This window comes from Gorilla gorilla, chromosome 5 (genome assembly GCF_029281585.2).
Source record: "Gorilla gorilla gorilla isolate KB3781 chromosome 5, NHGRI_mGorGor1-v2.1_pri, whole genome shotgun sequence".
In the NCBI taxonomy this organism is placed as follows: domain Eukaryota; kingdom Metazoa; phylum Chordata; class Mammalia; order Primates; family Hominidae; genus Gorilla; species Gorilla gorilla.
The window spans coordinates 177,105,128-177,393,485 of NC_073229.2; the positions used below are offsets into that span (position 1 = coordinate 177,105,128).

Consider the following 288,358-nt stretch of genomic DNA (forward strand, 5'->3'; position numbering starts at 1 on the left):
TTACAAGCATGAGCCACCTCACCCAGCCATTTTCTTTCTTTCTTTCTTTCTCTTTCTTTCTTTTCTGTCTTTCTTTCTTCCTTTCTTTCTTTCTTTTTCTGTCTTTCTTTCTTTCTTTCTTTCTTGTCTTTCTTTCTTCCTTTCTTTCTTTCTTTCTTTTTCTGTCTTTCTGTCTTTCTGTCTTTCTGTCTTTCTTTCTTTCTTTCTTTCTTTGTCTCTCTCTCTCTCTCTCTTTCTTTCTTTCTTTTTTTTTTTTTTTTTTGGACAGAGTCTCACTTTGTTGCCAGGCTGGAGTGCAGCGGCAGGATCTCAGCTCACTGCAACTGCCACCTCCCAGTTTCAAGTGGTTCCACTGCTTCAACCTCCCAAGTGACTACAGGTGCGCGCCACCATGCCCAGCTAATTTTCATATTTTTAGTAGAGACGGGGTTTCACCATGTTGGCCAGGATGGTCTGGATCTCCTGACCTCATGATCCACCCGCTTCTGCCTCCCGAAGTGCTGAGATTACAGGCGTGAGCCACCATGCCCAGCCGAAATCTATTCACATTTTCTACCTTGCTCTAAATTTTAGAAACATGGAAATGTAGCCATTATATGAATAATGTTCTGACCAGTGTTGAAGGCATATGCATCGTCATTTAATTCACGAAGGGGTAGACTGAGAACTAATTTGTTTACTTTATCTTTTCCTAATGAAAATTAAAATTTCATTACTGTGGTACTCGTGCATGTAGACATATTTTAAAGTTATATTATTTATAGTCATAATTTCCTATTTTCATCATTTTTGAAAAGTAATAAAAATGTTTTACTGTTTCCAGACTTTTAAAATGTATCTGAATAACCTTTAAAAATGTGAGTAACCATAAACAAATGTTTTCTTCAAATCCTAATTGATAATTAGTCCCTTTTTGTCCTTCCTTTTTTGTCATGAGTTTCAATAATATTACGTTCAATTTGCTGAGTGGTCTCTGACATCTGGGCTGTACAAATCCAATCAATGACATTTGACATTATGGAGCTGCTCATGGCATGCCAGACACCATGTCACCTTTGAAGCAGTCTCTTAAAGTATCCAAAAGTGATCAGGTCCCGTTTCATGAATATAGTTAGAATGCTATTTGCTTTGCAAGTAAAAAGAATATCATCATGTAGGAATAAGCCTTCTGATATTAGCTATATTCTTTCTGATATTAAATAGATGTACAGAAAAGATTAAAGAATTTTCTAATTTTCTGAGGATGATAGCTCAGTCATCCCACTATTTTGCTAAAAGTGAAAACTCTGTCCTCTCTCTCTTTTTTTTTTTTTTTTTGAGATGGAATCTTGCTGTGTCATCCAGGCTGGAGTGCAGTGGCACAATCTTGGCTCACTGCAACCTCTGCCTCCTGGGTTCAAGTGATTCTTCTGCCTCAGCCTCCCGAGTAGCTGGGACTACAGGCACACGCCACTATGCCTAGCTAATTTTTTATATTTGGCCAGACTGGTCTCAAACTCCTGACCTTGTGATCTGCCCACCTTGGCCTCCCAAAGTGCTGGGATTACAGGTGTGAGCCACCATGCTCAGCCCAAATCTGCCCTTCTTTTATCCTTACCAAAATTTTTATTGTGTAATAGCTCTTTACCAACCCAAATCTGAAGTTTTATGGATATAAAATGTATAAGGCAGCTAGTCCCTTTGCTAAGAGGAAAAAAATCTTTCCAGTGTGCAAAAAATGAGAGTCACTAAGGTATTTTAATATCTGAATATTGTTTAATTACATTTTGCTGCTTTCTTTGCCTTTTTCTTCTTTCATTCTTATGAAAGCTGTGTGTACACAGGATTTATGAGTAGATTCCACTGAAAAGAGAGAATGACCTCCAAGTCCCTCCTTCCCTTGACTCCATGTATGTGGACTATCATCACCTGATTCACCTTCCTGCACTCTGATATCAATGTCAGTCTGTATCACACATTCTCTGTGGCTACCTAAACCATTTTCTTGGTGGTGTCCAGATTCTCATAATTTGGCCTTGTACTACCCAACTTAATTTTCCAATAAACTGCCAAATATATTCTCCACTAATGTGCTATGTCCTCCCGCCTAGAGAATCTTCTCTTTCCTCATCCATTGTGATGGCCATCCTTCAAAGTCCAAATCAAATTACATCCCTTCCCATGAAATCTTCCCAAATTTTCATCTTTCTCTCTCCTGATAACCCAATACTCTCTATCCGAATCAAGTCTCCATTGACTTTCCTCTTCTGGGAATCTCTGTATTCCAAGCACCTCTCAAATCTATTAGCATTATACATAGAGTTGATGGATATGGTAAATAAATGCATCTGTTGACTGATTGATTTGTTATAGGTAAATTTTTATGTCCTAATTATTGAAAAGAAGTGACAAAAGTGGTATGGACATAAAGGAAGCAGTATTATGGACAAGACATGACAAAATAGAGAAGCCCAAAGCAGCAACTTTTGGAGAGTAAAAATTTTAAGTATTTACAAGGCTAATACACTCTATTGCCTATTCAGAAACATCTATTGATTGGTATAAATCGGTTCCACAAGTCATCTATAAACCTGCAAACAAATGGTGCCTAATTTGCACAGCTGGTTGTCATACATGATACGCCAGAGATCTGTTCTCACTAAACTAACAAGGACTTTGTTTTTTCCACTTTGTATGCCCTGAACACAGCACAGTGCTTGGCACATAGTAGTTGTCCAGTGAGTATTTGTTGACTGAAATAATCAACTAATAAATTTTTAAAACTTTGAATTGTGAGCATTGATACTGAATCAGCCTAGCTACTTAAGCTGAATTTAATTTTGTTACTAAAATTTAGTTAACATTGTCAAACCTGAGCAACCGTGAAATTACAGAAATAAGTGTTTTAAGTTCCACTAAATAAAATGTTTTAAATGTTTACATTTTTTAAAGTGCCTGAAGCTAAGCCAAAACAAAGAATTCCAACCAGGAGAAAAAAGTTAAAGCTATTTTTTAACATCCAGTTAATAACTTGGGTCTCTGGTGCTTTTACTCCAGAGTAGCCATGCCAACCCATAAGCCAAAAAGGTAGATCCAAAATTAACAGTTGTGTTCAAAGACAAAAGCCCAGTGAAATTATAAGTGATGTGATCCAAGGACTGAGCAAAGATAATTGCATTTACTCAATGTTAGTTTGCATTATAATTGCTATTGTAGCCATCATCATCATCAACACCATCATCATTCATAGTACCTATCTATGTGGTGTGGGATAGACTACTGACAATGAGCCAAGGAATTAGGGAGGATGATGGTTAGGTCAGGTTCAGGGTCCAGACACTCAGGCATTAGTAAAAGTCAGGTAACCCATCAACAATACTCATGGTACCAAAGACGGAGAAAGAGCCCCAGCAAGACCTAACTGAGCCAGAGAGTTACTGACACTGAGATCCTTATACATACCGAGATTCTTATACACACTAAGATCACTCTCATAACAAACATTTGGCAAAATTGCCCTGAGGGGATGAGGAAAATTCAGATACGGAGTTAGGGTTTAAATGAGCTCAATGACTGAAGGTTTACGGACTGTGAGGGATGAAAAGTTGGACAGGCCATTGCAATTAACGGAGCTTGCCCAGCGGAGTTCAGACTTCAAAAAGTTATCAACATCTTTTTTTTTTTTTTGAGACAGAGTCTCACTCTGTCGCCCGGGCTGGAGTGCAGTGGCGCGATCTCGGCTCACTGCAAGCTCCACCTCCCGAGTTTGTGCCATTCTCCTGCCTCAGCCTCCCGAGTAGCTGGGACTACAGGCGCCCGCCACCATGCCCAGCTAATTTTTTTTTGTATTTTTAGTAGAGACGGGGTTTCACCGTGTTAGCCAGGATGGTCTCGATCTCCTGACCTCGTGATCCGCCCACCTCGGCCTCCCAAAGTGCTGGGATTACAGGCGTGAGCCACTGTGCCCAACCAAAGTTATCAACATCTTGATTCAGAATGTATAGACTACCAATTCCATGAGTGAAGACATATGTATTTTGTTCACTGTTTCCAGTGTCTACCACAATGCTAGGTACAAAGATAAATATTTGTTAAAGGAATAAATAAATTAGCAACTGTTGCCAGGCACGGTGGCTCACGCCTGTAATGCTAGCACTATGGGAAGCTGAGGCAGGCGGATCACGAGGTCAGGGGTTTGAGACCAGCCTGGCCAACATGGTCAAACCCCACCTCTACTAAAAATACAAAAAATAGGCAGCATGGTGGCACACACCTGTAATCCCAGCTACTCGGGAGGCTGAGGCAGGAGAATCGCTTGAACCTGGGAAGCGGAGGTTGCAATGAGCTGAGATCGTGCCCCTGCACTCCAGCCTGAGCAACAAGAGCAAGACTCCCTCTAAAAAAAATAATAAAATAAAATAAAAATAAATAAATTAGCAACTGTTAATAATTGCTGATTAATTCAACTATAATTATTTTTGTTATCACCATACAATAGGTGCCAGAAAAGCTTTACATTTAACATACAGTTACTGATTGTTCACAACTTGTCATTTTTCTGAAGTCTATGCTAACTTTAAAAGCCAAAAAAAAAAAAAAAAGCTGTATCTAATTTTTCATAACCCTAGAGATATAAGCCATCGCATCTTCTTCTCTGGAAAAAGAAAATTGTTTTCATCTATTCTTCTACCTTCTTTTAACTCTCATTTTCACAAGAAAAAAATATATATATATAATCCACTCTACATAAAGCAGCCAGTGCAATCTACCAAAACAGCAAATCTGACCACGTCCTTTCCCTGTGTACAGCCTTCTGTGAAAGGTTGCCATTGGCATTTGAGGGACTTCATACCTGGCTTACCAGAGCTGCCAGGAACTGGAGAGCAGGCATCCAGCCTGACCTCCCTCCACGCAGACTTCCTTTCACCAGCCATGCCCCCTCCTATCTCTGGGCCTTGAAACATATTCTGCCTGCCTGAAATGCTTTTTCTCACTCTCTCTCAAAGCTCTACAGAGGTATAATTTATACACAAAGAACCATATATATTTAACATGTACTACGTGATGAGTTTAGACATATCTGAACACCTGTAATATCATCACAATTACCACAATCAAGACAATATGATTTAAAGAGGAACCAGAGTACTCCATCAAGACAATAGACATATCCAACACCTCCTGAAGTTTCCTCATGTTCCCTTTTTTGTTTGTTAGTGGTAAGAACACCAGTATTCTCTAATGCTTATCAATAAAAGAATGTCTCTGAAGCCCTACATCTTTTAAAAACATTTTAAGAAGAAATTTTTGAACAGCAACATATAGTAGCATCTAATAATCAGAAATGCATACTTTAAAGATAAACATATACTCAAAATTCGGAAAGAGCAAAAGAACATATTTTGGCAGATGAGTAGATGTTCCTGTCTGTCTTGCATAATGCCTCTGGATAACATTTGGTCAATCTATCCCTTTATTATTTTCCAATTATGTTTTTTATTATTATATAATGTTAATGAGCATATTCGAATAATAAATGAAATTACTTAATGTATTTTGGCATTACATTTTAATTGTAAGAGAAAAATAAGGCTATTAAGGGTGTTCTAGAGCTTTAAAATCATTTTTTTCTCTTTCAATTCTGGTAACTAAGGACTGAATTACTCAAAGCTATATCTCAAAATAATATACACAGATCTCACTCATGCTCGTGCTATTCAATCTGCCTGAATAAATCTGTCACTTTTAATAATGTGCTCAGTATTTTAACATTAACAATTATTTCCAGAGAGTAATGCTTTGCTGTATAAAAGCTATAAAACCTATAGTGTCACACAGCAAAAGATTATACTATACTATACACACAGTTCAAATAAATTTAAAGAACAATTGGTAAAGCACTTAAGATAAACTTGGTATAAAATGAAAACTACAGGAAAAAAATGAGAAATAGCTGTTATTTCCCCTAAATTGACACACAGTGCTCATGTATAAATAAGCAAAAAGAATTACCAATATGAAAGTCAATCATATGATGGCAGCTCAAATTTAAAATATCATTTTATCCCTCTGATATGTCATTTCTCTTATAATCATGTTTAAAAGGTATCATAAAAAATGAAGTTTTGAAATATGTTGAAGAATGTGATTTTTAAAAAGCAATAAAAACAATAATTCTGTCCACACCCTGTATTTGATGAAAGGTAGATTATCCTAAAATATAACTGCCATCTGGGAATAGATACATTATCATTTTCTTCCTATGACTCACTTATACATCATCTGTAGCCTCCATTTTTTTTCCTTCATCTGAGATGGTTGTTATAGCTCCAGGAGTGGAGAGCTAAAAAGCCAATAGTGTCCATAAAGGTCAGTCTTAGTCATAAAGGAGTAGAGATCTGTGAGTTATGATTTCAGAGGCCTCAAGGAAGGTTCCTGTTCCCAAAATACCTTCTTAAGGATCCCAAAGTTTATTCCACAAGATGTATTATTTTACCTCAGTTAGGAATAAGACTGAAATTATGAGTCCTCCAAAGGCATGGCATTTTGACTTAAATTTATGGCAGTGTTTAGTATCAAAGCTATTCTAAATAGAAAGAGTAGGTAGAAAGGCAGAGAGAGGAAGCAAAGTGCAAAGAAGCTAGGTCCCCATGGTGGGAGGAGTTGACAGGAGGTTGCCGCACGTTCAAGCCCAAGGGCACACAGTCTTGCCAGTCAGATAAACCTGGGCTTAAGTTACTTCACCTTTGAGAGTCCCCAGGTAAACATTTGTAACATGAGAGGCAAAAAAAGCACCTGGCTGAAAGAGTTTAGGAGTTTTTTGTCGGGGATGGAGGAGGGAGTTAGATGAGTAAAATGAGTTTATACCATGTAAAGTGCTTAGCTTAATGCCTAACACAGAGAAGGCACTCAGTGATGTTAGTTGCCATAATTATCCCTGTTTCTGAAAGTAGAACAGAAAAATTCTCATCGCAGATAAATCAGGTATACCTGGCTGCATGCCTGGAGAACTCATAAAGGAAACTTTATTAGACTAGAGGCTATTTAAAATTGCATCCTGCCATGAGATATTCTGGTCCTATGATGGTTTGTTCAACTAGTTATGCACTTAATGATACCAGTAGTTCAGAAAGCCATTCTTCAACTATGCTGGAGAGAAAGAGAACATCGTTTTGCTTTGACTCCTCATGCAAACCTGCACAAGGTTTTATTCTCAGGGGAAACTTAAGTCAATAAACGTTATATGTTTGACACTTGTTATAGAATATTCCAAATTTGGATACAGTGATGCTTCCATCAGTAATTCCACAGGAATGAAGTTTTTTTATTAAATAAGCCATAAATTGTGGTTAGGATATAGGAGAATAAACCCTCAAACAACATATGAACATACAATATGCAATAATCATCTACTCTTAGAAATGCCCATGTGTAACTAATGTTACTCTACAAAAAATAAGAGCAAAATTAGAGAGGCATGGTAGTGTGTGCCTGTAGTCCCAGCTACTTGGGAGGTTGAGGTGGAAGGATTGCTTGAGCCTAGGACGTTGAGGCTGCAGTGAGCCATGATCGTGCCACTGCACTCCAGGCTGGGCAACTATCTATCTAAGTTCCTATCTAAAAGAGTAAGATCCTATCGAAAAGAGAAAAGAAAAGTCAAAACGCTAAAAAAAAGTTTATAAAGTAAAAAGCTTACAGTAAGTTAAGGTTAATTTATTATTAAAAAATAAAAAATCTTTTAAAATAAATGTAGTGTAGCCTTACTGTACAGACTTTATAAAGTCTACAGCAATTTAAACTAATGTCCTAGGCCTTCACCTTTACTCACCACTCACCCATTGACTCACCCAGAGCAATTTCCAGTCCAGCAAGCCCTGTGCATGGTAAGTATCTTAAACAGGTATACCATTTTTTATCTTTTATATCATGTTTTTACTGTACCTTTTGTATGTTTAGACACACAAATAATTACCATTGTGTTACAATTGCCTACAGTATTCAGTGAAGTAACAAGATGTACAAGTTTGAAGCCTAGGAGCAATAGGCTGTACCATACAGCTAGGTGTGCAGTAGGCTATAGGTTTGTGTAAGTATACTCTATGATGTTTGTGCAATGATGAAATTGCCTAAGGACACATTACTCAGAAACTATCCCTGTTGTTATAGTAGCAATAATGCAAGAGGAAATAGATACATCCCTAACCATAGCAAGAAATTTTAGTATACCTCTATGAAAATTGATAGATAAAGCAGTCAAAAAATAGTAAGAATTTAGAAAGCTTAAATAATACAATTAACAAGCACAAATAGCAGTCTAAATTCAACAAGTAGAGAATACATATTTGTTGAAAGTAAACATGGAACACTTATAGAATTGGACTACACAATAGTCTCCAAAACAAATATCAAAAAATCAATATCATATATACCACCTTCTCACTGTATGTTCTATAGTAAAATAAAATTCAAAATCAAAATCCAAAAGACACACCTGAAATTCTATTTATTTAGAAATTTAAAAGTATTTATTTATAAGTAATGTTTGAGTCTAAAAGTTAGTAATGGGACTAATAAAACATTTATAATGAAATGCCAGTGGAAAAAAATACATATTAAAACTTTTGGCCTACAGTTGATGTAATATTGGGGAAAGAAATTCATAGCCCTAATTGCATATGCTTAAAAAGAAAGATTGAAAATTGATCATTTAGTTATTTAACTCAAGAGAAAGAACTAGAACAGTGGCAGGAGTACAAAGACATAAAAAGAAGGAAATTGCAAGAACAAGAACAGAAACTCATAATGTAGAAATCAATAAAATAAGGAGATGCACAAAAAAGCCGAAAGCTGGTATTTTTTAAAGACTAATAAAAATATTTTTAAGAGGCTGGATAAAGACAAAAGGAATTATCAAATAAAATATATTAGCACTGAAAAAGGTAAAGTAACTGTAGAGAAAAATTAAAAGAATTAAAAGAGCATACTATGACTCTATGACAATACATTGTAAAACAAACAAAAATAAAAATTCATAAACCTGGTTCAAACAAAATAAACTAAAGATACATATATCTTTTGTGTTTGTTTTTGCTTTTATTACTTTTTTCTTTTCTTTTTTTTCTTTTTTTTGGAATACATATATCTTTATATGTATATGTGTGTATAGATACATATGTGTGTGTGTATATATATCTGTGCGTAATTGAAATGAAATTTGAGCTCACATCTATTCATCAAAGAAGCTGACCCTTTGTGCAGCATTACTCCCAGGGCTATCACTGAATTGAAACCTCCTTAAGGATGGGACTATTTTGTCCTGAGATTTTCTTCCTCCAGAGTATCTAGCACACAATCTGATTTACTTTTAAAAAACACCACTCTTCTACTGGGTGATTTGATGAGACTAGAGCAACATTTTCAGTTAACGAGTTCTTGACATGGTCTTGCTGTGGGTAAAAATGTTCACATTACTCTATCGATTTGAGCATCATGCTTTGCTTATTAGTCTTCAGAGATCAAATTTCCATGGAATTTATTTAACTGACAAAAAAACAAGGTATTTATTTCCTTATATCTGTTGTTCTCTTTTCTTACAGATATTAAATCATAAGACTTGGACCTTGACTATGAACTCCATAGTACACTAAAACTAGTTTCAAATGAAACAAAACAGGAGTATACTAAAATTAAAAAGTGTATAAAAATATTTTTCCCATTGATAATGATCTAAACTATTGATATCGAGGGAATTCTACAATTTGACTATATTTCCAAAGATCACTACAGCACTGCCAATGCATAGAAGTGCAGTTTCTATGGACTCATCATTGAAAAACAAGAGGGAGAGAAAAAAGCAGTTAGCACAACTGTCTTCAAAAACAAATACAAAACTATTTTCAGCAGAATAGAGCAACTGCTTTATTGAAGTAAATATAAAATAGAAAGGTAAAGCACAGTATTTTCCAGGTGAACTCACTGCAGCCACCAATGATGTCAGTTTGTTTCCTTCCCTTTTCCTTTGGCAGAAGGGAAAGAATCCTCAAATGTTCAATGAGCCAACCAATGCTGCCAGTTTATTCAATAACATTTGAAGTAAGGACAAAACATTAGAAATATAAAATCTATGGCCTTGTGCAAATTCATAGCAATTTAATGGGAAAAACAACACTATCATTTTGGTTTTGAACCAAACCAAAAGTTATTTCAGAGATGATCTAACCAAAATATTCTATATATTACAGATGAGTCAGTTTCAAGTCACAGAGGCACAAGTGACGGCTAAAATGCAGTAACCAGGTCATATTTTAAAAAGAAAAATTCAGTTTTTCAAATGAAAAATCATGTGTAGATGAAGGAAAATTTGTAAATCATTGGAGGAAATCACTTCATTACTATTATTATTGCTAGTTTATTAATAATTTTTAGTTGTACTGGACTATACAGATATGAGTGAACACTAAAAAAAACTCTACCAAGATATGCCGGCACTAATACTCTGGTATAATTTTTAAAAGTAGGCCAGGAGCTGTGGCTTATGCCTGTAATCCTAGCACTTTGGGAGGGTAAGGCAGGAGAATCACTTGAGCCCAGGAGTTCAACACCAGCCTCGGCAACATAGGGAGACTTTGTCTCTACAAAAAAAAATAAAATTTGAAAACAAAATTTTAACTATTTACAAAGACAAATATCTATTTTTATTATTAAAAATTATACTTTGGTGACTATAAACTTGTGAAAAGACATGAAAAGGCATAACACGTTTTATAAAAATGATTTGTATTTAATGATATTACATATAAACCACTAAAATGATAGCTATAGATGTCTACATATACAAAATATGCATATATGCATGCATGTATAATATATGTATACATGTATTATATATAGTATAGTATATTAAGCAGAAATGTTTTTCAATATATTTCCATGTAACTAAAGCTTGTATATATCACTGCAGATTTGTCTTTTCGTAGACAGAAATGTTTTATAACTTGACATGAGACATCTGTCACAGAGAACGACAGTCTCATACATTTTAGCCTGGCTCCCCACCTCCGCCTTGGATTTAAGGAAAACATTTTGATGATTCACACACAGTGGAAGGATAATATGACAATAAAATGACTTCAGGCTATGTAAGCCCATAAATAAAGGGAAATCAAACCTTTCATACAAGTAAATCCACGCAAGAAATCAATTTGTAAAATTGAAAAAACTTCTTCTAAATGGGCATGATGGGAGTAAGTCTCTAAAAAGAATAAACACATCCATTTGCAGTTTCATTTTTTAACACATTCTCTCAGAGTTTCACTCACCCCCTCCCCCAAAAATATTTTGGAGTTTTATGGTGCCCAGCATAAATTTCCTTCTAATTTCTTGCTTTTGAAACATTCTCAATGTGATGTGCTTTACTAGTTGATAGGAATCAATCATTTGTTTTCCACAGTTAACCATATTGGCTAGAGCAGAGTTTCCCCAACCTTAATATGCATATAAATTACCTGGGGACCTTATTAAAATGCCAATTCTGATGCAATAGCCATGGGATGGGACTCCATTTCTGATAAGTTTCCAGGTGACACCGAAGCTGCTGGTCAGCAGCCTGCTCATCATATACTGAAGGACTAGAAAACTTCGGCTATAGTTATTTGTTTTCTTTCCCTCTCGTACACAGGCATTCAACAAACATATGCTGAGCATGAACTGTGAATCAGCCATTGAGCTCTCAGAAAATGTGAATTTAAATGTAAGCAGCTTTATGAAGTTTTTTTTTCCTTTATATTTTGCTTATTCCATTCGGTTATGGAAAATAGACTTCAAAATGCCTAAGGGAAAATATGATTTACGAATATTTGTTAGACTTGATTGAAAGTAACTAATCTGTTATTTTTTTTTCAAACTACCATTGAAATCTTGGTGAAACAATCTTCATAAAGCCTTACTAAAAAGAATACCTTACAGTCTCCCTCCTAACAGAAAAACTCAGCCAGGCAGTTCATTTGTGAGAGTCAACCAAAAGTTCATTTTCTTCAACCCTGTCAGAAGAAAGTTGGTTTGCAATTAGATAGATTTGGGTGAAAGTACAACATATTTCACTTACTTGTATGATCTGGGCAACTTTTATCAACTTCCTGAGTCTCCATTTTTCTGACCTGTATACATGAGTTAATAAAGTTCTCTTCCATTCATTTAAAACATATTTATTGAGCACCTAACATGTGTTAGGCACTGTTCTAGCACTTGGGATGAATCAGTGAGCAAATGAACATAGACTTCTCCCTCATATATCTCTTGGATAGAAATGATGCACATTAAGTAGCCCTTGCCACACGCCTAACACTCTCTATTTAGTAGCTTTCAACTCTTTGATGCTTTCCAAGTAACTCCCAGGTAAGTAAAACTGTCATTTTCTTAAAATTTGAGATAATTTATCCTTAGTGCTTTATTATATGCCAGACATATTCCAAGTACTTTGGATATGTGTCTAAACTCATGTAATCCTCACAGCAGCCCAAAAGGAAGATTGGTATGCTCATTTTACAAGAAGAACACTTACTCAGAAAGGAAATTAAGGAATTCTCCAAGATCACAGAGCTAGCAAATAGCAGAGCTGGGATCCAAACTCAGTTTGGCCTCAGACACCCCACTCTTAACCGCAACACCTTGGAGTAATGAAATTAGAACCACCGTAAACAAGTCCAGAAAGTTACACTTCGTGTACTGAATAGCTCTAAACTGTGCATTAGCTAGGCTTATTGTGCCCTCTGGTGGAAATCCAAGGAAGTAAGTGAAAAGGAATATTAAGTGCAATAGAAACAGAAAACGGCGAGTTTACTGACATCCTGAGCTTTTGAAAAGTTTTCAAGCTCATGAACATGACAGGAAAATCTTCCAGGAACAAGACATAAGAATACCAGCAAGAGTCTAAGGAATCAACAGGCCGTAGATGCCTCACACGCTGACTCCACACAGCAGAGCCTTCAGAGTGACAACTGTGCAAAGGAAACTGAAGATAAAATCTCAAGGGATAATATCAGAGTTAGCAATCTTAGTAGAAATAATTTTAAGTAAAAATATATTTATCAGCGTGCCAAAAAGCATTATCACGAATCTACTGTACACCACCTTCTCAGGAATGAATTGCTAACGGGAAATGTGACGTTCCTTTCTTTGTACTGCTAGAATTGTCAAGATTCACGGGTTTCTGAGACGATGCCCTCCTAAGGCCTTAGGAACCACTTCCGCACTCCTCACCCACCCCTTAGTTCCAGGTAAAGCCTATGTGGAATAATATATTATTTCTTTGTTCATCAGAGTTTGCAGTCAAGCAATTAAAGTCAATGGGCATTAAATGCAAGTTAACTGGTCCAACTCAACGACTGCGCAGCATTTTATATGAAGTTACTAGTGCTGTTCCTGTGTACGGGCATCTGAGGAAGGGCGGGAACTGTTACTGTCCTCTTCCCTTTTCCCTTTGGTCTTGAAAGTGACAAGCTCCTTGTTGCCAAGAGATTCTCAGAATGACTCTGTCACTACCCCCTGTATTCCCTGTAGTAGTGAGAAACTGTTACCCTCAATTACCCTCTTTGGCTAGGGATTCTCCTTTCTTTATTGCGGTCTCTCAGGAAGATGGTGTTGACACTGGACATTGCTTGTGCATCCATCTTCTGAGACTGTGTGACTTTTATGTAAATGTTAGTTTATCTAGAAAGAAAGAATATGATCTTATATGCCTTGTCCTAGAAAATTAATTTTTCAGTAGAGAAATCCACTAGCATTATACCATATCTACTTGCTTACCCTCCTCCAATTCACCATCTACTTATTTATTTATTTTTTAAAATGTTCATTTATTTATTTATTTATTTTGAGACGGAGCCTTGCTCTGTCACCAGACTGGAGTGCGGTGGTGCGATCTCAGCTCACTGCAACCTCCGCCTCCCGGGTTGAAGCGATTCTCCTGCCTCAGCCTCCCAAGTAGCTGGGACTACAGGCACATGCCACCACGCCCAGCTAATTTTTTTGTAGAGACAGGGTTTCACCATGTTGTCCAGGATGATCGTGATCTCTGACCTCGTGATCCGCGCGCCTCAGCCTCCCAAAGTGCTGGGATTACAGGCGTCAGCCACCGCGCCCGGCCCACCGCCTACTTATTTAAAATGCTTCTAATTTATGGGAGAATCATTTGAGCCCAGGAGTTTCAGGCTGCAGTGAGCTATGGTCATGCCACTACACTCCAGGCTAGGCAACAGAACAAGACCTTGTCTCAAAGAAAAAGAAAAAACAAAAAAGTTTAGTTAAAAAGATTAGCACTAGTCCTTAAAAATAAATAACTACTTAGGTGTGTTTAGAACTTGGGTCACTAATGCATGTCTTTCTCTGGGGTGTCACAATCTCTAATGTCACCCCTGAGTTTTCCCTTCTGCTATCCTATTCTTAGGGCTTTAAAAAAGCTTTCTATGGAATTTTCCTAACTCTTAGAGTGAAATAGATATTGGTTTTCATAGTATGAGGAGAAAATAAATTATGACATTTACTTTTTTTCACAGTAGCAAAGGAATTTCTGAAGGCATCAGCCTTCCCACTCTGAATTCACACAGTAATTTGCTAGTGTACCCCTCAATAGCCCTTACCACTTCTCCAGAAACCACATAAGCTTCTTGACCATTTCATCCCTGAAACAATCCCAGGACATAATACAATAGGTTGCACATTTTAAAGAGGAGAAAGAACAAAAAAAAAAGGACAATGATTTTCATCATTCAAGATTCCCTTCAGTAATTTATTTGTTCTGATCATCTTGTTAGGAGTAATTTTCCTTCCGTTCCATTTTATATTTTGCTTATTTTGCATTTATTTCGTTTTATCTTCTATTTTAATTAGTATATATTTTTGGTTTTTCTCCCTGCCTCCTAGACTTTCTCAGGTTGACTTCCTACCTGGCCATACAACCCAGAAACTTATTTACGTGATAATTTTCCTAATTTCCTCAAGGAAGGTACATAACTTGTACCATTCTAGATGCCTAGGAAAAATGTTAACTCATTGCATATAATAGACGCACTAGGTTATGAAAGCTCAGTTCTCTCCTGGACACCTGGTTGAGAAAGGCTCTGCATTAGACGTCACCCAGCATAGTTCATTATGCATAGAAGGCACTCAATAAGCGTTTTTGTAAACAAACAGATAAATGAATGGCTCTAAACTTCTAAGTGTGAGCTTTGAATTCATTTTAAGATCCATTCAGTCCACACTTTAACAGAATTATTTTCTAGTAGTAAGTTTACTTTCTCTGCTTATCTACTGAGGACAAAAAAGCTTTTCAATTCTCAGAAGTAAATAAAATATGAGATAGAAAATTTAGCATCAGATTATTCCAGTCTTATCAAAATTCTAGAATTATATATTAAGGGACTTCATTATTTTGACTATCATACACGTACAGATACTTGTAAGCATTAACACTTTGGCCTTAATAAAAGATCTACAACAGCTACACTCATTTATTTTGTGTCAGAAATTGCATTAGTATTTTATCTGTATTTTCAAATTTAATCATTTTGTTAATAATATCAGATAGGCAATATTGCCTTCTCTTTATAAGTATGAAAACTGAAGCTCTTAGATGTTAAAAATTTGCCCAAGGTTAAATAGTATGTGGAAAGGTTAGAATTGCAAACCAGAGATATCTAATGGTAAAATATCATTCTTTACATTTTGGGACACTATTATCCCACAGGTACTTTGTGTAAATAAAAGTTCGGATATATCTAATATATGACTATGTACCCTCTTCTACTCATGGATAGAGTTATCTTTTGCATATTGTCAACATAAAAAGAATTATATTGGCCAGGCGTGGTGGCTCACGCCTGTAATCCCAGCACTTTGGGAGGTGAGGTGGGCAGATCACGAGGTCGAGAGATCGAGACCATCCTGGCCAACATGGTGAAACTCCATCTCTACTAAAAATACAAAAATTAGCTGGGCATGGTGGCGCGTGCCTGTAGTCTCAGCTACTCAGGAGGCTGAGGCAGGAGAGGTGCTTGAACCCAGGAGGTGGAGGTTGCAGTGAGCCAAGATCACACCACTGCATGCCAGCTTGGGTGACAGAGCAAGACTCTGTTGCAAAAAAAAAAAAAAAATTATATTAACAAAATGTAGTGGATATTTAACTATCAGTGCTTAAAAGAAAGGAGTGAATAGTTTCTTCCATTTTCACTTTCATTCTAATGACCAGGCACTTCTTTTTATTACTTTGTCTATTCTCTAATCCTCACATGAATATAAAGTCCAAGCCTTTGGAAACCAAATGATAAAGTGTAGCTGGACTCTTTGACTATTATCTTCATTCCTATCTGTCTCCAATAGGTAAATGGATTTGGGACCAAAATATAAGCCTTAGAAACCAAAACAAATGAGGCATTAGCAAAGTAAAATTTTGCAAACCTAGACTTACAGATTCTTGAGAGATTTCAAAGCTCAGGATGAAGGGAAAAGTTTACTTCTGAGGAAAGTGAGTAGAGAAGGCGTTTGAAAAGGTCACAGCAGGTTCTAATGCAGAGGCAAAGCCAAGTTTAATGGCACTCCATTCACACTCAGAGAAGATGTCTACCTGAATCTATCTAGTCATCCTTTCATTCATTGATTCATTCCAGAAATATTTACTGACCACTTTCTAGGTGACCTTTGTTGATAACAGTAGTTTCCTGTCAGTTTAAGGGCAGAAGCCAAATGAGGAGTCAGTCACTGCAAAACCACAAGGGGTAGAAGTTTGGAAGGATAGTATTACAGTCAATTCAAATGAAATCTATTCCTTCTTTTATTTAGGAAATGCCCTCCAATCTCCATATCTAGAACTTGACTTGTCTTTTAAAATTATGAGAGATCTGGGTATTAGGTTACTATTAGGTTACCATACCATGATATATTTAGGTTTTGGTGCCAGAAAAGACTCCTCTGGTACTTATTTATTGTGTGGTCTTAGACCAACCCCGTCCAATAGAAACAAAGTGGGTCATACGTAATTCAAAATTTTCCTGTAGTCCCAGCACTTTGGGAGGCAGAGTTGGGCGGATCACCTGAGGTCAGGAGTTTGAGACCAGCCAGGTCAACATGGTGAAACCCCAGGAGAATTGCTTGAACCCAGGAGGTGGAGGCTGCAATGAGCCGAGATCACGCCATCGCACTCCAGCCTGGGCGGCAGAGTGAAACTCTGTCTCAAAAAAAAAATTCTAATTGCCACACACACAAAAAAAGTAAAAATAAACAAGTACAATTAATGCTCATAGTATTTTTTTTTTACTCCACTATATCCAACATATCATTATTTCAACATGTAGTCGATTTAAAATTACTGAGATTTTGCTTTTCTTCATTCCCTGTGTGCAGTATGTAGTGTTTATTTTACACTTACAGCACATCTCAGTTTGGCTTTGAAAGAGCCACATTTCAAGTGTGTGGTAGCCACATGTTGCTACTGCATTGCATAGTGCGGATCTAGACTTTAAATATAAGCAGTGGATAAAAATGTCGAAGAGAAACAAGATTTGTGTCTTTCGTACTCAAGACCAAAAAATAAATTGTTTATATCTTCCTATCCTAGCTTAACACTTCATGCAGACTTCATTTTATATTCTGACAATGTACATTGAATAGAATAGCGGTAATATTGTTTCATCCCTTTTTACAGTCAACTTCACATGAATAGACAAATTCAAAAGTGTGATGTTATAACAGCACCATCTTGTGGCGTTGCATTTACATTGCTGAAGCAGAATTGGGGGAAAAGGGAATAATGCCAAACAGTCAAGATAGAATTAGGAGTTTAAGAAATTAGTAGAGGTACTATCATTTTTCTTTCTCTTATATGCAGTCTTTTTTTTTTTTTTTTTTTTGAGGCAGAGCTTCACTCTTGTTGCCCAAGCTGGAGTGCAGTGGCACGATCTCGGCTCACCACAACCTCCACCTCCCGGGTTCAAGAGAATCTCCTGCCTCAGCCTCCCGAGTAGCTGGGATTACAGGCATGTGCCACCATGCCCGGCTAATTTTCTGTTTTTAGTAGAGACGGGGTTTCACGATGTTGGTCAGGCTGGTCTCGAACTCCTGACCTCAGGTGATCCACCCACCTCAGCCTCCCAAAGTGCTGGGATTACAGGCGTGAGCCACCGCACCAGACCTTATATGCAGTCTTTATGGCAGGTCTTCAAGTTGTATATACTGGGTATGACACACTTTCTGGACATAGGACATGAAAATGCTAATTTCTGAATTCCAGATAACACTCCAACATGAGTGTTGGAGAATGGCAAGCAGGCTTCAGTGCTAATATGTTAATATGGTATTTGTTTCACTGAATTGTGTGAGACGAAAGCTGAGAACACCCACAAAACACCAGTGCATATGAACACACTGAGATTTTAACACTAAAATATAATCCCCGCCATTTATAAATACCAACTGAGCTACTACAGGGCTGCCAACCCTAAACTTTCCTCATTAGAATAAAGGCTTCAATGAAGCTGCATCTGCCATTAAATAATCACTCAACCAATCTGAAATTCCAGTTGGTCCCATACTATGTTAGGATGGCCAGATATAACCATGTGAGAACATAGCCTGGTAAGTGGTTTGACCAGAAGTCACTCCAGAGCTGGCCTTCAAGTTCAGCCCATATTTGGCCAGGGTAAGCTTAAGGACCTTTCTGAGTCTTGTCATGTATTCTTGCCACAACGTAAGCCATCTAATGAATCTTTCAAAATAGACTTTATTTAATTCAATCTAGAAAACACATAGGTCTTCTTTGGATGCTGGGATACAAAGAAAGAAGTTTGAGTAAGCTTGAAGCTAGTAGAAGGACTTTCTGTAAAGAATGAATAATTTTTAAAAGTAGCATATATATCACAGGAACCATGAAAATACATCTAGACGTTATCCATTCTCCCTTATGTAACAAGCTCAAAATGGTCCATTTTTATGATTAGACCAGTCTTAAACCTATTTTGGCCTGGGGAGAGTGAGCTCTTTTTTGAACACTCTATACAGCCACAAGGTGGCTGTCATCCTGTACCTAAGCCAGTATCAATTCCACGTCAAACAATTACATGTCTCAGAGTCCTGGGGAAGACCTAGTCTTTTCAATATTAGTTACTATAGCAAATCAATAGATGTGAGACAGCTGCTCATCTTTCTCTTGCCCAATTCTCCTAGAAGGGTGGGCCCGCTCCTATTACTTATTTATTCCTGCATAACAAGTTATTCCAAAACTTAGAAGCTTAAAACAACAAATGTTGGTTGGACACAGCGGCTCACACCTATAATCCCAGCACTTTGGGAGGCTGAGGTGAGTGAATCACTTGAGGCTAAGAGCTTGAGACCATCTTGGCCAACACAGTGAAAACTCATCTTTACTAAAAATATAAAAATTACCTGGCGTGGTGGTGCATGCCTGTAATCCCAGCTACTTGGGAGGCTGAGGTTGCAGGGAGCCGAGATTGCCCCACTGCACTGCAGCCTGGGCAACAGAGCGAGATTCTATCTCAAAAGTCAGGAATTTGGGAGCAGTTCGGCTTTGTAGTTCAGGTTGCACTCAGGATGTCAGCAGGGACTAAAGTTGCCAAAAGGCTTGCCTGGAGCTAGAGAATCTGCTTCTAAGAAGACTCACAGACCTAGTAATTGGCAGGAAGCATCAGTTTTTCTCCATTCAGGACTTCCAAAGACCTCCGTTTCTCATAGTGTAGGCCTCTCCATAGGCTGCTCATAATTGACAGCTACCTTCCTGCAGAGTGAGTGATCCAAAAGAGAAAAAGAAAGGCAGAAAGCACAAGGTCTGTTATAATCTAGTCTCAAAAGTGACATGCCATCCCATAGACCAAAGATGATACAGCATGGGAGAGGATTACACAAAGATGTGAATACCAAAAGGTTGGGATCTTTGGAGACAATTTCAGAAGCTGACTGCCACAGTCTCCTCTGGTCCTCAGTGACTCACATCCTTCTCACAGGAAAAATACACTTACCCTTTCCCCAGACTCTCAAAAGTTTGGAAAAAACTTATATTATCCCGTTATAGCTTCAGTTCAAAAGACAGAATCATATTTAAATTAGGTCCTGGTATAGATGAGGCTCTTCAGGTATGTTCCTCACATACAATTCCTCAAGTATGGTTCCTCTCAATTTAAAAATCTATAGACTAAAGGGATAATTTATTTGTCCTTCAAATACCCAACATACAATGGTGGCACAGCCAGAGGAGTGCCCTATGATCAGGAACAAGTCAAAGATGTCCACTGTTATCACTTTTATTCAACATTGTATTTGAAGTTCCAGCTAAAGCAATTAGACAAGAAAAATAAATAAAACCCACCCAAACTGCAAAGGAAGAACTGGAATCCTTATACATTGCTGGTGAGAATGTAAAATAATGTGCTGCTGTGAAAAACAGTTCAGCAGTTCCTCAAAAACCTAGACATAGAGTTACCATATGACCCAGAAATTCCACTCCTAGGTAAACCCAAGAGAAGTGAAAACATGTTTACATAAAAAACTTGTATATGAATTTTCTTATAAGCAGTATTCATAATAGCCAAAAAGTGGAAACAAGTCAAACATCTATTACTGCTGAATATATAAACAAACCATAGCATATCTTTACAGTGGACTATTGTTTAGTTAGAAAAATAAACGATGTACTTACATATGCTACAACACGGATGACCTTGAAGACATTATGTTAAGTGAAAGAAGCCAGGCCGGGTGTGGTGGCTCACACCTGTAATCCCAGCACTTTGGGAGGTCAAGGCAGATGGATCACCTGAGGTCAGGAGTTCTAGACCAGCCTGAATAACATAATGAAACCCTGTCTCTATTAAAAAAAGAAATACAAAAATTAGCTGGGCGTGGTGGCACGTGCCTGTAGTCCCAGCTACTCGGGAGACTGAGGCCGGAGAATCGCTTGAAACAGGGAGGTGGAGATTGTGGTGAACCAAGATTGCGCCACTGCACTCCAGCCTGGTGACAGAGCAAGACTCCGTCTCAAAACGAAACAAAACAGGAATTTGAAGAATTCTCAGCCTGGCCGTGTGGTAGAGAATGAAAGAATATTTTCAGGAAAGGGAACCAAGAGTGTGGCCAAGTAACTGATTGATAAGGAGATTAGTATGGATAGAACGAAGCCAGAGCTACTAATTAGGACAATGGGAGAATAACCTCAAAGGTACTTTGGAGATTACTGGCGTAGCCCCTCCCATCATAGGCCCAGAGTGTCATGATCTGAGGGAAGGAAATCCTGCAAAAGAGAGCCTAGGGTGCCCTGAAGATCTTGGGGTTTACTTCCCAGGGCTGCCTCAAGTCTCTGCTTCCCACATTCTGATGCAGCACTCCTTGACCACCCCAGGTATGGTTTAAAGGGGTTCAGGTGTGGCTTTGGCTCCAGCTTCAGAAGGTGTAAGTGGCAGTACCCACATGATGTTATGTCTGCAGGTGTGCAGAATGCAAAAGCTGTGGGGGAATGGTTTCCTCCACCTGGATTTCAGTGAACATCAGGGACAACCTGGGAACACAGGCAGTATACTGTTGCAGGGCTGGAGCCACCGTCGAGAGCCCCCACTAGGGCAATGGCTAGTAGAGCTATAAAGGTGGGTCCACCCCCAAGACACTAGAATTACAATGTGCAACACCAGCCTGGGATAGCTGCAGTCACCTGACTCCAACCCATATACCCAGCAAAGCCATAGGAGTGGGACTAGCTGAGGCCTTAGGGGCTCAACTCCCACCCCAGTGTACCCAGAAGGTGGGCATAAAGTCAAGGAGGATTATTCTTGGAGCTTTAAAATTTAATGTTGTTGGCCTGGCTCAGTGACACTCATTCCTATAATCCCAGCACTTTGGGAAGCAGAGGTGGGTGCATTGCTTGAGCCCAGGAGTTTGAGACTAGCCTGGGCCACATAGCACAAACTCCTAACCCTATTAAAAAAAAAAAATTGTTAGGCATAGTAGGGTGCATCTGCAGTTCTAGCTGCTGTGGAGGCCAAGGTGAGAGGATCACTTGTGCCTGGAAGGTTGAGGCTACAGTGAGCTGTGATCTAGCTACTGCACTCAGCCTGGGCAATAGAGTGAGAGCCTGTCTAAAAAAATTAAATCGATAACATTGTTTACCACATTGGCTTTTGGACTTACTTGGGACCAGTTATCTCTTTCTCCTTGCTTATTTTTCCCTTTTGGAATGGGAATGTTGATGGTGATTGTGAATCCTAGGTTTTTGTCTTCTAGGTTAAAAGAATTTAAACAAGAGACACACAGCAATAAACAGCATGAAGCAATATATTGCAAAAGAATAAGTATATTCTGAAAGGTAGGTGCAAAAGCAATAATAGTACACTCTGATAGCTGAGTCAGAGTAGGCTGCTCGAGAGTGAGACAGCATTGACTATTACAAGGGAAACTCTCTTTATGGAAGCCTTACATGATCATTCATAAGGGGGTGGGAAAAGGCATTGCTATTGGGTTGGTGCAAAAGTAATTGCAGTTTTTGCTGTATTTTTAATGGCAGAACCACAATTACTTTTACATCAGCCTGATAGTAAGTATATTACAGGTGTTCTCTGGGTGCACATGCTCAGTAGCTGTATATGCTTGCTTTGTTTTTGTTTTTGTTTTTGAGATGGAGTCTCACTCTGTCGCCCAGGCTGGAGTGCAGTGGGGCAATCTCAGCTCACTGCAACCTTCACCTCCCAAGTTCAAGCAGTTCTCTTGCCTCAGCTTCCCACGTAGCCAGGATTACAAGTACGTGCCACCACACCTGGCTAATTTTTGTACTTTTGGTAGAGATGGGGTTTCACCATGTTGGCCAGGCTGGTCTCGAACTCCTGACCTCAAGTGATCCACCCATCTTGGCCTCCCAAAGTGCTGGGATTATAAGTGTGAGCCACTATGCCCTGCCATGTACATGTTTGTTTATATACTGTGGGTCCCATTCACATCTTAAATCTCCTCCCAGTGGTGTGTTTTTTACTGTTATAATGAGCAATGAGTCAGTCTGCGGACAAGTAAAATTAAAATGTGCATACTGTCTACAGGATAAATTTCCTGGCCAGGCGCAGTGGCTCATGCCTGTAATCTCAGCACTTTGGGAGGCTGAGGCAGGTGGATCACTGGGTCAGGAGTTCGAGACCAACATGGTGAAACTCCGTCTCTACTAAAGATACAAAAATTAGCTAGGCATGGTGGCGCATGCCTATAGTCCCAGCTACTCCGGAGGCTGAGGCAGGAGAATAGCTTGAACCTGGGAGCCAGAGGTTGCAGTGAGCCGGGATCATGCCATTGTACTCCCGCCTAAGCGACAGAGCGGGACTCCATCTCTAAAAAAAAGAAAAATTCCTACTGAGGATAGTTCTGTGCTTGATTATGAAGCCAGTAGTGAGTGCTCTTTGTTTGTTTGTTTGTTTTCCAGAGTGCCAGGGTTTTATCACAAATGGAGTTGACTGCTAGAGAGGCCCTTCTCCAATCTTTCTTCTGTACCCTCTTCTCTCCCAAAGACATCCCTCCAGGGGAAGTCAGTAGGCCATTAGAAAGGAGGAAATATGGAGAGTGAAAAGGGGCACTGCTTTTGTCAACATCCTCTGAAACAACCACTGAGTCCTTTGGGCTCCAGTTGAGAATCTTCTAGTGGAAGAGGTTTAGCTCTCATCTTCAAGGTCCTTCATTTCTATGTCCTGGGGGACTTTTGTCTTCTTTTGCATTTTGAGCTGTGGTTCGATAATCCTGGCTGGCTTTGAGGGGCTTCCACCTCCTTGGCTGCCTTCTCTATCTGGGCAAGCCGGATCTGCTGGAGGAGTTTTCTAGGCTTCTTCCCCTACAGAGTAATGTTGGCACGTGCACTGGATGCCTGCTTCTTGAGGTGGTGCCGCGTGATCAGCGCTTGATCTATCACAGCCTTGACCACCCAGTGCCTCAGACTCTGCTTGCGGTTCAACACCCGCCTGCGCTGATCAGCTTTTTCTTCAGCTCGGTTCGGCGCCAGTTGATTTTTCCCCCCGGGATCCCCCACAGTTGCTCGGCGACGCCAATACGCGGTCCGTACTTCCGCCTGGGGTTTGTTGTATTGGTGTGGTTTTCACGTCCCGAGGACATGGTTGTGGGGCTTGTTGTGTTGATGGTGCAGTCGCTGAGTCCCAAAGACATGGTTACTTCCCTGACTACCTATCTTGCCTCAGGAACGTCTATGCTATGCCTGTCCCACCACTGTATTTTGGAAGCACATAACGCTTGGAAGCACATAACTTGCTTGATTCCACAGGCTCATGCCTGAAGGAAATTGCCTCCTTGCCATCCTGCCTTGACTTTCGCCTATATCTTATTTAGATGAGACTCTGGGCTTTGGACTTTTGAGTTGATGCTGGAATGATTTAAGCCTTTTGGGGGCTATTAGATGAAATGCATGTATTTTGTGAGAAAAACATGAATTTTGGGGCCCAAGGGAACAAAAAGGCTATGGTTTGAATGTGTCCTCAAAAAAGCATGTGTGGGCTGAGCACCGTTGCTTACACCTGTAATCTCAACATTTTGGGAGGCCAAGGTGGGAGGATTGCTTTAGCCCAGGGGTTCAAGACCAGCCTGAGTAACATGGTGAGACTCTGTCTCTACCAAAAAAAAAATCATAACAAAAACTTAGCTGGGCATGGTGGTGTACACCTGTAGTCCCAGCTACTGGGGAGGCTGAGGTGAGAGGATCCGTTGAGTCTGGGAGATTGAGGTTGCAGTGAACCATGATAGTACCGCTGTACTGCAGCCTGGGTAACAGACTGAGACCCTCTCTCAAAAATAAATTAATTAATTAAAAGCATTTTTTAGAAACTTAATTTCCAATCTAATAGTGTTGAAAGGTAGAACCTAATAGAAGATGTTTAGGCTATAAGGGCTCCACCACTTATAAGTGGATTAAGGTTGATTACAAAGGGGCTTCAGGCTGCAAGTTCAATCTCTTGCCCCCCTTTTTTTTTTTTTTAAAGAAAGATGGAGTCTAGCTCTGTCACCCCCAGGCTGGAGTGCAATGGCACGATCTTGGCTCACTGAAACTTCCACCTCCCAGGCTCAAGCAATTCTCCTGCCTCAGCCTCTGGAGTAGCTGGGATTACAGGTGCATACCACCACACCCGGCTAATTTTTGTATTTTAGTAGAGACGGGGTTTCACCAGGTTGCCCAGGCTGGTCTTGAACTCCTGACCTCAGGTGATCCGCCTGCCTCGGCTTCCCAAAGTGCTGGGATTACAGACGTGAGCCACTGCACCCGGCCTTCTTGCCTTTTCTTTGCCCTTTTGTCATAAAATGGTGTAGCAAAAAAGGTCCCTGTCAAATGTCAGCCCCTTGATCTTGGACTTCTCAGCCTTCTGAACTGTGAGCCAATAAATTTCTGTTCATTATAAATTACCCCATTTCAGATAATCTGTTATAGCAGCACAAAATCAAGTGAAAAACTTAGTGAATAACCCTATTAATGTCTTATTGAATTCAGTTTACTAGTATTTTGTTGAGGATTTTTGCATGTATGTTCACCAGAGATTTTGGCCTAGAATTGTCTTTTTTTGTAATGTCCTTGACTGGCTTTGATTTCAGTAAAGTTGCAGGATACAAAATTAACATATTAAAATTAGTATCATTGCTATACACTAACAACAAACTATTCACAAAAGAAATCAAGAAAACAATCCTATTTGTGATACCATTAATGAAAAACTTAGAAATATATTTAAGCAAGAATACAGTTAACCAAATACATTCAGTGTATGAGAGATCCATACACTGAATACTATAAAACATTGATGAAATAAATTTAAGAGAAAAACAAATGAAAATATACACAGTATTCATGGATTGGAGGAATTAACATTGTTAAAATGTCCATATTACCCAGTGATCTACAGATTCAATGCAATCCCTGTCAAAAGTGAAATGACCTTTTCCCAGAAATAGAAAAGAACAACCCTAAACTTTGTATAGGAAAACAAAAGACCTCAAATAGTCAAAGCAATTTTTAGGAAAACAAAGCTGGAGGCATCACAATACCTGACTTGAAAATGTACCAAAAAGCTATGATAATCAAAACAGCCCATACTCTCATAAAAGCAGACATATAGACCAAAGAAATAGAAAACAGAGCCCACACATTTACAGTCAACTGATTTTCAGCAAAGCTGTCAAGGACATACAATAAGGAAAGGACATATGTTCAATATGTTGGGAAAATTAGATATCAACACACAGAAGAATGAAATTAGACCCTTAATCTTGTCCCAAGTACACAAGTCAAATCATAATGGGTTAATGTCTTAAATATAAGATCTGAAACTATAAAACCACTAGGGGAAAACAGAGGGAAAGAGCTTCTTAACATGGGATTTGGCAAAAATTTTTTGGATACAACCCCAAAAACACATGCAACAAAAGCAATATTAGACTAATTGGATTGCACCAAACTAATGAGCTTCTGCACACCAAAGGCAACAATCAACAGAGTGAAGAGACTATCTATGGGATGGGGAGAAAATATTTGCAAACCATACATCTGATAAGGGGCCAATATCCAAAATATTTAAGAAACTCAAACAACTCAATAGCAAGAAAACAACCAGTTAAAAAAATGGGTAGGAACCTGAATAGATATTTCTCAAAAGAAGACATGTGAATGGCCAACAGGTATATGAAAAGATGTTCAACATCACTAATAATCAATCAGGGAAATGCAAATGAAAGCCACAATGAGATATCATCTCACTAGAATAGTCTTTATCAAAAAAATAAAAGATAACAAGTGTTAACAAAAATGTGGAGAAAAGGGAACCCTAGTACATTGTTGGTGGGAATGTAAATTAGCATAATTATTTTGGAAAACAGTATGGAGGTTCCCCCCAAAATTAAAAATAAAACTATCATATGATTCAACAATTATCTTTCTCAGTATGTAACCAAAGGAAATGAAGAGATATTCCCTCCTCCATTTTCATTTCAGTATTATTCATAATAGTAAAGATATGGAGTCAACCTAAGTGTTTATCAACTGATAAATGGATAAAGAAAATGTGATATATATACATAGCATGATACTATTCAGCCTTATGAAAAGAAAGATATCTTGCCTTCCACATGGCAGTCTTGCAACAACATGGATGAATGTGGAAGACATCATCCTAAGTGAAATAAACCAGGCACAGAAAGACAAAAGACAAACTGAATGATCTCACTTTTATGTGAAATCAAGAGTAGAATGGAGGTTACCAGGGACTAGGGTGGGTGATAGTGAGGTGGAAAATGGAGAAATATTGGTTAAAGGATAAAAAGCTTAGTTAGATAGGAGGAATAAGTTCTGGAGATCCACTGTGAAGCATGGAGGCAATAGTGAATAATAATGTATTGTATGTATATTTGAAGACTGCTAAGAACATAGATTTTTAAATGTTCTCACCACAAAAAAAAGATAAGTATGTGAGGTGATGGATATGTTAAATCATTCTACAGTGTGTATGTGTGTGTACATATATCAAAGCATCATGTACCCCATAAATATATAGAATCATTTGTTAATTAAAAATAACTTTAAAATGACAAAAATAAAGATGTTTTCACATGTACAAAGGCTGAAAAAAATCAAAGACCAGCGTATCTGTATTATAAGAAAAATTAAAGGAAGTCCTTCAGGCACAAGGAAAGTTTTATCAGATAGAAATGTATTTATTTCTACCCAAAGGAATGAAGATACCAGAAATGACAACTGTGTGCGCAAATACAAGTATAAGAAAACTTTCTCATTACATAAATATCTTAGATGATAAACAAAGAAACAAAAATAACGTAGTGTATGTATATATTTGTGTATATGTATATATACACATATATATTGCACTAACATGTATGATAACAGCACAAAGCTTAGAGGGAAGAAATAGTATGGCAGTTTTATACTATATATAAAAGGGTACAATAATATTTGAAGCTAGACTCAAATAAGTTAAAAAGAAATACTATAAATCCAGAGGTAATAGCTAAAATCACAAAATAGAATTATAGCTAATTAGCTAATAAACTAGATATAAAGGAACCATAAAAATAATCAAAAGATGGCAAAAAAGAGAAAAAAATGGAACAAAGAACAATTACCAAATAGAAAACAAATATCAAGAAAGTAGGTTTAAATCCAACCATATCAATAATCCCATCAAGTGAAAATTGTCTACTTATCTCAAAAGACAAACATTTTTGAAGTAGATTAAAAAAATAAATGAATACTTGACTATATGCTGTCTGTAAGAAACACACTACCATAGAAAACTACAAAAAAAGTTAAAAACGGATGAAAAAATATACTATGCCAATATTAATTTCAAAAAAAAACAAAACTGAAGTGCTTATTTTAATATAAAACAATGTAGATTCCATAGAAGAGCCACATCCAGGGATAAAAAGGTCATTTAAAAATGATAAAGTGTTCATTTTACTAAGAGAACATAATAATCTTAAATATTTATGCAACTAATGACAGAGCTTCAAAATACAGACAGCCTCTGACTTACAAATTTTCAACTTTACAATGTGCAAAAGGGATACACATTCAGTATGCTTTTTGACTTATGAAGTTGTGCACAGATAAACACACTGTAAGTTCAAACAGTGGGTGTATCCAGACATAACCACATTGTTGAGGAGTGTCTGTACTTAAAAGCAAAAACTGATAGAATTACAAGAAGAAATAGACAAATCCACAATTACAGCTAGGGATCTGAATACTTCTCACTCAATAATAGCACAAATAGATAGACATCAGTAAGGATATAGAAGATATGGAGAGCACTATCAACCAAGTTGAACCAATTGATATTTATAGGTCATTTTACCAAAGAACAGCAAAACACACCATATTCCCTTCATAGAGCATATTATAGGCCATAAACAAATACTCAATAAATTTGTAAGAATTGAGTCACACAACTGTTTTCTCTGACCACCATGAAATTAGAAGTTAATAAAAAGATATATGAACAATTCCAAAATATTGGAAAAGTAAATAACAGACTTATACATAACCTACACATCAAAGAAGAAATCAAAAGGAAAATTATAGAACACTTACAAATGAATAAAAAGAAAAGGACAAAATATCAGATTTAGTGGTATGCCGCTAGCATAGAATTTGGAGGAAACTTTTAGGACTAAATATTTATACTAGGAAAGAATAAGGGTCTGAAATCAATGAACTCAACATTTACCTTAAGAATCCAGAAAAAGAATGTAGAAAAAGGACAAATTAAAGTCCTTCAGGCACAAGGAAACAGAAGAAATAAAACGAAAGATCAATTATAAGGAAAAACAGGGAAAAATCTGAAACCAAAAATGAGTTATCTGAGATCCATCTAAGTGATAAACCTGTAGTCAGACTGATCAGTATAAGGGGAGAAAAGACAGAATTTATCAATATTGGAATGCAAGAGATGACATTAGTACACATTCTATAAATATTAAAGATACTAGAATATTGTGATGACTTTATTCCAATAAATACAATAAATTAAATTAAAAATGCATTGAAATATACAAACTACTAAAGCTCACTCAAGAAGAAATAGATAACCTGAATAGCCCTTTATCTATTAAAAAACTGTATTTCAAACATCTTTTCACAAAGAAAATGACAGACTCACATGGTTCCCTTGTACAACTGCAGCAATAGTAAGGGAAGAAATAATACCAATTCTACACAAACATCCAGAAAATTGAAAAGAAAAGAACATGTCCCAAAGACATTGTATAAAAACTACAGACCAATATTCATCATAAATATAAATACAAATTCTTAACAAATATATATTTATACATATTTAAATATATAATAATGTTAAAAAAGGATAATACATTGTGATGAAGTGGCATTAACCCCAGGAATGCGAGATTGCTTTAACATTTGAAAATCAATCAATGTAATTCATATTAACGAATCCAGAGAGAATAACCATATGGCCATATGAATTGATGGAGAAGAAAAGTTGACAAAATCCAACAGCCATTTCTGATAAAAATTCTCAACAAACTAGGAATAAAATGGAACATCATCTTGATAAGAGGATATGTGAAAAACCTACAGCTAACATCATTCTGAATGTTTTCCCCTAACATCTGGAACAAGGCAAGGGTATCTTCATCAACATTTTTTATTTCTATTTTATTGGAGGTTTTAGCCAGTACAAATTGGCAAGGAAGATAAATACAAACCATATAGATTGAAATGGAAGAAATAAAACTGTATTTATTTGTAGAGGACAAAAATCACCTACAGGGAACAAGTGATAGACTTTCAATTATAGCTGAGGTTTGCAAGGTTGCAGAATACAAGATCAATATGAGAATAAATTGTATTTCAATACCTTAGCAATAAATCATTGAAAATTGAAATTAAAATGCCATTTACAATAGCACAAAAAACAGGGATAAATCTGATGTAAAGTGCACAAGACATACAATGAAAAGATAAAACTTTGCTAAGAGAGATTTTGAAATATGGAAATCAGTGGAAGAACTCTATGTTAATGGATTGAAAAACTCAAGGTTGCTAAATGTCAGTTCTGTATAAATTGGTCTATAGATTCATTGTAATCCCACCGAGCCCACACCCACCCGGAACTGGCCCTGGCCCACAAGCACCGCGCGCAGCCCCGGTCCCCACCCACGCCTCTCCCTCCACACCTCCCCGCAAGCTGAGGGAGCTGGCTCCGGCCTTGGCCAGCCCAGAAAGGGGCTCCCAAGGTGCAGTGGCGGGCTGAAGGGCTCCTCAAGTGCCCCCAAAGTGGGAGCCCAGGCAGAGGAGGTGCCAAAAGCGAGTGAGGGCTGTGAGGACTGCCAGCATACTTTCACCTCTCAATGCTATCCCTCCCCCAGTCCCCCAGCCCCAACAGGCCCCGGTATGTGACGCCACCCCCTTCCCCTCATGTCCGTGTGTTCTCATTGTTCAACTCCCACTTATGAGTGAGAACACGTGGTGTTTTGTTTTCTGTTCTTGTGTTAGTTTGCTGAGATTGATGGTTTCCAGCTTCATCCATGTCCCTACAAAGAACATGAATTCATCCTTTTTTATGGCTGTGTAGTGTTCCATGGTGTATATGTGCCACATTTTCTTTATCCAGTCTATCATTGATGGGCATTTGGGTTGGTTCCAAGTCTTTGCTATTGTGAATAGTGCCACAGTAAACACACGTGTGCATGTGTCTTTATAGTAGAATGATTTATAACTCTCTGGGTATATACCCAGTAATGGGATTGTTGGGTCAGATGGTATTTCTGGTTCTAGTTCCTTGAGGTATCGCCACACTGTCTTCCACAATGGTTGAACTAATTTACACTCCCACCAAGAGTGTAAAAGCTTTCCTATTTCTCCACATCCTCTCCAGTACCTGTTGTTTCCTGACTTTTTAATGATCGTCATTCTAACTGGCGTGAGATGGTATTTCCTCGTGGCTTTGATTTGCATTTCTCTAATGACCGGTGATGATGAGCTTTTTTTCATATGTTTGTTGGCTGCATAAATGTCTTCTTTTGAGAAATGTCTGCTCATATCCTTCACCTACTTTTTGATGGGGTTTTTTCTTGTAAATTTGTTTAAGTTCTTTGTAGATTCTGGATATTAGCGCTTTGTCAGATGGATAGATTGCAAAAATTTTCCCCCATTCTGTAGGTTGCATCTTCACTCTGATGATAGTTTCTTTTGCTGTGCAGAAGCTCTTTAGTTTAATTAGATCCCATTTGTCAATTTTGGCTTTTGTTGCCATTGCTTTTGGTGTTTTGTTCATGAAGTAATTGCCCATGCCTATGTCCTGAATGGTATTGCATAGGTTTTCTTCTAGAGTTTTTATGGTTTTAGGTCTTATGTTTAAGTCGTTAATCCATCTTGAGTTAATTTTTGTATAAGGTATAAGGAAGGGATCCAGTTTCAGCTTTCTACATGTGGCTACCCAGTTTTCCCAACATCATTTATTACATAGGAAATCCTTTCCTCATTGCTTGTTTTTGTCAGGTTTGTCAAAGATCAGATGGTTATAGTTGTGTGGTGTTATTTCTGAGGCCTCTGTTCTGTTCCATTGGTCTATATATCTGTTTTGGTACCAGTACCATGCTTGTTGTTACTGTAGCCTTGTAGTATAGTTTGAAGTCAGGTAGCATGATGCTTTCAGTTTTGTTCTTTTTGCTTAGGATTGTCTTGGCTATGCGGGGTCTTTTTTGGTTCCATATGAAATTTAAAGCAGTTTTTTCCAATTCTGTAAGAAAGTCAATGGTAGCATGATGGGGATAGCATTGAATCTATAAATTACTTTGGGCAGTATGGCCATTTTCACCATATTGATTCTTCCTATCCATGAGCATGGAATGTTTTTCCATTTGTTTGTGTCCTCTCTTATTTCCTTGAGCAGTGGTTTGTAGTTCTCCTTGAAAAGGTCCTTCACATCCCTTGTAAGTTGTATTCCTCGGTATTTTATTCTCTTTGTGGTAATTGTGAATGGGAGTTCACTTGTGATTTGGCTGTCTGTTATTGGTGTATAGGAATGCTTGTGATTTTTGCACATTGATTTTGTATCCTGAGACTTTGCTGAAGTTGCTTATCAGCTTAAGGAGATTTTGGGCTGAGATGACAGGGTTTTCTAAATATACAATCATGTCATCTGCAAACAGAGACAATTTGACTTCCTCTTTTCCTAATTGAATATCCTTTATTTATTTTCTTGCCTGATTGCCCTGGCCAGAACTTCCAACACTATGTTGAATAGGAGTGGTGAGAGAGGGCATCCTTGTCTTGTGCCGGTTTTCAAAGGGAATGCTTCCAGTTTTTGCCCATTTGGTATGATATTGGCTGTGGGATAGTCATAAATAGCTCTTATTATTTTGAGATATGTTCCATCAATACCTAATTTTATTGAGAGTTTTTAGTATGAAGGGCTGTTGAATTTAGTTGAAGGCCTTTTCTGTATCTATTGAGATAATCATGTGGTTTTTGTCATTGGCTCTGTTTGTGATGGATTACGTTTATTGATTTGCATATGTTGAACCAGCCTTGCATCCCAGGGATGAAGTCAACTTGATCGGATAGGCTTTTTGAGGTGCTGCTGGATTCAGTTTGCCAGTATCTTATTGAGGATTTTTGCATTGATGTTCATCAGGGATATTGGCCTGAAATTCTTTTTGTTGTCTCTCTGCCAGGTTTTGGTACCAGGATGATGCTGGCCTCGTAAAATGAGTTAGGGAGAATTCCCTTTTTCTATTGTTCGGAATAGTTTCAGAAGGAATGGTACCAGCTCCTCTTTGTACCTCTGGTAGAATTTCAGCTGTGAATGTGTCCCTTCCTGGACTTTTTTTGGTTGGTAGGCTATCAATTACTGCCTCAATTTCAGAACTTGCTATTGGTCTATTCAGGGATTCGACTTCTTCTTGGTTTAGTCTTGGGAGGGAGTGTATGTCCAGGAATTTATCCATTTCTTCTAGATTTTCTAGTTTATTTGCGTAGAGGTGTTTATTCTCTGATGGTAGTTTGCATTTCTGTGGGATCGGTGGTGATATCTTTATCATTTTTTATTGCATCTATTTGATTCTTCTCTTTTCTTCATTAGTCTGGCTAGTGGTCTATTTTGTTGATCTTCTGAAAACAACAGCTCCTGGATTCACTGATTTTTTGAAGGGTTTTTCATGTCTCTATCTCCTTCAGTTTTGCTTAGTTCTTTCTTGTCTTCTGCTAGCTTTTGAATTTGTTTGTTCTTGCTCTAGTTATTTTAGGTGTGATATTAGGTATCAATTTTAGATCTTTCTGCTTTCTCCTGTGTGCATTTAGTGCTATAAATTTCCCTCTATACACTGCTTTAAATGTGTCTGGAGAATGATACCAGAGAATCTGGTATGTTGTGTCTTTGTTCTCATTGGTTTCAAGGAGCATCTTTATTTCTGCCTCAATTTCGTTATTCACCCAGCAGTCATTCTGGAGCAGGTTTTTCAGTTTCCATGTGGTTGTGCAGTTCTGAGTGAGCTTCTTAATCCTGAGTTCTAATTTGATTGCACTGACAGCACCTTACTTGTTAACAGCAGAAAATGGAGTAAAGAGCCAAACATCCATCAACTGGTGAACTGGTATATCTAACAGCATACTTACTGCCTTGTAAGAAAAGAGCATTAACTACTGATGCACACGCACAGATGAGTGTCAAAATAGCCTTCACTGAGAGCAAACTTTGACTCCATTTATAGAAAATCCTTGAAAAGTCTGCAGTGACAAAGATCAGTGATTGCCTGGGAGTTGACCGGAGGGACCCTCTACCTTAGTTTTCTGTTGAGATGAAAGGCAAAGCCCTTAAACATCTTTGGGGCCCAACTGATAGCATCCGAGGCCCACCCTTGAATCTTTGGAGGGCCTAGTCTGAATTCAACCTCTTAGGATTTCCCCATATTCGTAACTGAAACTGAAACATAACTTTGGAATTAAGGAATAAAGACATCCTTGTTCTGGGCTCTTATTAGCACAAATGTTTGACTGCAGCCAAGATGGCATCTAATTCTATACAATTTAAATCCTTCTAGCTTTTTGAGGGGGATGGGGTGCTATTTAATCCATAGTTCAGCTGGTTTAGTGATAGACAAATTAGCACATCAGTATTTATCAGTGTCTTTTATGGTCTTCCTGTATTGAATCATCTGGAGATGTTTATCTCAAGACCCAACCCCACAACTACTGAATTAAGCTATTGAGTGGGAAAAACCGGGATCAGGGTACTGCCCAAAAATCTCACAAGCTCCCCAGAAAAACCATCACAAAAATCCATTCAATGCCTTCACACAAACAAATGCAGTCTACTGCAGCTTCCTAATTCAGTTGTTTCCAGGATTACAATGTTTATAAAAGGTATACATTAAGCTTACAACAATTTTATTGAGCAAAATTTATTTTTATATGTACATACAAAAGAGACATATTCTTTGACATATAAAAAATACAGAAATATTTACATGTATACAAAAATATTAAAACAGATTTCAGAAATAAGGAAAACAAGCAAGTTTTTACAAAGGATACTTTCTTGGGAAATACACACAATGAAAAAAAGCTTTAGAAAGGTGACAAAACATTTAATAGACTCCAGAAGTTGATATTTCTGTTGGTATCAATTGAGTAAGAGGAATATAAAATGTCTGAAATGCTAACAGATGGAAAACCAGACTTATATTTAAGACTGTCTAGGTAAAATTGCATGGGTTTCCTTTACCATAAAATTGAATCAATTTTTTCTTTTACCCTCAGTATCACTACCTACTTTTCCTTTTTTCTTAAAATATTTAAATTGTTTGATTTGTATTGAGAATTTTAAACTTTTTCTCATTAAATTGTAAAAATGTTTTAAGAGGTTGTCTATCCTCTTTATCTTCTGGGGGAAAAAACCTCAGGATACTATACCGATTTCAACATAAAATTGAAAATCACAATACAATTTTTTTTTAAGTTAAAACCTAACATTTTCTAACTAACATTCATGATCAGTAACAATTGATTTAATAAGAGATCACAATCTTCGTAAATTCTTTTTGCTCTTCTTTGTACCAGGCAGGGGACCTATTTTACAACTGGCTTTGAGGAGCTTGCCATCTGAACAGTCTTTAGTAGTATGATAATTACAGAGACACTTCGTACAATAATCAAATCCACAGCCTTCTCGTTTGCAGGTTGCCCGTTGTAAATAGCAATCATATTTTGCAGGTGAATTACAGCGAATACAGGCTTTGAGGCTTTCGTTCTTTTTCAATGTCTTGGCAACCTAAAAAGAAAAAAAAAAACCCATTAACAAATTTCAGCAAGAATTACATGTACTTTAGTTAATAAAACCAAGGACACCCTTGCACCTTCCCCAATTCATGTATGAAATATCACTGTCACACATACGATAACTACTGCCCTAACTATTGCCCTTTATCTATGCAGTATCTGATAGCTCAATAAATGCTTTTTGAATAAATCTGTATGTTGCATTAGTCATTATGGCACAAAATTTAAGACTAGTTTTATTATGTAGGATTTATATTTATTGATCAACATGAATCAGAAAATATTCTATAATTTTGGTAAGTTATCTAAATTAAGCTTGCAAAGTTATCTACATGTGAGTAGAACTTTTAGCACACATCATTCACTGATCTGAAGGTATAATAGAAGGCCTTCAAGTTCAGAAAGCTTGCCTTTTTCCACTTAACTCTCTTCCTCGGTTCTTAAAGGCGGAAAATGCAAAATGTATTATTGAGTAATTTTATAAGAAATTTAGGTTTTTCATTATTTCCTCAGTGTTTCTAAATTAGAACTCAAAATCACTGAATTTTCACAAACAATGCCAAGCAGTACCTAATATTCATAGAAATACATTTCTACGTACTTTCCTAATTTCATGTTTCTTTTGTTTTCCACATTGAGAGTGAAATGAAGAGGACACTAACGAAATCCTTAATAGTTCTAATTATACTATAATTAAATTTAAATGATCATCAATATCAGGTTTCTTAATGTCAGAGAATAAATTAGTTATTATCTAGAGCCAAGTTACATTTTGACCCTGAAAGTTCTTTTACATTTCTTACTCTAAATCTCTTATGCTTTAAGATTTATGATTAGACAAAAAATTACCTCAGAGAATTCATTGTGTCGACTATAAGTAGAACCTTTCTGATCACCTTGATTGGATAACTTGGTTTGAGCATCTTTTTTGAGAGAAGTCTGGGCTGCTGATTTCTGAACAGAAGCCAGTGGGGTTCTGAACATAACATATTCTCTGGTTGAAGCATGAGGTGAAAATTTATTGTTGTTTTCCTAATTAAAAAAAAAGTTTTAATAGAATTTAGAAATTATTTCCTGTATCCTCAATGAGACATTTTTATGTTTGTACATATAAGAAATGACAAACAAGATTAGGTAAGAGACTTATCCCTACATGCAATTTACCTGCACGTACTTAAACAAAGCAAAACCTAAATACTCACACATATCAAGCCTAACTTATAGACAGAAACTGTGAACGAAATACTATGGGAAATCACTTTAGATGCAGTCTATATGGTACTTAATACCTAAAAAGTAAAACAGCTTTTCCAAATTTTCCAGATGTTATAAAATACACATACACACAACTGGCAACTAAGATTGACTAAATGGTCGACTCTATCTGAGAACTGAGTAATTTTCCCTTTGTTACTTTAGACATTCTATTTCTAGGAAGAATCCAAGAAATAAATGATTGAGTTGAGATTTCTTTGTTTTTGAATGTGGTTTCTAAGTTCCAGTATAAGGCTGAAATACTTTATGACTGTAAAGAAGGGTTTCCAGATTACCTCTTTTCTTTTCTATTTCTAGAAGAGCACTAACAGTGCATTTTTAACTAAAAACATCATCTGCAAACACTTACGGTAACTCTTTGTATTGCTTTACTGTACAACTGGAATGCCCCCTTATCATCTTCTAGGATCTTCTTCCAAGTTGTGCTCACTTTAGACACACTGGAAAAGTAAATCACCATAAATGAAATAATTAAAGCATCACAAAGAGCTAAGATGAATACAGTAGAAAAACATCAGCAGTGCAAAAAGATATTTTATATTATTAGTGTTTCTCAAACCGGACCACATTACAATTGCCTGGCGGTTTTAACTGGTCTAAAATGAAGCTCAGGGCTCTGTATTTTTAAAAAGCTCCCTCCTCATTAAGTAATTCTAAGTGCATTGAGGCTTAAGAACCACTGCTTTGTACAGTATTTTTTCACAATATCTGCAAACATCAAATAGTAGCCCCCACTGTATATATGATACCATGTTAGCTATCTGGTAAAAGTAATAGACAAATTTCAAAGTACTCTAGGCACACTGCTATTGGAAATCAACTTTAGAAACTCACTATGTTAACAGAAAAAGTAGAATCTGTGGTACTGATTTGACTGTCCCTCAAGAAGCTGTTTAGGCTCATGCCTGTAATCCCAGCACTTTGGGAGGCCGAAGCGGGCAGATCATGAGGTCAAGATATCGAGATACCATCCTGGCCAACATGGTGAAACCCCGTGTCTACTAAAAATACAAAAATTAGCTGGGCGTGGTGGCACACACCTGTAGTCCCAGCTACTCAGGAGGCAGAAGAATCACTTGAGCCCGGGAGGCAGAGGTTGCAGTGAGCCGAGATCATGCCACTGCACTCCAACCTGGTGACAGGGCGAGACTCCGTCCCCAAAAAAAATTAAAAAAAAAGAAACTGTTTATATCTGTTTTGCTTTAGCTCTGTTTCATAAAGACCAGTGTAAACTCACACTTGCAAAGAGTACCTCTAGATAATTTTTCAAAAAGCCAAAAAAAAACAACCCCAGTTAAGTCCTATCTAATTCTAGCCTGCATAATCACCTTAATTCTCAAAGTTATCTGACTAAGTGATTTTCCTTGGTAGATTGAGAAAGAAATGGTGGTTAGCACCAGGTTTCTAAGAAATTGTCATAAACAGAGCCTGGGAGGCGGAGGTTGCAGTAAGACAAGATTGCACCACTGCACTCCAGCCTGGGTGACTGGAGTGAAACCCTATCTCAAAAAAAAAAAAAAGTCACAAATCTCTATTTGTGGATCTTTATATTTTCATCACTGTCAAATCTAGGAGAGCCCTAGCACCAAAAGTAGCTTAGAAAGAACAAAAATTACTTCATACTTTCTGGTGTGACAAGTCATAATGCCTATTAGACATGTAGACTGGAGCTAGGCTGTTTTACAGTTAAGCCCCAAAGATGTAACTTACATATTAGAAATTTCAAAACTAAAAGGAACAAAGATCCTAATCCAACAGAAGTAGTTTTGCAATAGCATGAATATAAAATTTGAAATGACTAGGTTAAATGCATAATTCAAGTTTTCTTTCATCTTAGTGGCACATAGGTAGCAAAACACCAGCAAGTCATTACCGCAATTAAACAACATTGTAAGGTTATCTACAACAGGTTGAGCATCTCTAATCCAAAAATCTGAAAACTTTTGAATGCTGACATGATGCTCAAAGGAAATGCACATTGGAGCACTTGCGGATTTTGGATTAGGGATGTTCAACTGTTTAACCTGTAGGGTATAATACAAATATTCCAAAATTTGAAAAACATCTGAAATCCTTCTGGTACTAAGCATTTCAGATGAGGGACACTCAACTTGTACAACAGCCTTTGCATGAGCTGGTGGTACTGAGCCACTAACAGCAATGTTCAGTGTATTATGCTAAAATGTATATTCAAAACAGTACTTACTTGATTAAGTCCATGTCACTGAGTTGTGCTAAAATAGTTGCTAAGACATGTCTGAGTCCCCTTCGAAAGAGTTCGCTGAGAATATCTACACATTCTAGGCCCATTTTTCTGCCAATTATATTCTGCAGTCTAAAATTTCCTCTGGCTATAATTTCCTTCAGCATCTCCCGATCTACTTTAGGATTTCGTTTTGCATTCTTTTTTAATGTTGAACAAACCACTTTTTCAAAATGAAGAACTGGCAGCAAGTTTTTGTTGGGATATTGGTCTGGGCTTTGTATTTGTAGCAGGCAGGATTGTAGACTGTCACCGAAATTCTCCTCCAGGAGGCTACCTTCTTCATGTTCACTGAGGCCACTTTGTTGAGAAAATGAGGAATAGCCACTGTCTTCATAAAGTCTACTGGTCTCTAGTGCTTCTATATCATTTGTACTATTAAGTGTCTGTTGCACATGTTGATTTTCCTTGTTATGCAAGGGCTTGCTTTCAGTTTCAAGTTCTACAATCCTAGGGCTCACAATCGGTGACCCAATACATGACAGCCTTTCATAGTCTTTAATGCAGTCTTTACAGGAACCTTCCAAATATGCAGGGGTGTAGGAAACTAGTCTTCCAATGTCATCAGGTTTTACCAGTTTAAGTCCGGAATGAACATGGTTACAATTAAAATCACACTTCATTTTGACAGAAAGGGTAGAACTTTCTTCTTTACAACCTATAAAAAGAACATAACATTTACATCTTAATGGCAAAATTTTCACACATCCCTACTTCTTAAATTGGGATATACAAAGATTACTTTGCAATCTCTCAGCATTAGGTATTGTCTACATGTACTTGCTTACATAGCTGTGATGTTATTCAAGTTTAATTATTGATATGACAATAATGTGAAAATATTACTTAAATCTTATAAGTATATACATATTATATTATTCTTGAGAAGGCACTTCAGAACAGACTGCTTTTGGATCTGCCTGGCTGTAACATCTGACTGTTGTCTATAACTGATTGAGTAAAAAATAGTGGAAAAAGGGGCTATATAATAAACATCTGTGTTTATGGAACAAACGAGGAAATGTGATGTATCAAAAGAGTAGGCGCTATGGTCAAAGTTATCCTTAAAGTAACCACAAATACTTTTAGATTCAGTGTTTATTCCTTGGACTTGAAATGACATTATGGTTCTCTTTGACGTAAGCACAACCCAAGCCACTGACAGCAAAAATGGTTAAGATTAGTACAGGAGGACAATGTATAAGGGTGGGAATAATCTTGATAAAAACAATAAAAATTTTGTGTATTATTTCACTATTAGCAATGATTGCAAGCCTTAAAATAACTAATCAAGAAATCTATAGGTAGCTTGGAGAAAAGAACTAATAACACATTTAAACATCTATAAATTAAAGTCTACCTGAATTCCCACAGCTCTTATCTCCAAGTTTTATTCTGATGGGTGCTCCTGGTGACCTTCTAATATATTCAAAGTGTTTGTCTACCTTACTGGATAGTAAACTCGAGTACAGGGACATCTCCCTGTACCTTGTCTAATATGTGCTGGAAACTGCTCTTTAATCACTGAACAAAGACATTCCACGACTAATTTACCAAAGAACCGTAAGTATGAATAGTTCTGCTATCAATCAAAAGTAAGTGTTGGTAAATAAGAATGACACTCTAATCAATTAACCTGATTTAAGAATATGAGTGATAGGGCAGCAGGTGTAAATTACTGTTCAATTGCTTTAAATAACTTAAGATAAACTTGCTATTATTGATAAATAGAAAAAAGGGAAAGACTTATTCAGGGTTTTATTACCACCCTGCTCCAACCCCCAGGATCTAAGAAATCAGTTAAGACACAATGGAGCAGGCAGCATCTTAAGATAGCTTTAAAGCAAGATTTCACCATCCCTATGCTACAGACATTTTGCAGTGAATACCTCTTTGTTCTCAGGGGCTGTCCTGTGCATTGTAGGATGTTAAGCAGCCTTTACCCATTAGACACCAGTGGCAGTCCCCACTCCCAAGATGCAATGTCTCCAGTTACCAGTTATTGCCAAATACTGGGCAGGGAAAAAGGCCAGATGCAAAATTTCCTCTATTCTTCAGTTGAGAACCACAACTCTAAAAAATGATTAGGATTTTGTCAGGCAACAGTGGCCTGGGAAGGGCATTCACAATTTGAGCAACGGCACAATGCTGGGAAGGAATATGGTAGATGGGTTCAGAAAACTGTTTAGCATTGTTGAAGGCAGAGAGTAAGAGTAGGCAAACAATGGGGACATGAGCTAAGAAAGCCTGAATCTTAAATGCCAGGTTAAAATGTGCCCCATCTACCATCCCCACACAAACCAATCATATATAGCTAACAATTTATCCTGTAAGTAAATGTATATAGCATCAGTATGTTTAGTCTGCACTAAATATTGGTAATGCATTCATATTAAACTTAACCATTTTTTACATAGAGCAAAACTTTTTAACTCAAAGTAGAAATGGATACCTTCATAGAAAGTAACTTGTAGAGAGAAACTGCTTGTAAATTCCCAATGTTAATACAGTGAAAGACACATAGTATGTGCTCCAGGATCCTACTAAACCTAAAATTAAGGGTTCAGCTGCATAAAAAGCAAAGAATATACAAATTCTAGCTCCCTAATTAACCCTAAACCTAGAACAAATGATTCTGAGTGGTTTAGTTTTATTCAGAGGAAAAGTAAAAAATGCCAAGAGATTGCTTCTATTTTTGCCTCAAATCAACTAAAGAATTAGGTTTGATTTATATATGACCACAATTTACATAACAGGATAAAAAAGCAGAAGCCACTTATGAAGGGCACACTCTGCTTTGTTTAGCTGCCTAAACCAAAAAGGCCTGAAAATACTTCAGGAATTCAAAGTCATTCTCTTTCTGCTGTCTTTAGAACAGTTACTGGGAGGTTGTCCTATAGAACCTCTTTCATTCAACACTGTTCTTTGAATATGGACAGTTCCTTAAAATTAGAGCTAATAATGATGCAAATCCTTTATACTTGTTTAGAAGTTTGCAATTTCCAATGCTTACAAACCTTTTGAGGTAGGATGGGGAATTGTTATTTTTACAATTGAGCACACTGAAGTGTAGCTTACTTTGCCCAATACAGGCAGTTAATTAAATGAGCCAGATTTCTCTTCCTCATTATAATGAGGTGCTCTGGAAAAACAGATCTTACAAATAACATTCATACTGTTTATAAAAATGATAGAAAAGTCAGAATTTATGGTGCAAGCGCACTTAAGGTACTAAAGAAGAAAACGTGTACATTTCTTTTCTCCTGTGAGCTGGCCCTTTTCCAGTCCTTAGTAACAATGACCTTTCCATCCCAGGGACTTTGTACATCATGCCTTTCCCTGCTTAGAATATCTTTTCCGCTTCCTTTGCTTATTTAGCTTCTAATCCATTACTCATGGAGAGCTTCATTTTTTTTTGGTGGGGGGGGGGGGGGGGGGGGGCGGGGGACTTCTCAGACCTCATCAAACTCTACTCTAAAGCACTACCAAATTGAAATTTTAAAAAGTACTTTAATTTCCTTAAAGGCCAGACATAACTGTTACTGCTTATGACAAAATCCAAGCAAATGGCAGTGCCTTACACAATGAAGACATATGATATAAAAATGTGTTTCCCATTTTTTTTTTGTTAGCTAATACCAACATTAGAATCTGTACCCTTCCTCATGAAATTAGCACTTAAGGAGTTAAAATGACTACCACATTCCTCTTGCAACAACAGTATTTTCACATGAATAATTAGATTTAGTATTTAGGTAAGGTGCAGTGGCTCATGCCTATAATCCCAATACTTTGGGAGGCTGAGGTTGGGGGACTGCTTGAGCTCAGGAGTTCAGACCAGTCTGGGCAACATAAAGAGACTCCATCTCTACAACAATTAAAAAAAGAAACTAGCTGGGCATGGTGGCATGCGCCTTTGGTCCCAACTACTAGGGAGGCTGAGGCGGGAGAATTGCTTGAGCCCGGGAAGTTGAGGCTGCAGGGAGTTGTGATCATACCACTGCATTCCAGCCTGGAAGACAGAGGGAAACCCTGTCTTAAAAAAAAAAGAAAAAAGAAAAAAAAAGGTTTAGTATTTTAAAAGAATTTTAATAAACTTATTTGAATTCACAGAAAAGCTGCAAGGATAGTGCAGAATTCCTGTACACCCATTGCTTAACTTATATTACTAACAGTAATGCATGTCACAACAAATTAACCAATATTGTTGCATTATTAACTAAAATCCCTATTTTATGTGGACTGCTGTAGTTTCTATCTAAAATCTTTTTTCTGTTCCAGGGTCTTATCCAGGATACATTACATTTAGTCATCATATCTCCTTAGGCTCCTCTTGACTATGACAATTTCCTTGTTTATAATTACCTTGACAACTCTGAGAAATACTGGTTATTTTGTAGCCTGTTCCACAATTAGGATTTGTCAAGTCTTCCTCAGCCTTAGTCTGGGGCTGTGGGTTTTTAGACCAGAGGTAAGGTGCTATGATTTGAACTGATGTTAGCCTTGATTACTTGGCTGAGGTAGTATTTCTGAGCTTGCTCCAAATGTAAAGTTACTCCTTTTTGATCTTTTTCCATTTGAAACTTTTTGGAAGGAAGTCACTATGTACACCTCACACTTAAAGGAGTGGGGAGTAAATTTATAAATCATTTGGAATTCTTCTGTACAGCAGATTTGCCCATTAATCTCCTATTTATTCATACTACCAATCATTTATATCAGTATAAACTCATAGACTTTGGGTTATAATCCAATACTATTTATTGTATTGCTCAAATTGTTCCAGCTTTTGCTATTGTGAGCTCTTTCAGTTGACATTGGTGTCCATTTCACATACTTAAATCATTTTGTGTTTTGAACATCCCTTACTTTCTGGGACTACAAGATGCTCTAAGCGCATCTTATACTTTCTGTTTCAGCCCTAGAATCAGTCATTTCTCCAAGCACTGTGGTTTCCTTTTTTTTTGGAAAAAGGTATTAAATGAGAGTGAAATCTGGATGTTGGTTGTAGATTTAATTTTAAAATATGAAATTAATGTATTTTTCATTTCCATAACAATACTGCAGAAGAAATAGAATAGCATCATATTTTATAAAAATGGAAGCTGAAGCAACTGTTTGCAAAAGGTTAAATCCATTCCTTTTAACTAGCTAAGTGTTTTCCAATGACCAGGCCAAATTTGGGAAATATGTGAAGTATTCATATAATTGATTTATTATCCAGAAAGACAGAAAATATTATATGGCTTCATAACCTCTTGAATGAAACAGATGAGGGCTAAGAGTTCAGTTGAACCATTTCACTTATTTATCCAACATCCATTCAGTGACAGGGTAGGGAGAGAGAAAGATATTAATTAGGGATGATCTTTCAGCAAAGCTGACATTCTGAGATCTGAACACCTTATGGAAATCTGGTGGAGGAGTTCCAGACAGTGGGAGACACAGGAAGCAAGGAAAAATGTGAGTGTTCAAGGAAGAGAAATATCTGTAGGGCTGAGTTGGAGGAGGTTATTGAAAATTATACTTGAAGAGGTAGAATGATCTGCAGATTTGTGGGGTAGGCTGGGTCAAAAGTGGAGAAATTTGGTTTACATTTTTAAAAGATCATTGGCAATTGTGGAGAATGAATTGCAGGAAGGTAAAGTAGAAGCAGAGAGAATAGTTAGAAGTGTTTATCCAGAAGTAGAGTGTGGGAAACCCAGACCAGAAGGATTGTAGCGGAAATGAAAATAACTGCATAGATTCAAGGTCTGTTATTTAGAAGGGTAAAGTCAACTTGCTGCTAATCTACTAGATCTGGATATGAAGAAAAGGAGAGTAAAAAAACACCCTGGGGTTTAAGTCTTGAGTATCGAAGGTATACAGTGCTATTTACTGAGTATGGAAAACTGAAGAAGTTAACTCTTAAAACCTCAGTTTCCTCATCCATAAAATGGGAGTAAGACAATGAAACAGGACTAAATGCAAGGCAAAGTCCCTATCACAAGGGTCTAGTCAATACAATCTATTTTTAATCACATAAGCCAAATCCCTTCATATTCCTTACATTGCCAATCATTAACATTTAAAAGTAGTAAAACACATTTCACAAAGAAGTATATATTTCAGAGTAACACATACTTTTCCATTAGAATGTATAGATTTAAGAATCAGATCCAAGTATGAATGAAAATCCTTGCTTAGCCTTTTGACTAGCTTTGTGAACTTGGAATGTCCTATTCCTATTTTTCCCCCAAGTGCAGACACTAATAAGACTCATACATGGCATTGTTTAAACTTCTCATTTACCAACTGCCAGCCCAGTCATATAGAGAAAAGTAAATTTTACAATGTTTGATCTTACATTTAACTTTTCAATATAGACCTGATCCTCCATATTAAATATCATAAATAAGGCTGCAGTCCTTAAAAATCTTTGTAACTCTTCTGTTAAATAATTAAGTTCCAGTCTCTAATACCTATAGATAACGACCATGTGGTTGGTCAACGTTAGGCATGGCTATTCCTTAAGAATTTAAGAGGCCCAATGCTTGTGACCATAAAGTAATCTTTAAGAGAAAATTTTACAAAAGCCTCCTTTGAAAACTACTTGGAAGTAACATATATGTATTTTTAATTTCATCTCCTCAAACCTGTAAACTGGGGAAAAAATTCCAACAGGCAGTCATTTCTTTCTGAGGAGCAAGGTAGTAAAGACAATTGGAGTTATCAAAAAAGAAAAAAAAAACCCTCATAAAGCCATCAAGCTTCAGAATTTCGATGGTAGACTGACGATCCAGGATCTTCTAGAAATATATTTAATCTATTAAAGTTAAAATTAAGCATTTTTTTAGAGCTCTTTTTTAATAATAGAGTCATTACAAAATAGTACAATGCCGAATTGCTAAATTTTTTCATTTTGGGTTATTTCTCAGGTAAAAATAAGTGCATATAGATTTTATTTAGAGGTAGCAACAAAGAGGATAAAAATAAGCATTTGAGAGCCTTCCATTCTCTGCAAGCTTTGAAATAAAGGACTATCTAATTCTTCATGAGTTATCGGGAAAAAGTCACCAATTCTTCGATTCTTACAAAATCATCTTAATACTATGGACAAATTCAAGGTTCGTAGTAAAAATTGCTTTTTTTAAAGTCTTCCCTTTACACTCCAGGCCCTGAGACTGGGTTAACGGGCAAAGGGAGAAAAAAATGGGAAAAAGTAACGTTTTTGTTTGGATGTCCCAGTTGAGTTTGGTCCAATGAGTTGGGGGGGGGGGTCTCTCCATTTGGCGGGAGTGGGGAGGGAGACCCTGGAACTCCTGAGGGATCGGTGGGGCTGCCCCTCAGGGCGCGGGACACGCGGAGGAGGCGGGAGATAACCGCGAGCGCGATCTCCCGCGCCCGCCAGCAAGGCTGGGACCGCGAAAAATCGGGGAAACTGCCTTTGGCTGTGAGGGTGCGGGGCAGATGTAGAAAAGGGGCGCAGGGGGAGAAGGTGAGGCACCTGGCCAGGCCCTGGGGGCTGCTCGCTCGCAGCCCTGTCACCGCCGGGGGCCCCGGGGTGGGGGAGGGGAGGGGCATTTGGCGCCTATTCAAGCAGGGTGGGGTAGGTGGGTCTTCCGAGGAGGAAAAAGGGCGCCCTGGGATGCCACGACCCGCACCTCCCGGGGCTGGAGTCCACGGTCGGCGTGGGTGGCGGGACCCCGCGGCCCGCCATCCCGCCCCTGCACATCTGGCTCATCTGGCTTCCCCCCGACACCCAGCCGCCCTCCTCCCGGACCCAGGAACCCCTGCCGCCGCCCGAGGTCGGGCGTGTAGCGTGGCCGCGCGTCCAGGCTCCGAGGGACGTCGGGTCAGGGTCTCAGGCTGCGCCCCTCCCCGTGCACCCCTCCTGGCGTGCGCGCCCCCCTCGCGACCGCTCCCCTCACTCACTATCCGAGGGTCGAGGGCGCCCGGCGGCTGTCACTGCGCTGGGGCTGGCGCTGCAGGAGCAGCGGGGTGGCCGTAGGGCGCAGCTGCAGGGGCGCCGGCTCATGCCAGCCGACGTGGAGTCCGCCTCAGGTGGAGGAACCGCTCCGGGGGCAGCTGAGTAACCTGCCTGCTTCACAGACCTGTATCTCTTAAAAGGCGCCAGCTGGTACTTTTAAAATCTTTGAATTTGGTGCCTAAATCCGCGCGGTCCAATGAGACGCGTCGCTTGCATGCGCGCACCAATAGGAGGGCAGTGGGTGGGGGCGCCCTCATCCGCGCCCAATTGGAGGCTGCCGAGGCGGGGCCGAGCCGCGAAGCCCAGCCCCCTTCCAGCTTACCGGCTCCCCACGTCCGGAAAGATGCTACGGCCGGGGGCGGGGCCTCCGAGCACGGGGAGGCCGCGGCCCGGCCACACGTGTGGAGGGTCTATCACGCATGCGTGCGCCCGCCAAGATTCCTTCCGCCGTCTTCTGGACCGGCCTCCTGCAAGTCCTAATCTCAGCCCAAATTCAGCGCTGGCTTCCATCTGGAGATCTTTGATGGGTACAAATGGTAGCCGACTTTCTTCGATCATCTCTCGAACGGGAGTTCGGTGAGCGGCAACTCGGCTCGTCCGGGAATCCAGACTTTCCGGAAGACGGACCCTCCCCCCAGTCCAGCTTAGCCCGCCTCTCTAGGATTTACGCGCGCGCTCCGCTCTCCCTCCTAACTCGACCCTCCCCTTGACCCACGCCTCTGCGCAGGCGCCTTGGCGGGCTGTGGCTGCGGAGTTGGCGGGTCGGCGCCTGCGCACTGGAGTCCCCCGCGATTTTTCCCTCGGGGGTGGGCGAGGGGGCTGTGCGGCCTTTCCTGCGCCGGGCTGACAGCGGTTGTAGCAGGCGACCTGCGGCTGCATCTCCCAGGGCCTTCCGGCGGGGCCGAGGGTAGGACCGAGGCACTTCTTCCTTGCAAGCGCGTTTATTTGTATTTTCAACCACACTTCAGACGCTGTTGGTTCATAGGAACGTTAAGTTTACTGAGTGTGCAGCTACGCTCTCCTGGGTTTTTGTTCCTTTCCTTAAAGGGCCAGGCGTAGGAGACAGTAGTCCTGCTCCCAAAAAAAGAATAAATATAAGTGCCCGCCCTCTTGGGCTGGACCCCCGTGGCCAAGGGAGTTTTTAGTGATGGCTGGCATGGACGTCAGTATGAAAGTGTACCGGAGTATTAGTGATGCTTAACTTTTCACAATTTGAATATGCACTTAAGTAGGGCAGTGCATTCCCTGAACTCAGCTTTATGGCTACAGCCCAGTGAAGCAACGGGATGTGAACTCCAAAACGGCGAATCCTCCTTTGCTGTTTCCCTCTGGTGCCTTTCTGCAGCCTCGGAGTGAGTTCTTGGCTGTAGTCAGTGTTCAGTACCGTTAGTGACGAGTCCGGTGGGGCGCGGCCAGGATTAGGATGAATCATACAAGTGCTGGGTGGATCCTGTCTTTACCTAAAATTTTGATAATTAGTTCATCATGGGTTTTTTTGCCTTTTTCATTTTTAAAAATGTTAAAATAGTGTCACTCTTGATGACTTAAATTTTTTTCATCCCCGTAAACGCACCTGAGGCCTGTGCTTCCTTGCCTCACCCTAACCTGGCCCTGGGGCTAGATCCTGGAGATTCAGGGTTGAAAAAGCAAAGTCCTGTCCTTTAGGGAGTTTACAGAGACCAATGGGAAAGAAGTTGACAGTGAACAATTTCAGGACACGAAAGAGGATATGAAAGAATGTAATCGGGGGTAGAGAATGCAGATTAGTATAGGTTAAGGATTTTGGATGGTCAGGACGCTTTCTGAGGCTTTGAACCCAGATGCGTTGAACTGGCAATGCAGGGCTGCATAATAAGCAGAGGGAATAATAAGCAGAGGGAATGCCTGACTACAACTTGGTGAACAAGAAAGAGAGGAGTTGAGGTTAGAGAGGTAGGCAGAAGCCAGATCCTGTGGGACCTTGTAGTTTTTCCATGCAGAGTTTAGACTTTCTTCTGATTGCAGTGGTTAGCTGTTGGAAGGATTTTGGCAAGGTAGTTATTTGTTGATAGAATATTGAAATTACAATAGCTTTTTTATGCAAAAAAAGAATGTAAATGTTAGCCTTTCATTCTCACAATAGGTTAGCATTATTTTCAGTGTACAATGGTCGTGCTTCTCAGTGTGAGTTAATTCTCACTGTGGCTACCAAAACCACACAGCTAGCAAGCGGAGATTCTAGTGCCCGTCTGCAGGATTCAAAAAGTCCATGTCCTTTCCTCTTATGCTATGCTAGCCTATAACACTACCTGCTGGAGTCCTGGTTGGTTTTAGTACATTTCACATTACTTCACAATTTGACCTTAGAGATAACTGTATTCACCTCTTCTATTTTCAGATGCTGGCAGAAATACAAAATTCGAAGCAGGCAAGGGTTCTCATTACATTAGTTTTTATTTTTATTTTTTTGAGACTGAGTCTCGCTCTGTAGCCCAGGCTGGAGTGCAGTGGCGCGATCTTGGCCCGCTGCAGTCCCTGCCTCCTGGTTCAAGCGATTCTCCTGCCTCAGCCTCCCAAGTAGCTGGGATTATAGGCATGCGCCACCACGCCTGGCTAATTTTTATATTTTTAGTAGAGACGGGGTTTCACCTTTTTGGCCAGGCTGGTCTTGAACTCCTGATCTCAACTGATCCATCCACCTCGGCCTCCCAAAGTGCTGGGTGGCATGAGCCACCGAGCCTGGCTCATTAAATTAGCTGAGCATCTGGAATATAACCTTTGGATCTTATTACTCAGCTTAGATTTGTTCTTCAGCAGTTTTTTTATTCTCTAGAAAAAGGCTGATATATTATTGGAGAAATCAAAATTTCTGTCATAATGTAATATAAAGAACCAAGCATGTTTTGTTGCATGCTAGAATAATTTGTTAGGTTTTTTTTTTCAGCTTATTGGGTTACTGCATCATTGACATTAAATAATGTTTGAGCTTTAATTATTATTCATAACTGTCAATAGGTTCAGTTCACTGGCACCTGTTAAAATTCTCATCTAAGTGAGAAACTTAGGGCCACTCTGGCGGGGTGTGGTGGCTCATGCCTGTAACCCCAGCACTTTGGGAGTCAGAGGCAGGAGGATTGCTTGAGCCCAGGAGTCAACATGGTGAAACCCCATCTCTACCAAAAACAAAAAAAGCAAAAATTAGCCAGGCATGGTGGTGCATACCTGTAGTCCCAGCTACTTGGGAGGCCGAGGTGGGAGGATGGCTTGAGCCCAGAGGCAGAGGTTGCAGTGAGCTGAGATCGCATCACTGCACTCCAGCCTGGCGACCAAAAAATAAAGGGCAGGGGGACATTCTGAATTTTACTAGAAGCCAGTAGATGTATACACCTCATTTTTCAAATCAGCATCAATCAGTTGTTGGGTGTTTAGGTGGAACATGAAGTGCAGAGAGAACTGCCCTCATTCTTTCGTAAAATTCTTATCGCAGACCTACCACATGCAAAACAATGGGATATATGGAAATAAATGGGACATGATACCTGCCCTTGTGCTTATTATCTGTGGGCTTGCCACATAATAGCCATAATAGGTGTTCAGTAAATAATTTTGAATACGAATCATGAGGCATATCTGTGGGGTAAGGTGTATAAAATAAAGCTATGTGGAACACTGGATGAGTCAAATACGTTTAAATTTGTGGAAATTTTGGCCGGGACTGGTGGCTCACACCTGTAATCCCAGCACTTGGAAGGCCTAGGTGGGCAGATCACCTGAGGTCAGAAGTTCAAGACCAGCCTGGCCAACATTGTGAAACCCCATCTCTACTAAAAATACAAAAAATTGGCCAGGCGTCGGGGCGGGTGCCTGTAATCCCAGCTACTTGGGAGGCTGAGGCAGGAGAATCATTTGAACCCAGGAGGCGGAGGTTGCAGTGAGCCGAGATCGCGCCATTGCACTCCAGCCTGGCCAGCAAGAGTGAAACTCCATGTCAGAAAGAAAAAAAAAAATTGTGGAAATTTTCATAGAAAAAAAGGAGTTACTTCTATGTACCAGGATAAGGGAATAATCTGTAGGACAGGGTTTCTTAACCTCAGCACATTTTGGGCCAGATAATTGTTGTAGGATGTTTAGCAGCATCTTTTATTCCATCTTCCAGTTGTGGTTAACTGTCTCTAAACGTTGTCAGATGTCTCCTGCGGGGGCAAAAGACCCTCTGGATAAGAACCATGGCTGTAGGGGATGTCGTCTGAAGAAATGGGCACAAAGGAGGCCTTCTACAACATAAAGAACAAAATAAGGGAAAGGGTAAATGCCGTTGCATTTATCAGGATAATTTAATTTGATGTGGCATGGGGGGTGGTGTGTAAAGTGAGCTAATACAAAATGATGCTGGATACAGATCATGGATGTATTGTATACACAGTAGAAAGCTGGTTTTATTTGGGAGACAATGGGAGCTTTTACATTTTTGAGCAAAGGAGTGACGAGATCAGTCTTGCTTTTTAGAAAGATTAGTTTGGCAGTTACTTATTTGTAACCAGAATTAGACAGCAAATAGGATGCAGGGGAGAAGTCAGGTGACTATTAGTCTGCGAAGTAATTCTGGACAAGAGCAGTGGTAATGGAATTGAAAAGGATTAAAAGTGTTTACCAGGTTTTAGCAATAAATCCAATGCGAGGAAGAGGAACGTAAGATGACATTTTAAATTTGAGAGTGGTAGTACCATTAAAAACTAATGAATTTTGATTAACTAGTGCTTTAGGCCCTTTGAAATTATGTTGAATTTTCGTTCTTTCTGAACAATGCACCAGATTTCTAGACAAATAGTTAAGGTGTTTTTAGACATCTATTTAGTGCCTATTATAGCATGGTGTTAGCTTCCGAAGAGACAAGAATGATGAAAATACAATCTTATCCATTAGTGGCATCGTGAGAGGTCTAGCAGTAACTTGTTCATCCTATGCCCTGATCCACCCTTTTTCATTTCCTTATTAAGCACACAATACTGAGACCAGAATAAAGCAGTGCATTTACTACCTTGTGAAGAATGTTCAGGTGTTCAGGTATGGTATCTTCATTTTGTGCTGCTATAACAGAATACAGGAGACTGGGTAATTTGTAAGGAACAGAAATGTATTTCTCACAGTTCTGGAGGATGGGAAGTCTAAGATCAAGGAGCTGGCACTTGTTGACTAGGGCTTTCTTGCTGTGTTCTCACATACAGAAGGCAAGCTAGCAGTATGCTCCCTGAAACCTCTTTTATTATGGGCCTTCATCCCAGTCCTAAGAGAATCCCTCATGGCCTAGTGATCTCTTAAAGGCCCCACCTCTTGATGCTGTCACATTGGCAACACTTGCATTTGAGGGGACACATACAAGCCATAACAAACTGAACATTTCTCCCATGCCAGATAGCACCATGTTCTTTGTCAGTAGGTGGTGGTAGAGGGGCACTGCAGGATAAAGGGGCTTCTTTCACTTCTAACATGATACTGTGACAGTTAATTTTATGTGTCAACTTGGCGGGGCCACAGGTGCCTAGCTACTGGGTCATAATTTTTTTTTTTTTTTTAGAGATTTAACTTTTGCTCTGATTTTCCAATTATAAGGTCAAACATTATTCTAGGTGTTTCTGTGAGGGTGTTTTTACATGAGATTGACATTTAAATCAATCAGTGAACTCTGAGTAATGCAGACTGTCCTCCTCGATGTTAGTGGGCTTGATCCAGTTAGGTGAAGGTCTGAAGAGAAAAAAAGACTGTCCTCTTCCCAGAACAAGAGAATCCTCCAACAGATACCTTTGGACTGGACCTTGCACCATCAGCTTTCCTGGGTTTCCAGCCTCCTGCCTCACACTCCAGCTTTCGGACTTGTTAGACTTAATAATAGTAACACAAGCCAATCCTTTTAAGGAGGTTTGTCTGGAGAATCTTGACAAACACAAACATCTACTGAGAGTTCCTGTCCAAGTTTTGCTCACACCCTAGCAAGAGGCTTCTGGCTTACCAGTCGAGAGTGTGAGGTTCTTTGCTTGTAAGACCTGATCCACAAGCGGTACACCAGCTCTGGCCCAGGGCAAGACAGGGAATTTCCCAATCACTGAGTAGGCTGTAGCCACTCTCTCCATTAGGCCTGACTTCACCATGGGGAAGGGGAGACCCTTTCAAGGGTATTCTTTCCTGGGGTACTCTCAGTCCTAGGACATCATAGCTCTCTTTCATCCCTCTTAAAAGTTAATACCATTATCAGTTAACAGTTTTTTATATTATAATTATCCCTGTTCAAGTTAATGGTATGGTTTCTGTATCCTGACTGGATATTAGGATACAGTATTTACTGTCTTATTTCTACTACTTTATGTTTAAAGTTTTTCATAATATTTAAACTGAAGTTTTGATCATTCATTAAATATTTACACAGAACAGGACAAAGGATGATTTTCCTTTGTCTAGTTATTGTAAGGTAGCGTCCAAGATTTACCACCACGTCATGATTACAGATGGTCACCAACTTACGTTTTAGGATTTTTTGACTTTATGATGGGTTTATAGGGATGCAGCCCCATTTCAAGCTGAGGAGCTCCTTAGGACTTAGGAATCATACCTCTTTCACACCATGGTAAAGTTGGAAAATTGTTAAGTCAAGCTGTCATTAATTAGGAGACTGCTGTGTTGCTAACGTTATATGCATTTTTAACTTATGATGGGTTTATTGGGAATTAACCACAATGTAAATCGAGGACCATCTGTATATTGTATGATTTTTGCTAATGCATTGAGAGAGATCTGTGTAAATTATCTATGACTTCAGAATATGCATATTACCTCCAACTGTGTTAACTCATGTTTTTTAAGAGAATAAGGGTATTTTCACCCTATGTGGATGTACTGTGGAATTTTTCTAAGCTACGAAAGTCTATAAATAACAAATCAACTTAAAGTTTTTGGGAAATAATTTCTACTAAAGATTCATAATCGGCGTATTCCTTCAATGACTGTACAAGTTCATCCAGTAGATAATCTCCTTGCATAAAAGTTTCAAGATCATGCAGCGTCTTGTTTATTCTGTGATCTGTGACCCGGTTCTGTGGAAAATTATATGTTCTTATTTTCTCTGATCTTCCTTTACTTCCAATCTGTATATAGAGAAAAAGATGAGATGCAGTTAGATTCAGGGCAATTTAAACCTACAAATTTAACTTATTTGGAGACTTAAGTTCTTGATTTATAACATGAATCAAAATGTGAGAACCAGGTTTTAAACACTTAGAATTTCAAATGACATGGGAACATGATATAGAAAAAAGAACACGTGCTCTAAAATCAGATTAATATCTGAATCCTGCCTCAGCCACTTCAATGTTCTATGACCTCGGGCAACTTAGTTTCCCGATCTGCAAAATACAGTGTCTACTACACAGTGATGATGACTATAGAGCCTGGCACATAGTTGCTATTCCTATAGTCGCTGAATACATATAATCTCTGTGAATTAATGCAGTCATCTTCCGTGGTAACAAGGTGGTGAGTTTCCCATATTGAGAAATTCTTAAAAGGCTCTGTAGTTATAAAATTAAATACCGGCCAGGTGCAGTGGCTCACACCTGTAATCCCAGCACTTTGGGAGGCTGAGGTGGGCGGAGCACCTGAGGTCAGGAGTTCGAGACCAGCCTGCCCAACATGGCAAAACCCCGTCTCTACTAAAAATACAAAAAATTAGCCGGGTGTGGTGGCAGGCACCTATAATCCCAGCTACTCAGGAGGCTGTGGCAGGAGAATTGCTTGAACCCGGGGGACGGAGGTCGCAGTGAGCCGAGATCACGCCACTGCACTCCAGCCTGGGTGACAAGAGCGAAACTCCATCTCAATAACAAACAACAACAAAAATTAAATACAGGAAGAAAAAAACAGGAAGAAAGCCAAGTTGAGTTTGCTTTCCAACTTTCTTGCATAATTAAAATTTCAAAGGATTAAAAATGAATGAGGACTCAGTATATATCTTTATTTTTAGTAACGGATTAAAAGTCTGAGAAAAATACCTTTGAATATAGAAAACAGGGCAGAGATGTAAGATTACTATCAAAGAAGGATAGCCCTTAGACTACTTGAATTGTTTTCAACACAGGTTAAAACAAATATGATATATAAAAACCGAGTTATTAAAAAAAAGCTGAGTTATATAAAAATATTTCTATCCTTTAAAAGCATTTTTAAAATTCATTTTTTACCTGAATTTTTCTAGCATTCTGTCTTTTATTTGTTTCTTCTTCTAGATGCATGCTGTACAGTTTTGCACGTAACTTTGTCATAGCCAGCTCTTTATTTTTCAACTGAGATCTCTCTTGTTGACATTCAGAAACAACACCTGAATAGTGTTACGAGAATTAAAAAGTTTTAATAAAAAATCTTCTTTACTTATTATCAAGGAATACTCCTTTTCCTCCTCATCCTTTTTCTTCTTCCTTTATGAGGGGAAAAAACAGAGGACTCTAATAAAAAAGGGAGAGACTATAAGCTTAACTTTTGCAGAGTTTATCAGAAAACTGAAAATTTAAGTTTTGAGCAATAGCACAAATAGCACAAAGTATTTCTTTCTTTCTTTTTTTGTTTGAGATGGTGTCTCGCTCTGTCGCCCAGGCTGGAGTGCAGTGGCGCGATCTCGGCTCACTGCAAGCTCTGCCTCCCGGCTTCAAGCGATTCTCCTGCCTCAGCCTCCCGAGTAGCTGGGCCTACAGGCACCTGCCACCATGCCTGGCTAATTTTTTTTTGTATTTTTAGTAGAGACGGGGTTTCACCTTGTTAGCCAGGATGGTCTCAATCTCCTGACCTCGTGATCCGCCTGCCTTGGCCTCCCAAAGTGCTGGGATTACAGGCGTGAGCCACCGCACCCGGCCTAGCACAAATTATTTCTATACTGAAGGCATACATACTAAACAATAAGCATCAATCATTTAATACAGATTGTTTCCCCTCAGCTAGCCACCATGTTTTAAAAGTAACAACTACTTATAGAAACTACGATATATGAAAAATCCTTTACTAGAGAAAATCACGTAATTTTTTTAGGCTATCCATTTTTTCCCCCAATTTTTGTTTCATATTCTATATTACCTAAGACATCATCCAGTTTAACATAAAGATATTCTCATAATTAAAAGAACAAAATCGTAACAATCCAGTACTGGCCTCAACCACTATTAGTTAATAGGGACTATGCCCATTTGAGATCAGTCAATAGTAAGACATTCTTGTTTCCTCTCTAGATAACTGAGATTTGCTATCCCTATGCTCTTTATCACATGTGAATCACTGTGGTGATACCTGTGAAAGACGTTTAGTTCGAGCTACAGTATACTGGAGATTTCGATATAGTCCCTTTGCCTAACTATCTAGAATCAGATCCCCTCGAAGGATGTGAATGAACTTAATGGAAAGAAGCCCCTGCAATTATATGCAAAACTGTACATGTGTTTCTGAGTAGGAGGTCCAATGCTTTCATATCTTTTTTTTTTAAAGGAAGCCATGTTCCCCTCCCCTGCAAAAAGGCTCAGAACCAACGATTTAGAGCATTTTCTGATAAAGAACCCATGATATACTTCATTGTGAGAATTTTCTTTTTAAGTGTAAAACTCAGAACTCCACCTGAAAGGACCATCCACACCTTCTATAAATAGTAATTAATACAGACATTCCCTGAGTTTGGATCCCTCCCTCTTCCTCGCCTTGCAGTTATCCCACAGAGTATCAGGTAAGGATTCTAAGTAAATCAAATATTTAATAACAATCCTTAGAAGTATATACTTCTCTGGTAACCGAGGATCTATTTCAGTGGAAAATTAGTCAAATTATTCCAAAATTGATTTCTTTGGTGTCATATATTGAAGGAATAAGTACACACCTGTTGGAAGATGAACTATCCGGACAGCACTGTCCGTGGTATTTACATGCTGCCCCCCAGCTCCACTGGCTCGCTTAGTGTCAATTCTCAAATCTTTTGGATTAATCACCAGATTAATCTATACAGAAGAAAAGTTGGGATTTTAAAAGATTACATGTATCAACTTTATAAAGGCAAGAGCGACCCATTTATGAATATACAACATGTACAGAATTCATATATTTGGGAGGTTTAATTTTAAGACTAGAGAGTAGCTAGAAGGATACCATTTTAAAACTTTTTTGCTTTTTGGAAGAGTAGGGAATCGAAATAGTACAGGACTGTACAGTTTTGAAAAACAAATCCTTTCTAGTCCTCAAAAACCTGGCTTCCCTTTACCCATTTCTTACCACAGAAACAGCAGAACTTGATACTATTCTGCCTACTTTTAGAACTGAATGTTTAAGGTTTTTTCAAATTTTTCTGAGTTTAAAGAGCCTAGCAGCAGGAAAAAAAAATTGTAGCTTGAGAACTGTGAGAAGGGTCTGTTTCGTTTTATTTCAAACATATTTGGAGGCAAAGATGAGCCAAATGGAAATGGGAGTGGCCAAGAAGTCATGAGTCTCAATTCCTCAACACACTGGGATCTGAGGTCAAGGTAATGCTTTGTCCTAGGAGCCACCATCAAAAGCACTGTTTCATGAACAACTAAGAACCATTCTGTGACATCTCTGCAATGCTGACAGTAAGAATCCTACCATTCTCTGGGCCTTCTACCTCTATGTCTCCCTGTGTTGACTCCCTCTTATGGTTGCTAGAGGAATTAGATGATACATGGACCTCAGTCTCTCATCTTTTCCTGAAAACTTCCACCCCAAGATGGTTAAACATAAGTGACTAGGTTTCTAGGTGTGGCTCCTGCCATTTATTCTACTTTACTCTCTCCCTTAACTGCTTAGTTTCTCACCTATGCTTCACACAAAAATTAGATCTAAAGAAACTAATAAGACCTAAAGAAAGGAACTCCATTAAACCTATTACAGAGCCAAATAGCACTTTTTCCCAAAATTAGCATAGGAACCACTAAGAGTTCCTTCTCAAAGCATTCACACTTCATTCTGAAAAACAAGTCAGATATCTGCTATCACTTTTCAGTAGAAGGGAAATGAGGCAAAACAGAACTCCTACACTAAGTTATCTTAAAAATACAGACTGAGAATTTGCTTTGTGAGAATAAAGTATACTCATTATGAACAGTATAACAATATACTTTCATTTTAATGTAACTGGGTTATGAAGCAGCAATTCTGTTAAGTAATTACCTTTGTTAAATAGGATTGTTGCTGTTAATACCCCACAAACCAGTCACACAAGGCAGAAGTCATTATAAAGGCAACCAGTCCATATTTAAATAGGTTATTATTTCACCCACAGAGATGATCTCACAATAACTACTTATTAGGAAAATACTAATAGACAATGCAACACTGTATCATTTACAAACGCTTAATTTTTTAGCATTATAAAATTATATTTTTTAGACTGAGATAATATGCAACTCAAAATACACAAGGAAGACCAAATAGATACTCAATTCAGTAAACTCTGAATGTTACTCTGGGGACAAGGCACTGTGCTAGGCCCAGGATTCCAAGGAGAGGGGCTTATGCCTTACCTCAGTAGGCTGGGGTAATATTGCTACAGTCATGGTGCTAGTATGGACGCGGCCTTGCTTTTCTGTCTTTGGCACTCTTTGTACTCTGTGAACACCTCCTTCAAATTTCATGTGCCTATAGGCTTCTGAACCCCCAATGCTGGCAGATGCATGTCTAAGGCCACCTTGAAAATACAGGGAAATAGAATTATTTTTATTATTCCTGCCATTTATAAATAATTGACCATCACATCTATCTTGAGGTATATTTTTAAAGTCATAAAAGGAGATAAACATGGAGACTGTAAAACATATTAAAATATTCAATGTTTTAATATTTATCTTTACTGCTTACAAGTACTAAACAAAGCATTTATGGGGCTAATCAATTGACATCAGTAACACATCTAAGACTACTTTTAAAGACTTAGCAATTTGATGGTTAGTATTATTGAAAGACTCTCCATTAGATTTTATAGGTCATCTCAAAATTACTGTATGTGCATTCAAATTTATTAGGTAAATGATGAGCATAAAACTACATAAGCATCCTCACAGATAAGTTCTAAAGCCTAGTCATGGTCTTTCCAACTCTTTTCCTAAACACTTTACCTGAAACAAAATGAATAGTTTACTGACCTAGTTCACTTGGAAAATATTCCAGGGTTTCAAAATGCCATCTTTTAAATGCAGCATATTGCTGATACATATCAAATATCTCTGATGTAAACAACATTGCCTCCTGACCTCCAACTCCTGCAGTTACTTCCAGGATCAAATCATTTTCATCTGTTTCTTCTGAGGGTACCAAAAGTAAGATAATCTGTAAATATAAAAATATCGCCCCTCCTATAATTAAGATTTAAAATTTATCAAAAAATAAAAAGCTAAATGATTAGATTCAGGAATTTTAAATATTTAAGTTTCGCCAAGCAAATAACGTAATATTGCTGAGTACTGTTCAACCACCTTGCCAATTAGAACTGTATAATGTGTAACTTCCATAAAGTATTAATGTTACAACCATATTATAAATGCTGTTAAGATTCAGCTGAAATTTCAGGCTTGTTTTATTGTCTGTTGGAGTTCTTGTATGCTTTGTATCAGTTCTCTCTTCGGTTAATAAGAACTAAGTACTTGCTCTGATTAGGAGATTATACTGTTGTGGAAAGCAAAAGAAGATTCTAGATCCATCCTCTTGAAAATTAAGGCCTAGTATGGCAGAAAACCAAAAGCACTCAAAACTGCATTTGTATTATTTTAAGATTTCTTATTATGGAAGAGAAACTTGTAATTTTGAAACTAAAAAGGCCCTTAGAGATTATCTGGTCCAATTCTTTAATTATACATGTAAAGGACACAGAGCTTAACAGAGATTAAATGACTTGTTTAAGGGCAAAGTGTTAGTTACTGACCAAGCAGGCACAAGAACACAAACCTTTGTGCCTAGATCAGTCTTCCCTCCATTACAGTAGTGTGTTTCTAATCAAGGGGATCTAGAACAAAGACTTCTTAGATTAGGTCAATTAATAAGAAAAGCTACCAACATTTTATTGGTTCTTTAATATATGGCAGGCATTCTAAGCACTGTACATACTGTAATTCTTAAAACAATCTTGGGTAAGTATTATTAACAGTTCTACCTTAAGATGTGAAACTAATTTTACAGGGGTTGAATAATCTAGTGGCTCAACATTACCCAACTCAAAAGTTAAGTGGAAGAGCTAGAATTGAACCTGAATATACCTGAGTACACTGCTATCACACTTGACATTGGTCAGAAGCTATGCTAGTTACTACTTTTCCATCTCTCTAGCCTATGCCAATACAACATTATCATTCAAATTTTGAACAAATAATGGATTTTACTTCTGTTTGTTGATTACTAGACACTGAACAGAAACATTTAATACACATATCCTTCTTATTCACACAAAATTTAATTTAGAAAATGGGTAAAACGCGAGCTACACTACACTTTTCACCTTATAGTGGAATTCTCCCCCTCTAACATAGGTTATAGGAACATTAATTTTTAGTAATTTTCACATTAGCCTAAAGGGGAAGCAGATTCTCAAAAATAAGTACCCCCTTTCCTGGCTCCTTCCTTACCTAACATATTCTTTCACTTATCCCCAACGGTAATTGCTGTCAACCTTTAGTCTCTGCTTTACAGAATTAGCAAAGAGTGGCTCTAATTTCATATAATTATTCTTCATTAACTCTATGTTCTGTAATTCACAAAGATGTACAACCAAAGCAATGTAATCCAATTCTTAAAATCGTGAGGGCTTACTCTCGGTCTGGCATTCCAAATAGTGTCAGAGATGCAAAATAAGTATTCCTGGCCCTGAGGAGCTCACAGTCTACTATCACTCTACCAGGGGACTTCAAGAAGTTGTATTTCAAAGTTATTTTGTAATAAAATAAACTCGTGCTAACTTGTTATAACAAGTCACAGGCTCTAGTTTGAGGTACTAAAAAGGGTATCAGTTTGCAAAGAGCCCCATCAGAGCAATATGAACTCTGTTAAATTGAAGCAAGAACAAACATTAAATTGCTGGTGAAGCTTGGGTGGAAGAATGGTGAAATCACTGATGCTTTATGAAAAGTTTATGGGGACGATGCCCTGAAGAAATCAGCAGTTTACAAATGGATAACTCATTTTAAGTAGAGACAAGATGATGCTGAAGAAGAAGTCCACAGTGGCAGACCATCCGCATCAATTTGTGAGGAAAAAAATTATCTTATTCGTGCCCTAATTGAAGAAGACTGATGATTAACAGCAGAAACAATAGTCAAAGCACAGACATCTCAACTGGTTCAGCTTATAAAATTCTGACAAAAAAATTAAAGGTGAGCAAACTTTCCACTGGATGGGTGCCAGAACCTTTGCATGCAGATCAGCTGGAGGCAAGAGCAGAGCTTTCAATAGAAATTTTAAACAAATTGGATCAAGATCCTAAAGCATTTCTTTGAATTATAACCAGAAGTGAAACATGGCTTTACCAGTATGATCCTGGAGACAAAGTACAATCAAAACAATGGCCACCAAGAGGTGGAAGGGGTCGAGTCAAAGCAAAAGCAGACTGGCTAGGGGCAAAAGTCATGGCAATAGTCTTTTTGGGGATTCTCAAGGCACCTCGCTTATTGACATTCTAGAGGGCCAAAGAACAGTATCTGCTTACTATGAGGGTTTTGAGAAAGTTAGCCAGAGTTTTAGCAAAATACCAGGGACAGCTTCACCAGAGTCCTCTCCTACACCAGTGCTCCTGCTCATTCCTCATCAAACAGGCAATTTTGAGAGCTTCAATGGGAAATCCATAGGCACTCATGTTACAGTCCTTATTTGGCTCCTCCTTTTTTTTGTTTCCTGATCTTAAAAAACTTGTAAAGGGTACCCATTGTTCTTTAGTTAATAATATAAAAAAGACTACATTGACATGGTTAAATTCCCAGGACTTTTAGTTCTCTAGGGATGCATTAAATGCTGGTATATCACCTTTTTGCTTACCAAAGTGTCTTGAACTTGATAGCTGGTGGCACTTATGTCAATAAATTAAAGTTTATATATATACTTTTATCTTTTAATTCCAGTTTTCCACAAACTTTTGAAGTCCTTTCATATAACCTCTTCTGCCCCATGTCTACCTCCGGTCTTCTTAAAAAAAAAAAAAAAAAAAAGAGGGAAGATATGCCACTATTTCGCTGCCTTTCCAGAAAATACTATCACTGTGACATTTATCTTTCTGTGAGAGCTCTACAGTACTTTTAGTATGATGAAAACAGGACCATGTGAAGTTTGTTCTTTAAAAACCAGTTTATTGATAGTCATAATCATTTCAAAATGTATGCATATATCAAAACATCACATCATATACCTTAAATATATGCAATTTTGGGGGTCAATTTATACCTCAATAAATCTAGAAAATAAATTTAAAAAACCCAGTTTATTCTAAACAGTAACAAGCCAGTCACTTGTTTTTATAAACCTTTAATAAACTTTAATGCCTAAGAATAGCACAAATGCTTTATTCTTTGCAGAAATACCATACCTGATGCTTCAGCTGAGTTATTTCTTTTTGACACAAAGTGATTTCATTCTCTGCAAGTTTCCTTAAATCTTCATTCTCATCTAGGAAAAAAAGGGCAGAAGTTAAGGTTTTCCTTAATTAGTGTTAAATTGCCAGCAGACTTCTAGGAAATAGTTTTATGGTTATTATAGCTGAAGGGAAAAAAAAAATGTCTATCTTGTCCTTTCGATAAATACCATTCAATAAATGCCTTTCAATAAATGTCCTTTCAATCAATTTCACCATTTTATACATTAGTTTTCATAAGCATGTAAGTATGAATTTTTTTTTCTGATAAAGTACAAGTACAAATTTCTATAAAAATATAAAGAAGCTAAACTCTTCCATAATTTCATCTCCATGAAATGTTCACCTTAATAAATATGCTTTTAGACTTCCAACTTAGACTGTATAATAACGAATGCATTTAGCTAATAAGACAGAAGGGATACAGAAGGTTACACCAGTAAAACTAAAATTCAATTAAAAAGTAGAAATTTATTCTCTTATAAGCAAATGTTTCATTAGTATTTTAGTATCCACCCAAAAACATTTATTAGATTCTGCCTAATGTATACAGAATGTTTATACGAAGTACTCCTCTGTCTCTCTCTCTGGCTTTACCTTTATTGTTGTTTCATCTTTGAATTTTCATTTTTACCTTATAAAACATACTTTCTCATTCCTCTACCCTATAGATGATATGCAACCTATATAAAGGAGGAGGAAAGGGTAAATTTCTGGCTATTAACAAATTGTTCTATTGAAAGTTCAAACCCTTACAAAGCATCAGTTTGTATGCTTATCTATTAAGAACCAACCATGCTGGGAAGTGGGATAATACATATATAAGACCTGCCCTCAAGAGAGCATTATAGATAATTTTAGTTTCCTTATATTTTTCTAGAAGAGAAAAACAAAAAATAACCTAAACCCTTATGTGACATGGTTTGGCTGTGTCCCCACCCAAATCTCATTTTGATTTGTAGCTCCCACAATTCCCACCTGTTGGGGGAGGGACCCAGTGAGAGGTAACTGAATCATGGGGGCAGGTATTTCCCGTGCTGTTCTCATGATAGTGAATAAGTCTTACAAGATCTGATGGTTTTATAAAGAAGAGTTCCCCTGCACAAGTTATCTCTCTTGTCTGCTGCCATGTAAGACGTGCCTTTTGCCTTCCACCATGATTGGGAGGCCTCCCCAGCCACGTGGAACTGTTAGTCTATTAAACCTCTTTTTCTTAAAAATTACCCCGTCTTGGGTATGTCTTTATCAGCAGTGTGAAAACAGACTAATACACTATGTGATTAAATATTAAAACAGTTGTGCCTTGAAGGAATCTGTTGGTTTTGGAATGGGCAGAAAAAGGAAAGAAAGATTAACTCAAGGAGAGAGAATAACAACAGCAAAACTGAGATAAGCAAGTACAGGAAGCACTGCTGAAGATTATTTTGGCAAGCATATGGTATGGAAGAAATTTGGTAGAATGGAAAATGTGTTGAGTTAGAAAAAGCAAAAATGAATTCTAGCCCTAGCTTAATCGCTAAGGTACTGTTAGGGCAATAGGCTCAACTTCTCTCAGTTGTGACAAGAATGAAATGAAAGTTCTGAGCTGGATAATCTCTAAGGTGCCTTTCAGTTCTGCAAAGCTAAGGAGATTGGAACTAGAGTCTAGAAGTAATTTAATTTTAATACTATATTTTATTTAACCCGATATGCTCCAAATATTATTTCAACATGTAATTAACATAAAAATATTACTTTTTATACCAAGTGTTTGAAATCTATATGTATTTTACACTTACACACCTCAATTCAGACTAGCCACAAATTGTTCAACAGCTGTGTGGCTACTGGCTACTATATTGGACAGTGCAGCTCTAAAGGGTTTAGAATTAGGAGTTACTCACAGGCAATGGTAATATACTACTTCTTTAATTTCTCTTGAATATTATAAATCAACATATGTTTACTGGACACCTACCATGTGCCTGCCTTCCCCTTTGCCTACAAAGATGTTTATGGTTTCCCATTCTAAATGGGTCCTTTTCTTTTCAACCCTTTAAGTAGCTGCTTATTGTCACCCCTCTTTTCCCACCCAGATTTCTGGAGATAAAATGCCAGTTTTATAACTTTTCTCCTGTTAACTCTAATTTACTTCTCAAGCTGTTACACTGGATTCTATAATCATATCAAGACCATTTTTATTCAAGTTACCAATGACAAAATTGCCAAATCTAAAGATTTATTTCAGTGTGAGCTGAAAAGGTTGTTTTACCTTTCTATGTCAGGTACTACGGATTCTTTTTTTTTTTTTTTTTGAGGCAGGGTCTTGCGCTGTCACCCAGGCTGGAATGCAGTGGCACCATCTTGGCTCACTGCAACCTCCACCTCCCGGGTTCAAGCGATTCTCCCACCTCAGCCTCTCAAGTAGCTGGGACCACAGGCACGCACCACCATGCCCAGCTAATTTTGCATTGTTTGTAGAGACAGGGTTTTGCCATGTTGCCCAGGCTGGTCTCGAACTCCTGGGCTCAAGTGATCGGCCCACCTGAGCCTCTCAAAGTGCTGGAATTAGAGGCGTGAGCCACCACGCCTGGCCAAGGATCTCTTCTTGAAATTTTCTATTGGCTTCTACAGCTTCATTTATTTATCTACTTCAGGGTCACAAAGCTCTGGCTGTTTTTTATAGCCTTCTTCTCTGCCTGCTCCTCAAATACTGTGTATTTCTGGCCTTGTTAGACTTGTTTCTATCTTAACACATTTTCCCTGAGTGTTCTCATCTACTTCTAAGGTTTAATTTACCATGTACTGTATATCTCGAGAGCTCTCATATGATTATTTGGGCTCAATTTTTCTCCTATGTCAGTAATTTTTTCTCCTAGACTAGTACAGATATCTTTATTGGAATTCCTTTTCACAGGTATTTTTAACTTAATATGGCATTCAATGCAAAACTCATCTTTTTAAAAAATTCGGTCCAACTTTTATACTTTCATCTTAATTAACAGTACCACTCGTGCTGAAGCCAGAAACCTAAGACTTTTCTTAGAACTAACTCTCTCCCTCATCCTTCTCAGGGCATAAGCCACTAAATCCTAACTTGTTTCTCAAAATGTTTTGTGAGTCAGAACTATGCCTATCACCATTTCTTCTTTGGATTGTTTCAACTGCCTCCTCCCTGGCCTGTCAGCCACCAGCGTTTCTGGAGAATACTCCAATTTATCCTCAGCGCATGCCACCATTAACTTTTCTTTACAAAGACGTGAATTCTCTGCTTAAAAACATTTGCTAACTTTCCATGGTCTATAAAAAATAAATCCAAATTCTTTGTCTTGCAAGGTTCTTAACTATTTTTCTGGCTTCATGTTTCTATGACATCATCTCCCACCTATTCTATACTTAGGCCATACTGAATTTCCCAATTTAGTACCTTTACCCACGTATAGGTCTGAGATTCTGAGTCCTAAGTCTGCTGTTAACAAGCACTGCCCTGATACTACTGCAAATGGGTCTCCACACCACACTTTGAGGAACACCGCTGTGGAGCCCATCACAGGGACAGTGCCTTATTTATCCTTGCTGAGCTAATGAGCTCTTGCCCGAGTCCACAACTAATAAGCATGTAAAAGGCGGCAGAGCACCGTGGCAAAGGAGCACAAGAGAGCCCACAGGAGAGGATGGGATCACAGCACGTAATGATGTCCTGACCTCTGATCCAAAATAAAAACGGCTGCAAGTGAGTAAAGAGTTTCAAACTCGGGTAGTGTGGGCAGTGGAAAAGTCAAACGAAGACTCAAGAATGTGCTCTGACGCCTCTCCCCCGGGCCCGACCCTTACCGTGCAGCAAGTGCTCAGTCTCCCGCAGCTCCTGCTCCTTCTCGTTCAGCAGTTTGATCACCGCCAGCAACTCCGGCCTCCTGACCTTCAAATGGGCTTCAGACCCCGCCTGGCGCTCGAGGAAGGTCCGCAAGGGCCCGCCCCGGGCGAACAGCTCCTCCAGCGGCGGGCTACCGGAGCTCAGGGGCCGGCGGGCCGGGCCAACGACCCGGCGGGGCCAGAGCCACCGGGCAGCGCCCCACAGAACCCGGGACCGCATCGTTAGGCCGAGACCGCGGACCCTGACCGGAACCGGAAGTTCCGGACAGAGCAGCCCTCGCGACAACACCCAGAACTTGGAGATAAGGGTGAGAGCGCACCAAGCCCCGCCCAGCGCAAGCGCTGTTTTTTAAAGGATTTTCCGGAAGCCTTGGCGGGAACTTCCTGCCAAGCGTGAGAACGCTGCGAACTTCCCGGAGGCCAAAAGTTGAGGGGGCTGAGCGGAGCGTGATTGGGGAGGGGCGGGCCTGGGAGACCTTGGGCGCCTCCTCTGAAAGCCTCTTCGTAGGTACCCGGTTGATGGGTGACGTGTCGGGCCGGAAAGGGAGAGCAGCAAATTGCGCCTCTGTTTTCTGATAGTGAGGATTTCTTTCCCATGCACTGAGTCGGGGCCTCCAGAGCCGCAGTGCAGGGCAGTCGAGGGTCCGCTGCAGGGCGGAGGTCACAGCCGCGCAAGTCGTCAGTCTCCGGTGCAGGGCTGCCGCTGAGTCTTCAAGAGCGAGTTTTATTATGGACAGGCGTGTGTTTATTCCTCCTCCTTTTTTCCTGCTTATGTTTCTCTTGTCCACGGTCGGTGAGGTTCGTGTTAATAAGGACGTGATAAGTGTATTATGAGATAACCACTGAATGAATTTGCACAACAGACATGCGTGCCCTTCATCTGCCGCGTCATTTACTTGCTTTCAAAGGACTTTATTATTCACCTGCCCATTCATTTTCACTTAGTCCCACTTGTCAGCTTTTTAAAGAGGTGGAGTGATGCCGTGTTACAGCAACCTACAGCCCAACAAAGCCTTCAGATATCTGCCTCCAGGAGTCCAACCCTCATCCCTTTCCAAAGAACTGGTAGCGGATAGGTGCCAGCAATACCGACATTTATTGGCACAATGCTTTGCACTTTTCAAAAGACCTGTTCACAGCTCAACGGAGAAATAAATATGAGGGAATAAACACAACCAAGACAGTCCTGGGAATGCAAGGGCTAAACGCTCAATCTGAGAACTGCCACTACCTAACTGGTTTGGGCAGCGTCTACTAAGTGGTATTTCACTGTTCAGAGAGGTGATATATTAGAAGTACGAAACTTCTAATTTATTCATAAAAAATAAAATGGTAAAAAATGGGAACCCTTATCAAGGTTAAAATATCCTTAGGTCATCTAATCGAAACTGTTAAGTATAAACATTCTTAGAAAACGTTTGCATTGCCTCTCTCTTTTCATCTCTTAGCACGATAACAAATGCAGAGTGAGTGGAAGAATGAAATGACTCTTCAAACATCAGGAAGCAAAAATAGTTTTTTGCTACTTAAAGGCTCCACCTAATTATCTCAGTTCTTTTCACTTTGTGTATTCAAGCTACACAACTTTATACAATCGTTCTGCTGTTGAAACCCATTTTATTTTAATCCTGATCTGAGGATAGAACAGGACTGATCAGGATGTTTTTATCTCTATTAGAACAATTGTTTCCCAAGTCTGAACTTAACTTTGAATTTATTTTAACCATGGAAATGGTGAGAATCACTTGAACTCAACATGGTATATCTCTCAGTTGAGTTCTCAGAACATGTCATTTCAACAATATATTTTATTATTTATAAAAGGTCAAACATTTTAATAATTAAAACCTTATAGAACAATGTAAAGAATCTAGCCAGAATTTATTTTCCCCCAAGTGCATAAGCAATTTAAGTAACACATAGAAGTGTACCTTTTATTCCTATAGTGTTATATACCAACGAGGAAACAGTAACTTTCTAAGGATACATTGTTGAATTCTTTATTAATTCAAAACATTTTAAGAAAGTCAGTGTAATGCATATGCATTTTACAATAACATCCATAGGTTTCCACAATCTACTAAAATGAAAACAGCTGTATTTTGATTTACTTCGAAAACTCAAACCTATAGTTCGAGACTTCTGAATATTTTTACATTACTGTCATGCTCAAATTCTGTTACATGGTGAAAATTCTAGCATTTTCCAGAAGTATATTATTGTACATAGGTAAAATAAAATTGATTCTAGGAAGGGGGAAAAAAAACCCAGAAAAACTTAAATTGGAGGAAACATAATCTGGATTATCTATTCAATTTGTGAATACCCACCGTTATTCTGGCATTGCAAAATAACCAAGTGTGGTGCCTCTTAAGTTGCATTCATGCATTCAAAACTTCTTTATTGTCCACTGATAAATATTGGTGGAGTACAATATATGGATATAGATTAAGTGTGATGCACATGGTAGTAAAAAATTATACACATTGGATATGTAATTTTACAAAACCAAACACATTGAAATTCTTTTTAATATTTAGCAAACATTTAAAAATCATATACAAGAAAGGTGTTTATGACAAATCGGTTAAAGCTAGCGGGAAATAGGTCTTTTACATTATTTCAATATTCAGTGTTCATTGATTAGCGGAGGGCAATATAAAAATGCAATAAGCAAAATGGTTAGTTTAAATTTAAATTACCTCTTATGACAATTAGTAAGACTAAGATCTTTAATATCCAAAGTATGTGGAGGATTATTGTAATTGCGCAGACAGTTCAAGGGAAAAATTCACTTTCACCTCTCTTAGGTGAATGTTCAGGCTAAGACTTTTGGAGTTTTATTTTTCCACTTCACTGTATTTTCTTTATAGCATTTATTAGTAATCACTTAGTGGAACCTAATATTAGTGTTTAGAATTTGTTTAGCTCAGTGTAAATGTCCAGAAAACTTACCTTCAATATAATCTCTTTAAAAACGCATTACTTTACAGTGGAGAAATTTAATAGATGCTACCTCAGCTAAGTGATCAAGGTTAACATCAACAGCTAAGAGTAGCCTAAAGTTTGAGAAACTGTCACAGCTAAGACGAGTCCCGGTGATGGCATGTACCTTTGATACCATGTGATGAGCATGGCACTTTACCGTTGTGTTCTTTCAAAAACCAAAAACCTGTGTCTAGTCACGAGAAAAACATCAGACAAAACCCCATAGAAGGACATTCTACAAAATATCAGTTTATTTCTCAAAACTGTCATCAAAAACAAGGAAAGTTGCAGAAACTGTCACAGCCAAGGGAAGCCTAAGGAAACATGACAACTAAATGTAATGTGGTATCCTGAACGGGATCCTGGGACAGAAAAAGGACATTAGGTTATAAACTAAGGAAATCTGAATGAAGTATGAACGTAATGATCAATATTGGCTCATTAATGCCCATAGATGTATATGGGACCTATTTGCAGTTTTTCTGTAAATCTAAAACTACTCTAAAATAAAAGGTTTAATGGACACATTACTATTTTAAATTTTATACATTTTTTTTTTTCTTAGAGTCAGGGTCTCACTTTGTTGCATAGACATGTCTGGAACTCCTGGGCTCAAGTGATCCTCACGCCTTAGTCTCCCAAAGTGCTGGGATTGTATGCGTGAGCCACCGTGCCTGGCCCATTACCACCTTTTATTAAGTTTTTATTTTCATTGTAAAATTGTTAAAGAAAATCATACCACCTTAATATTAAAGAGTGTTTTCTAATTGTCAATCTCTTATAACTTAGTCTTAGCCCTATAACTCATTTATATATTTAGCAAGTAATTTGATATTATTTCTGTCCTTGGGAATGTTGTTTTATTTCCTTTGGAAATAAAACTTTCAAATGATTGATCTTATTTAAACTTTAATTTTAACCTATAATTGTATATCCATTTATCATCTATCTATCATCTATCTATCTATCTATCTATCTATCTATCATCTATCTATCTATGTCATTGAAAGAAACATTTCTATAGATTTGAGGTGATGGTGAACTGAAAGTACTGATTTGGGATCACATTATTGAGAAAAGCAGTAACACTGATATAGTGTTCCATCTTAAAACATGATTGTATGTTTTGATGAGTAGCTAAATCAGATGTTTAACGTATGTTTTGGAAAAAAATAGGGGAAAGTGCATTAAAATGACATTTAATACAAGTATACAATAACAATTATTGACGTGAAGCACTTTGATAAAATAATACTGTATGCCACACTTTATTCTTTCCATGTTTGTTTTATTTAATGCTCATAGTTATCCTGATAATTACGTATTTTATTTGTCATTTGCAGATGAGGAAATGAACTCAGAGAAGATAAATGATTTGCCCAAAGTCACATGAGACAGAAATATAACTTGAAATCAAATTTGTAATTTTAAGTTCCTGATGTTTTTACACACTATGCTCCCTAAGTGAATCTGTGGACATACATTTCCATTAGTAAGCTTACTCATCTTATAGCTTTTGTCATAGGAAGAAAATCAGTTCCCAAACTGGGACCTTCTATCACTTAGGGCAACATTTTGCCTTTTGTAGTGTTTTCAGTAGAGTCAAAGTCTTGAACAGCCCCTTGAATTCATCTGAAAAGATGTTACTTGGGGCTGGAGAGGACTACACCTGTAAGAGTAATAATTTCAAAAATACTTATAAATAAATCAAATCTGGGTATTTAGAAATAATACTTGTCATTGTGCACTGTCTTGTGTTGCAAGGATATTTTAAGCACTGCAGAGAAAATCTGAAGCAAGTTTTGGGTTATCAGTTTTATTGATAAATATTTGCAGTTGTAGCAAGTGAAGAATTAAAAATTTTTGCAGATTGGATATTGTTTTTGCAGGAGAACAAACCCATTGGTCAGAAATTTGAAGATGGAAAACACAAAAATACATGTTTGAAAAATATACTTAGAAAATTATGGTTGTAAACTGTCAATGTAAACAGATAGGCAAAAATATTTTTTGGAAATATCTTTACCATCTTTCAAAATAATTAGGCAATGTGTCAAGATCAAAGTATTCAAAATACATGTTTGATAGGCTTCTATCTATAGGCATTTTCTGTCTAAGACTTAAAAATATTATTATTATAATTATTCTTATTTTGAGATGGAGTCACTCTGTTGCCAAGGCTGGAGTGCAGTGGCATGATATCAGCTCACTGCGACCTCTGCCTCCTGGGTTCAAGCGATTCTCCTGCCTCAGCCTCTCAAGTAGCCGGGATTAAAGGCACCCACCACCATGCCCGGCTAATTTTGTATTTTTACTAGAGTCGGGGCCAACCATGTTGGCCAGTCTGGTCTCAAACTCCTGAGCTCAAGTGATCCGCCCTCTTTGGCTTCCCAAAGTGCTGGGATTACAGGCTTGAGCCACTGTGCCTGGCCAAGAAATTTTAGGTGGTTTTCAAATACGTTTTATTTTTGACTTTTTTATTGTATTTTAAATTCCTTCTCTTTTACATTTCAACACAAAGCATCTAATAATTGGTATTTTTTGAGATATAATTTGTCACAATTACAATATGATTTTTTAAAGTATAAATAAGTTAAAGGTATAGAAAAATGGATAAACTCAAAAGTAAAAATCAGGCATTATTTTAAATCAGCTTAATGGGATGAAAATGTATTTTTGCTCCTAATAAGTAAACATTATTCACTTATCCCTATAGTCCTTTGGCAAAACTGAACGATCAGGTAGATAAACAACACGTATTTCATTCTGTAAGTCAGAACCTAGGCAGCATTAAAGGATACTAATAAACATCCATGCACTATGACGGCATATCAGAACTGGTCATTCTATGTACATATTTTAAGATTTCAAAAAAAAAACAGATCACATTATGGTCTTGACTTCTGCATTTCATAACTTTAGTATCAAAGTTGTGTTTTGCTCTTGTTGTTCATGTGCACACTCCAACACTGTCAGAGCATCTCTACTACCTTTGGATAACATAATAACAGCCCGAGTAAAGAAGTGCCATCCATCCATTACTGGTGTGATTAATGTACAAGATCAATCTCTGAAGAAATCTGGCTCTCCAATTTATTTATACATACATAATCTATATCCTCTACTTTCTTTTATAGATACATCTAAAGTTAGGCACTATAGAAAGTGCATTAATCTCTTTCTGTGTGCATCAGCAAATTCTAATAGTATACAAAGATACCTTGGCAATTGAAAACACAAAGTGTCCATTTTAAAGTGCTAATTTTTCCCCAGGGAGGAATTTACTCACTAGGAAAACTCAAATTCTACGAAAACAAATATTGTGCTCTTGGAATGGTAGCACAGACACCAGTTGAAGGCTCTTTTGTTTATTTATAATAGCTCTGTAACTTAAACAGAAGGAATTATATCATACTTAGAAAATTAGTAGAGTTGCAAATACAGACATACTCTTAAATGAGAAACCCTCCCCTCACCCAAAAATATGAGTTTAGCACAGAAATGCTCACATAGCATGGTTATCAACATCTGATGTGTAAATCTGCTCTAGAATCTTTTTTAACACAACTTCCTAATCAGGTTTCAAAAGGATATACCAACTTTAAAATCTGTGTTCTACAAATGCCCAGGTTAGAGATTAGGACTCTTTATAAGGGCCCTTATCTTTTACATTTGGTAAAATATTAAAGATATTGTCAAACAGACAATTCATCTAATAGTCCAAAGTATCTTATAAAGATAACTTATGACTAGCAGGTCACCATCATATATAGTAACAACGAGAATATAAAGTCTACATTTAAAAAGATGGATGCATGCAATGTATCACAGTATATTACATATTTTCTAGTCATGTGCACCAATTTGTTGTGCCTCACACACAGAAACAAATATGATACTACACCATACATGTGTATATATCATAGTAGCATAATAAACTCAATTCTAAGCAAGAAAAAAATTAAATAATTTAGGAACAATAGAACTTCACAATAGAAGTGATGATTCTTTTAGGTTTTTCTTTACTCTTTAGGAAAAAATATGACTTTTTGTAAACATCTTCATAGCTATCTTTTTTTCAACATATTACTGAAAACTTATTCAAATAGTATTTAAATGACATGAATAAAATATGTCTTAACACACTAACACTTTCAGAAAACACAGGCATTTGTTAAAAGAAATGATTATTATAAATATTTTCTATCTTGCATTTTAACTGCATTTTCATAAATAACGTATTTAAAAGTGCTGAATATGGTAGGATAGTCAGCAACGCCAGTGTAAACAGAATATTTTGTTTTCTACTCTGCAATTTTTTAAAAATCCCATTTTGTCAAACACTGCAACAGTTAAAATATTTGCATAGGGAATAGATAATAGCCCTTTTATTCATGTCTCCTGAATTCTATATAAATTAGAAAATCATACTTGCTTAAAAAAACCATTTTTGAAATGTTTTAAGTTTATGGAAAAAGAAACTTATGATGCCAACCTTTCAAGTAAAATAAATTTAAAAAGAAACCCCCAAACTTGTTTTTTTAAAAAATATGTTTAATAAATTAAAAAATGAGAGGTAGTTAAAAAAATGACAAAGAAAACCTGTAACTGTAATATCATCCTTAATATAAGGCCAGTGTTCTCAGTGGATATAAATCTTTTTAAAACTTTCATTTTAGGTTACTCAGTATTATATTCATTCAGTTTAATATTAAAAAAATAGTCTTCAGGGGATATTAATATTCAAATGTAACACTTTGATATAAATATGACACTGATTAATTATCACTTTTATGCATGACAGAATATTGTTTCCTTGAAGGTCAGAAGTACATGACAATGTCAGGCAAGTGTTTTGTCATAAAGATTTAGTGTACTTATAAAAAATAATATGGCAGCTGGAAGATTTGAGCACTGTACTGCCTTTTAATGATGGATGAAAACTAATAGTTTGGTTTAAACATCTTTAAAATGTCATCGTTAAGATATTATGTGAAAACAGTTAAGGTCTGAAGTAGAGGATTATTTTCTTCATAACCCTTATAAAACTTTTCCTGGTAAAAACTTAGCTTTTCATTGGATTTCACTTTCAAGGAAAATATGCCACGGGACAGATGCTATTCATCAAAATGTTTTACAGTGCTACATGTAGGCATTCCTTTATTAAGTCCTTTTCTTTATATTCCAAAACTAAGTTATCAAGCTTATTATTATTTTTTTCTTGCTGAAGTACATAACTTTACACAACCATTTTAAAACTGGAGAGCCAGTCTTTAATAAATTAATTACAGTATTGGACATCTGATATATACATAAATTCATTTTCTTCTATTACAATTAAAAGCAATATCACTCTTTGATTTGTCATTGAGATAGGATATCTTCAAATTGTTTTGTGCTTTTTTTCTTCTTCCTTTTTTTTTTTTTTTTTTGCTTTTTGCTTTTAGCATAGTAAACTCTCCTGTAATGAAAATGCCACAGTTTTGGCAGTGAACAACCAGAGGAATCCCCATTAGGATTTTCCAACAAACAGAGATAAATAGCTCTTTTTCATGTACAGAAATATTGGCTTCAAAATTAGTGTACTAAACACAGTATATAGAATGTTGAATACCATTGTTACATAGTAAAAATTGCTTTTTTTCTGTCTTAGATTATGTTAAAAAATGCAAACCATGGCCGATTTTTTTGGCAATTATTTCTTAAGACCATATTGCACAGAAGTCCTTAAATACAGATATAAGTTATGCTATTGGATTAAATATTACAACAACTATGTGGCAAATGAAGCATTTTACTTTGCACATGCAGTCTCTGGAGATACACGAGGAGACTGTTCATAGGACTACAAATACACTTTGCTTGCAAGTAGAATGAGTCTTGAATAAAACAAACAATTTGGCAATTCATTGTTTTGTGTGGTATTTTCTCCAAACTTAACCATGGAAAACCTTGATAAAAATGGAGACAAAGACCATAACGGTTGTGTTTTCACAGTAGCCTGAGGAATGCTAAACTGTAGTTCTCCAGGAACTCAGTTTCTGATGTTATTTAACTACTTTTATTTCCCATCTCAGCCCTCCAAAATGATTGTTTTTAAATGAACATTAAGATTCAGAAGAAGAGCCAGCAGTACTTTCAACAAATGACTTATAAATTTGAGAGTTCAAAAACCTTGGAAAAGAATCTCTGTGCATTAAAGTATATATCTGAAGTTGGGCATCTTCATACATGTGAGGATTGGGATCCAACAGATTTCTATTGATCACCTCTCTAACTCGAGAATCAAGACTGACCTAAAAAGAAACAAGAGCAAAGACATTAAATAATATTTTTTTCAAAAGACCTCAATTAAGTAACTGTAGGTTTGTGACATTTTAGAGAAACTTTAAAGAGCAAATCCAACTACCAAAAGTCTTGAGTTCATCTTTTGAGACTACACAACCTTATGTACTTTTCTCCTTCAAAATTTGCACTAAATAAACAAAAAAATCCAATTAAGTCTTTTAAACCAGAAATTTAGTTTACAGATGTCTTTGCTTACTTGGTTTTATGGTTTCTATGCATTCATTCAGGAGTTTTTGACAATTTCTAATCATGGTTGAGATACCAGAAATTTCCTAGCCAGAATGTGAATTCACCTCCTCCTATTCTGTGACTGGGGGAGGTTGGCAATATTGATAAGAAGATAAAAATCTACTGGCAGAAAAGAGTTCCCTGGCAAAAATTAACATGCATATAAAATGCCAACTCCCCACAGTTTTGTATCCTAACAAGTCCTACTGTGTCAAAAGTAGGAAACCAAGAGTGTGGCAGGGCATGCAATGAGCAGGTATGCTTCATGTCTCACATCTACCTGGCAAGGACTAGCAAACATCCTTATATATCCAAAGACCTCTTACTAACGATGAAGCAGATCAGTTGCTTGGAGTGAGATCTTTGAGAGGAGAAATAGGAATAGGAATGCAGAATAACCATTAAGATAATCAATACAGTGTTATTTGAAAAGTGTACAGAAATTAAATTCTGCAATGATTTAGGATCTTCCCCCTTCCTCACTAAATGCAAATCCTCTTGGAACTGGTAAAACATGTTGGAAAGGGAAATGGGGAAAAATACTTGGCAATAAGGGCATGGTTGGAGGAACAGAACTAAAGACCTGCGCTGAAACACCATGTTAGAACAACCCTACAAGTGGTAAACAACTACTCAAAGTCCAGATTGTTTTCCTCGATCCTCACTATTTAGCAAGGAATAGGACCTGTGAACCATAGTTATTTCATGATATATTCACATAAAACCTTCCATATTTATATTTAAACATGTTGTCATAAGCATTCTGCAAATGCAGTTCTGGCTTCTTTTCCCACCACTGTTCAGACTAAGTCTGGGAACTAATACATTCTCTTATTGAAGCCTCTCCTATTCCATCCAGTGTCCCCAGGTTCCTGACCTCAACAGACCACGTGGATTTGGGTTGATTGCTACACCCCAGGGATGGCTACTAGATTTGTTGGGAGATGGCAATCCAGACTACATTTCTGTGGCTTAGCCAGACCAACTCATACAGGGACACCTCATTTTACTGCGCTTCCCTTTATTTAGTTTTTCGCAGATACTGCGTTTGTTACAAATTGAAGGCTTGTGGCGATCCTGTGTCAAGAAAGTCGACTGGCACCATTTTTCCAATAGCGTGTGCTCACTCTGTGTCTCCGTGTCACATTTTGGTAGTTCCCATAATATTTCACAATTTTCATCATTATTATATATTTTAAGGTGATCTGTGATCAGTGACCTTCGATGTTACTCTTGCAATTGTTTTAGGAGGCCATGAACCATGCCCATATAAGACTTAATTAATTCTTAATTGATGACTATAGTGTGTATACTGACTGTTCCACTGACCTGCTATTCCCATATCTTTGTCCCTCTCCTCAGGCCTCCCTATTTCCCACAGAGAAAACAATATTGAAATTAGGCCAGTTAATAACCCGCCAGTGGCCTCTAAGTGTTTAAGTGAAAGGAAGATTCACACATCTGTCACATTAAATAAAAAGCTAAGAAATGGTTAGTTAAACTTAATGAGGAAGGCATGTCGAAAGCTGAGACTGGCCAAAAGCTGGGCCTCTTTTGAAAGTTAGCCAAGTTGTGCAGGCAAAGGAAATGTTCTCAAAGGAAATTAAAAGTGCTAGCTACTCCAGTGAACATGTGAGTAAGAAAGCAAAACAACCTGTTGCTGAAATGTAAAAAGTCTGAGTGGTCTGGATAGAAGATCAGACAAGCCACAACATTCCCTTAAGCCAAACCCTAATCCAGAGAAAGGTCCTAACTCTCTTCAATTCTGTGAAGACTGAGAGAGGTAAGGAAGCTGTGTAAGAAAAGTTTGAAGCTCACAGATGTTGGTTCATGAGGTTTAGGGAAGGAAGTTATCTCCATAACATAAAAGTTCAAGGTGAAGCAGCAAATGGCTGATGTAGAAACTGCAGTAATTTATTCAGAAGATCTAGCTAAGATAATTGATGGAGGTGGCAACACTAAACAGCACGTTTTCAATATAGACAAAACAGCCTTATATTGGAAGAAGATGCTATCTAGGACTTTCAGAGCCAGAGAGAAGTCAATGCCTGATTTCAAAGATTCAAGGACAGGCTGACTCTGTTGTTAAGCGCTAATACTAATTGGTAACTTTAAACAGATACGAATGCTTATTTACCATTCTGTAAATCCTAGATCCCTTAAGAATTATGCTAAATCTACTCTGCCTGTGAACTATAAATGGAACAACAAAGCCTAGATGACAGCACATCTGTTTATAGCATGTCTTACTGGATGTTTTAAGCCCACTGTCGAGCCCTACTGCTCAAAGAAAAAAAGATTCCTTTTGAAGTTCTACTGCTCATTGACAATGCTCCTGGTCATCCGAGAGCTTTGATGAAGATGCACGAGGAAATTAGTATTGTTTTCATGCCTGCTAACACAGCATCCATTCTGCAGCCCATGGATCAAGAAGTAATTTCAACTCACAAGTATTATTTAAGAAATACATTTCAGAGGCCAGGCGCGGTGGCTCACGCCTGTAATCCCAGCACTTTGGGAGGCTGAAGTGGGTGGATCACGAGGTTAGGAGATCGAGACCATCCTGGCTAACACGGTGAAACCCCGTCTCTACTAAAAATACGAAAAATTAGCCAGGTGTGGTGGTGGGTGCCTGTAGTCCCAGCTACTCGGGAGGCTGAGGCAGGAGAATGGCGTGAACCTGGGAGGCAGGGCTTGCAGTGAGTCTTGATCGCGCTGCTGCACTCCAGCCTGGGCCACAGAGTAAGACTCCGTCTCAAAAAAAAAAAAAAAGAAAAAAAGAAATATATTTCATAAAGCTATTGCCACCATAGTGATTCCTCTGATAGATCTAGGCAAAGCAAATGAAAAACCTTCTGGAAAGAATTCACCATTCTAGTCATTAAGAACATTTGTGATTCATCGAAGGAGGTCAAAATATCAACATTAACAGGAATTTAGAAAAAGTTGATTCCAACCCTCCTGGATGATTTTGAGGAGTTCAAGACTTCAGTGGAGGAACTAACTGCAGATGTGGTGGACATGGTAATAGAACTAGAATTAGAAGTGGAGCCTGAGGATAGGACTGATTGCTCCAATTTCATAATAAAACTTTAAAGAATGGGGTCTTGCTTCTTATAGATGAGCAAAGAAAGTGGTTTCTTGAGATGGAATCTATTCCTGGTGAAGATGCTGTGAACATTGTTGAAATGACAACAAAGGATTTAGATTACATAAACTTAGTTGATAAAGCAGCAGCAGGGTTTGAGAGGATTGACTCCTATTTTGAAAGAAGCTCTACTGTGGGTAAAATGCTACCAAACAGCATTACATGCTATAGAGAAATCTTTTATGAAAGGAAGTCAATCGATGTGGCAAACTTCATTGTTTTCTTATTTGACTAAATTGCCACAGCCACCCCAAGCTTCAGCAATACCAGCCTGATGAGTCAGCAGCCATCAATGTCGAAGCAAGACCCTCTCTCCACCAGCAAAAAGATTATGACTTTCTAAAAGCTCAGATGACTGTTAGCGGTTTTTATCAATAAGGTATTTTAAAATTAAGGTATGCACATTTTTAAGACATAATGCTGTTGCTATGCTATTGCCAAGTATTGTTTATACTATGACTACAGTATAGTATATCTTTTTTTTGTTTTTTTTTTTTAGTCTTGCTCTGTCGCCCAGGCTGGAGTGCAGTGGCGCGATCTCGGCTCACACTGCAAGCTCCGCCTCCCGGGTTCACGCCATTCTCCTGCCTCAGCCTCCCGAGCAGCTGGGACTACGCCCGGCTAATTTCTTGTATTTTTAGTAGAGACGGGGTTTCTCCGTGTTAGCCAGGATGGCCTCAATCTCCTGACCTCGAGATCCGCCCGCCTCGGCCTCCCAAAATGCTGGGATTACAGGCGTGAGCCACCGCGCCCAGCCAAGCATATCTTTTATATGCATTGGGAAGCCAAAATATTTGTGCGACTTGTTTTGTGGTATTTGCTTTATTGTGGTTGTCTGTAACTGAACCTGCAGTACTGCTGAAGCAAGCCTAAAAAACATTACTTGGCTGAACTACACATTTGTCTTTATTGGGAATTCTTTAAAAATAAAAATGTTCTGGAAATGAATTGTTCAGTTTTTATTTTCTGTTATTACCACATGAGGTCACTATCAAGTACAAAGTAATTTTAAAAAGCACAGAATATTTTTCCGCAACGTTTTTATTTTATCTGAAAATATATTTTTGCATTTATATGCCAGAGGGAAATGCTGACACTGGAGTTTAAACTGAGATAAACTGATTTATCTTATTCTGAAACATCATGTTATGGTAAGGTAAATTCTTACCAAACACACTCCTCTGTTTTCTTTCAAACTTGAGAAAACTTTTTGTTTCAATAGAGCAGGAAACCTTACATTAGTGATTAAAAAAGGGGGGGTCATTTACTTCTTAAATAGTAGTATCATTAAATATAGTGTGAAAGTTTCTTCTCAGTAGAAGGAATCATATTATTATCTTAAGACAAATAAAATAAACTATTAAATGGCTTATGTCCTCATTGTTTAATTTTTAATTTTTTTGCAAGCTAAAAACAGTAGCGAAATATTGTAAAGTCATACAGTTCAATATTTAGTAATCTATAACAAAAATGCATTTGTTATTTCTATTTAAAGAATAAAATATTTACCTTAATATCAGGTTGTTTGTCTGAAAAGGCTGTCGATCAGTCAAAAGAAGTGTAGCGAGGTCAAATAATAAGGATAAACCCCATGGGGATAACAATCTATTGTTTCATCTTGTGGCATCTTTGTGCTTCAGAATGTGGATCATCTATAATACAAGGTATTGGTGGTGGATCCCAGTTGGGCCTGGGCCACAGTCACCCTAGGATTCAGGTGTGTCTGGATGGCTTCTAAAGCCATCTTATCTGGGCTCCACTGCATGAGGGACTGAGGAATTTCCTGTAAAGAACTCATCCTAAGGGAAGAGAAAGTTGAGTAGCACAAGATAAGAGCTATCCTCGGGCAATGCATGTCTCCTCTTATCTCAGGCCACATAGACCCATACCAAGGTGGTGTGGAGGAAAGAGTGCATTCCAGCAATAACAGAATTTATAGCACAAAAGCACTACCCTTGTGAGACAGGGCACAAGACAGCATGATAGGTTTGACTGCATTTAACTGGCAGTTTTAGCAGTGCTGAAAAGTCCGGCAATGTTGAGACATAGCAACTGAAATTTTAAAAAGACACAAGTGACTTTGCAATAGGTCTCGGTGAGCTTGGAAGCATTCATTCCCACAGGGAGCAGGAGACAGGGAGGCAGAAAAGCAAGGGACTTGCAAGCAAAAAGTCATGAGAGCGAAGTGGTCAACAAAAGTATGGAGGTAAAGCGAGGAGAATGAAGACAGAGAAATCTTGTTAGTGTGGCTTGGGAAAATCTGGGCTAAACTGAGTCATATACCCTGGTTAATCTTACTAGATTTCCTATTCATTGAAGGAGGACATGAAGGTGGGTTAGCATTGCTGAAAGGGGGTACACCAACTTTTGACCCTGCCTTTTTATTCCAGTCATCAAGATGCAAGGGAAAATTTGATCCTATTGACATTTTTGGCATAATTATACAAGAATAATGAATTTTCACTGAAAGTCTTTTTCTCTGTAGAGAACCTTTCTTTATGTTATTTAATTCCCTGAACAATGTTTTTCATGTATCACATCCAAGTGTTTTCTCCATTTTTCTCTCTTATTTTTACTGTTACTGAAGTTGCTTTATTTAGAATTCCTTTCCAAGTAAAATTCTGATTAATTTTTTCCCTTTATAAGTCCATATCAAATTTTACCAATGGTAACATCTGCCACTGGAAATTTTCTTTTCTGCTTTTAATTTGAACTAAATTTGGTATTCCTATGTTAAATTTTATAAATCTAAAGAATACGTGATCCTCCTATCAATTTTAATTTTTACTTCGTGTACATTTAGTCACATTTTATTTTGTGCTCGTTATTTCTCCTGAAAATAATGACACATTGCAAATAAGACCAGTTGTTTGAATTTCTCTCTTAGAACAAAGATTATTGGTAGGGTAAACTGTAATGTAATACTCTTGGTGGTGTCTGGATGATAGGAAAGCATATCCTGCTGGTCTAGGGGAGGGTTCAGGCCTGTGGTTAAGGTTGCTATTTCTCATCATGTGTGAAGTTCTACGGTTGGGTTTATAGAAATCTAAGGTAACATCAGGAAGAAAATATTAGGCAATGGAAGAATTAATCAGCATGGTATATTTGGAAAAGCACCACATTTGGAATCAGAAGATCTTGGGCTTGCATTCTATCTCTACCAGATATATTTATAATTTCCTCAAACATTCATTTCACCTCTTTGAGTATCAGTTTCTTTTGCTGTAAAGTGGTACCATCTGTCCTCGTGGCTGAAAGATTGTTGTGAGACTCAGACTGTAATAATATAGGCAAGATCACTGTGCCAATAATGAAGCCAATGTAAAGTAATTAATAATAATTGATCATAATTATGACATCATCTTGATCAAACCCAATGTGTTTGGCTTCTGCATCAATTTGAATTTTACCTTCTCAGAATGACCTTACCTGACTACTTCTATTCCATCTAATTCAATCTCCAGCCCATCACAATTTTTAGTTACTTATTTCAACAAGATTTGTCTGTCTTCCTAAAATGTAAGCTCCATTAAAGGATCGGCCAGTGTCTCTTGTTTATCATCATATCCCCAACATCTAGTCCAGTGCTTGGCTCATAGGAAATAGTCAATAAATATTTTTTGAATGATAATATGCGTGCATAAAAATACATTTAGGAAAATACAGTCAAGTGAGTTCTGTTTAGAAAAACTGACTTAAATCATTGAATGTGCTAAATTCACATAATTTCACCTAAAGACATATCTACATGGACACACAGAATCTGCATGTCTATCACATAAGCATTATTTTGTAGATAATTCTGGTGTTCAAATAGGTCTATTACTTTTTTCTCTCAGATGGTAACTGGGAAGTTAGAAAAATCAGAAAAAGCAAACTCCTACTACGATTACAATTACCATTCCCCAGAGCTTGAACATCACAGATATCACGGGTTTTTGGGCTTTCCCCATGCCTTCATTCATAACATTAGGACATGGAGGTTCCAGCGCACTAAAGCGAGCTGCTAAGTGGCTCACAGATGGTAAGTGACAGATCCAGTTTATAGTCCTGGTAACGACAACGCCATCACTAGGCAGATTTCTACATAACTGGACCACGGTTTTCTTCAATTCAGATACATATCTTATATTTGTTGAAGGATTTATAGTTATTTCTTTGTTCAGTAGCTTAATGCTGTTTACAGTTGATAAGAGCCTCTAAGTAGATTTTTAATTCAAGTTATTTATTTTGCTAGGTTTGTCTTTTGATATCGTTTGGATGTTTGTTCCCACCCTAATCACAGGTTGAAATGTAATCCCCAGTGTTGGAGATGGGGTCTGGTGGGAGATGACTGGTTCATGGGGGCATATTTCTCATGAATGCTTTAGCACCATCTTCTTGGTTCTGTCCTTGTGATAGTGAGTGAATTCTTGCGAGATCTGGTTATTTAAAAGCGAGTGGCACCTCCCCACCCCTTGCTCCTGCTTTGCCCATGTGATGTACTTGATCTCTCTTCATCTTATGCCATGATTATAAGCTTCCTGAGGCCTCCCTAGAAGCTGAGCTGATGCCAGCATCTTGCTTCCTGTGAAGCCTGAAGAACTGTGAGCCAATTAAACCACTTTTCTTTATAAATTACCCAGTTTCAGGTATTTCTTTATAGCAATGCAAGATTGGCCTAACACATCTTTTCAATAATAAATATAAGCTGCCACCAAAATCTGCAATGTGGAGCAAGTCTACTATTAGGCTTAAAGGCCTCTTTATTATCTTCATTTGTTTTGCCCTTGAAGACATCACTTTTAAAAAATTTACTTTTTAAAACAAATGTGTAAATTTCTATTTTTTTTTTTAGTTTGGCCTTTTCCTTCACAAAATGTACACTATACCAAGAACAGAAGTTATGTCACCTCCTAATTGCAAATATCTTTTAAAAATATGTATATATATATATATATATATTTTGAGACAGAGTCTCGCACTTTTGCCCAGGCTGGAGTGCAGTGGCACGATCTTGGCTCACCGCAACCTCCGCCTCCCAGGTTCAAGCGATTCTCTTGCCTCAGCCTCCCAAGTAGCTGGGATTACAGGTGCCCACCACCACGCCCGGCTAATTTTTTGTATTTTTAGTAGAGATGGGGTTTCACTATGTTGGCCAGGCTGGTCTCGAATGCCTGACCTTGTAATCCACCCGTCTTAGCCTCCCCAAGTGCTGGGATTACAGGTGTGAGCCACCGCGCCTGGTGATATCTCTTATTTTATAACATAATGCTCAAATTATTACAAATGCATAAAACATATTCTTAAAATAAGGTAATGTAATTTTTAGCACATTGACTTCAATAGTTTCATTAGGGGAAAAAGTTATCTATATATAAATAATTTTTAAAATGTAGTTGTTTTTCTATATTTAACAAAGAGGAACACAAATACGCAATCAAATTAAGGTAAAATGAAAGTCTAGTGAAGAAAAATGGCCTTCTGTTTAATAGTAAAATCATGACAACTTTTAGTCATTACCATTTTATAATGATTCAAATGTTCATGTTCTTTAAAAATATTCTGAATAAGTAGAAACATGCATAGAATTTCAGAGGTAGAAAGCCAAGATTGTCTAGCCCCAAAATGAGAAACAGATAGGAACTCAGATTGGTATTAACTGCCTTGAGTACCATGTTTAAGTAGATTCTGTGTTTAAGTAGGTTCAGTGTGGGGACAGCAGTAAGGAGGACCATGATGGATAAGCTATGCCATTAGGTAGAGAGGATGAAGTAGTAGCACAAATACTCTGAATAAATAGAAACATGTATAGAATTTCAGAGGTAGAAAGCCCAGAACGGCCTAACAGACCTTTTCAATAGCTTCATAGCCTTACAGTTGCCATTATGCATTTGGTTTATTAGTTTCTGTGCTTATTTTTATTGTTATTTTTGTAAACAAATGAACTGAATGTTGAGACTCAGAGAGGTAAAGTGATTTATCCCAGGCCACACAACTGGGATGTAGCAAAGGCAGGATTAAAATCCTGTGCACCTGAATATTAGTCCAGTGCTCTAATTCCGGTATAATCAGGGCTCTCTCAATCTGACATGTGCTCTCTCCAATGTTAGAAAACAAAATCTGAAGAGTGGTAACTTGATGTAAGTTAGTAATGTATTGTGGCTGATTAGAAATGGATGACTTTTTGCACAGGAAGTTCAGTGAGGTACATAATAGATTGAACAGGCTTCAGAATAGCCGGAAAGTGCATGCCATGCGCTGAGTATATCAATGAGTCGAGTCAATGAACAGGATACCTTGGTTTAAAACATAGCTTTTTAACAATTATCTTTTATAACTGAAAATATCTACTTTTGCTTGTTTGTTTTTGCCATTAAACAATGATCAAATTTAATTACTCTGTTGACAGGATAGAAATCAGCTGCCTAAACAATGGCACTTCAATGGTCTATTAATTTCTATATCCAGAGTTAATTACAAGTCGGCAAAATTAGAACAAGTTGAATTTCACCTCTGTCTGTGTTTCTTTGTGATATTTTGAGGATATTAAAGAACGGGTAATGGCCAAAATATGGGTATTAGGAAACATAAAGGAGAGAGTAAATATGGTTACGACACTAAACATTAGTGTATGTCATTCTGGAAAGGTCATGTTCTTGATTAGGAAATGAGATTTTAGTGCCTTTCTGGTGAAACTTGTGTTCAAAAGAAAGAAATTAGGTGAAAACGGCCAGGCGCAGTGGCTCACACCCGTAATCCCAGCACTTTGGGAGGCTGAGGCAGGCAGGTCAATTGAGGTCAGGACTTCGAGAGCAGCCTGGCCAACATGGTGAAACCCTGTCACCACTAAAAATACAGTAATTAGCCCGGCGTGTTGGTGGGTGCCTGTAATCCCAGCTACTTGGGCGGCTAAGGCAGGAGATTTGCTTGAACCCAGGAGGTGGAGGTTGCAGTGAGCTGAGATCGTGCCACTGCACTACAGCCTGGGTGGCACAGTGAGACTCCGTCTCAAAAAAAATTAGATGAAAACAAACCTCTATTACTTTAGCAAAAAGAATGGAAACTCACTAGTTTATATTTAAATAATCACTATTGTAACTCTAAACATGCCTCAAAAAGAAAAAATTAAGTATTTTACAAAGCTCCATCAATCAGTGACATCAGAAAATCAGGGGCTGTGTGGATAATAAGAAAATGTTTTACATAAAAAACTAAACATTAAAGAACAGAAACTGTAAAAATAAGGGACATAGTATGGAGAATATTTTTTCTCCTAACACTGAAAAAGAATGGAACAGTCATCATTTTAAGATGCTACAAATATAGCACAAAGGAATGGACTAAGTAATCTAGACAACTATCACTTTAAGATGTCACATCTTACATACTTTGGGGGCAGAAATGGTCTAGATAATCTTCCCAAGGACTCTCATTTTGTATAATTACAGGCAAAAGAAGCACATATTTGGGCACATTTGGATCATCTGGTTTATTTGCTATGTGCAATAACTTTAAAATAATAAAAATTAGCATAAAATTATTATACTGATAAAATACAAGTAGAGTTGTTTAGATACTAAAATTCGAGGCAGGCTAAAAGCCTGAAGAATGCAGTTTTAGGATGCAGAATTATACCGGTGTTAGAAATACAGTGTGATATCAGTAACAAATGTGTTGAGGCTACATATTTATTACTGATGTCACACTGTATTACATTTATTAAATTCTCCCCACCTTGCTTTTATGAATACATTTTTCATGTTCATGTAGGAAATAAAAAAACAAATCAATCCTTTGTGCGTCTAATTCTAGAAGGTTTCTCATTTTGTAGAGACAATAGTCCTGGAGCACTCTGGAATACCAATGGCATTTTAACCTAACTAATTAAAAAAAACTATATAACTTAGGTACTGTATATCTTATTAGAAGTGAAATAGTTTATGTAGCATTCCAAACTTAGAGGTTAATAAAATAGACACTAATTCCTTTTATAGATCTCAAAGCAAGGAGTGTAAGGCAGCCTGGGACCATGCCAAGTATTGGAGGAGGAACAGATGACTGTAGCCCATAAATGTTCAGGTGCACAAGAGAGGGGCATGCCATTTAAATGCAAAGGTAAAAATCACAGTTGTTTAGGAGAAACAAAAAAGACAAAAAGAGGCTGGGATGGAAAAGAGAAGACATTCTAGGAACCTCTATGTTCTCTAAGTGCTTTGAAGCCCTCTGGAGCTCCATCACACAGGGCTCCAACGGCCTGGCCACATTATTAACCACTCTTTCACCAAATGCTTTTAACTCTGTTAGCTGGAACATTTCTCAAGAACAAATTAAGTTTTAAACAGTCAATGGAAAAGTGCTATTTGGTTGCTAGAAGTATTGCTTATTGATTAGGTACATTTTGGCAACGGGAAAGACGCTTCCACTTTCAATAACAGAAAACCTAGAATAAGTAAAATAATTTCCATTTCCCCACCTAAGAATATTAGTGGTCAAGGATCATTTTTCATTTCTGTAAAGAGTCAATCATAAACATCAACAAACATGTCAGATTTCTTTTTTTTGAGTACCTATACCAGAGGTTTTCCAACTAGTATGTATGTGGAAAACTTGTTAAAAGTGCAGATTTCTGGGTCCTATTTCCAAAAATTCAGATTCAGAAGTCCTGGTTAGGCCTTAAGAATTTGTTTTTTAAACAAATGCTCCAGGTGATTCTCATTCACATGATCTAGGGGTCATGCTTTGCGAAATACCACTCTAAAATACATTCTCTCTTTCCATTTTCGTTTGTCACAGCGAATTGTGTTTAAGCAGGCTCCTTAGTGTTAGTTCTGAAAAGCAAGTGAACTACCACACGAGTCAGCTAGAGATAAACAGTTAAAGCATAGTAGGGAAACCTAGCCTTCAAACATGTGTTCAAGGAAATTCTCCCAACAGAAGCTGAATTATCTACCCATGGAAATCTTCTACCCTCTCCACATCCCATGCCCTACCCAATGTGGACAGCCATCCCTTGACGGTTATCCTTGGTCTTAGGAAGCCCACCTCAATGTTTTCCAGATTTTTACCTCTTTTGGTGATAGTATAGAAATGTAATCTTCATATATCATCCTAGCCTTTTCTTCGATTACTTTTTTGTTCTGCTCCTTCTTTAAGTCTTCACAGGCAAGCCAGAAAAGTAGGTTCTCTTCACTGTATTCTGTTCGGAGGAACTCTCTGAAAAGGTTTCTTCCTGCTGGGGCCTTCATCATCTTGTCAAAATTTTGAGACCAGGACAAGACTTCCTCTGCAGTGGGGTTTTGGCTGCAGAGACAGAACGGGGCCGTGATCAAAGGGAACTTTGTGACCAGTGAATGCTAGACCAGGTAAGGAGAGGAGCAGATAGAAATTCTATCAATTTGCTGCCATCTAGTGGTCAGTATTTTGCCACTCAGTCCAGCCTGATCTGGCAAATAAGTATCTGTCAGGACTACGTCAGTTATTTCAGGGTTTTCACAAAAATTCACACAGGCATAAGAGACATGTAGGCAGACAAGCATTCAAACAGCAAGGGGCCTAAACATAATATACATGCAGTCATCGTACATTCCTAATGAAGCTTGGAAATGTTCAAACTTTAACAATGTGTTGCAAGTTGATAGAAACTGTCTCTAAGTGACTAAGGACAACATGAATTTTTTCTTTGCCTCTAATCAGGATTTCAATTTTCCAGCCATAAGATACAGTTTTTTTTCTCATCTCTGGTGGCCATTTTTTTCATTTGTCACTTGATTTAAAATAAGAATACACTGTGTGCACTTGTCACATATTTTCCTAAACTTTAATAATTTTTCTGTTGGGCATGGTGGTTCATGCCTATAATCCCAGTGCTTTGGGAGGCTGAGGTGGGAGGATCTCTCGAGTCCAGGAGTTTGAGGTCAGCCTGGGAAACATAGCAAGATCCTGTCTCTGCAAAAAAAAAAATTTAAAAATTAGCTGGGTGTGGTGGCATGTGCCTGCAGTCCCAGCTATTTGGGAGTTGAGGCAGGAGAATCACTTGAGACAGGAGCTTCAGGTTACAGTGAGCTATTACCATCCCATTGCACTCCTGGCTAGGCAACAAAATGACATCCTGCCTCTAAAAAAAAAGGTTTTTTTCCTATGAAAAGTTATGTACGAATTGTTAGTCATGAATGGAGTTATCATAATTGGAAGCAGAGTGCTTCTATAATGACACTGACATTGGGGAATTTAAAACTATATACAGATCTTTTAGTGACTAGGTGACTGCAGAAACCACTAGTAATTAATCCACTTGCTTATACATTAAAGAAGTAGAAGACAGAAACTTGGAAAGTCTGATGGTTAAAATGAGTCTGATCTTCCTTTCCTATTCAATGATTTACTTAATAATTTTCCAATCTAAAAGACATTTGGCCAAAGAAGTATGTTTATATATATATAAACATATATATGGTAAATACATATACACATAAAAAGGTAAATACATATATAAAGGTAAATATATATGTATTTACCTTTTTAACCAGGTATTTCAAATAGATTGTTACTGTTCCATAATCTCTGCACCTCCTCATTCACTTAAAACAATTTTTAATTTTAAAAAGGTTAAAAATGACCATGAAGCATCATGATTAAAACCTTCTCACAAAAAGCAGAAAAAGAAGGCACTTACAATTATATGACTGGACTATTTGTATTTTGATTTTAGTCCATAGGTACCTCTCATTTGGGAGGAAGCACGTGGGGAGAGTCTGCTCTGGTAGAAAAGGAACCAGGAGTCGCTGGGTGCCCTTCCTCACTCACTTGGACATTCCATATCATTTGTGTGTGTGTTTAGACACTTCTCTTATAAAGAGAAAAACTTGAATTCTCAGAAATGAGAAGTAATGAATTAGGGCAATTTTGGGTACTAATTTATATGACAATCTTTATTTTTTTAAAGAGAAAAGTAAATTTAGATCATGTTTTAGCCAATAACTTAACATAGCTAATAGAAAAATTGCTGAAAAGCAACGGCAATGACAAAATAAGATCTTCCAGATTGAATTTGCATTCACTTCCCAAAATCATTTTGAAGAGTACCATGAAGCAAGGGGTAATACTGAGGCACGCAGTTGATGTAAATGGCATATAAATGCAAGAAACAATAGCTATGTGGTTCTCACACTCACCATTCCTCTAGGACCTGGATACTCTCCATTTTTGTAGTGTGTGTGGGTCTTCCCGCATTTTCCCCTCTTTCTTCATTCCTCACAGTGAGGCTGTAATGTAGCAGAACATTTAATTTTGTCAAGGGAAATTCAATCAGTTGAAGAAAAGAATAAATTTTTCTGGAGAAACATTTCACAGGAGATCTTATATTCAACTATGTGAGAATATTTAAAGTATAAAAGAGCAATACCATTTTTAAATGATGGGCAAGCCCATGTCAAAGGGAAGAGAATAATTTTTAAATAAAATTATAAAGTAAATCAGACTCTCAAAAGTGGATATTGTTAAATATTCCGACTTCATCCTTACATAATCTGAATTACTTAATATTTCTGAGATGTATGATTAAATGTTTTAATATTATATATATATATGTATACACACACACACATATGATTACCTTACTCTTTAAACAAAATGTCATTTTGATTTTTGGTTAATTCTATTCATAGTCTGTTTTCCATTAATTTTCCCTGATTGAGAGCTAAGAAGATACAATGTGTCAGAATCTAATACAGATTTTGCTAAATTTACATTGTTACCAATAATATCATTCCTTCAATTGCTAAAATCAAGCTACCGGATTTATATGTGACTTTGTTTTTGCCCTTTCACACCAGTAAATCAATGTCCAAGGTCTTGAAAGGGACAGACCAGTAACTGAGCATTTGGAACAGGTGAGCATTGGGTGGGAGGAGTGTGTGTCTGTGTGGCATAGGTTTGGGAATTCTACAGCATCATAGAGGACAGAGGATAATGCCGAAGGTTTTAGTAGCCCAGAACAAGAATAAGAATAAGAATTGTCCGATGACAGTTGCTCCCTAAAGCGGAGCAGTGCTTTAGGGCAGAACCCCAAAAACTCCAGGTGTAGACTAGAAACAACAGGTGAGGTCATGGGAGATACTAAGAAGCAGGGTAGGGAGAATAACTCAGTGGCTCGGGAAAATTTGAGCTCCCAAATTAGCCAACTGATCCCTCTGTCTAGAAGCCGAGGAGCTTAAGAGCCTGGCAGAGAGCACAAGAAGTTCAGATAACATCTCTCATTTGTTCCTTCTTTCACTTACTTACTCAAAATAAGAGGCAATGGAAATGATGATTTTCTAGTGCCTGTTACGTGCTGGGCACCATTCTTTTACCATTAATATTATTATCCCCATTTTACAGATGAGCAAAGTGAGGTGCAGACCCATCTGGGAGGCTGGCCCAAAACTGAACACTAAATAGGTGCTATAGTTGGAATTGGAAGCCTACCCTGTTCAACAACCCTGTATTTCTGAGTGCCTGCTATGAACCATGGCTGCTGATAGACACTGAGGTCATAGACCACTTACTATGTGAATGCAAAGAAGGGTCACTAAACATCGTTGGTATGGAAAGAGTTTAGAAAGAGGTGCCCAACAAGCAGTTATTCTCAATCTGGAAAGTCTGATAAGAGAAACAAAGACAATGTCTCCTTAATTCATTCTTTCATTCTCAAGTGCAAGCGTGAGGATGGAGAGAATGGAGCAAAGGGAAATATTAATTTCTGACAAGCGGGCCCATCTACAATGGAAAGTGAGGCTAGATAGGAAAACTGACCTGAGAGAGCAGACTCACTGGAAAAAGGAGAACCCAATAGGAATTGAAAAGGATTCTGTAGTCAGGAAAAGGACATAGAAAACATAGGATTTCATAGTGAAATACATTGAGTTTGCCTCTACCCATTTCTAGGGACACGGGCAGGTTTATTGGTGTAGAACCATGGAGGGAAAGGTAATGTAGCCCAGAAGGATTCTGGGGAGCAGAAACTAGAGCGGATGGTCCCTTGGACCTGCTGCACATTGACTAGACCCCTGCTGGAGGCAGCAGTCCCAGGGTTAGAGACAGCAAAGCCTTCAGCGTAGTGTAATTTTGGGGAGGAATTCAGAGAGAGCACATAATTTTGGAGGTATTTGCGTGTGAGTGCTGTGAATGTGTTTGAGGTTTGAGATAGCCTAGGAAACCTCAGTCCTCTATGTCACTATACAAATAGTCCAGATAAGTATTTTAGAGGAGATTCATGAATGAGTAAGAAAGTTCTTCTCTGGAATTTGTGTATTTCCAGTAATGATGGAAAAGTGGATGACGGGGGATACACTGCTGACAATATTCTGTAAAACTTCCTGTATATATAAAATGTACAATTTTTTGGTAAATTCTATTCAGCTCTTTTTAAAATAGGAAATTGATACTCATTCTGCCAACCTTTATTGAGCTTCTATGTGTGTGTGCAAACACATATTAAGGCACTATAACACAACTAGCAAAAGAGCTCTCATTCCCTGCTTAAATAATAAAATCCTTGAGTTTATTTTTATTACGTTTCCACACAGTGTCCTACAGAAGGCAGTACACATGATGCAGGTATACTTCATTTCATTAAACATCTTTGAGAAATTTTTTTCTCCGTTGTGCCTTTGCTGTAGAGTGACAAATCTGGAGTCTACAGGCATGAATCACGAGTTTCTGAACATGAATTCTGGCTCTTCTATCTGTTTCTGTGATATTTACAAACATCCCAAATGCTACCATATTAGAGCGATCATTACGAAATATTAGGTTGAGTTTACATCTTTCTTTTCTACAGATGGTAAAATTTGGACTAAAACTACTTACAACAGACATTCAGTAAATGTTTAACTGTTCACTGTGCAGCTCTTGATCTAATATTGGCCACAGTCTTGCCCTGTAGAAATTGAACTTTGGCAACAGACAAGTTGTCCTTTTTATTAACTGTCCTTTACTACCAGTCTTAAAAAATGGGTTTCAAGGTTTCAGTTATCAAGAACTGCTGAAAATACCATTTTAAGTTGAAGAGAAATGGAGAAAATAGACAAGGGATTAATACTTAACAGTTTGTCTGTCTTGATATTGACTAATGTCTGTCCTACCTGGTCCTGCTCCAAGTAGTGCATTGTTGTTGTTGTTTTTAATTCACTGGAAATATTTGCTCTAGACCAATTTATATATGTTATATGTGTTTGAGGAAAGCCCTAAAAGGAAAATACCAGATCAACAGTTTTGAGGGTCCCATAGAGACACTTTTTTTTTCTTTTTATCTTTTTTTTTTTTTTAAGACGGAGTGTTGCTCTGTTGCCCAGGCTGGAGTGCAATGGCATGATCTCAGCTCACTGCAAGCTCCGCCTCCGGGGTTCAAGTGATTCTCCTGCCTCAGCTTCCTGAGTAGCTGGGATTACAGGCACCCGCCACCACGCCCAGCTAATTTTTGTATTTTTAGTAGAGACAGGGTTTCACCATGTTGGTTAGGCTGTCTTGAACTCCTGACCTTGTGATCCACCCACTTTGGCTTCCCAAAGTGCTGGGATTACATGTCTTTTTTTTTTTCTTTTTAGCCCATATCTCTCCAAGAAGAGACACTTCCCCACTGACTTTTATGTATGTAACATTTAAAACTAACATTTCTACTTTTTAAGCAATAAAAGCCACAAAGAGAACTAAACACATACACAGTGCTCACTGTGGGGGTCTTGATCAAACCTTAAATACTTTATGGAAGAAAAGTGCCAACATCCTTGGCCAAATATACTAAAATAAGCATTTAAAATCCCATTAGAGATTTTCTAAATAGTGACTTTGAAAAGGGAGGAAAAATACTTGTGACATTTCAGAACTTAAGAAAATGTGCCCCCTCTCTATGGGGGTGGATTGTTTGTTTACAGGGGAGTGTGGACAGTGGAGTGAGAAAAAACATTACCTGCTGCCAATTATACAGTTTATCTACTGATCTGTCATCACGGATATGCGCAGGGTCTATTTTGGAAGACACTCTTCTATTGTAAGGAAAACAATTGGTTCTTAAGAAAAACTGTTAAAATGGTTGCAAAGAAGATAAAACTTACCAGTAGCCATGGTAACTCTGGGATAGAGGCTGGTCAGGAAACCACATATATTTACAGAAAAATTAAACTGCAGAATCAATAAGATGCCTAAATTTAATACAGTGTGACATCAAGGCTCCAAGAGAGAACTACTGTCACTGGTAAAAGCAGTCTATTCAATATTGAAATAGTCTCACATTGTGATATCAATCTTTTCTTTTTATTTAACAGCTTCTACCTCAAAGTTCCTGGTGCAAAAATGAAATCAACATCCTTCAGGCTCTGAAAATGAATTGGTAGATTATTCTTTAAATACTTCATTTTCAGCATTCAAGATATCACAGTAAATACTAGAGGAGTTAGCAATACTTTAGTAATGTGTATGAAACACTGGTTCATGCAGCGTTCCCTGGTTGGACATAAAAGGTGAATAAGACAAAGGCTCTGCTACTGAGGAGCTCAGACGGGTAAATAAACATCACATGGCATTGTGATAAGAACTCGGACAGAACTGTGCATATGGGGTTTCTTAGACACCCTTGATGGTACCTGTGCTTTTGCATAAGAGAATTGAGAAAGGCTTCACAGAAGAGGTAATGATTAAATTGGGTTGAAAATGGGCAGTTGTTTGCCAGATGGAGACCTGGACAAAGGGGATCTCATTCAGAGTGGGGATAAAATCATGCAGGGGCACAATACAAATGTAGAACAGAATGGACATATCAGATGTTGCAGGGCTGGAGCAGGAGAATAAAACAGGCAGCAAAGTATGTGTTATCCAAGAAAATGATGAGGTGGACTCCAAATGTAGAATATACCTCCTTTAGGATGGTTTAAGCTTTCCATGCTTTATTTTCACCATTCATAATGGGGATAATGGTAATGAACTACTTCACAAGGATGTAAAACAAAAAATAAAAGCTTGTGACAAAAAGGCCCATTATTACAGATGCTTAGTTGAATGGAAGGGCAAGTTGGTTGCATATTAAAATTCCAATTCCAAGTTTACCAAAGAGCTTTTTATTTCCACCTGAATAAATAGAGACTTCTCCTTTGTCATTATTACACAACACTTCCTCATCCATTACCTTGTCACTTCCTCCTCACAATAGTCCTTGAAGGTAAGCAGGGGAGTTGTTATTAGTCATTCTTGTTTTATTTAGAAGGAAACAGTTATTGGGGTTGACTTACACAATACCCACAACTCAAACTTATTAGAACTAGGATTGGAATTCCCATCTTCTGACTTCCTGTCTCAGGCTCATTTTCACTCTGCAATGCCATTTCTCTTTACATAGAAGAGTTAATTGTGGTATTGCAAGTGTTTCCACAAGTGATTTTTCTTAAGGTTTGGAAAAATAAACCTCCTAGTACAATCCAGTGCATTGAGTATAAATGCCCTCTCTAAGTATCATCCCACAGCTATCACTCCATAGGAGCTGTTGCCCAGAGGCCTGAGTTTGCAGTAGAATTTGATGAAGAGTAACTTCTCAATTCCCTGGAATTTGAGATGAACAAAAAGGAGTTGTTATAGAAGGTTTTGACAGCAAAGTGTGAAAGAGGAAGGACAAAAGTAACACCGTTAATGACTGCAGACGGTGTTGCTATGGCTGAGGAGGGCCATCCTGGGAAGTATGACTTTCTTCCATTAGCAAAGATAACTTCGGGACAGGGCAACAAGGAAAGAATAGAACTGATGTTTCACTTAGAAAAGACTACCCACCCCCCAAAAGAACTAAAACCCCAAACCAAAAAGACATCAGAAGATGGGCTGGTAACCACATAACATACAACATTTCAGACACATAGAAACTCAATGTTAAACCTATGATTTGAACTTCACCTCTTTCATTTCTACATTTTTATAATAGAGTATGGTTTTGAGTGGGGTGTGTGGGGATGGGAACAGTGGTTAGAAATTTGTGTCTGGAAATGTTATAAAACACCTGCCTAAAAATACCCCATGTTGCCCCTCTAAAGGCTCACTCCACATTTTGTAATCGTGTGCCGTGTGTCATGAAACAAGTATTTCATTTGGCTTAAGCTTTTGTTTCATGAACTTAAACTCAAGTAAAATAATCAGCTATCAAATATCTGTCCACTAGATGGCTGTGTTACCTTTATAAATACAATATTTTAACCAAGTCAGAATAAAGGAAAAACTGAAAAAAAGTTTCTGCGGGTAAATATCCTTATTTGAAAAAAAAAAAGTCTATTCATTCTCTTAAGGAGTTTTGATAATTATATCTTTCTAAGGAATCTAAAAGGAGTCATTCAGTTTTTCGGTGAGTGTAATAATCAAACTTGAAGAGGATAAACTTAATCTTGGGAGGTTTGCATAACTGCAACCATTTTTCCTTTCTGGTATTTACAAAATATTCTGAATAGACCCCGGCCCAAAGTCATTCGATTTGGGAATACTTTAGTCTTAAAAACAGGCAGGCATACTGTTATTAACATTGTCATTATCCTTTCCGATAAGAAGTCGTTTTGCATTCCACCGTCTCATGCTGGGATAATACAGAACTTAGGTCATACATTCTTAGAACAAATAAATTAGAAAAGGGTTTTAACTACCAATAGGTAGGAAATATTTTTTATTTACAATATTTTAAAAGAGCCATCCTGAGAATGGATTCTCCACACTATTTCAATTTCTGTTTGGGTGGTACGTGAACATTCATTTCTTCTTTTGACCCATGGAAACTGAAGACAAATTTCTTCATTCTCTGATTCTCTCTCTCAGTTGCCAATTTCTTTCTATATATGCATCTGTTCGAAAAGATGGGTATCAAAAATTCCATCTTTTTATCTATATTAAATTTTCATTTGAAACCCCAAGCCCTGGATTTCCTTCATGGATATATTGATTTGATTTGGAATGCCAACTTCATTTACCAAGTAATTACATGGTGAAAATAGAAATCTACACTGTACGTTTATGTTCAGTTAGATGACCAAAGCTTCTTATTTAGCATAAACAGAGTTTCTTTATTTTTCCTTAAAATTAAGAGAATTACAGGTCTGAATACAAAGATATACTTTACATAATACACGCCAGGCCAAGCGTGGTGGCTCATGCTTGTAATCCCAGCACTTTGAGAGGCCAAGGTGGGCAGATCGCCTGAGCTCAGGAGTTCGAGACCACCCTGGGTAACATGGTGAAACCCTGTCTCTACTAAAATACAAAAAATTAGCCAGGCATAGTGGCGCGTGCCTGTAGCCCCAGCTACTCAGGAGGCTGAGGCACAGAAATCGCTTGACCCCCAGAGGTGGAGGCTGCAGTGAGCTGAGATGGCACCACTGCACTCCAGCTTGGGCTACAGAATGAGACTTCATCTCAAAATAAATAAATAAATAAAAATAAAAAATACATGCCAATCATCAGAATCTTCTATACCTCAGTTCTCACGTTGATTAAAATCCTATTTTAAGCTATTCCTTCAACCCACTGTAATTTTACCTATAATTTATAACTAAGTGAATGCCTTAGTGGGAAAGCAAATATCTTAGATGTGAAAAGGCCAAATGGACTTCTATTTAGTTAGGAGCAATAACAGTGTGACTTATTAAAATGGCATGCGATCATTTGTGTCAAGTGCATTAATTCAATTGGAGCTCAGGCTTCTGACTTTAGAAGGCTGGGTCCCTATCATAAAAAGGAGAGTGAAAAAGTTAAAACCCTGTTAGTGAATATTCAGAAATATATCTGATAGCTGGCAGGACTGCTCATTCATCTACCCATTCATCCTTTCCCTCGCATTTTCCAGTTAGTGTGTGTGTGTGAATACGTATGGGATGAATGTGCGGGGCTTCCTTGATAACAGACACCATGGAAGACAACAATCTTGATCTGTAGAGAAACAAAACCCTGCTATATAAAAGTTACAACACTCTGGGAGTCCTGCGGCTGTGCAGTGCATGCTCCAGGGCTGCTCTGACGTATACCTGTGCCGATTAATGTGAGAGCTGGGAAGCGCGAAGTGATACAGACTGAAGAAAGAGCATCCGCTACCTTAACTGACAACATGCAAACAGAACATTGCCAAGCCTGCAATAGCCAGATCCTACACAGTCTGGTAAATTCCTCTGGGCCTGAGACTTGTAAAGGGACAGAAATAATACCTATCAATAAAGGATTACGCAGGGATTTGTGTACATTACTAATCGCATTTTACTGAGGAAGAAACCGAGGCTCAGAGATAGTAAGTAACTTGCCAAAGGTTTCATAGTTACATGTGATAAAACTGGAATGTACTCAGGTCTGTAAAATTCCAGTGCCATTGGTCTTTCCTTATCCCATACAGCCTCTTGAAAGGCAGCTTTCCGAGGAAGACATGCCATTAGAATTTGCGTGTAATTGTCAAATATGGCAAGACTACCTCCAGAACGAAACACATGAAGTTACTGTTCCACTATTACTATGGAATTGGCAGTTAAATGGCTCTGTACTTTTAAATAATCTATGTTGCTTTGGCTGCGAGCGGCGGCTGATGCCTATAATCCCAGCAATTTGGGAGGCTTAGGCAGGCAGATCACTTGAGGTCAGGAGTTTGAGGCTAGCCTGGCCAACATGGTGAAACCCTGTCTCCACTAAAAATACAAAAAAAAATTAGCCAGGTGTGGTGGTGCATGCCTGTAGTCCCAGCTATTCGGGAGGCTGAGGCAAGAGAATTGCTTGAATCTGGCAGGCCAAGGTTGCAGTGGGCCAAGATCGCACCACTGCACTGCAGCCTGGGTGACAGAGCAAGACTCTCTCAAAAAAAAAAAAAAGTATATTGCTTTATACACAGTGTCAGTGATGGAAATTTGTGTTTCATTTAGGAACAGATATTCCCATGCAAAAATATGTACATTAATACATAATATATTAATGTCTGAAACAAAGATATGGACTTTATAGCATTTATACATGCTATAATTTATAGCACCCAGTCCAGCATGAGTATTATAAAATCAATTTCATTTTCACAAAAAGTGAATTTGATTGTCTTATCTGACAAAAACAGAACAAGTAATTCTTGAATCATGTCCTAAAATAGCAGGCAGATTGTAATAGGTCTACCACACCTAGACCATGAAAGACAGTAGGTTAGGCCCATAAGAAATACTGAAGAATTTTAATGAGAGAAGCAAAAGTAGGGTTAATACTTAATTTAATCAGGTGTAACACAACTATGAAATTTTATAAATAAGGGTAGCAAAGAAGTCAACCTCATTTTTGCCTTATTGATTGGAATTTTCTGGAGGAAGTTGTTAAATATTGTCCAGGTAGCTAATAAAGTTGGCCTGGATTTGGAATGGTTGAATTTCATATTGCCTTGGAAAATGAATAATTTGCTTTGAATGAGTCAGGAAGGAAACTCCAACTTCTCTCAAAGCAAACCTTCACCCTGAAGGAGGAGCATATGGGGTCTTAGAGTCTTCAAAGAGGGGCTCACTCATTTTCTCTGTCAGTAGCTTTTCCTTCTCCAAGTTCTTCCTCGTTGTACCACACTTGGCTAATTTTTAAAATTTTTTGTAGAGATGGGGACTCACTATGTTGCCTAGGCTGGTCTCGAACTCCCGGATTCAAGCTTTCCTCCTGCCATGTCCTCCCAAAGTGCTAGGATTACAGTTGTGGGCCACTGTGCCCGGCCCCCTTGCTGCGTTTTGCATGCCATTTCTCACATCACTTCTTCTCCACTGTGTTTGCAACTATCTCACTCCTCCATTGTTCTTTAAATGTGGTGTGTCCTGAGGTTTCTGTCTGTAGCTCCCTGCTTTTCACCCTGGAATACTCACCAGGGCCAGTCATTCTCATCTCTTGCAACTGATGAGTCCCAGATTGTCATATTTCATCCACGCTTGTCTTGCAAGCTTCAAATTCATTTATACAACTAACTCTTGGATACCTCAATTAGAGCAAGTTGAACTCATCTTTGTATCCTTGGCCTAAATAACTTCCTATTGCAGTGTCCTCTCATTTGATGGGATCACCAGCAACCCAGCTACTCACAGAAGCAATATGGAGTCATCCTTCTCTTTCTTGTCTATCACTAATTCTTGGCAGTATATCCTCATTTTTTCTTGAATATGCACTTCTCTCCATCCCTTTTATTGTCTCTTTCTGTTGGGCCCCACCATCTCTCACCAAGGCTATTATAAAAGTCTCTTAACATCCCCCTTACTTTTTGTATGTTCTTCCATACATTTTCCATTCCCTCAGGAGAATACTTAAAATATAAAATGGACTTTGTCCCCTCCTTACTTAAAACTCTTCAATTGCTTCCCATCTCTAAAAAGGTGTAAACTCCTTAATAAGGTGGAAAAGATATTTGATTATTTGTCATTGCCTATCTCCTTAGTCTTCTATTTTGTTCTTCTTGACTTTATATCCCAGAAATGCTAAACAGATTTAGTGCTCCCTCCCCAAATTCATGCCCTCTGTACTACTAATTAGTAGTACTACTACCTTTAAAACACACACACACACACACACACACACACAGACACACACACACACACACAGGAGCATGAAGAAAAATGGTGCATAAAAAAAAATCTGGTGGCCTGGGAGAATGTGCCTGTAATTTTTGAAAAGAATTTCTGTGACACAAGTTTTTATATTTCATAAAGTAGGCTCAATTGGCAAATCCAAATCCGTCACCCATTCAACAAATGTTAAACACCTACTAATACTGGCCAAATAATGTAAGCCAAAATATGCATTTTTTACTTTTTTTTTTTTTTTGAGACAGTCTCTCTGTTGCCCAGGCTGGAGTGCAGTGGCGCAATCTTGGCTCACTGCAACCTCAGCCCCCCGGGTTCAAGCGATTCTCCTGCCTCCGCCTCCTGAGTAGCTGGGATTACAGGCGCATGCCACCACACCCGGCTAATTTTTGTATTTTTAGTAGAGACGGGGTTTCACCATGTTGGTCAGGCTGGTCTCAAACTCCTGACCTCAGGTGATCCACCCACCTCGGCCTCCCAAAGGGCTGGGATTACAGGCATAAGCCACCACACCCGGCCTATTTTTTGCTATTTTAATGCATGAAACTTCAGTTATCTGTTTACAAAAATGCCTGGCAGCAATGACCAATATGGAGTTTTGTGAATTCAAATACAAGATCTATGTAATATAATTTTTACCGAAGGTATTAACCTAAAAAACAACAACATGGGGCAGACAGGAGTATCACTCGTATAAAAAATGGTTCAGTGGGTTGGTGAGTCAAACTCTGACCTTTCATGTGTTCAGCCTTCTCTAGGGCAGAGGGAGCCATGGCCATGGGTATGAACAGCACCAGTCTATTACCAAGGTCATCCCCGAAGCTCTGGTACATCCTGGCCCATCCAGACATAGATAGTCCTCACTGCATTGCCATGTAGAGTGAGTCAGCTTTGGCTGAAATTTGAGCTTTTTGTCCGGGTCTGAACCTTGAAGCTGACTGGGGTATCTGGGGTCAGCAGACCTCACCGTGCAGAGCCCTGTCACCAAATGCACCTGCCACCTCTTTATCTACAATTTCTTCCTCCTGGCTTCTTGGGACTCTGGACTTCTTCACCAGAGTGAGGCTCCTTCTACCATTAACTCTCATTCAGTCCATAGTCCTATTGTCCACTCTGGTTTTGTGTATATGGCCTGAGAAACTTGGGTTCATTTTGATAGATGTCTTTTGATTGTGTAAAGTTGATATAACTGATAAAAACATTGAGGAAATTTACCCATGCCATGGCAAGATGGAGTTTCCAAACTGGAGGCTTCTGTATTGCTACTTTGTAAGTGATATGTATGATGGTCTGTTTACAAGTACTCTGGAAATCTTGTGCAGTGTGAGTTATTCTGCAGGAATAACGTATTCTGCCATGTGAGATGAATCAGCTCTCCGAGGGTGACAGGCACAGAGGAAACCATGTATTCCCTGGTGCCTCAGATGAAATGATTCACCTTGCCTGTGTGAGGAGTTTTATTTCCAGGGAGTGGTTTCTTTACCATGGTGCAGGCATGGATTTTTGTTTTTCCTTTCAAAAAATATCCTTTGACTTTTAAAGCATGCATCTTAGTATTTCCTTTGGCAGAGAGCTAAAGTGTGACAGCATCAGAGGATAAAATAGGACATTATTTTTGCACTGTTTTGAATTATAGAGGCCATGGTACTTGTTAGAAACGGAGGGAGGGGCAGCCCAAAGCATATTTATGAAGCACTTAACATTTACTCAGTGAGATCCATCCCATGGTCTGGAAACTCTGGGAACTAATGTATCCAAAAAAGAGACAATTTTAGCTTTCAAAAGGCTAGTTAATTTACTAAATTCAGTCTGTGACCAATTTCTCTTGAGAAGAGTCCAGTGCAGTGGGCCAAATCTCATGGGCAATACCGGGAGAGCATGAGATTGTGAATTCAACTGAGAAAGCTGTGTTTGGAAATGGCTCATATCAAACCTGGAAATGAAAAGCTTGGAAGTGTCACATTAAAGTGGACCAAACAACGGGAGTAGACATTCAGAGGCTTGCATCTCAGTTCCACCTCGATCCCTAATGGGTCTACTGACATCAGCAAGCCATCAGTATCCTTACCTGTAAAAATAGATACAACATTTTCCAAACGTTGTTGTTGTTGTTGTTTTTTCAAATGAAAGCTTATACCTAAGTCTAATTTATAAAGTAGCTAAAGACAGAACCATTCTCTTGGAAACTGCAAGCTGGAGCCAGGGCTGTGGCCAGTGATACTTCATTCTTCTCCTCTCCACAGCCGTCATCTCACCACCATGATGTGCCAAGCAGAGGGCAACGTAAACATTTTGGAGAGATGGTAGCTGAGGTCTCTGAGGTTCTAATTTTTACACACAGGGAACCCTGTTTTGCTTGATAGGACACCCACAGAAGTGTCAGTATTAAAAGAGGAATTAGTACCTGAAGATTTTATGTGAAAAAGTAGCATGGGTTATTTTAATGCAACCTCTGAATGATGTTGCAAGAGAGTTCGTAGGACAATTTGAAAATGAGCTTTAAGCTCATAATAAACTTTGAAAGCTCTGCCTTTCCTATGGCCATTTTCATGCCCCTCCTTTTTGTAAGCACACAGCAGTTTCTAGTCTGCCCTGCACTTTTATATGTGCTATCTCACATGTGAGCATCTGAACAACCTCACTGCTTCACGCTGTCCTGACTGAAGGCAGTTTGAGAGGAGCCTTCAGTATCTTTCAAAGTTTTCTTTCTTATAAAGAAAAGGGAAGAAGGTTACTATCTGAAGAAACGAGACATTCCACTTGCCAGTGTCAACCCTGAACCTGTAGACAAATGGTCTTGACAAAATGGTTGCTTCACCCTAGCTTGGTCCCATGAATAGAAGGTCTTGCATGTTTATAGAGTGTCCATTTTATGCCCTGGATTTGGGCATCCATTGCTTGTGTATTTAAGGATGTTAATGATTCTAAACCGCATCCTCCTGTTTTCTCTTCTTTAATTGCAAGGGCTATGAGGAGAAAAGGGAGATAAGGAGAGAGACTGACGTGGGGGGAGAAAGTGCCTCTATGACAGAGATAGAGAATGGACCAGCTTAAATCACTATGAAGCCTGTCTAAACAGTTTAGAATTTTGAAAGAAACTGTGGAAACATTCAGCAGTTATGTACTCACTCTCTGTATCCTCCCCGCAAAAAATGTGGTGGTAATGTTATAAAGACAGGAATCTATTTAAAAATGAGAGAAGAGCTGACAATGAAATATGAATGGGAAGTGCAAATTTGAGGGAAATATTACACTGTTAAAAAACCCATAACATGAAGCTTAGGGTGAGGTATTTATATTTATTACTAGATACAGAAATTTATTTTCCTACCACTCTATTTCCTTAAAAGGAAGTAAATTCAGCCACATGACAACTGGTCCCATTCACGAATGACAGTTACTTCATATTTTGATTTCTAACTTTTTTTTTTTTAGTCCCTAAATTACATTTTTAGTGTTTCTTTTTGTTCTGCTCCTTTGACCTAGCCTGGAAAATCTGAAGAACATTTATTTCTTTTTCTTTTTACTCCAGAAAGCCTGTACAATTTTCTTTTATAAACTTGAAGTATAAAAATAATGATATTTTAAAAACATATGGGTAAAGGACATTTTCATTTGCAATAAGACAATATAGTCATAATTAAAATCCATAGTTCAAGGAACTTTAACTTTTGTCCTTTTAAAAAAATTAAGTGGCCAGGCCCAGTGGCTCATGGCTGTAAATCTCAGCACTTTTGAGAGGCTGAGGCATTTTAGGATTGCTTGAGCCCAGGAGTTCAAGACCAGCTCAAGCAACATAGCAAGATGCTAACTCCACTAAAAAAAAAAAAAAAAAAAAAAATTAGCCAGGTGTGGTGGCATGCACCTGTAGTCCCAGCTACTGGGGAGGCTGAGGAGGGAGGATCACTTGAGCCCAGGAGTTGGAGCTTACAGTGAGCTGTGACTGTGCCACTGCAATCAAGCCTGCATGACAGAGCAGATTTTGTCTCAAATACAAATAAATAAATAAATAATAATCAAGTGGTTTATAACAATTAGAAATTTTCTATCATTTATCATATATAGAAGGACTTGTAAATTTATAGACTGTATATTTTATGGCCTAGACTCAGGCATCCAATGTTCATTGACAACAAATGCAGCTCCTGACAAGGACATTGCTAGTCTAGAGCTAACAGAGCATGCAGCCAACGTACCCAATGTTTGGGGATCTACTCTAGAGGTGTAGAGAGTTGATGCAGCTTCCGAAAGCTGTTTTGTTCTCCATCTATTGTCTGTGTACTGCAATAATCTCTTGCTCATGTGCTAATGTTAAATGTTTTGTTATTTAATGTGTCCTTTAAAAATTGATAAAAGCAAATCTCACTAAATATTTATATGGCAGCTAATACATATAGCACAAAGAAACTTCAGTATTCTATCTGTTCTGGGGTTTTAATTCCAAAGCAATTCAGAAATAAGTTTTGGCAGCTAAGGAAAATCATATACCGATTACAGGAACCTGGTATAGTGCAAATGAGCACTAGAAGTCTATTCCTCAACCTTGTGTAACAATATATTGGTGATGTTTTATACAGAATTTAAAATAAAATAGCTTTCTTTTCCAAGACAATTTTCGTGTTATAGCTACAAACTGATCTTTTTTTAAAACAGTATTTCAAGCCAGTTCCTCTTTAAAGTGATCTTTATTTTCCAATATGAAGTGTTCCATAGCCCAGAGAGCTAACTCTTATTAAATGCTTAACTGTGTGTCAGACACTGCTCTTGGCTTGTTATGTATTTTATCTCATTTAATTTTACAATGACCTTACGAGGCAGGGATTTTTATTACTGGCATTTAACTAACTTGCTGAAGGTCACGCAGATAGAGATGGGTGAGGATAAGATTTGAACCCCAGCAGTCTGACTTCAGAACCACTATAGTAAGTCACTACATGGTACTTCACAGATTAAGACCAGAGCTAGATAATCTCTTTAGGCATGCCACAGAAAAAGATTACACAACTATGATTGAAATATTTACTTCATCTCAAACTCTGTTTCCTCCATCTTAAATTATTAAGGCTTAATAATGAAAGAAAACAAATTATGTATATGATATGGTTTGGCCGTGTCCCCACCCAAATCTCATTTGAATTTTAGCTCTCATAATCCCCATGTGTCATGGGAAGGATGTGGTGGGAGGTAATTGAATCATGGGGATGGTTTTTTCCCATGCTGTCCTCATGACAGTGAATAAATCTCACGAGATCTGATGGTTTTATAAAGGGCAGTTCCCCTGCACATGCACTCTTGCCTGCCACCATGTAAGACATGCCTTTGCTCCTCCTTCACCTTCTGCCATGACTGTGAAGCCTCCTCAGCCCTGTGGAACTGTGAGTCCATTAAACCTCTTTTTCTTTATAAATTACCCAGTCTCAGGTACTTCTTTATAGCAGCATAAAAATGGACTAATACAGTATGACTTTCTGTAACAAAGAATCATCATCTGGGAAGCAATATTGATATCTATAAAAACTACTTAAGCTTTCCAGATTACTACAATGACTGATGTTTTTCTGAAACTGGAGTTTTCTAGAGTGGATGGAACTTGTTCATCACCAAGGGTACCACTCTAGTACAGCCCTCTTTACCTTCTTTTGGCCACAATGATACAACGTTTTGCCATATCAAAAAAGAAACTTCAATATATGTTGGGAAACTGTAGAGATAATACACAGAGAGATGACTCCAACATATGGGCCTTTCTCTAGGTTCTGAATTAGTCTGGGGATACCCAGAAGACCACTGCTGGGCTAGAAGATCCACTTGTAAACTGTATGTTAAAAGACCCCAAAATGTATGGTTCAAAGGAAAGTTCCATGAAGTCTAGCATCCCCTTGAGGAATCTCATCTGCATAAATGTTAGGCACTTTACGAATCCAGAACTCGAGCAGGTTCTCTGAGCTCCCTGGATCATGGATGTTTAGCACTAGATGGCACCTTGGGAATTAGCTTGTCTAACTCTTCATCATTTTGCCAATGAGGAAATCAAAGGACAAAGAGATTATGAGTTTGCATGATGTCCCAGAGCCTGCCAGTGATAACACTACAATGGGAAGCAGGTTCTCTGGCTCTAATTTCAGGATTTTTCAATGAACTGAGTTGGACTTCATTCCAAGCACAGCCACTGACCTTTTAGATAGGTAGTTGTGAGTCAATGACTCTTCTCTCTGTCCTTATTGGCAGGAATTCTGGGCAGAGGTTGTTACCCTGACTTACAGTTATCTGGTCATACAGCTGAATGCTCAACACCCTATCAAGTAGCAGCAGAGAATTAAAAAGAAAAAAACACATTCAATACTACATGCAATATTACTAGATGTTATTTTAATGTTCTTGACTGTAACATTGGAGAATATTGCTTATTGATAAATACAAATGTAACTAAAATCTTATTTTTACCCATATCTTTAAGAAGCATGGATGGAGAAAAACATGATATAAAACACCTCTTCATTTTTTTTTTACCTTATTATCAATTTAAATGTAGATTTTGGGGAAATATTATATATTTTGTTTGTGAAAGTATTTGCATTAAACCAATGATAGTCTTCAATAAGTCGTACTTGCAAAGAAAGAACAAAAAAAGACATGTTGAGCAGTTTCTACAGTTCTGAGATTTGGCATGCATGTTCACACTAATGCCTGCCAAGCCTGGGTGTGGCATCCTACAGGTAACATGACATACCAGGAGCAGCTGCAACAACAGCACCAACAAAAGCAACAGGTGTTGTTGGGCCTCTGGTTTCCAGGCGCTTGAGACACGGCAGGTGTTCCTTCATTTTGGGACTGCTGCCTTTTTCGCATTTCAGCTACTTCAGGACCCAGTTGGCTGAAAGAGATAAAAAAAAAAAATTGGGTATGAAAAAAGCAATAAGGATAAGTTGCCTATGCTGAAGGAAGGCTCATTTCACTATGGAAGGAGGGAGGTAATTTAAGAAAAGGTAAAATAAGGAAGCTTGAGAGGCCAAACTAAAAATTCTCAGGAAAACTTTTTAGAAGAATATACTAAAAACTTTGGGGAGGAACGTCTACCTTGATCTGCTGCATAAAATTATAGCAACAAAGTTGCCACGTAATCAAGATTGTTGGTAAAGTAAATATGATAAGGTTTGAAAATTTATTTTTAACTTCCTTCTTTACTCAAGAATGATTAAATCTGCCTTTTTTATGGACACCATTCGGTGATTATAGAGGGTGTATGTAACTCGTTTTTCCACTAATGTTTACAGTAAGGTAAATTGAGCTTTATAAATGATTGTTGCATGGTTTCTAACTATATAAGAGTATGAGGAAGATCAAGTTTATTCTTGGCGCCCTCTCACTTCCTTTGAAACACAATATCCTTTTTGGCACTTTTGACTCATCCTCCAGAGGCCTAACCTTAATAACATTACCAAAAGGCCTTATTTTCTGTTAGGTGTCAGTGTTGCAAAGGCATTAGCTTCTCTTCTTCCATCCCCCAAATTTATTTTTATTTAACGGAGACTTGGGGGAAAATAAAAGTCATCAAATTCAGGGGAATTACTCTGATGGAATTTATATATCATGGCAGATAAAATAAATATTGGGATACAGAATGTCCTATCTGTGATCTTACAAATAAGGCCAAATGAGTTGCTACCTATTTATAGGACCAATCCTGATCTAAGATTGTATTGAGGATTAAAATAAAAAGTTTTGTCTTTGAGTAATATCAAATTTAGCATGAACTCTTAGAAAAAGTAATGCAATCTACTGAATGATGTTTTTCATAAATAGGCAATGTATATAAATCATACACATATATTGTCAAATGTGTGGCTGAGAGCAGTACTTATTAAAACTATAAAGTGCTTCAGGTTATTTTGGCATTATGAGCTATTATTTTAAAATGATATTTTCAGTTCTGAATACAATGATAAACACTTCAAAAAATACTGTATTCTTGAAAACCAGATAAACATATTTTTCGACCAGAAACAGAGCAGAAAACCACAGTCGTAGGTGAATGGGGTCTAAAGCCACAGTAATTCTGCAATTCAGATATTGAAACAGAAGCGGACAAAGGTCCCACACTCCAGTGAGGTGTCAGATGCTCCCCTAGGAGGAGTGGGAGTCTGATTCCAGGTTGCCTGCAAAAAATCAGGGGCTGTGATTGTGCCATTCATAAAAAGGTACTGAAAAAATAATTTCTACTATTCAGTAATGCCTAGCTGCAGAAAGGGTAGGATGCAGAGAAAGCCATCCAGATCAGACTTCAGCCAATCAGCTTATTTGTTCAGTGACTGGGTCAGGGAATTTTCCAAAATCACTGGCAGATGGCAGGGAATCCTGAGATACTGATAAAACAGCTGCTTCAAGACTAAGGGTCTTAAGGGATTAGTGGAAACAAATGAAAAGCATTACATTATGAAGAGTAAGTGACAGTAAGAAATACATCTCTCACTCAATGTGTTACCTGAAAGCAAAAATCCATATTAACACCAGAAAACAGACAACCAACTCAACAATTAGGAGATTAATATATTCCTGATCAAATGCTAATAACAGAATCACCTAAAATTAGTTTAACAAACATATATTTAAGATAAACAATGTGATAAATGAAAGAATACAATTTAAATGGGAGAACAATAAATTATAAAACATATCTGACTTCCCCTTTTCCAATTTGGATGCCTTTTGGATACATGCACCTCCATGTTGACTGCAGCACTATTCACAATAGCCAAGCTATGGAATCAACCAAGGTGTCCAAAACCAGATTAATGAATAAAGAAAATGCGGTATATATACATCATGGAATACTAATTTAGCCATTAAAAATAATGAAACCCTGTCATTCACAGCAACATGGATGGAACTGGAAGATATTATATTAAGTGAAATAAGCAAGGAACAGAAGTTAAATACCACATATTCTCACTCATATGTAGAAGTTTAAAAAACATTGATTTCATAGAAGTAAAAAGAAGGACATAGCATACCAGAGGCTGGGAAGGGCAGGAGTAAGGGAGGGATATGGATACACTTTTTAAGGGATATAAAATGGCAGCTAGATAGGAGGAATAAGTTATAGTGTTCCACATCGCTGTAGGATGACTAAAGTTAACAATAATATATAGTTTTAAATAGCTGGAAGGAGGATATTGAAAATTCCCAACACAGAGTAATGATAAATGTTTAAGATGATGAATATGGTTAATGATCCTGACCTTATCACTCTACATTTTATGTACTGGAACATCATTATGTGCCCCATGAATATGTACAATTATTATCTGTCAATTAAAAATAAATAATAAAATAAAATAAATTATAAAACAAAAATTGGCAAATATGAAATAAGAAAAGACATAACGGGAATGTAAAAACAAACACAAATAGCTATTAAAAGATTTACACATAATCATTTCTTTCCCAAACAATCCCGAAGATGGTGCCAAGGAATATACTCAGAATTCAGCAAAGAGTGATGAAAAGCTACAACATGAAAAGAGAATTGAGATAAGCAGACCAGTAACATTGAAAGGCCCCAATATATACCCAACAAGATTTTCTTCATAAGGGGAAAAATAATGGATTGTCAGGAAACTCATAATATTTTAAGGAAAATCGGCCAAGAACTCCCCAGAACTGGAAGAAAACAAAACAGAACAAAGCCTCACATAAAGGAGTATACCACGTGCTGAGTAGGATGAATAAAAATAAAAATAAATCTACACTTATAAACAAAATAGTAAAAACACATCTAGATGATAAAGACAAAAGCTGAATTACCCACACACAAGTAATGCTTTGATTGCCAGTGGACTTTCCATGAGCAATATTAGATGCTGAAGATGGTGGGCAATGGAGTTACGTGTTCCAAGTGCTGAGGGATAATAATCATCCTACAATTTTATATGCATCTAAGTAAAAATTCAAGAGTGAAGATTATTTCTGATAAACTCACTGAGTTGATTACTCAAATATTTGCTGGAACCTACTTCAGTCAGAAGAAAACAAAATTAGAGGGAAGGGGTAGAATATAAGAAACAGAACTGAAATTGGTAAAATAGGATGCTGAACTTAATGACCTGGCTAAAATAAAAGTCTATGTTTCTCTGTTTAGATACACTCAAGAATTAAATTTAAGACTACATCAATTATGAAAATGGGTGGGCTGCCCTAACCCTCTAATGAAACAGATTTTGTAGACATCTCAATGTCCCCATATTATTAAGTCCAAGAGTTATTTTGCCATCTCCTTCTGGGCCAACAGCCTTTTACACTACGATGGACAGAATTTGCCCTTCCAAAATACATTCGTTGAAGTCCAAACCCCAGTTGTGATGGTAATAAAAGCTGGGGCCTTTGGGAGGTAATTAGCTCATGATAGCTGAGCTCTCATGAATGGGATTAGTGCCCTTATAAGAAGAGGCCAGGGAACTGGATTGCTTTTCCCCACCATGTGAGGATACAGAAAGACAATCTTCTACAACCAGGAAGCAGGCCCTCACCAGACACCAAATAGGCCACCATCTTGATCTTATACTTCCCAGCCGACAAAACTGTGAAAAACAAATTTACGTTGTTTTTAAGCTACCCAACTATGATACTTTGTCTACAGTAGTCCAATCTGACTATTTTAACTCCACCCTCTTTGAAATACTTTCTTCTCTTGCCTCCTGGGCACCATACTCACCTGTCTGCTTTCTCATCACTTCTTTGCAGTCTACTTTCTTGTTTCCTTTTCATCTTCCTCGCTTCCAAATTTTGAATGGCCACAGTGTTCTGTCTTTCTTCTCTATCACTTCTTTGATGAACTCATTGAGACTTTTTTGGGTCTACCAGCTTTCTGCACAAAATCCTCAAATTTACATACCCAGTGAAGATAATTTTCCTGAATTCAGGATGCATATATCCAACTACCTACTCAATATCTTCACTTGGCTTTCTCAAACTTAACATCCTCTAATCTGCCCTCATTATCTTTTCCCAAAAACGTGTTCTTCCCACAGTTTCTCCAATTTTACTGAATGAAAATCCTCATCCTTCTCATTTTTCACACCAAAAAATCCTGGACTCATCCTTGATTCGTCTATTTCATCTGGATGTCACATCAGCAGATCAGCAAATGTGAGACTTCTTAACTGGTATCTGCTACCCATCTTCTGTTTCTACCACCTCCTATCTCCTTCTATTACAATTCCATTTTATTCTATTCTCAAGACAGCAGCCAGGATGAGCCTTTCAAACCTAAGTCAGATAATTTCAGCAAAGACTCTTCCATTCAAATCCAATCCAAAACTTCCAGTGGCTTACCATCTTATTCAGAGTGAAGTTCTTACACTTACAGTCTGCTTTTTTGTTACTCCCCTGAATGTATCTCCTTGTCTCTGCCTCTTGTTGTCTGTTTCAATCACAATGGCCTCCTTGCTGCTCCTCAGCCATGCTTGGTACAATTATGTGTCAAGACCTTTGCACTTGTTTCACACTTAGGGTTTCACTCCTTCAAGTATTTACTGAAATGTTACATTCTCCTTGAAGCCTTCATGACCATCTTATTTAAAAATGAACTCCCTCACCCCATCCCCAGTATGACCTGTTACCCTTTCCTGTTTAACTTGTCTCCATATAATGTATCATCACTAGTCATACTACAAGTTTTACCTGTTTGTTTGTCTAACCAAGTAGCCAATAAATTTGATGAAGGTAGACACTTTTGTCTGTTTTGTTCATTGTTGTAACAATGCTTGGCACATACTAGGTACACAAATATTTGTAGAATGGTGAATTTTATAGCATTCCTATTAACGATAAGAAGAAAACAATAAAGTCTATATACCCAACATTCAAAATTATTAATTTTGCAGCCAATGCAACAAAATTAGAAAAAATAAATAAAAATTGGAAAAGAAAATACAAACTTTACTATTTACAAATGATATGGTTATCAACATAAAACTTCCAAGAGATTCGGCAGATAAGTATTAGAGGCAGTTCAAGAGGGATGCCAGTTTAAGCTTTAAAATATCATATACTTCTAATACACTAGCAATAATGAATTTGAATATATAAGAGAAATAAAGGCATAGTTCAATAGCAAAACCAAAACAGTAACTGGTAATATTTATAACAAAAATTGTATAAGAACTCTAGAAATATTACAAAACTTTATCAAAAAACATAAAATAAGACCTGAATACAGAGTTGGGTTATCTTCTCAAGTGGGAAGACCAAAATCTTAATTGTCCTCAATTATTTTATAAATTCAAGGCCGAGCATGGTGGCTCACACCTGTAATCCCAGCACTTTGGAAGGCCGAGGCGGGTGGATCACGAGGTCAGGAGATCGAGACCATCCTGGCTAACATGGTGAAACCCCATCTCTACTAAAAATACAAAAAATTAGCCAGGTGTGGTGGTGGGCGACTATAGTCCCAGCTACTTGGGAGGCTGAGGCAGGAGAATGGCATAAACCTGGGAGGAGGAGCTTGCAGTGAGCCGAGATCGCACCACTGCACTCCAGCCTGGGCAACAGAGTGAGACTCCTTCTCAAAATACATAAATAAATAAATAAATAAATTCAATGTGATCGCAGTAAAAATTCTAATTCAATCATTCATGGAACTTAACAAATGAATTCTAAAACTTACATGGAAGACTGAAGACATGTCTGAAAATAAAAATAAGTGGGGGTGTTTGTTCTATCAATAATATAGAAGTCATAATAATTAGGCAATGGCATGGGAACAGATATGTAGATCAAAATAATAAAACTCTCAGAGAGCTGAGTAACCTTCAGGCATTTATGCAATCCTGGCTTAAATTAGAGTATGCATCTTTATCATTCAGGAATGACAGACTACTCAAAAACGGTGTTGAGATATTTGCACTTACATATAAAAAATTACACCTCCAAGTGATAATACATGCAAAAATAAACTCAAAACATGAATACAAAAATAGATGTTACAAATTCTAAAACTGTCATAAAAATGTAGACTATAGCTTCAGAGCAGAAAAGGATTTCTTACTATAAGATCAAGCTCAAAAGGAAAAGCTTTTTTTTATATAGTTTAATTTATTAACAAGTTTTGAGCAAATAAGGAAACAATAAAATAGAAACAAGAAAAATAAGAGAATCATACTGGAAGATACAAAGGAATATTATCCGTAATAATAAGTAACACATTGCAATTTAACAACATAAAAACCTAATAGAAAAATTGGCAAACAAATTTGCAGGCGGGTCATAAAAGAGGAAAATATAAATACTCCAAATTAAATGAATAGATGCTCAGAACTATTAATCAGAGAAATGTGGATAAAAAAGTATTCCACATCCAAATTTTCCACTGTTAAAAAGTCATACAATATCAATTTTGGAAGAGTACTTGGGTAAATTAAAAACTCCTCACACTAATGGTAGGAATATACATTGAGAAATCACTTTGAAGAACAATATTGACTACATGTAGTTCACAATACACATAACCTATGACAAATTCCATTTTTATGTTTATACACTGGAGAGACTCAAACCTTTATATGAAGACACTAATTACAGTATATTTAACACCTTAAATTGGAAACAACCTGTTATGGACTGAATGTTTATGTCCCCCTCAAATTCATATGTTGAAATGTAACCCCAAATGTAATGACATTTGGAGATGGGGCCAAATATAATGATATTTGGAGGTGGGGCCTTTCAGAGGTAATTAGGTCACAAGAGCAGAGCCTTCATGAATGGGATTAGTGCTCTTATAGGAAGAGGCCAGAGAGTTGGTTCTTCTTCTCTCCATGTGAGGACATGGAAAGAAGATAGTCATCTACAACCAGGCAGCAGGCCCTCACCAGACACCAAATAGGCCATCACCTTGATCTTGAACTTTCCAGCCCCCAGAACTGTGAGAAATAAATGTCTGTTATTGATAAGCCACCCTACATATGGTATTTTATTACAGCAGCCCAAACTAAGAGAGAAATGGGTACTGAGAAGTGGAGTGCTGCTATAACAAATACCTAAAAATGTGAAAGCAGCTTTGGAACTCACCAAGAGTTGTGAAGTACATCTAGAAGAAGCCAAGATTGTCATGAAGGGACTTTTAAAGGTGATTTGGTTAGGGCTCAGAAAGGGAAGAGAAGAGCTGTAGAGAAAGCTTCCATCTTCTTAAAGAATACATATGTAATCAAGGACTGAATGTTAGTAGAAATATGGATAGTAAAGGCCATTTTGATGAATTCTCAGACTGAAGTAAAAACATGTTATTATCCTCATTAACACCGTAAATTTCACTGTCCTTTTCTCCATCTTGTGCAATGGAGAACAGGCAATCCTTGTTATTAAGCAGCAAACAACTTGGCTGAATTGTGTTCATATTATTAGTGTTTTGTGGAAGTTGGGACTTGTGAGCAATGAAGTTGGCTATTTAGCTGAGGATATTTCTCAGCAAAGTACTGAAGGCACGGCTTTGTTCCTCCTGACTGTTTAGTAAAATGTGAGAAGAGAGAAATGATGTGAAGAGGGACTTACCAAACAACAACAAACTAGAACTTATGAGCTTGGAAAATTCTCAGCCAATCCATATTGCACAAAATGAGAAAGCATGTTTAAAAGAGAACACTAAGAGTATTACCAAGCCACCATTTGATAAGGAGATTAGTATGGTGTGAAGCATAGACTGAATTAGCTACCTCAGCAGGAAAACTGCCAGTTTGAACTGAATGGGAAGGAATGAAGAAATGTTGTCAGATTTTTTGGATTTTACAGGGAAGACCATAAAACTTTTCAGCTGCAAACATGATCTATTCTTGAAGACAAGGGAAGAATGACCACAAAAAAATGATCCAGAGATCATCAGGGCTTCATCCTATGTTGCAAAGGGTGGAGGAAGAATTGCCTGATTTTCAACAAGTTAGATTACCTCCAATCAAAGGCATGGGGGTAGGACTGGGAAGAGCTGTGGAGGTTTGGTGCCTGCCCAGCAGAACCCTAGGATTGAGATCCCAATTTGGCAGGGGTGCAGAGCAATATCTCAACTCTACTGGGTCTGGAAAATGGGACCTCTGCCCCAGTGGGCCTGGAGTGCACAGCATCAAGCACAAGAGGATTATTCTCCAGCCCTGAGATATGGAGTTTGACTTGCTAGGTTCTGGACTTACTTAAAAGCTATCACTCTTTTCTTCTTTCCTATTCCTTTGCTTCTGAAATGGGGATATCTATTCTACATCTGTCCCACTACTGTAGTTTGGAAGCACATAACTTATTAGGTTGGTGCAAAAGTAATTGTGGTTTTTTGCCATTAAAAGTAGCAAAAATCGCAATTACTTTTGCACCAACCTAATATTTGGTTTTACATGTTCACAGCTGGAGAGGAGTTCTGTCTCTGAATGAATGATACCTTAAGAATCACTCATATCTGATTTAGATGATAGTTAGATAAGACTTTGCACTTCAGACTTGAGAACCAATGCTAGAACAAGTTAAGACTTTTGAGGCTACTGGGATGGAAATAATGCATTCTGCATGTGAAGACATGAATTGTGGAGGGCCAGGAGCAGAATGTTAAATACTGAATGTGTGTGTCCTCCTCAAACACATATGTTGAAATCTAATCTCAGGGTGATATTAAGAGGTGGGGCCTATGGACGGGGTCATTAGACAATGACGGTGCAGGCCTCATGAATGAGATTAGTGCCCTTAAAAAAGGGACCCCCAGATTACTCTCCTGCTCTCTTTCCATCCTGTGGGGATAAAATGAGATATCAGTAGTCTGCAACCTAAAAGAGGGCCCTCACCAGAACCCAACCATACTGGCACCTTGATCTCAGACTTTCAACTTTCAGAGAAATACTGTGAGAAATAAATTTCTGTTGTTAAGTTATCCAGCTTATGGCATTTTGTTATAGCAGCCTGAGCTAAGACACAACCAATATTCTCATTTTTCCAGGAATGAATTTTAAAATGATGATACTGTTATATGTTAATATATAAAACAGCTCTTAAAATGAGTAACTTAGATCTATATGAATCAACTTGAGGCAATCACAAAACAATGTTGAATAAAAAAGCTGCAAAATATTAAATACAGTATCAACATAATTTTCATAAGCATACAAAACAAACAATAATACATATCTTTTCTGGAGAATATGTGTAACATACGCAGTTACAGAGCATGGACTGGATCCATTACTGGGTGTTTGGGAAGATAACGATCAGGGTGTGATTGCAAAAGAAAGAATTTCAACTTTAATCATTTCTTTAAAAAAGATCTGAAGAAAAAGCAAAATATTTACAGTTACATAAATTTGGTATTGAGGCAGAGCACAGTGGCTCATATCTGTAATTCCAGCCCTTTGGGAGGACCACTTGAGGCCAAGAGTTTGAGACCAGCCTGGTAACACAGTGAGCCCCATCTTTACAGAAAATAAAAAATTTAACCAGGCATGGTGGCATACATATGTAGTCCTAGGTACTTACTACTTGGGAAGCTGAGGTAGGAGGATTGCTTGAACCCAAGTGTCCGAGGCTGCAGTGACCTAGGATCGCACAATGTACTCTAGCCTGGGTGACAAAGCAAGAGCCTGTCTCAAAAAAGAAAAGAAAAAAGAAAAAGAAAGAAAGAAAAATAGAGTTTTGGGTGTGGGAGTATTTATTTTATTATGTTTTATACTTATCTATATTTTCTTTTCTTTTTCACATACATACATACACACATTACATATATATATACACATATATATGTATATATGTATATTATACACATTATATATATACACACACAATATTTTATATATATATATATATATATACACACACACACAGCTTTATACCAGGCAGGAATTTCTTGTTTATATCCTGAAAATTTGCAGAAAGACTCAAAAACTTTCTTGAGAATTGAATACCTTAATTTTCTCACTGTTAAATACTCAATATTGAAACATTCAGAGGTAAATGTCATCTTGGATATCCATTTATTCATGAAATCTCTGAGATTGTTGTGGTTTGAAATCACTGTAGAGGGGTTCAAATATTATTTGTTAGATTTGCAAGACCGAGGCAGGGCATGGTGGCTCATGCCTGAAATCCCACACTTTGGGAGGCTGAGATGAGCAGATCACTTCAGGTCAGGAGTTCAAGACCAGCCTGACCATACATGGTGAAATCCCATCTCTACTAAAAATACAAAAATTAGCCAGGCATGGTGGCGGGAGCCTGTGACCCCAGCTACTTGGGAGGCTGAGGCAGGAAAACTGCTTGAACCCAGATGGTGGAGGTTGCAGTGAGTCGAGATCGTGCCACTGCACTCCAGCCTGGGCAACAGTGCATGACTTCATCTCAAATAAATAAATAAATAAATAAATAAATAAATAAATAAATAAATAAAAAGATTTGCAAGACTTTCACTCTCTTCTATGTCTTTCAACCGGCTTAAAAAAAACATCACAGGCAAACGCTTTATTTGTGCTCTTCTGAAGTAATTGTGTATGTTGTCCCATAATCATCTTCCTTCTGGAAACACATTCCTACTCACTGATTTCCTTTGTGTAGTTCCCATACCATTTGGAACAGATCACTCCTATTTTTCTGACTGATAGAGAATTCTCTAAGCCCCTGAATACCAGCAGTTCAGCATCTTATCTGTGTTTCCAATCTAAACTTCTGGACCGCCCAGCAAGCAATGAGGTATAATATTTTGCTACATAGCTGGGGCATCTGAATAATTAGACACACAGAGCAGGTGGAAGATGCACTATCTCAAAGAGCTGCTTAGTGACAGTGCCTAGGAAGGTCCTTCCCAAATCCCTGAACATGGTAAGTAAGCATGGAAAATTGCTGCATGCCCTCAGGTGATCACATCCTGGAACCCCTATTTGCTTCTACTTCCTGTGCACCACTGCAAACTGGTGCTGAGGGGATTGGTGTGGGTTTATCAGTAAATACAGAAGGGAAAAATCTGTCTGCTATTTTTTTTTTCTTGAGTTCACCAATTCTAATTTTTTAAGCCAAACACATTTTCTTAATGTTGTAAGTTAAAAAATGAAAAGTTATGTAAAATGAAGCATAACTATGGACTGAAACTCTCAAATATTTTTGAATATGTGGAGGTCAATTCTTTTTTGTCATCCCTACCTCCCTATAGAGGAAGAGTGTCAAAAACCCATTTGACTTCACATGGTGGAGAAGAACAAGGCGGGAGAAACTGGTCTCTCCTTTGCAAAGAAGGACATACCTGTGCACAAAACTGGGACTTCAGATTTTTTTTTGAGCTGAGCAAGGATGGAAAGTGTTTTACAGCTGGCATCCTACCTGTAAAAACACTTCATCTAGTCCTTATGGTGAGGCGCAGGGCAAGTTGGTATGGAATAAATACTAACGGACCCAAGCATAATGGTTTTCCCCTCAAAGCTTAGGCAAATTTATTAATAAGGAACACACATAAATCAGGTGTACTAATCAGAGAAGGTTTTTCATTGTCGTGCATTAGTTATATCTTCCAAGAAATGAGGGGAAATTCTGCTCTAACTTCTAGCTGTCCACAGTTTTACTCTGTTACTTCTTTCCCTTCCCCAGGGTCAGGTGCAATGATCAAAACCATCTCACAGGTTGAACAATGGGCCCAATAAAACAAAATACAATGTAAAAAGGATAAATGTAAGGATATGAACTTGGGTCTAAAAACACTGTTAAGGCTAGGATGGGAGAAACATGGTTTAACAGGAGCATATGAAAAATTCGGGACAGTAAATTCAGCATTAACCAACAGTGTGATGTTAAAATAGTCCATGGCAATTTAGAATGCATTAACAGAAATATGTTTTCTAAAACAAGATGTAATAGATATTCTCTGGGCTGGTTAAACAGTTATGTTCAATTCTGCTCACTACAATTTAAGAAATAAATTGAAATATGTTCAGAAGACTAAAAGGAGGAGAGTTAACAAAAACTCATGAGCATCTCATAAGAACACTACTTTTAGAACAAAGGTGTTTCCTCTAAAGAAGAGAAAGATAATCAGAATCATAATTTTCTAATCACTGACATCAGTGATGCCATGTAGAAGAGGGTAAGAGGATATGCATTCACTTGTAAGATCCCAAAGGTTAGAACATGGATTGACGAATAGAAGCAATAGAAAGACTCTTTATTCCATATATAGAAAGTCTGACTGATACTCAGATAAGATCTTAATTCACCTGTAAGAAGAGCCTCAAGCCAAGCATTCTTGAGTATCTAAGTTACTGGTGAACAAGTCCTTGAAAGAGGTTGATTTAAAGGGGCCTCAAGTTTACATAGATGATTAGACAGAAAATCTCTCTTGGTTCTGAGGTTACTATTCCTGAAATGGGCTGCCTAACCTAACTGCTCTCTTCAAAATACAGCTGGGAGTGAGATGATGAATCCCTATTTCTATCAATTTGTACATTCTTATAGATTATATTGTCAATCTTTGCACATTGACTAATATTATTCTTCATCCTTTTGTTTAGATATTGTTTTCCAATAGGATTGAAAAACTCTTAAGAGTAAGGGCTGTGTGTGTGTGTGTGTGTTCCTGGAATCCTAGTGTTCTCTATTATAGATGCAAAATAAATATCAATTATTGAGGATGATGAATATGACAGATTTCTCTGATTATTAAAAATATCTATTTTCCCAAGGCAGAGATTCGGAAGTTTCACATACAATTCTTACAGCCCTAAAGCACAGTCTCAAGTTTGAATGGTGCTCCTCATGCTTTCCCGAAGTATCCCTCACAGAGGAAGGGAAAAATTAAGTCTGAATGACCTGCTGCAATGTAAACTCTTATATTTTATTTTAAAATCCACATAACATCTGGGTATTTTGATATATATTATATATAAATATAAAAATAAAAGCTTCATATTCTTAACTTGGGAAGAAAAATAATGCTCCTCCATCTTTCTTAATGGTCAAGATGCCGTTGCAGTAAGATCAATTTTGGAAAATTAGGCTGAATTGGAAAAGAAATGAGTCTACACATCAGAATTAGCTCTCATCTCACTCTTGAAGTCACCAAATTTTTAGGACTTAAACTTACAAATATAAATAGGGCAGTCTCTTGTATTACCACTCCCAAGCTGTATTACAATATGGTGAGTAAACAAGCTCTAGAGTCAGGCTGCCTCTGTACAAATCTTGCCTCTGTTATCAACTGGATGACCTTTGGTTAGTTACTCCAGCGGTCCCCAACTTTTCTGGCACCAGGGACCAGTTTCATGGAAGACAATTTTTCCATGGATGGGTGTGGGGGATGGTTTTGGGATGATTCAAGCACATTACATTTATTGTGCACTTTATTTCTATTATTATTACATTGTAATATATAATGAAATAATTATGCAACTCACCATAATGTAGAGTCAGTGGGAGCTTTCAGCTTGTTTTCCTGCAACTGGACACTCCCATCTGGGGGTGTTGCGACACGATAACAGATCATCAGGCATTACATTCTCATAAAGAGTGTGCAACCTAGATCCCTCACATGTGCAGTTCACAACAGGATTCATGCTCCTATGGGAATTTAAAGCCACTGCTGATTTGACGGGAGGCAGAGCTCAGGTAGTAAAGCTCGCTGGCCTGCTGCTCACTTCCTACTATGTATCCCAGTTCCTAACAGGCCACAGACCAATACCTGTCCATGGCCCAGGGGTTGGGGACCCCTGACTTTACCTATTCTTATCCTTGTTTCCTCATTGGCAGATAATAATTGATAATAATAGAACACATAAGTACATCCATTCTGCTATAAGGGCTGAATGAATTTGACACATAAATACTTGGAACAAATCTTTGCAATTACAGTAAATGCGCAGTATGTGGTAGCTCTTTCAAGGTAACACTGAGGAGAGTTGTTCATAATGTTGCCAAAAAGTTAGTGTGGTTCAATGTTTTAGTGCTACAGATGTTGAAGGTTTTCATCATTATCTTCCTGCTGAGAGATCATTTCACTTATATGGTGGGATGTAAAGTTTTTGTATCCATTGGCTTGGATCTTCCTATCTCAGGGTTCTACACAAAGGCTTAGTCAGTGTGGAAGAAAGACTAATGGTTTGGTTTATTATCTCACCATTGACACTGTACTGTTTATCACATGTAAATGAACTGAGTCTAAAGTGACTCATAGTACCCACAATCAACTCGTTATCCAACAATCAAACTTCATTATAACCGTTGCTGTCTTGTCATGGTTGTTGAAAGCATCCGGTTTTACCATGTAGTTGTTGATTCAGTGTGGGGCCCCACAAAGTTATCTGCTAAATAAGCCAAATTTGTGAAGCCCACTTTAGCACTGGGGTGGACAAGGAAGCAATTCACCAAGTACAGATAGTTATTCTTAGTTGTGACGAATTTTTCCTGTGAGGAAAAGCAACTCACTTCTCAATTTAAAATTTCTGGTAACTACCCTGCTTCAGCTAAGCCAGCATATATCTATGCAACTAAGCAAGCTTTCAATGTCACTTCTTAGTTCATGACCCATTTACCTAAAGAGAGTTGTCCTGGAGTAATACTACTACTCCTGGAAGGGTATACTCGTTAGTGCATTTTTTTTTTTCAAAATCGCCATTTTTATGATTATATTAAAATGATCAGAAATTCAAGAAATAAATTCTTTGTGCATTCAGAGTGAATAATTGCTAAGAATACCGTTCTGGTCCTTACTCTGGGTGGTCACAGTCCGGTTCCATCAGTGAATATACCCATGTCATTTCTTTTCCTACTTGATATACAATCTTTGCTGAAATGTCACTTGATGGTGAGTCAGCAATTCTCTCTTCATGTTCATAACATTTATATATATATACTTAGTTACATATAAATATATAAAAAGACTATAAAATAGTTGCTCCGGTGCTTTCCCCTATTAAAGTACTGAATCAGATTAGCACCAGCTGCCTCCTTGTTTTGGCTCACATGTATCTATTGGTCGCATTTAAAAGCATTATTCGACAGAGCTGTTTGACAGGGGCACCTTGTGTAGCTCAGCTGCTAGTTTTCATCCCCAGAAGGTTAAGCCATTTCTACGCTATACAGGTCATCACATTTTTTACTCTTATTATTCTGCACTTCTATCAACTTTCTATTTGCTTCTTTTGACTATGCCCTTTAGGGGGTATTGGCTCTGGAGTAAGAGAGATCTGGAATTGAATCACAAAGTTCTGCCTTGTACTGGCTGTGTGGCATTGAATTAGTCACTTAACCTCTGCCTTTGTTCGCAAAATAGGAAAATATTTACTTCACTCAGTAATTGTAAGGAATAAAAGAAACCCTATTTATTGCTAGTTTTTACTAACAACTGTAACAAGGAGCCAAGTGAAAAGCACTTGATAATTTGTAATCCCAACTGTAACAACTGTTCCTAATGTTATTATTACTCCTGGACCAACTTCTGTTTCCATATTTACAATAAAAAGCTGATGATATTTCTTCAGAATTTCATAATGGGTTTTTAAATATCAATGCAAGGGTGATAGATGTATTTGGTAATTACCAAATAACAATTTTAACATAAGTCAAAATGTGGGTCTTTGCTATTCAAAATGTAGTTCCTGGACCAGCAGGTGGCATTCCACCATCTGGGAGGTTGTTAGAAATGAGGATCTCAAGCCCCACTGGAGGCTTCCTGTGTCTCAGTCTGCATGTTAACAGCATCAACCAATACAGAGTTACAGGTCAGGTCTCAGGTCACTGAGACCTAGGAAGCACTGGCTCAGGCCACACTGAGTTGTGACCCTGAAGGTCTCACCTACTAGGCATTGTGATTGGTGTGTAGGGGAAGTCTGTTTCCCAGAGTCAGAAGGACACGGAGTGTCCTAGTGAAGCCCCAAGTGAGAGAAAAGATTAAGGGCTTGTTGAACTTCTATTCTGTGTTTCACCCTCTCCTTCTGCTCTTTGGGCAGAAATAGGCCCTCTCAGTGTTCACACATAGTACTGTGCACCTGCCACTTTGAGTTGTATTTATGTACAAGCTGGCTTCTCTCACTGGACTCGGACATCCTAAACAGTCTCACCCTTTTTGGTCTCACCAGCACCTGGCAGAGGCACTTCCCCCAGAAAATCTTTGCAGACCCTCCTGGCCTCTGGGAAGGTGCCCAGCACTGCTCCATCTTCTTTGGCCTGTAATTCTCTACTGACTTAGAGTTTTGCCATTTGTAGGTTTTTCCTACAAGGCTCTGAGCTCTTTGAGGGCAGAGGCTGGGTCATTCATCTTAGTACTCTTGGTACACAAGAAAAAATAATTATAAGTTTCAATTAAGTTCCAACCAAGCACTGATATTTTGTGAGCTGGAGCCATTGTTCTATTTTGCTCAGAGAGGAAAAAAATAATCTAATCAGGAGAAATGTCTCTACTAAGGTTTATCGCACTTTTTTTTTCTTAAAATGTCGGTGCCTACTAATGTTTGTGTATTTTGGAATTCCAAATACACAATAAATCTATCACCCTTGCAGTGATATTTAAAAACCCATTATGAAATTCTGAACCCAGTATTTCATCTAGAACAACCATTTAAAAATTATTTTGATGCTAGTATTTTGAGAATGCCGTGTGATAAGAAACATCATGAATAACCTTGAGAACCAGTGAGTTCAGTAAATGTATGTTAAATGAGTGAAAAAAGGAGAATGAGAAGGCATCTTTCTAGTGTAGGTGAGCACTTAGGTTCTCTAACAGAGGCCAGATATGTACAGTTAAAATGAAGTGGAAAGTCATTCAATTGCTTAGAAATTTTAGAAAGACTGGAAGACAAATATGGACAAAGTAATGCTTTTAAAAATCCAATTTTTACCTGACTTATTCAGGCTTTGTTTTATTTTAGAACAGCAGCATTAGCTTGGGGTGAACATCTTAATGGGGACAAAAATGCATTACAGTTAGAGCAGCTTTTGTCAGAAATACTGCATGGTGACAACAAGAACCTTTAGAATGGCCCTATTACGTTCACTGTGCCATTCTAAAATAAAAACTCTCTGTTTAATATAGAGTCATAATGTGTTTACTTAGGAAAATACTGACAGCACTTTCATCTATGTGACATGTTCATTTTGAGATTCATAAAACTGTTTTTCAGAGAGCAGACATGCTCAATATTTCAATACACGTAAAGAAGATAAGGTTAAAATAACGAAAGAAGAGAAACCACTTAAAATGTGAAAAAATATGCAAAACAAAAACAATAACATTTGAAACAGGGTATTCCAGAGACTGCTTCCCCTAATAGTTATTATTCATATAATGATTTAAGATACTTATACAAACAGGGATAACAACTGTGGAAATTCAATACAAGACAATGTTTAAATATCTTAAATGGGAATGAAGAGATTAATACTATGTGGAAATATCCCCAGAAGGAGTTAAAACACATGAAATGTATCCCATTTATGTTTGTGTTTAATGTAACATACCTATATGTTATTTTGTTTTACAACTAAAACAATGTAGGTTACCTGTGATTCTCTTTTGTACTTCATAATACCTGTATATTGAAGAACAGCTTTACTTGGCCATCTCTCCAGATATTAAGCATATGAGAGCAAACATTACGCTTTCCAAAGCTACATTCTATATATTCTGTCTTAAACCTAGCTGATATCTATATGAAAGATAGAATCAAATAATCAGTTAACCTTTTCAAAAAATCTGTGTTCTACTCAAGGTAAAAATTTGTTGGAGAGTGAATAAAGATGGCATTGAGAAGGTGGAGCAAGATGGCAGATCCCCGTGCCTCCCGCCCACCCCACCCTTCACAAGGACACCAATTAACAACTATCTACACAAGAAGAGCATGTCATAAGAACTAAAAATCAGGTGCATACTCACAATACCTGGTTTTAATATCATGTCACCGAAAGAGGTACTGAAGAGGTAGAGAGAAACAGACTTGAACCACCATGTAAACTGCCACCTCTCCTCCCTACCCCCAGCAGTGGCCAGGTGCGAAGAGCATCTCTAGGCACTAAGGGAGGGACAACACAACAATTGTAAGGCTTTGAACTCAGTGCTGTACTGTTAGAGAAGAAGGGAAAACTGGACCAAATTCAGCTGATGCCCTCCCACAGAGGGTGTGTTTATATTAGCCCTAGCTGGAGGGGAATCACTACTCCCAGAGGCTGGAACTTGAGTTCCCTCAAACCTTGCCACCTTGCCACTGTGGGCTAAAGTACCCTAGGGCCCTAATGAACTTGAAAGGCAGTCTAAGCTACAAGGACTACAACTTTTACAGGAGTCCTAGTGCTGAACTGGGTGCAGAGATAGTAGACTCGGGGGCACGTGACCTATCAAGACACCAGCCAGGGTGGCTACCAGCTACTGGAATGCTGTTATTCCCCTCTTCTAACCACAGGCTGCACAGCTTGTGGTTCCAAAATAGATATCTTCTTTCCACTTGAGGAGAGGAGAGGGAAGAGTGGGGAAGACTTTGTCTTGCATCTTGGATACCAGCTCAGCCAAACAGGATACGGCACTAATGGGAGTCATGAGGTGCTCTTTTAAGGCCCTAGCTTCTGTATGACATTGCTAGACACACCCTGGGCCAGAAGGGAACATGCTGCCTTGAAGGGAAGCACCCAGTCCTGGCAGGATTCATCACCTGCTAACTAAAGAGCCCAGGACCATCAAGGCAGTACCTGTACAAGTCTGCAAGAACCACAGCATTACTGGGCTTGGGGTGCCCTCTAAAGCAGACACAGCTAACATCACAACACCCAAGTCCTATCTGCAAAGTTATCCTGAGAAGGATGGGTACAAAGGAGCCCAGGCAGTGACGACTACAATAAATACTTAACTCTTTAATGCCCAGACACAGACAAACATCTACAACTATCAAGACACTGTTGATAGTTGTAGGAAAAAAGGACCTCACCAAATGAACTAAATAAGCCACCAAGGACCAATCCTGAAGAAACAGAGATATATGACCTTTCGGACAGAGAATTCAAAATATCTGTTTTGAGGAAACCCAAAGAAATTCAAGAGAACACAGAGAAGGAATTCAGAATTCTATCAGATAAATTTAACAAAGAGAATGAAATAATTAAAAAGAATCAAGCAGACATTCTGGAGCTGAAAAATGCAATTGGCATAATGAAGAATGCATCTGAGTCTCAAAAGCAGAACTGATCAAGCAGAAGAAAGAATTAGTGAACTTGAAGACAGGCTGTTTGGAAATATGCAGTCAGAGGAGACAAAAGAAAAAAGAATAAAAAACAATGAAGCATGCCTACAGGATCTAGAAAATAGACTCAACAGGGCAAATCTAAGAGTTGTTGGCCTTAGAGAGAAGGTAGAGAAAGAGAAGGGTATAAAGTTTATTCAAAGGGATAACAGAGAACTTCCCAAACCTAGAGAAAGATATCAATATCCAATTACAAGAAGGTTATAGAAGGTTACAGAATACCAAGTAGATTTAACCCAAAGAAGATTATCACAAGGCATTTAATAAATAAATTCCCAAAGGTCAAGGATGAAGAAAGGATCCTAAAAGCAGCAAGAGAAAAGAAACAACATACAATGGACTTCCAATATATCTGGTAGCAGACTTTTCAGTGGAAATGTTACAGGCCAGGAGAGAGTGGCATAACATATGCAAAGTGCTGAAGGAAAAAAAACTTTTACCCTAGAATAATAAATATGACAAAAATATCCTTCAAACATGAAGGAGAAATACTTTCCCAAACAAACAAAAGCTGAAGGATTTCATCAACACTAGACCTATCTTACAAGAAATGCTAACAGAGTACTTCAATCAGAAAGAAAAGGAAGTTAATAAGTAGTAAGTAATCACCTGAAGGTACAAAACTCACTGAAAGTACACAGAAAAACACAGAGTACTATAACATTGTAACTGTGGTATGTAAACTACTCTTATTCTAAGCAGAAAGACTAAACTATGAACCAGTCAAAAATAATAACTTCAACAACTTTTCAAGATATAAATAGAAACAAAAAGTTAAAAAGTGGGGGGATGGGCAAGGCACAGTGGCTCACGCCCATAATCCCAGCACTTTGGGAGTCTGAGGCAGGTGGATCATGAGGTGAGGAGATTGAGACCATCCTGGCTAACATGGTGAAACCCCGTCTCTACTAAAAATACAAAAAATTAGCCGGGTGTGGTGGCGGACGCCTGTAGTCCCAGCTACTCGGCAGGCTGAGGCAGGAGAATGGTGTGAACTCAGGAGGCAGAGCTTGCAGTGAGCTGAGATCCTGCCACTACAGTCCAGCCTGGTCAACAGAGCAAGACTACATCTCAAAAAAAAAAAAAAAAAAAGTGGGAGGATGAAGTTAAGGCCTAGAGTGTTCATTAATTTTCATTTTGCTTCTTTATTTGTTTATGCAAACAGTGTTAAGTTGTTATCAGTTTAAAATTAAGGATAATAATATAGTATTTGCAAGCCTCATGGTAACCTCAAACCAAAATACATCCAATGAATGCACAAAAAATACAAAAAACAAGAAACTAAATCATGTCACCAGAGAAAATCACCTTCACTAAAAGAAGACAAGAAGGAAAGAAAGACGAAAGAGAAGACCACAATACAACCAGAAAACAACAAAATGGCAGGAGTAAATCCTTACTTATCAATAATAACATCGAATGTAAAGGGACTAAACTCTCCAATCAAAACATACAGAGTGCCTGAATGGATAAAAACATAAGACCCCTTGATCTGTTGCCTATAAGAAACAGACTTCTATAAAGACACACATAGACTTAAAATAAAGGGATGGAATAAGGTATTCCATGCCAACAGAAATCAAAAAAGAGCAGGAGTAGCTACACTTATATCAGTCAAAATGAATCTCAATACAAAAACTGTAAGAAGAGACAAGGTCACTATATAATGATAAAGAGGGTAATTCAACAAGAGGATATAACAATTTTAAATATATGTGCATCCAACATAAAACAACCAGATATATACAGCAAATATGATTAGAGCTAAAGAAACAGGCCCCAGTACAGTAATGGCTAGAGACTTCAACACTCCACTTTCAGCATTGGATAAGTCTTCCAGACAGAAAGTCAATAATCATCAGACTTAATCTGCACTATAGACCAAACAGACTTAACAGATATTTACAGAACATTTCACACATACTCTTTTCCTCAGCACATGGATCATTCTCAAGGATAGATCACATGTTAGGTCATAAAACAAGTCTTAAAACATTAAAAAACTGAAATAATGTCAACCATCTTTTCTGATCTCAATGAAATAAAACTAGAAATCAATAACAAGAGGAATTTTGGAAACTATGAAAATATATGGAAATCAAACAACATGCTCCTGAATGACCAGTGGGTCAATGAAGAAATTAAGAAGGAAATTGTGAAATTTCTCGAAACAAGTGGTTATGATAACACAAAACGCCAAAACCTATAGGATACAGTAAAAGCAGTACTAAGAGTGAAGTTTATAGATATAAGTGCCTACATCAACAAACAAGAAAAACTTCAAATGAATAACCTAATGATGCATCTTAAAGAACTAGAAAAGCAAGATAATACCAAACCTCAAATTAGTAGAAGAAAAGAAATAATAAAGATCAGAGAGAAATAAATGAATTTGAAATGAGGAAAACAATTAAAAAAGATCACTGAAACAAAAATTTGGTTTCTTGAAAAGTTAAACAAAATAGGAAAACCTTTAGCTAGACTAAGAAAAAAAGAGAGAAGATCCAAATAAACAAAGTCAAAAATGAAAAAGGAGACATTGCAGCTGAAGCCGCAAACATTCAAAGGATCATTAGAGGCTACTATGAGTAACCATGTACTGATAAATCGGAAAATCTAGAAGAAATGGACAAATTCTTAGACACATACAACCTACCACGATTGAACCAGAAAGAAATCCAAAATCTGAACAGATGTGGAGAAAAGGGGAACCATTGTACACTGTTGGTGGGAACGTAAAATTATAAGAATGAAGTTGGTGGGAACAATAACAAGTAACAAGATCAAAGTCATAATAAAAAGTCTCCCTGTAAAAAAAAGCCTGGGACCTGATGGCTTCACTACTGAATTCCATCAAACATTTAAAGAAGAACCAATAACAATCCTACTCAAACTATTCTGAAAAATAGAGGAGGAGGGAATACTTCCATTCCATGAGGCCAGTATTATCTTGATACCAAAACCAGACAAAGACACATCAAAAAAAGAAAACTACAGGTCAATATATCTGATGACTATTGATGCAAAAGTCCTCAACAAAATACTAGCAAACCAAATTCAACAATACATTAAAAAGATCATTCATCATGACCCAGTAGGATTTATCCCTAGAATGCAAAAATGAATTCAATATATGCAAATCGATCAATGTGATATATCACATCAACAGAATGAGGGACAAAAAACATATGAACATGTCAGCTGGGCGCGGTGGCTCACACCTGTAATCCCAGCATTTTGGGAGGCCAAGGAGGGTGGATTAAGAGGTCAGGAGATCGAGACCATCCTGGCTAACACGGTGAAACCCTGTCTCTACTAAAAATACAAAAATTAGCCAGGCGTGGTGGTGGGCACCTGTAGTCCCAGCTACTCGGGAGGCTGAGGCAGGAGAATGCCGTGAACCTGGGAGGCGGAGCTTGCAATGAGCTGAGATCGCACCACTGCACTCCAGCCTGGGTGACAGAGTGAGACTCCGTCTCAAAAACAAAACAAACAAAGAACATGTCAATTGATGCTGAGAAATCATCTGATATTATAAAATTCAACATTCCTTCATGATTAAAAACCCTCAAAAAACCGGGTATAGAAGAAACATACTTCAACATAATAAAAGCCATATATGACAGAAACACAGCTAGTATACTGAATGGGAAAAAAATGGAAAGCCTTTCCTCTAAAATCTGGAACATGACAAGGATGCACATTTTAACCACCGTAATTAAACATAGTACTGGAAGTCCTGAGTAGAGCAATCAGATTAGAGAAAGAAATAAAGGGCATTCGAATTGGAAAGGAAGAAGTCAAATTTTCCTTGTTTGCAGACGATATGATCTTATATTTGGAAAATCCTAAAGATTCCACTTAAAAAAAAATTAGAACTGATAAATTCAGTAAAGTTGCAGTGTATAAAATCAACATAGAAAAATCAGTAGCATTTCTACATGCCAACAGCAAATAATCTGAAAAAGAAACCAAAGAAAGTAATCCCATTACAACCACCACAAATAAAATTAAATACCTAGGAATTAAGTTAACCAAAGCAGTGAAAGATCTTTATAAGGAAAATCATAAAACACTGATGAAATAAATTGAAGAGGACACCAAAAAATGGAAAGATATTTCTTGTCCATGGATTGGAAGAATCAATATTGTTAAAATGTCCATACTACCCCAAACAATCTAAAGATTCTATGCAATCTCTATCAAAGTACCAAAGACATTTCTCAGAGAAATAGTAAAAGCTATCTTAAAATTTATATGGAACCACAAAAGACCCAGAAGAGCCACAGCTACCCTGAGCAAAAAGAAAAACTGGAGGAATCACATTACCTGATTTCAAATTATTCTACAGAGCTATAGTAACCAAAACAGCATGGTACTGGCATAAAAACAGACACACAGATCAATAGAACAGAATAGAGAATCCAGAAATAAATCAACACACCTACAATGAACTCATTTTTGACAGAGGTACCAAGAACATACACAGAGGAAAAGACAGTCTCTTCAATAAATGGTGCTGGATAAACTGGATATCCAAACGCAGAAGAATGAAACTAGATCCCTATCTTTCACCATATACAAAAAATCAAATCAAAATGAATTAAAGGTGGCTCATGCCTGCAATCCCAGCACTTTGGGAGGCCAAGGCGGGTAGATCACCTGAGGTCAGGAATTTGAGACCAGCCTGACAAACATGGTGAACCCCCCATCGCTACTAAAAATACAAAAAATTAGCTGGGCATGGTGGTGCATGCCTGCAGTCCCAGCTACTTGGGAGGCTGGGGCAGGAGAATCACTTGAACCCAGGAGGCAGAGGTTGGAGTGAACCGAGATTGCGCCACTGCACTCCAGCCTGAGTGACAGAGTGAGACTCCATCTCAAACAAACAAACAAACAAAATGAATTAAAGACTTCATCTAAGACATCAGACTATGAAACTTTTACAAGAAAACACTAGGGAACATCTCTAGTACACTGGGCTGGACAAAAATTCCTGAATAGTATCCCACAAGCATAGGCAACCAACGCAAAAATAGACAAGAGGGATCACATCAAGTTAAAAAGCTTCTCCACAACAAAGGAAACAATCAACATAGTGAAACGACAAGTCACATAATGGGGGACAATATTTGCAAACTGCCTATCTGACAAGGGATTGATAACCAGAATATATAAAAAGATCAAACAAATTCATAGTACAAAATATAATAATCTGATCAAAAAATAGGCAAAACATCTGAATAGATATTTCTCAAAAGAAGACAGACAGATGGCAAACAGGCATGTGAAAATTTGCTCAACATCAAAGATCATCATAGAAATGCAAATCACAGCTACAATGAGATATCATCTCACCCCAGTTAGAAGGGCTTATATCCAAAAGACAGGCCATAACAAATGCTGGTAAAGATGTGGAGAAAAGGGAACCACTGTACACTGTTGGTGAGAACGTAAATTACTACAACCACTATGGAGAAGAGTTTGGAGGTTCCTCCAAAAACTAAAAGTAGAGCTACCATATGATCCAGCAACCCCACTGCAGGGTATATACCCAAAAGAAAGGAAATCAGCATATTGAAGAGATATCTGCACTCCCGTGTTTGTTGTGGCACTGTTTACAATAGCCAAGATTTGGAAGCAACCTAAGTGTCCAGCTACAGAATGAATAAAGAAAATATGGTACATATACACAATGGAGTAATATTCAGCCATAAAAAGAATGAGATCCTGTAATTTGCAACAACATGAATGAAACTGGAGTTCATTATGTTAAGTAAAATAAGCCAGGTACAGAAAGAAAAACATTGCATGTTCTCACTTATTTGTGGGATCTGAAAATCAAAACAATTGAATTCATGGACACAGAGAGTAGAGGGATGGTTACCAGAGGCTAGGAAGGGTATTGGGGTGTGGGGTGGGAGATAGGTGGGAATGGATAATGGGTGGAAAAAAAATAGTTAGAAGGAATGAATAAGACCTACCATTTGATAGCACAACAGTGTGACTGTAGTTAATAACTTAATTGTACATTTTAAAATCACTAAAAGAGTATAATTGGATAGTTTGTAACACAACGGATAAATGCTTGAGAGGATATGCCGTTCTCCATGATACAATTATTATGGATTGCATGCCTGTATCATAACATTTCATGTACCCCATACATATATACACCTCGTGTGTGTGTGTGTGTGTGTGTGTGTGTGTGTGTGTGTGTGTATCTACTGTGTAGCCACAAAAATTAAAAACTAAAAAAAATTGTTGGAGAGGATTTATGGTCTTCTTTCACTTCAGTACGTTATTTATTATGTCTGTTGAATCAAAATCATGTCTTCCCATTATTCTACCTTTAATATAATGTATTCTCAGCAAACTGGTCCTGTTACAAAGCTCATGCTGGTTCCATCTTTGTCCTTTTTGTTTTTTTAAAAAACACATCAACTTCCAGGAAGTATACAAGTGATAGCATCAATTCAATCAGCACTCCTCACATAGCAAAACATTTTTGCTCATTCCAGGAAGAGTGGGCAGCAGCTACTAGAAAGGCTTCACATGATGATGAAGGAATAAAGGCTCTACTCAGCAGCCCTGACACAGCTATTCCCAACCTCCCACTAAAGTACTCTCTGATATACAGAAGAAATAATGAGTAAAATGACAAGTTGTTTTCTTTTTTGGTGGGGGTGTGGGGAAGTATGATGATTCTCTATTCTCACATATCCATGGAAGAGCACTGGTAATGAAAGCAGCCCAGTTGGTTCAGCTTTTAGCAAAGAATAACTCTTGGGAGAGAAGTGGATATTGGCAGCAAAATATAGAACATAATCAGATAAAGGAGGCACAACAAATATCTACTTTATAAATTTCTAGGATGTTAGTTATGTCTATGTATACAAGTTGGCTCTCCATAACTGTGGGTTCCACATCTGTGATTAAATTAACAGTGGATTTGATCTGATCCCTCAAAACCTGAGCATACAGGACCTGTGGATATGGAGGACCAACTGTAAGGGACTTGAACATCAAGAGTTTTGATATTCTTGGGGGTTCTAGAATCAATCTTCCATGGATACAGCCATCCCTCAGTACCACATGGAAGATTGTGTGTGTGTGTGTGTGTGTATGTATGTATATACATATATATACACATACATAGACGTATATGTGTGCATGTATATACATATACACATACATATACATATATGCACATACATATACACATATATATACATATATACACATACATATACATATACACAATACATATACATATATACACATACATATACACATATACGCATATGTACATATGTATATATGCACATTCGTGTATATGTACATATGTATATATGCACATTCGTGTATATGTACATATGTATATATGCACATTCGTGTATATGTACATATGTATATATGCACATTCGTGTATATGTACATATGTATATATGCACATTCGTGTATATGTACATATGTATATATGCACATTCGTGTATATGTACATATGTATATATGCACATTCGTGTATATGTACATGTGTATATATGCACATTCGTGTATATGTACATGTGTATACGTGTACATGCACATACGTGTATATCTACATGTGTACACACACGTGTATATGTACATATGTGTGCGTGTGTATACGTACATGTGTATATGCAATGTGTATATGTACATATGTGTATACGTGTACATGCACATACGTGTATATCTACATATGTGCACATACACGTGTATATGTACATATGTGTACGTGTGTATATGCGCATATGTGTGTATGTACATATACGCATACACATATGTACATATATGTATATGTACATATGTATATATACACACTCATATATATCTTAATATATAAGTACATATTGTGTATGTACATACGTGTATATGTACATATGTGTATATGTACATACACACACACTCATATCATATATATCAATATATATACACACAGTCTATAGACAGATATAAACACACATACACATAAACTATAAGGTGCTAAGCATATATATATATATATGGTACTATAAACACACATACACATAAACTATAAGGTACTAAGCATAACAATGGGCACAGAGTAGGTACTTGGCTCTCATCAGCTATTCATATTGTCATCATAATTCCTACTTCATCCATGACACTTTCCCACCTCACTAATCCTCCTGGTTACAAGAGTGACTCTATCAATGGTGTAGGACCAAGGTGGTTTTTATGTTGTTTTGTTTTTAAATTTCCAATCAGCCATGGAGCACTACTTTTGTCAAATACAATAAAAATGAATAATAAAGTGAAAAAAACTTGCAAAACACAAGCCCCAATTAGTTTTCACTATTAGATTTAATAGACATAAAACTGCTGTGTCAAATTGCTATAAAGGTTTCTAAATGCTTGTTCTCAATTTCTGTCTTTGTTATTGGTTTAGAGAAATAACAACCAATAACAAGTGTTTTGCAAATGAGCACAGGCCCACAGATTACATATTGAGTAGCCATGTTCTAACACTTCTTGTCTGTACCAAATATCAGAACTAGCATTGTTAGGGATAATCTATTTTATAGTAGTAGCTGACAGTTAAAACTGTACCTCTACCTCTCACTCTTTGGGCAAGTTATCTAAACTATTTCGAGCACTAAGTCATGCAATTATAAAATTGAGATATTAATTAATTTACCAGGTTGTTGTTTGGATTGTGAGTATTAAATAATAAGATCTTTGTAATTAGCACAGCACTGGGCACATAGTGAGCTGTCAATTGATGTTAAGTCTCCTTATTTTTATACTTTTGTACTTTCTCTACAAGTCTTTTGAGGCTAAGAATCCTATCACATTATTACTTGTATTCCCAGCATCTAAGGGAGTGTCCAACTGTCCAGGCTGCTCAGTTAATGATGATTATTTGTCATGAAGAAGCAGAAATATTAAGAAATATGAAAAAATATAAGCAATTCACCACACTGTTGGAAAACATATAATAGCATTGCTCTATTCCAAATAATTCATAAGCAATCAAAGCATTAACAAATAACACACATAGGTTATCATAGGTCTCAGCAAAAGTCAGCCTCATGAAGTAAAGGTCTTCAGCAATGTGTTACCCAGTTGGGTAGAAATAGGTAATATAATTAAATAGAAATGGGATGCACGTAGCTCTTCTTTTATTGAGGAGTTTTTACATAGATTGTCATACAACTCTCGTAACAAACCTGTAGGGTAGACATTGCCATTTTATAAATAAGGAAACTGAAATCAGAGAGATCACTTCGTTACTGGATGTCCAGTTAATATCCCTGCACATTTAAATTTAAGACTGGTATCTCCAGAGTCTCTGATCCTTCTTTCCCTGTCAAGAATTCCTAGGCAACATGATCTAGCACAAACTTCCAGGGCTAAGCCCTTATAGGGCTCAAGAAGTTATCACAGCTAGCAGAAGTAGAGGCCTCATGCCCTGAAAGGTTGGTTGGCTGAGTCCGTCCATGATGCATGAATTGTCAATCTCCCTCCATGGTCTAGGCTTCTATACCTTTCTGTAATAACTTGGAATCACTAGAGTTAAATTATTTTATTCAGCAAGGGAGCCTATAAATTCAGCACTTAAATACCTGTTCATGGTTTATCACACACATAAACTTACAGTATTTGATTTCCATTTCATATGAGTTGTGAAATATTCGATCCAAAGTTAAAAAATATATGTCTTATGGCTTATAACTAAAGCTTTACAAACTCAGAAAATCAGCAAACATGCATGTATTAAGTTCCTACTACACACACATCAGGCCAAAGGCAGTGTCTTGCTTTCCATCTCGATGACATAACAATTCCATTGAGTTAGTTTGTAATGAAAGTTTGTAGGATGTAGGTGTCCCCTTTACTGCAAATACATCTACCAATGGGCTTCTAATATATTTCAGAAAACAGTGTAAATGTTATTTCACTAGAATTACCATAAGGAAATGCATCTCTCATCTTTTGTGCAATCATCCTGCTCTGCTCCATTGTCTCTTTCAATCCCTCCTCCACCCCAGCCCAGGAGATGCAGTAACTGTCTTTTCCTCCAAATGGGCTTGCTCCACTTTAGAGAGTCTTATTAGCATCTACGACTTTTTGATTGAGCTTGAGGTGCCACAGACATGCCTTTGAAAATCTGAGGATACTCTATCAAAGAAGGTTTAGCAGAAAGTTACTTTCTGCTTGGTTACTTTCCCAGAAAGTAACCAAGGGCGCAGTCAAACTTAGAGTGTTTAGAAATGGGTTGTTTAAAAACGGTGTTGGCAAATGTTGAGAAACCCCAGGGACAGTGCAGCACCCTGGGATTAGGTGATAAGCAGTAGGTGATACTACCCTTCTGAGGCATGCAGGCACAAGGAGAGAAAGTAGTTAACAGAATCTAGTGACAGAGAGGGATGGGTGGAGAGTGGTCTTCCCACCAAAGCTGTGAATATAGGTAGGTCAAGAGAAGCCATCAGCTTAGGTGACTGTGCAGGAAACAAATATTCCCAGCCACTCCATCCTCCCTTTCATCTCCTGTCAGTGCTTGCTATGGGTCCAACCAATTGATGTAACCATTATAGATCAGTCTCCTGGGACAGAGGAGGAAAGGGAGAGAAGGTAATATTCTGCAGGGGCAAATGGTGGATATCCAGCCAGGAGGACTGTCGTGTTGGACCATTTTCCCTTAGGTTCTGTGTACTGATTGCTTGATGACAAAATATAATGAGAGAGATTTCAAGCTTACTGTATGTTGCTAAGTGTAATATCCAGACCTAAAATAAGAAGGAAATGAAACTCAGATCTACCTCAAGTTGTGTAACAATTCCGTTGCATTTTAGCACTATTAAGACAAGTATTTCATGTCACTCGATATATAAAAACAAGATTGTTTTCAGCGTTTAAAACATTCTTGATGAGGAAATGAACCCCAACATCCTCCAGAAAAGAGCTACCCCTACTTATGAGACAAACTTACACAATTTTTTTACATTTCCAAAACTGATCGTGTTTCCTGTGGCTTGTTTGTATAACACTGAATTTACTTCTGTCCGTTCATTTATACACAATCAGCACAGCCAGCAGTGCTCTGTTGATTGCAAGTTAGTGTTTCAGGGTTTTAACAGGTGGGCAAAATCAATTCAACATGAGTAATCTTTCTCATAATGCATCCTCTTCATTTAGTTTGGGTCTGCATCCTTAACTTTAACCAGTCACATAAAAAGTTACTAAGAACACTCTTCATTTCCAACAGCTTCCTCACTACAAAACTCCCTGTTAAAGCAGAATGGATGTTGGAAATCGCTGGAACTCTTTAATTACCATTTAGATACAACTTTGGAGTAGATGGAATAAAAAATGTTTCTTTAATTCCGTAATTGATGGAGGAAAAGGCTGCCTTCATAGTTGCCAGGTATATAGACGTTATAAACAGGATACGGCTTATTAGAAATTCCTTCTTAGTTTTTGTAAATTGGATGTTGTCAGCAATCTTCGCTCTCATCATTAATTGGGCTAATATTTTAAAAAGGATTTTTTTGGTATATACAACAGTCCATGGTTGGTATCAGAGACAGATTATTTACTGACTGACTGGTAGTCTGCTTTCTATATGGATATCTCAGTTTGGGAAGAAAACTAAAATCCACTCTTTAAGCTCTTCTTTGGAAGCACACTTTTACGAAAGACTTGGTGAGGCAGGGACCATCATCTGCTCCCGGTTTAGTGCAGTTCAGCATGAAACCCTGCACTGCTCTCCCCTGGATGCTGATTAGTACTAAGAGCAAGATTGGGCTGATTATTTCACTTGGATGAATTTAGGAAATGATGAGTAAGAAACAATATAGATAAATGAGTTCATACATTTTATTCTGTTATATTTTAAAAGTATTTGCAAAGATAAATTAGGTAATCTAGGTTTAAGTACACTGAAACTTTTGTTTAAACTTTTGTTTAACTGTCCAACATTAATCCTAGCAACTTGATAAAGGTAGAACACCAACTACATCCCAGCAATTTTGCTTCTGATAAAAATGAGACCCTGACTTGTAAGTTGCATCTGAACTAGGGAGAACTGTAAATAAATTATAAGTACCTTCACTTTTGTAACTGGGCATACGTCTCATGGAGACCCTGAAAACTGTGTCTATTCAACTGTTCCAAGAGATACTGGCTTCTGTGGGAGGCTGGGTGCCTCCCCACCAGCCTCCTCCCCCATCCCTACCTCTACCCTGTCTGATGTGGATCTCACGTTCTTGCACCCGAGATGTGTCACCTAGAGAAAAGAGCTCTTGAACTGCCTTGTGGGCTGTCACTGGCACGGACTGCTGCATGGAACAATAGAGAGAAACAACTGATGTTGCCCCCAGGGTTCTCATCCTTTATCCTTCTAAGCAGACTGAGAGTCTTCTGAGTCTGAATGGTTAGTAGAGCCTAAGAAAACTCCCTGGAGGGCACTGCACATCTATAAAATGGAGAACTGTGCATCTGTCAAAAAAATGAGAAAGATCTCTATAAACTGCTATCGAGTAATTTTCAGCATATGTGTTAGATGAGAAATGAAAAAGAAAACAGTGTATTCATTTGCGTATGTGTATCAAAAAGTTTTTGTGTGTGTATACACATACATACACATTCATACATACCTGCATACATATTTGCTTACTTTTACAAAACAATGACACATAGGGGACAAACCAGATAGTAATAATGCTTATTTACAGTAGGCGGGTGGGAATACAGTAGTGGAAATAGGGACAGTTAGAAGTCAGATTTCTTAGAGTGTAACTTTTTACAGAACTTTGACTTTTGAGCTATGTATTTCATGCTCAAAATTTTTTAATTCTAAAACTGAATACAAATACAAATAAACCTTAATATATGCTAAATTGTTAATATAACTATACATGGAAGAATCCATTTAGGCAAATTTTAAACATTACACTCTGTATATCCTTGGTTGGATATAAACAAGGAAATCTTAAATTTCACCTGGTAGGATTCTGTTGGTAGTGACACTGTTATTGTCATTATGAAACTATTATATACAATATAATAACAAAAATATATAAAAATATAAGTAAATGGAATATTCTTATGAACCAATATTATCAACGTAAGAGAAAAGAGAAATATAGAAGTTAAGAAAAACTGTAATATTGCAACTGAATTAGAATTATTCACAGGACCCTGTGATTTTTAAAATGTATTTCCTTGCTCTTTCCACTGGGAAGTCTCAGAAGCAATGATATGGCAGTAGCGATGAACATATATAGAGTATCTGGATCCTGGGTTCTAAATACCATTCCCCACAAAAAGGAACCAGAGCTGGATGGAGAAATAGTGATTCAAGGTCTGACACAGAAAAATCCTAAGATGAGCCAAGGGCATCTTGTGCCAGACAGTAGAGAAATGCTTAAAGACCAATGGGTTCACATAAACAGAAACAGAAGTCATTTTGAAGAGGCTCTTGGCCAAAGTCAGAGTAATTTAAGCATCTAACAAATAATATATGCAATAGATTTTACTAGACTGAATAAATACAAATTCATGTCCATAGTAACACTAAATAGGGGAATACAAGGCTTCGTCTTACAGAAGAGTGCGAGCTAATGATAGAATGAAAAAACATCATTTTTCCCCAATAAAATAATTGATTTACTCAATGATTACCAATGGATTCTGAAACTGTAACATGAAAGACTGAGAACAAAACCTTTGTATGGGGCCCAAATATCACATATTCTGCACTAGTTACAAGGGAAAAAAATGTACTTTCATCATGAAGCAATGTTTTAGTGACTACTTTTAGAAAACATCACTAATGAGGGACCACCTGACACTGTGTGCCTCATAACTGATGCAAGAGGAGATACTCACTCATCTACTAGTCTTCCCACAAAGTATTTAACTTGAATATCACCAAGTTTCTAGACCTAATTTTCAAGTTACAGAAACAAAAAAGACAACGGAAGAAGTTAAATGATATTAAGAAGAAACAATAAGACATATCAAACATGGGAATTTCTAAAATACAGTTCTCTTGGGCTCCTTGCAAAATCAATGCTGTGTAGGGGAAAAATACAGGGAGATTGTTCTAGGTGAGTTTGGATTAGATCCTGCATGGGAAAAAAATAGCTGTATATAATACTTGGGACAATTGGGGAAACTCTGGATATTAGATGAGACTACAGAATTATTGCTAATTTGACTAGCTGTGATAATGGTACTGTGATTAAGTAGGAGATGACCTTTATTCTTCGATAATATATACTGAAGTAGTTCAGGAGTAGTTTTATGACATCTGTGGCCTTTTAAATGGTATATCTTTCTGTAAGTTTTAAAATTTCATTATTAGAAAGTCGGGGCAAAAAATAAAAGGAAGAAAACTATCATTGACAACAAAACTAAATTGTGGTATATCTTTCTGTATGTTTTAAAATTTCATAATTAGAAAGTTGGGGCAAAAAAATAAAAGGAAGAAAATTATCATTGACAACAAAACTAAATTGTAGCTACTTAGAATTAAGATGAAGTTAAATTTATTAATTTTTTTCTCTCATGGCTTATGCTTTTTGTCTTCCAAGACATACTGACCATGTATCTGTGAGTTTATTTTTGGAGTCTTTAATGTGAGCAAATGACTTACAGTATCTTTTTTTTTTTTTTTTTTTTGAGACACAGACTCGCTCCATCACCTAGGCTGGGGTGCAATGGCATGATCTCAGCTCAACGCAACCTCTGCCTCCCAGGTTCAAGCAATTCTCCTGCCTCAGCCTCCCAAGTAGTTGGGATTCCAGGCGCCCACCACCACGTCTGGCTTATTTTTGTATTTTTAGTGGAGAAGGCGATTCACAATGTTGGCCAGGCTGGTCTCGAACTCCTGACCTCAAGAGATTTGCCTGCCTTGGCCTCCCAAAGTGCTGGGATTACTGAGCCACTGCGCCCAGCTGACTTACACTATCTTTATAGGAAATTTATCATCAGCTTTTGTAAGCCTCTCTACTTTGTGCTTCTATTTCAAAATTGTTTTGGATAGTCTGGATGCTTTGCATTTCTGTATACATTTATAGAATCACTTTGTCAATTTCTACAAAAAACCTTTTGGGATCTTCATTGAAGTTGAATTAGATTAACTAGGGGAAATTAAAGGTCCTAAAAATATTAACTCTACTGGTCCATGAACATGGTATCTCTTCATATATTTATATCTTTTTAAATTTCTCAGTGCTGTTTTATTGTTTTTTCAGAGTTTAAGTCTTGCACATTTTTTCCTTTTAAAAATATTTTATTACTTATAAAATACAATAGGGTTTATAATGACACATAAGAAACAATATAAACTTACAAATTGCTTTTAAAAGTTGGTGTCATAATTTTATATATTAAAATAATAATACTTTATTAATGTGATATATTGAGTAATCATAAAACTTTCTGGCTCACTTTTCTATAAATTAATGAGGTTAACAAAATTTATACTTTTAGCAACTTTATTTTCAATCATATAAATGAAAACAATGTCAGGTGCTTTTGGTAAATGGCATTACATACTGTAAAAAGATTTATCTATATTTCAGATTTTAAGTAATATTATAAATGGTATCATTTAGTTCTGATTTCTAGTCATTCATTGCCAGCATACAGAAATACAGTAGGTTTTGGCATCTTAATTTTGTATCCTGACTAAATTTACATCTTAACTCTAGTAGTTAAGAAAAAAAAAATGCTCAGGATATTCTACAAAAACCATGTCTTCTATAAATAAAGACAGCTTTTCTTCTTCCTTTTCTATCTGTATTTCTTTTTCTCACCTTATTACACTGGTTAGAGTATCTAAAACAATGTTGAAAAGAGGTGATGAAATATTTTTTTTTTTTTTTTTTGAGATAGAGTCTTGCTCTGTCACCCAGGCTGGAGTGCAGTGGTCCAGTGTGGCTCACTGCAATCTCTGCCTGCCGGGTTCAAGCAATTCTCCTGCCTCAGCCTCCTGAGTAGCTGGGGCTACAGGCATGTGACACCACGTCTGGCTAATCTTTGTACTTTTAGCAGAGATGAGGTTTCACAATGTTGTCCAGGCTGGTCTTGAACTCCTGACCTCAGGTGATCTGCCCGCCTCTGCCTCCCAAAATGCTAGGATTACAGGTGTGAGCCGCAGCACCCGGCCAACATTCTTGGTTTGTTCTTAATCATAATAAAAAGGAAGCAGATTTCACCACTGTTGTGGTGTTTGCTATTGATTTGTCATAAAGCGCTTGTGGGAATTCTATTTCTACTTTGCTAATTTCTTTTTAATCACAAATGAATGTTGAATTTTGTAATTTCTTAAATATGTACTGATGTGATCATATGGCTTTCTTTTTTATTTCACTAATACAAGAAATTATATTAACTGACTTTGAAGTATCAAATCAAACTCATAATCCTGGAATAAACCTCAGTTTGTCATGATCTCTTATCTTTTCTATACATTGCTGGATATGAATAGCTAATATATTTTAAAGGTTTTTTGTATCTATCAATATAAAGGATATTGATCTGTAGTTTTTTTTATTTAATGTTCATACAAGGGCAGTGATGGTCTCATTAAATGAATTGAGAAGTGTTCCTCTTTTTATTTGTTGAAATACTTTGTGAAGATTCATATTAATTCTTTAAATATTTGAGATAATTAACCAGTTATTTGGACCTTATTTGGGGAGAAGTTTTAAAGTTTTGGATTCCAAACTTAATAGTTATAGAGACATTTAGATTTTTCTGTTTTTTATTTTTATTTATTTTTTTAGACGGAGTCTTGCTCTGTCACCAGGCTGGAAGGCAGTGGTGCGATCTCAGCTCACTGCAACCTCCGCCTTCTGGGTTCAAGTGATTCTCCTGCCTCAGCCTCCTGAGTAGCTGGGACTACAGGCACACACCACCATACCCAGCTAATTTTTGTATTTTTAGTAGAGACGGGGTTTCACCATGTTGGCCAGGAAGGTCTCCATCTCTTGACCTCCTAATCAGCCTGCCTCGGCCTCCCAAAGGGCTGGGATTACAGGCGTGCGCCACCATGCCCAGCCTCTGTTTCTCATTTTGATGTCTTTCAAGAAATTTATGTAAGCTGTTCATCATTGGCATAAAGTTGCTGGTAGCATTTCTTTATTCTTTCAATAATTGTAAGATTTATCGTGCTACCCTCCTCTTTTTTTCATTCTTGATATTGGTAATTTCTGTTTCCTCCCCTTCAGTCTCATTAGAGGTTTATCAGTTTTATTATTATTACAGTTAACCATCTTTTATCAATTATCTCTATTGTTTGCTGGATTTTTATGATTTCTAATCTTAAATCATTATGATTATCAATATTGTATTAATTCTTATCAATTCTGTTTGCCTGATTTTCATTTCTGCCTTAAATCATTTCATTCTAATTTTGAATTAAAATTTCTCTTTATTTTTTTGAAATTGTAGGTAATTGAGTTCTTTCTTCCTCACTAACATAAGAAGCATTGAAGGCTGTAAAATGTCACCTAAGCACTACTTTAGCTGCATTATAAAAATTATGTTATTTTCATCCAGTTCAAAACATTTTCTCATTTCTCCTTTTTTTTTTAAATCCATGATTTATTTGGAAAGGTGTAGTTTGACTACTATTTGTTGTATTTTTCAGATATCTTTCTCTTGTTAATTTCTAATTTAATTCCATTTTGGAATAAATATACTGTGTATATTTAAAATTTTACCTTAAATTTAGATTTTTTTAATTTAAGAATAATTGGTTAACGGCTCAGCATCTATTGTGATATATATTTATGTGTACTTGAAAAGAATGTATACTCTGCTGCATTTGGATGCAGTGTTTTATAAATTTCAATTAGATTGGCTGACAGTGCTATTCACTCTTCTTTATCCTTTCTCTAGCCTTTCTACTTGTTCTACCAATTATTCGGAAAGGAATGTTAAAATCTCCAATTATTATTGTCAATTTTTCTGTTTCTCCTGTCAGTTCTGTTAGTTTCCTTTTTGGATACCCTGAAGTCCTCTTATTGTTTACATGCACATTTATCATTGTTATGTCTTCTTGATTAAATGTCCTCTTTTTGGCTGTATTCTTTATTCTGAACTCCAGGTCTCTGATATTCATATGTTCTTCCGGATTTCTTATGGTTACTGATTTGGCAGTATATCTTTGTTTATCCTTTTAATCTTTGCCTACTTGTACCTTATATTTTAAGTGAGTATTTTTGTAGATCATGTATATGGTTGGGTCTTGATAATGTCTAGCTTCTAAGTGAAACGTTTAGACCGTTTGTATTTAAAGTGATTATTTATATGGTTGGTTTTAGTCTACCACCTTGCCATTTATTTTCTATTTGCCTCATCTCCTTCTTTTTCTCCCCTCTTTTTTCTTTCTTGAGCATACTTTGATTTTACATGCCCCCAGTTCCCTGCGCTACTATTGTTTTACATGGTATTTTTACATGTTATTAATCCTACAATACATGTTACTCTTTTTGTTTTAACCAATCAACAAATATTTAGGGAAAAAAAGAAAAGGAAAGAAAGTATTTCATGTTTACCCACATTTTCCATTTAAGACAGACTTCACTGCTTTGTGCAGATCTGTTTCTACATGGTATTACTTACTTTGTGGCTGAATAACTTTAATATTTCTTGCATTACAGTTCTGTTTGACACATATTTTCTCAGTTATTGATGACTGGATAAAGCTTTTATTTAGGCTTCAATCTTGAACGATAGATTGGGGAGAATATAAAGATTCCTGGTTGTTTCTTTCAGCACTTTAAAATGTCATTCCATTATCTTCTGGCTTGCATAGTGTTTGGGAGAAGTTTGTAGTCATACTTACTTTTGTTTCTCCATACACTGTGCATGTATCTGGTTTCTGGCTCTTTTTAAGACTGCTGTTTATTACTGGCTTTTACTAATAGTGTGTATTGGCGTGGTTTATCTTGCTTGGAGTTTATTGAACTCTTTGGAACTGTGACTTTACAGAATTCATCAAATTTGGAAAACTGTTGGCTATTAGTTCTTCAAATAAATTTTGTGCACTGCTCCCTTCCAAATTCTGGAAGTTCAATTACATATATGTTACACAGCTTGACACGGAGGCTGTGTCAATTTTCATTTCAGTATTTTTTTTCCTCTCTGTGTCTTAAGCTGGATAAATTCTATCACTAAATCTTCAATTATCACTAAATCTTCCATTTTTTCCACAATCTAATCTTTTGTTAAGCCCATCCAATGGTTTTATTTGAATTTTTACCTATGAGTTTTACTTTGTAATTTTTTTATATCTGCCATTTTCTTTCTCATCATGTTCATGTTTTCATTTAAATTCCTAAACATTGTTATAACTGCTATGGTATTTATATACTAGTTCCATAATCTATATTCTTTTAAAATTCTGTTTCTCTTGGCTGATATTTCTCCTGGCTAAGAATCATATTTTACTGTGTTTTTGCATCTCTAGTAATCTTTCACTGGATACTATGTTAATTTTACATCGTTAGATACATAAATTTTGTTCTCATCTTTTAATGGAAGTTAGACTTAGTCCTGACAGGCCATTAATCATACCAATCAAGGCCTATATTTAAGCTTTACTGCATGAGTCTAGAGTAGCCATCATTCCAGGGCCAGTGCAGTCCTACCAGCAGGCCTGACCCCACCAGAGTCCACATTAAATGCTCCAGGTGATTACTTTGGACTCTGTGTCCATTCTGGCTGGAGTCTGAATGGCTTTCTGCCTACTGTAAGACCTGGGAACCTTTTGGTTTACAGCTCTTCTCTTGTTTTTAGCTTGGCTTTGTAGAATTTCACTTTTACATTCATGGCCTAGTACTCCGGAAAGACTCAAGAAGACCATAGGCAGATTTCTGAAGTTCTTTATCTGAAAAGTTCCCTCCTCTGAAACTCTCCCCTACAAATTCTTGTCACCATCTTCTCCAAGATAAGATTGTATCTCTAATTAAATGTTTATCTGAATTGCAATGGTGAGAAAACATTTGTGTCTTGTTTACAAAGAATACATCATGAGACTATGAAAATTAGTTTTCTTCATTAACTTTCAAGAAATAGAGTAAAGAAAATAGTTACAGTTGTCATAATAGATTTTTTAAAATTCTCTTTTGGAAAAAAGCCGAAACAAACCAAGGTCTATGCCGTTGCCAGATTTATGGAGACAAACATTTTCTAATTTCTTTTTAATTTTTAACTAATGGATCATTTCCTAACAGGCAAGCTTGCAGAAGAAAAAGCTGGCAGAGTGGTAAGTCTGTTTTTATGGAAATAAGGTAATTAGTACTAATCTTTGATGGACACAATTCATTAACTTTTGGACAATATTTATAGGGGAGGACAGAAAGGGAAACAAACAAGAAACTGAATCAGTAAATACCACTTTATGGCTTGGATCTTGGAATTGAAATGCAAGTAAAGTATTGCTACCACATCAATTACATTTAAACAGAGGAGCCTTATTTTAACAAAGAAAAATCTGAAATGGCAAACTGAACTTGCTTGAATTTGTTGATGCCACAAATTATATAATGATATTCTCATTTTGCATAAACAATGTTAGTTTTGCCACATGAAAAACTGTAATACAGCTCTCCTGATAAAGGTTTATTTTTGAAGACATACACACACCTATAAAATATGCATAAATATTAAAAATCATTGTAAATCTCATTTTATGAAATAGGAATATTTGCAGTATTGATGCATAACATTCAGGTGTGACAGGTGGCCTCAGGCTGTCAGCATGTAGTGATGAATAACTCATTGAAATTTTGATGAATGACTAGTTCCTTTATTTAGCAGAAGGAGGAGACAGCCACAATGGGGAGAATTGGTCTTCTGGCATACAAGGTAGTAGAAGGATTTGGTTACTCAAGGATGAGAGTAGCAGAGCTACTACCATCCAGCCTGGAGCTTTATCAATGCAGAACAGAAGTAGCAGTGGTGTTTTCTCTACAGTTGCTCCATTTGGGTCTTACTCCTAGATGATCAGTTATAGAGCCTGTCTTCCTGGCCCTCTTAGAGACCTGGGTGCTACATAAAATCCCTTAACAAATTTGTTTTCTATTTTATTCTAGAGTGGATTCTAAAACCAACTGACACAGAAATAAAGAGTCAATGGATTTAATTACATGGGGGTCACTGCAACCAGAGAAGGTCTGGGCTGTTAACAGAGACATAGGGTGGTGGACTGATTGAAGGCGGGTGAGGGACAGAGAAGTGAGCAAAGGGAGCCACTTGGCTTAAATGACTCATTCTAAAAGGTTGTGAAAGGGAAAGGAATGATAGAGAACAGCTGGAAAAGGCTGCAGGGTTAAGGGAGGAAATTTTATTTTTAAAAATGGAAGTGATTTAAGGTTCCTCAGAAGACTGGAATACAATCTCAAGGAGAGGTGGACAGACAGCTTTAGCTAGGAGGAGCTGTGCCTCCATTAATGTAATAGGACGTTTCGTAAGCACTGTCCAGCGAATGGTGTCTTTGACCAGAGTGGCCAAAAGTATACACACATTTGCTCTGGAAAAGCCTTAAGTGGTGCAAGAACAAGGAACTGAGAGATGCCATAGGAAATTCCAAATAGTGAAAATACGGCAGTTCCATCCACTAAAGTACTTAGAAAAAGACTTAAAAATCGTACGGATATTATTTTTGAGTACGTTTGTATGCTATTTATTTATATTTGTAAATAAGATAACGTTACAAAAATTTAGATAAAGAAACAAAATGAATGTACAAGTCATAGTTTCAGAATGCTTTAAAACTGTGTTTTAATTTACGCTCAGTCTTCTCTCTTATATGTACTTTTCCATGGTTGTAGTAAGGTATATATACAGATGGCACAGGACATACTGTTTGTTTTACTTATTATGATCATGTTTCTATCTTGTATAGTATCCATAGTCAACACTCTGATACTGATATTTAATTTCCATGATTGACTTAGCCTTTTCTCTATTGCTAGCCATGGCTATAACTAACGTAAATGTAATCATTGCATAAATTTGAAATTACAGCTCTTCGAGGGACTTCAGAGATTATCAGGTACCACATCCTCCTCACGCAGAGAAGACCAAGATACAAAGCACTTAAGTGAATTCCATCAGGATAACACTGGAAATGAGCAGCTGGGTCAAAACCAGACCCTTGTGCCATAACATGTACAGAGGGCAGGAAACAGAAGTGACGTCACCTGCAATACTCCAGCTCAGTACTGCTCAAAGTTCTGGTCTGTAAAATGTTTATTACCGGTTCACACTGAGATAAGGGGCTTGCAAAAGAATAAGGGAAGCAGTGCATTAATTTATATTCTGTTGCTGATCAGAAGCTATCAGTCACATACCACGATTAGTCCAAGGATAATAACTTTTGAGTAGCACAACTCTGAAAGAAAAATCACAAAATGTCTGATTCTCTCCATAACGATGAATGGCATTAATAAATATTACTGAAGTTTCATAGCTACATTTCCTTCATTACTCTTACATTTTTTTCTTTAACAAATCCATTAAGTGTCCAAGAGATTACCCTTTAAAAAATAGAGCCCATGTACCCAGTCTGCAAGTATGAAACTCATGAGCTTACCATGCAGATTTAAATGACTTTATTTATAGAGAGATTCATACAGGAAAAACAACTGTAGAGGGGGCAGGCTGTCCTTCTAACCTGGTCACTTTTATTGTCTGACAATTCAGGAAAGTTCTTGGGAGTTCATGGGATCATATTTATCTGTGTATGTCTGAGAGACAGACTTTTGAAAGATAATTACATCCCTACTAACTCATGGGTTTCAGCTATCCTGATTACTGCTAAAATAATTGTTTTAGAATTATTTTATAAATTTAATCATCACATGAATCATGATCATCTGATTCTTGTATTTTTCTAAACAGAAAAAATGAAAAATACTAAAAAAACACAGAATGACATGATGCCATGATTCATCATACTCAATATGAATTGATTTTTGGAACTAATGATAAATTTTGATGTAGTGGTTTTAGAAGTATGTTTTATAACTCATAGGCTATCTGAAAGTTCATTCTAAGTATGAAAAAAATTACTATTGTATCACCAGGGTAAAACAAAATACCAGTGATGACTGATTTCATTTTTCACTTTATAAATTGGCCTGCCCGTAAGTTATGCTGAAAAGAAACTGTGAACGATCTCTAGAGGAAGAAGTCATGCCACAAACACTTTGATAGATAATACATTTATAACCACCTTGAAGGAAACGCTAAGTCCTACAATGTTGCTTCCAGAACAGGTATCTTCTTTCGGTTCCATGTGCTTACACACTATTATTACTATTGCTAATAGCAGCAGGCAAAATTCTAAGCACACAGAATATATTAAATCACTTAACTGTCACAAACACATCAAGAGGTAGGCATTATTATTTAACTAACTCCATCATATAGAGGAAGAAATTAAGATACAGCAAGGTTAATAACATAACTTGCCCTAGACTAAACATACACACACATGTCCCATATGAACTCAGGAGTTCATCATGCAACCTTCTCATTATGACTTAGCTTTCACATTATTATTCATGCAGGAAAAGAATGCTAGCAGTAATATTTCTTGACATGAATTAGTAAGTTGGTAGTATAATTTACACTTTTTTTGGTCTTGTGATCTGATAGTAAAAATCAGTTCATTACATCATCATTGGGTATTTGAATTAAGTAAGTTTTCTCTCATCCTTAAGAAAAATACAAAAGGCCGGGCACAATGGCTCACACCTGTAATCCCAGCACTTTGGGAGGCTGAGGCGGGCAGATCACCTGAGGTTAGGAGTTTGAGATCAACCTGGCCAACATGGCGAAACCCCATCTCTACTAAAAATACAAAAATTAGCTGGGCGTGGTGGTGCACGCTTGTAATCCCAGCTACTCAGGAGGGTGAGGCAGGAGAATCACTTGGAGGCAGAGGTTGCAGTGAGCCAAGATCGTGCCACTGCACTCCAGCCTGGGCAACAGAGCGAGACTCCGTCTAAAACAAACAAACAAACAAACAAACAAACAGCTAAAAATGTGTACTGGAGACGATGTAGAAAACACAGATATACATAATGATGAAAAATATTTCACAACCTAGGAATAATGCTTAATGTTTGACTATCTATCGAAAGCTATCTATCGAATCTATATCCTCTAATCTTCTATAAAAACAAATACACATACTAGTCAGCTGCAAACACATGCTGCCATTCCTAAGTAAAGAAAAGATAACTCAGGCAGATCTGAGAGCCATGGAAAATCATTTCTAGGCTTTGCGGTCTAACGAAGAACTTTCAACATTTGCCCAGTTGGATGTCAGGATTTCTAAGAATCAGTAGCTTTTTTGAGCTTTCCATTTCCCCTTTCTGAAATGTTTATAAGCAGTTATCCTTTGTGTGTCTCACCACTGTATGTTGGGTGTGTGGGAGGCAGATAATGTCTCATCTCTTCAGTCTGCAGTGAAGAGAGATGATACTTAATGAGCTCTAATTAAGAAACTACCCAAGAAGCCTCCTCCATCCCTGGATCTAATTTCCAGGTGATTATGTAAAGGGAGAAGAACTTCTGAGGACCTTGAGATCACCCATAATGATCCCTGCCTTCTGGTATTCCACACCAATGTATAATCCTCTCCCCTTGAATGTGGGTTACATTTACTGACTCACCTCTAAGGAAGAGAATAAGACCAAAGGGATGAGATGTTGCTTCCAAGGTTAGGTTATTAAAAGATCATGGCTTCTGTTTTGGGCTCCCTCTCCCTTCCATTCCTCACTTTGTCATTTCATGCCAGGGCACAGGTAGCAAGGAACGGATACAGTCCTTGCTAGAGGACCAACAATCAGGGTGGACTAGGGGTCTCCTGCTAACATCCATGTAAGTGAGTTTGGAAGTGAATTTTTCCCTAGTTGAGCCTTGAGATTACTGTTGCCCACAGCGAACACCTTAATTACAGCTTTGTGAGATGTTCTAAGCCAGAAGCACTCAGGTAAACTGTGCCTCAATTCCTGACCCACAGGAACTGTGAGATAGTATTTATTGGTTTTGCTCCTAAATTTTGGGGCAATTTGTTATGTAACAGTAAATAACTAATACAGATGTTGAGTTTGATATAAGACTGAACCTTATTTTGTTACTCTGATTAAAGATTTCATATGCATTGAACTTGACCAATTATTCATAAGTTTACAAATAAATGCATAAATTTAAATAAAGCACATTTTTCTTAAATTGCTTTTTTATTCCCAATATGTCTAATTGTTTCCTTTTTATATGTTTATTTTATAAGCAAGATATTTGGATCTTATAAACTGAGGAAATCATTATTCTTATGTTAGAGTCTTTTATTTTGTTTTCTCAGGTGTCAGTTCTTCAGCTTGTTGGCATCTCTTTCATGGTACTAGTGGTCTTCCTTCTACTCTTCCTGGCATGAGAGATTCCTTATTTGCCCATGTGCAGATGCTTTTGTTGACTGTGGGGTGCAGAGTGTGGCACACTGGAAGTAACTGTGCAGGTAGCTTATTTTGGGGGTATATCCAAAATAGTTTATCCATTCATATTTCAGATTAGACCTCCCTGAGATAGTACCACGTATTTTTAGCTAGATTCAGTACTTTGGCCTAGGGTAAACACTGCAGCTGTCCGCAGATTATTATAAGGGAAAAAGAAATGAGTAATATTTCAACTATTTGAAATTGCTCACCTAATGATTTTCCCTGGAACACATCCTACTTTGTGTATTTTGTGACTATGTGTTTGCAGAATCTCAAGAACTGCTCCCACCTATAAAAGGATTTTTTTCAAACACTGTTTGGACTGTGCTTTTTTTCTTATAGTGTGTCTTTTAGGGACACTTCAAAGTCTCTGATCACAATGGTACACTTTTTTTTTTTCTGCATTATTGGTACGCATGCATTATGAAACACGTTTTACAAATGTGCATAGGTATATATGTATATATGTATATATATATTTATTTCTTATTAAGAGGTTTGAGTAGGGGGAAGTAGACATATGTGGTTTTTGCCAATAGAATCCAATTAATAAAAAACATTTATATTTTTGAAATTAGAACTCTAAGAGTTCATCTAGAAATAGAAATAAGTCCATTTTTGATAAAAATGAAAATAATGGATCTAACCCAACTGTAATACTGGTGATTAAGCAGTCAAAATGAACAATTAGGAAGTGGTCCAGTCATTTAGTGAACGTTGCTTCTGCCATCAACACATTAAGGAGACATGGTACTTTAGTCTGCGTGTAAGAAAATGATATTTAGAAAACCTAAGTAGATGTGTCCAAAAAGTGTTATTCTGAAGTTGATAAAGACGACTTGGTGATTTTTTTTTCCTAAGGGAAATTAACCACATTCATGATCTGTTTGGACTTAGTTTTTCTCTGCTATCACTGCATATTTTACAAGCTGTTAAATAAGTAAATCTGGTAATAGTTTAACTGACTGTAGAGAAAAGATAAAAATGCATTAAGTTTTTTAAAAAACACCTATACCTGTATATGTAATATAAGTATATATAATTTTAAAAATTATTTTGTAACTTCTATAGCATGCTGGTTAATATATCTAGATTAAGTCTACCAAATGTGTTATGAATATTTTTTTCCACATAAAAGATAAACTGTTAATAAATCTTTTCCAGGCATCAGTGTCTAGTCAACATAATCATTAGCAGACAACTCCCTTGGCAGCAGCATCCTACTCTTGATTAACTGCTTCTCTTAGATTAACTGAAGGATTGAACAGTGTATGAATAATCATTTTTTATTCCCAGTTTAAATTTTCCTTTTCATAACTGCTATCTGCTGTATGATGTTAAGGAAACCGATCAGTTTAGCTAAGATAAAAATTATTATCAATTTATGAAAAAGGAAAAGTTGGGAAACTGGTAACTTCTTCGTTACTGAAGGTGTTTGCTTCTAAAACAGGTAGAGGTAAAAATATAATACCCGACTCTCTTAACTGTGGTTTGGCTTTCTGTGGTTTTAGTCAACTGTGGTCCAAAAATATTAAATCGAAAATTCCAGGCCCGGCATGGTGGCTCACATCTGTAATTCAAGGACTTTAGGAGGCCGAGGCAGTAGGATCTGCTGGGCCCAGGAGTTTGACAACAGCCTGGGCAATAGTGAAACCTCATCTCTACTGAAAAAAAAAAAAAAAAAGTAGCCAGCCGTGGTGGCACACCCCTGTAGTTCCAGCTACTCAGGAGACTGAGGCAGGAGGATCACTTGAACCCAGGAGTTGGAGGCTGCAGGGCTGCAGTGAGCTATGATTGAGCCACTACACTCCAGCCTGGGCAACGAAATGAGGCCCTGTCTCAAAAAAAAAAAGGAAAGAAAATTGCAGAAATAAACAATGCATAAGATTGAAATTGTGCACTGTTCTGAGTAGCATGATTAAGTCTCACGCTGTCTCCAGCCCAGGATGTGAATCATCCCTTTGTCCAGCGTGTCCATGCTGTATATGCTACCTTCCATCAGTCACAGCTGTTTCAGTAATCAGATTGAAAAAACACAGCACATACAGGGTTCAGTAAAAAAACATAGTATATATAGGGTTCTGTGGTTTCAGGTGTCCACAGGGGTCTTGGAACTAATCCCCTGAGGATAAAGGGACTACTGTACACATTTTCCTCTGGTGGCTTATGCCCTGCAATAAGAACATTTAACAAAGTACGACCATTTAACAAAACAATTTAAAAATAATAAATCAATGATTTAGGCAAGGATGAAAATATTTATAAATACCAAGCAATGTAAACATTTATATATATTTTAAAGAAAATTTTGGAATTTGCATTTCCTTAATTATATAGCCAGAAAGTTACAAGGGAAAAAGAATTTGGTTTAGAAATAGCATGAAGCTGGGATAGATTCCCACTCATTAATCTTACTTCAGAATGATATTCACATGTTGTTGCTGCCTAGGAAAACAATCTAAAGGCACAATTGATTCTAAAATACACTCCCCTGGTTTCTTGAGATGTTGCATTCCACTCTTGAACATGAAGATAATGGCTAGTTTGGAGAACTGTCTCAAATGATTTTGCCAAGTGTAAACACATGAATATTTTTAAGAAAATGTCTTCATTAATGGCGGTTGAGCTAAAATCTCCATAACTACATATTATGCAAAGATATGACACTTAACATCCATACTTTACAGATTTTTTTTTTTTTTTTGGGACGGAGTCTCGCTCTGTCACACAGGCTGGAGTACACAGGCTCTGTCACACAGGATTGCAGACAGGTGCAATCTTGGCTCACTGCAACCTCTGTCTCCTGGGTTCAAGCAATTCTCCTGCCTCAGCCTCCTGAGCAGCTGAGGTTACAGATGTGTGACACTACACATGGCTAATTTTTGTATTTTTAGTAGAGACGGGGTTTCTCCATGTTACCCAGGCTGGTCTCGGACTCTTGACCTCAAGTGATCTGCCCACCTTGGCCTCCCAAAGTGCTAGGATTACAGGCAGGAGCCACCGTGCCCAGCCAGCATACTTAAAAGATTCTAATAAAAGTACTTGACCTTAAAATATTGTTTCCATTTAATCATATTCTGTAAATCTGGGGAAATGAAAAACAAGAATCTCAATTTTTAATCAATATTTGACCAGACACATCTTTAGATCAAGCCACGAGCTTTTTAGATAAAACAGAAAAAAATTCCCACCTTTGGGAAAACTAGTAGAAATGCGATGTCCAGATTCAGCTGGATATATCTCAAGATCGATATTTCCCACTATATTTATTACTACCTGAAACTCTTAAGCCAATCATTAAAAAAATTCCAAAAGAATACTGGACTTACTCTTTGAATTTTTGTCTTTTAAAAATATAGACATAATTCAGCTTCTTTAAACCCACCTACACAAGTCCTGTGTTCAAATTTTACGGGGCATAGAACCATTCACTTTGGGTACTTCTTTGCCTGTATAAAATGCTGTCATGTTGATATATCTAAACACCAAGGTACAAATTTAACTATACGATTTTGAAGGAAGCAGTTGAAGACTCAGGTAACACTGCTTTAGGACAAGTCAAAAGAGAGTTTGCTGTTTGGCTTTTGACACTGAAGTTTCTTACCAATATGTTTTATGAAGCTCTCTCTAGGAAACTACAGTATTTTGGTATCAGTTTTCTAAAGCAACTGCGTGTGAGTTAATGTGGTTGTTTTGTCACAGCGTGCCTTTTGTCTCCACCCGCCTCCAGTCCCATCTTTACTCATTCTGCCTTTTGGATAAAACATGTACAATTATATATGGCTTGGTGCAGAATGGGCTTGGGATGCCACAAAACTAAAGTGGCACACTTAAAAAATACCTCTCAGCTACAGAGTCAAATAAGACTTGGAAATGCTAGAGGTCAGAACATTGCTCACAAATTATCCTGGTTCAATTTAGCCTGTGAATGTTTTGGAATTATACAAACAGTGTCTGATGACTCATATAACTTGTACCTTAAGTGCGTTTTGCTGTTGTGCATCCTTTTAGTCCAGCTACCCCCTAAGGAACAAAGTGTTACAGAAGCAGTTATGGTTTCAATTTCCCTCTATGATTCGCTTTCATTTGAAAACCAGTGAAAGGTGGGGGGAAATGGACTGACTAACTCCTGACATTACCAGGGCTTCAGATTACTCAATTTCCACGCTTCCTCTATCAGGGGAGAGAGTCCTAACAAAGACTAAAAATAACTTAAAGAAACCAAAAAACATAAAGATGCTACTTAGGAAATATTATTATCAAGAATTAATTAGTCTTCCAACCAAGTATTATGTACTTGAAACATTCTTTAATTTTTTAAGATATCATACATCTAGTGTCTCATTTGATTCTAATTTTGAATAGTCATTAATACAATAGAGATTTGCAGCATTAATAGCTATTTAATGGCTATGAAAACAGTGGCTTTTGTGTGAATGGCTATAAAAACAATGGCTCTTTTTATGGTGCGTTCATGCTATCTACAGGCAGATGAACTGCATTTTAGATTATCAATCTGATCTGATTTTCTCTGTATCTCTGAAACTCATGGTTCTCCAAGGATGACTTCTCACTGGTACCCAGTGTGGTGAACCTTTTTGTAAGTCAATGCAATATTTGCGACTATAGTCTTGGTTTGGTTCATCTTTCTTTTTTCCACTAGGAAAATGTTCACTTTATCTTCCACAAGCTTCTTCAGTACCAGGCAAGGGACTCAACTCCTGATTATGATCATTTCTTGCCTTACTTTAAGGATGAGGACTAAACAAGGGAAAAAGTGGTGAGAATACTGGAACACATTTCGGGCAAGGTTCCTAAGGGGGAGGATAAATCGTACACACACTTTACAGAATCCACATAGTCAAAGAGAACAGAAAGGCACCCAGAATGGCACCTACTCAACACAATCTTGACTTGGTAGATAAGGGGATTAATATACAATAAATTTCCTTTTGCAGCTTTCTGGAGACTCAAAGTGCTCTAGTGAAAAGATCATTGCTCTTGCAGTCAGGGGACTTGAACTTCAGCCCTACCTATACTAAATCCCTGGGTAATCTTTGACAAGTCACTTAAATTTACTTGGCCTTAGTTTTCCCAACTGTAAAAATAGGAATGAAATTCTCTAGTACCCCACAGGATTGTTCTCAGGCCCAAATGTCACAATGTATATGAAAGTGCATTATATAAATACGATTATGTAATATCTGGTATCATCAATGGAGGAGGCTTTCCATATGTACTATGCCTAAATATATTACACACATCTATACTGAACTTTCTTTTTTTTTTTTGACTGACTCTCATTCTGTTGCCCAGGCTGGAGTGCAGTGGCATGATCTTGGCTCACTGCAATCTCTGCCTCCCGGGTTCAAGCGATTCTCATGCCTCAGCCTCCTGGGTAGCTGGGACCACAGGCACATACCACCACGCCCGGCTAATTTTTGTATTTTTTTTAGTAGAGATGGGGTTTTGCTATGTTGGCCAGGCTGGTTTTGAACTCCTGGGCTCAAGCAATCCACTCGCTTCAGCCTCCCGAAGTGCAAGGATTACAGGCGTGAGCATTGTGCTCAGTGGCCTACTGAACTTTTTAAATGATATGCATTTAAAGTTGATAATTAGATAATATCAAAATATAATAATGTTGATAATTAGATAATATTATAGATAACTTCTCATCCTTGTACCTTTGCTTTTCTCTACCTAATTTCCATGTTTTCATTTTGATACTTTTTGAAAATCAAATAAGAAAATTCAGAACACTGAACACTTTTAAGAAGGTTGACTCAGGATTACTAGGAAAAAGATCAGCTTCAACATAATAATTTTAATTCTTTGTCAGGCTTTTCTTGTAGTGTTTTGAGATATTCTCGATATGTCAGTAATTTGAAAATTACACAATCAATCAATGGGAGAAAGAATGGCAGGTGGTCTCAAAATAATTTTTTGGCTCTCTTTCTTTCTTCTCCCTTCCTCATTTACACATGGCACATATCTTCATGGAGGGCTTTTATACCTTCTTTCAAAGAGTATAACCAGTTTTATCAATGAAAGCTCTATAAATAATTTCTGAATTAGAATGTTTAATTTTTAAACATTTTAAATCACTTTTTATAATTACTACATTCACAATATAATTGTGAATTGAATTTTGTGGTTAACATAATCTTCATACATAAAAGAAGATAAATACTTGTCTCCAAAAATAAAAATATTAATAATGATGCATAATCTCAGATATATCCATTAAGAGTTTAATATGGTTGGCTTGGTATGTGTTTCCGGAAATTTCTGAAAGAGTCATGTTTTTAAGAAAATAATTTGGGAAAAATAGAAATTTAAGTGGCTCATTTTTTGTGGTTAGGTTAGTATTTATGAAATTTGGTTTTGTTTATTTCTCAGCGAATCATTGAGATCCTGAGTAACAGAAAGAGAAAACCATTACATTTCATAATGAAATATTTTTGGATATTGAAGATAGTCTATTAAAACATTTAAGTGTTATATCTTGGTCACCATGTAACAGATATTTTTTAAAAACCGAAGTGGCAAAAAGAACACAACATGAATAAAATAGGAAAAACATTTCTGAAATAGTATTGTTATGTTCACAATTTAAAATGTTTCTACTTTGTGCTCTGGAAAAATGCACACTTAAAAAAATAAATTTTGAAATTAAATACCAGGTGTATTTACTCTAGGAAGATGTACCCACTTAATAATTGAATCTGTAATATAGCAGGCTTTGGGATATTAGATACATTATTTTATAGAGATATAAAATTGAATTTCAAAAACTACTTCACGGGATTCTCTAAAGTAAGTATTTAAAGAGGAAAGATATCAAACTGGTTACCAGAATGCTATATGTGCAATTTTATTGGCAGATTATGAGAAGTGATCTAATTATACATATTATTCATATTTGTTGAGGAATAAAAGGATGTATAAATCTCTGTATGGGAAGGCACTTAATTCTTTAGAGTCTATAATAATATTTATAGCTTGATTTGCAAAACATTACAAATGATACTTAGGATCCAAATTGTTTTCATCTCTTAAAATTCAAAGCAGCTTCAGCTTTCTAAAACACACAGTTTGTAGTGTTATAATACACATCCAATTAACACGGTAGGCATCTTCTGTGTTCTAGATATGTGTTAGGTCTAAGAAATGTAAGGAAAAATGATAAGCAGGAGTTTTCAAGGAGCAAATAGTCTTGTGGGAAGGAAGATCTGGGTAGAAATCTTATAATCTGGGTAGAAATAATTTACAAGATAAACAGCTTTGACAGAGCTTTGAACAACATGCTACTGGAACTCAGAGGAAGGCTGGAGTGGCTTCTCCAAGTCATGATGTTTCAGCTGGCTGCTAAGACGAGGGAAGGAGGGTCAGCAGGCCTGCCAGATGGAAGATACATCATCTGCAAGGGCATAATGTTAGCCAAGAGTAGCAAGTGCTGAGGAAAAGTGGAGTTCAATGTGGCTGAGGTCTGGCTCTGTCGTTAACTTGCTGTGTAATATAGAAATGTTATTTAGCCTCTCTGGGCTGTTTCCTCATTTAAGACAATAAAACCTATCCTCACTGAGGGTTTTGCAATGCATGTAAAGTGCTTGGCAAAGTGTTTACTCCCGACTTAAATGCTCAATAAGCATTAGTGGCTGCAGATTGGAGATTCTGAGTGTCAGTTTGTGTTCATTTCTTTATCACGTCAAGCTGGCCGTTTAATCTCTTTGGGCTTCCTTTTCACTTTTCTGTAACAGGCAAGCAATCAAACTAGATGTTGATCTCAAGTCCCTTCCAATTCAAAGACTGTCACAGCTATATGATCGTTGCCACACAAGTAAAAATTCACATTAAAATGTAAAATGTATGTAAACTTTAGGAAATTTTTTCTATGAGGAATATTTTATGTTACACCTTTTAACATATCAAGTTGGATGAATAATAGGGTCATAGAACTGGCTTTTAGGTCTTCAGGTTGGATGATTTATTCAAAACTGAACACCTCTAACTTTAATTTCTATTTCAGGTAAATTTACTTTTTTTGAAAGATTTCAGAAAGATGATAGACAGCATCTGAAAAACATGGCCCAAAGTGGACTCTGTCCCTTCTTCATACCAGGGCCTCTTCCTCTAAATATAGCAACATTGACAATAGGGGAAGCATCAAGAACCTGTTTGTTTTCTGGCTGTTTCAACAAGTTGCAACTTGTTGGCTTGCAACTTCAGAACAAAACGTAATAGCTTAACAGGCACTTTGATTTATTTGTTCCTTAATCATGGAAAAAGTAAACTAGTCAGCTATTCTTTGTGGCTTTTAATAAAATGTTTGTAATTGCATGAAACAATTATCAAATATTTCTTATGAGCAAAAGCAAGGAAAAATGACCTATGGATGTAAATTTTGATCCCAAATGTTTTCTCTCCTTTAATTCAATGGTTAGTGAACAACCATTATGTACTTGGTAGGGCTTAGACAATAGCGTTTTTTTGTGGGTTTTTTTGTTGTTTTTTTTTTTTGGAGACAGAATCTCACTGAGTCGCCCAGGCTGGAGTGCAGTGGCACCATCTCAGCTCACTGCAACCTCCACCTCCTAGGCTCAAGCAATTCTCCTGCCGCAGCCTCCCACAATAGTGATTTATAAATGATTTTTTTTAAAAGAAAACTTTGGCACCCAGGAATGATAGGACATTAAGGGACTAAAGAACAGTAAGTTCATGAATTTTAGGTCCTTGTGTAGCCAAAGGATCCTTGGAAGCCTGGGAGCAGGACGTGCAGTGGGGTCAAAGACTTGGGCAACACTGAGATTCTGGAGGTGTTGTAGACTGAATTCATGCCTCAGTCTAAGGAGATATGACATGGGAGTGAACGTCTAGTATAGTGTGGAGGACAAGATCACTAGGAAAGAGAAGGTCAAGAAACTCTAGGAGGGATCTCTGAAGTGATTAGAAAGAGGAGGAAGGTTGTGAGAGCGACAGTATGCCTGGAGTGAAGATTGGTGAAAATTAGGGTGAGTGACACAGGAGCAAGAAAATGATGGCAATAATGAGTGGTAGAGGGTGATCTAATCTGATGATGTGGGACTCAAATTTGGAGATTTTAAGGGAGCTCTTGCAAATGACAGTTTTTCACCCCTTTCTACCACTGTTCAATAGGTGGAATAAGTAATTCTTCTCACTCATCATTGCCTCTTTTCTGCCTCTTGGGTAGTGGTAGAAACGGGTGAAAAATTATCACTTCCAAGAGCTGCCAGGAAAGTAATGACTTAATGGAAAAGTCAGGTTTCTTAGATCGAGAAAGTAAAAGGAGTATCCAGAAAAGAGGGTGGATGTACAGTGATTACTGCTGCTGCTGAAGGCCTATCAGCAATTAAAGAGAAGTGGGTTACAGGAATAAAAGAGGGAACTATAGAGTCTTTCAGGTATTGGAGTATGGATGAGGGGGTGACCTTAGTCAGGAGGAGTTCCTGTAGTGACTTATATAAGGGGAGAGAAAGTAAACATTTCCATGATGACCAACTAATATCTTCAATGATGACATATCAGGAACCACTGCTTTTAGATTTCTCACTTAAATTTGTTTTGGAAAAATTTATTCCAGATTTTAACACTTCCCACTCTTAAAACCGAATATGCATTCAACATATTTATTGATTCTAAAATGTTATAAAATATCTGCTTTTGTTTGGCACTTTGCTTGTCTCCTTCTTATATCATTATTGTATCTTTCATGCAGTGATTTCTGTGGTCTCAGCCCGCCACATGGTGATCAGCTACCTCAGGGAAGTCCTGTGCTACTTTGCTTCTCTCCATGAATTATAAACCTAAGGGACAGGCAATTGAGAGGAACCACAAAGAGTTCAAAGTAAACAGGGTTTAATCAATGTATCAGATGCCGGGTGGCAACTCTGTTTTAAAAGTCAAAGTCAAGTTAAAGTGTGGGGTTGTCTGCCACATAAGGGGACCTCAAAAATCAGATTTTTAATAAAGTTGCTTCCAATAAGAATACTATCCTTCTATGATCTTAACAGACTAAACCTGAATCTAAAATTGACATTATAAACCAGAAAATTAGCCAGAACTACACCTGGTGCATTGATGGAGTAAAAGAGAAGGAACTGACAAAAATACTAGAGCAGAAGATCTTTGGGGTCAATGTTAAGTGATCATTTATTCTGATTTGCTTGGAGATGTTCATGGTTGTATCTCTTGTCCCCCCCTCCAAAAAAAATGTTTCCAGTGCCCCTTTTCACTTTCTAAAATGAAATTGACTTGGATGATGAATTATCTGATCACTCGAGATACAGTGGATTGAAAAATGAAAATGAACACACCAGTAAGATACACAGACACTAAATACACATGATTTAGTTGAAATAAAAGTGCCATCTACTCACTCTGCACACACTTTTAAAATGAAAGCATGAATTTCATGCTTCACCTTCTCTTTTTCTCCTAGCAAGAGAGAAAAGCAACTTTGTCTCTTTATTTTTAACATTTACTACTTATTGATTTATGTTTAGATAGCTTTAGGACTTTTAATTAATCTTTATTTGAAGACTTGGTGGAGAATATTTGGGCTAAATTTTAAATATCTCTGTACAGACAATTAAGTTCAAATAAGTATTACCCTGACTTAACTTGAATTATTTTTTTTACCCTGCTATAATTAGAGAAGCACAAGTGAGACAAACCCTTTTCTAAAATATATTCAGAAAAAAATTGCTGTATCTGTCCTAAAGGAAGTGTGCATTTTGTCCATACCAAGTTTCTCCCTTGCTGGAATCTGAGTGATTTTGTATTTCACAAGTGGCTTTGTGAAGAACAATACAAAAGCGTTTGGGTAGAAAAAAAAGATGTCAGGATTTGTAATCAGAAGTCCTGTATTTGTTTCTGGTTGCACCATTCATTAGTTCAGTAACTAAGCGTAAGCAGATTACCTAAATTCTCTACACTTCAGTTTCCTTATCTGTACAATTATTATTCCACAAGCAGAAAAGCACTTTCAGAGTGGGTGAAGATTAAATAAGAAAATATGTATGAAAGGGCTTACCACAGCACCTGGCACCCAGTCCCTCAAATGTCACATAGCGACTCTACTTCCAGTTTCTGTTTCAATCTATAGCTTGTTATATGAGAACTGCTTTTAATAACGATATTTTCAAGATGCTACTAGTTCCCAAATCAAGGGCTATATTTAGTACATTCTCCTTGATAGGGCAGAAAGGGAAATTAATACACTTTCAATTTGACAATAATTTTTCCTAAGAAATTAAAGAAGACTTAATAAATAAAGAAGCCTTAATTAACCTGGCAGACCATTTATCTAAAGACTACATACCCTGGGCATTCTGATTAATCCAAATTTTATATGAGGCTAATATCAGGCAATTTATGTAATTAAAGACCAAATTAATTTTATTTATGTGCATATACTGCCACGTTTTTCTTGTCTACATCATATATTTTTTGTAAGAGGCAATAATAAACTCCTATTCGTCACATAGTTTATCTGTTCTTTCTTCGAGAAACTTGTTATTTCTCCTAGATACTTGTTTATATCCTGACATAATTCTCCGTATCAACCTTTGACTAGAATCAAATGTTAGAACTGGAATTAGAATTCATACAGCAAAAGGCTAATTATCCCAATTTGATCATTATACATTGTATACACATATTATCAAACTATCACTCTATATCCTATATGTATGTAAAATTATTACCCATCACCTAAAAAGAAAAAGAAAAAAAGGAATGGAAACAATAGTTTAAATGCCAACATATCTAAGAATTATTGCTAGAAGTCTTCCTTTTATCTAACTTACTTCTTATAGGAACGTTCCTAGAGGAACGTCTACCAGGTAAATGTTCTCTCCATTTTAGAAGTTGTTAAATCAAGTTTAGCCTAAAGCAGCCCCTTAAATATTTTAAATGTGGCTTAAAGCTTTCCCCAGACATCATGAACTATAACCTAAATGAAGGTGTAAACAGACCGTAACCTACTCTTGTGCCAATCTCCAAGTTTTGGCCAAAGGTGGTCAACTGTTCAAAACACGTTTAAAAAAGGCAAATGCCAAGCTGTACCCAATCCGGCTGTTTCTGCCACTGAGTTCTGTTTTCTGAGCATCACTTTCCTTTTTCTGTCCATAAATCTTCTAACATGTGGCTGTACTGGAGACTCTCTGAGCCTATTCAGGCTCAGAGGCTACCAGATTCACGAATCATTCTTTGCTCTAACTCGGTTAAACATAATTTGGCTATGGTATTGCTTTTAACAAAATGAAATCTGAGTTTTGAAAAATTTAAGTAATTTGTCCATGTTCCAAGCAATGGAATAAAAATTTGAACCTAGTGTGTTAGATTTCAAAGACTATGAATACTCTATACAGTTGACCCTTGAACAACATGGATTTGAACTGCAGAGTCCACTTATACACAGTTTTATTTTTTTCAACCAAAAGTGACCTGCAAGTACAGTATTCACAGGATGCGAAACTGCATAGTATAAGAAGCACTGACTTTTCCCATATGTGGGTTTTGCAGGGCCAACTGGGGACTTGAGTGTACATGGATTTGGTTATCCTCGGGTGGTCATGGAACCAATCCGCCATGGAGACCAAGGGAAGACTGCATCTATTAGTGATCATATTGTATGCTACCGATTTAAAAGTGATGGCAGATGTCATTTCTATATACAGAAGAATTCCTTCATAAAATGGAACTGGAGACTGGTAGGGTTGGCCTTAGCAGTTAACAGTATATGCTACTGTTGGTGACTACATATGTTATGTGGTGATATGGTTTGGCTCTGCGTCCCCACCGAAGTCTCATCTTGAACAGTAATCCCCACATGTTGAGGGAGGGGTCTGGTGGGAGGTGACTGAATCATGGGGGCAGACTTCCTCCTTGCTGTTCTTGTGATAGTGAGTTAGTTCTCGTAAGATCTGGTTGTTTGAAAGTATGTGGTACTTCCCCCTTCACTCTCTCTCTCTCTCTCCTGCCACCAAAAGAAGACATGCCTTGTTTCCCCGTCACCTTCTGCCATGATTATAAGTTTTCCTGAGACCCCCAAGTCATGCTTCCTGTTAAGTCTGCAGAACTGTGAGTCAATTAAACCTTTCCTTGATAAATTACCTAATCTCAGGTAGTTCTTTATAGCAGTGTGAAAATGGACTAATACAGGTGGTTATGAATTGGTACCTACCAACAAGGTATCAAATCCATTGTTTGGCATTTCTGCCATCAATGCAACGATCTGCCTTTGTACTCGAAGGCATTTTGCTTCTGCACAGTCTTCTATTAAGAGAAATGATAAGCCTTATCACTTAACTCAGTGCTAACAGTTGGACCCCAGATGATGCTCTGAGAGAGTCTGATGGGACACCAGCAGGGAGGACAGGAAACGGAACATGACAGAGACACACTTTGTCTCTAGTTTTTCTCTAGGGGTAAAACAGGCAAAATTAACACATCTTACCTGTCAAGTAAAATTACAAGAATAACGTGTATGTATGTACGTGAACCTGTGTGAAAATTCAGACAGACTAGTTCTAGAGTTGTCACATTCTTACCGATGTGATTTGGACTATGCAGGAACAAACCAATCAATTATACTGGAACTCTATATATTGATACATATCTTTACTAGTAAAACAAACAGGGTCTGATATGGTTTGGCTCTGCGTCCCACTCAAATCTCATCTCGTGTTGAGGGAGGGACCTGGTGAGAGGTGATTGGATCATGGGGACGGCTTCCCCCATGCCGTTCTCATGATAGTGAGTGAGTAACGCTGTCAATGTCACAGAGATGGTTCCTTAGAGTTTCTCCAGGCCCCTCTCCACATGTGGAGGAATCTAATCACAGTTGTCAACTGAGGCCTGGCCTATGTGGGCAGATCCTCGAATGTTTTTCTTTTCTGAATATTACTTTCTTTCAAACGCTAATAAGGGTTAGGCCCAAAGCATTTTGTTGTCCCTTTCAAATAAAGAAAAACTACAATGCAAACATTAGGCATTCCATGTTCATTGTGTATGTGTCTTGTTTTATGCATTCTATCTTAAAATATTTATTTTTAGTCACTGCCCTGATACTCAGTGGCTGGCAGTTAGTAGACTCTCAGCCATAACTGCTGAATGAATAAAATGAATTCTACAACAAGCTTTTGCTATTGAAAAGCATTATGGTGGTATATTACATCCATCTCAGAATTTTTATAGTTCAGTGAATAAAGAATATGGCTAATGGGTGTAGAATTTCTTACAATAACCCAGACAGCACTCTTCAGTTATTCTTTTCCAATTTCGTTAGCTGAAAACCAGGGACAATACAATAAATCACAAGATATACAGGAGGATCTAACATTTGAGTAATGACCTGCTGCTGGACTGTAACACAGCATTAGGAGTTTCAGTTTAATAGAACAGTGCTTAAGGAATAATGGGCTGAGATGTTTCATATCTTTATGATGACATCTCTAGAAGTAACTTTTCATTCCCTTTGTGTTCATAATTTATTTAATATATGCCATAATTATTACCACTGATACGATAGTTATATTTCCGTGACCTTCAGCAGAAGGCGGGGTGGAGGATGCTGTTGTGGGCTGTTGGCTTCTGCCACCGGCTCCTGCAGGACAGCAGAGCCACACTTCCTCTCAAGTGCTGCTACCACCCTTTTCTCCTAGCAACCATATTATGTTAAAGTGCAGTTGCTGAGGTTGCCAGGATATTCTTCTATTCTTGTCCTCCATGATCAAACCAAAGGCAAGAGAAAGTGTAAACCAAACTGAGGCAAACACACAGGTAGAGAGACCCCGAAAAACCAAATGCCAGCCTATTCTTGAGAAGAAATAAATTGAGCAAATTATTCTGTTGTTAATGCTTTAAAAATGTATCTTTTCTTTTCTTTTGGGTAAAATCAGAAAACAAATTTTAAAGACAATCCACAAAAGAATGGCTGTTAAACGTTTTAAGACAAAACCACATTATCATTAGTCAGTAGAAGCTACTTTTTCCCAATAGAGGAAGAGAGGTAAACATCTTAAAATTGTCAGAGTGACCTGGAAGATTCTAAACCATAATTACCATCCAGCTTCACATATAAAAGCTTTGAAGAGGATACCACATCTTATTGAACCAAAGATATCATTGATTGTAAAATGTGTACTGATTTCTGGAATGTGAAAAATATGTATCTTAGAATTATTGAAACATGACACATAACTCATTTGATATTTCAGTCAGTTGTGAGGTAAAATATCCTATGTATTTACAGAAAAGGAGCAGAAGGTTTTCAGAGTCACATAGCTAATAAGGGGTAGAGACATAATTCAAATCCGTATATGTTTGACGATTATGTTCAAACTCATCTTAATTCAATGTTGTTTCTTCAATTCATTGCACAGGTAGTAGATAAAAAGTGTTATTGAACAACATGCTTATAGAACTCGATAGCTGTTGACATGTTTGTTATACTCCTAGTAATTCACTAGGTATCACTAGGCCTGTTTTTATAAATGGGAATAACCGGGCCTAAAAAAATTGAATGACTCACTCAAGGTCATATAATTAGAAAGTAACAGAGCCAGGAGTGAAACCCAAGATAAATGACTCTGAATCCAGAACATGTTTGACTAAGGTCAGACATTAACCAGCTCCCAGATCTGAAGTTAGAACATGGACGTAAAAATAATTCAAAGAGAAATGTATCTGTTGGATACATAGGAAAAGCTGTTGCACATGTCAGATGGATTCATTGATTTATTCAATAAACATTTACTGAATGGTTACTGTGAGTTAGGCTCTATTTTAGTACCTAGGATACAGTAGTGAATAAAATATCTAAAATCACATGGAACATTTAAGAGTTATAGAGAGAAACAGGTTGGAAGGAGGAGGATGGGGGAATTTATATTTTAAATAGTGGCTAAGGAAGGTGCTTGCAGTGAGCAGAGATCACACCACTGTACTCCAGCCTGGGCTACAGAGCGAGACTCTTGTCTCAAAAAAAAAAAAAAAAAAAAGAAAAAGAAAAAAAGAAAGAAAAGGAAGGCACCCCTGAAAAGGTTACATCTGAGAAAGAAAAAGGAGATAAGAAAGTGAGCTACATGGATATCTAGGGGAGGAACATTTCAGGCAGGAGGAAGGAAAATGGCCTGGTTGGGAATGTCCTGGCTCATTATTGCATGAACAGCTGAGAGGCTGGATGGCCAGAGCAGAATCAGAAAGGAAGAGCCTGGAAGGTGATCAGTACCAAAGGCATGGGGGTGGCCAGACAGATCACACTGGGCCTTGAGGGCCAATGTAAGGACTTTGGGATTTACACAGAACAAAATGATGACCTTAGGGACAGCAGCCTCATGGAATTTAGAACCTAGTCAGGTTCAATAACTCTGTCCTAGGCATCCCAAATACGTCTACTTCATCGTCCGATTTAATCTCAGGCTACCTGCCATGTAGTTGTTGTTCTGTCTACCTTGTTGCTGTGCTATAAACTGTGGCTTATTCTAGAGAGGGTTGACAGCTCCATGGACAGCTAACAAATAAATATTTATTAAAGACCTATTATCTGTGCTGGGCATTTAGAAAAGCGCCTACCGCATCCTGCTGCCACCCCGGGCTCAGCCTCCTACCAAAAATAAAATAAAATAAAAAATAAAAAGATGATTTAGTTGCCACTCACAATGAGCTTATAACTTAGCTGTGAAATCATGAAGGTCTATACCAAGTGTTCGCTGCTGGAGAGGCAAGCTCAGAATTATGATCATGCCAGGAGTAGCCAGAGACAGTTTAATTTAAAAAAATACTTGAGGTGAGGTCTGACAGCAGTATGTAAGGTGAAGTCTTCCAAGTGGATGAAGGCAGGTAAAACATCTCATCCAGAGGTGACAGCATGGACAAAAACAAGGAGGCCTAAATAGCATGGCTTACTTTTTAAAGATTCATTCATTCATCAGTGTGGCTGAAGCATAAGATGTCTGAGAGGTGGTGGCAACCAAGGACAGACAGGCAGAAGGAATCAGGGGAGGAGCCATGCAAAAGTCTCTAGATTTCATTCTGTAGGTAATGGGGAGGCACTGAATGCTTTCAGACTGTAGTGTGGCATCAGGAGTCTCATGTGAACACTTCGGCACCTGCATGGAAGAGAAGTGGAGCGAAATGGCAATGGAGGCAGGGAGGCTGCCACAACAGTCCAGGCAAGAGGATGATGGGAACTGGGAGAGCAGAAACAGAGAAACAGAACAGAGGTAAGGAGTCCTGAAGAGGTAGACTGAGCCCTGGTTATGGATAGTTTACATATGGGTGTGACTGAGAAGGGGGTCAAGGTCGACTCCTGGGGACTGTGTAGAAGCCACCCTTTGGTAAGAGTATGAGAAGGAAAGGGGTTACTCATAGAGAAGACAGGAATGCACATGTCACGTTCTGATGCAGGCAGTTTCAATGGAAGCGGACATCACTATGAGGTGGCCAGGCAAGGAATCATAAAGGCCTCAGGACTTTACCTTAGACCTTAAAGGATGGTTGGGACGTAGAAAAGTGAAGGGAAGCATGCACAGCATTTCAGGCTGAAAACAGCTGAGCAAAGGCACACAGAAGTGGCAAAAGAGAAACAATTTTCTGGGGTAAGTATATGGGATTTTGCAAGCAGGAGAGGGTAGAAGAAAAGGGATGAAGAGGCTGGCCCTTGAATCGTTTGGGATTTACATTCAGGATTTTTTTTTTTCAGGAAGGGAGAATTCACTAAGTTCACTGTTTTGTAAGGCAACTGGGTTCACTGTTGATCAACAATCCCAGAGAGTAATGGTAGCCATCATAAACGTGCCAATGACATTAATTCATAGTAATTATGTATACACAGACATGGAGTTTCCCTCTTGTTTCCCAAGCTGGAGTGCAATGGTGCGATTTCAGCTCATTACAACCTCCACCTCCTGGTTTCAAGCAATTCTGCCTCAGCCTCCTGAGTAGCTGAGAATACAGGCACACCCAGCTAATTTTTTTGTATTTTTAGTAGAAATGCGGTTTCACCATGTTAGCCAGGCTGGTCTTGAACTCTTGACCTCAGGTGATCTGCCCACCTCGGCCTCCCAAAGTGCTGGGATTATAGGCATCAGCCACCGTGCCTGGCCGTATGTATAATTGTCTGTCATACTAGGATTCACAGAGTTCTACAACCAGAGCTAGAACTCATTTCTCTTGATGCCATCTCTGGATTAAAATAATATTTTCGTAGTTTGGTATTCATAAGCCGGGCATGGTGGCTCATGCCTGTAATCCCAGCACTTTGGGAGGCCGAAGAGGGTTAATCACCTGAGGTCAGAAGTTCAAGACCAGCCTGGTCAACATGGTGAAACCCCGTCTCTACTCAATAAACAAAAATTAGCCGGGCATGGTGGTGGGTGCCTGTAATCCTAGCTACTCGGGAGGCTGAGGCAGGAGAATCGCTTGAACCCGAGAGGTGGAGCTTGCAGTGAGCCGAGATCGCGCCATTGCACTCCAGCCTGGGCAATAACAGTGAAAATTTTGTCTCAAAAGAAAAGTAGTTTGGTATTCATAATCACTGGCACCATGTTCTCTCCAAACACCTAATATTGTAGTTATGTCTGAAATGTCAAAAACAAGTTTAATACAAATTTAACAATACTTTATTTAAATATTTTATTTCATCTTGGAGCCTTTAGCTGTTTTTATAAGTTAAACCAAATAAATTCTGTAATGAATGTTTTATGCTGTTTGTAAAAAAAAAAATTCAAGTACAAAATCAACTTCTTAAGGCCTATATTATATTGGGGACTATGGTAATGAAATTTTAACTCCACCCAAACACACAACTTAAAAAAATTAATATTTAAAAGTCTCAGCTGTAAAAATATCACTTGCTCTGTTTCACCTTAAATCGTTGCAAGTGTTGGTTGGGTACCTGCTACATCTTCTCCACATCTATCATTTCAAAACAAATAAAACACCAACAGGTGCATTAGCTATCATTACATATTTTCCTGGAATACATTCAGATTCTTTTCTTTCATTTCCCCTTAGCAGCAATCAAATCCCTAACAGCTCTTGATAATTTCTCATTTCTTGCTTCAGTGCCATTCTTGAAAACAAAGCCATCCGTTATTGTGTATATGTCATTTAAAAAAATCACAGGTAAAAGGGGAGCTCAGATTGCTCCAAATGAGTGCTTTCAGGAAATAGTGCTTCTCCTATGATATGATTGGAAACCCTGAGTTCATGTCAGTTATGGGGCAATCTCCAAAATATCCATCCTCTCCCGTCCCCTAAAAAGTGCCACCTCCTTTTTTGTTATTTGGGGCTGCTTCTGCCCTTCATTCATTTCATTCCCATTCTGGCTGAGCACATTATACAGCCTCCGTACATAATTTTCCCAAAAGTTTAGACAAAATAAAATTGCTGCATTCCATCTTATCACCTAATATGCATCTGAGGAACATATTTCTTTAGGTTTTCTATCTCCATTAAATGTGATCTAAATTTTCTGGTATACCTCAAAATTCTTCTGCTTCAGTTAATTATGCTCTAAATTCTCAGAAATGTACCTCAGAATACTAGGAAACAAGTTTGGCAGGCAAATGTCAGAAATGGCACAGGGATGAAGATGAAACAGGCATTCATTCCTGGGAAATTCCTGGAGGGAAGTCAGATTTCCAGCCTGAGAAAAAATGAGCTCACTTCTCCCCCTTGTGCCCAGAACTTCAGATGCTATGAGCCATATATTTCCTTGAATGACAGAAGGCAAGAGGGTGGAATCTCCTTCTTCTGACCTCTCATTCCAATATTTCTATACTGCAATTAATACATTTGTAGTAGTACAATATATTGGTTTTAAACAGACTGATGTCAGTTTTTAAAACAATTAAGGTGTAGAAAATTCCCCTACATTCCAATCTGATACAGCCACTACGCCTCTGGTACCCCTTCACTTAGCCTTATGTATTTGTACCTAATTAATGTATGAATGCAAGAGTGTGCATGTGTGTGTTTGCGTGTAGACAGACAGATCAATCTTTATAGCCTTACTCTACAAAGGAGTCCAAATGGAGCTCTATGAACCAATAAAAAAAACCTCAAAGACCAAGTATAGCCATCTCACGGGGGCAGGCATTTTTGTCTGTTTTGTTCCCTAGTCAATCTGTATCTCTCAGAACAGTGCTAGCACATAGTGGGTGCTCAATAAGTAATTTATTTAATCAAAATCACTTACTCCCTTTCCCAGACTATTTCTATAAAAGCCAAATGCAATCAAACATTAGAAACAAGCAAATAAACGATAAAACAATACAGGAAGTAAATGTAGTTTCTTACTCCATGGTTTGAAAAATCTGCAGCTAAACGCCTTTTTTTTCATTTTTATTATTTCAACTTCAATTTCCTGTTTATCCCCTTCTTTTGAATGACAGTTCACTGTTCTGCCTTCACATAAGAGACGAGTGTATATTAAAATCTACCTTATTTCACATTTACATTCCAAAGGGTACTTTCCCAATGAGTTTACGAGGCAATTATTTTTCCTTTAAATGTTCATTTCCATTTTTTAAGAGTATCTTCTTACCTGGTCAATTGCACACAGGCAACATTCACTAGATTGGACATCCTCTTGTGGAACAATCTAACAAATTATAGTCAGGAAAGTCTTTGCTTACTTGTGTGTTTGTTTTAGCAGCCGCATATTTGGTTAATGGACTAAGTAATACAGATAATATCACGATCAAACCTCCTCTTTCAGCATGGAAGGAAAATTAGATTGCATTTTAATCTGTCCTTTGCAAAGCTGTAAATACTTTTTGTCATTTCAGATGCTTCAAGTAAAGCCACTAGAAAAAAACCAATTTGTAACATTTGTCTCACAACAACTTTCTTCTGGTTAGGAGTTAAAATATTAGAGATAAGGAGATGAGGAAAAAAAGGACCCATGGACTCGCAGAGTGTCAGGGTGCCACTTAAACTTATCATGCTATATGAGTCTAAAACCTTTCACTTGTCCGGAACCTTGGGAAAATTCCACTATCTCTAAACTGCAAACTTGCCCCCTGGGGCCCTGAGGCAAAGCCCAGCATGGTGCCTGAATAATCAAAATTTCTTCCAAACATGAGATCTAACCTAAAAAACATACAAATAGATAAACAAATGAATCCATAAAAATGATATACTGTTTCCTAATATTTGTTTTTACTTTGATATGGAAACATTTTAAATTTCTCAAGAATGAATAAACTTGATATTCTAGGAAATACCATGGTATTTTTCCTGACCCTTCTCCATTGATAATTTTGCTTTTCACGGCCAAGAAGCTCCACAGACCCAAAATCAGTGTCAAGAGAGTTTTGTTTGGTTCTACTACCCACCTCAGGCTGCTGTTAAGTTTCCTCTAGTTACTCTTCTCCTCTCCGTAGTTCTTTTAAACAACCAGTCCACATTCAAAGAGATGTTTGGCTTACTTCCTAGTCTATCTCCAGTCTTTCCTTTCCTGGTTCTAGTTTCCTCTTCAATTCAGATGAGCTTCTCTCTACCAGCACCTCTGCTTTTACATTTGTATGTCAGCAACTTGCTTTATATTTTAGGCAATTTTGATGGACTCTTTACTGCCAACACATACACACACACACACACACACACACACACACACTCTTCAATATAATAAGGGTTTTGTTGTTAGCTACCAGGAAGGGTCATAAAAGGATGCATTGACTAATGACTCTTAGAAAGAACCCTGCGACATTATTAATGCAATAATAGCACAGATAGTCTCCAAAATTTAAATGGGCACTATATTAGTCTGTTTTCACACTGCTATAAAGAAATACCTGGTGGCTGGCAAGATGGCCAGATAGGAACAGCTTCAGTCTGCAGGTCACAGTGAGATCAACGCAGAAGGCAGGTGATTTCTGCATTTCCAACTGAGGTACCCAGCTCATCTCATTGGGACTGCTTAGAGAGTGGGTGCAGCCCACAGAGGGCGAGCCGAAGCAGCATAGGGCATCGTCTCACCAGGGAAGCGCAAGCGGTTGGGGAACTCCCTCCCCTAGCCAAGGGAAACCATGAGGAAATGTGCTGTGAGGAATGGTGCACTCCGGCCCAGGTACTACACTTTTCCCACGGTCTTCACAACCCGCAGACCAGGAGATTCCCTCAGGTGCCTACACCACCAGGGCCCTGGGTTTCGAGCACAAAACTGGGCAGCCATTTGGGCAGACACCAAGCTAGCTGCAGGAGTGTTTTTTTTTCATACCCCAGCGGTGCCTGGAATGCCAGTGAGACACAACTATTCACTCCCCTGGAAAGGGGGCTGAAGTCAGGGAGCCAAGTGGTCTAGCTCAGCGGATCCCACCCCCACGGAGCCCAGCAAGCTAAGCTCCACTGGCTTGAAATTCTTGCTGCCAGCACAGCAGTCTGAACTTGCTGGGATGCTCGAGCTTAGTGCGGGGAGGGGCGTCCGCCATTACTGAGGCTTGAGTAGGCAGCTTTCCCCTCATAGTCTAAACAAAGCCGCCAGGAAGTTCAAACTGGGCTGACCCCACCACAGCTCTGCAAGGCCGCTGTAGCCAGACTGCCTCTCTAGATTCCTTCACTCTGGGCAGGGCATCTCTGAAAGAAAGGCAGCAGCCCCAGTCAGGGGCTTATAGATAAAGCTCCCATGTCCCTGGGACAGAGCACCTGGGGGAAGGGGTGGCTGTGGGTGCAGCTTCAGCAGATTTAAATGTTCCTGCCTGCCGGCTCTGAAGAGAGCAGCGGATCTTCCAGCACAGCACTTGAGCTCTGCTAGGGGACCGACTGCCTCCTCAAGTGGGTCCCTGACCCCCATGCCTCCTGACTGGGAGACACCTCCCAGCAGAGGTTGACAGACACCTCATACAGGAGAGCTACAGCTGGCATCTGGTGGGTTCCCCTCTGGGACAAAGCTTCCAGAGGAAGGAACAGGCAGCAATCTTTGCTGTTCTGCAGCCTCCGCTGGTGATACCCAGGCAAACGGGGTCTGGAGTGGACCTCCTGTAAACTCCAGCATACCTGCAGCAGGGGGGCCTGACTGTTAGAAGCAAAACTAGCAAACAGAAAGGAATAGCATCAACATCAACAAAAAGGACGTCCACACAAACCCCATCTGAAGGTCACCAACATCAAAGACCAAAGGTAGATAAATCCACAAAGATGAGGAAAAGCCAGCGCAAGAAGGCTGAAAATTCCAAAAACCAGAAAGCCTCTTCTCCTCCAAAGGATCACAACTCCTCACCAGCAAGGGAACAAAACTGGATGGAGAATGAGTTTGACGAACTGACAGAAGTAGGCTTCAGAAGGTGTGTAATAACAAACTCCTCTGAGCTAAAGAAGCATGTTCTAACCCAATATAAGAACCTCGAAAAAAGGTTACAGGAATTGCTAACTAGAATAACCATTTTAGAGAAGAACGAAAGTGACCTGACGGCACTGAAAAACAACATGAGAACATTGTGAAGCATACACAAGTATCAACAGCCATATTGATCAAGCGAAGAAAGGATATCAGAGATTGAAGATCAACTTAATGAAATAAAACCTGAAGACAAGATTAGAGAAAAAAGAATGAAAAGGAATGAATAACACCTCCAAGAAATATGGGACTATGGAAAAGACCAAATCTACGTTTGATTGGTGTACCTGAAAGTGACAGGGAGAACAGAACCAAGTTGGAAAACATTCTTCAGGATATTATCCAGGAGAACTTCCCCAACCTATCAAGACAAGCCAACATTCCAATTCAGGAAATACAGAGAACACCACAAAGATATTCCTCGAGAAGAGCAACCCCAAGACACCTAATCGTCAGATTCACCAAGGTTGAAATGAAGGAAAAAATGTTAAGGGCAGCCAGAGAAAAAGGTCGGGTTACCCACAAAGGGAAGCCCATCAGACTAATAGCAGATGTCTCTGCAGAAACCCTACAAGCCAGAAGAGAGTGGGTGCCAATATTCAACATTCTTAAAGAAAGCAGTTTTCAACCCAGAATTTCATATCCAGCAAAACTAAGCTTCATAAGCAAAGGAGAAATGAAATCCTTTACAGACAAGCAAATGCTGAGAGATTTTGTCACCACCAGACCTGCCTTACAAGAGCCCCTGAAGGAAGCACTAAATATGGAAAGGAAAAACCAGTACCAGCCACTGCAAAACATACCAAATTGTAAAGCCCATCAACACTATGAAGAAACTGCATCAACTAACGGGCAAAATAACCGTCTAGCATCATAATGACAGAATCAAATTCACATATATCAATATTAATCTTAAAGGTAAATGGGCTAAATGCTCCATCCAATTAGAAGACAGAGACTGGTAAATTGGATGAAGAATCAAGACCCAACAGTGTGCTGTATCCAGGAGACCCGTCTCATGTGCAAAGACACACATAAGCTGAAAATAAAGGAATGGAAGAATATTTACCAAGCAAAGGGAAAGAAAAAGAAAAAAAAGCAGGGTTGGCCATCCTAGTCTCTGATAAAACAGACTTTAAACCAACAAAGATCAAAAAAGACAAAGAAGGGCATTACATAATGGTAAAGGGATCAATGCAGCAAGAAGAGCTAACTATCCTAAATACATATGCACCCAATACAGGAGCACCCAGATTGATAAAGTAAGTTCTTAGAGGCCTATTAGGGACTTACACTCCCAAACGATAATAGTGGGAGACTTTAACACCCCACTGTCAATATTAGACAGATCAACGAGACAGAAAATTAACAAGGATATTCAGGACTTCAACTCAGCTCTGGACCAAGTGGACCTAATAGACATCTACAGAACTCTCCACCCCAAATCAACAGAATATATATTCTTCTTAGCACCACATTGCACTTATTCTAAAATTGACCACATAATCGGAAGTAAAACACTCCTCAGCAAATGCAAAAGAATGGAAATCATAACAAACAGTCTCTAGGCCACAGTCCAGTCAAATTAGAACTCGGGATTAAGAAACTCACTCCAAACCACTCAACTACATGGAAACTGAACAACCTGCTCCTGAAAGACTACCACATAAATAATAAAATTAAGGCAGAAATAAATAAGTTCTTTGAAACCAATGAGAACAAAGACACAAAGTACCAGAATCTCTGAGACACAGGTAAAGCAGTGTTTAGAGGGAAATTTATAGCACTAAAATGCCCACAGGAGAAAGCAGGAAAGATCTAAAATCAAAACCCTAACATCATAATTAAAAGAACTAGAGAGGCAAGAGCAAACAAATTCAAAAGCTAGCAAAAGATAAGAAAGAACTAAGATCAGAGCAAAACTGAAGGAGACAGAGACACAAAAACCCCTTCAAAAAAATCAATGAATCCAGGAACTGGTTTTTTTTAAAAAGATTAGCAAAATAGATAAGACTGCTAGCCAGATTAATCAAGAAGAAGAGAGGGAAGAATCAAATAGACACAATACAAAATGATTAAGGGGATATCACCACTGATCCCACAGAAATACAAACTACATCAGAGAATACTATAAACGCCTCTACACAAATAAGCTAGAAAATGTAGAAGAAATGGATAAATTCCTGGACACATACACCCTCCCAAGACTAAACCAGAAAGAAGTCTCATCCCAGAATAGACCAATAATAAGTTCTGAAACTGAGGCAGTAATTAATAGCCTACCAACCAAAAAAAGCCCAGGACCAGATGGATTCACAGCTGAATTCTACCAGAGATACAAAGAGGAGCTGATATCATTTCTTCCGAAACTATTCCAAACCACAGAAAAAGAGGGAATCTTCCCTAACTCATCCTATGAGGCTGGCATCATCCTGATACCAAAACCTGGCAGAGACAAAACAAAAAGAAAATTTCAGGCCAATATCCCTGATGAACATCAATGCGAAAATCCTCAATAAGATACTGGCAAACTGAATCCAGCAGCACATTAACAAGCTTATCCACCATGATCAAGACAGCTTCATCCCTGGGATGCAAGGCTAGTTCAACATATGGAAATCAATATATGCAATCCATCACATAAACAGAACCAATGACCAAAAACACATGATTATCTCAATTGATGCAGAAAAGGCCTTCAATAAAATTCAACACCCCTTCATGCTAAAAACTCTCAATTAACTAGGTATTGATGGAACGTATCTCAAAATAATAAGAGCTATTTATGACAAACCCACAGCCAATATCATACTGAATGGGCAAAAGCTGGAAGCATTCCCTTTGAAAACTGGCACAAGACAAGGATGCCCTCTCTCACCACTCCTATTCAACATAGTATTGGAAGTTCTGGCCAGGGCAACCAGGCAAGAGAAAAAAAATAAAGGATATTCATATAGGGAGAGAGGAAGTCAAATTGTCTCTGTTTGCAGATAACGTGATTGTATATTTAGAAAACCCCATCATTTCAGCCCAATATCTCCTTAAGCTGATAAGCAACTTCAGCAAAGTCTCAGGATACAAAATCAATGTGCAAAAATCACAAGCATTCCTATACACCAATAATAGACAAACAGAAAGCCAAATCATGAGTGTACTCCCATTCACAATTGCTACAAGGAGAATAAAATACCTAGGAATACAACTTACAAGGGATGTGAAGGACCTCTTCAAGGAGAACTACAAACCACTGCTCAAGGAAATAAGAGAGGACACAAACAAATGGTAAAACATTCCATGATCATGGATAGGAAAAATCAATATCGTGACAACAGCCATACTGCCCAAAGTAATTTATAGATTCAATGCTATCCCCATCTAGTTACCACTGACTTTCTTCACAGAATTAGGAAAAACTACTTTAAATTTCATATGGAACCAAAAAAGAGCCCGTATAGCCAAGACAATCCTAAGCAAAAAGAACAAAGCTGGAGGCATCACACTACCTGACTTCAAACTATACTACAAGGCTACAGTAACAAAAACAGCATTGTACTGCTACCAAAGCAGATATATAGAGCAACGGAACAGAACAGAAGCCTCAGAAATAATGCCACATCTACAACGATCTGATCTTTGACAAACCTGAGAAAAACAAGCAATGGGGAAAGGATTCCCTGTTTAATAAATGGTGTTGGGAAAACTGGCTAGCCATATGCAGAAAACTGAAACTGGACACCTTCCTTACACCTCATACAAAAATTAACTAAAGATAGATTAAAGACTTAAACATAAAACCTAAATCTGTAGAAACCCTAGAAGAAAACCTAGGCAATACCATTCAGGATATGGGCATGGGCAAAAACTTCATGAGTAAAACACCAAAAGCTATGGCAATGAAAGCCAAAATTGACAAATGGGATCTAATTAAACTAAAGAGCTTCTGCACAGCAAAAAAACTATCATCAGAGTGAACAGGCAACCTACAGAATGGGGGAAAATTTTTACAATCTGTCTGTCTGACAAAGGGCTAATATCCAGAATCTACAAGGAACTTAAACAAATTTACAAGAAAAAAGCAAACAACCCCATCAAAAAGTGGGTGAAGGATATGGACAGACACTTCTCAAAAGAAGACATTTACGCAGCCAACAAACACATGAAAAAAAGCTCATCATCACTGGTCATTAGAGAAATGCAAATCAAAACCACAAGGAGATACCATTTCACGCCAGTTAGAATGGTGATCATTAAAAAGTCAGGAAACAACAGATGCTGGAGAGGATGTGGAGAAATAAGAACGCTTTTACACTGTTGGTGGGAGTGTAAATTAGTTCAACCATTGTGGAAGACAGTGTGGCCAATTCCTCAAGGAACTAGGACCAGAAATACCATTTGACCCAGCAATCCCATTACTGGGTATATACCAAAAGGAGTATAAATCATTTTACTATAAAGACACATGCACATGTATGTTTACTGCAGCACTTTCCACAATAGCAAAGACTTGGAACCAACCCAAATGCCCATGAATGACAGACTGGATAAAGAAAATGTGGCATATATACACCATGGAATACTAAGCCACCATAAAAAAGGATGAGTTCATGTCCTTTGCAGGGACATGGATGAAGCTAGAAACCATCATTCTCAGCAAACTAACACAGGAACAGAAAACCAAACACCACATATTCTCACTCATAAGTGGGAGTTGAACAATGAGAACACATGGACACAGGAAGTGGAACATCACACACCAAGGCCTGTCAGGAGGTGGGGGACTAGGGGAGGGATAGCATTAGGAGAAATACCTAATGTAGATAACGGGTTGATGGGTGCCACAAACCACCATGGCACGTGCATACCTATGTAACAAACCTGCACGTTCTGCACATGTATCCCAGAACTTAAAGTATAATAATTTAAAAAAAGAAAAAATATAAATACCCGAGACTGGGTAATTTATAAAGGAAAGGGATTTAATTGACTCACAGTTCTGCATGGCTGGGGAGGCCTCAAGAAACTTACAATCATGGCGGAAGGTGAAGGGGAAGCAAGCTTGGACTTTCTCACATGGCAGCAGGAGACAGAAGAATGAGAGTGAAAGGGGAAGAGCCTCTTATAAAACCATTAGATCTTGTGAGAACTCATTCACTATCATGAAAACAGCATGGGGAAAACCGCCCCCATGATCCAATCAGCACCCACCAGGTCTCTCCCTAGACACGTGGGGATTATGGGAATTACAAATCAAGATGAAATTTGGGTGGGGACACAAAGCCTAACCATATCAGGCACTATCAAACAATCTCATCCAATATGAGAGGAAAAGGGGTTTGCCATGATATAGGACTCTTTGTACTCTTCCCACTTAGGCTTCGCCCCTTATAATCATGATCAATTCATATTAGTACCATTAATATTAGTACTCCTGCACCTTGTGAGTGGACAGAAAAGTATACGGAGAATACGTGCTCTTCCTCCAAACCCCAGTGTTCTTGATATTCTCAGGACAAAATTATGTCCTTATCATAATTATCATCTTCTTCTCAGCTAACATTTTAGGAAGCATTTACTCCATGCCCAATACTACCATCCTATTTATTATCACATCAGTACTGAGCTGAGTTCTTTCCCATTCATAAAACATTCATTCCTTCAACATATCAATCACTGGCACTGCTTGGTGTACTAGCTTACATTCTAGTTTCTGGAATGAGGGAGACTAATAATAAATACAATAATTTAACAGAGCAGTAAATACTGTTAAATAAAATGGATTATTGTTAGAGAGTGAGAGATATGAGGAGGGATGAAGAAGGGACCACATTAGGAAGACAGTTCTTAGAGTCTCTTTGAAGTGGTGACATTTGAATGGAAACTTGAATGATGACTGGGGGACAGCTTGTTAGGCAGAGGGAGTGGCAAGTGCCAAGGAAAGGAGGTTGCAGGGCACTTGGTGCTGTCTCTCCTCATGTTCATGGAACTATCCTTGCATCTCCTCTCTTGGATGTCCTCTTCCCTAATGCTCTCTTATGCTGATTTTTCACACCCAGGAGTATTCAGATGCCAATCTGGTCTATGCCCACAAGAAATATTACTGCCTTATTGGCTTTTACCAACCTCATCTTAATATTGCACACTTGACCTTCAAGGCCTTAAAGAAACAGCAATTTAAAGCAAACCTGCATCTTCAGCAGAACCACTGTTCATCACATTGTCTAACATGTCACTGTCTCTTATCTAAGAATGTATGGGATATACTCCTCATAGAATTTAGTGCCAGGAAACAAAAATTCTTCTGAAGATCTGTTTTCCTTCGTTAACCAATGAATTATAGGTAATCTTTCCTGTTATCCTTTTATTTTGGCTGCCAGGAACCACATAGCTAAAACGTAGTGCTCCTATTACAAAAATGATCTTACCCAGGTTTTGTGGTACATTCACTATTTCCCCCATTTATTCCTCTTGGTGGTTTCTCATCTTTATGTTGTTTTATTTTTACTGCCTTGTGTGAAAGTGCTTTTATTTAAGCTGCCCCAAACCTTTTGGAAATAGATGATGTGGAAATCATTGATCACCAAGTGCTTTCTAAACAATCACAAGTAACTTCCTCATTGCAAAATCTGATGTGTCATCCTGGTCTTGATCTTACTCACCCTTTCTGCCACATGACATGACTCAGCTGATCTTCTTTCTAATCTTTGGTGTAGGATTATTATACATATGAATAAAACTGGTAAAAAAAAAACTCCACATCCTCGGTTTTATGGCATATTACAGTGTCTTCATTCTCTTTATAACACATTTTTATCCTATCTTATATATGAATGTGTACATATATGAATATATGCATGTATACATGTATGTATGCATGTGTATATATTTAGTTTCCTTCTTTTCCACATGTCCATTCATGCAGATATGCTCCAGGATTCTATTCTAAGCTCACCTGCTCTCTGCTCTCTTTCCTTTGACACTTTTCTACTATTGTTACCTGGATGTAAAAGACTTTCAAGTTTTATTTCTAGCTCTAGTCATTCTCTTGGGTTTGCAGTCCAAATTCTCTGGTACCATCTGGACCTCAGAGTTAGAATGAGGCCTTGTAGTTCATTCACCCTCTCAGTCATTGAGTTTCCTCCATGACATCTCTGCCAAGTATTTGTCCACCCTACATTTTTTCAGTGACATTAAACTTGCTACCTTTCAAGGCAGCTTACCTAACCAGCTGGCTATGAGTCTTAAAAGTTATTTCAAGCCGGGCGCGGTGGCTCATGCCTGTAATCCCAGCACTTTGGGAGACTGAGGCGGGTGGATCGCCTGAGGTCAGAGTTTGAGACAAGCTTGACCAACGTGGTGAAACCCTGTCTCTACTAAAAATACAAAAAAAATTAGCTGGCTGTGGTGGTGGGCACCTGTAATCACAGCTACTTTGGAGGCTGGGGCAGGAGAATTGCTTGAACCCAGGAGGTGGAGGTTGCAGTGAGCCGAGATCACGCCATTGTACTCCAGCCTGGGAAACAAGAGCAAGACTCCATCTCAAAAAAAAAAAAACGGTTATTTCCAATAGGATGGCAACATCTCTGTGATACATGTCCGCTGATTCTAATGCTATTCCTAAGGTAACAATAAGAGCTAAGACACATTGAATATGAAATGTGTTCCAGGGGCACTGCACATATTATCTCTCCACAACTCTGCAAAGTGGTTTTATTATTTTCATCATATCATTGGGACAATTTAGAATGTATAATCTTTTTCCACGGCTTTTCTCCAAATGGTGAAACACACATATCTTCCAGGGAAACCACTGTCTTCCAGGTTAAGAAAGTACAAATTCCTCCAACCATGTCTCACACAAATTATTTTGTTTTGTAAGTGAATTTCACCACCTATATTCTTGACCTCTAACCATGGTGTCAAAAATAAGTTCAAAATAACATTGCAATTGTGACTTGGATATGCAGAATAGAACATAACGATTGCCAACTTCATTCTGGACGCTATATGGCTGTACTGACATAGACTAAGATCATACTTGTTACTTCCTACTTAATCAACTAATATCCCTGAGGCTTTTTAATCAATGGCGTGCTAAACATCTGCAAGAATTCTGATGGCTATGTCAAACTATTTCCCATACTGAACTCAATTTATTTCCTCACTAACCTCTTCATGAGTTTGACTTGTCCATGTCTTATGACATCCTTATTTCCCAGACTCATAGGCTAAAATGCTCCCTGACAGCTTTATAGCTCCTCTTACATCTTCTAGATCTTTTTGTTCACCAAGTCTTGAAGGCTCTGACTCAAACATTTTCTCACATCATCATCTTCCCATGGACCCTGCCCTTTGCTGTTTCTCAGTTTAGGCCTCTTCTCTCACCTGGACAGCTGAAATTGTGGTGTTCCTACTTCCCTTGACCGCCCCCCTGCATGGACTGATGAAGCACCTGTCCCATAGCACAGCTCCCACCCGGTAATCCTCCGCTTAGAGAGCTTCAGCAGCACTCTGCCTAGCAAGGAAAATTCCACCTTTTTACTCTGATATTAACAGCTGCCAGTATATGTCTTCTTTTTTAGCCTTATCATCTAGTGATTTCCTGCAAGTACTGTATGCTTTTGAAATATTGTGCACAAAATGGTTTTAATTTTCCTGATTCTGCATCTATCTTTATTTACATTGTTTTTGAGCCTGGAGACACCTTTCTTTGTCTGTCAAAATTCTATCTTTCAATAATCTGAGAAAATGTCACAACCTCTATGACACTTTTGCCAGATCCTGATCTAGCCATTTAAAATTAATCTCATGCTGCTGAGTTCTCACAGCATTTTAGTTCTCTCCTAGAATATAATAATAACAGAAATTTACATATAGGTCTTATCTCTTTATTCTTTAGGCTCCCTCAGACTTGTTCATGTTTTTTTTTTAATTTTGCTATTCTTTGGTACAGAGTAAGGATTGAATTACACAGCACATTAATTAAGAAAAAGGAGGCAGAAAACAGAAGAGGTAAAACTGATGAGTAGCAGAAACTGAAGAAAACTTGGAAATCTAATGCAAACACTTGGAAATTCAGACCCACACAGGCTGTATTTACCAATGCACCGAAAGACTTTTCTCTCTTTCCTTTGTTGCTGCCTCTCTCTAACATAACATTTTAGACTGTATCCTCTGAACTCTGCTTTCAGGAACATAACCTCTTTCTTTTTCCCTAAAATCTAACCAGACTAGAACTCTCTTGGGGGCAACAGTCAGAGGCCAGCACACCAAGTGCCAAAGTTGATTTTGGTTGCAATCAGCCACCTCACTGAGTAACTACATTCAGTGATCCTACTAAGCCATAAATCCACATTCTCTTAAAAATAATCTCAGTGGCAAGGAGCAGACAAGCTTTTCCAAGCTCACTTGTTACTCCCCCAACGTCTTAATAAATATTTTAGATATTAAGTCATTGCAATGTCCTGTTGCTCAATTAAAAAAAAAGCTTATCATACACATCTATTCATTGCTGGTATTTTGAAACAAGACATAAAGGTCTTTACATCACAAAGATACAATTGATTTTATATAAGATGTACTCAAAATAGTTGCATTTAGAAAGAAAACTTGGGAATAGATTCTTTATCAATGTGATTGAATTTCAGTATCACCTACGAGAATTTTAAACTATTTAACATAACCTATGTTAGGTCAAGAAAAGTGCTTCACATTTTTTCCTTCCTGGAATTAACATTTATTTAATGGAATTCTACCTTATGAAACCCCACTTGCATTACTCAGATGTTCAGTCGATGAAATTACTGAATTAATGGGAAAAAATTACCTTCTTAAGATTAGGTCACATGAATTCACAAAACTGGAAGTGGTTACATAATATAGCAGAGTTACATAATAACGTATTGAATGATATTATACTTTAAGATATAATGAGTTTTTAACTAATAGTCTTGTTTTCTGAGCCCAGCCTTCCTGCTTTTTACTTGACTCTCCTTCTCATCTCATTTGTGCCTCCCCCTCTATTCTCAAGTATGTATCCTTTCTTCCTGAATATTTGGCTATGATTACATAGGCATCATGTCAGTTGTTTCCCATAAATAAAAGGGGAAACACACATATATGCATATATTGACACATAAAATAATCTTTTCAAAATATTACATTTTGGAGACAATTCCAGTGTGGGAAGGACTTCTCTATTGTTTGGTTTTGAGTATTCAAAATGATAAATAAATGTAACTTTGAACTAAATCCATCATTTATATAAACATAGGTGGGTCATTAGACATTGAATTTACTAAAAGTCATTTAGTTTAAAATGTTTCTTCATCAGTGAAAATTGAAGTTACTGGACTTGAGTAGATGAAGAAAACATGGACTCCAATAGCTTGAGTCAAAATTGCCAATATTATTTACTGATAAACTAGCACAGAAATTACAATCAGGGCAGTTTATTCCTGACTACCAGAAGAAAATAAGACAGTAGGGTTTTTTGTTTGTTTGCTTTTTCCTGGCAGATAGAACATTTGAGCTCTTGATATGTTTTAAATTTCAGGCAACAAAATTATGTAAATATCCTAAAATTACATAAAATATGAGTAAACACCTATTTTTCTATGAGCTATTAGATGTACAAAAAGCAAAGATACTCCTTTCTCTTCAATTTATCTATTTAGAAATACTAATAACAATAATAATCATAAGAGAGAGTGGGGAAAATCAAATGTCAAGCCTCACCCACACAGTAGGTAGGGAAAATGTTAGTATTCCAATTCACAATGAAGCCTTTTACTCCCGTGTACATTGGCGTAGATTGGAGTATTTAATGCTCCAATGTACATTGGCGTAGATTGGAGTATTTAATGCTCCAATGTACATTGGCGTAGATTGGAGTATTTAATGCTCCAGTGTACATTGGCGTAGATTGGAGTATTTAATGCTCCAGTGTACATTGGCGTAGATTGGAGTATTTAATGCTCCAGTGTACATTGGCGTAGACTGGAGTATTTAATGCTCCAGTGTACATTGGCGTAGACTGGAGTATTTAATGCTCCAGTGTACATTGGCGTAGATTGGAGTATTTAATGCTCCAATGTACATTGGCGTACATTGGAGTATATCGGAGTACATTGGAGTATTTAATACTCCAGTGTACACTGGAGTAAATTGGAGTATTTAATACTCCAGTGTACACTGGAGTAAATTGGAGTATTTAATACTCCAATTCACAATACGGCATTCAGTTAATCATAATAGTTTGTAAATTATATAGGTCATTGTATTGCTTTATAGCATGTCTATGCCTTAGTGCCCTAATAAAAGATACTAGTTTTCCTTTGCTTTTATCTAGTGAATTCTGATCATACTAAACTCATAGGTCACAGGTAAATTACTGTATGGTAGTGCTGAGTGGAAATAAATTGAGAAAGAAATAGGTTCAAATCTTACATTAGCATACATTTTTACTTATTAAGAGCCCGGTCAAAGATTTAATGACAAGAATGTTAAATGTAGTGGCTGACAGGAGTGCTGAGCTTACCTTCAAGTTAATTCATTCCTAATGTCAATGCTTTTCATTTCCATACTTAGATATATTAACTATATATTCATCACATATTTCTAGAAAGGGTTTGAAGTCTTCACTCTGATCTTATAAATCATACAAAATCTTTCCAGATCAGAGCAAATCTAACTGCTAGATTTAGAAATTGCCCTAGTGATTTTAACAAGTTGATATTGAAGATGGTTTTCTTTCTCAAAATTAAATGTATTTATTTTTCATCCAAACTGAGGATTCTGGGGTTTTGGTCAAGGTACTATATTATAAACAGATTGTAATCAAACATGGAACTGCAGCAGTATCAGGAAAAAATTCTAAAATATTGCTAGTGCATGGGAAATGTGGACCCTGAAGAAGGGCAGGGATCTCACTCTCCTTCCCCTTTGTTCATCCCCTACATCAGCGTTTTAGAATATCTTACATTACAATGATTACACAGGGTAGCCTACAAGTGAGAGGGGAAAAGGCATAGTACAGATGTATGTACACATTTTCTTTATTTCACCGAGAAGGAATTGGGTGTTGAGGTCGGTTCACAAAGAGGGTTAAGCCTCCAGTCTGTTGTTGTTCTGATATTATGGTGGAGGTTGTTAAATCATCCACCAACAGAGCCACTTCCTGCTTTTCTTCCCCTTATCTCTGAGTCTCTGCTTAGCAGCTTGCTTGAACATTAGTTGTAGAGGCTCCTAAATTTTGAGATCAATTGGTCTATTGCTAAACCCTAAGGAAATCATTGCCTATTACTCCCATGTTGTATTTAGCTATGACTTCAAAGCTTAGAATGGCCAGTACTCACTAGATAAAAGAAAAATAACTTGAAGAAGCTTATATGTGAACTCCTTGTGGAAAGGGGCCACGTTTAATTAATCTTTGTATCCAAAAATATCACACAGCCTAGCACATAGTAGGTGCTCAAATATGTTTGTAAGCAGGTTGGTGAAACAAACTAGTCAGGAAAGGATAACACAGGAAATACATGGAGAACAACCTAAACATTAATAAGGACCAATTAGTTACGACAAATACTGGCATGAAATTAAAACCCCTTCAAGCCCTTATTGTTTACATGATGTTTCTTGTATCTATTTTGATTTATTAAGTCTAGTACAATACCTAACACTTCCATACTGAGTACCAATATATGAAGGATTTTATAGACATAATTTCTTTTAATCCTTTAACATTTTTAAATTGTCTTCAGTTTTACACATAATGATACTAAGGCTCAAAGAAGTGAAGGCTAAATCCCTAGTTATTTGAATCTAAAACCTGGGCTCTTTCCACCAAATTACATTCTCTGCTTTTAAGGTCTCCTTCTTTTAAGGGCAATTTTCCATAAGCTTTTTTACTTCATATGAATTAAATAATATGGATTGCTGTGTTTCAAATAGCAAACTTTCAAATATTTGTTGAGTTTGATTAATCAAATCCTGAAAAAATAGGAGAGTTTAGGGTAATAGGACGTGGACATAGGGTTGTCTACCAAGAGCCAAAATTGACTCATAAAATCTGTAGATTACATGACTTATCATAAATACACCAAAATAACAGGCTCCCACCTTTCATAGAGACTGGAAAATAGAGAAAGCGACAACTTTCACAAGAGACTTCACTGGATTTAACTCACTATATTATTGGGAAGATTCAAGATAATTTTTAAAATGAAACAAACACTCACCTGCTCATTCCATTTATGTCATAATTTCCCCCAGGTTGTGTCTGTTTTACTGTAATGCCATGGCTCTTGAATTATAACCTGTGTATTTCAACAGCCAATCAGCAGTACTGTACTGTGAAAAGCCTGTGACCCAAGATAAGGAAGTAAATATTTGCTTTGTGAACCACAATCATTGACTACAATAGAATTATATTTACTGACACAGGGAATTTTTAAAAATCTCACATACAAAGCTTAAGAAATTCAGCGATTTTAGGTATCTATTAATCATGCTAGAATACTAAGTATAAAATACTTCTATAATTTCATGAAAAAGCCTGCACATCTAATAAATAGTTGAGTAAAAATTCAAATCCATTTCTATTTGAAATAGATTTTCTTTTCCACCATAGGTCATTGCTTCTCCTATAGGGACCTCCCATCATTATAAATTCTGAATTACTCAGGTTTTACTGTATTTGATAAACTGGTACCACTGCTGATTATAAAATTTTACACTTTCAGCTGGGCGCAGTGGCTCACGCCTGTAATCCAGCACTTTGGGAGGCTGAGGTGGGTGGATTGCTTGAGCCCAGGAGTTCAAGACAAGCAAAACCCTGACTCTACAAATAATACAAAAATTAGCTGGGCGTCGTGGTACACACCTGTAGTCCCAGCTCCTGAGGTGGGAAGATCACCTGAGCCCAGGGAGGTTGAGGCTACAGTGAGCCATGACTGAGCCACTGCACTCCAGCCTGGGTGACAGAGTGAGACCCTGTCTCAAAAAACAAAACAAAAACATTTACACTTTCTAGATAGTTTAATACCTAAGGACTTTATAGATTTTCCAAGCTAGATAATTAAACTTTTGAAACCAAATTTGTCAAAAGTTATAGAACTTAAAAAGTCAAAAACAGGAGCTTACAAGACCACTGAATCATGTGAAACATCGCAGATACAGAGCTCATTAAGGTATCACATTAAATTCTTACTTTTAACATGTGTAAATTTCACCTAGAGCTTACTAGTTGAAGTAAGGTATGATTCTAACCTGACATGGCTTTATAATTTAGCTTAACTGACTCATTCTGATGAGAAATCAAATGAATGTCCCTATGATCTCCATGTACTCCCATCTTTCCTTTCAACCCCTTTATCTCAGAAAAACTCAGAAGTTCTTCCATCACATTGGCAACTGGCAGAAACAATCCACGACTATCTGGGAACTCTTCAGACACAAGCTTCTCATAGTAAGGTGTTTGTGAGCAAATGTTTACTGATTCTGGACTTCTAAAAAGAAGTGTAAAGGCTGGAAAACTCAGGGGTGTAGCAGTATATGATGAACCCCAATACCCTGGCTGATCCAGCTTTTCTGGTTTAGCCACAGTGATCTTTGTCACTGAGCACTTCCTTTCCTTGTTTGCTTCTGCCTTTTAAAAAATTAATATTAGCACTCAAACAAATAAGAAAAATGTACCAGAACAGCAGTGGAAACACAGGCTAAAGACTTGAACGAGCCATCCTCAAAGACAAAAACTGCTTATCAGTATGTCAAAAAGTAATCAGTCTTATTGGTAGCCAAAGAAATAAAAGTTTGAAAAATATTATTTTCACCTATCAAGTTAGCAAAGATTTTTTAAAGAATGGCATTATGTTGGCAAGAACTAGCTGTTCTAAGCATCGTGCCCAAAGGAGAAACTGCAATAGAGATACGCATACAAAATTTAGGCATGAGGATCAAAATCCAAAGATAAAAGAATGGCTAAATAAAGACATTCATAAGGTGAACTATTTTGCAGTCACTAAATCGCATTAAAAATACCAATTTTAATTTCTTGAGAAACAGCAACAAAGGAATGTTAATTTTTTTAGAAATATGGAGTTCTAAAACAGCCATCCCAACCTTTTTGGCACCAGGGACCGGTTTCATGGAAGACAATTTTTCCACGGATGGCAGTGGGGGTGGGGGAATAGTTTTGGGATGAAACTGTTCCACGTCAGCTCATCAGGCATTAGATTCTCATAAGGAGTGCACAACCTCAATTCCTTGCATGTGCAGTTCACAATAGGGGTCACGCTCCTATGAGAATCTAATGCCAGCCGCTGATCAGACAGGAGGAGGAGCTCAGGAGGTAATGCTCACTTACCAGCCACTCACCTCCTGCTGTGCTGCTGGCTTCCCAACAAGTCATGGGCTGGTACCCGTCTGCAGCTCAGGGGTTGGGGACCCCTGTTCTAGAATATGATTCAAATTCTTAAAACAATGGTACATTTATATAAAGGAAATAAACTTGTGGTAAACTATGCTGTGTTTTCAATAGCAGTTCTTTAGGTATTGAGATAATTATAAGCACTCAGTACATGCCAAGCACTATGTTCAGTAGTTTATATACATTGCATTGTATTTATGCTTGCATCCTGCCTTCATCCCTCTTGTATGTCTGAGGAAACTGAGGCTCAGGACAGATTAGTAACTTGCCTACAGCAATAAAGTTTTTAAAGGGAGGAGCCACAGTACAAGCTAAGGCCAGCTTGACGCAAAATTCATGCTCTTCACATCCATATCTGCCTATAGGTAATTTTGTATCGTAGGGGATCTAACATAAGCAAATATAGAGCTTTTATAATTGGGAAACAAATCAGTAATATAAATGTTGTATTAAACACATATATATTCCCAAAACGACAATTCTGAAAATTGCTTCCTCCAAAGATGTAGGACCATAAACATGAGTTTTAGGAGCCCAACTAGTGTACTTGGTAAACAGTGTAAGAGCTGATTTTAAAAATGCAATTCTTACCTTGGAAGACTTTTGCGAGCCATGTCGACCCTGCAAAATTTATTAATTTAGGAAAAATTATTTTACACCTGCCTTTGCCACATACTGTGCCAGGTGCTGGCACAATAGCAGGAATGATCGTCTAAATGAATTTCTTTGGAAGTTAGGAAAGTGTCTTTTTTTCAGAGATAAGTGTGGGTAGGGAGAGAAGGAAGGTGGGAGTATCCATCAATCTCACATTGAAAGTCTTGGCTACCTATTGGCTACCTATAGCAAAGGATTATTTTAAGGTTTTCCATAAAAATATATTTGCCTGAGGACCCTTGACACTCCCTTGGAAATGTCATATAATTTTACGCCTCCACAATGCATTCATACTTATACTCTAACTATACCCATCAGGTGAAATAAAATGCTTTTAACATCACATAGCATTATTCTCATCCTCTGGGTATATAGTGGTCCTTCGATTTGCCCTCTTTGGTAATGTAGTATTCTCAGTGTTAAGTAAGCAGAGTTGGAGAGTATCAGAAACAGGATTCTCAGCAGAAATGTGGTTGAATGGACTCCCAGCCCTCTTAGCATCGTACCTCATCATCCATGCCTACCTACCTTCCTTTTCCAGGAAAGCCCATGTATTTTAGCAAACGGACTTCTGACACAAAGGCCATTATCTCTACGGCTTTCGATTAAAAGGTAAATTCTTTCTTAGACTTTACTCTGTAAGTCAACCAGAATTTTGATCAATTCAGATTTAAAATTTTCACTTTTACTTGGCTGTTACAATAAGATCAAACGGGTAAGAATATATATTTCTCCTTTTCTTCAAAGACCGTGGCCCTCGTGGTAGGAAATGTTAAGGAAGGTTTATTATTATTATTATTATTTATTATGCAAAAGTATAAAATGGTCACAGGAATGATAAGGAACTTAGACCTTAAACATGATGAATTTAAATAAATAAGTACCTCAGAGGAAGAGCCCTACAACCAAAAAGATACCTATTTGAGAAGGAAATGCTGTTTGCCTTAGAATGAACAGGATAGTAAATTAACTCTCCTTGTTAATTCCCTTCCGTGGGGACTAAACGCCAAGGAGTAGTTGCGGAACTATAGCAAAAAGGGTCGAAATCAATCAGCATAACAGACACCTTACGTTATTTGTTCTGTAAATTCGACGGTTTTCTTAATCGTTCAGACTAATTTCAGGAGGAAGGATGAGTGCCCCTGGCTCTGAGATCACGTGTCATTGCCATGGAGCTTTATCTTATTTAATAAATAATACCACCCAATCTTTTTGTAATAACAAACACTTCTTTTCTTGTTACCTCAAACTAAATAAACTACTCTCCTATGGTGGCTCTAAGTGTGGGTTTCAAAAGACTATAAAAACTAGTGAATAAATCCAGTCTCCCATGAGTGTGCTAATTACTGTTTTAGTTCACGTTAACAGAAGAAATGGCTTAACAACAGTTAACAACTGGAAGAGGTCAAACTTCTCATTCATTTGTATTAAATCACCCTTTCATTAGATAGGAGTGCTATAATGCATATTTCTTGGATAATACTCTCACTACAGAAGACTTCGGAAACAAGTACAACGTACTTTAAATGTTTCACGGTTTGCAAATTATTTCGTACACGCAGCGTCTGGCAGTTGTGAATCGAGGAGGAAAGCATTATTTTCCACTACACTAATAAAAATCAATTCTCACGTCTTCAATTAAATGATTTTCAGAAGGGTTCATCATCCGGAAAACCAGTAAGTATGAACGCCGGAAATGCAGATGGCACCCAGCCTCAGAACTGCTTATTCTAGATGGGAACCAAACTAAGATTTCTCTTTATTATTTGTGAAAGCCATCCCACGCTGGAGAGAATCTCGCCGTAAAACAATTTAAGAAAAGAAAGAAATAACTCTGAAGCGTGTGAAGTTCTCCAGACAAATCTTATAGTGACTCTTTTGAAAGAAGCATTTATGGAAAGGTCAGGGGAGGTCAGGAGAGTTATGCCAGGAGCCAGGGTCAATCGTCCCCGGGCGACAGGGGTTCTCCCACGTGAACCGACGTCCCGGGCTCCGGGCGAGGCGCAGGGCTCAGGGCGCAGGGCGGGTCCCGTACGCAGGGCGGGCGCGCGGGCATCTTTGTGGCCAGGCGACCCCGGCTCGCTCTCCCGGAGCCCAGGGACTCCCGAGGCTGGCGCGGGCTGCCCGCGACAAGGTGCCAGCGGCCTCCGGCTCGCGAGGAGCAGCTCCCACCCGCGGCTTCCGAGTCCAGCTCTGTCCCTCCGCCATCCCCTAGTCCTCCGGCATTTATTCAGGGAGACAGGGAGGCAGAGAGAAGAGGAGAAAGCGGCCGTGTCTGCACCCAGCCTCTGCCGCAGCACTCGATGAGGGACAGCAGGGAGGCTGGCGGGGAGGCAGAGATTAAACTATGATTCCATCGATCACGGAAAGACCACCATCACCTACAGCAAAGGAGGCTCCGATGCGCCCACCCGGGCAGCGACTCGAGGTTGGTGGGCGTTCCTCGTCCTCGCCCCCTCGGTGGCTGTGGAATCCACCCCGCGCCGCACACGCCAGGACTCCCTTTCCTTTGACTAAGGGGAGGGGAAGGAACAAAAGAGACCCCCCACCCCCTATACATACATACACATACACACACACACACACACACACACACACCCCTCCGGTATTTTACTGCTGGTCAAAGGATGCATTTTCACAACCTCTTCTTCGAACACCTTCCCCACCTGAGCAGTGCATTTTCCCAAAGGTAAAGAGAGATAAGGGAGGAAACACAGCACCCGAGGTGATCAGTCGATTGGACACTGTTGATGGCACATTCTCCTCGTTCCCAGCCAACCGCACAAAACCCGCAACACCTCGCGTCCCCGCGGGGTCTCCCGCGCCCCTGGCCCGGCCCTCCCGGCCGCCCCCAGCAGGCGCCCCGCTCTCCGCGGGAACTCTGGGACCTGGCCGAGCGTTCCCCGGCGGGCAGGACACTCGCCCGGTTCCCCGCAGCAGCTGAGGGCGGCGAGCGGACCGCGTCCAGGCAGCGACGCGGGATTCAACTTCCCGGACCCGCGGCGCGGCCCCCGCTCCCGCTCAGGGCGCCGCGGCCACAGCTGAGACCCCAGCGCCGCGCAGCCGCCCCCGCCGGGGCATGGGCGGTCGCGCTCTCCGCCCCCTCCTTCCTTCACCTCCCCCCTACCTTGAAAAAAATCCATCCATTGGTGCAAAGCAGACATTTTGATGTCATTTACTTAGCACCGCTTGTTTTGGAGGCAGCGTCTTACCCGGTCGCCTGGAGGTGTGGGCAGCGCGCCGATGGGTCCGGGGGAGCGGGGCTGGGCGGCTCGGTCCTCTAGCGGAGCCGGTTTGCTGCCATCCGCCCAACTTCAGCACCCAGCGGGCGAGGAGAGAGGGAGAGCGGCGAGGATGCAGAGGAGGGGGAGGGGGAGGAGGGAGCGGTGGGCGGGGAGGGAGCGAGAGCCGCTCGGCAGCGCGCATGCGCCTCGCGGGCCGGCGCAGCCCCTCGCCCGGCGCGGCCGGAGGGGCAGCTTCCCAGCCCCTGCGCGCGGCCGCGAGAGTCCCGGCCCCGCCCCCTCCCCGGGCGGCCCCCGGCCCCGCCCGACCTCGCGCGCTCGCCTGGGCGCGGCGCCCACCGTGCGGAGGGGCTCGGCCGGGACTCTCGGCTTCGGTGACGCCCGTCCGGAGCTTCGCGGGAGCCCCGGAGTCCCGAGAGCTTCCCTGGGTGACAGCGGCTCTCCGCCCGGGCCCCTGCAACTCCACTCGCCCGTAGCCCGCGCGCTGCTGTCCCGGGCTGCGCGAGAGCCTTGCACCCAGGAGCCGGCCTGCCAGGCAGAGCAGCCTGCCTGCTCCGGGTCCCGGAGGAAGCATTCCCTGCGTGGGGGTTCAAGGAAGTGTGAAGTTAAGCAAGTTTTGCTTCCCGAAGGACTTTATGAAGCGTCCTTTACTTTATTGACTTCCTCACCCAGAAAGAGGACCTTTTCTCCTAAGAATCAGTGCAGGTGCTCTCTGGCCTAGCCCATGCCAGCTGCCTCAGGCGCCCGGACCACTCGCTGGAGCAGAGTTTTGAGTGAGAAAAGCCGATGACAAGGCAAGAGTGGAGAATTATTAACGGAGGTGCTGATGCTTGGGGCCTAGAGCATCCTTAGGGGACAGCTTGGTAGTTACCAGGTCTGATAATCGTTCTGTGCCCAAGTGGAGCCCAGCTTGGTAGGGAAGGAGCTTGGGATACTTAATGCAACCCGAGCGCTAGATTGCGTCTCCAATGATTAGACTAAAGTGTTTGTGCGGAGGAAGTGGAGAAGCAGTGTCTTGCTCTTCAGATACCACATCTGTGGGAAGAGGAGGGAGTTCCTGCAGGAGTGAATGGGCTTTTTTTCTTACACCTAATTAAAACAGATTACTTGTAAATCTGTGTGAGTTCCCCTTGCTTGTGTGTTCATGTAAGCAAGCGTTGTGTTATTTCAGCCTACTGAACTCTCCTGTGCCTCCATCCTTATACACTCACGGGTACTTGAGTTAAATATGTCTCAGGGCCTCCTCCAGGGCCTCCCATGGCTTTGAGTACTAGTGCTCTTCAAAGTGTCTTCATTTTTGTTGGATTTCACAAAAGTATTTGCCTTTGTCTTCCAGGCTGCTATAACAAAATACCATAGACTGGATGGCTTATAAACAACAGAAACTGATTTCTCACAGTTCTGGAGACTGGGAAGTCCAAGATCAAGATGTAGGCAGATTCCTTATTTGGTGAGGGCCCCATTCCGAGCTCATGAACTGCTGACTCCTTGCTGTGTCTTCACGTGGCGGAAGTGAGCAAGGGAGCTCTCTGGGGTCTCTTTTATAAGGACACTAGTCCCATTCATGAGGGCTCCACCCTCATGACCTAACAACCTTCCAAAGGTTCCACCTCTTTATATCATCACCTTGAGGGTTAGAATGTGAACATATGAATTTTGGAGAGACAAACACGGCTAGTCCACTGCAGTATTGATTCGCGGTGGATAAAGATAAAAGTTCTTCACCAAAAATGGTTTGAGCAGCATTGAATCCTATATAACTTTCAGATTTATGTCTTCAGTCCTGTCCTGGCCTCACACAGAACTCTTATGTCCTCCACTACCTTTACATCTCCACTTGAGGAATAATTGTCGTAGCTGGTATTTATTGAACAATTACTACATGCTAGGTACAGATCTAAATTCTCCTCATATTTGGTATTCGTTGTTCACAACAACGCTACAAGGTAGATACTATTATTATCATGGTTAACAGGCATCTCAGAAGCAGAACTCTGGATATCCACCCCCTCCAAACCTGTTCCTCCTCAAATTGTTCTACTCTGTTGTTCATTCCAAAAATTTAGAAGTCATCCTTGTTTTGTTGCTTTCTTTCATCCCCACACTCAATTAATTAGTCATGTTTTCTTCACCTCCAAAATATATTTCCAAGTCATCTACTTTGCTCCCTCTCTACTGCCATAACCTTAGTCCAAGCTATTGTCATCTCTCACCTGGGCAACCACAAAAGCCCCTATTGTGTCTGCTCATTTCTATCCTCCACAAACCCCGAACAACACCCTCCTAATGAGAGGTGACAGCGTGCTGGCAGTCCTCACAGCCCTCACTCGCTCTGGGCGCCTCCTCTGCCTGGACTCCCACTTTGGCGGCACTTGAGGAACCGTTCAGCCCACCGCTGCACTGTGGGAGCCCCTTTCTGGGCTGGCCAAGGCCAGAGCCGGCTCCCTCAGCTTGCAGGGAGGTGTGGAGGGAGAGGCGCGAGCGGGAACCGGGGCTGCGCGCGGCGCTTGCGGGCCAGCTGGAGTTCCGGGTGGGCGTGGGCTTGGCGGGCCCCGCACTCGAAGCAGCCGGCCGGCCCTGCCGGCCCCGGGCAATGAGGGGTTTAGCACCCGGGCCAGCGGCTGCGGAGGGTGTACTGGGTCACCCAGCAGTGCCAGCCCACCGGCGCTGCGCTCGATTTCTCACCGGGCCTTAGCTGCCTTCCCGCGGGGGAGGGCTCGGGATCTGCAGCCTGCCATGCCAGAGCCTCCTACCCCCTCCATGGGCTCCCCTGCGGCCCGAGCCTCCCCGACGAGCACCACCCCCTGCTCCACGGCACCCAGTCCCATCCACCACCCAGGGGTTGAGGAGTGTGGGCGCAGGGCGCGGGACTGGCAGGCAGCTCCACCTGCAGCCACGGTGCGGGATCCACTGGGTGAAGCCAGCTGGGCTCCTGAATCTGCTGGTGACGTGGAGAACCTTTATGTCTAGCTCAGGGATTGTAAATACACCAATTGGTACTCTGTATCTAGCTCAAGGTTTGTAAACACACCAATCAGCACCCTGTGTCTAGCTCAGGGTTTGTGAATGCACCAATCGACACTCTGTATCTAGCTACTCTGGTGGGGCCTTGGAGAACCTTTGTGTCCACACTCTGTATCTAGTTAATCTAGTGGGGAAGTGGAGAACCTTTGTGTCTAGCTAAGGGATTGTAAACGCACCAATCAGCGCCCTGTCAAAACAGACCACTGGGCTCTACCCATCAGCAGGATGTGGGTGGGGCCAGATAAGAGGAGAAAAGCAGGCTGCTGGAGCCAGCAGTGGTAATCCACTCCGGTGTGCTTCCACACTGTGGAAGCTTTGTTCTTTTGCTCTTTGCAATAAATCTTGCTACTTGCTCACTCTTTGGGTCCACGCTGATTTTATGAGCTGTAACACTCACCGTGAAGGTCTGCAGCTTCACTCCTGAGCCAGCAAGACCACGAACCCCCCAGAAGGAAGAAACTCCGAACACATCCGAACATCAGAAGGAACAAACTCCAGACGCGCTACCTTAAGAGCTGTAACACTCACCGCGAGGGTCCGCGGCTTCATTCTTGAAGTCAGTGAGACCAAGAACCCACCAATTCCGGACACACTAAGAGCTGAAGGATCTTTTAAAAACAATCAGAGGCCGGGCGCGGTGGCTCCTGCCTGTAATCCCAGTACTTTGGGAGGCCAAGGCAGGTGGATCACGAGGTCAGGAGATCGAGACCATCCTGGCTAATACAGTGAAACCCTGTCTCTACTCATACAAAAAATTAGGTGGGCATGGAGGCGGGCGCCTATAGTCCCAGCTACTCGGGAGGTTGAGGCAGGAACATGGCGTGAACCCGGGAGGTGGAGTTTGCAGTGAGCCGAGATCGCGCCACGGCACTCCAGCCTGGGCGACTGAGTGAGACTCCGTCTCAAAAAATATAAAAATAAAAAATAAATAAGAACAATCAGGTTGTGTCATACCCTTTCTTAACACGCTCAAATGAGTTGTTTTTTTTTTTTTCATTGCACTTCAAACAGAATTTGTAATTCTTAAGACAGTCTGGAAGGTTCTATATAGTATTGTCCCTAACTAGTTATCTTATACCACGCTTCTGTAGATCATAGCTAGTGTGTTTTAGCCATGTAGACCTGCTTATTTGGGTTTCTTGAAGAAATCTAACTTGTAATATTTGCTGTTCTTTCTGTTGGGAATCCTCTGCACCAGATCTTTGCATAGCAGACTCCTTAATATCACGTAAGTGTCTCCGGAAATATCACTTTTCAGAAGGCTTCATCTGACCACCCAATCTAATCTGCCCCAGCGGGTTCTTTTCTGTTGGATCCCCTTATTTCATTGTTTTTAAAACACTTCACTATCTGAATCAGCTTGGATTCATTTGTTTGCTTATTCATTCTCCTCAGCCCCTGCTAAAGTAAAGAATCTCAAGAGCTTTGCTTTCACTTTTCAGTGTTTTATCTCTAGTGCCCAGAACAAGATTTGACACATAGTATATGCTTAGTGAATGAAGGATGGATTGAATAAATAACAAACTTAGAAAAAGTGTTCTTTATTGTTTGCTGATGCTTCTTCTTGGATCCTAATTGCCGCCTTTCAGAATCTGTTGCTTTTCAGAAGTGAACAGATAGACCACATTGTTTCCTCTGCCCAACCTATCACAGATGGTGCCATGATAGACTACACTGTTTCCTCTGCCTAGCTCATCACACATGGCTGCATGCAGGGGTGCTCCTTTAAACTAGATGATAGGGTAAGGTTCCCAGAACCCACTTTTAAAACAAGCATATTCAATAAAAAACGGACCCTTCCGTAAATTCTTATAATGGCTGTTTGGGCAATTTTTGTATGACAACTTGGCTATTCTGCTATTCATTTAATTGCTTAAGCCAAATGTAACCCCTTGGTGACTTTCTTTCATGGTTGTAGTTTTTTGTGTAATCCCTTATGCATGAGCCAGAATCTGTAATGATAGTATTCTAGGACTGAAAATGTTGCCTACCATCTGAGAGTTGACTAGATGGGTGGAAACAACCACAGTTTTAATGACATTCACCTTGTGGAGTCTGATCACTTGCAGTCCCTGTGTATATCTTGGTGGTATGGTTTGAGTTTGTCCCCTCCAAAACTCGTATTGAAATTTCATCCCCAACTTGGTGGTGTTGGGAAGTGGGGCCTAGCAGGAGGTGTTTGGGTGCTGAGGGTGGATCCCTCATGAATGGCTTGGTGCAGTTCTCCAGGTAGTGAGTGAATTCTCACTTGGAGGAGACTGGAAAAGTTCTCATGGGAATAAACAAGTTCCCTAGAGGGGAGATTCTTACAAAACCAGGATGCTCCTCAGGCCTTGTCTCTTTGCATGTGTCCACTTCCCCTTTGAGCTTCTTTGCCCTGTTGTGATGCAGCCTAGAAGCCCTCAGTGGAAGGCAGGGCCATGCCCTTGAATTTCCCAGCCTGTGGAACTGTGAGCTAAATAAACCCGATTACTCAGTCTCAGGTATTCTGTTGTAGCAACACGAAACAGACCAGGACACTTGGTCTAGGGAGTTATCTGCAACTCCACTGACATCAAGTGATGACCAGATCAATAATTCAGTTCAGTAAACTTCATTAATATCTACTATATGCCTGGTATTATGTCTTCAAATTTTTTGCAAAAAATGTAAATGTTATATAAAATTATCCCACAGGACTCAGAAATGGATTTCAGTTCATTTTGGCAATGGGATGCCTTCTCTTTATACAGAATTTCAGAGCTCACTGGGCCAGTCATCATTAAACAGCTATGTGGTAATTATGAAAAGGAGCATTTGATCATGAGCATTTCCCTACCATAATGAATGTGTTTTTTTTCAAGTAGAGAAATTCTGGACACAGCAGCAGTTTAGGTATAATGGCTTTACAGTAAGGCACGAAGGAGATTTGCAGAGAAGATATTTGCAGACAGAAAATATTGCAAAAGTGCAGACTATCAACATCAAAGTATTTAGTGTACATTTATCCATAATTAGGAATATTTGTCATTATTAGGAGAGCTGGAAATTACCTCAGTGAGTTTGGTACCCTACAAAAGTATTTCCAGGAAGAAACTATGTAGCATTTTAAAATTTCATTCTCTTTTCCTACATGCTTATTTATTTAAAAGAAGCTGTTTTTCCTTTGAAAAGCAGAGGGAAAGGAAATTAATTGTTTGCTTGAATCTAGAAAACCCTGACTGCTCCAGCCAGGCAAACTTCTCCAGAGTGGAATGTGGAAGGATAATTAGAACATGACTGCTTCAGCAGACTTCTTCTATACTTTTAGTAAATAGGGCTAAACATGTTTCTCCAACTGATTTTAATCAAACCATTGAGACAGGTTCATCCCAGGGAACTTATTTAGATGGAAAATACTTGTGTTTCTTCATCAGTATTCAAAGAAGAGAAGAGAAAAGAGAAAAAGGAAAGATAGTCTGTTCCCCAAAAGCTAAAAAATGAAATATAGAATTTTATATTTTCTATGTAATGTACTTAATTATGTTTTTCTGTTTTTTCTTTTACTTTTTTTTTTTTTTTTTTTTTTTGAGATGTAGTTTCACTCTTGTTGCCCAGGCTGGAGTGCAATGGCGCGATCTTGGCTCACTGCAACGTCCGCCTCCCGGGTTCAAGCAATTCTGCCTCAGCCTCCCGAGTAGCTGGGATTACAGGAGTGCACCACCACGCCTGGCTAATTTTGTATTTTTGTGGAGACAGGGTTTCTCCACGTTGGTCAGGCAGGTCTCGAATTCCTGACTTCAGGTGTTCTGCCCACCTCAGCCTCTGAAAGTGCTGGGATTATAGATGTGAGCCACTGTGCCCGGCCTGTACTTAATTTTGAATAAATCATTAGCTATTAATGTTCCTTTAGTTGTTTAACTTACCAACTTTGAACTTAAAAGGCTCACTATTACTCTCTCAGAATAGTGCTAGTAAATTTATATCTCAAGGTAATTAAGTGAGTCCCTAGAAATAGATATAAACATCTTTATGGGATTTTAAAAATCATTTATGCCCAATTTTGTATATCATATATTCCCACAATATTCCCACAATGGCTTGACAATGTAGAGTTGGTTTGGGGTCACCCTAAATACTTCATAAAAGTATTCTTTAGATGGACCCTGCATATTCCCATTCAGCAAACCTATCATATCTATCATATTGTTGGATAACAGTCTTCCTTGGAAAATAAAGCAAAATTATCTTATCTAGAGAACATGACAATGTTTAATTGTTATAGTCAGATTTGCCTAGTATTTCAAATATCTGTTTTAGTCAAGAGAGTCAAATAATTTGGAAAAAGGGGATTCACAAGTATCAGGGCCATAGTTCTTGAAGAACCCCCCACACTGTTGTTTTCCCTCCAAAATTAGTACTTTGAGAACAATGAATTCACTTGGTGAATAAGCTTGGGTAATAAAAAATTGACTTCTAAATTCATTTCTTAGGATTTGATACATACATTGGCATATTAACATCTCTGAAAAGCCCCTTGATCAAAAAAAGGCACAATGCCTTCTAAATACACGCAAATTCTCTCTCTCTCTCTCTCTCTCTCTCTCTCTCTCTCTCACACACACACACACACACACACACACACACCACATACACACAACACATAGTAGAACCAGAACTCAACCCCTTGCTTTCTACAGACCTTGATTCAAAATATCACCTTGTCAGCGAGGTCTTCTTTGCAACCCTACATATAATTCCTAACCCCTTCTAGCTCACATGCACACATACATAGATATATACACATATGCATATATATGTGGTATCAAGGATCTCAATTTTATTGACAGTGTAATCTAAAATTAAAATTAACTTCAGTCATAGTCAGAATCTGCTCTACACAGACGTGTACTACACCTCTAGTTTTCTTAATTCATTCAGCCAATATACGCTGAGCATTTATTATGTGGCTGTTTGGCAGGCTCTGTCCCAGGTACTGAGAATACAGCAAGGAACAAAAACAAACAAAAGTCTCTGCCCATACAGGGCTTATATTCTAATGAGGTAGACAGACAAAGATCAATGTAAATAAGAAAAAAATATAGAATTTGACAATTATAAATGCTAAAGGAAAAAAGCAGGTCAGGAAAAGGGGATAGGAAGTATGTATGAATGTGAGTAGGAAGGGGTTATGAATTACATGTAGGGGTGCAAAAAAGACCTCATTGAGAAGGTGAAATTTTGAGTTAAGGTCTGAAGAAAGCAAGGGGTTGAGTTCTGGATCTCTGGAGAGAGAGCATTCCAGCAGAGGAAACAGCTGGGGCAAAGGCCCTCAGGTCAGGTTATGCCAGTCATAGACAAAGAACAGCAAGGAACAAATGAAGGGAGTGGCAAGGGATGATATTAGAGAAAAGGAAGGTAATTATGTACCACCTTTAGCTTAGGAGGTTGGCTTGTACTCTGGGTGACTTGGAGATGTATTAAAGGATTTTCACTGAAGGACTGCCGTACAAAAAACTGCTAAATGTAAGTAAGAAAGAGACAATAACCAAATAGAAAATGAGACAGAATAAGAATAGAATGATGCTGGCTACTGCACTGGGGATAGGCTGTATGGGGATGGACAGAATGCGGAAGGCGCTGGGCTATTGGAGTTGACTATGCGAGGGATGATGATGGCAAGGACCGGAGTACTAGAAGTGAAAGTGTTCAAGAGTAGGCAGATGCTGGAGATATTTTCAAGGTTGAGTTTGTAGGATTTGCTGTTTGGATATGTGGCATAAAATAATTTGAGGAATCAAGGAAGAGTTCACTGGCATTGGTCTAATCACAGAAACTTTCCTTTAATAATGATGTGCTTGAATTCCTGCTCCTAGAGCCCTCCAGTCCCCACAACTGAGACCAATAAATTCCTGTGAATAGGCTTAACTCACTGTCCCTGCCGGGCTGCCAGGTATAAAGAGCAAAAGGGATTCCAGACAAAGGAAATTCAGAGGGGCCTAAAGGACAGCCTGGCGGCTCAGCATCTGTCAGCCTCTCGTACTGGTGCAGCTCGGGCCTTGTACCCCGGCTTCAGACCTTGCTCTTTTGTGTCAATCCTCATGCCTCTGAATGCCCATTTTTGTTGTCTGGGATAGGAGTGACATTCTATCACCCAAGTCCTTCAACGGGATGAGGTCTTGATATAGTGCTGTACTGCTGGCTACCTACTTCCAAAATCTTGATGCCAACCACCTGCCTGCCTGATTTTCCATCTATTTCCTGTTGCTAAATCTGTTGACACAGGGCCTGCCTGACTGCCAGGACATCTGCCTGCTGCCTATGGTTGGACCTGTATGATGCTGGCACCTTGCCATCCTGGCCTGGACCTTTGCCAGTTGCCCACTGTCACTGTCCCCTAAAGCTCTGTGGCTCTTTCCACGTGTTCAGTCTTACCAGTTCTTGAGTTAACTCATTCATTTAAGGATTGACTCATTCATGTTTGTATTTGTGCATTCAGACTAACTGTGGTTAGTTTACTAAAGGCTAGCTGTGGTTCATCTATCTCTTAGGTTCATCTGCAAAAGAAAGGTGAATAATTTAAAAAAGGATGGAGTCTTCCATATGCTTTATTGTCTAAGTCCTAGAGAATCTCTTACAGTCAAGAAGGACATAGGCTAATGGTGAAGACAGATATTTGAAAGGGAACTGTGATAATTTCCCTCTATCTATAATCATCTTTTTTAAAAAAAACTGAGACTTTTTTTTTCCTTGCAAATAGTGTGGTGCAGTGTTTTACAGCTTGGGATTGGAGTTAATCTGATTGAGGCTGGAGTTTTGGCTCTCCCACTTCCTAGCTGAGTTTCATTGGCAAGTTAATTTACCTCTGATTCCTTCGTCTTTAAAATGGGAATAACAACTAGATGTCTTACTGTTTTGGGGAAAATTAAATAACATGTTCATGTAAAGTGTTTTATCATAGCTTCTGACACGTACTAAGACCACAATAAATTTTAACATGTCTTCATTTTCTTCTTCTCTTCCTCCTCTTCCTTTTTCTAACGTCTAAATGGGGGCAAAAGGAACAGAGAAAGGGAATTCTTGGTAGGAGGAAAACATTCTCTGATCACAGTGGCCTGGATAGGAATCCAGGCTTCTCGTAGTGACCTGCTCTGATCTCAGTCATAACATGGTTTAGTAATTGCCTGTTTATTTGACCCTCTCCCTCATGAGACTTTTGTCTCTGTGGGCAGGGACTTTGCTTGCTAACATTGGCAGTTCCAGCCTCTTGCACAGTGGCATGTATGACGAAGTGCCCAATAAATATTTGTTAAATAATAATAACAATTAAAAAATCATAGAAGAATTCCTGATGGTGATGTCAGTTGCATAAATTAAAAAAAAAAGAATTCATCAGATGAAGGAAGAGCCAGATTGTTTCAAGCATTAAGGATAATGTGAGCAGAGAAGTAAGATATGAGACCTTTCCATGTGTTTAAGCAATCTGAAGTAGTGCTGGAGTCTAGGATATAGGATATTTATCTACCTATGTGGTGCATGAAATTATGAATTTTGAAAGGTTGGCAGTAATCAAATCAAAAAGGATTTGATTTGATTACTGGTGCTGGGCACGTTGGCTCATGCCTGTAATCCTAGCACTTTGGGAGGCCGAGGCAGGTGGATCACCTGAGATCAGGAGCTCGAGACCAGCCTGGCCAACATGGGGAAACTCTGTCTCTACTAAAAGTATGAAAATAGCCAAGCGTGGTGTCAGGCGCTTATAATCCCAGATACTTGGGAGGCTGAGGCAGGAGAATCGTTTGAACCCAGGAGGCAGAGGTTGCAGTGAGCCGAGATGGCGTCACTTCACTCCGGCCTGGGCGAAAGAGTGAGACTCCGTCTCAAAAAACAAAACAAAACAAAAACAAAAAACAAAAACAAAAAAAACAAAAAGGACCTTGGATGTATGCTAGCTAAAGAGTTTGTACCTTTTTCTGGTATGCAGAACACATAAGAGTAGGAACTAGGCCGGGCGCAGAAGCTCACACTTGTAATCCCAGCACTTTGGGAGGCCAAGGTCGGCGGATCACCTGAGGTCGGGACCAGCCTGACCAACATGGAGAAACCCCATCTCTACTAAAAGTACAAAATTAGCCAGGCATGGTGGCGCATGCCTGTAATCCCAGCTATTCGGGAGGCTGAGGCAGGAGAATCGCTTGAGCCTGGGAGCGGGAGCAAGATCGTGCCACTGCACTCCAGTCTGGGTGACAGAGTGAAAACCTGTCTCAAAAAAAAAAAAAAAAAAAAAAAGAGTAGGAACTAGGTACTTGAAGCTTTTCACCATTTAGTCCTTACTTCTGAAAAAGACTTTTCTCCTTGACTAAAAATTTACGCTCTGGCAACACCAAAATGTTTGTATACCACCCATCCCCCACCCTGCTGACATCACAATGCTTGTTTCTCTTGCTTTGTTTCTTTGCTTATGTTGTTCTCACTGCCTGAAATGTTCCCTTCCACTCCATCACCAATACCACAATTCCCCCATCACCAGCATCTCTTTCTCTCTGTTGTTACTCACACTTTAGCCCTTACTCCCAGCCAGTCATTAAACTTCACATTCAGTAAGAGCTCACATGTGTCAAGCCTCCTGGTGAGTACTTTGTATCCATAATTTGATGTAATCCTCGCAATAATCCTATAAATAGGTACTATTATTATTATTTTTTTAAGTTGCAAACTTAAAAACATACTTTAAGAAATTATTCTACATTTTATGCATAAGTAAACTGAAGTTGAGATACGTTATCTACAGTGAAATAGTGGCTAAACTATAGCCCTTGATACAGGAGCTACAATCCCCGTTGAGTTTTAGCATTACATTCTGCTGCTTAGCGGAGATCATGTGACCCTGCCCTGTGACCCCATAAACATCTATGTAACATTGTTTTTAGCAGTCTTGGTTGGGTAGAATATGAAGTTGACAGTCTTCTTTTTTCCAAATACAGTTTTAAACTTTTCTGTGTGAAATTCCTTTTCCCATTCCTTTATGATATCTTGGGCAGATTCCATAATTATCTGGTCACTTTCCATTATTAAACTAACTCCAGTACAATTTAAAATTTTAATTTATCTGTTCTACAACTTTTTTTCTTATTACAGGACAGGCTTTTGGCTGAAGGGACTTGGAATGCAGACCGGGTACAGTCTGCTCCGTCATTCCCTTCCCCGCCTCCTTGTGCTAGGGTCCAGTTCCACAGGGTGGGAGGGATCAGGGAGGAAAGATGTAGAGAAAAGGGCAAGCATGTCTTTGCTTAACTGGTCTTGGCCACAGTTCTCTCCCTGTGGCTGTTTGTGCTTTGGAGACAGACACTAATAGGCTGGCATGTTCATGGGTGTGGTGAGACCAGACACTGGGAATATCAGGGACTACAGGTGCACCATTGGGTTCTTCGGAGGGGTAGTGCACAGACTTCTCCTGTACAGTTCCCTGATATTTCAGATGCAGCTGCTGCTCCAGTACTTCTACAAGCCGCTCTCACACCAGTTTATGCCACAGGGGGCCTCCCAGCAGACTTTTATTACTGAGGCCTGCTCAGTGAGTAGATGGCCTTCATGACTGGGACTCCAGTAAGTTGGCTCACAGGTAAGTTTCATGATCTCTACACAATCATGAGAAATTCACACAGCCTTGCTATCCCAAAAGGTAGAGAACACAGGAAGCTCTCCTGCCATCTCCACTCTCTGCCCTGTTATCCATCTAGTCACAGGGCATTGAGAAAATTCCCATCTAGGAGATGTCCATTCAGTGTACTCAAGGTGATGCTCCTCTGCAGCAGACACTCTAGCCTATAGCTTTTGTCTTTAAACAGTTTTTTTAAATATAAAATATATCATTTAGATTGGGCATGGTGGCTCATGCCTGTAATCCCAGTGCTTTGGGACACCAGGGTAGAAGAATCACTTGAGATCAGGGGTTTCAGGCCAACCTGGGCAGCATAGCAAGATCCCATCCCTAAAAAACAATTAGCTTGGCATGGCGGTGTGCACCTATAGTCCCAGCTACTTGGGAGGCTTATATACACTTTATTATGAAATACATTTCATAACAAATATATACATTTTATAATAATGTCTATATATATTTCATAAGTATATATTTCATTATTGAAGTACTCTTCTATTTATCGTGCTTGCTGCCTGAATACCTTGGGTTTTTTTTCATTGTGTTATTGTTATTTAGGTCCTGCGAGATTTATGATTTAAAGAGATTCCATTTTGGTGTATTTCAAGGATTTGTTTCAAGATTTAGAGATCCTTTTAACAGTTCTTGTAGTTCTGGCTTGGTAGTGACAAATTCTCTCAGCATTTGTTTGTCTGGAAAAGACTGTATCTTTTCTTCATTTATGAAGCTTAGTTTCACTTGATAAAACGTTCTTGGCTGATAATTGTTTGATTGAAGGAGACTAAAAATAGGACCCCAATCTCATCTAACCTTTAAGGTTTCTGCTGAGAAATCTGCTGTTAATCTGATAGGTTTTCTTTATAGGTTACCTGATGCTTTTGCCTCACAGCTCTTAAGATTCTTTCATTCGTCTTTACTTTAGATAACCTGATGCCTATGTGCCTAGTTGATGATCTTTTTGCAATGAACTTCCCAGGTGTTCTTTCAGCTTCTTGTATTTGGACGTCTAGATCTCTAGCAGGCCAGGGAAGCTTTCCTTGATGATTCCCTCAAATATGTTTTCCAAACTTTTAGATTTCTCTTCTTCCTTAGGAACACTAATTATTCTTAGGTTTGGATGTTTAACATAGTCCCAAACTTCTTGGAGGCTATGTTCATTTTTTAAAATTCCTTTTTCTTTGTCTCTGATGGATTGTGTTAATTTGAAAGCCTTGTCTTCAAGCTCTGAAGTTCTTTCTTCTGTTTGTTCGGTTCTATTGCTGAGACTTTCCAGTGCGTTTTGCATTTCTCTAAGTGTGTCCTTGATTTCCAGAAATTGTGATTGTTTTTTATTTATGCTCTCTATTTCACTGAGCAATTTTCCTTTCATATCCTGTGTCATCTCTTTTATTTCTTTAAGTTAGACTTTACCTTTCTCTGGTGCCTTCTTGATTAGCTTAATAATCGACCTTCTGAATTCCTTTTCTGACAATTCAGATATTTTATTTTGGTTTGGATCCATTGCTGGTGAGCTAGTATGATCATTTAGGGGTGTGAAAGAACCCTATTTTGTCATATTACCATAATTGTTTTTCTGGTTCCTTCTCATTTGGGTAGACTGTGTCAAAGGGAAGATCTGAGATTCAAGGGCTGCTGTTCAGATTTTTTTCGTCCCACAGCGTGCTCCCTTGAAGTGGCATTCTCCTCTTCCCCTACGAATGGGGCTTCCTGAGAGCCAAACCGTAGTAACTGGTTTTGCTCTTCTGGGTCTAGCCACCCAGCAGAGCTACCAGGCGCTGAGCTGGTACCGAGGAGTGTCTGCAAAGAGTCCTGTGATGTGATCCATCTTCAGGTCTTGCAGCCATGGATACCAGCACCTGCTCTGGCAGAGGTAGCAGGGGTGTCAAGTGGACTCTCTGACGGTCCTTGGTTGTGTTTTTGTTTAGTGCACTGGTTTCGTGTTAGTTGGCCTCTAGCCAGCAGGTGGTGCTTTCAAGACCACATCAGCTGCAGTCCTGTAGAGAGCATGCAAACTTGCCTTAGGGACACCCGGCTAAGTATTCAGGTTTCTCAGGCAGTGGGCAGGGCCATAGAGCTTCCAAGAGATTATGACCTTTGTCTTTGGCCACCAGGGTGGGTAGAGAAAGACCACCATGTGGGTCAGGGATAGATGTGTCTGAGCTCAGCTTCTCCTTGGAGGGAGCTTGCTGCAGCTGCTGAAAGGGATGGAGATATGGTTCCTAGTCCGATGGAGTTATATTCCCAGAGGGATTATGGCTGCCTCTGCTGAGTCATACAGGTTGCCAGGGAAGTGGGGGGAAAAGCAGCAGTCACTGGCCTCACCCCGCTGCCATGCAGCCAACAGTCCTAAAGGCCAGTCTCACTCCCACTGTGCCCCCTTAATGGCACAAAGTCTATTTCCAGGCAGCTGGTGACCAGGGCTGAGAACTTTCCCCAGATAATGAACCTCCCCTTTGAGAAAGCAAGCCCATTAACAGTTTTTCAGCAACTCAGGGAGCCTGCAACAGTAATCCAGTTCCTTCAAAGTGTCTGCAGAGTCTCTTGGCTTTCCTGGTAATTTCCTGTAGTAGTTCTTAGAGCAAAAGTTCACAGTGTGAGTCTCCACATGCTGCTCTGTCCATCCAAACAGGAGCTGCAAGCTAGTCCTGCTTCCTGTCTGCCATCATAATCCACAACTCCTCCAAAATATTTTTTGAAAATATATACATGTGGTAGGCAGAACAATGCATCCCTCCCACCAGATATCTACACCTATTCCCTGGAACCTGTGAATATAGTTTTACCTTACATAGCAAAAAGTACCTTACACGGCAAAAAATATCTTGTAATTATGATGACATCAAAGACCTTGAGATGAGGAGATTGTCCAGGTGAATCCAATCTAATGACATGGGACCTTAAAGGCATAAAATCTTTTCCATCTGTGGTTAAAGGGAGCCATGACTAAGAAAGAGGAGTCAGAGATAGGCAATGTTGCTGGTTTCAAAGGTGGAAAATGACCATGAGCCAAGGAATGTGGGTGGCCTCTGGAAACTGGAAAAGGCAAGGAAATAGACTCTCCCTGAGAGCCTCCAGAAGGAAATGCAGCCCTATGGACACCTTGATTTCAGCCCAGCAAGACCCACATTAGACTCCAAACCTACAGAACTATAAGATCATATATTTGTACTGCTTTAGGCCACCAAGTTTGTGGTAATTTATTACAGAAGTAGTAGAAAACAAATACAATATACATGTAGCAAAGTTATTTTTTAATATACAAGAGTGAATCAACACAAAATCCAGAATTAAAGAGTGTGCTCAGGGACTTCTGAGGTATTGGCAAATGTTTTAATTCTCCAAAGTGTACATACACGTTATTTTGTATTAATATGTTTTAAATTGTTTATATACTCTTTATTATGAAATATATATGCACCTGTTGTCCCAATACTACATTGGTACTACATCCCAATACTACATCGGGACTACATCCCAATACTAACATTGACTATAAATGGCCTAAATGCTCCTCTTAAAAGATACATAATAGCAGAATGGATAAGAATTCATGAACTAAGTTTCTGTTGTTTTCAGGAGACTCATCTAAAACACAAGGACTCACATAAACTTAAAGGGTAGAAAAATATATTCTACGCAAATGTACACCAAAAGCAAGCAAAAGTAGCTATTATTATATCATATGAAACAAACTTTAAAGCAACAGCTGTTAAAAAAGACAAAGAGGGACATTATACAATGATAAAAGGACTAGTCCGACAGGAAAATATCGCAATTCTACATATATATGCACCTAACACTGGAGCTCCCAAATTTATAAAACAATTACTACTCGACCTAAGAAATGAGATAGATGGCAACACAATAATAGTGGGAGACTTTAATAGACCACTGACAGCACTAGACAGGTCATCAAGACAGAAAGTCAACAAAGAAACAATGGATTTAAATTATACCTTTGAACAAATGGATTTAACAGATATTTACAGAACATTCTACCCAACAATTACAGAATATACATTTTATTGATCAACACATAGAACATTCTCCAAGAAAAACCATCTGATAGGCTACCAAACAAGCCTCAGTACATTTAAGAAAATTGAAATTATATCAAGTATTCTCTCAGACCACAGTGGAATAAAATTGGAAATCAACTCCAAAAGGAACTCTCAAAACCATGGAAATACATGGAACTTAAATAACCTGCTCCTGAATGATCATTGGGTCAACAATGAAATCAAGATGGAAATTAAAACATTCTTTGAACTGAATAATAATAGCTACACAACATATCAAAATCTCTGGGATAAAGCAAAACCAGTGCTAAGATGAAAGTTCATAGCATTAAATGCCTACATCAAAAAGTCTGAAAGAGCACAAATAGACAATCTAAGGTCACACCTCATGGAACTAGAGAAACAAGAACAATCCAAACCCAAACCCAGCAGAATAAAAGAAATAACAAAGATCAGAGCAGAACCAAATGAACTGAAACAACAACAATGAAAACAATACAAAAGATACATGAAGGAAAAATCTGGTTCTTTGAAAAGATAAATTGATAGACTATTAGTGAGATTAACAAAGAAGAGAGACAACCCAAATAATCTCAATTAGAAATGAAACAAGAGATATTACAAGTGATGCCACAGAAACACAAAAGATTTTTCGAGGCTGCTATGAACACCTTTATGTGCATAAATTAGAAAACCTAGAGGAGATGGATAAACTCCTGGAAATATACAACCCTCCTAGATTAAACCAGGAAGATATAGAATCTCTGAACAGACCAATAACAAGCAGCGAGATTGAAATGGTAATTAAAAAATTGCCAACAAAAAAAAGTCAAGGACCAGATGGATTCACAGCAGAATTCTATCAGGCATCAAAGAAGAATTGGTTCTAATCCTGTTAATACTATTCCAAAAGATAGAGAAAGAGGGAATCCTCCCCAAAGTATTCTCTGAAGAGAATGTTCAGTTTTCCCTTCCTGAGTTACTTCACTTAGAATAATGGTCTCCAATTCCATCCGGGTTGCTGTGAATTGAACGCCATTATTTTGTTTCTTTTTATGGATTCAGAGAATACTTTAGGAAGGATTCCCTCTTTCTCTATCTTTTGGAATAGTATTAATAGGATTAGAACTAATTATTCTTTGATGTCTGATAGAATTCTGCTGTGAATCCATCTGGTCCTCGACTTTTTTTTGTTGGCAATTTTTTTATTACCATTTCAATCTCGCTGCTTGTTATTGGTCTGTTCAGAGATTCTATATCTTCCTAGTTTAATCTAGGAGGGTTGTATATTTCCAGGAGTTTATCCATCTCCTCTAGGTTTTCTAATTTATGCACATAAAGGTGTGCAGAAATCATATGGCAAGAGAGGAAGCAGGAGGTAGGGAGGTGCCAGGCTCTTTTTAACAACCAGCTCTCATGGAAAGTAATAGCATGAAAATTCACTCACTCCCAACAAGGGAAAGTATAAATCTATTCATGAAGAGTTTGCCATCATGACCCAAACACCTCTCATTAAGCATGGGTATTATGCTATGTTATGTGCAAATGTTTATAGCAAGTCCTGGGTAGCTCCAACACTTTAAAAGGTATCATGACTTTTATAATGTGAAGGTCAGTGGTGAAGCAACAGGTGCCAATACTGAAGGTACTGAAGATTTTAAGGAAAAGCTGCATAGGATAATGTGGCTGAGAAATATTTGCCAGAGTAAATATTTAATGTGGATGAAACAGATTGTTCTGGAAGTGTATGCAGAGCATACTATACTCTTCTGTTTTGCATTGCTATAAAGGAATACCTGAGACTGGGTAATTTGTAAAGAAGAGAGGTTTATTTGGCTCATGGTTCTGCAGGAGGCACAAGCATGGCACCAGCATCTGCTTGTCTTCTGGTGAGGCCTCAGGAAGCTGTTACTCATGGCAGAAAGCAAAGGAGAGGCAGATGTGTTATACGGCAAGACAGAGAGAAGGAGGTGTCAAGCTCTTTTTAAACAGCCAGCTCTTGGGTGAACTAATAGAGTGAGAATTCACTCTTTATTGCAGGGAGGGCACCAAGTCATTTATGAAGGATGCACCCCCCATAACCCAAACACCTCCCACTAGGCCCCATCTCCAACAGTGGGGATCACAGAGGTGAGCCGCAACAAGGCTCGCCCTGGTGCCCAGAGACAGAAAGAGTGAAGCTGCTGACCCTGAAGGTGAGGGACAGCTGGCCATGCAGCTGCAGGCGTGGGGGTGGCAGGTGCCACAGAGCCAGAACAAACAGCTGAGATAAAGGCGAACAGTGTAGAGAGTTAGTGTGAGGAAGCTGCTGATGAGAGCTGCTGCTGAATAAAATCAACTTTTACCTGCCTACGGCTCCCTGAGTGTTCTTTCTGCTCATTCACCCACTCCCCTCGGACTTCAGCATGGGCTGGACCTTGACCCCAGGATCTGACAATTGGCCGTGAGGATGGGATGAGGTGAGTGGGTCTTCAGCCCCTGAGGGCTCCTGGGTCGGCTATGTGGCCGCAGCAAGAGCTGTGGTACCTGGTGGCAGTGGTGCTGCTTGGATGGGTCCCAATGGAAACGTGGGAGACGGTGCACTGGTCTCCCATGAGTGTGGAGAAGGAGCTGAAGCACCTGGAAGTGCACAGCACCGAGAAGTATGCCTTTGCCGCAGAGTCAGATGGGCGTTTGTGACTGTGCTGGTGGGAAGTGCATGTCCAGTCCCTGCGGGACACAGCACAGGGAGGAGGAAGAACCTCTATTACAGGCTCGCCCAGTGATGCACCGGAAAATAGAGCATGAGCAGCTGTTGGGCCCCAAGGGTAGGCCCAGAGCCCCTCTACTGTGGTGGAGCACACTTCCTCTGGTCCCTGTGCCCCCGCTGAGTTGTGGGAGTGAAGTAAGTAATGTCGGCAGTCATGTACAAACTTAACTGCAAGTCATTCGGGAGAAGGACATTGCTGCGCAACCCGGTCCTGCCCAAGAGTTCCAGTTCAAAAAGTACCCGCTGTAGCTGGCGGAAGTGTAAAGCCTTTTCTGTTTGATAAGAGAACTGGCCGAGATGCCTGGCTTGTGCGGGGCACCAGACAACCAGAGCCACATGTGGACCTGGCAATCTATTGGTCCCTGAATCTGCATAAGTTTTCAGGCAGAGCTGCATTTATTAATGGCTATACAGGCTGGTCAGTGAAAGTGAAACCTCTGTCTCTGCATCTTGGCATTGGCCGCTTGGCTCTCCGCTTATGCCCTGTGTATGTCTCTCCCATACCTGAGGACACTCCGGGGGCGGATGTTTTGCATGGCTTGGCAGCTGTGCTGTCTGTCACGGACTTAATGGACCATTTGACAACGGAACTGAGACAATCCACCGAGAGCCTGAAACAGTTTGCCTTCATGGCAGGGCGACAATGGACTTTTACAGTGTTGCTGCAGGGCTATGTGCATAGCCCCATCGTGTGTCATGATTTTGTTAATGACGTTATGTTAACTTCCAATTCTCTTGCAGGTTTAGAAGCGGCAACACCCCCTTTTGCCTGAGATTGGGATGATAAGGCTGAGACAGCCTTTCTAACCAAGGAGGCCCATTTACACTAGATGTACATGTAATCACAGATAGTTTTGGCTAGGGCCTATAGCAGTGCATGGAATGCTTGGAAGCTCCAGTGGGCTGTTAGTTCCAAGTATGGAAGGGAGCTGAGCTCTGGTATTCCTTAATAAAGAAGCAGTTTAATAGCAGGATGGGTGTGTTCATGGATAACCACCACCTCGGACTGGGAAAGCAGTTGGTAACTGTATATACTGCCCTTCAGGCTCATAAGAGTGTGGCGGGATGGGCTACAGTCGTCGTGCAGATGACTTACCTGACAACAGGGTGGGTGTGTTCATGGGTTACAAGCCCTCAAACTGGGACGGTACAGACATCCACTTTAGCGAAGTGGAGCGCCTATTTAGAGCAGTAAAGTACACTGAGTACAAGTCCCTTACCAACAGAGTTACAAGAGGTTTTAGGGTCTGTAGCCCTAATGCAAGATAAAGCCATGGGGCCTGAGGCACCCCTAGACCCTGAGCCTTTACCATAAGGAAGGGCATACCCCCATTCCTGATGGGGCGTGGTATACAGATAGATCCAGCCAGAGTACTGCTGCTGCTGCAGTATTGACAACAGCCTAGTACTGACACCATATGGTTTAAAACCAGGTGTGGGCGAAGTAGCTAATAAGCTAAACTCAGGGCAGTATGAGTGGTAATCACCAAGGAGGTGACACCTGTGGTAACCTGCATCAATAGCCAGTTTATCAAAGCCTATGTGTATGTATCGGGCCTGTGTGCCCAAACCTGTGTATCAAGCTTGCATGCCCATAGCTTGTGTGTGAGGCTTATGTGTCAAGCCTATGTGTATGTATCGGGCCTGCATGCCCAAAGTTGATATGTCAGGCCTATGTGCCAAACCTGTGTATCAAACCTGTGTGTTCAAGGCCTATGTCTCCCTCGGCCTAGAGGGTGGAGTGTAAGGTACATGAATGTGCTTTGGTCAAGGAATAGGCCGAGGCGGATGTCCAGGCCTGCATGACTCAGTGAGTTGGGGGCACAGGTGCACACCTCCATTTGTTATATAACCTGTTTGTGTAAGTTCATACTTGGCTCTGAGCCACTATCGTCTGTAAAAGGTATAATTGCCTTGCTAACACTGTACAGGGGCTCTTGAGGCTCGGCCTGGCTCAACATGGCTTAACACGGCGGGTGCACTGGCACCCAGAGAAAGAGAGAAAGAGAACCAGAGCTGTCCTTCTTGTAGGTGGACAGAGGAGAGCCACAGCACAGCTCGCACTGGTGCCCAGAGACAGACAGAGTGAAGCTGTTGACCCTGAAGGCAAGGGAGAGCTGGCCGTGCAGCTGCAGGTGTGGGGGCGGCAGGAGCCACAGAGCCCGAGCAAACAGCCGAGATAAAGGTGAGCAGTGTGGAGAGCTAGTGTGAGGAAGCTGCTGACGAGAGCTGCTGCTGAATAAAATAATCTTTTACCTGCCTACGGCCCCCCGAGTGTTCTTTCTGCTCATCCACCCACTCCCCTCGGACTTCAGCATAGGCTGGACCCAGACCCCAAAATCTGACACACAGTATGCTATGCTTTTTAATATTTTATTTAGGAAATATTTTGCAATTATAATTTTAAATATTTCTTCTTTTTCATTATTTTTATTTTCTTCTTTGAAGACATCAATTTTATGTATATTAGCCCTTAGGTTTCCTATATTGTATGTCTATCACATTGCATTCATTTCCTATTGCTGATGTTTGTAGCAAATTATCACAAGCTTAGTGGCTTAAAACAACACAAATTTATTTTCTTATAGTTCTGGAAGTCAGAAATCTAAAATGGGTGGGCAGAGCTGCGTTCCTTCTGCAGGCTCCAGAGGAGAATCAGTTTCATGCCTTTTCCAGTCTCTAGAAGCTGTCTGTATGACCTGACTCACGGGCCTATATCCCTAGAACCTCTCCTTCCATTGTCACCTCTCCTCTGACTCTAAACCTGCTGCCTCTAAGTACCCTGGTAATGATATTGCACCCACCTGGATAATCAAGAATAATCACTTCATCTGGACATCCTCAGTTTAACCACATCTCTAATGTCCTTTTGCCATGCAGGGCAACTCTCATAGGCCTCAGGGTTTAGGATGTAGACATCTTTGTGGGGCCATTATTCTGCCTATCAGGCAAATATTTCTCAAATCCTTTTTTTTGAATCATTAAAAAAAATCGTTTCATTTCCCCTCAATTTTCTTCCTTCTTTGTTCTTATTTACTTTACTCTACCTTTTATGGTGTCATTTTGCTTTTGTGTTTTTCTAATTTAGTCCTCTTTTGTGAAATTATTTTTTTCTTAATTTTTTACTGATTATTCACTTGTTCTGAGCTTTTTCTATTGCTTGTTGGTGCTGTTTTTGTCAAAGCTTTCATTCTTCTCTAATACTTAAATATTACAGTTTTCATCTGTTCCATGACCTCATTTTTCTGATGAATTCTCTCTGTCTTAATTTTATTAAGGCCTCATTCAACTTTTTATTGTAATAATTTGGTATGGTGCTAGAAAGTATTTTTTTTTTTTTTGTACACGATGTTTGAACGAGGAACAAAATCAGATGGAACTTTCTGGGTTAATAGGAGAAAGACAAGACAAGGTGGCTTTCTCTGTAGCACAGTTTAAGAATTTTTTCTCTGTTTTTACCAGGAAAGGTTAAAAATATGTCCTCTCTCTACGAGTCACTTTGTTTCTCTAAGCCATATCTGGTTAAGAAAGGTTTCCCTGGCTGGGTGTGGTGGTTCATGCCTGTAATCCCAGCACTTTGGGAGGCCGAGGTGGGCAAATCATGAGGTCAGGGGTTCGAGACCAGCCTGGCCAACATGGTGAAACCCTGTCTCTACTAAAAATACAAAAAATTAGCCGGGTGTAGTGACCGGCGACTGTAATCCCAGCTACTCGGGAGGCTGAGGCAGGAGAATTGCTTGAACCTGGGAGGTGGAGGTTGCAGTGAACCGAGATCGCGCCATTGCTGCGCTCCAGCCTGGGCAACAGAGTGAGGCTCTGTCTCAAAAAAAAAAAAAAAAAAAAAAGAAAGGCTTCCCTGCCATTCATCTGTGAGGTCCACTGTCTTGTCCTCCATGGCTGTGCTCTCAGTATCAGGTCTTGCATTTACTCTTTTTGCTCTATTTTTATTTATCCATTAATAATGATAAATATTTTCCTGTATGTTCTGAATTCTTTTTTTAAAAAATTGGATTGTGTATATTTGAAGATTACAGCATGATGTTATGTAGATAGTAAAATGGTTACTATAGTGAAGCAAATTAACATATCCATCATCTCACATAGCAACTTTTTTTTTGGTGGCAAGAGTAGCTAAAAAGCATTTGCTCTTAAAGTACTTCCTGAGACTTCCTTTCTCTGAGCCTGTCAAACATTCTCTCATTCTCTCTCTCTCATTTCTTATGGTTCCTTCCTTTTTCAGTTTTGCTATTTCCAATGGGATGAGGCATTGTCCTACTGGAGGGAAGTATGTGAGATTTTATTGAAGGCCAGAACCACCATACCCATTTTAGTTTCCCCAACATCTGTGTAATTTTGGCACTGATCTGCAGCTCTGAGGCTGTGAGGACTTTTTCCAATATCACGAATTGTTCTTAGACATTTTTTTCTTCCCAGATTTCCTCTCAGGGCAAAATGTTTTTTTTTTTTTTTTTTTTGAGGCAGGGGCGGGGGGGTCATGTTTATTTATTGCTGACTTTTTGGTTTTTATGACTTTTAAGCTATTTAGCTGTCTTTCACTTCATGCTCTCTCACCACAACTGTTGATCGTGCATGTCCTGCTGCTGTAGCTGCTTCGTCCCCAAGATATACCCACACTCTTGGGGCTGTTGTTCCCATCGTCTTAGCTATACTAGCTTCTCTATTTGATTTTCAAGAGAAGTTTGGGACACTTAAAACAACTACACTGCTGACATAATCACTTTACAGAAATTCTGACATACATTTCAAGAGAATCACTATGATTCCTGGGTTGAGATTAGACTATAGGAGAATGAGTAAGGAAGCAGGGAGAATAATTTTTAGACCATTGCAATAATCCAAGTGACAGATGACGATCACTTGGAAGATGACTGTCAAAGTTAGATTCTGGATGTCTTCTGAAGGTGGAACCATAAGATTCTCTGATGGATTGGATGTTGGATGTTAAAGAAAAAGAGGAGGTGGAAATAACATCGAGTCTTTTATTTTAATATTTCAAGGGATGGAGTTGTCATTAGCTGGGATGTGGCAAATGTGGCTAAACCAGGCTGAGTGTCGTATTAGGTTAGGGTTAGGCCATACTGCAGTAACAAACCCTAAACAATTAATTTATTGCGTAACAAATAAGAAGGTGGTGGGGAAGGGGGGCCCTCCTTTATCATTTAGCCCTGCCATCATGAATACATTTTCTTTGCTTTTGTTTTAGCAGAGGGAAAGCTAGCTGGAGGATCAGAGATTGGGGTTGGCAGCTGCTTCTACTTCTGTTCCTTCTTTTCCTTTTTTTCCTCCTTCTCTTTGCCTACCCTCTCTTCTTCCTCTTACAGTTTTTTTTCTCCTCCTCCATTTTATTTCCTTCTTTTCCCAGAACCATAAGTGGCATTCATCACTTCTGCCCATATCCCATTTTCCAAAACTCAGTTATGTGCACCCAATCTAATGGCCAATGAGATGGAAAATTTATTTGCTGCCCATTTGAATTTCATTTTCAGTGAATTGCTGTTCAAATGCTTTACTAATTTTTCAATTTTTTATGTATAGGAGTTTTTAATAAACTCTGAAAAAATAACTTATTGCATGTTAATATGTTTCAAACATCTCTAGTCTATTGCTTGTTTCTTAGCCTTGTTTATAACTACTTTGTCATGTGGAATATGTTAATTTTGTAGTGTATTCTTTGTGATTTGAGTTTCCTACATTTTCTTTAAGAAATTTCTCCCTGTCTTAATATCATAAAAATATTCTTCTATATTTTTTTCTGAGTTTTGAATTACTTGGCTTGTTTTATGTACTTGTTTATTTAATGCATTTAGGATAGTGTTTTATTTTATTTTTCCATTTGACTTAATTCATGACACTGCCTTTGTCATATATGGAGTTTTTATTTATGTGCAGGTTTATTTTTGGTTCTTTGTTTCCATTGTTTCCAAAGTTGTCTCCGTTGATATATTTGTTTCTCCCTGTGGAATAACAAAATGTTTTAGTTGCCATTATTATAAAATAAGTCCTGCTTCTTTATTTAGTATTTTGTCATTTAATTTCTTGGTTCTTCTTATACATGTACAAAATTTTTCACACGCATTTTAGAATCAGCTTGTCAATTTTTAGCAAAAATTTTATTGGTATGTTGATTTAGATTGCATTGAATTATATATATAAACTTGGGGAGAAGTGAAATATATATCATATTAAATTCTTTCTTCTAGGACATTGGCATATCTAGCCATTTGTCCATTTATGCCTTTCAATGATATTTTCCAATTTTCTTCATATAGGTGTTATCCATCATCTATTTGATTATTCCTAGCTTTTTTATCTATTTATTTATTTTGGGAACTATATTTTTTCTTTTAAAAAATATTGTATTATTTACAGGAACATTGTTTTATTGTGTATGTTATGCACACATCCAACTGCTTGCCAGACTTTAAAAAATTACAATATTTTACCTAAATAATCTATTTTTTTGTAAAAATGTAGTTTTTGTTAATAATTTATTTTCACTAAGTTATTTTATATATATATATAAACAGCTTAGTAAAGTGTCTGATACAATAAGGGCCTAATAAATGTTAAATTGTATTATAATTGTTTTCATTACTATTATTTTCTTGGTATGCAAATGTGTCACTTGAAAATGACACATTTTTGTTTATTTAAATATTTACATCTCATTTCTTTTTCTTGATTTATTGTGTTAGTTTGGAACAGCATAAATGATAATAGGAATGCATTTATATTTCAACATGAGGTGCGATTTTTTGCTACTGTGGTTGGTTAATTCTTTTATTGGGTTAAGGAAGTTAACTTCTATTTCTTTTTGGCTAAGAGCTTTTGAACAATCATGAATACAAGTTGGTTTTCACAGGATGATACTGTTTGCATTTATTAAAATGAGGTTTATGCTCCTTTGGTAGTTACTGTGCAAATTCCATTTCCAGTCACTGAAATATAGGAAAGAAAGCCCAAGAGAGGGCTAGAATTGGTGTTGGGTGAGCCAATGTATCATCTGTGCCCCACTACATCCTTTGGACTTTTCAACATTTCATCCCTCTCCATCTTCTGATATTTAAAGTTCCAAATAAACTCATCATAACTTCAAAGTGCTACTGCCTAACATAATGCATCTATTCCTTGTACAAATAAAAACAAACCATCTCTTTGAAAGTGATGACACAGTCTCATCAGTTCTTGCATTAATTTCTGCTTTATGTTTATCCTCTTTTTAGTTTATAACTCAGCAGCATTTTGGTATCCTGTAATCTCTGCACTGAGATATTACCTACACATCCTGTATAAAATCACAGGTAGAAGGGAGGGTGGAAAATAAAAGGAATTATATAAAAATGAGAACATAACAGAGCAATGAAAAAAATAGGGGTCCTCATGATAGTTCTCATTTTTACAGCTTTTCATGAGGTCATGTTTGATATACAATAATTTCTTTTGTAACTACTCATTTCATATTTCCTTTGCTTTCAGCCAACACCTTTATTGGAAAGTTTCCTGAGCTGACAGGTCACTTGAAATTTATTCCTGAGAAGTTTGCACTCTTGATCCTGCATTTATAAGATGCTGAATTGTTTTCTTCACTCCTTCAACTGCATGTGGGCAGATTAGGAGGCAACTAGCAGGATTCCCTGAATAATAGACATACTCCTCCTTATCTCCAATCATACATTAACAATCCTACCTCTCTCCTTGATAGTAAGAATCATTTACCATAGATAACACAATAGATAAGGAATATGGTAATTGAAGTTCTTCCCACTTGAAGGTGTTTCCATTCCCATTGTCCTTTTGGACCACTCAAAATGGTAAAAGCAGAGGCCTAACGATCCAATTTCATGTGGTGCCAGGATGCCATGAAGAACCATCTGTGAACCAGACTTGAGGGTTTGTTTTTTTTTTTTTCTGAACTAGTCACAGGGAATTCTGAATGATGCCCAGGTGTTTCCTAGGGGCTAACTACTAACATACAGCAGGACTAGGCATTGACATGGTTTGGCTGTGTCCCCACCCAAATCTCATCTTGAATTGTAGCTTCCATAATTTCCACATGTTGTGGGAGCGTCCCAGTGGGAGATAACTGAATCACAGGGGGAGGGAGGGTGATTACCCCCATACTGTTCTTGTGGTAGTGAATAAGTCTCATGAGATCTGATGGTTTTATAAGGGGAAACCCCTTTCGCTTGGTTCTCTCATTCTCTCTCTTGCCTGCTGCCATGTAAGACATGCCTTTCACCTTCCACCACGATTGTGATTCCTCCCCAGCCATTTGGAACTGTGAGTCTATTAAACCTCTTTTTCTTTACAAATCACTGAGTCTAGGGTATGTCTTTATCAGCAGCGTGAAAACAGACTAAGACAGACATCCTGGAAACGTGAAGATCCCACCCATGTTACTGTGAACACATTCGGGAGCTGCCAAAGCCTGATAAAGTACATATCTTTCCTACTTGGAAACAGAGGCTTATTTAGTCCTGTCTGTCTTCAGTAAGTCTATAGTATATCAGACGACACCCACTTGATGTCATGCTCAGGTCACTTGATCACTTGGTGTCTATATTCATGTGTTTAGTCTGTATCAGGATTTTAACAACAAGCCAGGAGCAATTTCTCCCTTCCAAATACTAATCAGGCCCCACCCTGCTTAGCTTCCAAGATCACATGAGTTCAGGTGTGTTCAGGGTGCTATGGCCATAGACAGGAACCATTTCCCAAAAAGAGAGCAGCTACTTGTTAAGAAGGGCCTGTAATCCCAGCACTTTGGGAGGCCAAGGCGAGCTGATCATCTGAGCCCAGGAGTTCAAGACCAGTCTGGGCAACATGGTGGGACCCCATCTCTACAAAAAATACAAAAATTAGCTGGCCATGGTGTCCCAGTACCTGTAGTCCCAGCTACTCCAGAGGCTGAGGTGGGAGGATTGTGTGAGCCTGGGAGTTGGAGGCTACAGTGAGCCAAGATTGTGCCACTGCACTCCCAGCTAGACAACAGAGCAAGACCCTGTCTTAAAAAACAACAACAACAACAACAAAAAACAAAAAACAAAAAACAAAAAGGAGAGCATACCTTTGTCCACAGCTATGATTTTGAATTTAAGGCCTACCATAGGGTTGTTACAGAAACCTGTTCAGCCACAGATAATTTGAGTGCTTTGGATCCATTGACTATCATAGATTAATGATGGCTGCATTTTCATTACAACACTCACTGAAAAGTTTTCTAATCACTCTCTGCTTGAATCTGGTCTAGCTTATTAACTTGCTTAACCAATAAAGTATGGCAGAAGTGATGCATAGCCAATTCTGAGGATAGCCTCTTAAAGCACCGGCAGATTCTACTTTTCCCACTTAGAGCCCTGAGCATCCATAAGGGAAATTCAAATATTCTAAAGGTGTCATGCTGTAGGGAAATTCAAGCAACATGGAAAGATCATAGGTAGAGACCACATGGAACGATTCCAGTCCCCAGCCATTTGCGTTAGCTCAACTGAGGCCCAGACATTGTAGAAGAGGGATGAGTCTTCTCCATAGAGCCCTGCCCAAATTTCAGATTTGTGAGTTAAAGACATGATTGTTGTGGTTTTAAATAATTATGATTTGGGGTTATTTGTCATGGCATAATAGATTACTGGACAATAGTTCATAGAGACTAGTCAACATGGCTTCTTACATTGGGACCTGACCCAGCTGAATGCAGTTTTACTGTCTTTACTTGTACAGATTCCACTCAAAGCTGTCAGCCTCATGGGCTACTTGGTAAATAGAGCAGAATATCCTAATGCAGTATGTAGTGCCTCCAAAGTTCAAAGAGGCAACCGAGTGTTGTGACATTCTCTTAGCTATGGAATGTACAAAACAAAGCAACATGCATTTCATTGTGGACCTGAAAGGAGCAGTTCAAACATTAGATACCTAAAATTTTGTTGTGGTTATAGCTCCCTGAATTTCCTGGTAGTTTATCATCTGTACTCTGGAATACACATTTCTTAACAAGGTATTGAGGATACACACATGCTACTTCCTGCTCACTAGGTCCCATTAGTGAGATGTCATAAATATGGTGAGCCATTGTGATTTTCATAGACACCATGCTGTTGTTCAGTGTTTATTCAACCTTCAACAAAGACAGAAGTCTAAGGCAATTCCCTCTTCTGACCTAGATCCAGGAGGAAGACAATATTTATTTTGGTTTTGGATGGTCATTAGGCATTTGTTTTGTGTTCCCTGGGCTATTCTTTTGGGTTTTGAGATCACTGATTTTGCTAGAAAATAAGAGTAATAAAGTTTTTTGTTGAACGCCGCAGCTTTATTTTAACCAAGCACTGAACAATTAATAGCATTGTTTATGCTCATTTGAGAAGCAAGATTCTGGAAAACATTATTGTTAGACATCGGATGAAGACTTGAGAAAGGTAGAACGGTGATTAAGTAGTCATCATAGGTGAAAACTGGCTGCAAAGACAAATGTGAGATATCTCTTTTGAGTACCAGCAAGACTGTAGATTCCCAATGTGAAAAAAAATGGTCTTTGCATTTTTAATTTATATATTAAAAGGGAAGTTCTTCTCTGCTGAAAGCTGGAGAAGATGGATTTAAATAAATCCTTGAATATTAGGTCTAGGGATATTTATATGACAATAAGGTTTGGGTCTGTTCTCACCCAAATCTCACCTTGAATTGTAATAATCCTCAGATGTCAAGGTTGGGGCCAGGTGGAGATAATTGAATCATGGGGGAAGTTTCCCCCATACTGTTCTTGTGGTAGCAAATAAGTCTCACAAGATCCGATGGTTTTATAAGTGGGAGTTCCCCAGCACACGCTCTCTTGCCTGGCGCCATGTAAGACGTCCTTTTGCTCTTCCTTCACCTTCCTCCATGATTGTGAGGCCTCCCCAGCCATGTAGAACTGTGAGTCTATTAAACCTCTTTCCTTTATAATTGCCCAATCTCAGGTATGTCTTTATTTGCAGCATGAGAGCAGACTAATACGTATGAAATATAAAATTACAAAACTAAGTGTGGTATAGTAAAAGATATAGCGTAGCATGCTCATTATTATACATGTTATAACTAAAACAACTGAAAATACATTCCTGTTTGAGATATCTGTGCCAATTTATCAAGAGAAGCTGGAAGTATTTGTGTATGATTGATGTTTAGTAGCACCATTATTTTCATTTGCTTAATTTACGGCAAATGAGAACTCCAGGTGATGTACTACGACTGATCAAAATATCCAAGCATTTCTTTTGGTAAAGATATATAGCAGAGAACTAATTCCTTATCTCACTCTCAGATATGCTTTTGAATAGAGAGAGATAGGGAGAGAGAGAGAGAACTCATATATTCCTTAGGATTTCTCAGGTAATTAGCTAACAGCAGAACCCCTTTGATCACTTAAATGACTTCTTCTTTACAATTCAGTCAGAGTAAATTAGTGAAAAGCTCTTGCCTGAGAGTCTCCTGACTTTGCTCCTTAGGGCTTGTCCTGGAGTTTGTAATCATGTCTGAAAGAAAAACAAAGATGGAGCTTCCTCAGTGGCACATCCTTTTTTAAGCATTAGGGTGAATTGGTTGTTACAGTTCTCTCGGGCAAGCTGAAGTGCACCTGGTCAGTACTTCACTCACTATGACCTTACAGAAATCTTGGGATGTTGCTGCAATATAGTATTATGTTTCCTTATCCCACTTTGTAAGTTAAGTCCCTTAGAATCAGACACGATTTAGCAATTTCCTCTAGGAGCAAAGGCAAACATTCTAAGTATATACATATAATTGTTGTTAAGATGACACATCCTAGCCAAGTGGTCAAGATGTATTTTACTCTCATTAGCAGATGTAAGACTAGTTCAGACCAGTGTAAAACACTTGCCAGCTTTTTATTTTTAGGCCAGATATTTCTATTTTCTGTCTTTTTGGTGAATATTCAGTCCATTAGTACATGGTATTACTTAAAGAATTGTTGGTGAAGGGCATTCATTAGGGGCTTCTGGACCATAAGTATTTTCAACCTACCAATAATTGTTTATGTTTTAAAGTAGGATGATAGTAAGTAAAAGCCACACTCCCCTTTTTAAAGTTAGGGCTGATAAAGGATCCTCCCCTGCTCACTACTACAATGATTTGTGTGTGAGCGTATGTTTTGGGAAAGAAGCTTTTCTCTGTGTATTTTTCAGGATTAGTATCTGTTTAATCCTCCAGAAGGAGCTGGAAGTGAAGCAACCCACTCCTGTGTTCACATCACAGACATACATCCTTCGCATTTGCAGCATGTCTATTTCAATGCTTTCGAGTGGGAGAGGTTTGTTGGTGAGTGTGGCTGTTGGAAACAGATAAAGAGGAAAAACTTAAAGATAAATTGGCAATCCTTTTCCTAAGTGACTTTCATTTTTAAAAAGAGAAAACAGAAAAGCTTCTATTACTCCTTGCTTTAGAACTTTTAATGGAATGCCATTAAGAAATGAGATGTGTGTATTTCATAGTTACTGGACTACTGAATATAATTTAATCATAGTATGTTCAACCATTACTCATTTCTTTCTCCATACTAGTACACATTAGGAAATTAGGAAATATTAAATTAATATATACTTTAATGGAGAATAAATTATGAAAACAAAAAGTTCTTTGGAGGGAGCTATATGTTAATATCAGGAACAGGTAATCTGCGTGTCTCTACACAGAGTACATAGTTTAATGCATTTAAATTACTGGATGTCTAAATTATAGGTTAATTATGAAATTATCTACATATCATACTTGTAGAATCACTTTGCTTATGTTTAAAGTATGATAATTAGTTCCGGGTTGTCATGTACAAAGGCGCCTAAAAAATAAATTCCAAGTTTTACACTTTGAGAAAAATAAAATAAGAATATGAACACAGGCATCAATTGGAAAGGGGATTAAGCTTAAAGACAGGCAATTTTTTTGTGTGTGTCTTACAAAGTTTTATGGACTAGATGACATTCTTAAGGTATTTTAAAATAAAGTTACATTTTTTAATAATCAGGCATGTACTTTTAGTCAAGGAAGGAACAATAGAAGGAAAAAGTCCTTTATATAACCTTTGAAAGAGTCTCTCATAAAACTGTAACAGTGTTATATACTATTTAAATCAGGTGGATGAGAAGTTGTTATTAAAGAGCGTGACAGTATCTGGATTTGAAGGTGTTCTCTGCTGCTGTGAGTTTTGTTTGAAATGCTTCATTCATATTTGTACTTTAAAAAAATTACTTTTGCACCAACCTAATAAAACTATATTTTCATCATGATATTGCTGAATTTTGGCTCTAGGATATATTGCAAATTTAAAATGCCAGTGAGTCTATTCTCTCTTATAAAATACATTTTAAAATATTGAACTAAGAATATAAAGTTTCAAAGGCAACTTAAGAAAATAAAATATTAGAAATAAACATTTAGAACCATATAATATTAATTATTGTATTAAAGGTGGTTTTTGCAAATAAATTGGCATTAGTAATTAGGGAAATGCAAATCAAAATCACAATGAGCTATCACTTCACAGCTACTAGGATGGGTATAATTTAGAAAAAGCAAAATAACAAGTGTTGTTAAGGATGTAGAGAGACTGAAACCTCCTTTACATTGTGAATAGGAATATAAAATGGTGCAGCCATTGCGAAAATGTTTGGTAGTTTCTGAAAAAGTTAAACACTGAATAGAATACGATTCAGCAACTCCCATCATAGGCATACACTCAAAATAATTGAAAAAAAAGACTCAAAGAGATAGTTGTATGACAATGTTCACTGCATCATTTTTCACAATAAACATAAAACATGAAACATAAAAAACCAATCATAGTGAGAACTTGTATCAACTAAGTCTAGTTTTAGTAACTTTAAAAATAAACATTATAATATTTATTTGCTGATGAAATCCTAAATATTTGATACATTGTGAGTACATGAAAACTAATAAAATATGAAAATAGGAAAGAGTTGAGAGAAAGGTTAGTCTATTCCAAATTATCTGCACAATTGGAGTAGGTGATGAAACAATCCTAACTAGACAATAATACAGAAACCAATTATTTTGATATTAGTTAAATTTTTAAACTTTCTTGTGAATATGGTCTGGTGGTCTGGGATCATTCAACCTTTGGAACCAAAGAGAAGCATAGGAAAGGTGTCCAGCTTCCCCCGTTCCACACCTGCATGCAGAATCATTGTGGCACTGTGCTTTGTTCTCCAATTCATCAAGTACTCACATTTGTGGTTGCTTCTCCACCACATCTGCAATGGGTCTTTCAGCCCACACCAGTGCTTACCTGTACTATTGCTTTTCAAGTTGGCCTCATCTCTCACTGAGAGCTTCTTTTCTACCAGCAGCTGAAGGCAGGATCTCCCTACTGCCTCCATTAAAAAGTGCTCATTGCAAGAACACATGGACACAGGGAGGGGAACATCACACACCGGGGCCCGTTGGGGAGTAGAAGGGCAAGGGGAGAGATAGCATTAGGACAAATACCTAATGCATGTGGGGCTTAAAACCTAGATGACGGGTTGATGGGTGCAGCAAACCACCATGGCACATGTATACCTATGTAACAAACCTGCACGTTCTGCACATGTATCCCAGAACTTAAAGTATATACACATAAAAATAAGCGCTCATTGCTAAGTTCTGGCACCTCAGTCCTCTAACTCCTGCCTTGCTTTCCAAAATGTGGTTTGGGGCTGGTCTTTTCTCTGCCCATCCCCTTCCCTTCTTCATGAGTCTTGACTCTAATTAGACACTTTGGATGACTACTGTATTAGTCTGTTCTCATGATGCTAATAAAGACATACCCAAGTCTGGGTAATTTATAAAGGAAAGAAGTTTAATTGACTCACAGTTCCACATAGCTGGGGAGGCCTCACAATCATGGTTGAAGATGAATGAGCAGCAAAGTTACATCTTACATGGCAGCAGGCAAGAGAGCGTGTGCAGAGGAACTCCCCTTTATAAAACCATCAGATATCATGAGACTTATTCATTATCATGAGAACAGCACGGGAAAGACCCACCCTTATGATTCAATTACCTCCCTCTAGGTCCCTCTCATGACATGTGGGAATTATGGGAGCTACAATTCAAGATGAGATTTGGGTGGGGACACAGCCAAACCATATCAGATACCTTAGCTGCAATGATTATTTACTTGGCTTTGACTTCAATTTTTACCAACAGTGGTGGAAGAATAAGGGGTGGTGGTGGACTGGGGCACAGATCAAACAGATAAGATGTCCAGTCTTAGGCTGTTGCTTTCCAGAGTCCATTGAAATAGACTTTTAATTGGTTTTATGCTCTTCAAACTCTCTGTATTGTCTTTCAAAAATATTTTTCCAAATGTAGATGTGAAAATGTCCTCTGCTTAAAAATATTGTATGAATTCCTGTAACGACATATTTTCTTTACAATTCTATTTCATAAAATAATGGCAGGATAGGAATTACCTATCTATGACGTGTCTACCATTCTAAATAAAGTCACTTTTCAAGTTAAGCTTCCTGGTTCTAAGTATTTATATTGAATAATCAAATAGATATACAGATGATTATAAACCCACTTCTGGTATTAACTATGCAGAACATCTCATGATTTCTATCTTGTACAACCTCTATTTATTGGACAATCAATGTAAATAGAGCAGGACAAGAAAGAGGAAGGTCCTACAGTTCAGGAGGACTCCCTATTTTAACTCACCAAGACTTGGTTTTAACAAAAATCAAGTAAATTTGCACATTCTATCATGTCTTCTCTTGAAGAGGGTTTTTAATAGGGCCACTAAAATTCATAGTAGTACTTCTGCAACATAGTACTTTCTGAAATATTCCAATTGTTTTTCTATGTCTATTGTTAATTTTCTCCTTTCAGAGTTTCAGCAGTTCTTGTCACTAAGTATGAGATCTGTAGAGTGATTGACTGGGTCTAGCACTTCCCCAGTGTGACTTTTCAGAAAAGTGGCAGCCATTTTTGGTTGTGACAGTCCTTCAACGATAATGTGACATGGCCTTGCCTAATATTTCAGATTCTCATAAACAGACTGCACTGGCTATATTCTGTAATCTTAAGCATCAGTCCCAAAAAAGGACTCTGTTGCCTCAGTTTATATTCCTTTGCACACCACCCTAATAAAGCGAGGTTGGTTTTTGTTCTCAAGCAGTGTTTTAATTATATAGTTTGCATTTATAAGAGTAATTATGACTTAAGTAGATATGAATGATAATCGTTGGTTTCTTTTCCACATTAATCTATCATCTCTCAACTTCATTGATTAGAACATACCAACTTATGAAAAACTCCTCATGATCATGACTTGATCCTCAAACAAACTGCCTTGAAAAGATGACCATGCAGCCTAATGTGAATAGAATGATTTATCAGAACAGTCTATAATCTTGCTAAGCAAGCAGCCAAGTTGGAAAATCTTTTCTGCTTCCTGTCTTGTGAAACGAAGGGCCGAAAATCTGTGTGGCCCTGAATGATTTGGGAATCGCAGTAAAATGACCCCAGTGGATGAATGGGGTCATTTTACTGAATGAATAAAATGATGAGTAATACAAAATTGTCCTGTTAAGCTGCTCATTACCTAGAGTCCCTGCTAAGCTGCAGGAAGTCAGCAAGAGTCCTCAGCCACCAGTGCTGAAAAATATTGATGGCCTAAATCATTTTGTGGAGTAAATCTATACATAATTATAGGAGATTGTTTAGAAATTATAGTAATTTGATATTATGTTGATTTTCATAAACATTTAACAATTAATATAAATATCTTGTGCTATATGTTTGTTTTCCTGGAATGTACTTGTTAAAAATTAAGGGCTGACTCACAGAAACATCTGGGCAAGAGTGTGGATGACTCAGGACAAACTCATCACTGTTATTGAAACACAGAGAGTATGGCTTCCTGAAAATGAGTTGTGAACATTATATTCTCATAAAATGGGCAGTGGTCTCAACTATTTCTCCACCCTACTCATGCATCTCAGTCCTCCCCACATGATTTGGATAGATGTGCAGCCTTCACTGGTGGAATATTGGCAATAGAATGAAAGCATGCTGCTTTTATCTTAAGCTTTTTGCTTGCATTGTTTAATGACTTTTCACAGTAGTAACCACAGAAACATAATTTCTTTTTACAAATGATACTGATAAAGTCATGAAATAGGAGAATCGTGAATAACACGGAATACTAATTTTTTTGGTTATTGCTCACCATGGAAATTCAAGAAAAAACAGAGAGGCAGTTCGCCATTTTCATGTAAACTAATCCTGATGATTAACCTTGCTAGTCTCAAGAAAAATTACTGAAAAACTTTATCACTGCTATATCTAAGCCATAGTTTTCATGATAGTGGTTAATGTATAAATAAGATTGCATACACTCTTTTTAGACTGAGTAAAGTACAGAATTGCATAAACATGTCTTTTAAAAATTCTTGTCTTAAATATGTTTCTAATTGTGCGATACTCCTGTGCTTACAGTACTTAGACCACATGTTTAAATCAGAGTTTTTAGTAAGGGATTAGAGCACTTCTATTCCAAAGAGTGCTGGCTTTCTTCTTTCCTTTCTTTATAAAGCTTGCCACTGTTTGACACAGGCTGAATCTTTGATGTACATATAAGGTTTGATTTTTACTTTAATGTTTTAGTTTATGATCTATTTTGTAGATTGAGGATGACATTCTGGGGTTGAAAAAAATGGTGAAATTATTTCTAGAAAGAAAAAAAAAATCCTTCACCCTGGAGCAGCCATTTGGAAATTATTTAATCACACTAAGAGTAACCTTAAAAACATTAGGTTATTTTCAAATGATATTCCCAGAGGTGAGCAGCCAAATTCTCACTAAGAATAAGTTCATCTGGCATTGACGTTGCTTCAGTATCAAAAACACAAAGTACTACTGAGCCATGACAGTTTCTCTTAACCAATGATTTTAGAGAAATCTGGGTGGTTTTCCATGTGTTGCCTGGTGCTGGGCAGGATGGCTGTTGCATGTTTGTAAGGTTCAGCTGTGTCCAGAGAGAAATATAAAATAAATTAATTTAATTTAATACTGTCTCTGAATTCTAATAACATAGTGTACTATTTGTTCCTTAAAAATGTGAAAAAAATGTTCCATAAAGTTAGATCCTTAGACAAGTTTGCTATAAAGAGTATAAAAAAACAAATTAACTTGGTCAGAATTTTATAAACAGTGATTTATTTAAAAATTAAACACAAAGAATATTGCAGCTGAATTTTGCACATGGTCAGGATTTATTAGCAAATAAAACATTATGCCTATATAATACTTGTGAGAATCCTCCTGCATTTGCTGAGAACTTACTATGTACCCACTGTCGCAGTACTTTTGCTGGTATACTTTCCCTTCCATTTTGTATTTGGAGCTTGGTCTTGTTAGTGGGTCTGTATTCTTCTACTCTTTACCTTTTGTTCCCTAGTTGGTTTACCTAAATGCTTTCTAGGACCTAAGGATGTTGAGGGAGCAGCATCTCTGTGGCCCGGGGCACACAGATTACAGGGTTAACACTTGGTGTCTAGTTTACATCTTGGATTTCAGAGTGAACTTTTCAAGTTTTTATGGACTGTGACCAGCGAAACTGAAATACTAAGATCACTGGCATATTTAATAACAATAATTTTGTTTAAGAGAAAAGCTATGGATGGATTCTAGGGTCGTAAATTTAGTAGCAATTATTTTTATTTATCCTAATATATAAAGTTTGTAGTTCACTTATTCATTAAACATTGACTTATTATATCTATGTGCCAGATACTGTGTTGGACCCTGGGGACACAAAAATGAGTCCTAATAGACGTCATTTCTGTCATCACAGAGCTCAATGTTGGGTGTCGGGAGAAGACAAGAAACACAGAGAGAGAGAAAGACATAACCAAATAACGACACACACACTAATACAAAATTGCATCTCTGATAAATACGTGAAGGAGTGATTCACATGCTTTCAGAGTTCTAATTGTAGGATGTAGCAGACAGAGGAAAGGATGCTCTGAGGAAATGATTTCTGAGCTAAGATCCAAGGAATTATTCAGAGTTAAGTGTGAAAAACGTGGGATGAATCCAGGGAGAAGAACATGTGCAAAGGTCCTGTGGCATGAGAGACAGTGGCAAGAAGAAGGATTGAAAGAAGGCTGGAGTAAATAGCAAAGGAAGAGAGGTTGGAAAAACATGATGCTGGGTTGTTAGGTGGAATCCAAATTGAGATCTTCATAGTTTACATAAAAACATTTCGTTTTGTCTTAAAAATAATAGGTCTTAAAATGGGAGGGTTTTAATTAGAGGTGGGAGGGTGACACAGTTAGGTGTAATTTTTTCATAATCACATTTGAGAGAGACCAGAGTGGATGCTGGTAGACCTGGAGCAATTTAACATAGTTGTCTAGTTGAAAGATGATAGTAGGTTTTACATCTGGTTCTTTAAAAAGTCTACATTTCTTTAAGCACAAATATGAAATGAAATAGTTTTATTTTATCCCCTTACTTCTTTCAAGTAAACCTTGTCAGATCTCATTTTCCCATCCCTTAGTGACATCTGAACAGATCCATACCGATTGCACATGTTTAATCATTTAGTCCAGTTCACGTTGGGCACATTTAAAACTTCAGTCTCATGTTCACATTCGAATGCTCCTCTCTTCCAGCTTTGGCTAAAGAACTTCCAAAAATGACAAAGTGCTATCTGTGCTTCCATACCTTCTCCCCATTCCACTAGCCATTTCTCCTTTCGTATGTTGAGAACTTGGAGAAGAGATGAAGGGAGAAGGGGTCAGATGCTTTTTCTCTTAGTGGTGATGACGATGCCATCCTCTCTTGACCATCATTGTTTTTCTGGTGAATTCTAATGTGCTTCAAGTGTCCTTTGGGACAGCTCCCCAAATGCCACCATCTTCCATGGAGCATGTGTGGGTTCTTTCCGTAGCACATAGTGGGGCTCCTTGCTGCCTCGTTGCTCCACTGCCCTTGCTCCCATCTCTCATGTCCTGCTTGTGCCTTCTTACTGCTGGCTCTTCCTTGCCCAGCAGCCACCATCCTGCATGAGGTGCTGGCAAGATGAGTCACACCCAAGGAACTTCCACAGTGTCTACCAGACCCATGGGACACTTACTCATCCTTGCCCAAGCAAAGGTAGGAAATCGGGCTGTTTCTGGGCTGCCTCTCTAAATTGACATCTCTTTTTCAGTTCTTTATTTTCTTCACTTAAATAGGCACAAGTGTATTGTGACTACTTAAGTATATGTAAACTGTATAAACAAATCTACCAGAAAAAAGAGGAGCCAATGAAAATCCATCTTCCAGTCTCTATAAGAGATTTTCTTGGAGCCCACTTCACCTGAGTTTATGGGAGTAGGGATGGTGTCAGTGGGGGTGATGGTGCATCACAAAACTACAGACCGATGCTGTAACCATAACTTCTACTATTCTCCTTGAGTCCCTTCCTTCCTCATAGTCATCTTATTATGTAGACTGGAGGGAGTTGATGGGATGATAGCTGTAGGTTTTAGCTGGTTTGGATGTTTAATAAATCCCAAGGATGTATCTGGTCCCCAAATGCTTTCTGGGGTGTTTAGCATGTGAAGTAATTTTTACTTTATATTCCCAACTCTGGCTTTTGCTTTGATCTAGTGTGGCAAAAAGCAACTTATTCAGAATTCTGTATGGTTTGGACCTGTAATGATGTCAAAGGACATGGAAACACTGGGCTAGGCCAGAAAAATACCTGATAAAACACATGTTACGGCTGGGTGTGGTGGCTCACACCTGTAATCCTAGCACTTTCGGAGGCCAAGGCTGGTGGATCACCTGAGGTCAGGAGTTCGAGACCAGCCTGACCAATATGGTAAAATCCTGTCTCTACTAAAAATACAACAATTAGCTGGGCGTGGTGGCACAACACCTGTAGTCTCAGCTACTTGGGAGGCTGAGACAGGAGAATTGCTTGATCCTGGACGACAGAGGTGGAGGTTGCAGTGAGCCAAGATTGTGCCACTGCACTCCAGCCTGGGCAACAGAGTGAGACTCCGTCCCAGAAAAACAAAAAAACAAAAAAAAAACACAAATTATATGGTGATCGATTGAATATCAAGGGTGAGGAAGAAGAAGGAAACAGGATGACTCTTAAGTGTCTGTTTTATACTCTACGTACCCAGTGGATACTGGTATAATGGAAAACACTGAAAGAGGCCCAAGGTTCCCCATAATTGCTTCCTGCCCCATGGGAAGAGGGAGCCACAGGATGGCATGATGTGTGTTCAGCTTGGATATTTTGAGAAGACATTGAATAGACAAGGCTGGAGCTCAGAGGAATTATTTGGGCTGAAGGTGCACATCTGTGAGCTATTTTTTATTGGCGATAACCAAAGCTATGAGTATGGATGGCATTGCCAGAGAGAGAGTTTATAGTGAGACGTGTGCAGTGTATACACACACACGAATGTGAATGTGTGTGTACACTATGAATATAGACACTGTGTGTGCAGTGTCTGTGTGTGTGTACAGTGTGAATATAGACACCTACAGAAACACACACAAAAATTAGATAAATTTTTAAAGGTTTGTAGACTTACTGTCATTATGAGTAGTTACATACTCTAACTCTCTATTTCTATATGTCTATGAAATGTGATATGGTTTATCCTATAATCCCAAGAAACTAATTGGTGAGCCCACGTATGGCTTCTAGATCCAAAAGGTGTATAACTTCCTTCGATAACAAACACAACTCAATTATTTTTGAATACAGCATTCAGACAGGAATAGGGGAGCAGGGAATAGAGACTAGTCCCTTACAAAATATGGCTGGGTTATAAATCTAACTTTTCTGGGATTCTAAACTCCATATTTTGTGGGGAGGCATTTGCACCCACCTTAGGGAAGAGGTCCCAGTGGGAACAGCTTTGTGCCAGTCTCAGGGTGTGGTTGCATCCAGGCACAATGACGCCTCCAGGAGGGAGGAGCCCCATGGCAGAGAGGGGCAAGCAGAGACTGCAGCTGCAGCAGATAGGATTTTGAACAAGACTGGGGACTCTGCTGGCGAACTTGGAGGGGAAGATTCAGGGATTTTGATAGAAGTGGTTCAGAACTGAGAATGGTTTTGTTTTGTTTTGCTGTTATTAGTAAACCTTTTCCTCCTAAAATAATGATTTTAAAAATTAGCATGGGATCTCTAAGATCACCTATTAAAGCTGCAAGAAGAGATGTAATAATAAATAATAATGGCAGCAATGCACACAATTAACATTGTTCACATCTTCCCTCATACTAAGTGAAAGCTTCCCTTTTGGTGCTTGGAGAATGGAGGCTGAACCTGCCTCCCAGATGCCTCCCAGATGGCTGTGATTGTCACATGGCTCTGCACTGGTGAAATCTCCTGTGACAGCAGGTTAGAGACTCTGCCGTGCAGCTCCGCCTGTGATCTATTCAGAGGCTGGAAGCTGTTCACACACTAAAATGTAAATCCAAAATGCTCCAAGCACAGTCAGGTAATGGGAACTTTACTTTGAAAACCTGGCCTGTCCAGAGAATGTGTCCTGATGCATTATTAATAATCCTTTCTTACTTTGGGAAAGAAAGATTTATGCTAATTTAATTGGTATTGTGCTGTAGTTATTTGGGGCTGTAAGAAAGCAGTACATTTTACTTAAGAGCACAATTGCATTTTAATTGGCATGTCTGGGGTGATTTTAGGACTTTTAGGACATGGCTAACTTTGCAATAAAAATAGCTATTTACTCTACTGATTTTCACACTGTTTTTCGTGAAGAGAAGCTTTAGAAAGAGGTCAATTAAATATTTTGCCTAAAATATCCCAACTAATGGAAGAGATTTATTGTTAAGCCTTTGGGCTTCTTTTTTTTTTTTTTTTTTTTTTTTGGTCTTTTACATTGTTAATAAAATAATTTGATTTTGGCATGCAATAGTCTCATTAAGAGCAGTTTAGGCCGGACGCGGTGGCTCACGCCTGTAATCCCAGCACTTTGGAAGGCCCAGGCGGGCAGATCACGAGGTCAGGAGATCGAGATCGTCCTGGCTAACACGGTGAAACCCCGTCTCTACTAAAAATACAAAAAAATTAGCCAGGCGTGGTTGCAGGCGCCTGTAGTCCCAGCTAAGCGGGAGGCTGAGCCAGGAGAATGGCCTGAACCCGGGAGGCGGAGCTTGCAGTGAGCGGAGATCGCGCCACTGCACTTCGGCCTGGGCAACAGAGCGAGCCTCCATCTCAAAAAAAAAAAAAAAAAAAAAGAGCAGTTTATCCTCTTAAAATTAGTTTTATTATATGGCTTCATTTTTCTGGCTCCTAATTTATTCAGTCATGAGAAAATCTCTGCTGTTACAAAGATCCTTAAATGTCCAACGGGGAGATGTGGGGAAGACAGTGCCAGAGTCTCAATGGAGTAGCTTCTCCTATGTGACAGTTTTCCAGGTAGCTTTGGTTGTTTAGGTGGCCAAAAAAACTGTGAATTGCCCACGATCCTCCATTATGGTTCAGGTTATGTTTCCTAGAATAGAAATAGGATCCCTCTGGCTTTATGCGTATGCAAAGGCCAGGGGTGAAGAAAGTAGGCTACCTTTGCAGAAATATAAATAACTTAGTATAGAGGGGTGTACAGATAGGGAGAGAGAGAAAAGATTATTTTATGTAAAGCAGCATTTTCCATGCTGCATTCTGTGAACTATGGCATCCCTCCACAAGCATGAAGTTGTCTCCCAGGAAGCAGAGGTAGACACTCAACAGAGAGCAACAGCCCGGCGCATCAACACTAACGAAGCAGTTCTTTTTTTTAACCTCCATGTTCATGTTTGAGAGCTATGACAGCATAATTTAAAAATGCTGCTTGCATGAATTTGAAAATCTGTGCATATGAGACGAGTAGAAGGTTTGAGGATTTTGGTGAATAATCTTCTGGTGATTTTTTAAAAAGAATAAATAGAATATTTTATTAAAGCATAATCTAAAATATTAATTATTGATATTTGAGACATTCTCTAAGGCAAACAGGTGCTGCATGTCCCTCATACTGATTGGTCATGAATGAGTTGTAGGTGTCCAGAGATACTGATTCCTTCTCTTCTCAGGAAAGGCCAGGCAGGGCCTGGGGCAGCTCCAGCTGCCAATACTCTGGTTGGTTTCATTCTTGTGCTGTATGAATATTGTCCTTTTCTCTGAATGTCATGATGGGAAATGGATGGGAAGCACTGTGCTAAGGTCCTTTTCTTGATTTTATCACCAGTGTATTTCTGTACTGTCTGTGGAATTTTGATCTGCAGATGTCAATGTGTCTTCTACTAAAGAGAGATTGTACCCTTTCACACTGTAAGAATTCAGCCAGCATTTTTGAAATATAAACACCTTAGCAAACCGTTATGAAATATTTGATAATCAGTTATTTCTGTTTCATGAAGCCTTAGGGGAAAATAACATTATTATGTAATTACTGAGCAGACACTACATGCCAGGCACCCTGATAATCTGTGAGACTGGTCTATTATTTGCCGTTAGAAGACATACAAGTGAGTGTAATGAGCAGGTTAAAATTCTAGCACCACCATTCACCAGCTTCAGCAAGTTACTTAACATCTCTGTCCCTCAGTTTCCTAATCTATGTAATGGGGCTAATCATAGGATGTGCCTCATTAGTCAGTTGATCAAAATGAACAACCCTATTAGTTACCTGATAAAAGTAAGTCATCTTTGTGTAATGTTGTGAGGATTATTATGTATGTGGGGTTTAGAAAAGTGCCAGTCACGTGGTAAGTGCTATAAAAATATTAGCTATTATATTTATTTTCAGAGATCCCCAAGGTAGGTGGCGGGCATGGTCATCAAGGTGTCCCTGCCTGGGTAAGAATTCAAAGATTCAGTGGGTATGTCTGAACTGCTTCCCTGCATCTGAGATGCCTGTGCTGCAGGCTCCAGAGATGTTGTCTTAAGCAGAATGTTCCTGTGTGTTATCTCACTTCCCCTGATTTCTGAGCCTTTTATGAGCCTATAGTGGGGCTACTCTTCAGGCTTTGAGCAATCCAGTAGCCTTCCAATACATTGCTTTCTGTTTGATTTAGTCTGAGTTGGTCTCTGTTGTTTGTAAACAAAAACTCAGATTAGTACATCCCTATTTGGATATTTAAGAAAAAGAGGCTCAGAAGGATTACAAGTCTTACTCAAGTTCTTGAAACTAGTGAAGAATTAAGAGAGAATTCAGCATGCATTATCCCTACTGCAATACCGTGAGCTCCTTTTACTAGAATAAATCCTTGCAAATGCTTCCTTTAAAATAATGACTGAGTTTTGTTAAGTTTTCTGTGAAAAGATTAATCAATATTTTTATTTAGTGAATGATTAAATAGGGTTCTTTGATATTTGAAAGAGGGTTGTGTTTTGTTTTGTTTGTTTTGAGCAATGTGAGGCAACTACCACTGGAATACTAAGATATTTACTGAAACTTCGTTATGTAGCACTTTTGTTGGTAAATGCTCTGCCCAATATTATTATGATCTTGATGTCTCTGTCTCTCGTTCTGGAGTACCCTCTGTTGTACAAAGGTCAGTGTAAAATAAGTAAATTTTCAGATATGATACAATGTGTGCAATAAAGATTAAGTGATGAAGTGTGAATTACAGAATTTTACCGTATTAATTTAGTTAATTGGTAAAAGTGAACTCTAACTTAAATAGTTAATGTAGTTACCAGAGAAATTTTAGGATATAGTATGAATGGAAGGGAGCCCTAGAAAGACCCTTCAGAGAATGATGAATGCTGTGAATTTAAATTAACTAGGTTTCTGTCTGGGTGACATTTCCTTAATCTGAACTATCCTGTATATAACTATTAAGTTATGACATCAATTCGTGAGCCTCAGGGGGTGTCACTGCAATGTCTTCAGAATTGTATGGTGTCTTGTACAAATGATTTGGTCTATGGCAGTCTCACATTGTGGTGTTTAGGTTTTGATGATGATCATGGGGTCACCAAGGTAGTTTAGGGCAAAAAATGCCAAAACCAAACCATAAATCCGGGGGATAAGCAGGAATTGGAATTGGGTTATTAAACCAGAGACAGATCTTGAGACAAGTCCAGGTTGAATGTCGTTAAAATAAAGAAGGCCACAATCTACGTCAAGAAAGGATGACAAACGTGGAGGATCAGAGACAGGAAGAGTTGGGGAGATGAGTAGTGGACAGAGCTGAGGGAAGAGGCAGTGAGCCTTGTGTCTGGACTGTCTAAATAAGTGCTGCCCAAGATGGCGATTCTCCACCTTGGGCCACACACAACGACTCTGTGACGAAACATGTGGGATTTTGGCTGGGAGTTTCTGGGTAAATGGATCTGACCTTTTCATATCCTTAAGGACTGTGTAGTCAACCCAATGCTTGTACCAATTGGGAAGCTAATTCAATAAGTTATGGTTCATGACATCTAAACATTGGAAATCCAGCCACTAGTCAGAGAAAATCGTTCTCTCTTCCACTAATCTCCTTTAACATTTTAATATTAATATTTTCAATCAATTTGTGTACAAGATACAAATGAAATAAAACAGAAAGATTTTTCTTTTCTTCATTTATTTTTTTGAGACAGAGTCTCACTCTGTTGTCCAGGCTGGAGTGCAGTGGTGCCACCTTGGCTCACTGCAATTTCCATCTCCTGGGTTTGAGCAATTCTCCTGGCTTAGCCTCCTGAGTAGCTGGGATTACAGGCACATGCCACCACGCCTGGCTAATTTTTGTATTTTTAGTAGAAATGGGGTTTCACCATAGTGGCCAGGTTGGTCTTGAACTCCTGACCTCAAGTGATCCACCCACCTCAGCCTCCCAAAGTGCTAGGATTACAGGCGTGAGCCACTGTGCCCAGCCAGAAAGACTTATTAGAATAGAAAAACAATAGTCCCCTGTATAACTTCGACATTTCCAGTTCCATTTTCCAGAGAAAACTAATATGAAGAATTCACATATTTTTTGTTTTGGTGATTTACTCTCTTGTATCATTTGATTTGCTGATTTACCTATTTGCTTAGATTCAAAAGAATAGGATTTAGCTTACCGTATGCTCTTCCCTCCTCTTATTATACTTTTTGATAAGGCTCTTCTTTAGTTACACTAAGTAATAGGCTCTATTTCTTATTCCATCAAATTTAAGCAATATCACTTGAGACCCTTGACCCCCTTGAAGGATGATGCTACCAGTGACTCTACCATTGTCTTTGCTTCTGCTTCTCCCAGCTCTCCCACCTTATATCAACTCTGCCTTTACTTTTACATTCTCAGGGTTACATTTGTACTAAACTTGCAACCACAAGAAATATTTCATCTGTGCTCATAGGCTGATTCCAAAAAAAAAAAAAAAAACTGTACTATTTAGTCTATTCCATGTGTTCTCTTGGAGGTTTTTCTTTCTTTTATTTTTTAGGGTTATTGTTTTTCTCCATGTGCCTGGTAATCTTTAGTTGTTTGTTCATGTCTAAGATTCAGGACTTGGTCGAATTTGAAGGAAGCTAGTCTGGGTTGCTCTCCCAATGTTGTGTGTGTAGGGTGTTTTCCCACTAGGTCTTAGTGAAGAGAAAACATGACTGATCTCTGTGTCTGGGAAAGGGCTTATCAATGGCAGGCTTCACTTGAGGATGAGCAGGAAAGGAGCTGGTTTTTAGACTGGGACCTCCAACCTGCCAGAATGGGTAAGGTTTTCCTGGAGCTCCAGAAATCTTCCCATCAGCCCTTCATTTCCATAGTTATTTGGTAGATTTATCTGGAGTTCTCAGGTGTTTGCCAGGGTAAAACCTGGACTGCCTTGGGAGTGTGAAATGAAGGAGATTTCAAGCTTAAGGCACTAGTTCTGAAGGTTCTATATCATGCCCCCTTTGTTCTCATGTCATCCTTTTTGCTTGTTAACCTGTGTCTGGAGCCTCTCTGGACTCTGTCTTAAAGATAAAATCTCTCCTTTGCTGTCATATTCCTGTGCATATTTTTCAATGCTGTTTTAAATCTGTCAACAAGCTTTTACTCTGTTTCTGTCTTTCAGAAATTTGTTAAAAACCTCTTGTCTTAGGATGGACCATTCTCTCTGATGTAGCAAGCTTGTTTATGTGTGATTATTTTATTGGGGTCATTGGAAGTAATGGAGACAAGCATCTACTCTAAGTCTGCACTCTTGATGAGACTTGCTCAGACTTGATCAGACTCGATCTGAAAACTAACAATGACTTTTTGACACCTCTTTGGAAAGATTTTATAAACTATCCTGAAATTAAAAGTAAAAGAAATTAGTTGCTATATTTATAATGCTTTGAAATATGCATGAAGCTACTTACATTTTTAATATTATTCATCAAGGACATAGAGCTACATCCTAATCTGATATAATTGAGGCATCAGTTTTCTCTGTCAAGTGAACCCCTGAAAGTTTCCTGGAAGATGAGAGTAAGATAGACATCTAAATCTTATAGCAAATTATGATATCTTCCATGATGACTGAGGTTGTTTTTGTTTGCCTAATACCTGTTATCTAGAGTGACAAAGAATAATTGAAAAAAATCTCAAGGCAACTTTTACTGGAAGTCTTTAAAACCCAGCTTCTTTCGTTTCATGTTTCTTTGCTGGTTGACTTTGAAATTTCAGTATGCCTCAGAGAAGAGTCAGATGACCATGAATTGAGAATAGAGCTGAGGCATTTCAGTTTACATGGTGAGGATGAGAGAACCAGGCTTCATCAACAAAAGGATTAAAATAAGCATTAGATCAAAGATTTCTAACAAATGGAAATTAGGGAAGGACTCTTAGCTGCAATACAAAATGGAAGCTTAGGAATGTAGCATTACTGAACAATCTAGCTGCAGATTTCATGTTTCCAGGCGTGGGGTACGTTTGGGTCAAGAACTAAAAATCATTTGTTAAGAGTTAGTTTGTTCATTTATGTATTTAATCATCTTTTATTCATTCTACAAATATTTATTGAGCAACAATTAAGCTCTTATTATGAGAATTCTGGGGATCCAGTGGGGAAAATGTAGACTTGGTTTCTGTTCATTGAAAGATTAAGATCTGATGTGGGGTGCAACAATTAAAGAGACAATAGTCTTTGCTAAAATCTAGCTAGAGCCAAAGCACATCAGGATAAGTCAACAATTTCTGCCATGACAGATGTGTTTTTATATGCTGAGTATAGTTAAGTAATTTGTTAGTTTTTTTTTTCAAAAATAGATATTGGCATTAATAAAGTAAATACATTTGACAGTGTGGGCAGCCTTAACCATCAGCTGAAAATTACCTCAGTAACGTACTGTTCTCAGCAATATTCATGTACAAATCATGTGGGTTCCCAAAAGTTTGTAAAGAGAAGCTATAGGTATTTTCCAAAGCCTAATGGCACTGAGGGGTTTTGATGGACACTTGAACTTCCAGCTGAGGAAATGGAAATGTAACCACTGGTTCACTCTGGCCAGATTCCAAAATCATTGTGTTGGTTTTTGTTTGTTTGTTTGTTTGTTTGTTTGTTTGTTTTTGAGACAGAGTTTCGCTCTTGTTACCGAGGCTGGAGTGCAATGACACAATCTTGGCTCACTGCAACCTCCGCCTCCCGGGTTCAAGTGATTCTCCTGCTTCAGCCTCCTGAGTAGCTGGGATTACAGGCATGTGCCACCACACCCAGCTAATTTTGTATTTTTAGTAGAGATGGGGTTTCTCCATGTTGGTCAGGCTGGTCTCGAACTCTTGACCTCAGGTGATCCACCCATTTCGACCTCCCAAAGTGCTGGGATTACAGATTTGAGCCACCACACCCGCCGTGTGTTGGGTTTTGATCGATGCTTGCATTCCCCTTGTCCTTGCAGGTCCTTACCTGAATGTTTGCAGTTCTGAGATTTGATAGGGCAAGTGGAAGAATTAGAGGTGGGTCTAAAAACGCTGTCTGCCTCTAGGAATCAGGCTGAGAAAAAGTTCCATAGGAATAAACTGAGCATGCATTTAACAAGCTAAATCTACATCAAAGGGACAGAAAGGAGCCACTTGATAATAAAAATGTTGCTTTGATTGAAACTGGGCAAAAAGCCAAAGGTACTGGAAGAAGACTCTGAAACATACTGAATTGTTTTTGATCAAACACTCCATAAATCTAGGGTAAAATGTGAAATTTTTCCAGTAAATTGTGAGGCTACATCAAAATGGTCCTCTTGCTGAGCTCCAGAGTTGAGCTCTTGTTCATAAAGTCCTTTTCTCTCTAATGAAATAACAGATATAGATACATGCATTAATTCAAAATAGATTTACTGAATATCAATCATGTACAAGAATTTCTTATCAGGAATTATGATGAGAAGTTACAGGTTTCTTCTTTCACTCATTTCTTTGATTATAAAGAAGTAATTTAACAGATTTCACCAAAAATTCTTATTAAAACAAACAAGCATTCTTAGAGTGTAACAGTACTCATTTGTAAAGCAACTTTATTTGGACATAATAAAATTAACAACACACTATATTATATTTCAGGCTATTTTATTCACTGCTTTGTCAGTGTTTGGGAATAACTGTTTAAGATTTGTTTCCTTTATTATGCTGTAAAATGCTGGAACAGGAACTATGATTATTTTTTTCAAGACTAGCCCATAATAGGGAATCAATAAAATGCTACCAAATGAAGCTGTCATACATCGGGATATATTGAGAAAACTAATTTGTATGACTTGATATCATCTTTCTATATAACCAAGGTTTGTGTCTAAGTGGGAGAGAATTGACAAGATTTAGAGAATTTTCATATGAATCTATCTAGCTCACAATCAGAGACATTAGAGATAAAATGATGAAAATCTAATAAGACAAAATTAAGTGCAGGTCCAGATAGTTAATTGGTGTCTTAGAGGTAAAACAGCTTATGAAGCAAAAACAAAACAAAACAAAACAAAACTTTCTCCTGGGGAGGCTGAGTGTCAGGTAGCCAGGCAATTCTCCACTGGAGACCTGTGATAACCCTGATATCCATAGTCATCAAGCATTTAGGAGCTCCAAAGGCAGGCTTGGTGCAGGGCAGTATTAGATAAAAATTAGTTTTACCTACGGATGTGTCTACTTTCTGCCGCCCAAGTGACAATATCCAAGAAAACATACAAAATAAAGTTCTAGTGTAGCTGATGTCAATTTGAAGGGAACAGGGTGAAACAAATTGCCCTTGCAAGGGTTTCTAAGAAAAAAATCATCTTTTGTATTGGATGGATTCCAGAGCCAATTAGCAACAACAGGTAACATTTTCTGATACCTAGTAACAAATGTTTGATACAGGTAACATTATTTAATAATGGTGCTTACTATTTGCAAGCACACTATGAAATAGTTTGCATGCATCATCTATTTCAATCCTCACAAACTCTGTAAATTCTACACTCATTAGGTCCATTTTACGGATAAGGAAACTGAAGATAAGACAAGTCGAATTGACCAAGAAGGGGCAGAGGGAGGACCCAGATTCAGGCTACTTGTCTCCAAATCTCACAGCCTTGAGGTTTGTGTAACACTGCCTCATCTCGGAGAAGAATGAGCATAAGGGCGAAAGAACAGAAACATACCCTGGGGAATGAGCCTGGCAGGTGCTGTACAATGAGAATCAGAGTGGAACAGCTTTGAGGGAAGAGCCTGTAAACCAGTAAAGAAGGTTTGCTAACAATAGTGGTTTAGATAGGGAGACTGCAGCTAGATGTTCATGTGGATACCTCATACTCTATTCTGTTGCAGGTATAAGGTAGCAGAGAAGGCACTTCTGCTTAGTAAGGAAGGTGGTTTCATTATAATGCCAAATCCATTACTGTCCTAGGAAACTGATAATCCATTGCTGGGCCCAGAAAAATGGTGTCCCTATTGCTCTTCGTTATACGATGCCAAGTCAAATCTTTTTTTTTTCTTTCTCTAAGTATGATACAAACAACACAGAGAGTTTGGGTTGAGGAAAGTTGTTATTGTTTGAAGATATTCAATTTATTAATAGATTTAATAAATACCTATTTATTAAATAGATATGGAGGTATCTAAACAAATATCTCTCATGTGCCAGACATTGATCTGGAGGTATAAAATATACTATCAAACAAATAGACATATGTTTTCACGTACTTGGACCAGACAATAAATAATGAATATAATACAGTCATAAACTGTATGGAATATTAGAAGGTATTGTGGAAAAATTAATCAGGGTACAGGTGGGTTTGGTATTGGAAGTGCATTGTTATTCTAACTAGTTTGGGCAGACTAGAACTCTCAGAGAAGGTGACATTTGAGCATTTATTTGAAGCGGGGGAATACATTGGTCCTGGGGATATCGCAAGGAAGAGTGCTTCAGCAATAGGAACAGCCAATGCAAAGGTTTCTGATGTCCTATATGTTCTATATTTGCTCCACATATGTGCTGTGTGTGTTCCCGGGTAGAAGTGATGGTGGTGTCCATGAATGTTCTTCTCTGATTGCTTCTATTTTCTCAGTGAAATAATAAGCAGGATTGTTAGCTGAGAGTGAGGATGGTGGAAAAGGGAAAGGCGGTTTGAAGGAAGATGAAAGTGGGTGATACAGTCCTCTATCAGTATGGGAGAGGGAATGGGCGTGTCAGTCTGCTAGGGCTGCCATAATAGAGTACCATACTGGTGCTTAAACAACAGAAATTTATTTTCTCACAGTCCGGGAGGCTGGAAGTCTGAGAGAGCTTTAAGGCAAAGATCTGTTCCAGGCCTCTCTCCTTCATTTGTCAACGGCTGCCTTCTCCTTGAGTCTTCACGTAGTCTGCCCTCTGCACCCAAATGTGTTTACATTTCCTTTTATTCAAAGGACCTCAGTCATGTTTGATTAGGGCTCATCCTAATGATCTCATTTTAACTCAATTACTTCTTTAAAGACCTTGTCTCCAAATACAGTGACATTTGAGGTACTGGGAGTTTGGACTCAATATATGAATTTTGGGAGGACACAATTCATTCCATAACAATGGACAATATACAGCTAGAAGAGTCAGGAGTTAAGAATTAATGACAAAGAACTTCACTAGGGGTGAGAATTGAGAGTTTATATTCAATTTTTAAATAACCTCTACTCAGAAGCTCTGGAAGTAGCACTTAAAAATTTCTCACCAATATCTGAGAAGACACAGACAAATGTGAAAGCTCAAATGGCAACGTAAAATAAAACAAAACAACAACTGACCTAACAATTAACAAGACATAGAGGACAAAAAAAAAAAAAAAAAAAAAAGACAACCAAAAAAACGTGGAACAAGCATGGCAAAAGTGGGTTCTGTGTATGAGATTTATTTTTTTTTAACTCAGAGAAATGAAATAACGAATAGAAGAAAAGAATCAACCCCAGTGAAGCAAAACTGCACCAGATAAACTATCATTGGAGACTAGATATTGGGCCTTGGGATTCTGCACAGTAACCTGCTCTCTAGCTATAAACCTGAGAACACAATTGATCTGTCACTCACATAAGATTAGCAGTGTCATGGGCAAATCACATAACAGATCTGTTGGCGAACGCTTCATCTCTATATGTTCTGCTTTATTGGAAAAAGAGAAAAGTAATAAAATCCTGTGAAGAAACAGTGCAGAACCAGGGTAAGAAACATCATCATGAAGATGCAGGGGAGAAGGTGAATTTAAAAATTATTACTAAAGCATTGACTAGAACACATTAGGTAGATAACAAAAAATCCTAATAGGATGCAATAATACATCATTCCAATGAAACAATCGAAAAAACCCTAAAAGGAGATATAGGATGTGATGACAAAATATATACCTGAAACAAAGAAGGACAGCAAGGAAAATAGAATAATAATCCACCCTGGATTGGGTAACCATCAGAATTAAAAAGGGAGAAATGGGAATAATTGTTCGGAAGATAATATTTACAAGTTTTTTGAGAATGCAGAGGTAAATGACAGCAATAAGAAAATAAAAGAACTAATCTTATTGCTGAAAAAAATATTAAAAATGATTAGGAGAGAAACAATAGTTAAAGCTATAACTGATTAAAACTACCTTGCATGTGCAAATTGAAAGTCTCGTTAATAATGAGAACAGATTCAGACTGTGACGTATCCTAAGTCTGTACAAAGAAAGCAAAATTAAAAAATCAAATGACCAACCCCTTCCAGTATAACAAACTCCTTATAAAACATCCATGGAGAAAAAAACATCATCTACTAAAATGTTTGATGCAATCCAAAATGCCAAAAATATAGAGCATATTTTGCAAAATTGTAATTCGATCTAATAATTGTATAATTAGCCAACTTGTCTTTCGTTTGTTAAGGGAGATAAAAGTATATTCACATATAGAAATGGTACATAAAAGTGCCACCATTATGATATTCTTTTAAAAAATCACTTAATAACACCAGTTCACAGAAGTGAAATGAAAATCAGATGTTGAATGACAGGTTGAGGAGATAAAAAAAAGAGTAATATAAACTGTAGTATATTGTGATTCAGTGGAATGATGAAGAATATTGAAATATTTTATTTTCTAAAATGTATAATTGACATATAATAATTCTGCATATTTATGGGAAACAAGGTGATGTTTTCATACATGTATACATTTTGTAATGATCAAGTCAGTGTAATTAGCATATCCATCACTTTGAACATTTATCATTTCTTTCTGATGCAAATATTCAAAAATTTCTTTTCTAGCTATTTTGAAATTTACAGTATACATTATTGTTAACCCTAGTCATCCTACTATAGATGCAATAGACCACCAGAACTTATCTCTTCTTTCTAACTGTAGCTTTGTACCCATTGACCAAACTCTCACAAAACCCCTTTTCCCCATTCTCTGGTTATCACTGTTCTACTCTCTACCTCTGTGAAAACAACTTGTGTATTTCAGAGTGAGATCATGCAATATTTCTCTTTCTGGAGACTGAAGATAATCTCCAGATTCATCCATAAAGACTGCATTCTTTTTTGTGGCCAAATGATACTGCATTGTGTATATATACCACTTTTTTTTTTTTTTTTTTTTTTTGAGAAGGAGTGTCTGTCTGTCGCCCAGGCTGGAGTGCAGTGGCGCGATCTCGGCTCACTGCAAACTCCGCCTCCCAGGTTCATGCCATTCTCTTGCCTCAGCCTCCCGAGTAGCTGGGACTACAGGCGCCTGCCACCATGACCGGCAAATTTTTTTGTATTTTTAGTAGAGACAGGGTTTCACCGTGTTAGCCAGGATGGTCTCGATCTCCTGACCTTGTGATCCGCCCGCCTCAGCCTCCCAAAATACAACTTTTTTTTTCCATTCATCCATTGATGGACATTTAGGTTTATTCCGTATCTTGGCTATTGGAATAATGCTGCAATAAACGTAGAGTGCAGATATATCTTTGACATACTGATTTCATTTCTTTCAGATATATACCCAGTAGTGCGGTTGCTGGATCACATAGTAGTTCTATTTTTAATATTTTGAGGAACCTTTATAATGTTTTCCATAATAGCTGTATTAATTTACATTCCCACAAGCAGTGTGTAAAGGGTATAAAGGTTCCCTTTCCCCACAACATCACCAACACTTGTTATCTTTTGATTTTTTGATAGTCATTATTCTGATTGGATAGTGCCTGATCTCCTGGTAGTTTTGATTTGCGTGTCCCTGATCATTAGAGTCATTGAGCATTTTTAAATGTATCTGTTGGCTATTTGTCTTCTTTTGATAAATATTTATTTAGGTCTTTTGCCCATTTTAAAATTGGGTTACTTGCTTTGTTGTTGTTGAGTTGTTTCAATTCTTTATAATTTTGGATATTTGTTGCAAATAAATTATTTCATTCTGTAGGTTGTTTCTTTGCTCTGTTGATTGTTACCTTTGCTGTGCAGACGCTTTTTAGTTTGACATAGTCCCATTTGTCTGCATTTGCTTTTGTTGCTCATGCTTTGAGGTTTTATCCAAAAAATCCTTGCTTAAAACGATTTCAGGGAGCTTTTCTCCTATGTTTTCTACTAGTAGTTTCACAGTTTCAGGTCTTATGTTTAAATCTCTAGTTTATTTTGAGTAATTGATAAGAGTCTAGTTTCATTCTTCTATATGTGGATTTCTACTTTTCCCAGCACCATTTATTAAAGAGGCTGTTCTTTCTCTGTGGTGTACTTAGCACCTTTGTTGAAAATCAATTGGTTGTAGTTGTGTGTGTTTATTTCTAGGCTTTCTCAATTCAGTATCATTTTTCTATGTACCTGTTTTTATGCCAGTACCATGTTGTTTTGGTTACTATAGCTTTGTGGTATATTTTGAAGCGAGGTGGAGTGATGCCATCCAAAAACAGACAAACCCAAAATAAGTGGAAGGGAAAAAATAATAAATATTGGAGCAAAAGTAAATAAAATACAGAAAAAAAGCCCAAGAGAACAAAGTTGGCTTTTGAGAAGATAAACAAAATTGGCAAACTTTTAGCTAGACTTAAAAAAAAGAGAAGACTCAAATAAATGAAGTCAGAGATGAAAAAGGAGTCTACTAACAACAATTAAATAAAATAAAAGTGAAATTGATATGTACCTATGCATAAAACTATTTGCTATAACTTGGGTACACTGTGTATTTCTAAAGAAACTAAAAATCTATCAAACTCTAAAAAAAAAAAAAAAAGAAAAGAAAAGAAAACGGAGTCTGGCATCACAAGATACAAAAGATCATTAGATACTATTACGAACAATTATATACCAACAAATGGGGAATCCTAGAAGAAATGGACAAATTCCTGGACATATACAATTTATTCAGATTGAATAATGAAGAAATAGAAAATCTCAATATACCAGTGAGTAACAAATTAAATCAGTGATAAAAAGTCTTTCATCAAAGAAAATCCCAGGATCAGATGGCTTCACAGCTAAATTCTACAAAACACTTAAAGTGGAACTTATACTAATTCTTCTCAAATTATTGCAAAAAAATCAAAGTGGAGTAAATTCTTCCAAATTAATTCTATGGGGCCAGCATTGCCCTGACACCAAAACCAGACAATACAATGACACAACAGAAAAAGAAAACTAAAGGACAATATTTCCGATGAACATATATGCAAAAATTCTTTTTTTAATTTAATTTAATTTTATTATTATTATACTTTAAGGTTTAGGGTACATGTGCACAATGTGCATGTTAGTTACCTATGCGTACATGTGCCATGCTGGTGTGCTGCACCCATTAACTCATCATTTAGCTTTAGGTATATCTCCTAAAGCTATCCCTCCCCCCTCCCCCCACCCCACAACAGTCCCCAGAGTGTGATGATCCCCTTCCTGTGTCCATGTGTTCTCATTGTTCAATTCCCACCTATGAGTGAGAATATGCGGTGTTTGGTTTTTTGTTCTTGCGATAGTTTACTGAGAATGATGATTTCCAATTTCATCCATGTCCCTACAAATGACATGAACTCATCATTTTTTATGGCTGCATAGTATTCCATGGTGTATATGTGCCACATTTTCTTAATCCAGTCTATCATTGTTGCACATTTGGGTTGGTCCCAAGTCTTTGCTATTGTGAATAGTGCCACAATAAACATATGTGTGCATGTGTCTTTATAGCAGCATGATTTATAGTCCTTTGGGTATATACCCAGTAATGGGATGGCTGGGTCAAATGGTATTTCCAGTTCTAGATCCCTGAGGAATCGCCACACTGACTTCCACAATGGTTGAACTAGTTTACAGTCCCACCAACAGTGTAAAAGTGTTCCTATTTCTCCACATCCTCTCCAGCACCTGTTGTTTCCTGACTTTTTAATGATTGCCATTCTAACTGGTGTGAGATGGTATCTCATTGTGGTTTTGATTTGCATTTCTCTGATGGCCAGTGATGGTGAGCATTTTTTCATGTGTTTTTTGGCTGCATAAATGTCTTCTTTTGAGAAGTGTCTGTTCATGTCCTTTGCCCACTTGTTGATGGGGTTGTTTGCTTTTTTCTTGTAAATTTGTTTGAGTTCATTGTAGATTCTGGATATTAGCCCTTTGTCAGATGAGTAGGTTGCGAAAATTTTCTCCCATTTTGTAGGTTGCCTGTTCACTCTGATGGTGGTTTCTTTTGCTGTGCAGAAGCTCTTTAGTTTAATTAGGTCCCATTTGTCAATTTTGGCCTTTGTTGCCATTGCTTTTGGTGTTTTAGACATGAAGTCCTTGCCCATGCCTATGTCCTGAATGGTAATGGCAAAAATTTTTAACAAAATACTAGCAAATCAAATCCAACAGTATATGAAAAATTGTTCACCATGGCCAAATGGAATTAATCCCAGGGATATAAGGATGGTTCAACATATGCAAATCAACAAACACGATACAATACATCAATGCAATGAAGGACAAAAACCATCTGATCATCTCAATAGAAACAAACAAACAAACAAAAAAGAATTTGATAGAATTTAACATCACTTCCTGGTAAAAACTCTCAACAAAGTGGGTATAGAAGGAACATACCACAACATAATAAAGGCCATACATAAACAATCCATAGCTATTATCATACTACATGGGGGAAAGCTAAAAGCTTTCTTTCTAAGCTCTGGAACAAGACAAGGATGCCCACTTTCACCACTTTCATTCAACATAGTACTGAAAGTTCTATCCAGAATAATCAGGCAAGAGAAAGAAAGGGCATCCAAATTAGAAAGGAGAAAGTCAAATTGTCTCTGTTTGCAGACAACACGATCTAATATACAGAAAACCCCAAAGACTCCACCCCCGCCCAAAATGAAACTAATACATTTAGTAAAGTTGTAGGATACAAAATCAACATACAAAAATTAGTAGCATTTCTATATGCCAATATAGAGTTACCTGAAAAAGAAATCACAAAGCAATCCCTTTTACAATAAGTACCAAAAAACACTAGAAATAAATTTAACCAAAGAGGCGAAATATCTTTACATCAAGAACTAGAAAACATTTATCAAATAAATTGAAGAAGACACACAAAAAATGGAAAGATATCCCCTGCTCATGGGTTGAAATGGACATTGTTAAAATATCCATACTAACCAAAGCAATCTATAAATTCAATGCATTCCCCATCAAAATACCAATGATATTTTTCACACAAACAGAAAACAAAAATCCTAAAATCTGTGTGGAACCACAAAAGACCCTGAATAGCTAAAGCAATCTTGAGCAAAAAGAACAAAATCAAAATATTTTCTAAATTAAAATGAAGACATTTAAAACATATAATATCAACAGCAATTGCTGTATAATTGCTGATGTAATATTACATTAACAAAGACCAGTATGGGAATTAGAAAAACTCAAAAAACTTAAAGGTTAACACAATAGAATAGAATGTATGTCTTCTGAAACACTGCGGATCCTATAAGTAAAATAAAACTTCTAAAAACCCTATATAATAAAGAAAACAAAAGAAACAGCAAGATCCTGAAACAAGAAAACAGAAGCTAGAGCAGATATATGAGCTAAAATTGAGCTAAGAAAAAAACATTTGTGTGTTCTGTTTGAGAGGAATGAGTTATTATAAGCAATAGCATTAAAAAGATACCCATTGTAAATATTTTGTGGCAATTTTTAAAATCACAAAGGTAAAGAAAAATGTTCTAAAATCATATAAAATATTTCAGAAGGCTGTTTTAATTTAAAGATGGAGCTCCTTGGTAAGGTAAAAACAAAAATCTTACTTATTAAGATTGTATATGTAACTAACCTGCACAATGTGCACATGTACCGTAAAACTTAAAATATAATAATAATTAAAAAAAAAGAAAATGAAAGGCAGTACAAAGGATAAACAGGCAAGAGACTTGAAAAGGTACTTTATAAATAAAGAATATCCAAATGTCAAAAAAAAAGATTGTCATAAAAAAAGTACAAAAGAATTTCCAAATAAAAGAATAGGCAAAGATTTACCAGGCAAATGAAAGGTTTACAATATTAGTGTTAGAGATCTAGAATTCCAGGTAAAAGTCATTTAATAGTTGGAAATCATTAAGTGGGGCAAAGGAAAATTAAAATAAATCAATGATAAAATTAAAAGGCAAAGGCAAATCTGGGAAATATTTGCAATGTTTACTACAGTCAATAAGCTTTCAGTATTTAAAAAAAAAACACCTCTTCAAGGCAACATAAATAGTTGAGGAAAAAAAATAAGAGAAGTGGAAGGAGTAAATAAGTATGGAAAAGTTTAACCCACTTAGAGAGCAAAGAAATGCAAAATAAAGTGACAATCTGTTTTTCACCTACTAATATGACAACTATGGATTTATTTTTTGTCATTTTGTTTTTAAAGTAATAATGGCAACTTCGAGTTTGTAGGTAATTGAAAATTCTAATACATTGTTGATAGATCTATGAATTACCAGTCTTTTTTGAAGGGAGAAATATTCATTTCCTTTGATTCAGTAATTTCACTTCTCAGCATTTATTTTAGGGGAAAAAAGCATGTAGTCACACAATAATGTGTTACAAGAGAGTTCATCATAGTGGCATTTGTGCTACTACAAAACAAAAACAGGTTTCTCTTTCCTATTTTACTAAAGACAAATTTTAAAGCAGACTATGTTGTAACCATTTAAAGTTATGTTTCTGAAATATATATGATGACAGAGACAATCCCCATAGTTAATAATGTTAAATAATAAAGAGCAGGTTAATAGATTTTCATTTCAAATTCTATTTATAAAGTATCTTTACAGAAAAAATAAAACAAAATATAAGAATAGAAGTGGATATTTAAGCATGGTAGAATTCTGAGTGATTTTTGTTTTACTTTTTATTTGGTGTATTTCCAAAATTAACTGTAATCATAAATCAATGTTAGAATAAAATTTGACTTAAAAATACTTGCCCAGTGCTGAAAAAAAAATAATGTGGATTTTTTCCTTAGCTTGAATCATTTGACTATTTTTCGAACTCAAAGTTATTCCTGATTCCTCGGGTAGAATTATGTTTTGTGTCAACTACAGTATGCTTTATGCATTTCACTGAAGATACCTAAACTGTGGGGTTTTTTGGACTTAGTTGATAACATATTTGTCTCTATCTTTAGGACTATGACTATATTAGTCCGTTCTCACACTGTATAAAGAACTACCTGAGACTGGGTAATTTATAAAGAAAAGAGGTTTAATTGCCTCATGTTTCCACAGGCTGTACAGGAAGCATGGCAGCATCTGCTTTTGGGGGGGCTTCAGGGACCTTTTACTGACGGTGGAAGGCAAAGAGGGAGCAGATGTCTTACGTGGCAGGAGCTGGAGGTGTCACACGCTTTTAAACAACCAGATCTCACGAGAACTCACTCAGTCACTCACTATGATGAGAACAGCACCAGGAGATGGTGTTAAACCATTCATGAGAATTCTGCCCCCATGATCCAATCACCTCCCACCTAGCCCCTTCTCCAACATTGAGAAGAACAGTTGGACATGAGATTTGGCTGGGGACACAGATCCAAACCATATCAGGGACTATGAGCCCCTCAGTTTGAGGTATCCTATTCTATTAATATTTTAATATGAAATGCCTCAACAATGGGCTCTTTCCCACATATTGATAATGCTTATCAAATATTGGCTGAATTGAATGAATTTATTCTACTTTGATTATGGAGATAGAAACTTACAGGCAGAATAAGTGGTTTATAAAATCAGTTAATAATACAAAGCACTTTGGATGTGGGTTTTTTAATGTTGTATTCTCCTAATTTACCAACTTAACCTATTTCCTGCTTGCCCTGAGAAATAAGCTCTGGCAGCAAGCTGCACTTTTCTTTCTTCTTTCTTTCTTTTTTTCTAAATGGGAAACAGATTAAATATTTATGTGTTCAGGTAATTTGGTCCCATCTTATTTATCTTCTCTATTTCATAGATATGGTATAGTTCTAAGTAACCTACATAAAAATCCTTTTACTTACACATTTTTAGTAAATACTGGGCTTGAAAAAAATGTATAATTTAAAAATCTCATCATTTCATAATTAAAAAGCCATCATGCTTGAATTGAAGACTGTCCTACTAAAAAGTGCAATGATTTCCCACAAATTGAAATGCCTACAGTCAGTAGAATTTACTAATTTTCATATATATTACATTTCTCCTTTACATAAAGAAGTAATATTTCTTCTTTCTTTGGAAATTTAAAAGAGGGAAAATAATGTGGTAGTGTGTATCAGGGAAACTAGCTGGATGACCTCACGGTATCATTGATGTGTAAGGGCACAAACAGCAAATATGCGTTGGGGAAGAGTGTAATAAATATGAACTGGAAAAAAACTACCTGAAAGGATATTGCAGCTATAATTAGTGAATCCTCTATAGAAAGAGTCTTTTATATTTATCATTTTACTCCAGTCAATCAAGTGATATTTTTAAGGTCTCTTCGGTACTGTTTTGTGATACATGGAGATTTAGAATTTAATTGGGCAGAGTAAACAGAAAAAAAATGATAAAAGTATCTAAATGTATGATGAGTATGTGGTTCATGCCTATTTTCTCAGGGTAATTATTAATAGCATTTATTTTCACTCATCTATGTGTCAAGGATAATTTTTATGGTCACCTTAGTGTGATGGTTAGTATTAAGTGTCAACTTGATTGGACTGAAGGATGCAAAGTACTGTTCCTGAGTGTGTCTGTGAGGGTGTGACCAAAGGAGATTAACATTTGAGTCAGTGGACTGAGAGAAGCAGAGACACCCTCAGTACATGTGGGCACCACCCAATCAACTGCCAGCCCAGCTAGGGTAAAGCAGGCAGAAGAAGGTGGGAGAAACTGACTTGCTGAGGCTTCTGACCTTCATCTGTCTCCTGTGCCGAATGCTTCCTGCCCTTGAACATCAGACACCAAAGTTTTCGGCTTTTGGACTCTTGGACTTACTCCAGTGGCTCTCGGGCCTTCTGAAGGCTGCCCGGTTGGCTTCCCTATTTTTGAGGTTTTGGGACTCGGACTAAGCCACTGCTGGCTTCCTCGCTCCTCAAATTGCAGATGGCCTATTGCAGGACTTCACCTTGTGAGCGTATGAGTCGATTCTCCTTAATAAGCTCCCTTTCATATAGACATCTATCCTATTAGTTGTGTCCCTCTAGAAAACCCTGACGGATAGGGTACATTTAAAAAAGACAAATGATGGATAGATATATGTAAAACTGAAGGACTTGAGACCTGAGATTTTTCCACTATGGCCTTCATATACCCCTGTCCGTGGCAGCTGTTCCAGCCTCTCTTGCATGTAACATAAACCCTAACTATTTCTCTTCACTCTTTTGATAAAATCCAGGCTGCCCAAACAATGGCTGCTAATCCACATGAAAAATCTTTCTGGAAATGAGAAGCGTTTCCAGAAAGAGTTGAACTTTGACCAACCTCAAAGTTTCCTAAAATATTCCACTCCCTTCCCCAATTTAGAATGTTTCTACCCTCCTTCACAGTCTTCTCCTGCCAGATATTTTTGAATAAAGTCTTACGAGAATGGTGCACTGGTTGATTTTCTTCCCCAAGCAGAAAATACTACAGGAATTCAGAGGTGAGGTGGGTGAGATTATTTTGAGCTTTTGTGATCAAAGGAGATTAAGGGAGTGAGGAAGTATTTGAATTCAGCTTAAATGAGTGAATTATTTACAGATTAAAAACAGATTTTATATGAATTATTTACAGATTAAAAAATGGATTTTATATATTTAGAGTTTATTATTGGAGGTAAGTTTTACCCAAGTGTTCCTACATATATCAAGGCTAAAAATATGTGTAAGACAAAATTAGAACCTGGAAAACTCCTTGTGAAGGTAAATATATGAATATATGCACCAATTAAAATGTAAATAAAGCCAGGAACTGTGGAAAGCCTTATTGCAGACAGTACTTCAGTTTGAGCCATTTTTTTTTTAGTATTGATGTGGATTTCTAAAACCTGCATACATTCTAATCCACAGAGTCTCAAAAATTTCACTTCAAAAGGAATTTTTAAATGAAAAACCATTTACTTGGCATGGCAAAAGAGCCAGAGCTTTCAAAGAAATATTTTTGAAACCCTTTGATTTATTATAATGTGACAAGAACATTATCACTAAAAACAAATATAAATGTGTTACTTAAGGTATAAATGCAGAAACAATATAATCATCAGAATATTTATGTTAAGTTCTCAGCCACTTATAACAGCCAGGTTAAACATGTGTTCATTCCTGCAAATTTCAATTGCCCCTAAATGTATTCTTTTGTCCTAGTCATTATGCATTTCAGTGCAGAGTACTGTTCTTTTCAGATATGGAAGAAATAAAGTGGGACCTATTTCTGTCTCTTTCAAGTGGGATTTGAGTGTAGTTACAGAGCATTGTGTTTACCTGGTCTACCCTTTGGGTATCTATGGTCTGAATGTTCATGGTCCTCAATGCAATAGTATTAAAGTGTGGGGCCTTTAGGAGGTACCTAGGTCATGATGGCGGAGCCCTCATGAATGGGATTAGTGTCCTTAGAAAAGAGGCCCAGAGAACTGTCTCTTCCTTCTACCAAGTGAGAAGGCACCATCTGTGAACTAGTGAGCCTTCAACAGACATCAAATCTGCTGGTGCATTGACTATAGTTCCCCAGCCTTTAGAACTGCAAGGAATAAATTTCTGTTATTTATAAATTACCTAGTTTATGGTATTTTTGTCATAGGAGTTAGAATGGACTAAGGTAATATTTTAGATTAAAGGACCAAGGCTCTGCTTATGGACCAGTGATGTTCTGGTAAATGTTTTAACAGCAGACTGTTCTAAAAAAAAAAGTAGGGAACTGATTTGTAGTGTTTGCCAATTTTCGTGCTATAAATACTATCACTGTGGCCATTTCAAACTACCAATGCAATGTCACCGAAATACAGCTGGAAAGAGATGTACTGAGGGACACCATTATAAATATTTTCATCGCACAGGCATGACAGACGTGAATAACTTCAAGGGCATAGATCAAAGTAAATGTAGGAAATTAATTAGGAAGTGATGAGTTTTGCATATTTATTTTCTTTGCTTTAGTATTATTTATCTAATTAGAAGTTCATGTAATTTAACTTTTAATAACCACTATGGTTTTTTTGGCTATACAAATGCATACATTTTACTAATTGAATACAGAATCCATTAAAACTCTTAAGAGATAAGAATTGAAAATATTTGTAGACAGAAGACAATCAGCCAGTCAACTGAGGTCTTTACCGAACCTTTAAAATAGAGTTTGGCAGAGAATGGTTTCTAGATTTTTTTTTTTTAGGAATAAAATTCCATTTATATCTTTGGGTGCCTCAAACTTAGAAACTACCATCAGAGTGAACAGGCAACCTACAAAATGGGAGAAAATTTTCGCAACCTACTCATCTGACAAAGGGCTGATATCCAGAATCTACAATGAACTCAAACAAATTTGCAAGAAAAAAACAAACAACCCCATCAACAAGTGGGCGAAGGATATGAACAGACACTTCTCAAAAGAAGACATTTATGCAGCCAAAAAACACATGAAAAAATGCTCATCATCACTGGCCATCAGAGAAATGCAAATCAAAACCACAGTGAGATACCATCTCACACCAGTTAGAATGGCAATCATTAAAAAGTCAGGAAACAACAGGTGCTGGAGAGGATGTGGAGAAATAGGAACACTTTTACACTGTTGGTGGGACTGTAAACTAGTTCAACCATTGTGGAAGTCAGTGTGGCAATTCCTCAGGGATCTAGAACTAGAAATACCATTTGACCCAGCCATCCCATTACTGGGTATATACCCAAAGGACTATAAATCATGCTGCTATAAAGACACATGCACACATATGTTTATTGCGGCACTATTCACAATAGCAAAGACTTGGAACCAACCCAAATGTCCAACAATGATAGACTGGATTAAGAAAATGTGGCACATATACACCATGGAATACTATGCAGCCATAAAAAATGATGAGTTCATGTCATTTGTAGGGACATGGATGAAACTGGAAACCATCATTCTCAGCAAACTATCGCAAGGACAAAAAACCAAACACCGCATATTCTCACTTATAGGTGGGAATTGAACAATGAGAACACATGGACACAGGAAGGGGATCATCAGACTCTGGGGACTGTTGTGGGGTGGGGGGAGGGGGGAGGGATAGCATTAGGAGATATACCTAATGTTAAATGATGAGTTAATGGGTGCAGCACACCAACATGGCACATGTATACATATGTAACAAATCTGCACATTGTGCACATGTACCCTAAAACTTAAAGTATAATAATAATAAAAAAAAAGAGAGAGAGAACTGGGATAACCACTATGTTTAACAACCAGCTTGCAAAATTCCTGAAAATTTAACAACAGGTTTCCATAAACTGGTAAGAGCAGGCTCCAGAGCAGCACATGTTTTGAGTTTACTCCTTTGTTTTCGAAATATGGTCCTACAGACTGACACTTCATCAACACCACCTAGAAATCTGTTATAAATGCAGAATCTCAAGTTCCATGCCAGATATACCTAAACAGATTCTTCATTTTAATAATATGTTCAGATAATTTCTACTCAAGTTACAGTTTTAGAAGTCCTGGAAATTTTACTCTAAGTTCATGCCAGGCTCAAGGAAGGGACAGTTCTTGATTAACTGAAAAGTGTACTGCTAACACAAGTTTTCAAATTTGGAGGGATATATTTTTAAAGCCTGTAACTGAAAAACTCTATCAGACTTTATATCTTGAAAGCTAGGGGGAACATGGAATTGGGACACAGGTTAAAGTAGTTGTCTATGTGTATAATCCACATGACTTTAGATATAACCCAATTAAAAATAAATACCTACTTAATTGTCACAGCCATGGGAAATGCCTAATGATATAACAAAGAGTGTGTGTGTTACGGCACTTATGTCTTCCATGATGAAAACATCTAATTTTAAGTTGGATGTCAACAATCAAATTTTTCTTCCTAAAAGTAAGTATTTAAAATTCTATTCATAATGAACAGATCTGCACATGAAGAATGGAAACACTGGAAAAGACAAAAATGCAGAGATGGACTGAAAGTACTACTGAACGTAGCATTCCATAGACAGGCAAAGTAGGAGTCCTGAATTTTGCAGAAAGGTGTTCTCTTTTTTCTTTCTTTCTTTTTTTTTTTTTTTTTTGAAACGGGGTCTCGCTCTTGTCACCCAGGCTAGAGTGCAGTGGCGTGATGCCTCACTGCAACCTCTGCCTCCCCCAGGTTCAAGCAATTCTCCTGCCTCAGCCTCCCGAGAAGCTGGGATTACAGGCGCCTGCCACCACGCCCGGCTAATTTTTTTGTATTTTTAGTAGATACAGGATTTCTCCATGTTGGTCAGGCTGGTCTTGAACTCCCAGCCTCAGGGGATCCGCCTGCCTCGGCCTCCCAAGTGCTGGGATTACAGGCGTAAGCCACCACACCCAGCCCGAAAGCTGTTCTTAACCATCTCAATAATCAGATGGATAACTTTAGGAGGATATCAATCTGCATATTCCTCCACCCGCTCAGTGCTTGATTTTCGATGACCTCGGAACAGAGAGACCGTGATGACAGAGATGAAGCTTCTCTATGAGCAGAACAACAGAGGCTTTCCCTTCAAATAGGCTGTTGTGGCTACTGATTATTGCTGAGTACCCAGCCTCCCCAAAATAGAGGGTAAGGCTGGATCCTCAATGTGGCACTGAAGCCTGGGTGATCCAGCCCGAGGCGTGGTGGCTGAGAGGTTACACCAAACTGTTTCCATCATGGTGGGTATAGAGCCACCTTCACTGGATAAGGTGTGCATTCTGCATATAAATTTACCTTCCCTGACTGTGACATTTTTGCCAGTATGACTGTCCATGAACTCACAAAATGCACTATCTACAGTCATGATATCCTGCTCAGCATTGCTTCTTCTTCTTCGTTTTTTTTTTTTTTTTTTTTGAGACAGAGTTTCACTCTTGTTGCCCAGGACAGAGTGCAGTGGGGCGATCTTGGCTCACTCCAGCCTCCGTCTCCCAGGTTCAAGCGATTCTCCTGCCTCAGCCTCCTGAGTAGTTGGGATTACAGGTGCCCACCTCCACACCCAGCTAATTTTGTATTTTTAGTAGACACGGGGTTTCAGCATGTTGGCCAGGCTGGTCACCAGCTCCTGACCTCACGTGATCCACCTGCCTCGGCCTCCCAGAGTGCTGGGATTACAGGCCTGAGCCACCACGCCTCTGATCAAGGAACTCATTTCATAGCGAAGGAAGTGCAGCAGTGCCTCATACCCACAGAATTCACTGGTCTTCAGACATACACTATCAACTGGTCTACTGGAAAGGTGGAATGGCTTCCTGAGGTCTCAGTGACAATGCTACTTAGAAGACTACACCTTGAGAGGAGGGGCTTTTATCTTTTGGGGCACAGTATATTCTTTGAATCAGCACTATGGGATGTTTTCTCCCCCTTAGTTGTAAGACCTGAGTCTGGGAATCAAGAAGTAGAAGCTGGGTGGCTGTAATATCATTGAAGTCGATATAGGTATGTAGATATGACAGATATAAAGGAGGAGCTTATGCCAGTTATTAATTTATTGCCTCTCAGCTCCCAACTCACCCTGGTTTGCCTTGCTTTGTGATGTTGCAACTACACCCTGAAGATTGCATGTACCTGCACCAGCTGGCTTGAGGTTAGGCTCTCCTGAGAAGACACTGGAGCGCTGGAAGAGGAGGGAGGGATTTTTCAGCTCCTGTATTCTGTTTCCCATGGAACATAAAGGACGTTGGCATGAAGGGGACACAGCAGCACACCTCTTAGCTGCAGTGCCCTCTGTGGTTTACTCAAGACACCCCCTGGCACATATGTTCATCACCACTGCAGTGAACTGCTTCTGTGCTTCGCGAGCAGCATCCTCTACCAAGGTTCTTGGTCACTAAAACGACAAGATATTCTCGTGGTTCCACCATGAGTGGTTCCATTACGTTTCTCCATGACCCAGTGGTGGCAGCATGTGGCACTCATGCCATCTCCTCCAAGGTTTAAATCTCAGACTTGCAGCCTCCTCAACATTTCTTTTTTTCTTTTCTTTTTCTTTTTCTTTTTTTGAGAAGGAGTCTTGTGCTGTCTCCCGGGCTGGAGTGCAGCGGCGCAATCTCAGCTCACTGAAACCTCCACCTCCCAGGTTCATGCAATTCTCCTGCCTCAGCCTCCCGAGTAGCTGGGATTATGGGTGCACACCACCATGCCCAGCTAATTTTTTTTTTTTTTTTGTATTTTTAGTAAAGATGGGGATTTCACTAGGTTGGCCAGGCTGGTCTTAAACTCGTGATCCTCCTGCCTCGGCCTCCCAAAGTGCTAGGATTACAGGCCTGATCCACCTCGCCCAGCCCTTCTTCGATATTTCTAAGTTTCTTCCTTGTTCATCATTCCCTCGGCGCTGGGAAGATTTGCTGGTCTGTGGCTGCTCCCTCTGTATCCCTTGCAACCAGGTTTTACCTCTTAGATATTCTTTCCATTTTCCCTTTTCAAACTCTTCTGACTGGATCCTGACTGGTAAACATAACTTGCTTCTTAAAAATTTTTTCTTGGGTATGAACTTCTCACAATAGCCTCTGTAATTTATTAAAATACTTATTAAGTTAAAGCTTAGAATTAAATGGAGTTCTCATGCTACCGTATGGGTTTTAAACTAACCCTTTTGTGGAACTGAAGAACTCTTCTGTGTATTGTTATATATACACACTCATTCTCTGGGACTTTTTACTGTCATTATTGTTTTTAATGTTTTACCACAGTACCAGAGTTTTCTAGGTTTGTTCTAACAACAATTGACTACAACTGGGTGGCATAAACAATAGGAATTTAGTCTCTCATAGTTCTTGATTTCACATCTGTAGTGTTAAATGCATAGGGGAAACCCTGAGAAACCTGTAGGGGAATCCTTTCTTGCAGCCTCTGAACTTCTAATGGATTGCTGGAGGTTTTTGGCATTCCTTGGCTTGTGGCAGCCTCTCTCCACACAGCCTTCATTATTGTATGGCCTTCCCCCATGTGCCTCTGTCTTCAGGTAGCCATCTTGTTACAAGGACATCAGTTGTTTAGGTTAGGGCCCATTTTAGTCCGGTACGATCTCATCTTAACTAATTACTTCTGTAACTACTCTGCTTCCAAATCAGGTCACATTCTGAGGTACCAGGGGTTAGAACTTCAGCGTATCTTTTTGAGTGAGATATATTTCAGCCCAAAACACTTTCCAATAATGAAATATTAGCCATTAAATTTTTTGACATGTAAGTATCCTCCTGAAATACTACCAGGCAAGAAACTAGGTTATTAAATAGGCTTTATCCCATTTTTCTAAAAGAAAAATACATGTTTTATAATTAGAAAATATATATGAGTTTATCTACTTAAAATGATAACAATAGTTATCTCTGCATTAAAGAATAGTGGGATTATAAAAAATTTACCTATTTATATTTTATAATTTTTCCCCAGTGAGTTTGTATGAATTCTGTGATAACAGTTTTTTAAATTTAAAATTGCTAACGATGTTGTTATAGATAATGCATTTGTGGGAAAGCCTACTTTCCAGTTTTTAAAAACATTTTGCATTTTTAAAAATCCAATGTTTTAGACAAGGTATTGGTGGCAATAAGTAGTGGTAGAATGGGAAAGGAAATTCTGGCTTGATTGCAGACTTGAGTGTTCGAATCAGGCTCTGGGATAACTGATTGGGTTGTAGAGATGAACAATTGTCTAGAATTGTGGTAGGGGTTGGGGGAGTCAGGGTGAGATTTTTTTCTTGTTCTACATGACTCAAAAATTAAGCTTTGACACAAATACACAAATATGGGTGTGGCCAACTTGCTGTTGTCTGTGCTAAAATTGTTTCAGAGTGACCAAATTAAACTTAAAGGATTAGACATGAAGAAGTCGCTGCAATCTGTCTCTTGTAAATGATGCTAAACCATAAATAAAATCTATGCACTTATGTCTCTCTCTTGCAGTATTTCCAGAAAAAAGTTATTTGCGGAGTTGTTCCAAAGTGATATGAGAGTCATGGCCAATGCAGGCGTTTACTTTTTGATTTCTGGATTCTACATCTCTGTGGCTTCTGATTTGAATTTCTATCCCTCTAAATGATTCCCTCTAAATAAAGGAAGGCTTAGTGAAGAGGTATTTTGGTTGTAAGGCAGGATAAAACACTACAACTCTAAGCATAAAAGTCAATACAAATAATATTAATCCCTGTATCTGGCATGTTTGGCAAGAGGTCACTGAGAATTAACATAGGTAGTTTTCAAACATCAAAAAAAGGGCCCTTAGATAGTTTTTTTTAATACTTCAGCATAAGGAAACCATAGTTATGGAGTTTGGCTAAAGACTAAAATAAGTTGGGCAAGTAAATATCTGGGCCACTTCCCCAAATTTACTTGGTATGGTCCATATAACTTCTGGATACTTTCTAGGGAAATTTAAGGGGACATTCCTTAACTGCTTTTGGTATTCCTTTATGAAGAGTTGAAGCTTAAGATGTCAGGAAATAAAGTAGTGAGTTAAAGTTGGTTTACCTAGATGGTATCTACCCAGTTCATTTCTCTCTGGAGACTCAACTCTCTCACCCACCACACGTCACAGGTCAAGTCTTATCACTTAGTAGCCAGTTTAATGATATGTCACTTTGCTCCCTTGTCCATAGATACTCGGACTAAGGTTGAATACTTGATCCAAACTGGGCATAGTCTATTTGGCAGTCAACTTGGATTGCTCAGTAAGAGATTGTAGTCTTTGCTTTGCTGGTCTCTATCTATAAAACCTTGAGATCATTTCAGAAACGTTTGTCACTATATAACAGTGTAAAAATGAGCAGAATGCCATGAAATCAACTCAAATACAATCAATTTATTTTACGTGGATTTCTTCAGACAATTAATTAAGTACACAGAGGGTTACCAGAAATTTTGTATATTTTCCTAGCACCTTTATGTTAGGTTGGTGCAAAAGTAGCTGTGGTTTCTGCCATTAAAAAGGGTAAAAAATGCAGACTTTTATCATTCAGGGACTTCCAAAAACTTGTGCATTTCAACTCCAGTCAAGTTGAAATGTCATCTCTTCTCTTCCCTGTGGTTGGCCCAAACTTCATTGCAGGCTACATTGTTGTCTGCTCTGCTCATTGTCCGTCTGAGGTCTGCTTATTGAAACTTTCTCCGTTGTCACCATCTCAGAATTGAATTTTTTTTGCTGGTGTTTTCCATTCTTCGTTTAGCAAATGTGTTTTAAGTACCTGCTTTCTGCTAGAAGCTGGATATAGAACTGGCAAGCTGTAGTGACAGGACAATCTTCTGTTCTCACTGAGCTCACATCTTGGAGAACAGAAACATTAATAAAATATGTATGTATTTTTTCACATTGAAAAACACAAACCCTATATATTTATAGTGGACAACAGGATGTTTTGAAGTAATTATATGTTGGAGAATGGCTAAATCAAGCTAATTAACATAGGCATTACTTCACATATTTATTTTCGTGTGTTTGGTGAGAACACTTAAAATCTACCCTCTTAGCAATTTTCAAGCTTACAATACATTGTTATTAATTATAGCCCCAAAAATCTAAATCAGTTTGTTTAACAAATTTAGTAAATACTTATTATTTCCTATGTATTCCTCAGTTTTCTAGATGTCAATAATAAAGTGTGAAAAAAAATGATAAAATACCTGTTCTCAAGGAGGTTACTTTGTAGTTGATATAAAATTATAAACACTGATACAAATGCAAAGAAATATTACAGAGTTCAATTGTGACGTATACCAGGGAGACATAATCTGAACGAGCAGTTTGAGACGATCTCCTGAGTTGTGATGTCTAAGCTGAGCCCTGAAAGCTCAATTAGGCAAAGAGGATGAGCAGTGGAAAATATTTCAAGTAGGGAAAAAACATTAAGAATCCGAGCTAGTTACCAAGTAATCATGAGAAAAGTGCTGAAATATGAAAATTCAAAGGTAATTAAAAGTACTAGCAATTAGTCCTAAATCCCTGATCAATTAAAATTAATTAAGTGACCATAGAGCTAGTTTCTCTTGAAACTATTTCCAACATTCAATTTATGTTAAAAATATTTTATTTATATTATTAAAAAATATATATTATTCTTGCTGTATTTGAAAATGAATATTCATTAGGGAATTCTTATCAAGGATAGGAAACTATAGAAGATTAGATTTAGGATAAACTCAGTTATGTAGAAATATGTTAAAATTGGATTGCCAAGACGCAAGCACAAATTCATAGTCTATATAGTTTTGAAGTTAGTGTATTTAAGATATATGTGCCCTATTGACTTTTTTTTTCTTTTTTACAAAAGAAAATAACAGCATCAAAAGATTTCTTTTTTCTATTGTTGAGCTTAAATGATGATTGCAGGTTAGAAAATCAGAAAGTTATATTCTAAGTCTGTGACTTTATTTTATTGAAAACATAAAGATTCATATGAATTTTCATGGTATAAATGATTATGAAGTGAAATAAATTTTCTAGTATTATGATTATTCTTGAGGATAATATAAAATATAATAGTCTAATATAAAATATTCATAATGCATTCTAGATATGAGATTTAATAGAATTAACTGAGTAAGGACACTCACAATTGTTAGATTAAAATGTGTTTGATTATCCCCTCTCTGTTTATGTATCCTAACTTCTTAGTTTTTCATATTAGTTTCACTATAGTAATTTGTTCTTCCCTAATTACACATGTTCATTTTTTTCTTCTAAAAAAATCCAATGGCCTAGGATAAAACAAGGAATACTTACAATACAGATGTAATAATTGGTAGGGTGGAAAGTAAAATTTTCACCAAGGACAGTGTAGAAGGTGACTTGTTAGTGAGGTTTCACAATGCACTAAACATCCTGTCCACAGGTAGGTTTGTGACTTGGATGCATTCAATCCTATTTCTTCACCTCCTTTTCCAGGCTGGCCCAGGAGATTGTTGTCATTCAAACAAGTTCAGCCAAGGTTATTACTACATGTGTAGATGTGGAGTGAGAAAGGGTCATTTTTTTTTTCTCTGTAGGTATCAGAAGCCTAGAGCTTCTCTTGACCATTTTTTTTTCTACTACATGGAGTACGTCTGCCTAAGAATAAGGTAATCACAAAAGAAGGCAGAGCTGAGTAGTGAAGAATGGTATAGAGGCTGCAAGACTACATTTGAGCACTTGAAGCAGGAAGAGTTCAAAGTCAATTATGTAACTCTGGACTTGTCAGTTCTATCAGCCAACATGAATGTATGTATTATGTGTTTGTGCTTAATGCAGTTTAGATTGGGCTTCTGATAATTAAAACCAAGCTGAAGAGATGTGACAGGTGATAGCCATCAAATTTTACAGAAACAGACAATTTATATATTATTTAAGCTCCCTGGGGACATAGATGTCTTCCCAATCCAACTCGACAGCAAAACTTCTGTAGTTTTCTCCAAACATACACCATATTACAGAGATATTCCACTTATAACTATAGACAAAAATATTAAACATGAGTAAATAAAGCCAAATACCACAGAAATAATTGAATAGTGCTAATGATTTTTTTAAGGAATTCATCAATAGGAATCATATTAAGATAGTTTTTCATATTCATATCCAAGGGAGACTTTTTGATCATCTTGATAAATATCAAGTTATATAAAATGCAACTTCATTCTCGATTATAAAATAGAATGAAAAGATTTTCATTTTATAAGAAATATCTTGAATTAATAGCTAGCTTTATATTACATTTTTAAAATTAGAAACATCTGCAATCTATTTTGGAACAAGAAATTGTTTTATAAGTTATAGCACATTGAATTAGACACAAAACCATAAATAGTAGTTATGTTATTTTCAGACCACGTCATTACATAGATGAAAAGTATAAAATGGCCAAATCAAATAATATTTGTTTGATTGAAAAGGAAATACATAAATGAAAATAGTCATCATTAAATAGTTAAAAAGTAGAATAAAAAAGATATAGCATTCACAATAAAATCCACTTCATAAATTTCTCAGGAATAAGATTTAAAAAAATTTTCTGCTAGGTTGAATATTTCTACCTTATATTAAACTCCTTTATAGAGCTTTCATCCCTGAACACAGATCATGGTAGACTAATTTTACTAATGATTTATGTCGATGGCCTCCCTGTATTCCATTGTATTTTGCACTATAACTTAGCAGTCCTCTTCCACCCTGACTTGGCTCAGTCATGTGTCTTGCTTGGGCCAAGAAGAAGTGAGCCAGTGTGATATAACATAGACTTGAGGGATTCTTACACATTAGGACTTATCCTTTTGTCCTTGCTCTCTTTCTTCTCTTTGGTTCCAACCAAAGCCATCCTAGGCTATTCTAGGACCACCTGACCCCCAGTACATGAAAGAACTCACCCAGGATCCTCAAGTTTTCCACCCACTTTGAAGCTAGCTGTAGGTAAGTGATTGAGCTCAGCAGTGATCAGAAAGCACTCTAACTGACTTTCAGGCTCCTAAACAAGACTAAATTCTTAGTGTTTGGGTCACTGAGCTTTGTGGGGTTTTCTTATACAGCAAGGGTTAATTTAAACACAAATAAGTAGATTAGAAAAGACAAACCTTGGGGTCTTTAGAGGAAAAGAGTGATTCTTTAATACGTGGTAACTGGGTAACGTTTTTGAAAATAAATTGGCAAGCTAATCAAGTTAGAAACACACCTCCTGTCTTAAGCCATACTGAGTTTGAGATGAATAAAAATATTGGAAATAGAAAGAATGTTCATTGTAAGCATCACCTTACATAGAAATTTTAATTAAAATATTATATTTCATTAAGTAATGAAATAAAAAATCTTTTGCTCCATGAAATTCTCCTTAGGAAAAAACTTACCTGTGTTTTGGAGGATGCTCTGTGTAAAGCACTTTATCCACTAGACCTGAATGTTCACCCTGGCAAACACACTCCTAAGAATGAAGGAACTTGCCTTGCAGTAGTGTAGATAGCCTGAAAGATTACACTACACATGTTGATTGATTAGTTTTGGATGGTACAATTAAGATTTAGTTTACTTTTCTTTACATGGCTTTGTGCATTTCTTGCTTTTTTTCTGTATCCTCTATTTTTTGAAAAATACCACTTTCATAATCATGCAGTTCTAAATATTTTGTACTGTGTATTATTATTTTCTCCTTAACCCACAAGTTATTTGTGAGTGACTTCTTTTTTTAGGTTCTTAACTTATGTTTTTTTGATAGGAAGAGCTTATTGACTTGTAATTTTTTTAGAATGGGTTAACAAACAATATATGTGATAATAACTTTGGGCCTCATTGAGACATCATGTAGTTGATTTAAAGCACATTATTGCTATTTTTTTTTTTTTTGGAAAGAGGGGTTATATAGGAGACTAGATCTCTGTTAGCTCAAACTTATTAATCGCGTTCCTCAAATCTTCCTTACCTTCTCTATTTTTGTCTGCTTGGTCCAGGAGTTTCTGAGAGCCGTGTGCCAATACATCCTGATAATGATTTTGGAGGTGTCAAACTCCCATTAAAGTTTTATGTATTTTAACTATGTTTTTAGGGACATATGGATAATTGTTATATAGTCAACTTTCTCAGTGACTATGCAACACTTCCTCCTCTTTCCTCAACTCTTCAATATCCACTTCCTTATTCTCAGCTGATAGCTTACTGAGAAAACAGAGACAACCAGAAGAGGCTTTCCACATTCTTTCTCCATCAAATCTGCCAAACTAGTGCTACCTGATATCCTTCCTGTCACAATGAGTGATTGCCCATCTCTTCAAGAGCATAGTCATCCTTCTAGAGAACACAAAGATTTGCCCCTGCAATTGTCTCTTTCCTTCATCATTAATTTCTTCCTGTAGTTCTATTTTCTTTACAACCTCCCATCTCCTGTTATTCTTCACATAAATTACCTTCATTCAAATGAAACCAGCATGGCAGCCCCTCCTTTCTTGACCACATTGTATGAGATATCATGGGATCTTCCTTGGATTAGCCTTTTGCTGATTCCAAGTGCTGGGGTAGTTTGAATTCTATTTTATTGGACGGGGGTAAAGGGTAAAAATGCATCTGGTTTTTCACTTCCAGTTATTCCATGGCAGCGATCCTTCCTAAAACACACAAAGGTAAACATACTTTGTCGATACAAGAATTAATTTTGTTTCTGCTGGAGACTGCTGGTTTACGTGAGGGATGCACATTCTTTCTGCGAATATAACTTCCTTGCAAAAATGATGTAGTTGACCCTGCTATGTAAATACACATTCTTTCTTGGCCTGAATTTTATTATAAAGGCTTATCATCTTAATTAACAAAGACACAACTGCCATGAAGGAAAGTGTTCTATTTCTATCCTAATAGAAGGGTAGGGTATGTATATGTGGGACTGGGAGCTGGGTGAAGAAAACTGGAGTTGAGGAATTTTCAGCTTACTTTGTCCTAACAGTAGGCTTATAAATCTGTCTATTTCTAAAGGATTCAAGCTGCTTTTATAGTCTTACAGAAGCTGTTCTTCACCTCATCTGTTTTGAAGACCATGGCCACTGTTGATTTCTCCTCTCTCATGATTATAAAGAAATGGAAGACTCACTAATCTGATGGGTTTTGGGGGTTCACCCAGTTCTCCTAGAAATCCTGGTTGGATGTAACGATGGAATTTCAGGTCATGCAGAACTGGATACAAAATTTTATTTCTCCACTTACTGTCTGTGTGATTTGAGCAAAGTTATTTAGTCTCTGTCTCTGTTTATAAAAACAGGAAAATCTCATGGCTTGTGGGAGAATGATATTCTACAGGGTTTTTGTTAGGGATTGCATGAAATAACAGACGTAAAGTGCCTAGCACAGTGCTTGTCATGTATTAAGTACACTACAGATGTTTCATTTTCTCCTGCTGAGTGTCTGTAGACACTGGAGCCCTCCACCTGCAGAATTATGTTAAGATTCCATTCAGGGGACTTGAAAAGTATCTTAGCTTTTTCTATTTTTATTGTCCCCCCACCCCCCTTGATATTCATGTCCTCTTTCACAAGTGATACAGTCAAGCCACACTTTTGTACAGCATATATAAAGTCTGTAACTTTACCCCAGTCCTTAAGTTAGTGGGGTGGGAAATATATTGGACACCCCAGCCAGTTCTTAGGGGATGTCTTTAAGACACTCACTTGAGTAGGACAACCTTCAAGATTGCACTAGGAGAGGAAGTTCTGTTTTGCATTTCCCTCAAGCAGACTCTGCCGTGGTCTCATTTGTACATGATCTATATCCAAATTGGAACAGAGTATCTTTCCAGAAAATCCTTTTTTCCCCTTTCTTTTAGAAAGGCTCATTTATCCCAAATCGCATCCCACATGCTTAGGAAACACTTGACGGCTTGACTTGCAAGCCTGGAGAGACACTTGCACGTAGTCATTGCATGTTCTCAGATGACAGCTGGAGAGCCTCTCCTGCGCAGCTGCTCCCTCTGTCGCAGCCAATCCAGCTGGCAGGGGACAGCACGGCCCTTTCCTCCATCAAGTGCAGCACAGGGGCTGTCTTTCCTAGTTGCTTGCCCTACATAGGACTGCTTGTCTGCTAACCAGAGACAAAGGATAAAGTGGCTTCACTCCATCTTAGAGGCAGAAAGGATTTTACAGAGAAAATGAAGACAGCCAATATTCTCTCATGTCTGCTTTGGAAGTAGTCACTAATTTCAGTAGTTAATGTTAGCAGGAATATCTTAACGGCTGGTAACCATTATTGGTTATAGCACAGAATATTGTTAGGGTTATAATTGCTTTTTTAGAGCAGAGGTGTGGGTTGATTTCCAGTCTTAAGAATTAGCAATACACTTTTCTGACAATATCTGCAACTACCAACCCAACAGAGATTCCAGTTATTAATAGTTATGGTGTGCTCATTTTCACTGGACTTCTGGCATGTGATAACACTTATATTTTATGCCTGTTTGGAAAAGGATAGTAACACTTTTTAAATTATTCTTGTTGTATTAGTTTCCCGTGGCTATTATAACAAGTTATCACAGACTTGGTGAGTTAAAATAACAAAAATTTATTCTCTCACAGTTTTGGAGGCTGGAAGTCTGAAGTGAAGGTGTTGGCAGGGCCATGCCCCCTCCAGAGGCTTTAGGGGAGGATCCTTTCTTGTATCTTCCAGTTTCTGGGGGCTGCTGGCTTTCCTTGGATTGTGGCCACATCACTCCAAACTCTGTTTCCATCTTCACAACGCCTGTGTGTGTGTGGGAGAGATCCCTCTGTCTTTCCTTTAAGAACGTATGTAATAGCATTTAGGGATCTCCCAGGTAATCTAACACAGCATCCCCATCTCAACATCTTTATGTGAACTGCATCTACAAAGTCCAAATTTCTAAATAAGGTGACATCATTTCCAGGTTCCAGGGATTAGGACTTGACATTTTGGAGGCCACTGTTTAGTCAGTATACTTGGTAAGCAGCACTGGCAATTGATGGTAAATATGATACGTATGATTTTAAATATGGTAGTATTTGAAGAAAAGGGACTTAAAAGTTTATTTACTTCTTTTGGACACTTTTTAAATTTAATTTTTTCCTTGTCACTGACACATAATAGTTGTACATATTTATGGGGTACAAGGTAATGTTTCACTGCATGTATACATAGGATAATTGTCAAATTATGGTGATTACCATACATAAATAAATTTAAAATATATCCTAAGGTAAATAGCAAAAACGTGTATAAGACCAAGAGAAAAATAAATTTGTGAATGAGATTGTGAGGGACGGCAAGGCGAACAGACAGAAGAGAAAGGAGAAGCCAAGAAACTGGCTTCTGAAAGCATTCGAATAATTCTCATTGCTAAGGAAACCACAATTTCCTGTCTCTATCTCAGCTCTGAACAGCTGCTTTACTTATAATTTGGCTTCTCTGAAGGACTTTAATTGCTAGGTGAAGAAAAGCCAGAGTACCAAAGTTAGAATGGAAAGAAAAATTATGGTGATACAAAGTGACATAAAAACAAATTATTTAAGATAATTTGTAAAGCTGGTGCTTTTAAAAAGGAGGTTATTGCTCCTCTCTTTCTTCCTACAAGTACCCTAAGGATGGTGACAAAGTTATTGAAAGTGATTGCTTAAAAGCAGTGCTTTTAACCTTTCTACAGGTGAAAAAACATGAGGTGATAACGTTAATTCATTTTTCTCAGCTGGAACTGCCTGTATCAAATGGATATTTTGCTCCTTCACCCTCTTTCCCTTCTGTTAAGTATTTTATTAAAGGAAGTCAAAATGAATGGATTGCTGAAGAACCTCAAAGTGCCTCTGTGAATGGGAAGAAAACCTCAAAGTTTGCTAGCTCCAGCTCTATGGGAATGTAGTTTTACCTTGGGCTTTTTCATGTAGAGTTCTATCAAGAGAATCTTCTCTTCCATTCTCCTTTTTCATTTTCCTCTTTGATTGCACAGAAGAGACCAACAGCTTTCCTCCTCCTCCCCTGCTCCAACACTAGTGGGAAGTTTGAGCCTCTCTTTTCCATTCTATTTTTCTGCCAAAAATTATTTTTTTCTGTTTAAATAATTCTTACAAAATAGAGGGTAGTTATGGATATTAATAATTGCAAGCTATTTAAATACGTTTTTGTGCATAGATAATACCAAACAAAAATTCAGAATTACTTTATCTTTTACTTAGTGAAAACTCAGGATGCTCTGGCAGAAATAATCAAGTAATACTTTCAGCATCAACTTAAAAATGTCTCTAGATCAATAGCATCCAATAGATCTATAATAAGACAAATGTTCACATTCTCCGTTGCCCTATATGATAGCTACAAGCTGCCAGTTGCTGTTAAGCACTTGAAATGTGGCTGATGTGGCTGAGAAAAGTAATTCTAAATTTCATTTAATTTTAATGCATTAAATTTAAATAGTTGTGTGTAGCTAGTGGTTACTGTATTGGACTGTGAGGCTGTAGATGGTTTGCACTGGCATTATTTTCTTCATTCTTATTCCACAATATTTCTGGCTATGTTGCTGCTTTTCACCCAGTGAGGGTAAGCTACATCAAAAGATACTTTTGCATTTAGAAAAAAATGTTAAATCCTGAAAAAACTCAAAATGCATTTGGAAAGAACACTAGGATAATTCTGTGCACATACTTGACTTGGTAGTAATTTAGGTGATACATGGTGGGGAAAAAGTTGTAACAATATTATAGACATGATCTTATCATTTTATTTCAGTTAATACCTGCCTACTCATATACAACTAATACATGCTGAAGATTAAAGCTGGCTTTTCAGTATCTCAAGTTTGTCCTTGACTATGGGTTATCTAAATCGCAACCCTTAGGAAAAGGACAGATACAGGCTAAACACAGTCTTAAGTCATGCTCTTGAGTAAGAGGGTAGGATGGAAGTAAGTGCTAGAATATTTGGAAAATTACATGCCCTAGGAAAAACATGTCTCCATGTCATCATTTCAAGAGCTACTGAAATCTCATTCTGTTGTAAAATCTGCCCAGATCTGTTGGAAATCCAGACAAGAAGTGTGCCAACTTAACCTGTACTTGCCCTCAGCCCCCAGTCCCTATGTAGCTAGCTATTCATCTGATCAGGAATCATTCTCCTTCACAGTTACTAAAAACTGCCTTTGATTTTGATATGTTATTGCCCTTCTGGTATTATGAAGAATAACAGTATAATACCAGAAGGGCAATAATGTATCAATATATTCTTTATAAATAAAACAAAATGATACATCATAGATTGTAAACTTCTAGGGGGCAGGGATTATGCCTTCCTCATTATTGAAGTTCATTATCAACTTTAACATCACAAAGTTTTAAACAGTTAATAAAAAACCCTTTCTGTCTTGCTGCTGTATGAATGAGTAGAGCTCCAAGCTGCAGCAAAAACATCATTTCTTTTTTTACAATTGATATCCCTCAATGATCATGTCCAGCATGACTTGGAAAAATGTTAAATATTTTGGAAGTTGAGAGTGAGGAAAATAAAAGAAGGAGTCTGGTGTATAGCAAGGAGTGCAGTTGCTTCTGGAAACCCGCGAGCCTGGAAAGGGAGTGTACTTTGCAGAGAGGTCAATGGGGAGAGGGGGACAACAGAGGAGAAAATGTAGCTCCTTCCTGTTTTTCCTTTCAAATCATCTTGCTGTTAAGCAATAAAAAAATCTAAATTTCCTAATCTGAGTTCAATGACTTACCATGGTATATTCATGCTTGGTTCATTTTCACTGTATATTATAAAATGGACACTGTGTGTTGGTTATTTTAAATTGTGAATATGATGCTGCAGAGTGAAAAATAAGAACAACTGACGTGCCTGGTTTTCCAAACCAAACAGAGCTCCTACCCTCTTTTCTATATCTAGTAAGTCACTCTGGTGTCCCCTCCTCCCCATCCACTCCGTGATGGAATCCCTATTTCTGACTCTGGCAATCCTGAGATTTGAGTTGCCGTATATCAGGATGCTTGAGCTTTGGCAATTAGCTGTTGGTTCCCACGTGTTGATTATTAAAAGAAGTGAAAATGAGTGTTAATTGCCACTCCATTTAAGAGGTCTAAAAATAACTAATGAAAGTCTTTTCCATAAGGAATATAATGAGATTACCAATTAATTTTATGAAAGCCCTACAGAGGCTACCATATGATTCCTTGAACTGTTTTGTCCAGGTAATGAGGGGTGATTTCCCTTTAAAACTCAGCATTTGTGTTAGAAAAAAAAAGACAATATCCTGAGTTTATTTAAAAAGTAAAGAATGTTAATATCCTAGTGAATTAATATAAATCCTAAAGAAAACATTCATTTCCAATTAGTACAACAGAAAAAAACCCACAAAATCCAATTACACTCAGCTTTCAATTTTTCATTACTGCATATATGTATGTACGTTTATGTAAATATCTGTATATACATACGTGTGTGTGTGTGTATGTGTGTGTGTGTAATACTAGTTTTCTAGTGTTGCCATAACCAAATACCACAGAGTGGGTGACTTAAAAAACAGAAATTTGTTTTCTCACAATTCTGGCAGCTGGAAGTTCCGGAACAAGGTGTCGACTGGTTTGATTTCTGAAGCCTCTTGCCTTAGCTTGTAGATGGCTGTCTTCTCCCTTTGTTTCCAACATGGTCTTCTCTCTGTTCGTGTCTGTGTTCTAATCTCCTCCTGTTGTAATGACACCCAGTCACAGTGGATTAGGATTCACCCTGAGGACCTCATTTTAACCTAATCACCTTTATAAAGACCTTATCTCCAAATACAGTCACATTCTGAGGTACTGGGGATTAAGACTTCAAGGTATACATTTTGTGGAGACGCAATTCAGCCCATAACATATAGTTCCTCAAAACTCACTTATCTTGAATTCTTTTTGCTTCCTCAAGAATTTACTTATTATTTTATAAGGTGCAATATAAGTAAATGGGACAAAATTGTAAGAGGCATAAAGTATCTGGAGTCTCTTTCAAAGACCACCAGCACTCATCCTCAGAAGCAGCCACTGTTATCAGTCGCTTGTTTAATCTTCCAAGAGATGTCTGTGTGTGTCCATGTATAATTAGGTAGAAGCAAGCAGGATGCAGAGGAGCGCGCATAGTGTTTCTATGTGTATTTTAAAAATAAAATACCTACAAGTATATATGTTTATGTGTTTACGTATATGTTGAATTATGTTGCCATGGTTTTATAATTTAAAACAATTTAAATGTTTGATGCATTTGGAATTTATTTATGTTTAGGCATCGTTTGGATCCCACTGACATATATATTTCCAAGTATTTATCTCACTGTCTCAAAACTGTTTGCTTGAGTAATCTATCTTTCCTCCATCATTTGGGATTCTACCTTTATCATGTACTGAATCCCTATGTGCGTTTGGATCTTTTTATGAACTTTTTCTTCCAATTTGTGGAGAGACAGTTGTCCCCTGCTATCCCCGATAGCTCTCTCTGCATTGCCTGACAGCACACTAGTGGAGACCTGTGGCTTCTCTTCCTCCTGGTATGAAGGGTTCACTTGGCTTCAATTTTCCACAAGGTCTTCGGGTGCTTCTAGCACAATTGTGCAGCTTCTTTGGCCAGACAGCATCTATATCAACCTACAGGAATGAGAGCAGCAGGCTGGTAAGGTCTTACTGTCAGAGCACATTCCACGATAAAAGTGTAACTTGCCCAGCCCAAGTTTGTGTCTCCATGGGATTGGGAGAGATGGGAAACATCTGTGTCCTCTTCCTGTGGGTTCCCACTCACACTCTGTGATGTTTGTAGAAATAGCCCCAGACCTTCTCACAACACTGTTGATTTCAAATAAGATTGGAATTTTGTAGCTTTATATTTGAATATGTTCTAAAGTTAGTCTTCCCCTTATTATTCTGTTTTTCAGATTTTCCTGTTTTCACTTATTTTCTTCTATAGTTCCAAGAACATTAATTTATAAAATATTCTCTCTTTTTAGAGTAGATGTTTATTCTCTCTGTCTATGAGACAGCTTAAGGGTTTGAGACTGACTCTCACTAAGAGAAACATAAAAACAAGAGGCTGGGGCTGCCTCTGCTTGATAATGGAGTAAAGGCGCCTGCCTGGAGAGACATTTACTGTTCTGTAGATAACAGTGCAGTGATACAGGTGTCTCGGGACCAGATGTGGCTCCTGTGAAAGGGACATAGCATGAGGTTATCTTGAAAGGAATCTCACTGGACAGCACTGCTTGGAGGGAAGATGTGACCCTGAGTGGGTGGGTCGCAAGGGCCCAACACCCGAGGAAGTGGTCATTAAGTTGACAGTCAGAGGCAAGGCACTGCCCTCACGAAGAGGATGTGCCTGCAATGAGGTTTTATGTTTCCTCATTCCAAGTCCATTTGCAGCTCTTCAGCCTCAGCGCCTGTGTGCTGTACTACTGTGCATTGGGAGAACCAGGGCAACAATCTTAATGGCATTTGTAGAATTGCATTTAGGAGTTGGAGCCCTCTCCAATTGCTCTTACATGGGATATTCTCACACGTTCATAGATCATCCCCTAGTGGAATCAGTTATCTCATGTTCCCTGCTTTTAGTCAAGAGGCAGGCACCACCATTGGCCGCCTTCTGTGAGTGTGCAGAGATACAGACAGAAGGATCAGGAAAGTAGACAAAGGTCCTTTAGCCCACAAATGCTGTCATAATCTGGGCATTTATAGGCCTTAAGTTGTAAAATTTGAAACGGTGGTATTTATATTGTTCAAATATTTTTTATTTTTTAAAACTTGACTGATTTATCAATTACTAAGACCCATGTTAAAAATTACCTTATGATGGTGAATTTGTCGATTTAGCATTGCATTTTTGCAATACAAATGACCAAATTGCCCACACAAGATACAGAAACTGATACTTCAGAAAAATTATTTTTACAAAGGAACAATAGCCAATTATGGCAGTATTTTAAAAATTATTTTGAGGCTGGGCACAGTGGCTCATGCCTGTAATCTTTGGGAGGCTGAGCCGGGCAAATCACCTGAAGTCAGGAGTCTTGAGACCAGTCTGGCTAACATGGTGAAACCCTGTTTCTACTAAAAATACAAAAAATTAGCCAGGTGTGGTGGTGGGCACCTGTAATCCCAGCTACTTGGGAGGCTGAGGCAGGAGAATCACCTGAACCTGGGAGGCGGAGGTTGCAGTGAGCTGAAATCGCACCATTGCACTCCAGCTTGGACAACAAGAGTGAAACTCTATCTCAAAAAAAAAAATATTACTCTGGAGTTGGAAAAAATAATGAACATTTAAAAATCTTTTTATGAAATTAGATGATTGACACTGAAACCTAAAGATAAGGTAATACAAACAAAACACAAACAAAATAAAACTATAGTTCAGTTTAATTATAAATAATTAAGGTTAATTATAAATAAATATAAGGTTAAAAAATTCTAAATTTAGCAAACAGTGCATCAACATATTAAAAGATGATTTCATCATAAATACATCCATTATAGAACTAATAAGATAGTTCAACATTAGGAAATAAATGAATAAAATTCATATTAATAGAAAAAAATAGAAAAAACAGAGATAAGTTAACATTTACTAAAAAAGGAATAAATATGTTCATGATACTTCACGCTTTAATATGTTTAGTTGTACATCTGTCTATTCTCTATCTAAATTTGTATTTGCTTTGCATTTTACTGAATGGACTAAACTCAAAGAGGTACAAGTAGCAAATGTGTTTGTCTCTTTGCCCTCAAACATTTTCTGCCTATTTCTCCTTTCCCCATTTCTTTAATAGTATTTGAGGCCGATCCATCCACTTAGAGGTATTAAGGTTTCCAATCAGGTTCAAGCTCACATCGGATGGAAGCCTTCTCCTTCTCTCCAGCTCAAGCCCCAGCTATCATTAGTGGGCCTGCAGCAGAGAAGAGTGGGAGGAAGTCTGTTTATTCTGTTCTTCCTTGCTTTTCACTTCCACTTTCCCATCATTTCGATGCTTCCAAGTTTCCCTTTCTTCCTTGGTTACCAAATCCAGGGCATCCAAGTTGAACTCTCCCAAGAACTCTTTTACCAGTTGACTTTGGCGCACTGGTGTGGAAATAAACATCAAGCCAGGGAGGGAGGTGCCAACTTCTCATTCTTACAGAAAACTTCCATCTCTTCAAGCAGATCTCTTGGAGAGCCCTCTTTTGGAGCTCTCTGTGAGCAGGGGGCAGCATCTCTCCTCTTTTCTTCATCCATAGGCCAAAAACCTACTTCCAGCACAGGTTCTTTCTTCTAGACATACCTCAGTCTTCTGCTGATATGGGCTGGACAGGGTGACAACCGGTTGCATTGCTGGACAATCCCTGGAGAGATAGGAGTGGCAGCTTCTTGATCACTCCCTAGAATGCAGAATTCCTACCTACTCCTCTGCTTTGAGGTTTAGACAAAATTTTAAGAACAATAAATTTCTCATTATATAACTTATTAGGTATATATAGTCCTGGGTTTTCTAGAGTTTAAATCCTGATCTGTGGGCTGTTTTCTAGTTTCTGGACAAAATTTGGGGCAGGCAACTTCATAATTTTTTGTCATTTAAAGATGGTTTTGGCATAGTTTCATAATTACATATATTTTATAATATCACAATTTCAGCCTTATCTCATTCAAAGCTTCCCTCAGGCCCAGCACGGTGGCTCATGCCTATAATCTCAGCACTTTGGGAAGCCAAGCTGAGAGGATTCCCTGAGACCAGGAGCTCTAGACCAGTCTGGGCAACATGGTGAAAACTTATCTCTATAAAAATGTTAAAAATTAGCTGGACGTGGTGGTGCATACCTGTAATCTCAGCTACTTGGGAGGTTGAGGTGGGAGGATTACCTGAGCCTGGAGTGGTCAAGTCTGCAGTAAGCCGTGATTGAGTCACTGCACTCCAGCCTGGGAGCAAGAGTAAGACCCTGTCTCAAAAAAATAAAAATCAAAAGATAAAATAAAACTTCCCTCATCTACAGTGTGAGCGTTTAGAATCCATACTTCCATGCTATGCAAAATGGTGGAAGGCCATTCTTCCCCAGTTGCTGACCTTTCTCCTCACTTTGCTAAAGCAGGCTGCTTTAGCCAAGGTGGTAAGTACTTACCATAAAAGGTAACAATCTCTGAGTGGCCTCTCATAAGAGGCAGTCTCCTGCGACAAGAGGACCCCCAGTGCTAAGATCATGTGGGATGGACTCTAGAGCCTTGAGCCTGAGGGCAAGTCCCAAGAGGACAGCTGGAGCATGTCCTGTTCACATTAAGGGCAAATGTGTAAAACAGAGAAATCTCTGGAGAGATCTACAAAGACTGAAATTTAGTTGGAAATAATTAACAAAATATTACTTTTAACTGTTATGTGTTATGAAGTTGAAAAATTAAAACTAATCATAACTCAAAAATAATTTTGAAATTTAGAAACTATTTTGAACTAAATGATAGCAAAAATATATATCAAATCTTATGGATACAGCTAAAGTAGTACTTACAAAAAATTTATAGAGCTTCCCTCCCCTCCCCTCCGCTTCCCTCCCCTCCTCTCCCTTTCCCTTCTCTTCCCTTCCCTTTTTTGACAGGGTCTTGCTGTGTCACCCAGGCTGGATTGGTGCAGTGGTGTGATCATGGCTCACTGCAGCCTCGACCTCCTGGGCTCAAGGGATCCTCTCGCCTCAGCCTCCAGAGCAACTGGGACTACAGATGTGTGCCACCATACCCAGAAAAAAATTTTTAGTCTTAAATTCTTATTTTAGGAAGACTTCTTAAGGATAGAAGAATGCAAAACAAATAATGATAATGAAGTCATAATTGAGAGGATCAAAAAGGTACAAGAATCTTTTAAAGAAAAATCAGTTCAACAAACTTTTGACAAAATTCATCAGAATAACAAGAAAACAGTCAGAAATACTTTGTTAAGAAATGATTAAGGGGGCACAATTTAGCTACAGTGCATATTAAAAAGATAACATAGAATATCATAATAAGTTGGTTTACTGAAATCTGAAAACTTAGGATGAGTGAACATATTTGTAGAAAAATTACTATCCAAACTGAATTCAGAATAAATAGAAAGGTGAATCATCTTATATCATTAAAGAAGCTAAATTATTAGTAACAATCTTTACATTTACACAAACCCATACTCATATGAATAAGATGAAAACAACACATGGCAAGGACAATTTTATAGATAAGTTACTCCAAACTTTCAAAGAATAGGTAATTATGATTTTTAAATCCAAACATTGTATGTTCTCACTCAAGGTGGGAGCTAAGTTAGGAGGATGCAAAGGCATAAGAATGATACAATGGACTTTGGGAACTCAGGAGAAAGGGTGAGCTGGGGTGAGGGATAAAAGACTCCACATTGAGTGCAGTGTACACTGCTCAGGTGATGGGTACACCAAAATCTCAGCAATCACTACTAAAGAACTTATTTGTGTAATCAAACAATGCCTGTTCCCCAAAAACCTATTGAAATAAAAAAAGAAAACTTGAAAAAAAAGAAAACAAACCACCACGTTTTTTTTAAAAAAAAAAAAGTAGAAGTGCAAATTGTGTGTCTCTCTTCTAAATGCAGACAATTTATTGATTATTGGTACCCTTAAATTAGACACGATGGAATAATTATACCACAGAAATAGGCAAATGTTATAAGTCAGGGTTTTGAAGACAATCAGTTAATTATTTGCCTGTATGCCATTGGATGGGGGAACTTACTTTATTTTGGATTATATTCTAATCAAAACAATATGATATTCACACAGAAAAGAACAAGTATATAAATGGAACAGAATATAGGGACCAACAGTAGATATAAATATATGTGAGAAATTAAAATATGACAAGGTCGGTATTGCAATTCAGTTGCAAAAGAATGGCTTATTAAGTATATGATGTTTATGTAACTAGCAATTCTTCAACAAAATCAGAGATACACTCTCAGCTTACGTTACATAGAAAATAAGTCCTAGTTAGACTAATCACGGATACAAAATGAAATGATAAAAATTTTAAAAGAAAATTTGTAAGGTACTTGTGTGTGATTTGGTTGAAAGAGTAAAGAAATTATGGAAGAAAAATTTTTACCAATCCCCAATTTTAGAATGTATACGGCAAAAGTCAGCTAAGAAAACTTTAAAAAAGTAGAAAAAGTACTTGTAACAAACATTTATTTTCCCTAGCATAAATTTTTCCTAGAAATTTATAATTAAAAAATAAAGGCCAGGGGCAGTGGTTCACACTTGTAATTCTACCACTTTGGGAGGTTGAGGCAGGAGGATCCCTTGAGTTCAGGAGTTCCAGACCAGCTTGGGCAACATAGCAAGACCCCATCTCTAAAAAGAAAACAGACAAACAAACAAAAAACAATACTAGAGTAAAAAGCAAACATAAATAGGTATGACAAAAGAAAAACTACAAACACCTAATAAAATTATGAAAATGTACATAATTCAAATATAGTCCGAGAAATGAAATAAAGGCAACTGTTGAATATTATTTTTACCATTCAACCAAAATTAAAGGAACACGTAAGATCAAGGCTAGTGAAATGTAGGGAAACTAACTTCTGCAAGTATTATAGCATTAAATTTCTCCAGCTTTTTTTTAGAAAGCAATTTGGCAATAGTTACTAAAAGTAAGAAAACACAACAGCACACATGCACATTTTTAGGAGACAATTTTCTATGGGTCTACCATACTTCTGTACTTCTTGAAAACAGAGACACTGATTGCCTTTGTTCCAAACTATATTTTCAAAAATACTTGTATCGGGAAGAACCTTGGAAGACAGAGCTGGTGTCTCCATCTGGAGCAAAAAGCAGGTGCGTTTACTGCTAATTATGAGAGATTCGCGTTTCTTTTACTTTTCTTTCTTATTTATTTATTTATTTTACTTATTTTTTTGAGACAGAGTCTCGCTGTCACCCAGGATGGAGTGCAATAACGCAATCCCTTCTCACTGCAACCACCGCCACTTGGTTCAAGCAATTCTCCTGCCTCAGCCTCCTGAGTAGCTGGGATTACAGGTGTGCACCACCACAGCTGACTAATTTTTGTATTTTTAGTAGAGACGGGGTTTCCTCATGTTGATCAGGCTAGTCTCGAACTTTTGACCTTGTGATCCGTCAGCCTTGGCCTCCCAAAGTGCTGGGATTACAGGCATGAGCCACCATGCCTGGTCTCAAGTTTCTTAAGTTTAGTTTCCTCTGTTGTAATCAAACCCACTGTGAGTGCCTGGTCCTTTCTACATCACACTACGGGAATTGCGACTTGAGGAACTGGTGGAAATGCTACTGCTATAAGTAATAAACCATTGTTTTTCTCTCACCCTTGGATCTCACGTCATCTGCCAACATTCATGAAATTGTCGCAGGCTACCTTGTTAGCTTGCAGGAAGGGAGAAAATCTGAATTTTCACAGTTCTTTACTCTTTTGGCCCAGCAAACATGTTTTTTTTAGAATCTATGCTATGGAAATAAAAATAATAAGGCATAAAAATATAATAATAAGAAAACAATGATCAAATAACTAGAAACAATCTGGATGTGCATCCATATTGAAATGAAACCATTTGTACTCTACTTATTAAATATTATGAAGCATAACAAATGAAGTTGAATTTATATCTTTTGAAATTTAGCGTACCTATTCACATAAGAAAAACTAATTGTAAAAAGAAGCTGGGATCAATGTGTTTGATTCCATTTTTTGTAAATTAAAACAAAATGAAACTGATCTAAGTGTTTGAACATGGAAAGAGGTCTAGAATTTCTTCTTTTTTTTTCATAAAATACTTGCACAACTTTATTATATTTACTGCTAGGACATAGTTTTTTGCTACTACAAAAGGCATATTTTGCACATTACTTTTTATGATTAATTATTACTATTGTATAGGAACACTATTGATTTTCAAAAGTTGATCTTGTATCTGGAAATTTTTCTGAACTCTCTTTTTTTTTATTATACTTTAAGTTTTAGGGTACATGAGCACACTGTGCAGGTTAGTTACATATGTACACACGTGCCATGCTGGTGCGCTGCACCCACCAACTCATCATCTAGCACCAGGTATATCTCCCGATGCTATCCCTCCCCCCTCCCTCCACCCCACAACAGTCCCCAGAGTGTGATATTCCCCTTCCTGTGTCCATGTGATCTCATTGTTCAATTCCCACCTATGAGTGAGAACATGTGGTGTTTGGTTTTTTGTCCTTGTGATAGTTTACTGAGAATGATGATTTCCAATTTCATCCATGTCCCTACAAACGACATGAACTCATCATCTTTTATGGCTGCATAGTATTCCATGGTGTATATGTGCCACATTTTCTTAATCCAGTCTATCATTGTTGGACATTTGGGTTGGTTCCGAGTCTTTGCTATTGTGAATAATGCCACAATAAACATACGTGTGCATGTGTCTTTATAGCGGCATGATTTATAGTCCTTTGGGTATATACCCAGTAATGGGATGGCTGGGTCAAATGGTATTTCCAGTTCTAGATCCCTGAGGAATCGCCACACTGACTTCCACAATGGTTGAACTAGTTTACAGTCCCACCAACAGTGTAAAAGTGTTCCTATTTCTCCACATCCTCTCCAGCACCTGTTGTTTCCTGACTTTTTAATGATTGCCATTCTAACTGGTGTGAGATGGTATCTCATTGTGGTTTTGATTTGCATTTCTCTGATGGCCAGTGATGGTGAGCATTTTTTCATGTGTTTTTTGGCTGCATAAATGTCTTCTTTTGAGAAGTGTCTGTTCATGTCCTTCACCCACTTTTTGATGGGGTTGGTTTTTTTTTTCTTGTAAATTTGTTTGAGTTCATTGTAGATTCTGGATATTAGCCCTTTGTCAGATGAGTAGGTTGCGAAAATTTTCTCCCATTTTGTAGGTTGCCTGTTCACTCTGATGGTGGTTTCTTTTGCTGTGCAGAAGCTGTTTAATTAGATCCCATTTGTCAATTTTGTCTTTTGTTGCCATTGCTTTTGGTGTTTTAGACATGAAGTCCTTGCCCATGCCTATGTCCTGAATGGTAATGCCTAGGTTTTCTTCTAGGGTTTTTATGGTTTTAGGTCTAACGTTTAAGTCTTTAATCCATCCTGAATTGATTTTTTTATAAGGTGTAAGGAAGGGATCCAGTTTCAGCTTTCTACATATGGCTAGCCAGTTTTCCCAGCACCATTTGTTAAATAGGGAATCCTTTCCCCATTGCTTGTTTTTCTCAGGTTTGTCAAAGATCAGATAGTTGTAGATATGCAGCGTTATTTCTGAGGGCTCTGTTCTGTTCCATTGATCTATATCTCTGTTTTGGTACCAGTACCATGCTGTTTTGGTTACTGTAGCCTTGTAGTATAGTTTGAAGTCAGGTAGTGTGATGCCTCCAGCTTTGTTCTTTTGGCTTAGGATTGACTTGGCGATGCGGGCTCTTTTTTGGTTCCATATGAACTTTAAAGTAGTTTTTTCCAATTCTGTGAAGAAAGTCATTGGTAGCTTGATGGGGATGGCATTGAATCTGTAAATTACCTTGGGCACTATGGCCATTTTCACGATATTTATTCTTCCTACCCATGAGCATGGCATGTTCTTCCATTTGTTTGTATCCTCTTTTATTTCCTTGAGCAATGGTTTGTAGTTCTCCTTGAAGAGGTCCTTCACATCCCTTGTAAGTTGGATTCCTAGGTATTTTATTCTCTTTGAAGCAATTGTGAATGGGAGTTCACTCATGATTTGGCTCTCTGTTTGTCTGTTGTTGGTGTATAAGAATGCTTGTGATTTTTGTACATTGATTTTGTATCCTGAGACTTTGCTGAAGTTGCTTATCAGCTTAAGGAGATTTTGGGCTGAGACAATGGGGTTTTCTAGATATACAATCATGTCGTCTGCAAACAGGGACAATTTGACTTCCTCTTTTCCTAATTGAATACCCTTTATTTCCTTCTCCTGCCTAATTGCCCTGGCCAGAACTTCCAACAGTATGTTGAATAG

The 288,358-nt window shown here is 38.2% G+C and overlaps 3 protein-coding genes, 1 long non-coding RNA gene and 1 pseudogene across 15 annotated transcripts; 1 reads left to right on the forward strand and 4 right to left on the reverse strand.

Annotated features, from left to right (window-relative positions):
• Nucleotides 1-23,632: 23,632 nt before the first annotated feature.
• LOC101149277 (uncharacterized protein C11orf98-like) lies at nt 23,633-24,162 on the reverse strand (annotated as a pseudogene).
• Nucleotides 24,163-34,919: 10,757 nt separating this feature from the next.
• Nucleotides 34,920-48,039, reverse strand: FBXO5 (F-box protein 5). The gene is made up of 5 exons (XM_004044849.5): nt 47,265-48,039; nt 39,294-40,008; nt 37,437-37,527; nt 36,662-36,844; nt 34,920-35,804 (listed from the first exon to the last, which is right to left on the reverse strand). Exons 1-5 carry the CDS (start codon nt 47,365-47,367, stop codon nt 35,553-35,555), a joined length of 1,344 nt encoding a protein of 447 aa, XP_004044897.2. The 5' UTR covers nt 47,368-48,039; the 3' UTR covers nt 34,920-35,552.
• A 4,372-nt stretch (nt 48,040-52,411) lies between these two features.
• MTRF1L (mitochondrial translation release factor 1 like) lies at nt 52,412-67,135 on the reverse strand. Of its 9 annotated transcripts, none has more exons than XM_063707965.1 (8): nt 66,746-66,814; nt 62,888-62,967; nt 62,344-62,490; nt 59,469-59,627; nt 58,851-59,014; nt 57,197-57,314; nt 55,527-55,663; nt 52,412-54,434 (listed from the first exon to the last, which is right to left on the reverse strand). In XM_063707965.1, exons 4-8 carry the CDS (start codon nt 59,563-59,565, stop codon nt 54,234-54,236), a joined length of 717 nt encoding a protein of 238 aa, XP_063564035.1. In that variant the 5' UTR covers nt 59,566-59,627; nt 62,344-62,490; nt 62,888-62,967; nt 66,746-66,814; the 3' UTR covers nt 52,412-54,233. The 9 variants fall into 9 exon arrangements, with proteins under 9 accessions (XP_063564035.1, XP_063564033.1, XP_063564034.1 ...); XM_063707963.1 differs by having other exon boundaries at nt 59,469-59,652; XM_063707964.1 differs by having other exon boundaries at nt 59,469-59,652; nt 62,344-62,487; nt 66,746-66,796.
• Nucleotides 67,136-68,675: 1,540 nt separating this feature from the next.
• On the reverse strand, nt 68,676-196,955 carry RGS17 (regulator of G protein signaling 17). Of its 3 annotated transcripts, XM_063707968.1 has the most exons (8): nt 192,155-192,179; nt 191,501-191,588; nt 190,019-190,128; nt 189,375-189,497; nt 107,769-107,912; nt 90,650-90,739; nt 88,544-88,778; nt 68,676-76,068 (listed from the first exon to the last, which is right to left on the reverse strand). In XM_063707968.1, exons 4-8 carry the CDS (start codon nt 189,380-189,382, stop codon nt 75,880-75,882), a joined length of 666 nt encoding a protein of 221 aa, XP_063564038.1. In that variant the 5' UTR covers nt 189,383-189,497; nt 190,019-190,128; nt 191,501-191,588; nt 192,155-192,179; the 3' UTR covers nt 68,676-75,879. The 3 variants fall into 3 exon arrangements, 2 of the variants coding, with proteins under 2 accessions (XP_063564038.1, XP_063564039.1); XM_063707969.1 differs by lacking the exon at nt 192,155-192,179 and having other exon boundaries at nt 191,512-191,577; XR_010134402.1 differs by lacking the exons at nt 68,676-76,068; nt 88,544-88,778; nt 189,375-189,497; ... (1 more) ...; nt 191,501-191,588; nt 192,155-192,179 and adding an exon at nt 195,430-196,955.
• Nucleotides 196,956-206,788: 9,833 nt separating this feature from the next.
• LOC129534295 (uncharacterized) lies at nt 206,789-217,012 on the forward strand. Of its 2 annotated transcripts, none has more exons than XR_008680829.2 (3): nt 206,789-207,070; nt 207,920-208,063; nt 216,902-217,012. It is a non-coding gene; the product is annotated as an uncharacterized lncRNA (long non-coding RNA). The 2 variants fall into 2 exon arrangements; XR_008680828.2 differs by lacking the exon at nt 216,902-217,012 and adding an exon at nt 211,679-212,977.
• Nucleotides 217,013-288,358: the final 71,346 nt, after the last annotated feature.

Coding starts and splice junctions, on each gene's coding strand:
- MTRF1L (XM_019029867.4), bottom strand. CDS start 67,004: ATGCGGTCCCGGGTTCTGTGGGGCGCTGCCCGGTGGCTCTGGCCCCGC. Junction 62,968..66,745: donor GACTGAGCACTTGCTGCACG/GTAAGGGTCGGG, acceptor TTTTTTTCCTAG/ATGAGAATGAAGATTTAAGG. Junction 54,435..55,526: donor AGAATGCTAGAAAAATTCAG/GTAAAAAATGAA, acceptor CTCTATATACAG/ATTGGAAGTAAAGGAAGATC.
- FBXO5 (XM_004044849.5), bottom strand. CDS start 47,367: ATGAGCCGGCGCCCCTGCAGCTGCGCCCTACGGCCACCCCGCTGCTCC. Junction 37,528..39,293: donor AGTGACATGGACTTAATCAA/GTAAGTACTGTT, acceptor TTACTTTTCCAG/TGTGTCTAAAGTGAGCACAA. Junction 35,805..36,661: donor GACACAATGAATTCTCTGAG/GTAATTTTTTGT, acceptor TTTTCTTTTTAG/GTTGCCAAGACATTGAAAAA.
- RGS17 (XM_063707968.1), bottom strand. Junction 88,779..90,649: donor ATCCAGGTCCTAGAGGAATG/GTGAGTGTGAGA, acceptor CTGTCTCTGCAG/CCAAAACCCCACTGCAGAGG. Junction 76,069..88,543: donor CTATACTATCACCAAAAGAG/GTAAAAATCTGG, acceptor GTTTCTTTTTAG/GTCAGTCTTGATTCTCGAGT.